Source organism: Syzygium oleosum, unplaced genomic scaffold (assembly GCF_021117445.2).
Source record: "Syzygium oleosum isolate NSW1041296 unplaced genomic scaffold, Sole_v2.1 Sole_v2.03, whole genome shotgun sequence".
In the NCBI taxonomy this organism is placed as follows: domain Eukaryota; kingdom Viridiplantae; phylum Streptophyta; class Magnoliopsida; order Myrtales; family Myrtaceae; genus Syzygium; species Syzygium oleosum.
Genome location: NW_026607487.1, coordinates 7638317 through 7917783, shown reverse-complemented (window position 1 = coordinate 7917783; position 279467 = coordinate 7638317). Strand labels below are relative to the sequence as shown.

The 279467-nt window shown below is 41.7% G+C and overlaps 29 protein-coding genes, 2 long non-coding RNA genes and 4 pseudogenes across 52 annotated transcripts; 22 read left to right on the top strand and 13 right to left on the bottom strand.

Moving 5' to 3' along the window:
* The first annotated feature begins 9133 nt into the window (after positions 1-9133).
* On the top strand, positions 9134-10664 carry LOC115679085 (ABSCISIC ACID-INSENSITIVE 5-like protein 1). The gene is made up of 4 exons (XM_030602636.2): positions 9134-9943; positions 10041-10112; positions 10216-10245; positions 10358-10664. The coding sequence occupies exons 1-4, from the start codon at positions 9230-9232 to the stop codon at positions 10445-10447; spliced, it is 906 nt and encodes a 301-aa protein (XP_030458496.2). The 5' UTR covers positions 9134-9229; the 3' UTR covers positions 10448-10664.
* Positions 10665-13608: 2944 nt separating this feature from the next.
* Positions 13609-15095, top strand: LOC115679273 (anthocyanidin 5,3-O-glucosyltransferase-like; annotated as a pseudogene).
* A 118-nt stretch (positions 15096-15213) lies between these two features.
* On the top strand, positions 15214-22295 carry LOC130137766 (uncharacterized). Its single transcript, XR_008816163.1, has 2 exons — positions 15214-15254; positions 22153-22295. It is a non-coding gene; the product is annotated as an uncharacterized LOC130137766 (long non-coding RNA).
* On the top strand, positions 16062-18277 carry LOC130137767 (uncharacterized). Its single transcript, XR_008816164.1, has 3 exons — positions 16062-16261; positions 16557-16705; positions 17994-18277. It is a non-coding gene; the product is annotated as an uncharacterized LOC130137767 (long non-coding RNA).
* On the top strand, positions 20345-21992 carry LOC115679083 (anthocyanidin 5,3-O-glucosyltransferase-like). The gene is made up of 2 exons (XM_030602634.2): positions 20345-21262; positions 21421-21992. The coding sequence occupies exons 1-2, from the start codon at positions 20383-20385 to the stop codon at positions 21969-21971; spliced, it is 1431 nt and encodes a 476-aa protein (XP_030458494.1). The 5' UTR covers positions 20345-20382; the 3' UTR covers positions 21972-21992.
* A 4632-nt stretch (positions 22296-26927) lies between the features above and the next one.
* Positions 26928-33317, top strand: LOC115679274 (UDP-glycosyltransferase 88B1-like; annotated as a pseudogene).
* A 5343-nt stretch (positions 33318-38660) lies between these two features.
* Positions 38661-40371, top strand: LOC115679084 (anthocyanidin 5,3-O-glucosyltransferase-like). Its single transcript, XM_030602635.2, has 2 exons — positions 38661-39549; positions 39630-40371. Exons 1-2 carry the CDS (start codon positions 38688-38690, stop codon positions 40181-40183), a joined length of 1416 nt encoding a protein of 471 aa, XP_030458495.1. The 5' UTR covers positions 38661-38687; the 3' UTR covers positions 40184-40371.
* A 173-nt stretch (positions 40372-40544) lies between these two features.
* Positions 40545-44011, bottom strand: LOC115679086 (uncharacterized). 4 transcript variants are annotated; one of them, XM_056309424.1, is made up of 6 exons: positions 43737-44011; positions 43310-43655; positions 42561-42814; positions 41838-42049; positions 41477-41744; positions 40545-41031 (listed from the first exon to the last, which is right to left on the bottom strand). In XM_056309424.1, the coding sequence occupies exons 3-6, from the start codon at positions 42810-42812 to the stop codon at positions 40741-40743; spliced, it is 1023 nt and encodes a 340-aa protein (XP_056165399.1). In that variant the 5' UTR covers positions 42813-42814; positions 43310-43655; positions 43737-44011; the 3' UTR covers positions 40545-40740. The 4 variants fall into 4 exon arrangements, with proteins under 4 accessions (XP_056165399.1, XP_056165400.1, XP_056165401.1 ...); XM_056309425.1 differs by having other exon boundaries at positions 43310-43528; XM_056309426.1 differs by having other exon boundaries at positions 43310-43454.
* Positions 44012-48363: 4352 nt separating this feature from the next.
* Positions 48364-50763, top strand: LOC115679216 (CEN-like protein 2). The gene is made up of 4 exons (XM_030602815.2): positions 48364-48669; positions 48771-48832; positions 49557-49597; positions 50199-50763. The coding sequence occupies exons 1-4, from the start codon at positions 48469-48471 to the stop codon at positions 50414-50416; spliced, it is 522 nt and encodes a 173-aa protein (XP_030458675.1). The 5' UTR covers positions 48364-48468; the 3' UTR covers positions 50417-50763.
* An 8618-nt stretch (positions 50764-59381) lies between these two features.
* On the bottom strand, positions 59382-70680 carry LOC115679128 (probable sodium/metabolite cotransporter BASS4, chloroplastic). Its single transcript, XM_056309269.1, has 14 exons — positions 70305-70680; positions 64580-64685; positions 64278-64385; positions 64138-64205; positions 63550-63628; positions 63405-63463; positions 63223-63295; positions 62485-62612; positions 61322-61343; positions 60859-60926; positions 60385-60470; positions 60166-60295; positions 59705-59806; positions 59382-59610 (listed from the first exon to the last, which is right to left on the bottom strand). Exons 1-14 carry the CDS (start codon positions 70506-70508, stop codon positions 59536-59538), a joined length of 1308 nt encoding a protein of 435 aa, XP_056165244.1. The 5' UTR covers positions 70509-70680; the 3' UTR covers positions 59382-59535.
* Positions 70681-84683: 14003 nt separating this feature from the next.
* LOC115679221 (zinc finger protein WIP3) lies at positions 84684-87892 on the top strand. The gene is made up of 2 exons (XM_030602820.2): positions 84684-85430; positions 87013-87892. The coding sequence occupies exons 1-2, from the start codon at positions 84807-84809 to the stop codon at positions 87451-87453; spliced, it is 1065 nt and encodes a 354-aa protein (XP_030458680.1). The 5' UTR covers positions 84684-84806; the 3' UTR covers positions 87454-87892.
* Positions 87893-94217: 6325 nt separating this feature from the next.
* On the bottom strand, positions 94218-95729 carry LOC115667867 (beta-1,6-galactosyltransferase GALT29A). The gene has a single exon (XM_030589405.2). The coding sequence runs from the start codon at positions 95634-95636 to the stop codon at positions 94443-94445; it is 1194 nt and encodes a 397-aa protein (XP_030445265.2). The 5' UTR covers positions 95637-95729; the 3' UTR covers positions 94218-94442.
* Positions 95730-98536: 2807 nt separating this feature from the next.
* LOC115668708 (beta-1,6-galactosyltransferase GALT29A-like) lies at positions 98537-100352 on the bottom strand. Its single transcript, XM_030590113.2, has one exon. It carries the CDS (start codon positions 100033-100035, stop codon positions 98722-98724), a length of 1314 nt encoding a protein of 437 aa, XP_030445973.2. The 5' UTR covers positions 100036-100352; the 3' UTR covers positions 98537-98721.
* A 12554-nt stretch (positions 100353-112906) lies between these two features.
* Positions 112907-114303, bottom strand: LOC115666299 (zinc finger A20 and AN1 domain-containing stress-associated protein 3). Its single transcript, XM_030588045.2, has 2 exons — positions 113941-114303; positions 112907-113727 (listed from the first exon to the last, which is right to left on the bottom strand). Exon 2 carries the CDS (start codon positions 113706-113708, stop codon positions 113175-113177), a length of 534 nt encoding a protein of 177 aa, XP_030443905.1. The 5' UTR covers positions 113709-113727; positions 113941-114303; the 3' UTR covers positions 112907-113174.
* A 1832-nt stretch (positions 114304-116135) lies between these two features.
* On the top strand, positions 116136-121255 carry LOC115679275 (protein SUPPRESSOR OF K(+) TRANSPORT GROWTH DEFECT 1-like). Its single transcript, XM_056309675.1, has 8 exons — positions 116136-116848; positions 118076-118181; positions 119378-119576; positions 119854-119922; positions 120013-120087; positions 120185-120283; positions 120370-120525; positions 120878-121255. The coding sequence occupies exons 1-8, from the start codon at positions 116371-116373 to the stop codon at positions 121001-121003; spliced, it is 1308 nt and encodes a 435-aa protein (XP_056165650.1). The 5' UTR covers positions 116136-116370; the 3' UTR covers positions 121004-121255.
* Positions 121256-121508: 253 nt separating this feature from the next.
* Positions 121509-125177, bottom strand: LOC115679171 (pentatricopeptide repeat-containing protein At2g27610). The gene has a single exon (XM_030602758.2). It carries the CDS (start codon positions 124939-124941, stop codon positions 122317-122319), a length of 2625 nt encoding a protein of 874 aa, XP_030458618.1. The 5' UTR covers positions 124942-125177; the 3' UTR covers positions 121509-122316.
* A 2239-nt stretch (positions 125178-127416) lies between these two features.
* LOC115679097 (protein HIRA) lies at positions 127417-135653 on the top strand. 3 transcript variants are annotated; one of them, XM_030602652.2, is made up of 10 exons: positions 127417-128120; positions 128729-129004; positions 129236-129487; positions 129563-129960; positions 130085-131096; positions 132182-132386; positions 132504-132744; positions 132940-133062; positions 134123-134240; positions 134745-135653. In XM_030602652.2, the coding sequence occupies exons 1-10, from the start codon at positions 128013-128015 to the stop codon at positions 135216-135218; spliced, it is 3207 nt and encodes a 1068-aa protein (XP_030458512.1). In that variant the 5' UTR covers positions 127417-128012; the 3' UTR covers positions 135219-135653. The 3 variants fall into 3 exon arrangements, with proteins under 3 accessions (XP_030458512.1, XP_030458511.1, XP_030458513.1); XM_030602651.2 differs by having other exon boundaries at positions 132182-132392; XM_030602653.2 differs by lacking the exon at positions 127417-128120 and having other exon boundaries at positions 128862-129004; positions 129233-129487; positions 132182-132392.
* Positions 135654-142207: 6554 nt separating this feature from the next.
* On the top strand, positions 142208-146647 carry LOC115679240 (fatty acyl-CoA reductase 3-like). 2 transcript variants are annotated; one of them, XM_030602847.2, is made up of 10 exons: positions 142214-142476; positions 142591-142694; positions 142906-143108; positions 143233-143333; positions 143551-143743; positions 144714-144875; positions 145000-145081; positions 145631-145900; positions 145996-146123; positions 146247-146647. In XM_030602847.2, exons 1-10 carry the CDS (start codon positions 142398-142400, stop codon positions 146401-146403), a joined length of 1479 nt encoding a protein of 492 aa, XP_030458707.1. In that variant the 5' UTR covers positions 142214-142397; the 3' UTR covers positions 146404-146647. The 2 variants fall into 2 exon arrangements, with proteins under 2 accessions (XP_056166224.1, XP_030458707.1); XM_056310249.1 differs by lacking the exons at positions 145631-145900; positions 145996-146123; positions 146247-146647 and adding an exon at positions 145185-145423 and having other exon boundaries at positions 142208-142476.
* Positions 146648-154925: 8278 nt separating this feature from the next.
* LOC115679055 (cytochrome P450 94C1-like) lies at positions 154926-156759 on the top strand. Its single transcript, XM_030602595.2, has one exon. The coding sequence runs from the start codon at positions 154990-154992 to the stop codon at positions 156529-156531; it is 1542 nt and encodes a 513-aa protein (XP_030458455.1). The 5' UTR covers positions 154926-154989; the 3' UTR covers positions 156532-156759.
* A 19269-nt stretch (positions 156760-176028) lies between these two features.
* Positions 176029-177911, bottom strand: LOC115679277 (uncharacterized; annotated as a pseudogene).
* Positions 177912-179800: 1889 nt separating this feature from the next.
* On the bottom strand, positions 179801-186326 carry LOC115679267 (FKBP12-interacting protein of 37 kDa-like). 10 transcript variants are annotated; one of them, XM_056310287.1, is made up of 14 exons: positions 186060-186326; positions 185931-185982; positions 185776-185837; positions 185045-185125; positions 184875-184911; positions 183559-183646; positions 183377-183441; positions 183128-183247; positions 182638-182703; positions 181930-181983; positions 180969-181130; positions 180557-180725; positions 180290-180345; positions 179801-180195 (listed from the first exon to the last, which is right to left on the bottom strand). In XM_056310287.1, exons 1-14 carry the CDS (start codon positions 186074-186076, stop codon positions 180055-180057), a joined length of 1170 nt encoding a protein of 389 aa, XP_056166262.1. In that variant the 5' UTR covers positions 186077-186326; the 3' UTR covers positions 179801-180054. The 10 variants fall into 10 exon arrangements, with proteins under 10 accessions (XP_056166262.1, XP_056166266.1, XP_056166264.1 ...); XM_056310290.1 differs by having other exon boundaries at positions 179802-180195; positions 182638-182685; XM_056310292.1 differs by having other exon boundaries at positions 179802-180195; positions 183170-183247.
* A 2943-nt stretch (positions 186327-189269) lies between these two features.
* On the bottom strand, positions 189270-191056 carry LOC115679278 (uncharacterized). Its single transcript, XM_030602881.2, has 2 exons — positions 190559-191056; positions 189270-190202 (listed from the first exon to the last, which is right to left on the bottom strand). Exons 1-2 carry the CDS (start codon positions 191022-191024, stop codon positions 189430-189432), a joined length of 1239 nt encoding a protein of 412 aa, XP_030458741.1. The 5' UTR covers positions 191025-191056; the 3' UTR covers positions 189270-189429.
* A 9643-nt stretch (positions 191057-200699) lies between these two features.
* On the top strand, positions 200700-212067 carry LOC115679149 (histidine-containing phosphotransfer protein 1-like). Of its 4 annotated transcripts, none has more exons than XR_008816195.1 (10): positions 200701-201083; positions 201944-202074; positions 202171-202239; positions 203098-203169; positions 204354-204426; positions 204945-205008; positions 207631-207668; positions 208011-208157; positions 209866-209937; positions 211033-212067. XR_008816195.1 is itself a non-coding variant. In XM_030602738.2 (6 exons), exons 1-6 carry the CDS (start codon positions 201027-201029, stop codon positions 204981-204983), a joined length of 441 nt encoding a protein of 146 aa, XP_030458598.1. In that variant the 5' UTR covers positions 200700-201026; the 3' UTR covers positions 204984-205185. The 4 variants fall into 4 exon arrangements, 1 of the variants encoding a protein (XP_030458598.1); XR_008816194.1 differs by having other exon boundaries at positions 208011-208295; XR_008816193.1 differs by having other exon boundaries at positions 208011-209937.
* Positions 207609-211813, top strand: LOC115679279 (uncharacterized). Its single transcript, XM_056309608.1, has 6 exons — positions 207609-207668; positions 208011-208141; positions 208227-208295; positions 209866-209937; positions 211033-211105; positions 211754-211813. The coding sequence occupies exons 1-6, from the start codon at positions 207609-207611 to the stop codon at positions 211811-211813; spliced, it is 465 nt and encodes a 154-aa protein (XP_056165583.1).
* Positions 212068-212229: 162 nt separating the features above from the next.
* LOC115679148 (DNA polymerase epsilon catalytic subunit A-like) lies at positions 212230-232514 on the bottom strand. Its single transcript, XM_030602736.2, has 50 exons — positions 232260-232514; positions 232010-232075; positions 231846-231905; positions 231278-231373; positions 230284-230444; positions 230041-230129; positions 229719-229936; positions 229492-229578; positions 229289-229423; positions 229008-229130; positions 228421-228504; positions 228120-228284; positions 227825-228001; positions 226342-226455; positions 225925-226029; positions 225385-225503; positions 225134-225275; positions 224961-225055; positions 224547-224652; positions 224369-224448; positions 224106-224282; positions 223505-223592; positions 223285-223365; positions 223073-223216; positions 222643-222738; positions 222308-222508; positions 221725-221779; positions 221503-221645; positions 220951-221423; positions 220326-220473; positions 220036-220233; positions 219853-219927; positions 218977-219167; positions 218275-218458; positions 218130-218194; positions 217570-217702; positions 217359-217460; positions 217202-217285; positions 216910-216984; positions 216675-216734; positions 216333-216586; positions 216189-216237; positions 215704-215864; positions 215558-215624; positions 214647-214754; positions 214345-214515; positions 214045-214242; positions 213558-213664; positions 212542-213243; positions 212230-212446 (listed from the first exon to the last, which is right to left on the bottom strand). The coding sequence occupies exons 1-49, from the start codon at positions 232419-232421 to the stop codon at positions 212883-212885; spliced, it is 6633 nt and encodes a 2210-aa protein (XP_030458596.1). The 5' UTR covers positions 232422-232514; the 3' UTR covers positions 212230-212446; positions 212542-212882.
* Positions 232515-233861: 1347 nt separating this feature from the next.
* Positions 233862-235528, top strand: LOC115679215 (uncharacterized). 3 transcript variants are annotated; one of them, XM_056309585.1, is made up of 3 exons: positions 233862-234002; positions 234161-234323; positions 235266-235528. In XM_056309585.1, exons 2-3 carry the CDS (start codon positions 234162-234164, stop codon positions 235317-235319), a joined length of 216 nt encoding a protein of 71 aa, XP_056165560.1. In that variant the 5' UTR covers positions 233862-234002; position 234161; the 3' UTR covers positions 235320-235528. The 3 variants fall into 3 exon arrangements, with proteins under 3 accessions (XP_056165560.1, XP_030458672.1, XP_030458673.2); XM_030602812.2 differs by having other exon boundaries at positions 233964-234055; XM_030602813.2 differs by lacking the exon at positions 233862-234002 and having other exon boundaries at positions 234018-234323.
* A 393-nt stretch (positions 235529-235921) lies between these two features.
* LOC115679116 (uncharacterized) lies at positions 235922-241346 on the bottom strand. 2 transcript variants are annotated; one of them, XM_056309584.1, is made up of 4 exons: positions 240845-241346; positions 238711-240730; positions 236914-237221; positions 235922-236512 (listed from the first exon to the last, which is right to left on the bottom strand). In XM_056309584.1, exons 1-4 carry the CDS (start codon positions 241164-241166, stop codon positions 236151-236153), a joined length of 3012 nt encoding a protein of 1003 aa, XP_056165559.1. In that variant the 5' UTR covers positions 241167-241346; the 3' UTR covers positions 235922-236150. The 2 variants fall into 2 exon arrangements, with proteins under 2 accessions (XP_056165559.1, XP_030458540.1); XM_030602680.2 differs by having other exon boundaries at positions 238711-241346.
* A 4572-nt stretch (positions 241347-245918) lies between these two features.
* Positions 245919-247807, top strand: LOC115679284 (uncharacterized). The gene is made up of 4 exons (XM_030602886.2): positions 245919-246255; positions 246553-246663; positions 247102-247182; positions 247342-247807. Exons 1-4 carry the CDS (start codon positions 245998-246000, stop codon positions 247414-247416), a joined length of 525 nt encoding a protein of 174 aa, XP_030458746.1. The 5' UTR covers positions 245919-245997; the 3' UTR covers positions 247417-247807.
* A 421-nt stretch (positions 247808-248228) lies between these two features.
* LOC115679228 (beta-D-glucosyl crocetin beta-1,6-glucosyltransferase-like) lies at positions 248229-249314 on the bottom strand (annotated as a pseudogene).
* A 1246-nt stretch (positions 249315-250560) lies between these two features.
* On the top strand, positions 250561-252153 carry LOC115679038 (UPF0481 protein At3g47200-like). The gene has a single exon (XM_030602569.2). It carries the CDS (start codon positions 250606-250608, stop codon positions 251974-251976), a length of 1371 nt encoding a protein of 456 aa, XP_030458429.1. The 5' UTR covers positions 250561-250605; the 3' UTR covers positions 251977-252153.
* A 960-nt stretch (positions 252154-253113) lies between these two features.
* On the top strand, positions 253114-254818 carry LOC115679113 (UPF0481 protein At3g47200-like). Its single transcript, XM_030602677.2, has one exon. The coding sequence runs from the start codon at positions 253299-253301 to the stop codon at positions 254658-254660; it is 1362 nt and encodes a 453-aa protein (XP_030458537.1). The 5' UTR covers positions 253114-253298; the 3' UTR covers positions 254661-254818.
* A 4037-nt stretch (positions 254819-258855) lies between these two features.
* Positions 258856-264931, top strand: LOC115679111 (UPF0481 protein At3g47200-like). The gene is made up of 2 exons (XM_056309901.1): positions 258856-260276; positions 264563-264931. The coding sequence occupies exons 1-2, from the start codon at positions 259098-259100 to the stop codon at positions 264752-264754; spliced, it is 1371 nt and encodes a 456-aa protein (XP_056165876.1). The 5' UTR covers positions 258856-259097; the 3' UTR covers positions 264755-264931.
* A 547-nt stretch (positions 264932-265478) lies between these two features.
* LOC130137769 (UPF0481 protein At3g47200-like) lies at positions 265479-267510 on the top strand. The gene has a single exon (XM_056309900.1). The coding sequence runs from the start codon at positions 266076-266078 to the stop codon at positions 267429-267431; it is 1356 nt and encodes a 451-aa protein (XP_056165875.1). The 5' UTR covers positions 265479-266075; the 3' UTR covers positions 267432-267510.
* A 4112-nt stretch (positions 267511-271622) lies between these two features.
* On the top strand, positions 271623-273347 carry LOC115679112 (UPF0481 protein At3g47200-like). Its single transcript, XM_030602676.2, has one exon. The coding sequence runs from the start codon at positions 271900-271902 to the stop codon at positions 273265-273267; it is 1368 nt and encodes a 455-aa protein (XP_030458536.1). The 5' UTR covers positions 271623-271899; the 3' UTR covers positions 273268-273347.
* A 2293-nt stretch (positions 273348-275640) lies between these two features.
* LOC115679162 (fructose-bisphosphate aldolase 1, cytoplasmic-like) lies at positions 275641-277148 on the bottom strand. Its single transcript, XM_030602751.2, has 3 exons — positions 276997-277148; positions 276097-276924; positions 275641-275988 (listed from the first exon to the last, which is right to left on the bottom strand). The coding sequence occupies exons 1-3, from the start codon at positions 277022-277024 to the stop codon at positions 275768-275770; spliced, it is 1077 nt and encodes a 358-aa protein (XP_030458611.1). The 5' UTR covers positions 277025-277148; the 3' UTR covers positions 275641-275767.
* Positions 277149-279467: the final 2319 nt, after the last annotated feature.

The following is a 279467-nucleotide window of genomic DNA, read 5'->3' as shown; positions in this document are numbered from 1 at the left end:
ACTCAAGCGAAGCCCAAGCGACGGCTTGTCGCCAAGATGGCGCAACCACAGGCGAGGGATGCCGAGGTCATGTGTCCTTGGGCAACCCAAATCTTGCCCTTCGACTGTCAGCACAACCCTAGGCGAGGCGACGCCAAGGTCACACAAACCGAGGAGAAAGCAACCGAGGTGGCATGACCCCAAGGGAGCCTCAACTAGGCAAGCCTCAGCCTCAGCCTCGAAGACAGGCTAACTTAACCTAGCGACTAGCGAGTGTATGAGAAAGAAGATGAACATTGTTTTCATAAGGGCAAGACTAGAATATGAAAATAATAGTAAGGGCAAAATTAAAAGAATAAAATTCATTAAACCTTAAAATAGCATTCGGAAAATGCAGAAATACCAATGCCTGTCTCACTTGCATTGGGTTACGGACTTTGGAAATTCTAACTTTGGCTCAAACGTCTTTGAAATTGTGTTTCCAAACACTTCGACTTTGGCACGTGAGAGCTTAGAGTCCTATAGTCCTTTGCGAATGCCGAACCCTCGGAGAGATGACCTTCCAGTTCTTGCCTGGAAATCCTCCAACATCCTCCAACCTTATCGTCTCGAAACATCTATAGAACATGACCGACGTAAAAACATTCAATTCTTGATATACCGACACAGATCGCAAGTTGAAGCTTTTCCGCATTAGAAATTTCTTTACTTTGGTGGCTTCATAGCATAACCACAAAGAGTTAGATTGTGAATGACAATCATTCTGTTTCAGAAATTAATTTCTGGCCAGAAATTGATTTTTCTATTTCTGTTCCTGGACGAGTTTCTGAGCAAAAAAATACTTTTAATAATAACATAAAATTTTTGTTCTGAAACAAAAATTTGTTTGATAATGACACAAAATTTCTCCCTCTCGGGTGGCCGGCCATTGAACGGCGGGCGGCGGACGGTGACAGCGAACGGCGGGCGGCGGATGGCGGGGGGAGGCGACGGCAGACGGCGACGTGGCCAATGCAGAGGACGGCGGTTGGAGACGGCCGGCGATGGGAGGAGGGCAACGGTGGGAGGAGAGTGGCCAGTGGTGGGAGGAGAGTGGCCAGCGGTGGGAGACGGTGGGTGGCGGGGGGAGGCGGGCGGCGGCAAGGGGAGGCGGGCGGTGGCAGGAGGAGGGCGGCTGGAGTTGGGAGCTGTGGCCGATGGATGGTGGGCGGCGGCGACGGCAGTGGCCCACGGCGGCTAGCGGCGGGAGGTGGGCGGCGACAGGAAACGGGGGCCGTCCGTGGGAGGTGGGTGGGGGCGGGAGGAGGGTGGCCGGCGATGGGAAACAATAGCTGGTGGACGGTGGGCGGTGGCCGGCGACGGGAGGCGGAGGAAGGCAGCGGTGGGAGGAGAGTGGCCGGCGGTAGGAGACGGTGGTCGGTGGGTGGCGGGGGGGAGGCGGGCGGTGGCAAGAGGAGGGCGACGGAGGCGGGAGCTGTGGTCGATGGATGGTGGGCGGCGGCGGCGGCTAGTGGTGGGAGGTGGGCGGCGGCGAGAAACGGGGGCCGTTTGTAGGAGGCGGGAGGAGGGCGGCCGGCGGTGGGAGACAGTAATTGGTGGACGGTGGGCGGCGACCGACGATGGGAGGCGGGGGGTGGAGGGCGGCCATCGATGGGAGACGGTGGACGGCGGGCGGCGGCGGGAGACGGCGATCGGTGGTAGGAGGCGGGCGGTGACGGGAGGATGGCGGCCGGTGGCGGGAGACGGTGGCTTGTGGATGGCGGGTGGTGGCCCACGGCGGCGGGAGGAGGAGAGCGATCGTCGACGGGAGACGGTGACCAATGGTTGGCGGGCGACGGTAGGAGAAGGGCGGCCGGCGGTGGGAGGCAGGTGGCGATGGGAGGCGGGCGACGGCAGGAGATGGTGGCCGGTGGACGGCGGGTGGCGATTGGCGGAGGGAGACGGCGAATGGTGGGAGGCGGCGACCGACAAGTGGGCGACGATGGGCGGCGGATGGGCGACTGGCTAGTAACGCGGGCGAGTGACGAGAAGAATTTTAACTTCTCATTTCTGTTCAAGAAATAGAAAAGTAAAAAATTTTAACTTTTGATTTTTGTTTCTGAAATTAAAATTTGTTCCAGAAATAGAAAAATGAAATTGCGTTACCAAATATATTTCTATTATAAACTTGTTTCCGAAATAGAAAAATAAAAATAAAATAATTATCATTTGCAGCCTTAGCAGTTCTTATTTTATAGGGCTCTCCATACTTAACTTGGAAAGCACATCCGGTGAGGTCTTGACCAAGTGTACATGGCCGGACATGATGCACGAATTCACGGGGAATTATCAGTCAAATGTAAAAACTTGGATAACCAGAGTTAAAAATATAAAATATTCAATCTCTTGAAATAAAATTTTTTTAATAGAGATACCACGTCGCCACGTCAGCATGCCAAGGGCTCAGACCGCTGCGAGACTGTACCGTTGCGGTTATGGTCTAGAAAAGAAAGGGGGATGTTGCCTAAGTTTCACGGTGCCATTGCAAATTAATTGCGCAATTGAACGCGATCTGCGTTGACCTCTGTAAAAAAGTTTTGGGATAAGTGCACTAGAAGTCCTAAAACTTGTCACGAAAATGCAATTGAGTCCTAAAACTTTCATAATGTGCAATTAAGTCCTAAAACCTGTTAGGAAAGTGCACTTGAGTCCTAAAACTTTCAAAAAGTGCAAATAAGTCCTAAAACTTATCACGAAAGTGCAAACAAGTCCTAAAACTTATCATAAAGGTGCAATCAAGTCCTAAAACTTTCAAAATGTACAATCAATGGAAAGACTTGATTGAATCAATTTGACAGGTTTTAGGACTTGTTTGCACTTTCGTGACAAGTTTTAGGACTTTTTTGCACTTTTTGAAAGTTTTAGGACTCAAGTTCACTTTCCTAATAAGTTTTAGGACTTAATTGCACATTATGAAAGTTTTAGGACTCAATTACACTTTCGTGATAAATTTTAGGATTTTGAATGCACTTATTCCAAAAGTTTATTATTTATTTATTACAATTTTTTTTTGGTCAGCATTTATTACAAATTGACAAGATGATAAAGACACCTCGCTGCATTTTTGCATTGGATTAGAAAAAAAAAAGAAATTAATATCTCGAAAAGCTTCAAACTAATATATTTATGATAAATTTATCATGAATTAATTTTTTGACCACCAAAATCTCTAAATTAGTACATTTATGACAAATTTATTCCAAACTAATATTTTAACCACCAAATACCCTAAATCGGTACACTTGTGACAAATTTACCCTCCGTTAAATTGAATTAATACCATGAAAAATCACAAATTGATAAACATGTGACAAATGGTGGGGTAAAACCCAAATTGGTGTACCTGTAAACTGTTATGTGTCATTCAACTTAGAAATTTGACGGTAAAATTTAACGGAAACTAATAGAGAGTAAATTTGTCACAGGTGTACCGGTTTGGGGTTTTTGATGGTCAAAAAATTATTTTGGGGCAAATTTATTACGGGTGTACCAATTTGAGGTTTTTCGTTGTATTAACAAAAAAACAAGAAATCTGACGCAACATGCACCTAAATTCACGAAAGTCTATTTCAAGCCACCTTTTATTTTTACTTTTATTTTTAATTTCTTTCGAAATTTACAACCCATTAATTTGATTTTTTTAATCAATACGAAATGCTTAAAACTTTTCGAAAATATTTCCATTCATGCTTAAATATCGGATCTCGCCATCAGATCATGGAAGTTTTGGCTCGAAGATCGACGAATAACTTTTTTTTTCCTTAAAATAAGTCGAAACAAACAGCGGTTATGGATCTATGTATATGAATTGGATGGCTCTCATAAATTGAATAGTCCGTGTAAACTTCGGCGCATTCATTATATTCATGGATTTTATAAATAAGAATAGGATCGCTCTCATAAATTGAATAGTCCACGTAAAATTTGGGCGCATTCATCCTATTGATGGATTTGTCCGAAATTTGCGCGATTACAATGCTAAGTGGATATCTCAATAAATAGATCATATTATTTTGTTAAGGTTCGTACTATTTTCACACCTTAAGTAAATTTAGACACACCCTAAACGTCCTCTCTGGGACCTCATTAATGGTAAAATTGATGAAAGACGAAAATTTGGAAAAGTTTACATATTCGTTGCTTTTTTACGAGAATCATGTAAGATTCGTATATTTTAATTAATTTAATGATCAGGATTCTAATTCAAAAGAACATTAATAAAGTACATATGCTTTCCATGTCTATCGAAAGTTCAATCTCTAATGACTTGTTGTAATATACAATTCTAGTTCAAATTTTTTTAGAGGAATATTGCGAGCTCTTTATGATTATAGTTTATATTTAAGATGTGTTAATCAACAAGGATTACCGACAAGGTTCAAACTCATTAGAAAAAAATCTTTCATAAGAATCAATTCGAGCACATTAGCAAGTAAAAGATCGCAGACAAAGTTCGTACACAAGAAACGGAAATAACATAAGGTGGTGGAGCAAAACATGGTTATCGTGCAATTTTTGCATTTCCAATAAATCGCAACTTCGTACCCTTTGTTTTTTCTTTCGTGATTTTGATACATTAGCTCCTTTGAGGTTATTTTTGCCAGCTCAATAAGTTAAAAGGAGCGTTACAACCATTTAGAGCGTGAAACTCGGGCCCTAATAATGGGTTTTCCTTTTGTCAGATGTACGATTAAATAAACTAATTTCGGACACGAATTTTGCTAACATGATAGTACCAGCATGTTGTGAGTCATAAATTCTCGAAGTAGTAGACTCAATAATAATTTATAATTATTTTGTTGACACCTATTTTTAATTTGCCCAAAATTAATTGCACAAAATTTAGGAGTTAATTTTCTTTAATTCCTAAAACAAAAAATATTTCTATTTAAATGCATTGCATATAGAAATTAGGTACATTTGCACTAATAGAGTCTATTAAAAAAATTTTAAAAAAAATTCGAGTCGGGCCGGGTCGGAGCTGGGCCGACCCAGCCCATTTCTTTTTCCCTTTCCCCCCGGGCCCGGGCCCTTTTCCTTTTCTTTTTTCCCCTCCGCGGGCCCGGGCCCGTTTCTTTTTTTCCTTCTCCTTCCCCCCCCACGCGCGGCTGGACCTGGCCCGGCCCAGCCCTTCTCCTTCCTTCTCCCCCGTCGTTCTCGCTGCCCTGTTCTCCTCTGTGCCCGACGGTAGCGTGACGCACGGCGACGCCGCTCCTCGGCGTCGCTATCCGGCCAGAGCAGGGCCGGATGAGCACGCCGACGGGATTGGCATTAATTGCCAGTCCCATCCTCCCCGTTTTCCTGGCTTCCCCTTATCTCCTCCTCCCTCTCGGCTTCCTGTTCCTCCATGCCCGTCTCAGACCTGCTCCGCCCCTGCTCTGCACCGGCCTACAATGGCCACGAAAGTCGTGGGGTGGCGTAGGCCGGTGCAGGCCGTCGTCACGCCAACGCAGAGGAGCAGAGGGGCACCGTCGTCGCCGGCTATAAATAGCCAGAGAGAGAGAGAGGCCGGTCGGCCGTTTTACGAAAGAAACAGAGCAGAGAGAAGCCGGGAGAGAAAGAGAGAGATTGAGCGAGACAGAGAGACTGAGAGCTCTTCCGGCGATCGCCGTGCTCGTACCGCGACCATAAAAGACCAGAGAAAGAGAGGAGAGGAGTCGGTCGGCCATTTTGGAGAAAAACACAGAGAGAGCATGAGAGTGTGAGCCGAGAGAGAAAGGGAGCTTCCGGCGGCCACCGCGCGTCAGCTTCAGCCATCCATCCCCGCCGCCGAGCCGACGGCGGCGACACAGAGAGCCAGAGAGCCTGGGTCGGCCATTTTGAGAGAGAAACAAAGAACAGAGAGAGAAGAGAGAGAATAGAGAGAGAGAGAGAGAGCGCAAACAGAGGTCACGCCGGAGCCAAAAGAGAACTAGCAGTGGTCGTCGACGTCCCCAGACCAGCCGTAAGCCCCTCAGAAGCATCGCCAACCGGTGAGCCCCCGGCCGAGAATCGCCTCTGTTTTTCCCTATTTTCCGGCGTGGTTGGGCCGGGACTCGCGCCGGCCGTTTCGCACGAATCCCGGCCCATACCGACGTCGGTCCCGGTCCCTGCTCACCGTCTGAAACGAACCATAGCCGTCGGAGCCGACCAGGTCGCCGGAGGAGGTCGAAATCTTCTGATTTTCATTGCGCACGCCAAGTGCTCGATGAAATGCTTCCAAGAGCCGGGTTTGTCTTTGGCCGCCGGCCGGCGATCGAGCAGTCGGACGGCAAGCCTAGTCGTCGAAACAGGTAGGTGGGGCTTGTGGGGTGAAGACCCAGGCCATGGGTGGCCTGGGTCGTCCGGCGAAGCTCCCGCGTGCCTAGACACGCGGGAGCCATCCCCAGACCGGCCTGCAGACCGGTCCAATCGGTCTGCAAGTAAATAGGGCCGGTTCGACCTGGTCGAACCGGCCCTATTTCGTCTTTTTCCACCGGACCGGGACCCAACCGGGCCCGGTCCGGGTCAATGACCCGGGTTGACTCTTTGACCCGGGTCGGATCCGGAAATCCAACTCGGTCAACGTAATGGGTCGGGTCCGTTGACCCGGGTCGGATCCGACCGACCCGGATCGGCCGACCCGACCCGGGTTTTAATATTATATTAATATTTTTATTTTATTTTATTTTATTTAAAAAAAGAAAATTTAAAAAAATTTAAATTTAATTTTTTTTCTTTTTCTCTTCTTCTGTTTTTTTTTTCGAAAAAAAAAAATTCAAAACATTTTTTTTTAAAAAAAAGAAAAGATTCTTTTTTTAAATTATGTGATATTTCTAAGTGTTTTGTTTTATTGTGGTATTGTTATGCATGTTTTTGTCTTGTTTAAATTAGACAAGTCTAAGGTTACGCGGTAGTATTTTGCTTGTTTTTATTATTATTACCGTTGTATTGTTATGCATGCTTTTTAATACAATCGCATGAATTGTTGTGTTTTGAATGTCATATGACTTAGTTAAGGTTAGAACCTTAGGTTGCATGAATTGTTGTGTTTTTGACTGCTAATCGTTTCTGATTATGCACTCGCTTGATCACCTCACATGTTAGGAGAAAGGTCCTAAAATCAATCCAAACTGCCTGATAAATATTTTAAAAAATGAACAGGGTAAAATGGTACCGAAAGGGCATTAATTATCCAACTAGTGTAACCAAGTCCCCGAACTCAGTTAATCTCTGGTTCGCAGGAATAGGGTGATTCTTCCATCACCTTATTTGGGTTTTTAATCGACCCACCCCAAATCGATTAGTGGCGACTCCTTGGTATAAATCACTTGCATGTTAAATACTTAAACCCTAAGTCGTGATATGATATGGGCTTGGGAGAGCCTTAGTTAAGTCCTGAACCTAGACTTAGCACGTACCAGGCGAATCCTCCCTTTTTGCATGTTTGATAAAAAAAAGGGCTCGAGAGTTCGATCGCGATATATTTGTTGTTCATTTTTTTTCTTTGTGCGGTCCAAAGCAAGCCGTCAATCTCACGGTAAATTAAAGGCCGAGAGATATCCCTTTCTCTCGGGGACATCCATCTATGTTTTGGTCCCTCTCTTAAATTAAATTTTTGGTAAGACAAGACAACCCAGGCTTTCTCTCGTTTTGTATTCTTATGGGCAGGGGAGGAGCGGCAAGTGTCGCAAACGTGTCAAAACTGAGAACACCGTGGGGAGGGTGGGGGGGCCCACCGTTTACCGGGGGAAGGGAAGGAAGGGGGGGGGCATTAGCTTGCATGGTGCATGGGCTGCTGCGGTTGCAGAAGAAAGCCCCAGTCTCCCTCCTGTACAAAGCCCACCTACGCCTCTCCCCTTCTCTCTCCCTGCTCACTCTCTTCTGCTTCATAATCTCTCTCTCCCTCTCTCTCTCTCTCTCTCTCTAAGATCGTTTCTCAGTTCCTTGAGAAAATGCTGGCTACAAGAAACCTTTGAAGAGAGAGAGAGAGAGAGAGAGAGAGAGAGAGAGAGAGAGGGTGGGGGGACTTGGCTTTCTTGGTTCAAGATTTCCTCATGCAGCTGGGATCTTCGCTGGTCAGGTACGTGGTTCTTCGCATGCAACGCTTTTCTCAGCGATTTCTGCTTTTCTTCTCTCCTTCTCTCTTCGTTTGGTCTGATTCGCAAGGCCCTTTGGTTCTTGATCTTTCTGCGATGTGGAGGAGGGTGTGAGATCTGCATGCATGTCGCTTTGTTTGCCCTCGACCACGGAATGGGTCGTCGATAATGCCTCAAGAACTGAGGAAAAGCGTAAAAGCTCCAAGCGCGGATTTCTTGATATTCCAAGAATTCGCGACGATTTATGGGGAAAAATATTTTCGATCAGAGTTGAGTCGTCGCCGCTGATCTTTTCTTGGGTCTGGAGTTGTGACCTTAATCAAAGAGCTTTCAACTTTGTAGCAGTCTTTAGGTTTGGTTTTGGGGCTTTTTGATTGACTGGTCCACTAGAGAGAGCTTGGACTCGGGTCGTGCAAACAGCTCAATTTTGCTGTCCCACAAACTTTTTGATATTTTCTGTTAGAAATTAATAAAGATCATATTTTTTTCTCTTCTTTTTAATGCCACAATGACATGCATCAGAGCATGACGTGTGTTTTTTATTTTTATTTTTTTACCTTTTTGTCATGGAGATACAAGCATTTACGATTTGGGTAAGGTTCTCTCACATGAAATGCATGAGCAAGTGACAATTTGGGGTACAAGCTTGCAAGCTTGTAGTCATACTATTTGCAGATAGAAAAAAAATGGCAACAGGTATGATCTTATTTTCGTATATTTTGAATCAACACTCTCTGTCTCTTGCTAGCCCAGCGCCAGCATTTGGTTCACTCTTCAATCTCTTGTAATTCAATCTTATAAAGCATTTTAAAATAGAAATTGATTGTGCTATAGCTAAAGTGCCCTTTCTGACATACTAAGGATGAAGTGCTATGATTTGTTGAAATGATTTCATGGGAGGACCATGTAATTCTGTTGCTTATATGTACTCTTTTCTTCCATGCAGATGCTGAAACCTGCCCATGTAATTTAAAATCACTCTCCATAAAAAAAAATTGTGCAATCGATTTGAAATGGAAGTCGCCCAACTGGAACATGTCGGCTGCGGCGACCTCAAGTTAGAACCGCCGTCGTCATCTCTCGGCAAACAAAACTCGATCCTCTCACTCACCCTCGATGAGATCCAATGCAGAAGAGGCAAGAGCTTCGGCTCGATGAACATGGACGAGTTCCTAGCGAGCATCTGGAGCGTGGAGGAAAACCAGTCGTTGCCCAGCCAGAACGAGCCCCCTAGCGCTAACATAAATGCGGTGGGCCAATCGTCCCTGGCGAGACAAGGCTCGTTCTCGATCCCGAACCCGCTTTGCAACAAGACTGTGGACGAGGTGTGGGACGAGATACACAAGGACCAGCGCCGCCGGTCCCCGAATAACGAAAACAACAACAACCTCACCAATCATGAACCGCCTAGGCGACAACAAACCTTTGGCGAGATGACCTTGGAGGACTTCCTGATCAAAGCCGGGGTCGTGCAAGAGTCTCCCCTGCCGAAGGCGACACCACTGCCGCAGCCGCCTGTTCACAAGCCACAGAGGAACTTCATGGACCCCGCTCCATCTTTGGACGCAGGGCTCGGGATGAGAAGTGCGAGTGCGACCGGGTACGGATACCCCAACACGCCTCAAGGTGGCGGGAACAACTTGCTGGGCAACGGGTACCCGGGGTTCCAAATGTACCCGCACACCAATCGGTACATGGGGGAATGTGCGAGTGGTATCATGAATGAGCGATGCCAGAGCTTGGCTGAGGCAGTGGGGCTCAAGAGTCGGAGGATAATCGACGGTCCGCCAGAAATTGTGGTTGAGCGAAGGCAGCGTCGGATGATCAAAAACCGGGAATCGGCCGCGAGATCTCGAGCCAGGAAACAGGTGACCTTCTCTTTTTTCCAAAAATCCCCCACACGGAAACTATATAGGGCGAAATTGAGAAGCATGTGTCTTTGATAAATCAATGCGTTTCGTGCAGGCATACACAGTAGAGTTAGAAGTAGAGCTCAATCAGCTTAAAGAAGAGAACGAGAAGCTCAAAACGATTGTGGTAGATAATTCGATCTTTTGCCTTCTTCTATCTCAACTGCCCATTGCATTCGTTTACTTCCCTACATAATCTTACTATCCTATACTTTTGCCGTTTCGAGCAGGCGGAGACCGTGCAGAAACGCAGAAAGGAGGTAAAATTTCGTCTAAAACATGCAACTATAGGCATGACCTTTCATCAATTCAGACACAACCACCGCAAGTCTTATGTGAACTTTTTGAGAGCTAATGTTGTATCCATGACAGATGATGATGAAATGGAAACTGCCAAACGAGGCAGAGAAGGCAGCTGAGAAGTTCAGGTCAATGAGGAGGACAGCGAGCAATGCTTGGTGATGGAAACACCGAGTTCAAAGCTCAACTGGCTTGGACGGGAACATGTCAATTGTCAAGAGATATATATACAGTAAATATCATGATAGTGAGTTCTGTATAATGTTGTTGCAATTTGCATGCATGCATGCATAAGCAGGTCCAAAATCGACTGGTAATAATGGGTATGTTAATAAGGTCAGCTTTCATGTGGGAATTGAAGTGTGTGCATGGAATGTAAGGCATTGTCTTATGTAATATATATGTCTATGTAGCATATATATATAGTAGACAGATAGCTTGCATTTTCATTTTTCTTTGGGTTCTGTTTATTCTCAGTCCTTAATTTTATTTTTGGGGCATATCCCATTTGGACTGGTGGATTTAAATGAGTGACTAGCCCCTTAAGTCCTTCCTTTGAAATCTAAAAGTGTCAAATTTCAGACAATTTCAATGAGACTAGTCACTCGTTTCCCAGTTCATGACCATTAATCTCGTGTGCCAAAAAAAAATATCATTTATATTTGCTTGCATTTGTTTTGTGTCTTCCACTGAAATGGCAGGATCAAAGTGTAACTTTATTAATTGATTGAGGTAGATCGAGACATTGAGAGTTGGATGTTACAGAAGTCTTTTGTTTCGTGGCAATGGATACGAGTGTAAGAAAACCGTTGGTGAAATATTAACATTTTTATAAAATTATCAATTTTTTTATAGTTCACAAATTAGTAATTTTTGTACGAACTTATCAATTCTTATTTGCATTATTCATTCACGCTTTGAATTTACTAAATCTAATTTGAAATTACCAATCTAAATTAGAGCGACTTAATCACTTTTGATAGATTAAGTTACTCACTAGTTTTGACTTACCAACTTTATATTAGTAATTTACTGACGTTTAACATCCTTTACTTATTTATTTATTTGTTTATTTATTAACTTTCCCGTTGAGTTACCAATTTTTATTTGCCTTGGTTTACAATCCCTTGCATCTACTAACTCTATTACTAACCTAAATTAGTGTGATTCTCTGATTTTTCTCCAATTAAATTATCACTAAATATTAAACTTGTAACTCACATATGAGTTTCTTATCCACGTTTATTTGGTTATTTTTTAATTTGCCAACTTATCGTATAAAATTCTAACTTGTATTCTTAGCAAAGCTTTAAATTTACCGACTCTTTTAAGAATTTATCAAACTTAATTTGAATGACTTATCAACTTTTGTTCGATTAAGAGTGTGTTTGTTTTCAAATAAAGAAAGATGCTTTCCGTAAAGTCGTTTTCAAGAAAAATGTCTTCTATTTTTCAGATTAGGGAATTCATTTTTCTTATTTTATGCATGAATATTTTCTTTGATCGTAAATGATTTTCTATTGACTAGTCATTCTCGGCAAATCAAACGAGTGGAAATTCGGAAAATTAATTCGCGAAATTTTTTTCACTCAAACAAACACGTCCTCTGACCAAAAAAACAAACACGCCCTAATTCACATTCTCGCTCGACCAATTCATCCTTATAACTATTAATTTTTTTTATTTACCGTTCTTCACTGTGTATTAAGTTTATCGACCCCGGTGACGTCAGCAATGACGGGAGAGGGAGGCTGCAGCCCGAGTTATTTATCACCTAAATTTTTTTTCTGTCCTGTGCAAGATGACGTCAGCAATGACGGTCTTGACGAAGCGAAGACACTTTCCCATGGTCAGACCAAGTCGCGCGCACGCAAAGTCCGCATATTGATCGTACTAGAGTTTTGTTTCCTTCGAGCACGAAAGCTAAGTTAGCTTGGACCCAAAGAACCTCGGACAGCAATTATAAATTTATAATTATGGCTCCACATATATTTTTCGATATTGTCAAGTTATGTCGAGCCTATTTACACATTTATATTAATTTCAGACAATGTTTAAGAGTACGAAATCAGAAGAAGCCGTAAAGGATGAAGTAATTGAACCATGTCGGCCATATTGTTTGCCTATATAAACTGTGTGTTTCGACGTTCAAGGTAACCACCACAGGAAAGCATGAGGGAGACCATAGTCCTCTATCCGTCGCTGTTGAGGGGTCACATAGGACGCAAATAATAACTATTTTATTTTTGTCTAGAACTAATTTTCTGTTCCCAAGAACAGATTTAAAATAGAAATCCGTTTGGTAACGCAATTCCATTTTTCTATTTCTGGAATAACTTTTTGCTCAAGAACTGGTTCTGGACCAAAAATCAAAACAAAAAAAGAGTAGGTTTTCTGTTTCTGGACGAGAAATGAAAATCATTTCTAAAAGAACATGTCTTCTCTCTTCAAAACACATCTCTTTCTAAATTTGACCCCGGTCTGACCTGGTCAGACCGGTCCGAACCGGTTCGGTCCAGTTCATTCCTAGCGGGAAAATAAAAAAAATTCTAAAAAAATTAGAAAAATCATAATAAAATAGAAAAATCAGAAAAAAATCAAAAAATTCATAAAAAATTATAATATCCGGAAAATTCCTAAAAATCTCAAATTTTTTTTTTTCAGAAAATCCATAAAAATTGAAAAATTCCAGAAAAATCCATGAAAAATTCCAGAAAATAAAAAAAGTCAGATTTCGGAAAATAGGAAATTTGATGAATTTTTTTCAAAAAAAATCAAAAAATCAAAAATTTCAAAACTTCACAGAATGGCTTAAAATACCTGTAGCCACCCACTTTGAGTGAAATTTAAATTTTTTGAGGTACCTAAATGTTATTTTTGAAGACTCCTTAATTTAGGGATTTAAAAGAGATTTTGACCCTTAAAAAACCCTAAAAGGAATTTAACTCCCAAAAGGGGTCTTTACCCCTAAAAAACCCTAAAACTCTAAAAAAACAACACAATCCTTTGAATGAATAAGCCTTTAGGACTTTACTAGGGTTTGGGTGTTTTGATTGATTTTCATTTTAGAGACTATTTCTAAAAAAATGGATTTATGTTCCGGGAAATAGAAAACTGTATTGTTATCAAACGGGTTTATGTTCCAAGAAATAGAAATTTTATACTGTTATCAAACGGGTTTCTGTTCCAGAAATAGAAATTTGTTGTCGTTATCAAACGGGTTTCTTTTCTTAGAAACTCGTTTTGGAAACAGAAATAGAAAAATCTATTTATATTCCAGGAATTGTTTCTGGAACAGAATGGTTATCATTCGCGCTCATAGTCTCCATGTTCGAGCTCGGACGGCTCATTCACAAGCACCACCCTTGCTTCTCCATCGTTATCAACCTCTCCTCCGCTTTGACCGCTGCCCTTGTCGCCTACGACTCCTCTTCCATCACCGTCCTCCACCTTCCGTCTGACCCTGCTGTCCCACCGAGCGCGATCAAACGCCCTTCGATTTCTCCCGCCACGACACCTCCAACCTCCGCCTCGCCCTTGCCAACATCGCCACCGCCATGGACCTCCGAGTCCTCGTCATCGATATCTTCTCAGATTCCGCCTTCCCTGTGGCGGCCGCCCTCGGCGTCCCAACCTACTACTTCTTCACCTCGGGTTCCGTTGCCCTTGCCGTCTTCCTCCACTTTCCGACCCTCCATGGAAGCATCACTGAGAGCTTCAAGGACCTCGGAGACGAGGCCGTGCACATTCCTGGGTTGCCTCCGATCAAGGCCTTGGACATGCCAAGCGGCATGCTTGACCGAGGCTGGAGAATCTATGGCTACCTCTTGGATGCTTGCAGGAACATGATCTCGTCGTCCGGCATCATTGTTAACACGTCTGAGTCGCTTGAGACTCGGATCATCGGTGCCATCAAAGAAGGATCGTGCGGGCTGGATGGGCCGACTCCGCCTATTTTTGCTGTTGGGCCTTTGGTTGAGTCAAAGGTCGACGGCGACGAAGAGGGTGCTGACGAGAGAGAAAGAAAGCACGAGTGCTTGAGTTGGCTCGACTCGCAACCGAGCCGAAGTGTTGTGTTCTTGTGTTTCGGCAGCCAGGGAAGGTTCTCCGCCGTACAGCTGAAGGAGATGGCCTCAGGTAAGCTTTAGTAATAAGAAGTATTTCGTGCAAAGTTTACACCACGTACCGCTACTTAGTTCAAATTCAATTGTCTTGTTTATGAAACACTTTTGTCCAGGATTGGAGAAAAGCGGGGTGAGATTCTTGTGGGTCGTGCGGCCTCCGCCGCAGGATGTGTCCGCAAAATCAACATCGGGGTCAAATGACAACGACGCGAGCTTAGAGAAGTTCTTGCCGGAGGGATTTTTGGAGAGGACAAGAGAGAGGGGGATGGTGGTGAAGTCATGGGCACCGCAGATACAGGTGCTGAATCACGGCTCGGTGGGCGGGTTCGTCACTCATTGCGGCTGGAACTCGACCATCGAAGCGGTGCACACTGGGGTGCCGATGGTGGCCTGGCCTCTCTATGCGGAGCAGAAAGTGAACAGGGCGTTTCTCGTGGGGGAGGCCGCCCTGGCGCTCCCTCTGAGCATGTCGGACCAGGACAGGTTCGTGAGTGCGGACGAGTTAGCCAAGCGGGTCACCGAGTTGATGATGGGCTCTGGACAAGGAAAATTAGTCAGAGAGCGGGTCTTGGCCGCGAGAGACGGCGTGCTGGAGGCCTTGAGCGACGGCGGATCCTCTCAGGTTTCATTGGCCGCTGTGGCGGCTCTATGGAAACGAGGCTGAGACCCTAGTCCACTCACTGTCAATTGATTAGTGGACCTCAACAGGGAAGTGCTACAACGATCAAATTAGAGTACTATGTCAGAACTGTTTCCAATGAAGTACTCCAAAAATTAACAAAAGCGTGGAGCGGGCGTCTTAGCTTGCTATTTAGATTTGTAACCGAATAGTCTTCGAAAAACCAGTTTTTCCATTCTGAAGGAGACAGCTTGTTTTCAAGATATACCGAGACCCATGTTCAACAGATGCATATCGATTGATTCTGTACAGTGGATTGCTGCGTCTGAAACAGCAAGCATAGAGAACAAGTGACAGAATAAGGAAGAAAAGATGGAATTAGTAAGAAAGCAGAACATAGAATGAGGAAGAGACCAATCATCAAGCATATTCATTGCAGGCACCTAGAGATCTCAAGCATCTTAAAGTTGGAGGCGACAGTGACAAACTCGTTGAACGGAAAATTATTAGAGAAGCTAGTTCCACCACCTATAATCAACGGTCTGCCAGAAATCGTGGTTGAGTCAAAAACCAGGAACCGGCCGTGAGATCTCGAGCCAGGAAAAAACAAGTGACCTTCTCTTTTTTCCAAAGATCCCCCGCGTCAAAACTATATAGGGCGAAATTGAGAAGCATGTGTCTTTGATAAATCAATGCGTTTCGTGCAGGCATACATAGTTGAGTTAGAAGTAGAGCTCAATCAGCTTAAAGAAGAGAACGAGAAGCTCAAAAGGATTGTTGTAAAAAATTTGATCTTTTGCCTTATTCTAGGGGTGTGCAACCGGACCAGGTTTACTCGAAAACCGGACTGGCCCACCCGAAAAACAGGTCCGGGAACCGGTTCCATTTTTTGGGAATCGGTTAGAACCGGTCCGGTTCCTGGTTCCAAGTAAAAACCGACCCGGACCGGTTTTAGAACCGGTTTTGAGATAATATAAAAAAAAGTAAAAACTTTAGATCACGTTATCCTACCCGGCTACCCAGTCTGTCTCTTACGATTTCTCTCTTCTCTCTTCGCGACCTCCTCTGTCTCTCACGGTTTCTCTCTTCGCAAGCGCCTCCTCAGTCGCCACAAGAACGCAACCTAGCTCGTTGCCTGCCTGCATGTTGAAGAGGGCTAGGGTTCGGTCATCTCGGCGTCCATACCGTGCGTGTGTTTTTTCCGCCTTTTTGGCTCACCAATCCGGTAGATCTGTAAGTACGCGATGAAATTCTCCATCCGCTTGCTGTGTTTTTTGCCGTGAACTTTTGATCAATTGGCTTTTTTGTTTTGTTTCTTTATAGATCTGCATGATTGCGCGCCTGTGCTTGGTTCTGTTTCTGTGTTTGATGGTCTTTTGAGCTTGCTAGCTGTATTAGCTTGCGATACGGAGGTGTTGATGATGTTGACCTAGTGACTTGGAATTTAGGGGTGAGGAATTTCGCTGCTATGCATCTGTACATGAGAGATTTGTGCCGTTTATGAGCTGATCTCTGGATTTTCTGTCAGGAATTTGTCATCTGTACTAGAAGTAAAGATGGTTGTTTTATCACCTAGTCTGGGGAAATTACTCCCTGTTAACAAGTTTGGACTGCTTTTTAGCCGCTTATCTTGTGCTTTTATACTCCAGAACTGAAGTATGTATGCGTTGCAGGAAGGTATATCTCATCACTTTGCTCTTTTTCTCGTAAAATAGTTTTAAGAATCTCTTGTTAGCTGCTTCATTTTGGAATGTTCATGTAAAAGCAAAGCGATGAGCTAACTGTCACTATAAGATGCTGCAGTACAAAGATTTATACGATTGGACTATGTCTTGCCATGAAAATTTCATTATTTCAATAATACTTGGCATCTCCTGTTGTTGACCTAAAACTTGGTGTTCTGACTTAAGATCTATTAGCGGTTCATCCCATGGATGGTGCCGACATTTTGTTCTCCAAGGATTCCTTTCATGGTAGTTTTTAGTCCAGTCGTTGTTGGCTCATTTGGAAAAGTTTTATTGTATAAGGCACCTGGAAGACTGGCTAGAACTTCCTATCCTACAGGGTAATTACCTTTCTCAAAGACTTTGCGGCCAAAGATGTCTCTTGTTCTCCATCTTTCTTGATGAGCTTGAATTTGGGAAAACCTTTCCCATGTCCTTGTAGTAAATCGATTGCATGCTCTACCAATAGCCAATACGTGCATTATGCACTTATGGAGGAAATTACTTGCTGCTCAATATTGGGATTTGTTTCAGAACTATGAGCGAAACAGCACGGCCTTTAAAGTCATCTAAATATTGTGTGATTCAGATGATATATATAGACATTTCTCTAGTGAGAGCAGATGCTTACTACTAAGCCTCTTGATTTTCCTTTTAGGATATTTCATTCGGAAACAGAAGTGAGGAGTTCTCTCATCATGGCGCAAAATAAAGAGTTAAACATGTTGAACAGATTCCCTGGAAATGTGACTCTTAAAGATTTATGCGATTGGACTATGTCTTTCCACATGGTGCTTTTGGATTGTTGATTTTGATGGATTGTAATTTCAATTGCTCATTTTAGGGATTGTTACTTTTGGCGGATAATGATTTTTATTATTCATTTTTTACTTTGAATCGTTTCATTGCTACCTATATTATTTTGCTGGAAAAAAATGAAACCAGAAAAAGGAACAAAAAAAAAAAAAAACAGGTTCTCGGGTAGACCCTGAAACCGGATCGGAAAAACAGGGTCGGTTCCAAAACAGGGTCGGTTCCAAAACAGGGTCCAAGGAAAACAAGGTAAGTTTTAGGTTCCAAAATTGGGAATCGGTTATAACAGGGTTGGTTTAAGGTTTCGGGTCTGGACCCAACCCACCCTGGAACCAATCACCCCTACCTTATTCGATCTCAACTGTCCATTGCATTCATTTACTTCCCTACACAATCTTATTATGCTATACTTTTGCCGTTTCGAGCAGGCGGAGGGCGAACAGAAACGCAGAAAGGAGGTAAAATTTCGTCTAAACATTCATCTACAAGCATGACCTTGCATCAATTCTGACACAACCACTGCAAGTCTTAAGTTAACTTTTCGAGAGCTAATGTTGTATCCATGACGGATGATGATGAAATGGAAACTGCTAACCAAGGCAGAGAAGGCAGCTGAGAAGTTCAAGTCAATGAGGAGGACAGCGAACAATGTTTGGTGAAGGAAACAACAAGTTCAAAGTAGACGAGTTCAAAGTGGACGAGTTCAAAGTTCAAGTGGTGTGGACGGGAACATGTTAATTGTCTAGAGATATATACAGTAAATATCATGATAGTGAGTTCTATATAATGTTGTTGCAATTTGCATGCATGCATAAGCAGATCCAAAATCGACTGGTAATAATAATATGAATGTTAATAAGGTCAGCTTTCATGTGGGAATTGAGGTGTATGCATGGAATGTAAGGCAGTGTCTTATGTAATATATATGTCTATGTAATATATATAGTAGACATCAGATAGCTTGCATTTTTATTTTTCTTTGCGTTGTGATTATTCTCAGTCCTTAATTTTATTTTTGGGGCATATCCCATTTGGACTGGTGGATTTAAATGAGTGACTAGTCCCTTAAGTCTTTCCTTTGAAATCTAAAAGTGTCAATATTCAATGAGAATATACTAAAGAACTGCCAAATAGAATTGAGTATGATACTTCTCGAATCATAGAAGCATTTGTGAAAAAAGAAATTTAGGTCCACTTTTGAAGTGAACTTATCCAGTTCATGACCATTAATCTCGTGTACCAAATTTTTTTTAAAAATTATTATATATATTTGCTTACATTTGTTTTGTGTCTTCCATTGAAATGGCAAAGTGTTACTTTATTAATTGATTGAGGTAGATTGAGAAATTGAGATTTGGATGTTGCATAATTCTTTTTTTTTTTGTGGCAAAGGATACGAGTGTAAGAAAACCGATGGTGAAATATCAAAAAATTTATAATATTATCATTTTTTTAATAGTTCACAAATTAGTAATTTTTGTACAAACTTATCAATTTTTATTTGCATAATTTATTCACGCTCTGAATTTACTAAATCAAATGTGAAATTACCAATCTAAATTAGAGTAACTTAATAACTTTTGGTAGATTAAATTACCTACTAGTTTTGACTTAACAAGTCTTATACTCGTTATTTACTAACGTTTAACATCTTTTATTTATTTATTTATTAAGTTTTCCATTGAGTTACCAATTGTTATTTGCCTTAGTTTCCAATCTTAGTTTATAATCCCTTACATCTACCAAGTACTAACTTTATTACCAACCTATATTAGTGCGATTCTCCAATTTTTCTTCGATTAAATTATCAGTAAATATTTAATTAATAACTCACATAAGGGTTTTTTATCAACGTTTATTTGGTTATTTTTTTAATTTGCCAACTTATCATTTAAAATTTTAACTTGTACTCTTAGCAAAGCTTTAAATTTACTGACTCGTTTCAAAACTTATCAAACTTAATTTGAATGACGTATCGACTTTTTTCCGATCAAGAGTGTGTTTGTTTTGGAAAAAAATTCATTATAAAGAAAGATGCTTTCCATGAAAATCATTTAAAAAAAATATTTTCTCCTTTTCAAACTAGAGAATCCATCTTTCTTATTTTACGCATGAATATTTTTTTACTATAAATGGTTTTCTGTTGATTCATCATTCTTAGCAAAACAAACACGTGAAAGTTCAGAAAATTAATTCGCAAAAACAATTTCACTCAAATAAACACCCCCTTGAATCACAATCGCGTTCGAGTTACTCACCAATTCATCCTTATAACTATTAATTTTTTTTATTTACCGTTCTTCAGTGTGTATTAAGTTTATCGACCCCGGTGACGTCAGCAATGCCGGGAGAGGGAGCTGCAGACCGAGTTCTTTATCACCGAAATTTTTTTCCTGTCCTGTTCAGGATGACGTCAGCAATGACGGTCTGGACGAAGCGAAGACACTTTCCATGGTCAGACCACGTGGAGTGCACGCAAAGTCCCGCATATCGGTTCTGACCAACAAAAAAAAAAAAAGTCCGCATATTGGTCGTACTAGACTTTTGTTTCCTTCGAGCACGAAAGCTAAGTTAGCTTGGACCCGAAGAACCTCGGATAGCAATTATAAATTTATAATTGTGGCTCCAACATATATTTTTCGATATTGGTGAGTTATGTCAAGCCTATATACACATTTATATTAATTTCAGATAATGTACAAGAGTATGAAATTAGAAGATGCCGTAAACGACGAAGTAATTGAACCCTGTCGGCCATATTTTTTGCCTATATAAATTATGTTTCGACGTTCGAGGTAACCAACCGCAGAGGAAAACATGAGGGAGACCATAGTCCTCTATCCGTCGCCATTGAGGGGTCACATTGTCTCCATGCTCGAGCTCGGACGGCTCATTCACAAGCATCACCCTCGCTTCTCCGTCCTTATCATCCTCTCCTCTGCCTCGACCGCTGTCCCCGTCGCCTACGACTCCTCTTCCGTCACCGTCCTCCGCCTTCCGTCCGCCGCCGTCGACGCCGACGCCGATGCCGCCGCCGAGCATGACCAAACGCCCTTTGATCTCGCCCGCCGCGACGCCTCCAACCTCCGCCTTGCCCTCGCCGACATCGCCGCCACTGCAGACCTCCGAGCCCTCGTCATCGACGTCTTCTCGGATGCCGCCTTCCCTGTGGCGGCCGCCCTCGGCGTCCCGACCTACTACTTCTTCACCTCGGGTGCCGTTGCCCTCTCCCTCTTTCTCCATTTTCCGACCCTCCATGGGAGCCCCACCAAGAGCTTCAAGGACCTTGGAGACGAGACCGTGAACATTCCTGGGTTGCCTCCAATCAAGGCCTTGGACCTTCCAGGCAGCATGCTCGACCGAGGCTGGAGAATCTACGGCTACTTCTTGGATGCTTGCAGGAACATGATCTCGTCATCCGGCATCATTGTGAACACGTCTGAGTCACTTGAGACTCGGATCCTCAGTGCCATCAGAGAAGGATCGTGCGTGCCGGATGGGCCGACTCCGCCTATTTTTGCCGTCGGACCTTTGGTTGAGTCAAAGGGGGACGGCGACGAGGACAGCGGTGACGAGAGAGAAAGAAAGCACGAGTGCTTGAGTTGGCTCGACTCGCAACCGAGCCGAAGCGTTGTGTTCTTGTGTTTCGGCAGCCGGGGAAGGTTCTCCGCCGTGCAGCTGAAGGAGATGGCCTTAGGTAACCTTTAGCAATAAGAAGTATTTCGCGCAAAAATTACACCACGTACCGCTATTTAGTTCAAATTCAGTTTTCTTGTTTATACAAAACAAAGTCAGTGATTGACTGCACTTTTTCGTTACGAGAATGTATTTGACATATAAAACACTTTTGTCCAGGTTTGGAGAGGAGCGGGGCGAGATTCTTGTGGGTCGTGCGGCCTCCGCCGCAGGATGTGTCCGCAAAATCAACATCGGGGTCAAATGACGACGACGCGAGCTTAGAGAGGTACTTGCCGGAGGGATTTTTGGAGAGGACAAGAGAGAGGGGGATGGTGGTGAAGTCATGGGCACCGCAGATACAGGTGCTGAATCACGGCTCGGTGGGCGGGTTCGTCACTCATTGCGGCTGGAACTCGACCATCGAAGCGGTGCACGCTGGGGTGCCGATGGTGGCCTGGCCTCTCTACGCGGAGCAGAAGGTGAACAGGGCGTTTCTCGTGGGGGAGGCCGCCCTGGCGCTCCCTCTGAGCATGTCGGATGAGGACGGGTTCGTGAGTGCGGACGAGTTAGCCAAGCGGGTCACCGACTTGATGATGGGCTCTGGACAAGGAAAAGTGGTCAGAGAGCGGGTCTTGGCCGCGAGAGACGGCGTGCTGGAGGCCTTGAGCGACGGCGGATCCTCTCAGGTTTCATTGGGCGCGGTGGCAGCACTATGGAAACGAGGCTGAAAAACAAGTCCACTCACTGTCAATTGATTAGTGGACCTCAACCGGGAAGTGCTACAACCACCAAATCTTAGTACTATGTCAGAACTGTTTCTCATGAAGTACACCAAATATTAACAAAAGCATGGGTGGGTGTCTTAGTTTGCTATTTAGATTTGTAACCAAATAGTCTTCGAGAAACCAGTTTTTCTATTTGATAGTTCTAATGCTCACGTTCTGAAGGAGACGCTTGTTTTCAAGATATACCGAGACCCATGTTCAACAAATGCATATCGATTGATTTTGTACAGTGATTGCTGCGTCTGAAACAGCGAGCATGGAGAACAAGTGACAGAATAAGGAAGAAAAGATGGAACTAATAAGAAATCAGAACATAGGATGAGGAAGAGACCAATCATCAAGTATTTTTATAGCAAGCACCTAGAGATCTCAAGCATCGATCTTAAAGTCGGTGGCGACACTGACACACTCGTTGAACGTAAAATTATTAGAGAAGCTAGTTCCCCCTCCTATAATCGACGGTCCACCAGAAATCGGGGTTGAGCAAAGGCAGCGACGGGATGATAAAAAACCAGGAATTGGCCACGAGATCTCGAGCCAGGAAACAGGTGACCTTTTCGTTTTTCCAAAATCCCCCACGTCTAAACTATATAGGGCGAAATTGAGAAGCATGTGTCTTGGATAAATCAATGCGTTTCGTGCAGGCATATGCAGTTGAGTTAGAAGTAGAGCTCAATCAGCTTAGAGAAGAGAACGAGAAGCTCAACTCGATATTTATTTTTCCCCGTTCTATCTCAACTGCCACTGCATTCTTTTACTTCACTACATAATCTGACTATCCTATACTTTTGCCTTTTCGAGCAGGCGGAGAGCCAGCGTTTCAGACACGACCGCAGCAACTTTCATGTGAACTTTTTGAGAGAGCTAATGTTGTATCGGTGACAGATGATGATTAAATGGAAACTGCCAACCAAGGCAGAGAAGGCAGCTGAGAAGCTCATGTCAACGGGGAGGACAGCGAGCAATGCTTGGTGAAGGAAACACCAAGTTCAAAGTAGACTAGGTCAAAGGTCTAGTGGTGTGGATGGGAACATGCTATTGTGAAGATATATATACACAGTACATATCATCTGATAGCGAGTTCTATATGATGCTGTTGCGATTTGCATGCATGCATAAGCAGATCCAACAATCGCATCTTCGAGGCCATATCTACCACCGCACGTAAGTCGTATGTTCTGCCCTGCTTATTGGCCAAGGACTGCGAAGTGCTTCAAGCTCGTTCATTACTCCCTCACTGGCTTCGATCTCCATCATCCACTCTTCCAGGATCTTCTTTTTCACTTTAAGCTTGTTCATTACTCCCTCGCTGGTTTTTGATCTCCGTCGTCCACACTTCTTGGAGCTTCTTTTTCCAACTTGATCACCAACCGCGATTAGGATATGCTTCATTGACAAGGTAATACTTCACCCTCAGTTCTAGTAAGCAAGAGACCGGGATTGTAAGGACCCGGGGTCTACACTATGTAATATTGTCCGCTTTAGGCCCACTGACCCTCACGGCTTTAAAACGCGTTACACAGAATAGAGAACCCAAGCCTTATAAACTACCCTAGGACTCTCCCCCCTAAGCGATGTGGGACAGAGACATGCCCCCCCCTTGCCATCCTAGAAGCCTGCCAAGAGCCGCTCCTTGTCCAGGCCCTTTGGCCCCGGCGACCACTCCCCGCTCTCGTCGGATCGGGTCGTTACATTCTCCCCTCCTTCGAGCACAGCGTCCTCGCTGTGGCCCCACACGCGGTCGGGAGTCGGCTCTGATACCATTTGTAACGACCCGGGGTCTACACTGTGTAATATTGTCCGCTTTGGGCTCACTGACCCTCACGGCTTTAAAACGCGTTACACAGAATAGAGAACCCAAGCCTTATAAACTAGCCTAGGATTCCCCCCCTAAGCGATGTGGGACAGAAACATGCCCCCCTTGCCATCCTAGAAGCCTGCCAAGAGCCGCTCCTTGTCCAGGCCCTCTGGCCCCGGCGACCACTCCCCGCCCTCGTCGGACCGAGTCGTTATAATGAAACGACCCGGTCCGACGAGGGCGGGGAGTGGTCGCCGGGGTCCGAGGACCTGGACAAGGAGCGGCTTTCGACAGGCTTCTAGGATGGCAAGGGAGGGCATGTCTCCTGTCCCACATCGCCTAAGGAGGGAGCCTTGGGCTTGCTTATAAAGGCTTGGGAAACCTTAACTTGCAAGAGGCCTTTTCTGAGGGTAGTATGGACTGCCCTCGGAGGAACAAAACCGTGAGGATTTAGTGTCCAAAGCGGACAATATCTTACGAGTGGGACCCAGGTCGTTACAAATGGTATCAGAGCCGACTCCCGACCGGGTATGGGGCCACAGCGAGGACGCTGTGCTCGAAGGAGGGGAGAATGTAACGACCCGGTCCGACGAGGGCGGTGAGTGGTCGCCGGGGCCAGAGGGCCTGGACAAGGAGCGGCTCTTGGCAGGCTTCTAGGATGGCAATGGGGGCATGTCTCTGTCCCACATCACTTAGGGGGGAGTCCTGGGCTAGTTTATAAGGCTTGGGTTCTCTATTCTGTGTAACGCGTTTTAAAGCCGTGAGGGTCAGTGGGCCCAAAGCGGACAATATTACACAGTGTAGACCCCGGGTCCTTACAAATGGTATCAGAGCCGACTCCCGACCGCGTGTGGAGCCACAGCGAGGACGCTGTGCTCGAAGGAGAGGAGAATGTAACGACTCGGTCCGACGAGGGCGGGGAGTGGTCGCCGGGGCCAGAGGGCCTGGACAAGGAGCGGCTCTTGGCAGGCTTCTAGGATGGCAAGGGAGGCATGTCTCTGTCCCACATCGCTTAAAGGGGGAGTCTCGGGCTAGTTTATAAGGCTTGGGTTCTCTATTATGTGTAACGCGTTTCACACAAGTTTCCGCTGTGCTGAGAACAAAGCCTTGAGGGGTGGGTCTGGCCTGTGGGCTTGCGCCCCAAAGAGGACAATATTGGGCTTGGGAGAGGAAGGGCCAGAGAGCGCCTCTGCCCAAGACAACGCGTTTTAAAGCCGTGAGGGTCAGTGGGCCCAAAGCGAACAATATTACACAGTGTAGACCCGGGTCCTTACAGGGATGATGGGGGGGGGGGGGGTGTGGTGGTGTGTTGGTGGGTGGGGTGGTGTTGGGGAGGGGAGGAAACCCAAAAGGTCGTACTTCGCCCTCAAGCTCGTTCATTACCAACCGTAACATATGTCCATCTGCATTGAGGGCCAAATCGAAAAGGTTTTGATCGATTTAGGGTTTTCAATTTGGGAATTTCCTTGCAAATTGCAATTTAGGGTTTATATTTTGTGGCAAAACACATAGACAACGCCATTTTGGGCTATATATGCTGACTGAGCATGCTGGTGAGTCGGACAGAGAAATTTACAAAAAAAATGGCCACGTCAAATTTTAGCGACGATGGCACTTAAATGATCGTTTTTTTTAAAATGGCACTGAAGTGATCTAAAAAAAACTTTTGGTGCTAAAGTAAGCGACACACTTAACTTTTGGCACTTCTAGTGTCATTCTCTCAATATGTATGTTAATTAAGGTAAGCTTTCATGTGGGAATGGAATGGTATACAAGTACTGTAAGGCATTGACTTATATATGTGTATGTCTGTGTAATATATGGCAGACAGATACAACTTGCATTTCTTTTTACTGGGGTCCTGATTAGTCTCATTATTTACTTGTCGAATCTTTTGGAAGCTGGAACCATATGATACAATCTTGCCAAATTTGAGACAAGTTCAATGAGAAAAGATGAGGCAATTGCACTAAGGAACTGGCAAATACAATTTCAATGCGAGAGCTACTTTAGGTCGTGGTGTCCTTTTGAGTTTTGAGTATTTATTTGGAATTACTAATAAGTTGAAGTAAAAAGATGTAATTTGATTTATCTCTTTTTTGTATGTACATTATGTTGGGAGAAGATGGCGAGCTTGCTATTATTATTTGGCTGTTACTGAATTATTTTGTTTCGCGGCGGTCGATACAAATTCACTTTTTTATAATTTGCAAATTATTAATTTTTTATTAACACTTCAAATTTAATAAACCTTATATGAAATTACCAACCAATTTAAATTAGTGTCATTCAACATTTTTTTCCGATTCAATCATATCTAAACATTTAGCTAGTAACTCTCAATCGAGCTTTTTATTGACGTTTATTTGGTTTTCTCTTTTAACTTTTCTTATCATTTGCAAATTTTTATTTGTATTCTTAGCAGTGCTTGAAGTTTATTGACCCTTCTTAGAAATTATCAACCTTAATCAGAATGATTAATTTACCAACTTTCCTCCGATTAAATTACCTTCCAATTTGGATTATCAACTTTATTAATTTTTCTTTTTATTATTATCATCTTTTATTCACTTTTCTTTAACTACGTATTACATTTACCAACTCCAATGGTCCTTCCCCTAAATTATTTCTTTGCCGTGATGGATGACTTCAGCGATGACGTTCCTAACGCAAGCCGAAGGAAGTTTTGTATGGTTAGACCAAGCAAGGTGGGGTCCTCCTTCTTGGACTGCGACCAGTACGAACAAGTTAATAATGTCGAATATACTAAGGTTTGCTAAATGCGCCAAACTACAAGCGGCTTTTTTTTAACCAAGTGATGCTGGGTCAGCAACCCAGCAATTTAATACAGCAAGAAACTTCCTCGATGTTATAATCATGGCCCAACAAATATTTTTCGATATTGTCGAGTTATGTCGAGTCAATTTACACATATATATTAATTCGAAACAATCGGAGCAGGATTCCTAAGAGTTGTCGCCGTATGAAATTAGTTTCTAAAGAAGCCGCAAAGGATGAAGTAATTGAATCCTGTCGGCCATCTTGTTTGCCTATATAAACTATGTTTCGACGTTCAAGGTAACACCATAGGAAAGGAAAAGATGAGGGAGACCATAGTCCTCTATCCGTTGCCCTTGAAGGGTCCCATAGTCTCCATGTTCGAGCTTGGACGACTCATTCACATGCACCACCCTCGCTTCTCCATCATTATCATCCTCTCCTCCGCTTCGACTGCCGCCCCTGTTGCCTACTCCTCTTCCATCACCGTCCTCCACCTTCCGTCCCCGCCGCCGAGCGCGACCAAATGCCCTTCGATTTTGCCCGCCGCGACGCCCCCAACTTCCGCCTTGCCCTTGCCGGCATCGCTGCTGCCGCAGACTTCCGGGCCCTTATCATTGATGGCTTCTCAAACGCCGCCTTCCCTGTGGCGGCCGCCCTCGGCATCCCGACCTACTACTTCTCCACCTCGGGTGCCGTTGCCCTCGCCCTCTTCCTCCACTTTCCGACCCTCCATGGGAGGACCACCAAGAGCTTCAAGGACCTTGGAGACGAGACCGTGAACAATCCCGGGTTGCCTCCAATCAAGGCCTTGGACATGCCGAGTGGCATGCTTGACCGAGGCTGGGCAATCTACGGCTACTTCTTGGATGCTTGCAGGAACATGATCTCGTCGTCCGGCATCATTGTTAATACGTGCGAGTCACTTGAGACTCGGATCACCAGTACCATTAAAGAAGGATCGTGCGTGCTGGACGGGCTGACACCGCCTATTTTTGCCATCAGGCCTTTGGTTGAGTCAAAGGTTGACGGCGACGAGAATGGTGGTGAAGAGAGAGAAAGAAAGCACGAGTGCTTGAGTTGGCTCGACTCGCAACCGAGCCAAAGCGTCGCGTTCTTGTGTTTCGGCAGCCAGGGAAGGTTCTCCGCCGTGCAGCTGAAGGAGATGGCCTCAGGTAAAGCTTTAGTAATAAGAAGTATGTCGTGCAAAAATTACATCGCGTGCTGCTACTTAATTCAAATTCGATTGTCTTGTTTATGAAAAGAAAAATCAGCGATTGACCACACTTTTTCGTTACGAGAATGTGGTTTGACATATAAAACGCATCTGTCCAGGTTTGGAGAGAAGCGGGGTGAGATTCTTGTGGGTCGTGCGGCCTCCGCCGCAGGATGAGTCAGCAAAATCAACGTCGGGGTCAAATGAAGACGACGAGACGAGCTTAGAGAAGTTCTTGCCGGAGGGGTTTTTGGAGAGGACAAGAGAGAGGGGTGTTGAAAATGGGAAGTTGAGAGAAAGGAACACAAGAGAATACTTAGAATACTCTTTGATATTTTTGTGGCTTGGCTCTATAAAATGATTCAATCTCAAGCCCTTTTATAGGTACATAGAGACCCTTCGTACATTGTATGCATTTAATAAGACCTCATAAAACTCCTAGAACTTTGTAGTACATGAATCTTGAAAATCTAAATGGACTAATTAAATGCATGACACATACATGAACTACATCAATGCACCTAGGAAGAAAGTACACGGATAATACCAATCTTAGAATAATGCACCTAGATTCATGAATCAAGTTTAATTTTCAACATTCCCCCTTAAACTTGATTATATCTAGTGACTCCAATCGAAGCACGCAATCTTGCAAAATCTTCAAACTTCAATGCCTTAGTGAAGATGTCGGCAATTTGATCATTGGTCTTCACATATGCAAGCTTCACTTCTTTCTTCTCAATGCACTCTCTTATGAAGTGAAATTTTGTGTCTATGTGCTTGGTTCGATCATGAAAAATGGGATTCTTTCCCAAAGCAATAGCAGACTTGTTGTCAACATAAATTGTGGTAGCAACCTCTTCTGGCATGTGAAGCATCTTCAACAACTTTCTTAACCATATTGCATGACATACACATGATGCAGCAGATACATACTCGGCTTCACAAGTTGAAAGAGTCACAATTTGCTGCTTTTTTGAACTCCAAGTAAATGCAGTATCACCCAAGAAAAATAAGAAACCGGTGGTGCTTTTTCGATCATCAACATCACCACCCCAATCACTATCACAATATCCATGAAGCTTGAAGTTTCTAGCAGGAGAATAAATTAAACCATAATCAAGAGTACCTTTTATGTATCGAAGTACCCTCTTGGCCATCTTCATGTGATTCTCGGTAGGTGCTTCCATGTATCGACTAACAAGACCAACACTATAGAGGATATCGGGTCTTGTGCAAGTTAAATACCTCAAACTTCCAATAAGGCTTCTATAAAGAGACGCATCCACCTTCTTACTTTCATCAAACCTTGACATCTTTGCTCCACATTCGATGGGAGTGCTCACCGGCTTACATTTCTCCATTTTGAATTTCTCAAGAATTTTCTTTGCATAAGCTTCTTGAGAAATGTAGATACCACCATCAACGTGCTTCACCTCAATTCCAAGATAGTACGACATAAGCCCAATATCGGTCATCTCGAACTCTTGAGCCATCACCTTCTTAAATTCTTCAAACATTTTTACATTGTTGCCGGTGAAGATCAAATCGTCGACATACAAACATACGAGCATAAAACCTCCAGCTTGATCTTCTTTGACATATAGAGCATACTCATGTGGACACTTGATGAATCCATGATCTTGAAAATATTTGTCAATGCGACTATACCAAGCCCTTGGTGCTTGCTTTAATCCATACAAAGCCTTCTTCAACTTCAAGACCTTATCTTCATGTCCTTTGACAACATAGCCCAAAGGTTGCTGAACATACACTTCTTCCTCAAGATAGCCATTCAAGAAAGCGGACTTAACATCCATTTGATAAATTTTCCATTTATTTTGAGCTGCCAAGGAAATAATCAAACGAATAGTTTCCAAACGAGCTACAGGAGCAAATACCTCATCATAGTCAATGCCATGCTTCTGACTGTAGCCTTTCGCAACGAGTCTTGCTTTGTTTCTTTCCACTTTTCCATCGGCATTTTTCTTCACTTTATACACCCATTTTACGCCAATTGCCTTTTGTCCTTTAGGAAGGGTTGCTACTTCCCATGTGCCATTCTTCTGAATTGCTTGAATCTCTTGCTCCATTGCATCTCTCCATTTTGCATCCTGCACCGCTTCTTCAAAGTTTAATGGTTCAATGTCAGCAAAGAAACAAAATAAACTTGGAGTATCAATAACTTCCGTTTCTTCATATATGTTGATAAGATTCCTTTTGCGCACCGGCTCTTCAGAGGAGCTATCATGGGAACCTTGAGAAGTAGGAGATGGAGGTGGAGTAATAACATCTTGATGTATTCTTTGGCTTGATTCTCCCTCTTGTAAAGGACAAATGACATATTCATCATTTTCAGCAACATTCCAAACCCATGAGGCATTTTCATCAAACTCTGCATCTCTACTAATCACGATCTTCCCATTGGAAGGATTGTAGAACTTGTAGCCTTTAGATTTAGGATCATAGCCGATGAAGACAAACTTCTCACTTTTTTCATCAAGCTTAGATCTCTTCTCATCTGGAATATGAATATAAGCAATACTTCCAAAAACACGTAAGTGAGAAACACTAGGTTTCTTACCACTCCATGCTTCTTGAGGTGTCATGCCACGAACACTTCTTGAAGAAGATAGGTTGGACAAATATACCGCACATGCAACGGCTTCGGCCCAAAATTCCTTTGGCATCTTTTTGCTTCTAAGCATGCTTCGAACCATGTTGAGAATGGTTCTGTTCTTCCGCTCTACGACACCATTTTGCTGTGGAGACCTTGGAACAGTCAAGAAATGACGAATCCCATTGGTGTCACAAAAAGTTTCAAATTCCCCGGAAGTGAATTCTCCACCTCGATCGGTCCTTAATGCTTTAATATAATAGCCACTTTCTTTCTCAACAAGGGTCTTGAATTTTTGGAATGCTCCAAAAACTTCATTTTTAGCTTTCAAAAAATAGACCCATGTTTTGCGAGAATAATCATCAATAAAGAGTACGAAATAATTGGCTTTACCATGTGAGGATGGTTTGATGGGTCCGCACACATCGGCGTGAACAAGTTGGAGTGGCTTCGATGCCCTTGAAGTGGCCTCCCTAGGAAAACTTTTTCTAGCTTGTTTGCCAAAAAGACATCCTTCACACAGTTGGTTGGGATGATTGATTTTGGGCAACCCATGCACCATATCTTCATTCGCCAAAGTCTTCAAGCTACCAAAATTCAAATGGCCAAATCTCAAGTGCCAAAGCCAAGAAGTATCTTCAACACAACTCTTCAAGCACCTTGGATGATCAACTTGAACATTGAGCAAAAACATTCTATTTTTCTCCATAGGCACCTTTGCTATCAACTTATGAGAATCATCTCTCAAAAGAAGGCAACGATCTTTCAAGTGAATATCATATCCCATCTCAAGTAATTGTCCCAAACTTAGAATATTAGACTTCAAAGTAGGAACATAATAAACTTGAGATATCAAAAGATGACTTCCATTTTTAGCACGGATTAAGACATCACCTTTTCCTTTGATTGGGGCTTTAGTATTATCTCCAAAGATGATGTTGCCATTCACCGCCTCATTAAGAGTTGAGAATGACTCTATGTTGCCACTCATGTGATTTGCGGCACCGGTATCAAGATACCATGCTCCTTTCTCTCTTTCTTCATTTGTTGCCAATAACAACAGTGTTTCGTCTTCTTCTTCTTTAAGTTCAATATAATTGACCTTCACTTCATTGTTTGTAGTGGCACTCCTACATTCATTAGCATAGTGCCCAAATTTGTGACAGGAATAACATTGAATATTAGCTTTATCATACCTTCTCCTTTCACCTCTATTGTAGCCATAATTTCCACGTCCTCTTGTTTGAAAGCTTGACCTTTCATTGATGGAATGTTGATCTCCGCTCCTTCCACGACCACGACCACGACCAAAGTTTCCTCCACGGCCATGACCATGACCACGATCACGGCCACGATTTTGACCTCTCCCATGAGACCATTCTTGCTTTTTCATTTGATCTCTCAAAGAGACCTTAGTTTGGAGTACTTGGGTCGCCGTCTCTCCCTTCTTCTTTAATCTTTCTTCATATGCTTGCAATGACCCCATGAGCTGATCAAGGGTCATAGTCTCCAAGTCATTGGATTCCTCAATGGCAACACCAACAAGATCGAGCTTTGAGTCAAGCGATCTAAGAATCTTTTCAATAACACGAACATCGTCAATATTTTCGCCATATTGCCTCATTTGATTGGTTACGGAGGATACTCTAGTGAAGAAATCAGAAACGGATTCGGACCCCGTCATATGTAGAGATTCGAACTCACCACGTAGAGATTGAAGACGTACCCTCTTCACCTTGTCAATTCCTTTGAAATTATTTTCTAAAATATCCCAGGCTTCTTTGGCCTTTGATGCGGAAGCAACTTTCTCGAACATGGCTTCATCCAAGCCCATGTGAATAATAGAGAGGGCATGTTGATCACCTTTACGAAGCTTGTTCAACGCGTTCTTTTGATTTTGATTCAAAGCCGCTTCATCCTCCGGTTCATCATAGCCTTTTTGAACAACTTCCCACACGTCTTGTGAGCCAAGCAATGCCTTCATGCGAATGCACCATTGCCCATAATTTTGTTTCGAAAGCTTGGGAATAGCATAAGGAAAAGAGCTATTCATTTTCAACCGTAGCTCTGATACCACTTTGTTGAAAATGGGAAGTTGAGAGAAAGGAACACAAGAGAATACTTAGAATACTCTTTGATATTTTTGTGGCTTGGCTCTATAAAATGATTCAATCTCAAGCCCTTTTATAGGTACATAGAGACCCTTCGTACATTGTATGCATTTAATAAGACCTCATAAAACTCCTAGAACTTTGTAGTACATGAATCTTGAAAATCTAAATGGACTAATTAAATGCATGACACATACATGAACTACATCAATGCACCTAGGAAGAAAGTACACGGATAATACCAATCTTAGAATAATGCACCTAGATTCATGAATCAAGTTTAATTTTCAACAAGGGGGACGGTGGTGAAGTCACGGGCACCGCAGATACAGGTGCTGAATCACGGCTCTGTCGGTGGGTTCGTCACTCACTGCGGCTGGAACTCGACCATCGAAGCGTTGCATGCTTGGTTGCCGATGGTGGCCTAGCCTCTCTATGCAGAGCAGAAGGTGAACATGGCGTTTCTCGTGGAGGAGGCCGCCCTGGCGCTCCCTCTGAGCATGTCGGATGAGGACGGGTTCGTGAGTGCGGACGAGTTAGCCAAGCGGGTCACCGAATTGATGATGGGCTCTGGACAAGGAAAAGTGGTCAGAGAGCGGGTATTGGACGCGAGAGACGGCGTGCTGGAGGCCTTGAGCGACGGCGGGTCCTCTCAGGTTTCATTGGGCGCGGTGGCAGCACTATGGAAACGAGGCTGAGACCCAAGTTCCCTCACTGTCAATTGATTAGTGGACCTCAACAGGGAAGTGCAAAATGAACAAAAGCATGGAGCGGGGTGTCTTAGTTTGCTAGTTAGATTTGTAACTGAATGGTCTTTCGAAAAACCAGTTTTTCCATTTGAAAGTTCTAATGCTCACATTCTGAAGGAGACAGCTTGTTTTCAAGATATACCGAGACCCATGCTCAACAGATGCATATCGATTGATTCTGTACAGTGAATTGCTTCGTCTGAAACAGCAAGCATAGAGAACTAGTGACAGAACCAAGGAAGAAAAGATGGAACTAGTAAGAAAGCAGAACATGGAATGAGGAAGAGACCAATCATCAAGCATATTCATAGCAAGCACCTAGAGATCTCAAGCATCTTAAAGTCGGAGACGACATTGACACACTCGTCATAATTATTAGAGAAGCTAGTCCCCTCACCTATAATCGATGGTCCGCCAGAAATCGTGGTTTAGCGTGAAAGATTTTATGGGACCACTGCTAATTGTTCTAAAAGCTTAAGCTATTAGATGAAAGCATGATTTAATATTTAATTATTCTAACACTTCCCTTCGCGTTTAGTCTGGTCTTTTTGCCATTACTAAGTATGGAAATATTTAATTGGGGAGGTAAATAGGGGCCCGAAAGATTCGAACTCAGGACCTCCTGCTCTGATACCATGAAGGATTTTATGGGATCACTTCTAACTATTCTAAAAACTTAAGCGATTAGATAAATGTGTGATTTAATATTTAATTACTCTAATAGAGCGAAGGCAGCGACAGATGATTAAAAACCGCGAATCGGCCGCTAAGATCTCGAGCCAGGAAACAGGTGACCTTTTTCTTTTTTTGCAAAATCCCCCACATCAAAACTATATAGGGCGAAATTGAGAAGCATGTGTCTTTGATAAATCAATGCATTTCGTGCAGGCATACCCGGTTTAGTTAGAAGTAGAGCTCATTCAGCTTAAAGAAAGAGAACAAGAAGCTCAACTCGATCTTTTGCCTCATTCTATCTCAACTGCCATTGCATTCATTTACTTCACTAGATGAGAGCGAGCGTTTCAGACACAACCACAGCAAGTTTTATGTGAACTTTTTGAGAGAGCTAATGTTGTATCGGTGACAGATGATGATGAAATGGTACGTAATTGCCAACAAGGGCAGAGAAGGCAGCTGAGAAGTTCAAGTCAATGAGGAGGGCAGCGAGCACTGCTTGGTGAAGGAAACACCAAGTTCAAAGTAGACGAGTTCAAAGTTGTAGTGGCATGGACAGGTGAGGTGGCTAGCAAGGATCACCTAAAGGGGGGGTGAATAGGTGATTTAAAATAATTCTTGACCAATTTAAAGTGAAAGTAAAAGATCAAGAACAAAGTCTCAACAACGTTCATATTTTAAACATTCTTTGATAGCAATTGTGTAAGTGTGCAATGTAATAAAAAAAATGAGTTTTCAAGGGACGAGAAGATCTGCACACAAGACATATAGTGGTTCGGCTTAAATCAAGCCTACATTCACTCTCCCACGCTGACAGCCTACTGGCTAAATTCCACTAGATGATCAATCAAGATATTACAAATTCTGAGTGATAATTTTTCTTTGAAAGATAGGTCACTCTATCTCACTCAATCACTCTTACAACAGATCTCTCAATATCACAGATTTTATCTCAAGAAGGACAAGTCACACTGGTCGAAGTATGCTCAGACTTTGTAATAGATGATTCTGGATATTATCTCTCTACTTCTACTCCGCGACAATTTGTCTCCTTTTATACTCCTCCACTTCCAAACTAGTCGTTGGACAGTTTAGAGGATCATCTTCCAATCTTCACTTTGGACAGATTTGTATAAAAAAGGATTGAGTAGCCGTTGAGTGATAAAGTCTGAATCCCACTGAATCTGGTCGCACATGCAACCAGAAATTTGGTTTCCATAAGCAGAGCTTCTCCAATTAGAAATAAACTTGTTGTGGGGTTGATTGTCAATCAATTAAAGATATTTAGCGATGTAATTATTCCTTACAAACTAACCTTTTAAGATCGAATCAATCAATACTTTCCATCGGTAAAATCCAAGCCAAATTACTAGCCGTTGTTCTGAGTTTGAGATAACGTCTGAATAAAGTTTGATTCGTATCTCGCATTTCAGAACTTGAGTCAGAATGGTTTGTTCCTGAAACTCTGAATCTTTTTTTTTTTTTGGTAACCCAGGGAACCCCTGCACGGCCGACAACCGGGGAGTAAACCTTGGGGACGACACGTGCTAGCCACCACACACGTGCCACCGGTTAAGTCACCCTGCGGCGCTCGGAATTCGAACACTCAATCTTTTGCGAGAGGAAGAGTGCGCGCTCCAGCAGCGTCACCCAGGCGGGTGGTTAAACTCTGAATCTTTTGATTCAATATAAATTGAAGTTCTTCAACTGCCATGTACAAAGTCTGAACTTTGTCTTTTGCTGTGCAGAACGTGAGCTTCTCCTTCTGATTCTTGTAAAGTCTGGACTTCCAGAATACTACTTCCTGGACTTAGAATACTTCAAAAGTATTTGTCAAACTTATAAAATCTCTTGGATAGTTTTGTCAACTTCAAAATATATTAGGATGTTTTCCCAACAACGGGAACATGTTATTGTGAAGATATATATGCACAGTACATATCATCTGATAGTGAGTTTTGTATGATGTTGTTGCGATTTGCATGCATGCATACAGCAAGATCCATGATCAAGTAATAAGAATATGAATGTTAATTAAGGTGAGCTTTCATGTGGGGATTGAAGGGTATGCATGTAATGTCAGGCATTGACTTGTATATGTATATGTCTGTGTAATATATAGCAGACAGATAACTTGCATTTCTTTTTTCTGGGTCCTGATTTGTCTCATTATACTTGAAGATGGAACTATATGATATAATCTTGCCAAATTTTGAGACCATTTCAATGAGAAAATGAGACAATTGCAATAAGGAACTGGCAAATGCAATTTCAATGCAATAGCTACTATTAATTGTGGTATTCTTTTGAGTTTTGAGTATTTATTTGGAATCACTAATAAGTTGAAGTAAGAAGATGTAATTTGATTTATTTCCTTTTTGTATGTACATTATGTTGGGAGAAGATGGTGAGCTTGCTACTATTATTTGGTTGATACTGAATTACTTTGTTTCGTGGCGGTAGACACGAGTTTTTTTTTCCGTACCAGTAAATTTTAGAAAGTACTGAGAAGTGTAAAAAGCCTATCGATGAACTATCAATATATATTTATGAAATTATCAATTTTTTGTTAACTCTTTGAATTTACTAAATCTTATATAAAATTATCAACCAACCTAAATCAATGCCACTCACCATTTTTTTCTGATTAAGTTATCTCTAAATGTTTTGCTGGTAACTCTCAATCGAGCTTCTTATTGACATTTATTTGGTTTTCTCTTTTAACTTTTCTTATCGTTTACAAATTTTTATTTGTATTCCTAGCAATGCTTTAAGTTAATTGACCGTCTTTAGAAATTATCAACCTCAATTAGAATAACTTATCAATTTTGGTCCGATTAAGTTACCTTTTGATTTGAACTATCGACTTTATAAATTTGCCAATTCCGACGACGTGGGCAACTACGGTAGGGGTGGCCTTTGCGAGGTCTCCTTCCCCTAAATTATTATTTTAAAAAGTATTGATAAGTATAAAAAGACTAAATTATGGACTTCAGCAATTATCTGCTGGGGATGACGTCAGCAATGACGTTCTTGTCGAAGGCGAATGAAGTTTTGCATGGCTGGACCAAGCAAGGTGTGGTCCTCGTTCTTGGAACGCGGCCAGTACGAACAAGTTAATAATGTCGAACATACTAAGGTTTGCTAAATGCGCCAAACTACAAGCGGCTTTTTCTTAAATATGTGAATCTCGCTCGATTAGTTCTCGAAATCACCGAATCAAAGGGAGTTGGAAGCATTGCTGCTACCTCACCCCGGCGATATAAATAATATGAATTGTTAAAATTAGGGCTAAGCGATCGGTCCGGATTTACTTTGGAACCGGATCGACCACCCATGGAAACATATCTGGCTCCCGATTCCAGTAAAAACAGGCTCGCTTATTGATTTCAAATTGTGCGGGGTAGGTTCCAGGTTCCGGGTGCAGAACTCACCCACCCATCCGGGAACTGGTTAGAACCTTGTTTTATGAAATTGGAAGAAGATGATTTAGTTTTCTTAAATGAGCTCAATTTCCTTATTGCTTTATATTTCTGTTTGTTCTGCATCGATTTTTTGCCTTGAGCCATTTTGTTGCTCATATTTTTTTTTACCACAACTATTATTTGTCTTGTTTTTTTATAAAAAAAAAAAGCTAAGTAAAAAAAAAGAAGAAACCAGTTCCCGGGTAAATCTTGAAACCGAACCGGACAAACGGTAGGTTCCATGGTCGATTCAAAGACAGACAGGGTAGGTGGGAACCGGTTCTAGCAAGACAATTCCAAGTTCCAAATTTGTAACCTATTCACGTTAAAATCGATAACCCCTGATTAAAACAAGCTAACGATGATCATGTTCTAGTCACTCGCCTTGGTGTTTCGCAATGACCCGTCCTTTTCTGCCCTGGTTTCGCATAAGTTCTAACGTGCAAGTAATGATTTTTTTTTTTTTTTGGTCTTTTTGCCCTTTTAGGGAGCTCGAATTTCCCGATTTATGCAATAAACAATTGAGCACCGCAGAAGTAGTAGGAGTCGATGATTCACAGTAGGGATGGGTGCTTGTTAATGATTGAACTTTTGTCGGCGAAAGTTAACTTTTCCATAGATCATAATATGAAAACCAAAGTAAATGGAACGGTATTGGAGCTCTAAACCACTTTTAAACCTCATTTAATTTCGATAATAATGTTAGAGATTTTCGATAATAATTTATTATATTTTCTTCCTTCAACTCTTTTGATTAGTTCTTCACTTTATTTGTATCTCCTTACTTAACAAATATTTTTTTGTTTAGATTATCTTCTTATTTTTTGCATATACACGAGCATCATAAGTAATGTACTTGAGATATATATATATATATAAGAAAATATTCGAAATGACTTTACAGAAAATATGGGCAGCGTGAAATATCATTTAATTTTCAGACATACATTAGTTTCGCTTAATACTAAGTGGTGTGTGTGTATATATATATTTTTGTTGTCCTTTTCTTATATTTTGTAGAAAAAGTGTGCGCCATGCTTGTCATTTAAGATTGCAAGATACTTCCGCGTTACCTAAGGCTTGTCGTCTTACGAAATTAATTTCTTCTGCACTTTTGATAAATTATTTATAAAAGTATGAAATTAAAAAGAAAAAGCCGTAAAGGATGAAATAATTGAACCCTGCCGATCATACTGTTTCCCAATATAAACTATGTTTTCGACGTTCCAGGCAACACCACCATAGGAAAAGATGAGGGAGACCATAGTCCTCTATCCGTCGCCATTGAGGGGTCACATAGTCGCCATGTTCGAGCTCGGACGACTCATTCTCAACCACCAACCTCGCTTCTCCGTCGTTATCATCCTCTCCTCCGGCTCGACCGCCGCCCCTGTCGCCGACTACCCTTCCGTCACCGTTATCCACCTTCCATCCGCCGCCGCCGCCGCCGCCGAGCGCGACCAAACGCCCTTCGATTTGGCCCGCTGCGACACCCCCAACCTCCGCCTCGCCCTCGCCGGCGTCGCCGCCGCTGCGGACCTCCGGGCCCTCATCATTGACGGCTTCTCAGATGCTGCCTTCCCTGTGGCAGCCGCCCTCGGCATCCCGACCTACTACTTCTCAACCTCTGGTGCCGTTGCCCTGGCCCTCTTCCTCCACTTTCCGACTCTCCATGGGAGGACCACCAAGAGCTTCAAGGACCTTGGAGACAAGACCGTGAACATTCCCGGGTTGCCTCCAATCAAGGCCTTGGACATGCCGAGCGGCATGCTTGACCGAGGCTGGGCAATCTACGGCTACTTCTTGGATGCTTGCAGGAACATGATCTCGTCGTCTGGCATCATCGTTAACACGTGCGAGTCCCTTGAGACTCGGATCATCAGTTCCATCAAAGAAGGATTGTGCGTGCCGGACGGGCTGACACCGCCTATTTTTGCCGTCGGGCCTTTGGTTGAGTCAAAGGTCGACAGCGACGAGAATGGTGGTGAAGAGAGAGAAAGAAAGCACGAGTGCTTGAGTTGGCTCGACTCGCAACCGAGCCGAAGCGTCGTGTTCTTGTGTTTCGGCAGCCAGGGAAGGTTCTCCGCCGTGCAGCTGAAGGAGATGGCCTCAGGTAAGCTTTAGTCACTTCAGTGATTGACTACCCTTTTTTGTTACGAGAATGTTGTTGACATATAAAACGCTATTGTCCAGGATTGGAGAGAAGCGGGGTGAGATTCTTGTGGGTCGTGCGGCCTCCGCCGCAGGATTTTTCGGCAAAATCAACATCGGGGTCAAATGACGACGACGATGCGAGCTTAGAGAAGTTCTTGCTGGAGGGGTTTTTGGAGAGGACAAGAGAGAGGGGGATGGTGGTGAAGTCATGGGCACCGCAGATCCAGGTGCTGAATCACAGCTCGGTGGGCGGGTTCGTCACTCACTGCGGCTGGAACTCGATCATCGAAGCGGTGCGTGCTGGGGTGCCGATGGTGGCCTGGCCTCTCTACGCGGAGCAGAAGGTGAACAGGGCGTTTCTCGTGGGGGAGGCCGCTCTGGCTCTCCCTCTGAGCATGTCAGACAAGGACCGGTTCGTGAATGCGGACGAGTTAGCCAAGCAGGTCACCGAGTTGATGATGGGATCGGGAGAAGGAAAAGTGGTCAGAGAGCAGGTCTTGGCCGCGAGAGACGGCGTGCTGGAGGCCTTGAGCGACGGCGGATCGTCTCAGGTTTCATTGGCCGCGGTGGCGGCATTATGGAAACGAGGCTGAGACCTAGTCCCACTCACTGTCAATTGATCAGTGGACCTCAACGGGGAAGTGCTACAACGCCCAAATCATAGTACCATGTCAGAACTGTTTGTTATTTAGATCTGTGACCGAATGGTCTTCGAAAAACCAGTTTTCCCATTTGGAAGTTCTAATGCTCACATTCTGAAGGAGACGCATGTTATCAAGATTTACCAAGACCCACGTCGAGTTCAAAGAAAAAGGGACATGTTTGAACATGTTCAACAAATGCATATTTATTGATTCTGTCCAGTGGAATGCTGCATCTGAAACGGCAAGCATAGAGAACAAGTGACAGAATAAGGAAGGAAAGATGGAACAAGTAATAAAGCAGAACATAGAATGAGGAAAAGACCAATCATCAATCATAAAGTTGGAGGCGACAGTGACACACTCGTCGACAGAAAATTATTACAGAAGCTAGTTCCCTCACCTACGCCGGGTGCACTGGCCCATACACAAGCCAACGCTCTCCGGAAGCCTCACTGGTTACACGGAAGTCGGAGGCGAGGTGGGTAGGTTCCACCGCACAAGCAAGCTTATTCCAGTAAAAGCGCCCTTATCACAGCAACGCAAAGATCGCTCTCGAAGATGCACAAGTGTCCGCCGTTGGGCACCTCGTGGTAACGAATCCATGGAAGTTTCCCCGCAATGTACTGGTTAATCTCACAAGGAATTATGCGGTCTTCCAACCCTTGCCAAATGTGAACCCAGCCCTGATTGTTGGGAAAAGGGTTTTCCAGTTCCAGGGGATCAAATTCCCAGCTTGCATAACCTGCTATTAAATCCCGGTGTAGAGATTCATGAACACCTTGCTGCCGTACCTTTTCCTGAATTCCAAAACATTGCAGTTACACAAAATGTTTCTAAATTTTTCATGCCGACTTTGATGACCCAAAAATGATCGCGCTTTCCCAACTAAGTCACAGAAAAGAAATGGCTGATCGATTTGTTTTCAAACACTATCCATCAAACAAATCAAGTAAAACCAGGAGATGGTCAACACATGTATGCAGATCTCAATCAGAAAAATCTCAATGAGGGAAGTCATCTCCAGTAGCATCTGTGTCTACATGTTCTGAAAAAATGGTTTTTCATCAATATGTTAAGCCAACGCAGATCCCCAGCCTTTAGTGCATCTGAGCAGGAAATAGCTTCGCATTTGCAGCACAAGCTTTTAAAGTGAAACATCTCTCGGCAAGGAAATACTTCGGTTTGCATCGACATAACAAAATGCATACTACTCTTATAAAAGCATAAGAAAATACAAGTTACCTGACAAAGGTTAATTTTGTCCCCACAACTCTTGATAATTTCCAAATCTCCCGGGCTGAAAATCCTCATGTTTCCAGCCATTATGCTTAGCGAGGTAAACCATTTTTGGGTCATCCACCAGTAAAGTAACCAAGGGGCACGATGAGCGACTCGAAATGTCCATTGATCGGGCACTAGCAATTTTCCAAAGGCCTCCCTTAATAGCCCAGAAGGAAATGAATGCCACCAGTAGTGCACAAAAGGGACAACTAGGGAAGCTCCTGATAACCTACACGTGAGGATGGGTCAATAAACATGAAAAGTTCAAAACATCTACTTAAGCGGGCAATCAAACTTGAAAAGCTAATGGCTAGAACAATGCCTGTGGGGTATATATCTGAGGCAACCCCAAGCAGGGTAGGCGCCGATTGAGATCCCAATCACATAAAATCTGGACCCAATCTGTAACTGGTCAGCTAGTTCTTGAATATCTGATGCCTCGTTTTTCACGGAGCGAGAAGGATTTGGATCACTATCCCCATAACCTGCTCTGTCGTAGAGAAGAAAGTATATTTTTAGCTCCTCTATAAGTTCCTGTAAAAGAAAATATAATGATCAATGTACCATATCCACAAGACTTTTACCACATCTGATTAAGACGCAGAAATGCCGGCAATCAATCACCATTAGGAAAGGACTACTCGCATCAGATTGCGAAATCAAAAGGCATTACTGCAGAGGGCGAAATGAAAATCCATGATGCAAAAACGGATCATATTTTTGCTCAGTGCAAAATGCCACCAACAGTTTTTGGTTTTCTTCACCCAAAAGGACCTCAATTCAACATCCTCGTATCCAAAGCTGTTATGTGATAGTGCAATAACATTCTTATGCCGAATTTGCCACCTTTAACTTTGCCAGTATGGCTAAATTTTTTTTATTCAACAATGAATTTTCTCCCATAAAGTACGTATCAGGAAATAAACACACTCGAGACAATGCAGTAATTCGATACCACGCTCACCACATGAGAAATAGGTGACAATTAGCGGTCAGTCAAACCATACGATCTACATCAGTAAATTAAAGCAGAGACGTTCATTACTTGAGGAATTGGCAAATTGAGATCCTTGGAGCTGTCGAACCCATGGATTATAATAACTTTATACTTAGCCTCTTCCTTCGGAGTGCCGATCTCCCTGTAAGCTAAATACCTCCCGTCACTGAGTTTGACTCTGGGGGACGTGACTGGAGGACCATTTCTCGAGCCACATATCTTTGGAGGTGGAGGCTTCAATGCCCGGTATGCCCATCTGAGAACACCTACCACCACTGCCACCGCAATAGGTCCCAACATCGCTGGAAACGAAAGGAGTGGCCATTGAGTAATCTTCCAGCTTAGAAAGAGACAATATTAACATGCCCTAGAAGCCACGTACAGATATGCATATATCAACAACCTAGAGTATAACAGCAACCAGCATTCTCCCCCACGATCAAGATGATGTTTCAGTCCTAGTTAATATGATAAATCCTCTGATAGTTCTATAATCACTTCTTTCTCCTTTCCTCTTCCATTTATTTAATATATATAGTCACGGCAAGTTAGACATTCATTCAAGCTCAGTCACTGATCATCAAGGATCGTTAAGCAAACCCCATAGCCTGTCATAGCTTATTGACCAATTAAAGCATGAATTGTACTCAAATTGCCAAACACAAGAAGCAAAGCAGAACAGTCCGTGGCGAAACGATGCCTGTGAAAATTTCATCCTGTGATCGCAACCAATTAAAATAGTAAAGGTAACATAAAATAGCTTGTGATGCGCGGTAAAGATGGTCGGAGAACTTTATGCGAATCATATTGAAGCCTCTCCTTTATGCATTTATGTCGATCCAAGTCACTTAAATCAACAATCGACTAGCCATAAATTGGACTCAAACTCAAACGTTTCACTCTTTAAAATTCCAGAAGCAGCCATCCTCTTCGCAGCTTGCCCTGCTAACCAAGTACTCAAAAAACCTTTTGTCTCTTTCCTAATCTTCTGCTTCTAAGTAAGCATTCCCTGGACTCTGCAATCCAAACCGAGAACGACCCCTCACGAAAAAGTAGCAGCTCGACCGCACGCCCCAAGCTCAAAAGCGTTTCGTTCATCATCACAGCAAAAAATGCGAACTTTCCCAGTTATACCAACACCCACTGGGGCACAGAAATTCCCTGAAACCACGAAGGGAAAGCGAGCGACGCAACAAAATTCACGGAAAAGAGAGACGAGAAAACCTCGAGTCGAACCGACTTCTTTCTGGGTCGGAGTCCCGCGCCGTCGAATCAGAGCAAACCCGAAGCGTCAGGATCTCGCCCGGTGGATTTTTAGTAGCAGAGCTAGTCACTACACTGGAGAAGCGAGACCGAAAGAGACCCACAGGAGAACGTGAGCCGCCGAGCTGTCCCGAAAGAGACAAACGATGTTTGAGAGCTTTGTCGCCATGAACGGTAGTTGAGCGTCAACTTCATTGCTCGATCCATCGCAAGACTATGTCGTGCACTTTGCTTCTGCTACTATAACCCATTTCAAATCACTGACCAAAATAATTGAGTTCAACCATTCGACGGACATCGACCGGTGAGTCCTAGTTAATCGTCCGAGTCCCATCCCCACATGGAAGATACCATGTTTTACCAAAAATTACTGAAATCACGATACAATATAGTTCCTGAACTTTGATCAATGTGTAATTTGATTCCTGAACTTTTAATTTGTTCAATATAGTCCATGAACTTTGGTCAATGTGCAATTTAATTCCTGAACTTTTAATTTGTTCAATATAGCCCATGAACTTTTTTATAATGTTCAATGCAGTTCCTTAAATTTTAATTTATTCAATGTCGTCCCTAAACTTTTAGTACATGTTCAATTTAGTCCATAAACTACATGTCATATTTTCATATAATATATGGACTAAATTGAACATGTACTAAAAGTTTAGGGACGACATTGAACAGATTATAAGTTCATGGATCAAATTGTAAATTGAGCCAAAGTTCATGACTGTTTGTGTCTTTTTTCCAAAATTACTTAATAAAATTCCCAGAAAATACAGGAAGGTTATGTACAATTCGACGACTTTATCTTCCTCATTACACTCCAACCATTATCATGACAGGAGGCCTTCAAATCACCCTGAACCGGTCATGCATCAGTTCATCGCGCTTCTTCAACATCGCAACGTGAGCCCGATGAGGCTGAAATAGTCAAATCCAGCGACTAGAATAAGGGCCCGAAGCCTTCGTCAATGACTCGTTCAGGCCCATCAGGCCAGTTCTGATTTTGCTCCGTTGAGCTTGAGAAATCCAATTGGAAAATTTGAAGCGGTCCAAAGTAACAAAGCCTCAACTTATCCTTACCCTTCGTTCATCTGCACACTGTCATTGATCTAGCCACGAAATGGAATTCAATTCAAGCTTTCAATGCACACTTGCGACCTGGGAGATCAATCATCTAGTCATTGTCGTCTGATCATTACAGTACATCGCGAGTCCAACTTGACCAAACAACCGCCATTTCGCTCTTTCAAAAATGGGTAGTCTAATAGATAACGGGCGATCACCCATCTCGATTTTCCAGGAGGTGCATGTCCCCGAAAAATGAATTGAAATCTTTGCCTTCTTCCCCTCCTTTTATCAGGAGAGATGGGTCTTGGAGAGGTGCTGAAAATTGACTCAAGGGCAAGGTACAAAAGAAACTGTATTGCACTTAAAAGTAGACATGGCCACGGTTCGGAACCGGCCGGTTCCGGTTCGTGGCCATGTGTGAACCGGAACCGCCCCTAGCGGTTCCGGTTCGTAATTTAAAAATTTTAAAAATAAATTATGAAATAAAAAAAAATAATGAATTATAAAATTATGAAATAATGAATTATTCAATATAAATTGTAATCAAAATAAAAATTGTAGGGGTGATCGGTTCCCGGTTCGATCCGGCTCAGAACCGGTAAGACCAGTCCCTTAATTTTAGAACTAGGAACCGGACCGGCAAATCATAGAACCGGGAACCAGACCATTGATCCGGTTCTAGGCGGTCCAATGGAACCCTTTGCTCTTAACTAGCAAAGGATCGTAGCCACAAAAGGCATATAACTTCATATGCTCATGGCTTGACTTGGGTTTTATACACAACCCCTTTGATGGTCTCTTCATTCCCATTCGATGTGGGACTCTTGGCATTTACATGAAGACAAGCCAAGAGTCTCACATTAAAGGTGTTCAAGGCGAGTCGAGAGTCCCACATCGAATGGGAACGAAGAGACATTAGAATCATTGTGTATAAAACCCAAGCCAAGCCTTGTAATTAGAGTTCAATACACCCAAGCCAAGCATTATAATTAAAGATCAATGCACTTACAATGCTTGGCAATTAGAGTTCAAATTGTTTTATAAAAAAAAATTAAATAATGAATTTTTTTAAAAAAAAAATTTCATTATTATTTAAAAATAATAATAATAATTTGGAACCGGAACCGGAACCGGGCCCGTAGGCCACGGGCCGGTTCCAAACCGCGTGCCCGGTCAACGGGCCGGGCTCGGGTTTTACCGGGCCGAAACCGGTCCGTGGCCATGTCTACTTAAAAGTCTATGTGGACTTCTTTACTTTTGCCCCTCAAGTCTACGAGCTAGTCTTACCGATTCACTGAATGTAATTCCAGTTAGTTATCTATATAAAAACTCCTATCTAGCTTAATGAATGATGTAAGGATGCACAAAACAAAAAGTATCCATTATCTCCCTAAGATTGGCTTAGCGATTAAGTACGGACCAATGTGCATACATCGGGTGCATGACACGGGTTCCATTTCGTCCCGTTCTGCCTAATCAATCCGGTTTGTTGCCCATTCAATTGGGTGGCTGGGATATTTCGTCGACCCGAGATTTATCCTTTAAATTATGTTTAATTCGTCATTAAACAAAAAACAGAAAAGGAAGAGGTATCCCTTTTTTTTTATAGGGGCCTGTGATATCTGATGGGGCTAAAACAACTGAATAAATGGCTGGACACAAGGAAAAGAAGTCACAGAATCTAGGGAAGCATTAAGCAGTGTTATCTAGGGGAATAATGTTGAAAAAGAGTAACTCAATTCTTTTTCCGAATGTGGCAATCCACTTTCTCCCATCACCAATTTAGGCATGCCTAAGTAGAATCTACTTTACTGCAAAATGTGCCTAACACCACAAACTTTGCCTCTGATCAATGGCAATTTTTAATTGGAGTTTCTTGGACTTAATTGATATTCAAAGCATGTTCTCCTCCACACTCTCACAAAAGGCCAACTTAATGATGTGTTGTGGACAGATGTCCTGATGGCAACGATCACAAGAGAACATCTCCTTTTTTTACCTGATATACAAAAGGGCCTCGAGTCTCTCCCCGTTAGAGAATGATGCAGGATCTGCCAAAATACTTACTGTCTTTCTTCCTATCTTTTATTCTTGTGAAAAGAAGCAAAGTTGAGGATGAACTCGGAGGACTGATTTTGGTGGACACCCCATGCTTTAAAAAGCCTAAACCTTTTTCACGTTTCCTTCCACAGTTAAAGGACACTTTGATCTGTAAAATAATATCATTTCGATTCAAGTGAGCTGAGAAAAGAGAGCTGCATGCTAGTACTGTTGGTACATGTGTGATTCTCTTTCTGCCCAAACAGTTATTTGCATTGATATGATTCTTCAGCTAAAGCCGCACCATGCCTGATCAAAGGTTGCTGCATAACATGACCATGATAAGGAGGTCGTTGAACTTTTATTTTGTAAACTCAAGTCAATCACATTTTAAAGATCACTCGGTTTGGTGAACTCACATACCACATGATGGGTCGTACAAATTATCGCAAAGCACTCCGTACAATTTGGATAGACATCACGGTGCGATATTTAAGTGCAAACCTAACTAATTGTCTGACTATCTAAGTACTTCTTTAGAAAATAACAAAAATTTACTGCATCAAAAGATTCTTGCACAAATCAAGTGAATTACCAATATCAAAAGCGTATAATGTTACATTTGGTATGAACTCAACCTATGTAAGTTAGATTCAAGCAACGGGAAATTACCAAAAAAGTCCTAAACCTATTGCATTTGTGCCAATTCAGTCATAAGCCTTTCAGTTTAATTAATTCAATCCTAAACCTATTACACTTGTGCCAATTTAGTTCTAAACCTTTTAATTGTGCCAATCTAGTTCTAAACTTTGTTATGATTTGCTAATTTAGTCCTTCCGATTGTCTAGTTAGCGTTGGCCATCCTATGAGGTATGATCGGTGTTGATGTGGACAATTTTCAATTTAACCAATTTAATCCTAAAAATTGTCTGCGTCAACGCCGATCATGTCACGTTTGATGGTCGGCATTAACTAGATTGCCATGTCAGTGACTTCCAACCAAAATTGACCAAAAGGACTAATCTGGTAAATTATTAAAAAGGTTTAAGACTGAATTGGTACAAGTGTAATAAGTTTTAGAACTAAATTAATTAAATTAAAAAGGTTTATGACTGAGTTAATACAAGTATAATAAATTTAGGATTGAAAGGTTTAGTACAAGTACAATTTTCAATTTATGATCCTTATCCTTCATCCTTCATAGATGGGAGCTGTTTCTTATTGAATTCTTCCCTTTTTTACCCTGTTTCTGAAACTGTACTTTGCTTTTCCTCTTTTGTTTGTTATGCTTCCTTTGCTTTAGTTCCCCTTTCTGGACTTTCTGGAATTATGTGCTACGCACATGTTAGAGAGAGAGAGAGAGAGAGAGAGAGAGAGAGAGAGAGAGAGAGAGAGAGAGACCATCAGTTTGATTCTTGATCTCAACACTATAAAAAGGGTACTTCACCATCAATGCCCAATGAGAAGCCTCCAAAGGACACCACATAACCAGCTAATTATCCAATCCTCAAACACCTTGCCCCTTTCTCTCTCTCTCTCTCTCTGTTCTTTTATTGGCTGTGCCCTATATTGATTTCTCATGGCAAGAATGTCTGATCCACTCGTGGTTGGTCGAGTGATTGGGGATGTGATCGACTGTTTTGCAACGAGTGTCAAAATGACAGTCACTTACAACTCCAACAAGCATGTGTTCAATGGCCATGAGCTCTTCCCTTCCGCTGTTACCACTAAGCCTAGGGTTGAGGTTCATGGTGGTGACATGAGGTCCTTCTTCACACTGGTAACGATTGACTATTACCCCTCTCGGGGTTGTTTTTTTCCTCCATTTTGGGCTTAAAAGTTGATTAACTATAACGTGCTAGTTCTAATGCATGTATGCAGGTTATGACAGACCCAGATGTTCCTGGTCCTAGTGATCCATATCTAAGGGAGCACTTGCACTGGTAATCACCAATAATTACCCTCTCCAAGCTCAGATCAAGATGAAATCTTCCTATTGCTTATATAAAGATCACCACTCCACAATAAAATATGTGGAGAAGTTTCTCTAATCTTTTGTTTCGACACCTGTGCGTGGGTGTGTGTGTGTGCGAGGGCTCGCTGTATAATTTTGATTTCCCATGTCATAAAGTGGAAACTGTCTATGTTTGGGCACGGCCACCCAGATTTTGACTCGTGTCTTGTTTGGTCTTTCACGTTAATCAGCAGGATACTCCATGACCTGGTTTACATTCTAACTAGACTTCCATTAGGTTTTTTAGGACTGGACGACAGTTCACGATACATGTGTGAAAACCCAATGTTCTTATGAGTTTTGAGTGTGAATCCCATCTGTTTTTAGGGTATTAATTGGTGGTGGAATCTATAGTAAGATAAATTTGGTTGATATTGAATCATAAAGGATATAAAAGTCCACATCTAATGATGCGAGCCAGTCGGGTCCTCCAACACGAAACCACGGTCATCCGAGGATCAATTTGCTCATGAGAAGCAAACTTCGACAAGACATGAAAGTAGATCACTCCCAAGTTTAAAGCATTTACATGTTGGCTGTGACTCGGTAACCAGAGAATACAGAAAAAGCAAATCCCTATGTATCATTCAAGAAAAGTGGCACGGCACTTGTTGTTTAAATATGTACTATTGATCCGATTGTATTGCTTACAGGATGGTTACGGACATCCCGGGTACAACAGATGCCACATTTGGTAAGTCTCTCTCATCTCTTAGAGAAGGTATTACCTATACATGTAATGCATGCGAGTCCATCTCCCATGCACTCTTAGATCGGATGAGCCCAACATGGATCCGGCCGATTCATGAAAATTGGGTTCCTATGATTTGGTGCGGTTACGATTTTCCTGTCTTCTATCATTCCCCAACACAAGCACCAACTCACAATCCCGCACACGTGCATACATAAGCATAAAAGCACACTCATTAACCAAATGTTCAATGTTCTTTCAAAACATAATAGGTTCAAACTTTCCATCCGAACTAACCGATATGGATCTACATAAAATGCCCAACATTCGAATATGCTCAACCGGCTACCTGGTCAATATTTAGGGGTCAATAATATCAATATAACAAAGGAATCTGCATAAGCCGCTTTATAGGAAATGGACATGTATGCTAATTAGCATTTGTTGGATTACTGTGCACATTGTCAACCTCTCAACTGACCACACTGTCATGAAAGCTGCCTTTTCCACTTACCACCAGCGGAATAAAGATCATTGATCAATCCCTTCCCTTTTTTAACTTCGTTTCGGCGTGGTGTGCATCATCACCCATTGGACAACACAGGAAAGGAGGTGGTGGAGTACGAGATGCCGAGGCCCAACATAGGAATCCACAGGTTCGTCTTCATCCTGTTCAAGCAGAAGAAGAGGGACATGGTGAGAGGCCCTTCGTCGAGAGACCGCTTCAACACCCGACAATTTGTGGAAGACAATGAGCTCGGTCTTCCCGTCGCAGCGGTCTACTTCAACGCTCAGAGAGAAACAGCAGCCAGAAGACGTTGAAAGACAGACAACCACAACAATAAGGACAGTGAAACTGTGTGTGCAAGATGGATGGACGTTCATGCATGTGGATGGAACCCTAGTTTATTATGATGTGATATAGCTTAAGAGAAAGCTTTCTATAACGCGTAACGTGTGTCAAGAAGACTGCTGGTGGTCAGAATAAAGATATCAATGTCACGGTGAGTGTGGATTCCGAAATGGACTCCGATGTAACGCTATAGTGTGTGTTTCGTCTTGTATTTTACGTCTTGCAATAATAACAAGTTAGGATGCAAAATGTTTGCCAGGCAAGATGACCCAAAAAGCAATCGTTTGCTTTAATAGATGAATCGGCATCATTCCAGTAGTTGGACATTTTTCGAAGCTCGAAATAAGGGGCGAGAGCCGACACTGGCGCCATCTCTTGTCTCTTTCGCGCATGTCTAATCCCACCATTCTGGCATATGTAAACCGCTTGAATGGATGTAAAAAATGTTCGAAGAATTCTCAACCTTCTTCGAAGAGAACAATCGTAATAGATAGATGCAACGGTACTAGTTTTGATCATCGACACGAATCTTAACTAATTCGATGCTTAAGTAGTAGATGATGCAAAGGTACTAGTTTTGCCCGATCTGATTGTTCTATATATGGCAATGTTCAGTACTTCACATAATATTTGTTTTGTTGAATTTGGCCGTAGGGTTGTAGTACCTCACTGTGGGTACGGCATCGAGCACCAGTTATAGCTACCTTTCTTTCCTAAGTACAATTATTATCTATAGGGAGCTCTTGGTTGTCCATTCTATTCCATCAACTAGAGTGTTAACCCGGGTGGTTACCACCGGATCGAAAAGATTTAACGATCACAACATCATCGGTCATTGTTATCCTAAGAACTTGATATTATAGCTTTGCTTAGTCATCTTTCAATTTTTTTTCACATTTATAGCACTATGTATAAATCTCGATTTATATGTAAACATTTCGAAGAGAAGTTTCCAAGGTTTTGTACCGACAGCATACCCACATTTCGCTGCGCACAATCTTTTCTTATTAGCAAATTTTCATTCAACCTATTTTTAAGCTTTAGCACTATAATGATGATAGCACCATATACTTTATAGTTTCACTTAAAATATACAATTAACCAAGTCATTTCTTAGATTCCCCAAATTAGAAAACATATGTGTTATAAAATAAAGTTAGATAGAAACCCTCCTTTCATCTTATTTCATAGACCGCGTGCGAAGAAAATCAAATCTTATAATACTTTTATAAGCAATAAAATTATTTCAATATCATTATTTTTCTAAAACACCGAATGTATTTGTTGAAATCTTATATCATCAAAGGTCAAACAAATACCATATGTCCTTTCATAGTATTTAATCTTGTTAGATTGCAAGTCAAAATCTCACACTGAAATTATAAGTTTGTATTGGATGTGATAACAAAATACAATGATTTTCCTAGAGTTTTATCTAAGTACAACGAAAGACTAATGGATACAAACAAAATTAAATTAAAAAGATATATCTTATAGAGAGACATTCTTATGAATCAATAAAGCAAATAAAACGAACTGATCTGGTAAAGAATCTAACTTTTTAATCAACAAATTAATTCATCATTTCGTTGACACTCTTTTTATCAGACTCATTTTTCTTTTCTTCACTTTAGTTTGATAAAATGAACTAATTTGATAAGAAAAAACTAACTCCAAATGCTAAGACTAATAAAAAAAAATTGACACATGGCACAATGCGTTCATATAGGGTACATGTTCATGTCTAACGGTAACAAAATCCTAAGATATAATAACACAGACCCTAATACACAAAACTAAATATATTTCCTCTTATTATTATACACATTTGAGTGTGAAAATTCTTTTAAAAAAAAAGAAAAAATCATAAGTAGTTGGTATATGTGTATTCACTCAAATATCATACAAGGTATTGTGTATCTTTTACATGGTGTCCTACATAGGGTACAAGACATAAGACACAATGTGAATGTAGGGTAGATATGATTGTTAAGGTGTGGTTCATACTTTCCATCGATAGAATGGCACGAAAGTCCTGCTCCAGTCTAAGAATGAACCAAAATAATCTTATATCTCGATTTCTCTTTATAGCATTTATTTTTTATTTTATTGTGTTTATACGCTTAATTTTAACAATAACGTTAAATCCCAAATTTAATCTGAGATTTTTGAAATCGAAATCTACCCTACGACTTCAAATACCTGTCCTGAAACCTACCCAATCATACCGGTGTTGCACGTGTCATAGATTCTCTTGCGCACCCTAGTGCAGACCATCATTTGTGGGAGGCAGGGCCATAGATCACAGAAGTATCCACAAAGTTGGCACGTCACCTCATAATTTTCCTCTCTGTCGGAAGAAAACCTTTCGTTTTCACAGCTTAAATTGACTGCTTTATTTCCCCAGGGATGGCATACTTCCATCAATGTGTATGACCTGTGCATGCATGGCATTATACCCAGTTTTAGGGATCAACAGAAACGGGCGACCCCCACCGCAAAGCCACCGAATTTGGCATCCAAACGTGATTGTCCCTGAAACTCGGCTACAGGCAAGATGGCTTGGGTGAAGAATATCTGCAGAACCTGTGCGTGACAACCTGTGAGAAGTGGGGTACACATGAAGGATTATGAGTGCATGTGTTAGCTCTTAGCTGTTGCAGTTTTGCAACCTGCATTTGAATGTGTCGCTGCTTTTCTGCAGTCTCTTCCTCCCTTTTCCCCTTTCGACTTGATTTCTCGTTGGGTACAGCATGTTTTTGGTACGGGGTCTTGCACTGTTCCGGAAAGATGCTTTGGTTACTTCAGTCAAGAGATAATGATACGCCTGCTACTGCTAGTTTTTGGTTTATATGCTAGCGAGTGCATAGGTGTGCGTTGGAAAGGGCTGGGCAAAGAAACGGCAATGATGCATTGGACTATCACGGTAAGGGATGGAGCTAAGTTTGTTCATCTTTTTTTTTTGCTAAATCAGCTAAGTTTGTTGATCTACTTCAAGTAAAGATCGGACGTAAACCAAGCCCTATTTATAGGCGTACACCACCGCCTCTCTGCACCAAATATCTCTGCATGGCAGAGAGATTTTTCTTGCCTTCATCCTGATCCACGCAATACTAGATACTTTAGTACTGTTCTTAGAAATTTCTCATGCGTGCTCGTCCTCAGGGTGTGTAAAAAAATCGAAAATCATTGTGATCACCTGGAACAGTCCAGAATCGGATCGGAATCGGTGGATCTTAAGGGAACCGGTCCGGTTTCCGATTTCAATTTTTGAGAACCGGTGAGTACCAGTCCAGTTCTCGATTCTAGGTGTAGAACCTTACACCCGCCCACTTGGATCGGTAATATAATAATAATATAATATATTTATTTAATTTTTAATTTTTTTATAAAAAATCCTAAATCCCTAAACTAAACCTAATTCGCTTGACGCTCACAGTTTCACATTGAACTGAGAAACACATTCTTTTGCTTTCGCTTCACACTCACTCTCACTCTCTCTCTTCTCGGTCGATACTCACATTACCGTCTCCGACTCTCCGTCTCCGTCTCCGTCTTCGTCTTTCCGTCTCCATCCTTGGTTAGTGAGACCGGTTCCATGGAATCAACGGGCGATTTCTGATTTCAATTTTTCGGAACTGATCTTTAGTGGGCGACTCCCAGTTCTAGAATGGAAACTGCCCACCCGTACCATGCTCGCCCCTACTAGACTCTTCTAGACATAACCTGTGCATGTTAGACTATCATGAAGATTGGATCAATTATTTTAACAAAGCCGAAAATCTGTGTGATGAATTCTGGCAAGTTGGCTTCTTCCTTTCTTGACCCCATTGATTAAGCGAGTACCATCGATGTTGTTCTCGTGGATGAACATGTGCTGCTTACGTGGTTCTTTATGCATGTACGTGCGTGTCATAAAGAGAGAAGCGGTCAGGAGAAAATATTTTCTCAGCGGTCAGGTTGCATGTGCTGCTTACGTGGTTCTTTATGCATGTACGTGCGTGTCATAAAGAGAGAAGCGGTCAGGTTGCTTGAGAGAGAGAGAGAGACAGAGAGAGAGGTGGTGGATCCACAGAGAGGTGAGTGGTGGTGGATCCACAGAGAGGTGAAGAAATTAAAGAAATTAGATAGTGGAACCTTACATGGCAGTAAAATGGGAAAATAGAACGAATTGGTTATGGAATATAGATGGCAAAAGGATATTAGAATTGTCAAAAATTTTCATACCGCATTTACTTTAATGCCAAAAGTTTTTATTAGCTCACTAAAGTGCTAAATCGGAGAATAAATGCCCCATTTGGTTTAGCTTTCTCAAGGGGCTTTGAGCCCCTAAAGCCTCTTGAGAAAAATATGAGGTGTTTGGCAAGCATTTTTTAGACCTCATTGGTCAAATGCTAATATTGGGAATGCTGAAAGCCCAAAGCAGGGAGGGACCTGCTTTGGGCATTCTCGGAATACTATAGTAGCGATTTAATGACTTTTTTTTCTTTCCAATATTGTCCTCACTGATCATTATGTGTTTCACTTTTGCCCTAAAAAAAACATTCATCTTCTTCCTCAAGCGTGCTGTTGCGCGTGCCGTCGAGCCACTGACTTCATCGGAGGCGCTGTCTTCGTCGGAGTTGCTGTGGGTCGAGGTCAAGATTGAGGGTCAAGCGACCCAGATTTGGCCGACCCAGATCTGGCCGACCACAGTCGTGTGACCTTGTGTCGCGCATTCTTGGCGACCCCAGGCGACGGCCGTCCTCGACCACTCCAGGCATGTCCGTGGGTCGCGCGACCTCAGGCGGCCGTCACCTGGGGTTGGGCAACCCCCGGCGAGGGCCACCTAGGTCGTGCGACCCTCGTCGGGGGTCGCCCCACCTCAAGTGACGGACGCCGGCACCAGATCTAGCTCGCCGGCGGTCGCCCAACCTCGGGCGATGGCGGCCGGTGCCTGGCTCGTCGGCGGCCGGTGCCTAGCTCGCCGGTGGCCGAAGCCCTTCGCCGGGTCTGGTGAAGGGTAACCCTTTTTTTTAATAAAAAAGAAAATCTCAAAGCCCTTTGCAAAACAAAATAGCCAAATAATACTTGGGCCAAAATAGCTTCACAAAGAATATTTTACCAAACCCATTCGCATTTCCCCAAGAGGTTTTAACCTAAAGGTATTTGCATTCTCCCAAGATTCATTTACAAAGTTGAATCAAACGAATCCAAATTATCACTTAAATGCCTCCGGACAAAAATATTATGTGGCTTTTATAATAAAATGTTTAATTTGACATGACATTTTTATGTTAAAGACGAGTCCAACGTGGATGACTGAGGTGGCTGGCTTGCGCATAAACGACGTCTCATGAAGCCCATCTCAAAATAGACAGATTTGTGAAGCTCCATTCAACGCTTGCATTTTGTTCCTAATCCTAGATAAACCGAGACAAAGGTTTTGAATCCTACCTGACCGAAGAGAGATATTGATGAGGAAGTCTGAGTCAAGCATTTCAAGCTTCACGGCCGGAAAACAGAGAGAAACAGAACATTCACTGTGCTTTCTCAAACGCAGGGGCAGTGCCGGTGAATGACGGCGAGCAGTGAAGAGTGGTGACGAGCAACAAACAATTACGAAGAAGATCGAAGTCTGAGTCCAAAAGTAATATTCAATCAAGGTTCTGACTGCTCAAAGATCACACAAGGGAGTCCAAAGAGAAATATTCAATCGCTTGAAGGTGGTGCTAGGTTTTCTGAAGTAACTCCCCAGAGAAAAATCGAAGCTCCGTGTTCTAGCCGCGTTCTTTTTCTCTCTAAAAATCTTTACGCCGCTCTCCTTGAGAAACCCAATGCCCCCCTCTCAACGACGTCCACCAAATCCGAAGTTTCGTTGAAACGAATTTGAGTCGCTTGTCATGGTCTGGCTCTCCGTCGCAAGATTCGACAGTTGGGGGAAAGCCAAATTAGGATTTCGAATTCGGGAAAATGCTTGATTGTTCGATTCAGGGTTTATATTTGGGGTAAAACGTGCAAACGATGTCGTTTAGGGATATACATGCTGACCGGGCACGTTAACGAACCACGTCGGTTGGAGGAATTAATAAAATATTACCACGTTGAATTTCCGGCAACTCAAATCGGAGTTGGCACTTAAGTGATCATTTTTTTAAAAAGTGGCACTTAATTGACTCGACAAAAACTTTTGATATCAAAGTAAGTATCGTATGAAACTTTTGACACTTTTAGTGTCTTTATGTCAATTATAGACAATCTTTTTTAACAAAAATGATATATGAGTGATCAATAATTCTTCGGAAATTGCTAGGTTAGTAGCGTTGAAATTTTGTTCAAATATTGTTTCTATTAAAATAGAATTGAAATGGTAAAAAAATTAAGACTCCGTTTACTTCACGGAAAATAAATGATTTGGAAAATACTTTTCTAAAAATGATTGTTTGTATTACTTAAAAAAATGAATGAACGAAAAAAAATATTTTCATGGTCAATGAAAATGTTTAGACATAAATTGTAGATGATAATGAAAATGTCTTTCATCGACTAATTATTTCAAGCGATATAAAGGATCATTTTTAAGAAAAAAATTTTCAAATCATTCATTTTCCACTAAATAAACGGAGCCTAACAAAAATCAAATTTTACAGTACATAAATAATCTAAGGTAGAAAAAATTAGAGAAAGCATAGTCTATTATACGGCACTTATTTGATGATTTATCACAATTCATAAAAAGTCATGCATCAAAGATTATGCGAGAAATTTTTATCCTCCATATGTTTTTAGAAAATTATTTTTCTATTATATTGCACCAACTTGACAAGTTTTAGGATTTAATTACATTTTTTGAAAGTTTTAAAACTTAATTTCATTTTTATGACCAATCCTACGACTTGATTTTACTTTTTGAAAATCTTACTACTCAATTGCATTTTCGTGACAAATTTTAGGACTTTCGGTGCATTTAATGAAAGGGGTAGTTATTCAATGCAAGTTGGTAGCATTTTTTTTTTGCCAACATGAGAACCTCATAGGTTAGTTAACAATTTAATATTAACCAGAGCAGAGTCTTTTTCTATTTTCTCTCAATATAATTATTCCCTTTTCTTTCTATCTCCTAATTTTTCTCAACCTAAAACAGAGTAGAACTGTAAATTCGGTGTGACACCAATTTGGAAGTTTAGTTTATATATTCTGCGTCATAAGAAACAAAAATGTACGTCTTCAAAAATTTTGCTTTTGATTTTGATTTTAATAAAATAGTTGAATTGACAATTCCTAAATTATACCTACCGTGACATATTGACCTTAAACTTTTCTTTCGTGACACAAAAAATCACTAACTTGTCATTATGTGATACACTTCCCCTTCATCAAAATTCTGTCAATAATGACCATTAAAAACTTGCATTACCTATATGAACGCCAGAAAGCAAATAGTGCTAACATGATACTCACGTAGCTTAAGTGAAGTAAAAATGTATTTGTTTTGGCTGAAAAAAAAGAGAGAAATCTCAAGGGCTTCCGGGCAAAGAGACAAAAAGAGAGAAATCTCAAGGGCATGAGGAGAATTATCCATCAAAACTTGCCAGTTTAAGAGCCTCTTTGGTAAAGTTTTGACTGGACTATGCCATTAGTGGCAGCAAAGAGATGCAACATGACCTCTTCTTAAGCATCACATGAAGGTGAAGATAGAGGAAGACTTTCCTGTTTAACGATGCTATAACGATATCTGTGGAATCTTTAGATTCTTCTTCCCAACCGGGCATTTATCCACATCAGATTTAGAGATCAAAAGGAACTTCAATGCATCACAAGGCGTGCAAGCACGGAGCTCGACTTTTTAGCAGCTTATTGGGTAAGCCGAATATGTAAAATTGTAAAGGGTTAATACCACGAAAAACCCTAAACTGGTACACTTGTGACACATTTACCCCAAACTATTTTTTTTACCATAAAAAACCCCAAACTGGTACACCTGTGACAATTTTACCCCGAACTATTTTTTTGACCATCAAAAACCCCAAACTGGTACATCTGTGACAATTTTACCATGAACTTACCACAAAAAACCCCAAACTGGTACATATGTGACAATTTTACCCTGAATTAAAATTTTAATATTATTTTTTATTTTTTTCGAATTTTTATTTAGTTTCCTTTTATTTTTTTTTCTTTATCTTCAACCTCTGGCCGGTCGCCGGTCCGGCGACCGGCCAGAGGCGGAAGCCGGCGAGGGCCACCCTCGCCGGCGTCGGGCGAGGGTCGCCACGCCGGATCCGGCGAGGCGCCCTCGCCGGCGTCGGCGAGGGCCGCCCTCGCCGGGGTCGGGCGAGGGCCGCCCTCGCCGGGGTCGGCGAGGGCCGCCCTCGCCGGCGTCGGCGAGGGCCGCCCTCGCCGGCGTCGGCGAGGCCGCCCTCGCCGGCGTCGAGCGAGGCCGCCCTCGCCGGCGTCGGGCGAGGGCCGCCCTCGCCGGCGTCGGGCGAGGGCCGCCCTCGCCGGCCCGGGCCGCCCTCGCCGGCCCGGGGCAAGGGCGATCCTCGCCCGACTCAGGTGAGGGCTGTCCTCGCCGGATCTGGCGAGGGCGACCCTCGCCTACGTCGGGCGAGGGCGGCCCTCGCCAGCGGCTGCCGAGGGTGGCCCTCGCCGGCTTCCGCCTCTGGTCGGTCGCCGGACCGGCGACCGGCCAGATGTTGAAGTGAAGAAAAAAAAAGAAAAGAAAAGAAAAAAGAAAAAATTCAAAAAAATTCAAAAAAATAAAAAAATAATATTATAAATTAGTTAGGGTAAAATTGTCACATGTGTACCAGTTTGGGGTTTTTGGTGGTATGTTCGGGGTAAAATTGTCACAAGTGTACCAGTTTGGGGTTTTTTATGGTCAAAAAAATAGTTTGGGGTAAATGTGTCACAAGTGTACCAGTTTAGGGTTTTTCGTGGTATTAACCCAATTGTAAATTGTCATCCCGAAGAGCCTGTTCAGCATTACAAAGAACACGCTCTTTCCGTCCGAAGCCGTTAGGATGAAACGTTCTCCAGTAGCATTAGCGCCATATTCTTGAAGGACACAGAAGATGCCGATACCCGACAAATGCTGAGAAGACAAGCTTCATGCTGTCTTGATTTTCATGTATGCTCGATCTCTTTGTAGCCAAAAGTTAACTACTAATGAGTCGATGATGATCTGCAGCCACAAAATAAACGTCCGGCGGGTACATTGCCGATGAAAACATAATCACCAATAGAGGTTGTAAAAAAGGAAAGAGGAAACGGGATACCTGGGTTATGTGTGCCGCTACACAAGGGAGCACTAGCAGCCCGGGCTCGCCAAGTGCACCGTTCAGCTGCTCTACCACTGCTACTACAATCAGCAGCGCTTTCTGTAAAATTAGGAAGATTCGTGACCTCGATTCCCTACGTTTGCACCTTTTGAACTAGAAGAAGCAATCCTACAACTGAAAGAATCCGCTATCAACAGATAAAATAGAAAAATAGCTGATAGGAAAGGGCAACGAAACTGAGTAATGGATGTTGCAAATGGACGAAAGTACTTATCTGGATATTCACAAAATTCTGAATGCACGAAGATGAATTAGAATATATTTTGCTTTAGCATGGTTATTTCTCACTTTAAACAAAAATAACTGGCATGATAATTCATTAATCACCTTTCAGTACAAAACGATAAGAATCTATTCCTGATTTGTGTCCACTATGAATTCAACCACTGGAAACACACCTGACTACAAACTATCATAAGGGCACGAGCATTCTTTTTGTTCACTAGAGAAGACATCCTTGAACCAGAGGCAGTTGAGAAAATCTTCAAGGCAACGGCATTGAAACCTAGAAAGAGAAGGTGCACCACTCTGCAACATATTGGATACATCAGTTGAAACAAGATTTGAAAATTAGGAAAACCCCAAGTGGACAAATTCCGGTGGAACCATGAACTCACATTCCTAGCCCAATAGCTTTGAGAAAAATTAGTGGCTTCACCATTAAGAGCAAATCTCTTGATTTACTCACTTGCATCCATGGCGTCTAAAGCAAGAAAGGGGCAATTTAACCTAAAAAACAAGGAAGAAGAATCCATCAAGAGCATCTCACGGACAAAAGCTCGATGCACCATGTCATGTAATTTTTCAGATCAAGATTTGGTTCCTTGCGCATATCTATGTCTGAGAAGGAAATTAAGTGCAACCACTTAGATAACAGTCTCTTCACAAATGATAGAAGCATAAATATCAGCCTAATTACATCAAACCGAATAAATCAGTAAGCAGCAAGCACTCGTCTCATTTTCAGTCTACTTAGCACCTTTGGCATTCTAAGGGGGTTAGGAATAGAGAGAAAGGAAAACATTATATAGTCGGTGGGATCAATTTTTCTGAAAATCTCTGAATAGCTCTTGAAAGATTTCAAAGCTTACAAGGCTTAGAAGGATCGTAGAGGTCATTGTCAAAACCCTTTTATTCTGATCAGTATGGGTTGCCAGACCTGCAAACTAGAGATAAGCTGTCTCATAGTGAAAGTAGACGGAAGAAATATATGATCCAGGGACATACAAAATGTCATACAAATGGCCATTCATTTATTCATTTCTGAAGAACAATGAAAGGGTTCATCTTTCACAAAATCTGATGCCCGACATAGTCTCTGAAAGTGGACCAAGAAGCAGCACAGGTTGGTAAAGTTCAAGAATGGATGTTGCAGCAATTTCAGTTTATGTCCATTGCTATTGAAGCGCAGCCTAGAGATAGTCAGCTGAAGTATATGTTATCTCTATTCACGTGTGTTATTGCATTGATGAGTGACATTTTGACTTTGGTTTAGCTCAGTCGTGTGACAAGACCTGATCCAAACGGTAAGTAAGGAAGAGTCAGGAAACTTACCTCGGAAGGAATATCGCACTGCCTGTTAATGATAAGTGTCGTCAAAATTATGATGTAGAGAAGATGCACAAGCACACGCCTGAAGAGGAAGAAAAGATCTCATATTGTGCTAGACAATTAGTTAAAGGAATTCTCCACGAATAACTTCAATAAAAGCTGTATGAAAAGTACTGCAACCATAATAACAACAACAAGAAACAAGAAGCCTTATCCAACTAAGTGGGATCATCTATATGAACTCTGCTATGCCATTGCACTAGATCCTGTATTGGATCCTCTGTAAGCTCTAAATGCTCTAAGTACCACAGCTATACTAGGCAAAATTAGATCCGTTTACCTGGCACAGATACCTAGGCCAGGTAGCAGGCAGAAAATTGGAACTCTGCACGGTCAAGTATTCATGCAGTTGAAAGGCATTTCTTATATACGAATTTACCTTGGAGACATGACCTAAATTCAGAAAGATGGGTCGCGTCTATCACAGCAAATGCAGAAGATCCTTGAGAGTTCCCAACTTAAACTACCTTCATGAGAGCAAGACCTAAGTTCTGTCCACCCGGTTGTTTGTATTCCTTGGAGTTTGAAGACCCGCGAGACACCACCACAACTTTTAGAACGAATTCATTTTATCTAAAAGCTAAGTGAACTGGTCAGCAGCATACGACAATTTGCTCTAGATAAGTTACTGACGATTGAACTGATTCATGGAGAACAAGCACCCAAAAGAAAACGATTTGATGGAGTCGTTGCAAACTAAAACTAAAGAAACAGTATAATAGGAAATAAGGGGATCAAGTAACCCGAGAGTAAACTTGTACATTATTCTCGGATTGTCTCGCTGCATGAAATTTGTAGTTACAGATTGTGAAGTGCATAAAGATCAAGGTCAACTGCTCAGTCTTAATCTATTAATTTCATCTGTTTACTGGAAATAAATTTCAAAATTCTGACTTGCTCAGTATCTCAACACAGGACACCTATTTCAAAATCAAGACTTTAGACATGAGAGTCTACTGAAGTGGGGCAGATAAACGTCAGCAAATTCGGTGAGACACCATGTCCAGTTTTCATTCAGTTTTTGTCGAAGGCAATTAATCTCACAAGGCTGATAGCAGTAACTAATCCACAAAGTTGGGGAGTAATCTTTTAGATAGGAAATGAACCTTTCCCAGAACCGAAGGGGCAAGAAGTGTATACATAAGGCTCCAAAAAAGCTTCTCGGTAGGGATGGATACACCAAAACCATCAGCGAAGAACTTTGATACCCAAAATGGCACATAGAAGATGAGAACTGATAAGCATACTATTACAGAGTCCAACCCGGTTGCATGAAAGATAGTTCTGTATTTTGATAAGACTTGGCACATAAGAATTAGAAAGCACCGTGGCAGGTCAGAAGTCATGCAGCATAGTCACTTGTTGCAGAATCACTACGTACAATTTTATTCACAAACAGATTATTTAGATTGCTTATCAAACAAAGCTTGATCTAGTTATTTCATTTAATATAACTGAGCCTGCCACTGAAATATAACTTGTCAATAGCTTCAGATGAGAAAATGCAACAGTACTGATGAGAGAAAGATGGAAGCTCGTGAACATTAGTAAGCTTGGATAATCCAAAGACTATGAATAATGGCAAGATGAGAGTTTAACTGCTAATTAAAATAATACAAACAACAAGAATAATACAAAAGCATAAGTATTAGGTTCTATTCAGCTTGATTCAAAAGAGAATGGTAGCAGCATTTCTACAGCATATCCCAGAAAGACATCAGGTCCAACAGTAGGACAACAGTAGACAAATCAACCTGCTCAAACCATGTTGCTGCTGTTTATGTTTGCTGTTTATATTTCCCAAAAGGAAGAATGAAAGCAGACGCAGCTTAGGAACTCAAGACTTACAGCGACAGTTCCTAATAAATTAGACATTACCGTCAATACAAGTGCCAGAGTAGAATTTCCACCGGCAAGCTGCAAATATACAATATGTTAAGTCAAACAATGACCATGTTTAAAGTTGAGCCAAACCAATTGTGGTAGAAATGCAGAACCAATTAATGAAAACAAAGAAAGAACAAACTTGAGTTAGAGCAACTCCACTAGATAGTGTCGTTGGCATACAAGTAAAAATGGCCAACCCTGTTCCAAAAACTTTCAAATTAGAGAAGTAACCTTTGCAAAGAAAAGAAGACAAAATTGACCATGTTTAAAGTTGAGCGACTAGCCTGTAATAAATTCCTGAGGTGAGAGCTGAAATTGCAAAATTAGTTTGGACAAGAAGGGACTGATCAGAAGTATAGAAGCCTGAATAAAGAATAATGACAGTTTAGATGTCAACAGTCCCAGAAAATTTTGGCAGCACATATCTCCTAAAGCAGAGAACCCAAAAAGACACAATACAAACATTTTTAAAAGCAATTATTGGGTGACCCCTTCAGAAAGCAAAACTCAGAGGATTCACTCCCAGAAAAAGAAAGCATACAAACTGATCTCTAAAACAGAAGCACATTATTCATGAGTTTCGAGGTTTTAAGAAAAGTGCTTAAGAAATCAGGCATCACCTTCGTCAGCACAGAAGCCAACATGTCATTTTTGCATTTATACGAGTCAGAAGAGAAGACTTGTCCATAACTTTTCTACATAACAGGTTCAAAACCCAACCAAAATATATTGTATATGAAAGGCTGTTTTGACAAATTGCTTTCAGATCCAAGTCCGAGTAATGTTTACTATCGCCAAAAGTGATGCATACATGAACCAATGAGAAAGAATTTCACCATACAGTCGAAAGAGAAAAGAATTGGAGGTCATACTAGCCCATATAATCCTAAAGGCCATGCTTGTGCGGCAGATCCTATTTCCCTGTCCTGCAACTTCAGACCTGCAACCTTAAACAGATATAAATGTTGACAACAAAAGACTGTAGACAATGTGCATGAGACCAAAGTCTCACCTGATATAAAGAATATTCCTAAAGTGGCAAATTGTGTCAACGAATGTTTGTGTGCAAGACAACCGCGAGTAGGATCTGCAAATCCCAAAGCTACTCCACTGAGCAGAGCTGCAAATTCAACAGGTCTAGTTACAATATTTGTCACATATTCTTCCAAATTCAGTTAATAGTTGCTGCTTGAAAAGGTCATGAGATGATAGACAAGCCTCTGGAGCCACGACAACGCATAAGGGCAACTGATCAAATTAGAGAAGCTTACTGTGTGCATTATGAACTAATGCCTGCAAATACAGGAGTATTACCTATTGGGAGAAAGTTAGTCAGTGCAAAATTTGTCATTGATTTCATCAAATGATATGAATCTGGTATAATTGGCATCTTTTTTTCGTGACTCCCATCAGCTCTTCCCTGCGAGCAAGCAATTCAAGTAATCTCAAACAAGTTCTAAAAGATCACCATTTGCTTGGAACTGCAGGAACTAGTCGATGTGTGAAAGAATACGAAGAGTAGTTTCCAATAGAAGAGAAAACAGAAATACAGATGCAGCGCTTAGCAGCAGCCCGTAGGCCCCTCGTGAAAAGGCCAGCATCACATCAAAGACCCTGCATCAAATTTTTTTGATTGAGCCTTCATCTTAATCTCATCAAACCTGCTTTCAATCATCCAGCTTGAGACAAATACAAATAGCAAGCAAGAGGCGAAGTCTTTTTTCCCCTTAATGGGTCAACTACGAGGATTCTCTTATACTATTGGTAGATTAGGTTTATACTAAAGGGCATAATTGTCATTGTATTGTTTTAGCCCTAAACCCTATGTATATATTGTAAATTGTTTCATCAATGGAAAAAACGTTTGCCCAAACTCTACATGGTATCAGAGCGGTGATCCTCGAAGCTCGTCCCTCACGTCCCTTAAGCAATATCTGGTCCTCCTCTGATTCGGTCAAATTAATTCGCCGGCGTGGTTTGATTTCTTGGTGTCGTCGTTGCTTCCGTCCGGCGATCTGGTTTTGCTTTCTCGTCAAAATTCTCGAGACCTTATTTGCCGGTGTTGATATCTGGCTCCCGTCCTTCTACGCACCGCCGCCGCCGCCGCCGCCCCTCACTAGTCACCGCGCCCGCTGCCAGCTCGTCCATCGTCACGCATCCACCTCGCTTGCTGCGAACCTGTTTGCGATTTGCTGCGTCCTCGCTGAGTCACCACCGTTGCTACCTTGGTCCTGACGTTCCTCCTCACCAGTCACCGCAAGTCGCCATGGTAGACGATTCTCAAACCTCTTCAGCCATTGCTCCCGCACATGAGCAGCCGAACAACCCTTATTTTATGCATCCTTCTAATAACCTTGGATCTAATCTCGTCGGCATGGTCCTTACGGGTGATAATTACAATAATTGGTCTCATACCATGGAGATTGCCCTTTCCACCAAGAACAAGATGGTGTCTGTTACTAGAGAAATTAAAAAACCAGCCGCAATCGATCCTACCTATGCGTCATAGATTCATGTTAACAATATGATTCTAACCTGGATTCTTAATTTCATCCATCCAGATTTGGTGCCAACGGTTCTCTACACAGAGTCAGTTGCGGATGTCTAGACCGATCTTTACGAACGTTTTTCGCCATCGAATGGTCCTAGGGGTTTTCATCTTGAGCAAAAGATATGCACCATTGCTCAACATGACGATGCCGTGACCAAGTACTATAATAACTTGCGAAGTTGCTGAGATGAATTGAATAATTTGGATCCGTTACCGCAATGCTCTTGTTTAGCTCATTCTATCATCACCAAACAACAAGAGAATCAGCGATTGTATCAATTTTTCATGAGTTTCAATCTGAGGTACGCTAATGTTATCGGTCAAATTTTACTAATGGATCCGTTACCTAGTGTTGCACGTGCATATGCACTAGTTCTTCATGATGAGTCGCACCGCCATATCCAATTGGATCGCCCACCGTCCGACCAGACCAACACTTTGCTTAGCACTCACAGCAACCATACACCGCGGGCATACGTGAATTCCTCATCCCATGGATAGCCTGGCTCTCTTGGCGTTCCCGCTTCGTCCGCCAACCTAGCTAAACGGATGAACATGTCCCGCGGCTGGGAAAGATGCGCCCATTGTGGCATCTCGGGACATACACGGGATGTGTGTTTTCGACTTCATGGCTTCCCTCCCAACCACAAGCAGCGCCGTGGACAGCCATCTACCTCCTCCCGACCCGCGGACAACAAGTCCAACCATACTTCCAATGTGGGACCTCCTCCATTCATAAATGATCAATATAAGCAGCAAGCGAATGATCAATATAAGCAACTGATGCGCTTGCTGTAAGAGGTAAACATCCCAAAAGCCAACCTCTCAGGTAATGTTCTCGACTTATCTTCGAATTCATTGAATTCTGATATTTGAGTTATTGACACTGTGCCACCAACCACATCACATTTGAACACAGTCACCTTACAAACCCAACTCACTATCCCTCTCCACATCCCACCATTGGGATTCCAAATGGTGTTGGTGTCCTCGTGACATCACACAGTTCGGCCTCTCTTATCCCAACTATCTCCCTTGATAATTTCCTTTGCGCTCCCTCTTTCAAATACAACTTATTGTCAATCTCCAAGCTCACTCAAACTTTAAATTGCTTAGTCACCTTTTTTCCTAATCATTGTCTTTTTCAGGACCTCTTGACGAAGAAGATCATTAGTCAGGGCCATGAACGTGGTGGTCTCTATTACCTGGAGATTCCTACCAGACCCGCTGTCCTCTCTACTGCAACCTCTTCACCTCATCTTTGGCACACTCGCTTAGGACATCCATCTAAGTCAGTTTTATCTACTTTGCAACAAACTTTATGTTTTAATCTAGCAAAACAATTGAGTCCATGTGATGCTTGTCATTTATCCAAGCAAACGCGTCTATCTTTTGCGTCTAGCAGTATTACTACTTTACGTCCCTTTGAGCTTATTCGTGTTGATATTTGGGGACCTTATTCTCATTTTACACATCAGACATATTGTTATTTTTTTATCTATTATTAATGACTATCTACGCTATACTTGGATTTTTTTGCTTACTTTTAAGTCTAATGTAATTGATTCTCTGATTCGCTTCTTTGCTTTTGTTGAGACTCAATTTCAAACCAAAGTCCAAAATGTTCAATCTGATAACGGGACCGAATTCCTTTCCTCTTGATTACAAGAGTTTTTTTGCACCCACAGTATTCACCACTAGCGCAGTTGCCCTCACACTCCTCAACAAAATGGAGTTGTTGAGCGCAAGCATCGTCACCTGCTCAATGTTGCTCGTGCGCTGCGTTTTCATTCTAGCATGCCTCTTCATTTTTGGGGTGATTGTGTCTTAACTGTTACTCATCTTATTAATAGACTATCTAGTCCACTCCTACACAATAAAACCCCATATGACATTCTCTATGGCAAACCACCTTCCTATTCTCATCTTCGTGTCTTTGGCTTATTATGTTATGCTTCTACCGACCGTCTTGACTTCGATATACTTGGCCCCCGATCTCGCCGATGTGTTCTAATTGATTATAACACAAACCACAGAGGTTACCGTTTCTATGATCTCCAAGACCAAACAACTTTTACCAGTCACGACGTTGTTTTCTATGAACAAGATTTTCCTCTCCATCAAACAATTGAACATACCACAACCGAACAGACTCCAGTAATTCCATTAACCATACCCGACCTTGGTAAAACCTCCCCTCCTCCCTCCACCACGGTACTTGCACCGACCTCACCTCCTCAACCTCCTGCACCCACGACCGCACCATCACCCATTGAACACAAAGTCATGCCTCTACCATCTCAGCCACGTTGTCCACCCGGATATCTTCGAGACTACCACTGCGCTATTGTGGCCTTCGATCAATCCTCTTCGGACTTTAAGGTAACTGAATCAGGTACTCCTTATCCCTTATTTAACTGTTTATCGTACTAGCGTTTTTTACCCACTCACCGCGTTTTTTTAGCCTCCATATCCTTAAACCAGGAACCTGAAACTTATGACGCTGCGTGTCAATCCCCAAGTGGCGGGAGGCGATGTCTTCTGAGATACAGGTCCTTGAACAGAATGACACTTGGGAAATTGTTCCTGTTCCTCCTGACAAACACCCCATTGGATGTAAATGGGTTTACCGAATCAAATACAATTATGATGGCACTATTGAGCGCTACAAAGCTTGTCTCATTGCAAAGGGTTACACTCAAACAGAGGGGATTGATTACAATGATAACTTTGTGGCCGTTGCTAAAATGGTAACCGTTCGTACTTTATTAGCTCTTGCTTCGATTCATCATTGGCCTCTTTACCAATTAGATGTGAATAACGCTTTTCTGCACGGTGATCTTGACGAAGAGGTCTACATGAGGTTTCCACCGGGTTTTCATACAAAGGGGGAGAATTTAGTCTGTCGGCTTAAGAAATCACTCTATGGCCTTAAACAAACATCAAGGCAATGGTTTGCTAAATTCTCTTATGCACTGCTTGATGTTGGTTTTCAACAGTCCAAGGTGGACTATTCACTTTTTACATTGGTCCGTGGCTCTCTCTTGACCATTGTCCTTATTTATGTTGATGATTTGGTTATCACGGGTAATGATGAAGTTATGATTCGACTTTTCAAGCGATTCCTTAACACACAATTTCGCATTAAGGACTTGGGTACTCTCAAATACTTCTTTGGCGTTGAAGTTTCTCATTCCAAGTTTGGAATTTTCTTGTCACAAAGGAAATACACTCTTGATATTTTGTCTGACGTTGGTCTTCTTGGAGGATGTCCTGTTGATACTCCGATGGAGCCCAATATACAATTTTTGGATTCCTCCCCAACTCTCAAGGATCCAGATTCATATCGACGACTTATTGATAGATTATTATATATTATAGTAACTCGTCCAAATTTACTCTTTGCAGTGCAACATCTTAGTCAATTTATGCACTCTCCTAATGAAGACCATTGGAATGCCACACTTCGCATTGTGCAGTATCTCAAGCATGATCCCGGCACTGGTTTGTTTTTCCCATCCGATTCTACTCTCCAACTTAATAGTTATACAGATTTTGATTGGGCATCCCGTTCTACATCCCGACGATCTGTTTCTGGCTACTGCATGTTTCTTGGTTCTTGTCCCATCTCATGGCGTTCCAAGAAACAAACCATTGTTGCCCGTTTCTCAGCAGAAGCTGAATACCTTGCTATGGCGTCTGCCGCTTGCGAAATCACATGGTTTCGCATGCTTCTCTCGGATCTCCACGTCAACACTACCACTGCTGATCTTTTTTGTGATAATAAAGAGGTCATCCACATTGCCACTAATCCCGTCTTCCACAAACACACCAAACACATCAAGATTGACTGTCACTTGGTTTGTGAAAAAATTCAAGATGGCACTTTGCGCACTCTTCATATTCCCAGTCACTCCCAACTCGCAGACTTGTTCACGAAACCGGTCACATGTGATTTATTTTGTACTTTTAAGAACAAGTTGTTGACATGATTACATTCACCAACTTGAGAGGGAGTATTGGTAGATTAGGTTTATACTAAAGAGCATAATTGTCATTGTATTATTTTAGCCCTAAATCTTATGTATATATATTGTAAATTGTTTCATCAATGGAAAACATGTTTGCGCAAACTCTGCATATACCATTGGATTCTACAAATCACCATTTGCTCCATAACATCCAGAAACTCAAGACCATAACTCCTCGACCATGATCTCTTTTTGCAAGATTACATCTTCCAGCACTAGACATATGCATATACTCTAAATTTACTGAAGAAAGCACCTTAAATCCGCGCTTGCACTATCATCAAGAAAATTGTATGGTACGTATAAGTCCTACTCTCAATCCCCTCATTCAGCTGGAAAATTATCCTAGGACTTGAGAAACATCATCAACATAACGGTAAAATTATCTCTCAGGCATTAAAATATGTCAACTTGATACAGGGAACTAAAAAGTGAAGTTAAGAAAATCCTCAGCTACCTCGTCAGATTTTTCCATGGCCCAACATATAGCCGGTGAAAATGTCCTCAAATTAAGCATGGAGACCAGAGATACACCGGAGAACAGAGCATCGTTGGTGGGTGAGAGAAGCTTGGGACGACACCAAGTCACACGATGAGAAGGAGGTATGATACGTGGAGAGCAGACAGTTTGTGCCTCCATGATCGAACCAGTGACGCACATGCAAGAAAAAAGAAAAAGAAGCCTGACCGAGAATCAACAACTGAAACAACCTATGACTGATGCAAATGGGTATAAGAAAAACGATCACTTTCCAGAATCAAGCGCTTCGTTTGGTTTTACTATTATCTCTCTTGAGACATGTGATGCAAGAACAAGAATCAGGAGGAACTAAAAGTTTTGGAGATTGGGACATGTTTGGCTTGGCGTGGAGGTGGTGAAGGGACTTGTATGGTGAGCAGTGAGTGATGGTACCATCCATCGCCCTTCCGGACAGGTCCCTGTGCCATCATCGACTGTGCCCTCCAAATTATTTGGGGCCGTTCTTCAAAGGAGACCAACCAATTTCCTTCACATGCATTATTCTATCCTTGTACTATCTAGGTAATTTTACAGATTTTTCGTAGGGTCGTATACGATTCTAATCATTGAATCTCTCGCTTTTAACCATTCTCATGACAGTATTGAATCTGTCTTCTCTTTAGAGGAAGAACCCACAACCAAATACCGTTAATGCTATTCCAGTGGCGGACCTAAGGACAATAAACAAAGTCAAATAGATTATGTTTTTGCTACGACAAAACTTCAATGTCTCATACGGATTGGTTTTTCACCGAACATATTAATATCAAACCTGATTATCAGGTACACGTGCTGTAGTTAAGCTTCGACCATAGAAATTAGTTGTGGAAGTTCCCCGACCAGAGTCCAGTTGATTGATGCCTCTATTCATCTCTATCCACACAGGTGCATTTCTCATTTTGGGGAAACATGCCAAGAAAGGGGGATCAAATTTCATGACACATGTTTAAATTCTGATTGCTTTTATGCTAGAAAGGGGACCACCCTCGAAGCCTTAGTATTCCTCAATGATCAATGGAGTACGAGTACCAGAAGGAAAAGGTGAAAAGAACCCTATTTACGGAGTGAAATAGAGAACTAGAGATCCGATTCAAATTAAACTATCAGTCGAAGAAGCGGAGCTTAGAACCTTTACTATATTCTATTACTAAAGCGCACTCACTCTAACGGCGTACCTTTTGCATGGTGGGTCAGCAAGGAAATGGGAACCTTGGCTTAAGCCATTGGGTGTAGGCGCTTTCAGTGGTGAATCTTCTAGTTCTTCCTATTTGATCCAAAGCCGATCAATCTAGTCATGAGCAGGTTGAAGAGAGCTCTAACAAGCTTTGGAGGACCGAACCCACATATATGGCAATTACGGGGATGACCTGTGGCTAGGGATGAAAGGGCAACCAATATCAAATATATATGGTTTTCTGCAAAATATATTTTAGTAGAGCGTATGATGTTGATGACCCAAGGTAGAGCACTCAATAGGCTAGGGTGGCCCATTTCGCCTTACCAACACCAGGGAAACTCTAAATACAAGCCTAGATCGTCTGTACAGACAAACATTTTGGGTGCTAAGATCCAAAGTTGAGAGGGACACAGGCTAGATCGTACACTAAGGTCCCTGACATAATGGAAAAGGAAGTGATCAAGCAATGACAATCAAGAGGTGGGCTTAGAAGGGGCCATCCTTTGAAGAAAGCGTAATACCTCGCTGGTCTAGCTCCATGGCACCGAAAATGTATCCAGGCTTAAGTGATTTGCCGAAGCAAGGAGACCTTGAAAGCTGCTTTCTCAAGATGTTCTGTCAATAGGGGAAGGTTTTTGGTGACAACACCTGAAAATATCAAAAGTGAGAATGCTGACATGAGTAAAAGGAAATCTTGTGAAAAACTTGATTGCTTGCCAATGGAAGGCTTTTGCGTTCGGTCAATCTATGCAGAGTGAATCGGTCCTTAAGGAACCCAAAAGGGCTGCGGTCCGATGGATACATGAAAGTGACGAAGTTGCTTTGACTACAGAAATCATGCATGTTTGTTGGAGTGAATTGGATGATCGGGCCGGAGGATGCCCCCTCTTCTCCTCACTCTTCCTTCCCTAAGATGAACCTTTAGTCATCAAAGCTTTTGTGACTCGGCCAGGCACAGTCACCCTTCGCAACTGGTCCTTCGAAAGTTGAAATTCTCGTCGCAGTTTCGTGACCTAAGGGGCAGACTTATTGTTATCTAAAGGCGAAGACCCTGAAATGGGCAAACACTCGACCTAGTGAATGAAGGCCTGATTGAAGGACTGAAGGAACGACTTTCTATCACTATATTGCCGTATCGCTTATGCCTTTATCGGGTGGGATTGAACGACTTACAGGAACATAACAGCAGCACTAATTGGCTTGCTTGCTGGAACTATACTTTTCTTAATATTTATTGCAACCACCGTACCATGTACAACCCCCCACCCCCAGCATAACCATATTCATACCGTTCCAACCCCGAAAGAAGAAAGAGCAAGCACTTGTCGTATCCTTTGCTTTTTACGGCCAATAAACCCTTCATTGACTTGCTTAGCTCAGCTTGGACCCTTTCTCTTGCTAAGTAGCAATGGTAGTAGTCTCAATTCTTTCTTTGCAAGAATAGGGCGTGAAATAGGAATTGCACCAATAGGTTGTCACCGGTCGATATCTCGCTTCTCTTGGAGGAAGGACGAAGTCATTTCTTATATAAAGAAAGATGTGGACTGGAGAGTTCGGATTGAGGTCAATATGCTTAACACTTTGTAGTTGGACAGCAACTCTAAGGGAGGAGGAAAAGTCTCTTAGATGTCGGCATCAGATAAATATCATGTGTGCCATAAGTGAGAGGTCAATCACTCTCAGCTCTTGTTTTAAAATCCTCGGACATGATGAAGAGCTCTTATCAGCTTGAGGCATCTTTTCAAGCTAAGTAAAAAATTCCAGCTCCTTTTATTTTGTAAAAAATAAATAATTTGAAAAATATTTTTCTAAAAATGATTATTTGTAACACTTGAGATAATTAGTCAATGAAAAATGTGTTCATTATCAGCAACATTTGCATAGACAATTAAAATATCTTTTGTTCATTCATTTTCGTAAGTGATCGGAAAATATTTTTCAAATCATTCATTTTCTGTTAAATAAACAAATCTTTCATAAAAGAAGAAAGATCTTTGCGTAGAAAAAAAAAAAAGGAGAAATCGTTTTGATTTGAGGCAGATCCCTTTTTTGTTTGCCTGAGTAAACAAAAAAGTTTTCTTGTTACTGATGGTGATGACACTCTAAAAATCGGCCATTCACTTCACGGTCCAAAGGAGATGATCGCTTTTACGCGAGAAAGGGGGACCAAAATGGAAATTAACTTGTCTTTTTGGGAACATCTGATAAAATTGAGGGTTGCCGAGATTGACATCAATACCACAGTAATTGGTTACGTTGCTCATTGTCTGTCAACATCGAACCAGCTTAAGTGCAAATGGAATCGCATGAACAACTCCTTTCGGAATAAGAACACTAACAATGGCATGTCTTTTTTATAGCGCTCACTCTAATGTTGTAACTTTTTAAATGATTATTGAAGTGCTCTTAAAAGATAATCACTTAGGGCACGTTTGGTAACGCTTCTGTTTCTCTATTTTTCTGTTCTTCTGTTACCTAGAACAAAAAAAGAACAGAAATCCGTTTGGTAACATATTTTATTTTTCTATTTCCTAGAATAGAAAAGTGGCCAAGAAATAGATTTGGAGCAGAAATAAGAAGTAGAAAAAATCTACTTCTTTGTTCCTAGAAATAGAAATAGAAATAGAAAGGTCCGGTCCTCAAGCCGCGACCTCAGCTCCTCCTCCATCCTCCGTCGTCTGCAAACCGTCTCAAAGCACCGGTCCGGTCCATTCTCGGCAGAAATAATAAAAAAAAATTATAAAAAATTAATTAAATTATAAAAAATTAAAAAATTCCAAAAAATCATAAAAAATCAGAAAAATTCTCAGAAAATCCATAAAAATCAAAAAAATTCAGAAAACCCATAAAAATTTGCAAAATTCCGAAATTGAAAAAATTAAAAAAAATCATAAAAAGCTTTCTGGAAAATAAAAAGAGACAAATTTCGGGAAAGTAAAAAGTTTTAATAAACTTTTCCCCAAAAAAATAAACAATAAAATATTCACATAATGGCTTAGAATAAATTAAAAAATTCCGAAAATTCATAAAAATTAGAAAAATTTCAGAAAAATCCCATAAAAAATTAGAAAATTAAAAAATTCCCAAAATTCATATAAATCAGAAAAATTCTCAGAAAATCCATAAAAATCAGAAAAACTCAGAAAACCCTTAAATATTTGCAAAATTCCGAAATTGAAAAAATTAAAAAAATTTCATAAAAAATTTTCGGAAAAATAAAAAGAAACAGATTTAGGGAAAGTAAAAAATTTTAATAAATTTTACCCCAAAAAAATATAAAAAAATTCACATAATGGCTTAGAATACCTGTGGCCACCCACTTTGAGTGAAATTTAAATATTTGAGGTGCCCAAGTGGTATTTTTTAAGATTCCTTAGTTTAGGGATTAAAAGGGATTTTAAGCCCTAAAAAGGATTAGACAAACCAATAAATCATGCTTATTGGTTTTTTTCACTTATAACTTATAGTTAAATAAAAGATATAGATTTGAATGCAAAAAATTGGGAATAGAAATTTTGTGCAGTTACCAAACGCATTTCTGTTCTTTTTCTATTCCAGGAATAAAAATTTTGTGCAGTTACCAAACACATTTCTATTCTAGAAATAGAAATTTTGTGCAGTTACCAAACGCATTATTTTGCTCAGGAACTCTTCCAGGAAATAGAAATAGAAAAAACTATTTCTGAAAAGAAATTGTTCCCAGAAATAGAAACATTACCATACGCACCCTTAGGTGACGTAGACAGTTTTTTTTTTTCCGAATAATCTTACATGGCAATTTCCTAATAGTTACACGATTTTACATCACGTACTTTTCCGCTGATGACACGAATCGATATGAATAACTTCACCGGTATAATGACTCGACACAAACCGGGAATCGGACCGGCTCCCAGTCCTAGGGTTATGTATAGTAGGTTCCAGATTCCAAAAGTTTGGGAACCTGTTTTGATGGGTAGATTCTAGGTTCCCGGAACGTGGAACAAGTCTTTATATTTTTCTTATTCCATGTCTTCGCACGTTCCTGCGGCATTCCATAGCGTCCAATGATGAGTGTATAATATGAAATACTAGTATGAAATTCCATTTCCGACGATATCCATTACTGAGACATTTACTTTGTTAATGTTTCGTATTTCTCATGTGTCTAAATATGAGTTGTAATCAGTGGATTGTAGCAAATGGTAGTTATTAAAGGTAATAATTTACTGCAATTGTTCAATTAAGAGTACAGATAAAACATGGATAAACCCTGGACCTATGACAGGGTAGGTTCCAGGTTCCTGGATTAGCAGGTTAGGTTGCAGGTTCCAAAAATTACGAGACCTGTTTCGACGATTAGGTTTCAGATTCTAAGTGGAACCTAGTCGGAACTTGAAACCGCTGATCCCAAACTGTGTCGATGATAGCATGGCTAGTAGACCGGGCATTTTTTAATGGCGCAAGGTTCTTCTCACATGGTTCCAAATTTGGAGCAATTATCTTGTTGGATTGGATTCAATCAGAAGTCAAATTTTGGCCCATTACTAGTCTAATAAATGGCCCATGGCCTTAAGTCTCAAACCCATCATCCAAATGCCCCAAGTTTGCCGGGAGATCCGTGCAGTCCTATAACTTAAATCTTTCTTCTTTTCCCAAAATAGCGAAAGGGTTCTATTTTTTTTTTTCGTATAAAAGCGACTCTAGTATTTATTTGAGGCTTGATTACCTTAAAAAAAATACCCAATTTTCGTTCTGATCTCAATTCTGCCTCGAACATTTTTTCTTGTCTAAAAATAAATCACAAACTTTCACTATAATCCGAAATCTGCCCCGCATCAGAGAATCGCCATTATTTTCTTTAGAATTATCAACATCAGGGTTAGTTATAGGTTCATTATCTTCACCTACACCCTCACCTTCGTATGTTAACAACAATAGCCTCTCGATATTGATAATTTTGAAGAAATCGGTGACAATTTTTTTGATGCGGGGCAGATTTGAAACTAGAGCAAAAGTTGTTAATCTTTTTAAACCAAAAAAAATTGGGTACAAATTTGAGTTTTGATCTAAAGTTGGGAGTGTTTTTTTTGCCTTCTTTTGTCTTAAGAAGGTTGCGGTGAGAATGAGGATCACTTCGGAACTCTAGGAGAGTGGGCATTTTAGAGCGGGATCTAAAAGCTCTCTATCGTGTTGTAGAGCTTTCGAGCATGAGACGAGAGGGTCTTTTGGCTTCCTCAAGGCCATATGAAGCTTAGCTTGCTTTAACCGACACGTGATGATTCAAGTTCGGGGTAGGTGTAGAAGCCGGGCAAAGCGGTAGCGAACACACCTTTAAGTAAACATGGAATTTTTAAGAGTATACTTTTCCTTGTAAATTTAACCAATAAAGTAAGCCATTCTTACTCATCACATTAAGTGAATTTTTTTTACTTAAACCAATTAATTAAGTTGTGCATAGTTAGTGATTATCGAACACACCTTTAAGCAATCTAAGGCGCTCACAATATCTCAGGTACAAAGAGAATAAACATATCTTTCTAGAAGAAAGATGCAAGAGACGTGCGCATCACTATTACGTGCTTTATAAATATAATATTAGTGCTGAAAGTGCTTTATATCTATAAACACAATAACTTAGAAATCACGTGAAAACTCATTGGGTGTAATTTTATTTTTATTTTTATTTTTTTTTGGAAAAAAACGTGACTTTAACTGGCGATAGACTTCTAGGGTTTAATAATGTCTCCGTCGAGACAAACATAAGACACATTTTTAGTCACCTCGTATTTTATGATGCAAGCGAAGGCCGGCCTCTGCACAACAAAGTTGACTATCCCACTACAAGATTTTAACCCTCGAATGAATAGTGAAATTAGAGAATAAGAGGTAAACTTCTAAATACACAGCATATGTACTCATCTTTTGTACATAACTCACGTTCACCGCCGTCGATTTGGATGGTCGGTCGACTTTTCGAATTACAAAGACCCAATTAACGGTGGTGAAGGCGGGTTGTCTATAAAAAGAGCACACAAGTTGCGCACCACATAAAAGCTAGTTATCAAATTAGGACAAGATCAAACCGTCATTAAATTGCATAAAGTAGTTAACTCCGTCATTACTAGTCCCGGAAAATAAATGCCACAAAGAGACTATGTATTTCCTTTTATGAATGATACAATTCGCTTTCTGGGTTGCGTCAAAGATGGATTGCTATTGTCTAAATTTAACAAAAAGAAAAACTTGCGAGAAGTTACTTTGTCGTGAAATGACGTCAACGGACCAAGCCGAAGTACTTGGCATGTGTAACTTGACATTTCACTTGGTGACATGTAAAATGGGAAGTGTTCAATCACCTGGGTGAACTCTCGGATGAGACTTGACCGAGTCACATAGAGGTCGAATCCTTTCTCCACGCAAAGCTTTCATGTAGTGCGTTGGAACTTCTTTGGAATGAGGATCACCGCATTTTAAATTCCAGTCTTCGTTTGGGTCAAAATCACTATGCAATTGGGATATTGGACTAAGGGGGTGATTGCCGATTGGACCTTGTTGAACCCTTGTGCGGTCCATTTGATTTAGTGGTCCAATTTCACCATCTCTCGGTTTAAAATTAGGTTAAGATAGAGAGGATTACCAAGAAAAAAAAAGGTTGGAAAATTCGCTCTATAATGATCGATGTGAAACATTTTCATACGATCATAATGACGTTATGATTCTTAAACACGCGACCCGTACCTAAGATGAATGGTAAGGCATTTTCTATTCTTGGTACATATGATTTCTGTCGCAAGAGCGTGTCGTGAACGGGAGGTTTTTGAAAGGCCTTCCTTCCACACGATAGAATTAACGCGTCGATATTACATGTTCAAAATGGGACTCCGCATAGAAGTAGGGAGATAACCAAGCAAAAACCGCCAATCCATAAGCTCCTCTCGCAAAGATAAAGCCATTTGCGTGCCGGCAAGGTCCCGGCAACATCGGACTTCTAAGAATATGGATGATTGCAAATCGATTCCAAAAATTAAATGCGATCGGGACCATCCATCTCATCGCTCCTGGATATTCATTTTCTTTTCTCCAGTTTATGCGGTCCTGGAAAAAAGAAAAATCGCGGCCCCCTTTTTCCCAATGAATTCGGGGGGCACGAGCGCACGCAGAGTCTTGCCCATCCAAAGGTCATAAAAACACTCCGCAAAACCCTACGAGCCGACTAAGTTCAAACCCCGGCCCCCATGCGGGCGGCCCTAATCCAGACCACTCTGCACGCGGACCGCCTTCTACCCGCCGCCCGCCGGGGTCAACGGTCCTTACTTCCCCCCCGACCCTCGAACCGTTTACTTGGAAAAAAAAAAGAAGAAGAAGAAGAACAAACATAGAGCACTGCCGCCCGATTCCATACGCATGTATTGCAACGCAATGATGGATCCAAAACGGCGAGAAACCAGCAACAGGACTCCTCCATGACCCGATGCGCGCAGCAAAGAGGAAACACGACCGGAAGAAAGTCTTTGAAGAAAGAAACGCCGCGATGACTCTCGAGTTCGGACCCTCTGGCATTTGCGTAATGGTTCGGTCGTGTTCCACCCACCCACCCACCACCACCTGCGAAACCCGTCAACCCCTCGAACTGCCATTGGAGATCGACACGGTGATAGAGAGAGATAGAGAGAGGGAGACTCGAGTCAACGTCAAGCGATGCTGCAGCAACCCAGGAAAAATGGAAAAGCAGTCAGCTTCGTCGGAGGGGGGGGGGGGGGGGGAGGAATCGACGTTCAACGAGCAGCACCGTGGGAAAAATGTCGTCGTTTTTTACCTAAATTACCTACCATGCGAATCCCAGTTAGCCACATCACTCCCGCCAATCAAGACAAAAAAAAAACAAAAAACATATATCACTCGTGACGTCAGCGTGACGGCTTGCTGAGGTGTGGCGAGAGCTCGATCCGCGGCTGCGATCAATGTGAAAAGGTCAGCTGGGGCTCGCGTGGGTTTTCATATGCAATTATAGTAAAAATAGACTTTTCGAGCCTCTTCTAATTGAAATAGCAAATTTTATAAATTCTGTCTTGATTGAAATTGTTTGCCATCTCAGGGTGCGTTCGTTTCGCGAAGAATGAGTAATTTAGAAAATATTTTCTAAAAAATAATCGCTTCTATCGCTTATAAAAATAATTGAATCGAAATTTTTTTCGTCACCCACAAAAATAATTAAGTATAGATTATTATTGATAATGAAAACATTTTCTGTTGACTGATTTTTCTAAACGATATAAGCCATCATTTTTAATCACTCATTTTTCACGAAACGAACGCACTCTTAATGTACATTCAAAATACTAGCTACATGTACAATAGTTGTTATGTAGAGAGAAATATTCTAAAATGTCTTGGTATTATACATCATAGAGTTAGTTCGGCTGAACAAACACAGTAGTTACCATTATCGTAAAGATATTTGCCAGGTCTGATATTGGGGTTAAGAAAAAATTACCCGTTCGCCGTTGGGTGGTGGACGCCTGGAGGAAACTACAGACACGCATGTCACTCGTTCGATGATGAATGTGCAAGAATATTTCTAGGTTGGTACTGAACCAAATAATGATGCTCACCATGATCATAGAATCATAATGTATAAAAGTGTAATATGAATTTTTTAGCTATTGACGAAAATTAAAAATTATTTAGGGATAAAACCCTTGCCGAACACCGGCAAGAGCACTAATTTTCTCAATTAGTCTCCTTTCGTATTTATTTTGCAGATACTAACATCGTGTGATTTCTCGTTTCAAGCGAAAAGGCCACTCGAGTCTTCGAGCTTGCGTGTGCACTCCGATAGAAGAAAAACTTATTCAAGCGTATAATAAGTTGGGTTGCCGATAAATTTCGCCACTAATTAAGTTAGCGGACGTAATCGAACGATACGGAAAGTTTCGCGCGGCGAAAAAAAAAACAGACATTTCTATTTATATATGGACCCAACGAACCAGAAGATCAGAGGTCGATGACAGGGTCATTTCTTCTTGCTGCATTAGTCCAACAAAACCAAGAAAACGAAGGCACGTGCTAGCGGAAGTGCAATTTGGAATCGACCCTCTTCTTATAACATTTTGGGGGATTTTTCCTAATCGATTCATCTTTGATTTATTTAGATTGTTGCCCTTTTAACTTGACCGCTACAGGTATAATCATTCGAGCAGGTGGGTTTCTTTTCAGGGGTTGGTCTTGATCCTAGAATTAGTGGCAAGAAAAATAATTATGACATGATCAAGGGCCCCTTTTTCTTGGTTAAATTTTTTAAAAAAAAATTAATGGATGAAGTTGGTCAGGATCACCGGATGATGATGGCAAAAATAAACCCAAAAATTTGATTAAATTGCCAGATCCTAAAATTGCCAAAAAGTGGAATTATATATGTTCAAAAGTTGTTTAATGTTTGTGGAATTAGCATATGTGTCTCCTGGATTAGCATCTTCTCTTTTTCCATTCGATTGCGATGCAAGGCTTTAGTAAAGATAGATTGTATTGCACACCATTCCCTTAAGCAAATTACTCCCTAGAACGATTACAAAAGGTTCGTGTCCCAATCGTTCATCTATTTTCTATTCGAGTTTTATGACCTTGCACAATTAGATTGAACGGGTCTCACTAAACATTATTCGTGCAAAGACATCTTAGAGGTATTCGGCGTTCTAAAAAAAATTCGAGAATTATTTTCTTTTCTTTTGATAATGGAGCGTCCAAGACTCTTAGAACATCTAATCGGTTCTCGTTAAAAGTATGATAACACATCGGGATACACGGTAGATGATTTTTGGGGTGCAAGGGTTCATGTAAGATGCAAATGACGCTAAGAAAATGCGCAAAAGTTTTTTTGCAAATCAAATTTGAAGCGAGGAAGATGAATATCTAGATCACCAGACGATGACGAATTAAACAAACCCAAGTTGATTACGTAAGCCGTTTAATTTCTCCTTATTGCCCGGAGGAAAAGTAGGTCCTGATTTTTAATTTAGGCGACATTTTCCCATGTTTTTCTCCCTAACCAGCAATAAAAAAGTTATGCATCGTACGGTACGATCAATTGAAAATTATAAGCTCCGGCCGGAAAGAAAATTAATAAAATTACTAAGCATGAACAGGTCGATTGACCCACAGATTTCCTCTTTAATCCTCATCTTGAAGATAAGGCATAACACATAAATAGCGGGTTCAAAATTCATACGGTGAAACCCAAACGCGATATGTTTACCAATCTCAATTTCAGTCGTATGTTTGCGCGTCTAATGATGTCGAATCAACTTTTGGATGCCTTAAAATGATGATGTTGAAATTTTCCTAACTCGTATTTACCTAAACAAATCCTAAGTTTCTTTTTTCGGCCGCCATAATTAACCTTTAGGAGTTCACATCCAAGAAATTGTGCAGAAGAACACGAACATATGACATTTATGAGCAAAGAATGTCAAAAGAAAACAAAACATGAATGGACAGTCCAGACTGAAAGAACCTCACGGTAATTGGGAGCCTTAAATGAGAGAAGAAGCGATGAATGTGGTGGCGACCGATTTTTTAGTCAAGAAAAAACATCTGGGTCTCGTCTTCAAAGCGACCATGGAAAAAAAAAACACTGAAAAAATTCGCAATGATGTCATAGTTGAATCGAATGAGCATGACCAAAGTTCAATAATCAACATCTGGGAAATTTCAATATTCCACCATTTCGGCCCGATCAACCATTGGTAACCTCACAATGGTATTTCACTGTTTCAGTTGAAAGACCCAGCAAAAGGTTGACCCCAACTTGATCATGAACAAGGCCGGAGGTAGAAATGAAGACTACTATCGACATGATGTGCTGTCGTCGGCCGTTTGAACGCGGTCCGCCGGTAATTTAGCACATCATTTCTGTAAATCAGACCAAACATTCTAGTATTACGTTTCGATGAGTACCAAGAATTTTCTTATGTTGCGTGGAAACACTGATCGAAGTTGCTGTGTCAAGCTCGGTTGTGTCCTAGCACAAATCCATACCGATTAATAAGGAGAATGGTACTAAATTTTTTTGGCAAATTTAGAGGACGAATTCAAATGTGGTAAGCGAGAGAGCAAAGGGCGGACAACAATAATTGCTAAAGAAAGTGAACTTTTTGAGAAATGAATTTAAAAGCTAGTAAAGTTAGCCTGTCAGGCCATTATATCTATCCTTCACTAATTAGGCTAGAATAAACAAAGGTTGCAACTGCAGATAGTACACTTTATATCATGAAAGCTTGGACCACGAAATGTCTACTTAATTAAAATGGATGAATCGAGTAATAAGAGACATGATCACAACCTTGATTGGTGGCCTTAACGTGAAATGAAATTGTCTGTAGATAATAGTAAAAGGAACCAAACTAGGGTTGTGCATCTAAACAACTACACATTCAGATCAATTCCTTAACTATGGTTCCGGGTAATTAAAATCAGGAGATTACTTAGCTAATAAGCCTCCCAATTATTAGCACCAACGGTCCAAGACGATGCCAAAAAGTAACCCTAGACACTTTCTCGTGTTATCAAAAACAAACTTCTCACCGACCACCGGATGAATTGCGAAAGATCTGTATGGATGGCTGCGATCGATTCGGTCCATCAAATTATGCCAAAAATTTAACAAAATGAGGGCCAATAGCTTCTAGAATTTCGGACACGGTGAGAGTATATGTACTAGAAAAGGTGGAAAGAGGAAAGGGGAGGGTGTGTGCCTGGGAAGAGAATAAAGGGGAGTGGGGATAGAAAACAACAGGAAAGGGCTAAAAAGAGAGACTGTGGCTTTGTCTCCTGAAAATCCGGTCATTATATCTTGTCGGCTGTTTTCTATGGATTTGGCTTGCTTCCTTCATGTGTTCACGTTCATGAGATGAATCTATCTTAATACCGAAATGTACCAAGTAAAGATGGACGACAGATAACCTGGATTGCATAATTTGGGCCATGTGGGGTCTCTTTTCTTTTGTGTGGTGTTGTTGGAGACAAGAAAGTTGAACTGTACACACCCCAAAATAGAGAGAGAGAGAGAGAGAGAGATTTGAACCTGTACAATGTAATTGCAGCTCATGCCAAAGCATTGCCTTGCCTTTGTCATTTTCCCAATCTCGCTGTGATTCCATTTTCCAATCGCTAAAGATCTCTCTCTTTTCACACGGGTTTCACTCTCGTGACGCGTATTCAAACACGGTTTAGAAGGGCATAACCCAATGAATGTGCTTCCACGCACAAACGCGTTGTTGCTGTTATGGTTCAAGTACAACATTCCTCTCAAATTCATCATATGAATCCCGTCGCATATGTGATGCGGTGAGGGAACAGTGAATGCCATATGGAGTTGAGGAATGTACCGTGGCATGTTTGCCGATGGAAATACAGAAAACTAATCTAACCGTTTGGTTTTTCTCTTTTACTACTTTAAATGGACAATATAATATTCCTCGTGTCGGAAGATCCACTCTTGATCATGCAATACCTTACTTATAGTTTATGAAAATGGTCGCACGCTTTAGCAGTTTATGTTGAAAAAGATAAGCTTGAAGGCCTCCATTTCTATGTCACCACAGACTCAAGAAATACGGTATGTTTTATATAATATGAGAGCTAGCGGGAGTTAAAAGTTCATCTAACCTCACTTTTCTCAGTACTTAAATTCCTTCTGAGGTCCATGATGTAATTTTGTCAAATTATTTTATTGTTTCTCCTTTCTTTTAGGTATTGACCAAATTGCTCTCTCTCACCTTTTTCTCTTTTCCACCCTCTATACTCAGTCATCATCCCACATTGTCATGGTTTTAGGAGAAACAATGCATCAAGGGTCAAATTCCATTATATCCTCCAATAAAAAAAAGGAATAGGAAAAGAGAAATATTCAATGCCCTTTCATCTATGTAGACTTTGTAATATACACACACGGTTGAGACTATTCTAGGATTCTCTCTTTCAACAATGAGTCTCATTTTTGCATGTCATTATCCCTAACCCCACTCCCCACTAATCTCTCTCTCTCTCTCTCTCTCTCTCTCTCTCTAGAGGAAAAAGGAAGAAGGGAAAAAAAAGTTCCTAAAAGACAAACCAAACCACACCTTTCATAAATCAACCCCAAGTGCAAGGCCTTTCCCACTACATAAAGTCAGGTTATAACCATCCAAGGGTAGTTTCAGTGATCTCTCTCTCCCTTCCTCCCTTCTCCCTCTCTCTCTCTCTCTCTCTCTCTCTCTCTCTCTCTCGCTCTCTCTGAGTGAAAGATGGGGTTCAGGGACTACCTTGCCAATGGCAAGGAAGAGCCATGTCATCAACCTCCAACTTTCATTGAGTGGCTCAAACCATCAATCTCAACCTCTTCTTCATCCTCTTCCTCATCCTCTTGTCTGACCGAACCCGCTCATCTCGCGAAACCCGCAATTTTCCCGGACTTGCCCAACTTGTCGCACCAGCAACAGCAGCAAGAACGGCGCTTCCTCCATGAGACCATCCGGTGCTTGCCTCTCCTGAGCAAGCTCTCTGACACAAAGCCACCGAAGCAAGAGGAAGAAGAACAAGAAGAGGTCACGGTTGTGGGAGAGGGTAGAGAGAGACAGCACGGGGTCAGAGAGTCGAGAGCGGAGAATGTCACCGTGGGGTTGCACATTGGATTGCCACTCGGTGGCATGGATGGCGGCTACGGCGACAATCTTGAGAAGAGCAAGCATGGCTGCGATGAGCTCCTGATCAAGGAAGGGGTTCACAAGAGGAACCTGTTTCATGGATACTCCAGCTTCAATGCGGAGAGCAGGTTTTGGATCCCAACGCCAGCTCAGATTCTCGTGGGGCCCATGCAGTTCGCTTGTGCCATCTGCAGCAAGACCTTCAATAGATACAACAACATGCAGGTAATTAACTTGCTCGTTTATCAATTGGTATACAGTAATTTCTTATATGGTTTTCTCGTGGAAGAGTTTAGCATTTGTTCTCTAACAATCTTTCAACAGATTTTTGCCCAGTTTTATGTTTTGAAAATTTAACACATTCTCCGCGCACACCCCTTTATACTTTTCCCCCAAAAATGATTATAATTCAGACGACGATGGAAATTTGAAAATCTTATGATGATACATGATTATTTCATTTTCTGTATCTTTTCGTTTTCTTTTCCTTTTTGTGGAAGCGGTTCGAGGGGGAGAGCGAGGTGAGACAATTCAGTCGAACATGCCTATTCGTTATAAATTCATGAACTGATGCAATGTACTTACGAAGCCCAGCTTACAATTTCTGAGACTGGTAAATGAAATCTGCAAGGCTCTTCATCCAGAAATCTAACTAACAAGAAAGCTATAAAAATGAGATGGGAAAGAGAGACTAGGTGGGAGCAGGTACTCGTGCATGGATAATGTGTTGTGGGAGTTGGATGCACTAACAAATCTTCATCACCTTTTTTAAAGATCACAATCCTGAGCATCATCCAGAATCTTTGCTTTTCTTTTCCCCTTCTCTTTTTAGCTTTTGTTGTTTTATATTCATCCCCTTTTGAATGCAATACACCGATGAGATGATTGCGTTAGACTTTCACGCCTGTGTCTTCAGTTAAACGATTCTAGTTGTTAATCCTCTAGTCCACCCAAAAGGATCTTTATGTTCATCTTCAAATGAATTCCGAGCGAAACGCTAACTGATAAAATTATAGTAATTAATTCTTTCTTAGTTTTTTTCAAAACTTTCCTCCAGTCCATGTGTTTTTTCTTTTTTTGTTACATTTTTATTCCATCTGATCTAGCCAGTCACTTAATTGGGATTTTAAGTTCACTCTCGAGTTAATTTCATCCACCAGCACCGGCGTTCATCGCCCGCACGCTGGTTAATAAAGTCATCTCATCTCATCTCATTTTTCGCTGCTTAATTACAAGAGAAAGTGTGTGCAGCCTTGAAGCATCTCGTGTTTATACCATCTCCTTAGCCTTTCAATTTACCTTCTCGATTTCAGACAACTCTCTTGTGGCTTGTAAAGTAGCCAGATTATCTATCTCTCTCCTCCTTCTCTCCAGAAGATATTCATGTTAAGAGAGAAAAATGGGAGGGCCAACTGCAATTTGAATATTGAAAGCTTCTCTTTTCATCTTATAATGAATTATATCATTATAATCAAAATCTTCTCCCTTTTAATCGTCCTTTATTATGTGAGGCGGCATACAAATCAATGTATGAACCCATCAAGCCTTAGTTCCGAAATTTTTTGGAAGACCATGAGATTTGGGTAATGCCAAATTTAATATAAACCTTCTTTTTCTTAAGTTATCAGCATAAATGCCTCAACCCTTCATATAACCAGTGCACAAGGTGAAATTTTTACTTTGAAAATCCTTGATTTTTAACTATCCTTTGCCAATTTCAGAAACTTAAATCTCAAGTTTCAATATCATGAATCCATAGTAAATAGATTGCTTTCTTTGAGTCATTGAAACACCCTTTTAACCACAGATGCATATGTGGGGACATGGATCGGAGTATCGAAAGGGCCCGGACTCACTGAAGGGCACACAACCGGCAGCGATGCTGAGGCTGCCATGCTACTGCTGTGCGCAAGGCTGCAAGAACAACATCAACCACCCGAGAGCCAAGCCGCTCAAAGATTTTAGGACCCTCCAAACCCACTACAAGCGGAAGCATGGCGTCAAGCCGTTCATGTGCCGCAAGTGTGGGAAGGCCTTCGCCGTCAAAGGCGACTGGCGGACCCATGAGAAGAACTGCGGGAAATTATGGTACTGCACCTGCGGTTCCGACTTCAAGCACAAGAGATCGCTCAAAGACCACATCAGGTCATTTGGGAGGGGTCACTCTCCGCACCCTTCTCTCGAGGGTTTTGAGGATGAGAAGGAGTGTGTCACTACTGGATCCGAGGATGAACTTGCTCGCTCGTGATTAACTATAAGTGGTGTTTTTTTTTTGTCATTACGTCTTTTGGGTACTTATCGCTTGCTTGAAGAGGGTTAAGTAAATGACACTAGACGGACTTATCTGATGAGCTCGTGCTCGGTAACAAAAAATTCTCGACGACTTGCTTGAGAGGCAAGTTAGGGTTAGGGATTGGTTTGTTACGGAGCACTTGCCATGCGATAAGCTAGTAAAAATGTTAGAGAGGGTGGGAGTAGCATGATTGCTACTAATAAGCTGATTGCCTTGGTTGTGAAGCAGATGAATTTTCTTCGCTAGATGAGCAGCTCAAAGAGAGGGAGAGGCTTTTGTTGTACCTCAACAAGGAGAAAATTTGTCAGCTTCATCGCCAACTGGTAATCTTACTTTGTATGAGAATTGTGGTGTTGTTCCACGGATTAATTGCATGGTCTTTTTTCTCTGTCTATTCACATATTGTTCCTCTCTTTTATACTTCTGAGTAGTAACTAATTCCTTATTTAGAGTGCATGATCACTTCCACATGATAATCTCATTTCAAACTTCAAATCTTACAAGGATCATTACAATAGACTGGATTCTAGGACAGTAAACATTTTTCAAATTTAGTAATGTTCGTAGGAGTTCCAACGATCAAAAGCTTGTGCCGGAGATATTGGCATCTTCGATGGATAAAAAAAATTCTACCAGATGAAACATAATTGACCTATTCATATGTCTGACATGTCATAGTTATCTGAAATAAGTTTCACGCGAGGCCTTCGTCTACTAGCCACAGGAACATGAGACCATTAGCTTGGACGTTGGTGGGGTTGTTCCTCAGATCTTTATACCTCTTTTTTGCTGGCTCCTCATGAGCCCCACAATGAATCCATCGACGCTCCATCCAGGAACGCGTTCGGTCAAATAAATCTTATGTTGAAGGTGGAATTCTATGGAGTCATAGGCACACCTATGGTAGCCCAGCAGTTAGCTTTTTGTGCCGCGTAGATTGGTGGGTGGAAAATGGTGAACCAGATGGAAAGGATGAACAGGAAAAAGCTTCAGCCAAGGGAGTCAACTTTTTCTGAAGTCGTGTCCACACTACACAGCTACAAACCTTTCCACATTTCTTCTTCTCTTATTCTCCGACTCCGCTGGGGCGGGTTTTTGCACGGCGATCTTCGTGCAAACTCCGATGGAGAAGTGATTTGTCCGTCGACGATTTTAATGGTGCATCTCTTTCATTCGACATATAGACTGGAGACAACAATCTTGTCGTGTAAAGGGTTGCGGCATCATCGTCCTCAAAGAGCCTCTTATTTGGTTCCCTAGACTCCCTCGCCATGCTTCCGCTCCGTGTTTCGACAACGTATCGTGTGATACCGATAATGTTCGATTGACAAAGAGAGAATTCTCTACCGTAGTTCTGTCATGGATCGCTAAGTTAGAAGTGCAGTTCATTAACCTAAATCTTACAAGGAGGGCTAGGCAGCTGTTGCTAAATGAGAACTCTTGAAATTAGTTGAAAGCGGTGGGCTCTCTTCGTGTGTGTGAAATGATGCCCACAAAAGCACTTCTTTTCAAAAAGAAGATGGGAAGGGCAATCATGATTTATCATCCCGAATGGATTCAAAAATTTATAAAATATTAAGAGGCAGGAAGAGGAACAGTGAAAAACTAGTGAGATGATGGGTTTGCTTCCTCAATTAGTAGGCTTGACCGACTTGTAAAGCAAGCGGGGAAAACTAACAGTAGTCATGCAAATTGTTTAATGTAGTACCAGCCACCATCCTTTGTCGGGAGAGAATTCGAAGCCTGAGATTGGGGGAGGATCAGAAAGAAAGAAATGCCATGTGGTGCTAAGGTTTAGACTAGAGCTCAATTTGTTTGTAATTTACAAGGAAAACCCTCTTAGCAACAATATCATTCGATGACGAAGCGCCTGAATTCCGTGGTTAAATCTGTAGGCGGGAAAGTAATCTTGCTGCTTAAACTATGTGCTGTCGAAAGTTCGTGCCTAATGTATGTAACGGTGAACGAGTGGATATGTTCATTGTTATAGCCTCGAATGAAGAGGAAGAACTCTCTACGGTTCGCGACTTAGCAACAGAGATTTCATCTAGCGATTATCGAGAAAACATAGATCTTGGTTCAATTGTGCCGTGCATATATCTTTTACAATATGAAGCCTTGCTTGAATAAGGGGGAAGAAATAATAATTCACCGACTCTATGCCAAAACAAATAGTCAAGGACATGAGATATAGGGGTGAGTATGGTTCCAAGATAGAACCGGGAACCGGAGAATCGAACCGTAGGAATTTGTTCGATTCTAGGTTCCAATATATGCAGGGTAGATTTCAAGTTCCAAGTGGACCTAGAACATGAAACTTGAACACAACATTGTGTTTTTCTTGTTCTATGTCTTCGTGCAATCTTGCGATATTCCGTGAAGTCCGATGATGAGCATGTAATCTAGAATCGCTAGTTTGAGTTTCCATTCTCAACGATATTCATAATTGGGACTTTTACTTTGTTAATGTTTTATATTATTCATGTATCTAAATATGAGTCATAGTCAGTGGATTATAGAAGCAAATGGTTGTCATTAGAGGTGATGATTCACTGCAATCGTTCAATTAAAAATATAAGTAGAACCTGAATAGACCTTGGAACCGATCCTTGAACCTATAACTGGGTACATTCCAGGTTCCATAGTATGCAGGGTAGGTTCCAAGTTCCAAAAATTAGGGAACGGGTTCCGACGGGTAGATTTTAGGTTTCAGGTGGGATCTAGACCGACCTGAAATCGCTCACCCTAACAAGAGAGAGAGAGAGAGAGAGAGAGAGAGAGAGAGAGAGAGAGAGAGAGGATGAGGTGAGTCAAGGTTCTATATTGATTATTTCCGGGAGATTTTACCTATTGATTATTGAATGGGCCAAGGTTCAACATTGAGCAGTGGAGCGCGCACTCTTCCTCTCGCAAAAAGTTGAGTGTTCGAATCCCGGGTGCCGCAGGGTGACTTAACCGGTGCACGTGTGTGGTGGCTAGCACGTGTCGCCCCCAGGGTTTACCTCCCGGCTGTCGGCCGTGCGGGGGTTCCCTGGGTCATAAAAAAAAAAAAACATTGAGCAGCCCGTAGAGGATGAGGTCAAGCAAGGACGGCCCGTGTTATCAAGAGGAATAGGGCAATTAAGGGCCCGTTTGGTAACGTGCCAAATAGTGAAAATTTCTGTTCTTTTGTTCCCAGAAATAGTTTGGGAACAGAAATGCGTTTGGTAAACTTTTTGTTCCCGGGCACATTTTTGCAAATATTTGTGCCGAGAAACAGTTTTGGAAGAGAAATAAGAAGTAAAAAAAAGTTGCTTCTTATTTCTCGGCACAATTTTGAGAATCATTTTTTTTTCTTCTTTTTCTTTTTTTTCTTTTCTTCTTTTTGTGTTGCTCTTCTTGGGTTGTGGCCGGTCGGCGACGGCCGGCCTGGCGTCGCACCCGGGGCCGAGGGCGTCAAGGCCCTCGCCGGCCGCCGGCGGAGGCGAGGGTCCCCCCGCCGGCGATGGCGAGGGCCGGACCCTCGTTGCACAGGCGAGGCGGCTCGCCGTCGGTCATGGCGAGGCTCGGCCTTGCCGGATCTGGGCGAGGCCGAGCCTCGTTGTGGCGACCCACTGGCGAGGTCGGCCTCGCCCGGATCGAGCGAGGCCGAGCCTCGCCATGACCGATCGCGAGCCGCCTCGCCCGGGCGCGAGGGTCCGGCCCTCGCCATCGCCGGCAGGGGGACCCTCGCCTCCGCCGGCGAGGGCCGTGACGCCCTCGCGGCCCTGGGCCGTGGCCGGCCGCGATCGCCTGTCGCCGGCGACCGGCCATGGCCTGGGTAGAAAGAAAAAAAAATTAAACAATTCAAAATATTATTAATAAAAAGAAATTTGTGTGTAGTTACCAAACGCATTTCTGTTCTTTTCTATTCCAGAAATAGAAATTTTGGACAATTTACCAAACGCCTTCAAATGCACAGAAATTATTTCCGGGCACAGAATAAAAAAAAATCATTTCTGTTCAGAAATAGTTCCCGGGCACAGAATAGTATTCATGCGCACCCTAAGAGAGAGGTCCATGTTCGTAGGGGAGACTGAAAATCCTTGTCCAAGTCTGGACTGGTCAGGTCCGAGACTCAGAGAATGGGAGCAGATTGCCCCGAAACCCCTCGCATTCCGATGGCCCCGAATTTGTAGTCCAAGCCGGCCTTGGGCCAGCTCGGGTATGGACCAGGGATAGGTGCCGGATACAAAGAGCTAGAGATAGGTGAGACCTCAAGTCGAGAGAGACGGTGATTCGGATGGAACATTGTGCGCTCCAAGTCGAATCCCAGCTGGGGCGACTTTGAGTGGCAAAAGGAGATACAACAATTGGAACGAACTAATTAGACAGCACAATACCAACTTTCAAAAGTTCCATGAGAATCGAGAACAACCACAGCCAAAGCCGCTCAATCGCCATGGTGCCTCGGCGCAATCTTTTCATCCAACGGGCGAACCAAACTCACAAATCTCAAAACACACGACGCACATAAGAGGCAAATGTCATTGTTCTTTTAAGAGGCACACGGTGGGGTTTGACAGGGAGAGGCATCCTTCGGAGAGAGACGTGATCTGAAAATTTCTGCAAGGCATACGCAGATGAATGACTAAGGACAAAGCATTCGATTCGTGATTCCTAGGTAATTTCGGGGGAGATTACTTTGAATAATTACGCATCTCATGACAATCATGGATACGAAACTCTTTCTGGATGAGAACATATTCATTTTAATTCGAGGAATACCTAGTAAAATCTCCCACGTGATGTTCAAATCTCGCTTCTCTTTGTCCTCAACGGAAGAGGGAATATGCCCGGCAAATGCATCCTACCTGCTCTCCCCAGTAAGTACGCGAAAGTAATTTTCTTTTGAAGTTACTGTACCCCGACCTACAGATGACTTTAATCCCACATTTTCTAACCCTTTGATCGGTTATGTCCAAAGTTTTAAGGAGAAAAAAAAAAAGGGAAATCGCTAGAGATCAAAAGGCTACGTTCGTATAAATGATGGGAATAAACCGAACGGGATCTTAAATTACGATTGCATGTCATGAACAGAAACCCTGGATTTGGAGCTAATATTACACGAACCAAAATTATATACTAAATTGAATATAGACCATCAAATCTGGTGAGAATATCAAATCTGGTGAGATTGTGTAGTAGGACCACTTCAGATTGTGTATTACCTGGTTAAGGCCCACCAAGGTCGTATGAAATTAAAAGCCACACCAGATCGTTTTCGAAAGAGGCAAGCCGGAGTTTTGCAACCACATTATTTGCTGACGGACTCTAACAATTGTCTTTCTTTGATCTTTGAAATCCCCAACCCTCAGTCCTGTCAGTGGAGCGATGGGTGCAACAACAATGTGAATTGAATACGGTGACCACTGATTGACCCGCTTGAGTCTGCAACTGCTGGTCAATCTTTTGCCATAGAGAGAGAGAGAGAGAGAGAGAGAGAGAGAGAGAGAGAGAGAGAGAGAGAGAGAGAACGCGCAAGAAGAACGGCAAGAGTTAATGACGCGACCCCATGATTCAGGGGAAAGACAGAGCAACACCTACCGGTTGAACTGACAGAGAGAAGCAACTAACGTTTAGGAACAGCTAAAAACCAACGGAATTAGATAAGTGGCTGTTGCCCCAGTGGCATATCCCTTCCAAAGAAGAGGATAAGTCAGAGATTTGGAATTGGAACCTCGGTTCTTGAGGATGGGGTGAGAACGAGTGATATTCGTGTCGGAATTACTGGTCCGTCGTCTTACTTAGCCGAAAAGAGCACACTGAAATCAAACCTCGCCCAAAAACAAAATCTGAAGTACACTCTTCCGCCGGAAGCCTCGCACTACTGATCCTCACTGCTGGTCTCAAAATTCATTCTAATCCTCACTTCTCCTTGTTGTGAACTTATGCTATGCATTACCAGATGGCAGGCAATAGAAGGTACTCTGCCGGTTGGAATTTAACGACAATTTGTCCATGAGATATGAAATCGAATTTAGCAATGACATCCCCACTGATCTGTCATGTCCATAAACATGACTAATCAATGTCAGCGAAATAAACAAACGAGGATGAGGAGATAATGGAGAATACAGAGTCAGGACTAAATGAAGGCATTAGATGCTAGAAAGACAGGGAAAGAAGAATATCCAACACGTAGTCCATGTTATCGAGCACTTGAACAGGAATCAAAATAGAAAAATATGAGGCAGACATTCGTGCAAGAGATGCTTCTCTTTTCCCAGCACCTAGCTTCAAGAAACTGGTTGCTTCCAACAATAGTATCATATGCTTATACCGAATTGAGTATGTACGTCCTCGATCAGGCGACTCCGAACAACACAAGTCGGGTCTTTATAAATCTAATTTTTCTGGTCCTATGAATGGACAGTCTCAGCCATCCCTACTGTGCTCAGTTTCTTTTGCAGAGATCAGCAAACAAAACTCCAATAGGAAGGTAGACCAAAACTTTCAACACCCGCTATTTGAAAGTGAACATCTAGACTACTTTTTAGACGGAACCGATCCCATTGTTCATATTAAAGAATATTCAACAAAAGAAACTTTTAAGTCATATTAATCTCCTGACTTTTCACATCGCTCCTGCTGATGCAATTAGTATCTTCACATCATTGAAGAGATATATATCAATTCCATGGGATTACCTCTCCAAATTGAGCAATCCAGCTGATGTGCCATGGGTAACACAACCAAAATGAGTAAACCAACTTCCATTCATCTAAGACAATCTTGAAAGAAGTAACAGGCTAATAACATCTAAACAATCTGTACTTTGCATACTCTGACATTCAATTCCATGAATATCCCGTGGAAGATTACAGTTAACAACATGAGCACGTTATTTCAATCTTGACACATTGAATACTAAACTATTTCCTCAAAGACCAATTGAAACCAAATACAAGCCAACCAGTGCAATTTCACTGATAGATAGTCACAGGAGGAAATTTGAACTCATCTGAAATAAATGGTATCGCTTGGGGCCTCTCGACCAAATCGCGATAGAGATCGTACTCCGCTCGGTAATCATGCAAAGTCAGCTCGCCCTTTTGATTGGTATAGTAATGATGCTTGGCCGACTCCGATTTCCCGAAGCCGAAAACACTAACTCTGTCGCAAATTCCCAAAGCCAGCATTATGGCTTGCATCCCCGAGGAATAGTGGAAATACACCTTATCATGTGCAGCATCCCATGCTTCCAAAGGTTTCCCCGTCTCCTCGGCAAACCGCCGCACCGAATAGTACTTAACGATCCGTGCGCACAGCATGTCGAAGCTCGGATCAGTGACGAGCAAAGGCGCTTTGTGAGACGAGTTACACATCGTATAATCGAGCAAGTGCACTGGTTGGCAAATATACATGACGATCGGAACATCCGCTCCGTAAGGGTGGCAAAAGCACCGTTCCCTCCGCGCACAGAGATGCAAAATGTTGCTATTTACAAACGAGACGGTGGTCTTAGACCCGACATTGCGCTCGAAGCCCTTGATTTTCGCGTTGTTCAGCCTAATCACCGCCTCGTGGCTATCGATCAGCTCCCCATGCTCGCTCTGCAGCAAAATCCCACTGTTCCCAACAACGGCACAAGACGCGTACCTCCTATCCGAGACCACCGAACCGCCGCGCCTGTCGAGCGGATGCTTCACCAGTCTAATCAAGTCGTTCATCACATCCGGCTGGAACCGCTTGTTCCTAGACCAATCCTGCAAATTCCTCCTAAAATCCTGCACGTACCTCTGATACCTCGGCGCCAGCGACACCTGGAAAACCATATTGATCTTCCCGTTGGGCTCGTAGGTGGTGAACCTCCTCCGAGACGCGAACCTCCTGAACTGCGGGTGACCCGAGAACTTCCCTTCCAGCAGCTGCTGGGTCTCCCGCTTGAACTTCTCCTCCGCGCCGTCGATCTCCGCGTACCTGAGCACGGAGGAGTTGAAGACGGCCGCCGCCGCCGCCTCCCCCGCCGCCGCCGCCCCCGCCGCCGCCGCGAGCCCGTACTGCTCGAGCTCGAGGGACCCGACGAAGCCGCGCCGGAGCACGGCCCGGAACGCGAGGGCGACGGCGAGGAGCGCGAGCAGCAGGACGGTGCAGAGGTGCCGCGCCGGCCGCTTCATCGGCGGCTCCCGGGGGCGGCGCGGCGCCGCTACCGGCGCGACGCCATTCGAGAGGCCGGCGATTGCAGAAAAGGGGTGGGTTTCGAGAATCGAGATGAACCCTAGCGAAGATTTTGGGGGGAGGAAGAAGAAACGCTGTGCAGTGTCCGTGTGGGGAGTGGGAAGATGAACGGAGCAAGAAGAAGGGAAGGTGTATATAATAAATTTTGATAATTCAACGCGGCATTTTCCACGATTTTTTTTTTCTTCTTCTTTCTTTTTTTTTTGGCGGTTTTGGTAATTTCCACATTTTTCCCGTTTTTTGTTATTGTTGTTATTATTATAATTATTTGATTTCTTGTTTTGGCAGGGCACGAGAAATGAACGAGGAAAACGATGTTTTTGTCCCGCCGGCCCCTGGACCGCACGAAAATGGCGTGCGGATGAATTTCGGATTGGGTCGGACGCTGGGCGATTTGAACGGCCGTTGGGCGGCGGTTCGGTCTTTCGTTTGCTGGGGCGTTGCCGGAGCGAAGGTAGTTAAGGGATGGGAAGTTAGCAAAGTACGCGCATCCGCAGGTCAAGTGATGTTTATCGGGAATGGCGAAGATCGTGCTCGAGCCGAGGGGGGGAAGGGGGGGGGGACCATCTAATCCCCCGATCATTCGATCGCTCGGTTCGCAATTAGCCCTTTTCCGAGCGAATGATCGTAACTTGCATCCGCTCCGAATGGGGTTTCGATGAGTAGCATCCCTGCGCGATGCACTAGTGATCCGAAGCTCTTGTATTCCGCCATCTTGTGATAGGACTTTTGAGAGTTTGTACGTGGGAAAATTACCAAAAAAGTCCTAAACCTTTTACAATTGTGCCAATTCAGTCCTAAACCTTTTATTTTGGCCAATTCAGTCCTAAACCTTTTGCAATTATGTCAATTCAGTCCATCCGATAACTTTTGGCCGGCCAAAACTGACGTGGACGCCCGCGCGGCGCCGGCCCGTTGACGTGGCAATTTTTAATATTTTTTTTTATTTTTTCGATTTTTTTATTTTTTTTCTCTTTCTTTTTTTTTTCCCTATCTTCTTCCCCAGTCGCCGGTCCGGCGACCGGCGAGAGGCTGAGGCCGGCGAGGTCCACCTCACCATGGCCAAGGCGAGGTCGAGCTCGCCCGGCGACGGCGAGGCCTCGCCGGATCTGGGCGGGGGCCTCGCCGTCGGCCGGGCGAGCTCGACCTCGCCGGCGGCAGCGAGGCCGCCCGAGATCGGAGCGAGACCTCGCCGTCGCCGGGCGAGGTCGAGGTCGAGCTCGCCGGGCGACGGCGAGGCCTCGCCCGAGATCTGGCGGCCTCGCCGTCGCCGGGCGAGGTCGAGGCTCGCCCGGCGGCGACGAGGCCCCGCCCGGATCTAGCGAGGCCTCGCGCGTCGGCTAGGCGAGCTCAACCTCGCCGGCCTCAGCCGGTAGCCGATCGCCGGACCGGCGACCGGGGAAGAAGAAAGGGGACAAAAAAAAGAAAGAGAAAAAAATAAAAAAAAATCGAAAAATAATAAAAAAAAAATATTAAAAATTGCCACGTCAACGGACCGGCGCCGGCCGGCCGGCCAAAAGTGGCCAGATGGACTGAATTGGCACAATTACAAAAGGTTTAGGACTGAATTGGCACAACTGCAATTTTTGGTAATTTTTCTGTTTGTACGTTTGTGACCGTAAAGATCTTTTTATATGGGCAGTTTTTATCGTCGGGACGAGGCTTGATTTTGGTCACGAGTCAATTGAGGATCGAAGGTTTTACTTCAGTCGATTGAAGACTCAATATCTTTAAAAAAAAATCATAATCATGTCTCGAGCTTGTCGTCGGTGGAATTTAGGTTACTGACAACGAGCTCGAGACTCGATTGGAGCTTTTCTTTAAACTATGAAGTTACCAATTGATAACTTAAGTTAATAGGAGGAATGAAATAACATGTATAGAAAGAGCATTTAAACTTGACAGTCAAGCGACGTGAGATATTGCAATACCTCAATTGACTACTAGCAAAAACCTTAGACTCTAGCTCGACACTTATCCAACCTTGAACTTTCGCTTACATTTGCGATGCTCAAAAGTGAAGAGTGGGGTTATTGCAGTTTTGCACTCCACAGCTTTATAAGTTTATGAAAGAACATAGCCTCTCTTTCGAAAGAAATGCACCAAAACTCTCTAACCCCATCGTAAATGTATAATAGAGTTCAAAAAACGGAATCCAAATCTTAAAACTTGTCCGAAAAGTAAAATCGAGTACCAAATTCGCAATTAAGATAGGACTATTTGAATGACTTCGAAGAAGGGGCTCTAAGAGCTTAGCTGAGCTCTAATTCCGACCTTGCGTCGATGCGACGCGCTCACAGCCTCCACGCCGGCCGCCGGCAGCACATACTCCTCAGGACTTCCAAGTTAAAACGTAACCGTCGTGTTCTCTTCCGTCGTTCTTAAGAAACAAAGGGGAAAATGATAGTGAAGGTCACGGCCCATTGGGCCCATCAAACCCATTGGGCCCGCTAAGCCCAAACGGGAACAGCCACCTAAAACGACGGGGAAGTCCGCCGCCTGCTTACGTCGATTATGTACAGAAATGGCAAAGGCAATCATCCCCCTTCCCTGTTCCTCCAAACTCAATTCCTACAAAATGTGCTTCGCGTTGACCACCAGTAAGTATGCATGCGAATCACGTGAGCCTCACGTGGGGTCCATATAATTCAACAATCGAAACCAAGCGAGTTCACGCATCTCGATTGCCTTTAGCAGCCTAGGGACTCGGCTAAGCAGCTAGAGGTTGTGTTCGATACGACGGAACGAAAGAAAAAGAGTCAAGAGTCGGGTCGGAACGGAACGGAACGGGAGAAGAAGAACCTTATCTCTTTGGTATCTTTAACAGCGCCAACAAGGAAGAAGGATCGCGCAGAACGTTTCTTCTTCTTTTGGACAAAGCCAGTGGAAAATTACAGTCGTGGCATGAGCAACCTATGTATCAATTTGTGTGACGAATCGAAGGAGGAAAACAAAATCTACCCCAAGATCCCGAAAAAAAGTTAAAGTTAAAAAAAAAAATGGGCAGCAAAAATCAATCAAATCTCATTGGTAAATAACCACGGGAGGGAACCTGAACTTGTCTGAGATGAACGGGATCGCCTCGGGACGCCTCGCCAGGTCCTGGTACAGATCGTACTCCGCCTCGTAATGGTGCAGCCCCAGCTCGCTCTTCTGGCTCGTGTGGTAATGGTGCTTCGCCGACCCGGATTTCCCGAACCCGAATATGCTGACCCGGTCGCAGATCCCCAGGGCGAGCATCACCGCCTGCATCCCCGAGGAGTAGTGGAAGTTGGCGCCGTCGTGCGCCGCGTCCCACGCCTCCAGCGGCCTCCCCGTCTCCGCCGCGAACCGCCGGAGCGAGTAGGACTTCACTATCCGCGTGCACAGCACGTCGAACCGCGGGTCGGTCACGATCAGCGGGGCCTTGTGGGACGAGTTGCACATCGTGTAGTCGAGGAAGTGCGCCGGCTGGCAAATGTACATCGCTATCGGGACGCCCGGGCCGTACGGGTGGCAGTAGCAGCCTTCCCGCCGCGCGCAGTAGTGCAGGATGTTGCTGTTCACGAAGGAGACGGTGGTCTTCGACCCGACATCGCCCGCGAAATTCTCGATCCTCGCGTTGTTCAATCGGATCACCGCCTCGTGGCTGTCGATCAGCTCGCCATGACCGCTCTGCAATAGGATCCCGCTGTTGCCCACCACCGCGCAGGAGGCGTACCGGCGGTCCGAGGCCGGTCGGCCGTTGTGCCTATCGAGCGGATCCTTCACTAGCCGAATCAGATCGTCCATCACATCCGGCTGAAACCGCCTGTTCCGCGCCCAATCGCGCAGATTCCTCCTGAAATCGAGCCAGAACCGGTAGAACGCCGGCGAGCGTAGCGTCGCGGGCATACCACGGGAGGCCCTCGCGTTCGGGTCGCGGTGGTTGAAGCTCCGCCAAGTGCCGTAGCTCCGGTATCGGCCGCGGCTCTCGAGGTCGTCTTCCAGCAGCTGCTCCGTCTCCTTCTTGAACCACTCCTCCGAGACGTCGATCTCGGCGTACCGAAGCACGGACGAGTTGAGCTCCGGCAGCGGCACTCGCCGCAGCACCGGTCGGGGCGCGCCCTCGAGCTCGGAAGAGCCGAGGACGACGCCGCCGCCGACGCCGCCGCCGCCACGGTGCAGCACGGTGCGGCAGGTGAGGGCGACGGCGAGCAGGGCGAGGAGCAGAATGCTGCACAGGGGGCGGGCCGGCCGCTTCATCGTTCCCGGCGGGGCGGGCGAGGACCGGCGGCGGCGGGGGGCCGCCGACGCTATAGGTGGTGGCGGCGGCGGCGGAGGAGGAGGAGGGGGAGCCGCGCGGTTGAGTCCGGACATGGGGGTCTCAGATCCATGCGAGGGACGGTCAAGAAGCTGGCGAAGAAACCCAAGAACGAAAAATGCAGAGCGGAGGAAGAGCGGTGAGGAATTTAAAGAGGAAGGATGATGAACCCTAATCGAAAGTACTTGGGGGAGAACGTTAATGGAGAGTGATGGCGGGAACTGGTGGAGGCAGGATTGTATAAAGATGAAAAGAGCGAAAGCTGGCGACACGGCAAGAACGACGTTGACACTTCTTGTTCGAATCGAAGTTGGGTTTTGTTTGAACGATTCGTGTTTTGTCGATTTTGAGATTGATTGATGAGGAGGAGGAGGACGACGAGCAATGTTGGGCGGGTAAGTTAGTTATTTTGATTGGGCAAGAAGACCCAAATGGACACGGACTCCTCGTGCCCAAAAGTACTATTGATTCGCCTCCTCGCCACCGCCGCCGCCGTCGAATTAGAGGACGTGATCGAGCCGGGTTCGTTTTGTGAGGGAACTTCGGGATGAGGCGTCTTATGGCGTCGGGTGAAATTCGGCGTGGGATTTCGTCGGATAAGATTAAGGTGACGAGGTGATTGGATCGCTAAGAAAAGCGTGACGTCTCGTGTTCGATTAAAAGAAATGGTTTGATAGCTCATATCAGGAGCGATTCCTCCCCTGATGATGCTCCTAGTGTAGAATGATATGAGTTGCTTTGTGTTTGGGTCGAATAGTTAATAAGTTTGCTAAATCGAAAATTTATATGGCTTGATTATTAGGGGTTGTATAAGGTAAGTTGGTGAAGAACCTCAAGGTACATATTTGTTAATATAATACATGAATTGGTTAATTGTCAAAATAGATCTAAATTTTATTATATGGCGGCTAATTCAATCTTAAATATGCATTTATTTTAAACGTGTCAATTCAGTTATAAACCTATTGACAATTAGCCAATTTCAGAAATTACTGACGAGGACGCCGAACATCCTAAGTGGTATGGCCGGCGCTAACGTAGAAAATTTATGCAATTTTTTAAAAATTTTCTAAATTCTTTATTGATTTATTTTTTTTCTTTTTTCCACTCCCGCAGGCCACTGGCCTGTGGCTAGCGAGGGCTCATATGTGGGCGAAGACCATCGCCTGCCGTCGCCGGTGGAGGGAAATAGGAAAAATGATAAAGGAAAGAAAAGAAAATGAAAAAAGAAAATAAAAAATTTAGAATAACTAAAAAATTTGCAAATATTGTTCATGTCAACGCCGGCCATGCCACGCACTTCGGGAATTTTTTGCCGGAAGGGTTACATTGACAAATCGTCAAAATGTGTAAGACTAAATTGGTACAATCAAAATGATTAAGACCGGCCATCGTGCAATATATTTATGATTTTTTTGATAAATTTCTCATAAATGAACAGGATGAGCAAACCGTGAAACATTGCATTTTTTCCAATTTTGAAGATGATAGAAAAGTTCGGACTCACAAAGGAAACGATGTGCGACTAACTTTCGAGCATCGATAATTTACCATCTTTCTCGTCTTTAAGATCTTTTACGTACTTTGAGAGTTTCATGGTCTAATATACCCAAATCAATTATTGTGTGCAAAGCGTTGTCGTATTAAAAGAAGATCAGCATTGAAATCACCTATATTTTGTTTGATATGACTTTGTTTAAATACCCTTTCGCACCATTTGACTCTTATTTAATGTAAAATACTCAAAACCTTTATATAGACATAGGTATGTGATTTGTAATATAATTTTATAAATTTAACATTGAACCGTGTTGTTTCCTAATTTGTTTTTTTTTTCAGAAATTCTAGTGACATCATTTCAGACACAATAACCTCGTTTTGCTCTTAATTTTTTTTATTATTTTTGGCCAGATGTTGTGGTCTTAGTGAGCACCACACATTCTATTCCACGTGATTGGATCGATTTCTTTTCTGTGAGTTTTTTTAATGTCATCTTGCATTTTTACCTAATAAAAAAAAAAGGCAACTCTTGAAAAGTTCTTGCTAACTTCCACAACGATCGATTCGCATGTATCGTCGATTGAGACGTGCAAGCGATTTTTTAATTATTTTTTTCATTTTTTTTTAGCCATGGACCTACCAAACGAGTTTAATCATTTGTTATCTCGTGCACATAACCCCTCGCTTTTATCCAAATACAGCCTGTCGTCGGCCAGATTGGGCAGAGTTATGGGAGAAACAAGAATTACGTAATTCACGAATAATCAATTTAGGAGCCAAAACAAGACAAGCAAGCCCAAAAAAAAAAAAAGAATTAGCAAAATTGGAAAGCGGCCGACCTCGTTCGGACCCATCTAGGGCAGAAGATGACTAGACAGTGACCATATGCCTAATTAATTTATTCGGGTCGATTGTATCGAGGGTGACCTTTACCTGGCCAGATTGCTATACTTTATAGCAATAATTCCATTAAAATAAATGAATAAAAATCAGAGACGATGATGATTCCTTCACTAGATCTAGAATAATACCTTGGATTCGAGTCCAACTTTGGAATCTTTAAACAATAATTTGGACCAACACTTTCGATTGGAAAGACCTAGGTCCCTTCATCTATGGGTCGATTGTTTTTTTTTTTTTTGAAATTTATTACATAATTTGAATTTCGAAAATCAAGAATTCTCCTGGTGCGGGTCAAAAAATTGTTAATGTCCTCGTTAAATTGTCGTAAGATGGTTTAAATTTTATTAATTAAACCGCCGGAAGGAATTGACTTCCAATAATTTTCTCTTTGTCCGACTTCCGGAAACTTGGCTGTAAATTGGAAAGGGACAACTAAAAAGACAAAAATTGTATCACGTACGCGCCGGACATTAAAATCAATTATGCCCACTTGATCACAAGATCGCCTATTTTCAATGTCGAGCAAAGACGATCGATGTTGATTGTATTAGTAGCTATTCAAAAGACGGATTTAAGGGTTCCATCATTTGTCTAAACTCCCGTCTTCTTCGTCAGTTTTCTCTACATTGAATAGTGCTGAGTATTGGTTCTATCGTCACTTGAAAATTATGGCTCGTTGATTTTGTAAAGTCAAACAAGATTGATTTGACAAAGGTCGAGATTCCCTAAGTTTGGAGACAAAGAAAAATTGATTGAGTAGCCCGTATCTACAAGGAAATAGTAGGTAAATCTCAAGGCGTCCATTTGCCGCACAAGTTACTCTTGATAACATGTTGCGATGCAGACACCCTTTTGCAATAGTGAATCGTACAATATTCACTCACGAGTTTTATGCGACCGTGTATATAAAATGAAATTCTTGCTCTTCGATTCATTTGAATTAGGAATTAAACTTGGAAGGGAAAACAATATTTGAAATTTCGAAATACCTTTCATATGATATTAAATCAAATCGCAAGCCTTTGATAACGGGAGCATTGCAATCCGAAACCTTTTTAAGCAAGAATGCAATAAAATTCATTCGATCATGTCTTCGCTACATGTTGCAACGTCGACAATAAAACACCAGGAGATCATAAGAACGATATTGCATGCAGCACAGAGGTCTAGAACTACATCATGCCAATTGGGAAATATTTAAGGTATATTTAAATTTCGACAAAAAAAATCAAAAATTTCCCAAATTTTCCCATTTTCTGAAATGACCACTATTGTCAACGGATAAAACAAGGGAAAATTACAATTAAGGACCCCAAGTAAGGTCGTTTACTCAAAAAAGGACTCCAAATAGACATAGTGTCAAATAAGGGCATGAAGTGTCTAATCAGTTTCAAATAAGGACCCGAAGTGCCCAATTAATTTCAACTAAGGGCCTGGGTTCGCCGGCCAGTCAAATGCTACGCGCCTGGCGAAGCACGTTCTTGTTCCGTGGCCAAACAAGGAACAATTTTGTCTTTTTCTTTCTAATTTTTTTCCTTTTTCTGTTTTTTTCTTTTCATTTTCCTTTTCCTTTTCCTTTTATGTTTTTTTTTCCTCTCTTCCCTCCGCTGGCCAAAGCAGGGGTCGACGAAGGTCGCCGGCCTCAGGCAGAGGCCGCTCTCACTTGCGTCGGGCGAGGACCGCGCTCACGAGATTTGGCGAGGGTCACCCTCACCCACCCAGCCCAGGCGAGGGCCACCCTCATCGGCGTCGAGAGAGGACGGCCCTCGCCTGGGCTGGGCAGGCGAGGGCGACCCTCGTCGGCCTTGCCCAGGCGAGGACGACCCTCGCCAGCCCAGGCGAGGGCGGCCCTCGCCCGACACCAGCGAGGGTAGCCTCCGCCTCAGGCCGGAGACCTCCGCCGGCCCTGGCTATGGCCGGCGGAGGGAAGAGAGGAAAAAAAAAACAGAAAAGGAAAAGGAAAAGAAAAGGACGAAACTGTCATTGTTCCGATCGCCGGAACAGTAACATGCTCGCCGGCCGGTGAGTATTTGACCGGCCGGCGAACCCAAGCCCTTACTTGAGACTAATTGGGCACTTCAGACTCTTATTTGACATTATGTTCACTTGAGATCCTTTTTTGAGAAAAAGACCCTACTTGGGGTCCTTAATTGGAATTTTCTCATAAAACAATGAGATCTAATTGGCTTTCATAGCCGGCAATGCAGCCATATAGTTCCAACTTTATAATTGAAAAAATAAAAAAAATATTTTTCTGACCAGTATAATATCTTTCCCTAGGACGTGAAGTAATTGCGATTTTCGACAATGTGGTAGTTACATCAGACCCCAAAAAAAGAAAAGGAAAAGAAAAGAAAAAACGTGGTGATTACATTCTAGGAATTATCATCTAAAAATTTGAATATTCGTGGTCAACCTTTCGTTCGTGCTAATGGACGTCACTTCCCCTTTTCCTTACGATTTCGGGAGATCCCTCTTCGAGAAATTTGCCCGAGTTCGCGCCTCAGCGATACACCCGATCTGTAAATTGGAAATCAAAGCTTTGTTTATTTGATGAAAAATAAATAATTTAAAAAACATTTTTTCCAAAAAATCGATCGCTCGTATCGCTTGAAATGATTAGTCAATGAAAAATATTATCATTATCAACAACAATTTATGTCTAAACATTAAACGATCGCTTTTTTGGGAAACGATTTCTACATCATTCATTTTTCGCGAAAGAAATCAAGCCCTGGCCATAAATTTTGTTCTACGTGGGAAAATGAAACGATAAATTAATAACAATCATAAGCATTACTGAATATTCTCCAAATTTCTGGCTATAAAATAATATTAATCCATGTTGGTTATTTGAAAACTCGTCCCTTGATTCTCTCTAATTAAAATATTAGAAATTTCCTAAATATTGGAGCTGATGGGTTGTGGTATCTGGGGAAGGTTTTTTTTTCAGATAATGATGCTTAAAGGAAGATGAATGAAAAGCGTACCTTTCGAGATGACGCCCTTGCTTACGACATTTTTGGATTAGTATGTAGTTTGTCAAAAGTGCGCCGTGTGAAAAGATCGACGATTTATCATGAAAAATTTAGTACGATGTCAATGTCGGAATATAATGCACCCACGTTTATCATCTAATTAAAATTATTCAGTTTCAAATGTGAATTACCCCAGATGAGCACGCAGAACACGTTGATTACAAGTTACAACTCCTTTCCGCTATTTTGTCAATTTTGTGCAAAAAATTGTCTAAGTCAATTTCTCTAGTGGCTTCCTGAGAGAAGTTAAAGGAAAATAATATATATATATCTCGAGTTAGGGATATATATCCAATTAAACATTTACGTGAAATTCTAATATAATCTTTTTGGCCAATTACCGTAAGTGATCAATGAGGAAGCGCCTAGTTATCGTCAGTCGTCCTACGTGGCACACTGACGTGGACAACTTGTAGATCGCGAAGTTAGTGATTTCCGACAATAATTGGTCGGAAGAACTATATTCGAATTTCGCACAAAGATTTAGGATTTAATTGGCCATATTGAAAAGTTTATGACTAAATTGGCAGCCGTACAACAGGTTTAAGACCGATTGGATAATTTTCCCCCTTGGTTAGGGTGTAAGGGCCCGTTTGGTTAGGCTTTGGGGGAATGTCATTGGGAAAATGCAAAGGCCTTCGAGTTAAAGTGATTTTCCGAAATGCAAGTAATATTTGGTAAAGTGTATTTTAAAAACACATTGATATGTAACTTTGACTTAAATGCTCTTTGGTAAAAACTACATTTTGTAATGGACTTTTAATAATTTTTTTTAAAAAAATAAGTCTCAAACTATTTCTAGTTGAGCTTAGCTATCAGCGCGCCAAAACGGCCATCGGCCAGCCTCGCCTGGGGTCACCCTACCTTAGGCGGCGTCACCTAGGGTCGCATGACCTAGTTCAACGGTTACCTGGGTCACGCGACCCAAGCGATGCCTGAAGTCGCGCGACTGCAGGTGACGGTGGCCGTGGTCACACAACCCCTCCGACGATGGTTGCTGACTTTCGTCCAGCTCCGGTCATGCAAACCATGGGGAAGATGAACAGTACCGATGATCAGTGAACGGTGTCAACAGCATTCCAAGAATGTTATTTTTCAAAGGACCTCCGGACCTGCCTTGCACTAAGGCTCCGTTTGATTTAGCATTCCCAATGGGTTTCGACCTTGAAAACCTCTTGGGTAAATGCCGGGGCATTTGGTAAGCATTTCCTATAGGCTTTCGGTCGAAAGCCAGTATTGGGAATGCTCAAAGCTCAAAATTGGTCCAAACTAGTTTTGGGCTTCTAGCATTTGCCAAATGCTGAAACCAATTTTTTCTTCCAAAACTACCTTCACTAATTCTTTAATATTCCGATTTTTTTCCCTCGTTGTTACTGTTCATCTTTTTTGCGAGAGCGCGGTTGACTAGAGCCAACGATGCCAGATCGGGACGGCAAAGGGCCGACGAGGTCGCACGACCCCGGTGATGGCCGCCTGAGGTTGCACGACTGCCCAGGCGATGGCGGCCTGGGTCGCGCGACCTCAGGCGGTTGTTGCCTAGGTCGCACGACCCTTGCCGGGGTTCGCTCGACCTCAGGCGACGGCCGCCGGTGCCAAATATGGCTTGCCAGTGGCTGTAGCCCTTCTCCGGCTCCGGCGAAGGGTAAACTTTTTTTTAATAATAAAAAAATCCCAAAGCCCTTTGCGAAAAAGATTTACCAAACACTACTTGGCCCAAAGTAGCTTCACAATGGATTTTTTACTAAACGCAATTTGCATATCCCCAAGGGACTTTAACCTAAAGGTATTTGCATTCCCCCAAGGCTCATTTGCAAAGTTAAACCAAACGGACCCTAAAGGCCTTTAGAGGACTTTGGAAATGCAATTGCATTTTCCCAAAGTTGAGCAAAAAACGAATCAAATGCATTTTCATTTGGCCAAGAGACTTTAGAATCCCAAAGTCAATTTGCAATGCTGAACCAAACAAGGCTTAAGAGTAATTATTAGATATTAGTTCCGCAATCTTAATGTTACACTTCAATTCAACTGAGAAAAAAAAGCATCGATGATTGATTCGCATGCGTGTTGCCGATTATCATCCTAACCAATTTATTTAGTTAATATTAATCAAAGGATAGGCGATAATAATAATTATAACTATTCATACTGAAAATTAAGTGTTTGCACAACAAAATGACTAACTTTTCGTTATCATGGACAAGTGATAGATTAGTTGATAAGAGCAGAGTTTTTGTGAACAGCAGAAATTATCGATGAAAAGAATTGTCGACAACTTGATGAGTAGTGATGTTTTTGGATATTTAAGCTCTTTTAAATAAAGGGATAAGTGCACTAGAAGTAGGGGCGAGCATGATTTCAGGGTAGAATCGAGAACCGGAGAATCGGACCGATTCCCACCGGTCCCCGCTGAACCGTAACCTAGAAAACCCTAAAATACAATGGAGGAAGGCCTAGATCTATGGTGATTTGCATGTGTTTTGAGAAAGATGATGCTGCTGCGTGTGTTTTGAGAAAGATGTTATTGAAGGCAAAAGCTCCTCATCTCTTCTCAACAATTCCGTCGATATTACCATGGAAAGTTAATGAACCTGTGCAGCCTTCCGAGGGACTAACCCGTTGAGGAAGTGGGATTATTGGCATATTTGGGCAGGCTGAAGTTGTGTGATTGATTTCATTCGTCAGTAAGATGTGCAGCGGTGACAGCACTCCCTAACAGAAAGTAAATTTAAAAGTTACTGATAAAAACTTCTAAACTTGATGCTCAAATACAATGGAGGAAGGCCTAGATCTGAGGTAACTTTTCCCCCTTTAATGTTTCAAATTACAGCTTATCGTTTATCTATTTTGTCATTGGAACACTTCATGGTTCACTTGCTGGTAAACAAAACTCAAAAGTGCTGTCCAATTGCCAGATTTGTTAGATGCAACAAGGACGCTGGCTCCTCGCACCACGTATCACTTTTAAGGATGGTTCTCATGTTTGGAAGATTAAAGTGTGGAAGTTGTCTGTTTTTTCCCTTTGGAGGAGGATACTTTACGGGAAAATTGTCAAATCAGTCCTAAACCTATTGTACGGCGGCCAATTCAGTCCTAAACATTTTAATTTTGCCAATTCAGTCCTAAACCTTTCTAATTCTTGCCAATTCGGTCCTTAGGCTAATTTTGGCCGGCCGAGCGTGGCAGTGGCCGCCGGTCGCGCCGGCCGTCCCGTCCGGCGGCGTGGCCGCCGGCCGTCCGACCAATGCGACGTGGCAATTTTTTATTATTTTTTTAAAAATTTTAATCTTTTTTTTCTTTTTTTCTGTTTTTTTTTCTTTTTTATTCCTCTGGCCGGTCTGGCGACCGGCGGCCGGCCAGAGGGGAGGGCCGGCGAGGTGCCTCACCGCTGCTGAGGCGAGGCCGACCCGGCCAGCAGCGACGAGGCCGACCTCGTCGTTGCCTGGGTCACGATGGCGAGGTCGAGCCTCGCCGGATCTGAGCGAGCTCGACCTCGCCGTCGCCCACAGGTCGCGACGGCGAGGTCGAGCCTCGCTAGATCTGGCGAGGTTCGACCTCGCCGTCATGGCTCGAGCGACAGCGAGATCGGCCTCGTCGCTAACGGCGAGGCGAGGCCCGGCGGCGGCGAGGCCGACCTCGCCTCAGCAGCGGCGAGGCCGGCGAGGTCGACCTCGCCGGCCCTCCCCTCTAGCCGACCGCCGGTCGCCGGTTGCCGGATCGGCCAGAGGAAGAAAAAAGAAAAAAAAAACAGAAAAAAAGATTAAAAAAAGATTAAAATTTTTTAAAAAAATAATAAAAAATTGCCACGTCGGCATGGTCGGACGGCCAGCGGGCCGGCCGCGCCACGTCGGCCAGGCCAAAATTGGCCGGAAGGACCGAATTGGCAAGAATTAGAAAGGTTTAGGACCGAATTGGCAAAATTAAAATGTTTAGGACTGAATTGGCCGCCGTACAATAGGTTTAGGACTGATTTGACAATTTTCCCGATACTTTACGGACTCCTCTCATTTATAAGTGAGAAAAACTAGTGACCTTGCATCACAAATATGGCCGACATATTACAGGACCAAGCACGAGAGTGGGCTCATAGCAGCCATTTTCTAATGTTGGTGTTGTTCTGGTCCTTACTGATTATGGTGGAAGTATAATTGTAGCTTTGTTTTTTTGTATTATTTGGGCTCTAGCTTTTCTGTTGTCATTCTTTTGGGTCTTTTTTCTTGACTAAAAATGAAACAAAACAAAAAGGAAATTAGTCTATTCCCAAGAAGATCCTGAAATCGACCTTGGAATCTATGATAGGTTTCAAGGTATGCAGGGTAGGTTTCAGGTTTCGAAAAATGAGGAACCAGTTCTGACAGGTAGGTTCCGGGTTCCAAGTGGAATCGGGAACTGCTCACCCCTAAGTGGAAGTCCTAAAACTTGTCACGAAAGTGCAATTGAATACTAAAACTTATCAAAAGTGCAATTAAGTTTTAAAACTTGTTAAATTAGTGCAATCAAGTTCTTCTATTAACTCCGTTCAACTTGACTAATAGAAAAAGTTGACGTGGTATTTTTAATTATTTTCACTATTTTACGTGGCGATGAAGTGGCCAAACGACGTCGTTTTGGTCCAAATTTAATTATTTAACAGGAATTTTATTTAAATTATATTAAAAATAAGTTAACTTTAAAAAAAAATAACAAAAAAAGGGAAAAGCCAGGCGAGGGCTGCAAGCCCTCACCTTCTTTTAAAATTTTAAATTTAGCTAAATTTTTAATCTAATAATTTATATAAAATTTAGATAAAAAGTCAAACTTAGACCAAAACGACATTGTTTTAACATTATTTTTTTTTTACCAAAAAAAACATTATACTTCATGTTTTGGCCACGTCATTAAGGACAAAGATAGAGGGTCGCATGAAAACTTTATATAGAATGTCTTTCGTGAAAAAATATTAGCTATATGATGAATTTGACCAAGATAAAATTTGGCAAACAAAAATTAAATTTGTCAATAACAAGGAAACACATGATAACTCTTGATTATCTAATTTAAAAAAATCGAACGATCGATGAATCATTCAAATCTTTTAAAATGGGGCATTTGTTTACACACAAAACATGACAAACTTTTGTTACTATGGACAAGTGATAGATTTAGTAGATAAGAGCAAAGTTTAGTGAATAGCATAAGTCATTGATGAAAAGAACAATCGACAACTTGATGAGTAGCGATATTTTCGGATATTTAAGCTCTTCTGGATAAATGTCGACAACTTGAAGAGCGTTGACAACCAAGGCAGTTACGACAACATCAGTTATCTAGGGTGGAGTTATAGTCATCAACATTGATGTATAAATAAAAAAGTTATTCATCCAAATTTAGTAATTACCTGGAAATGAAAAGTCATGGCGATGTGAAGATATGGAACTGAAATCTCTGGAGATGTGAAGGCATGGTTAAAGTTGCTGAAGAACTGCTTATAGGCAGTTATGTTGTGAAGACTATAAATACTAGTGTTTGTGTACTGTAGAACGCAACAAACAAACAAATCATGTTATCTTTCAATTCCTGTATAGTCGTAGTTTCCAGATATTTTGTTGTCGATTAAATTCCGGCATATATTTTAGTGGTAGTTTCCATATACCTCATCGTCGATTAAATTTCGGCGTATATATTTACTGTAGTTTCAGGGTGCTTCGTCGTCAATTTAATTTCGATGTTATAACTCTATCTTGTGTACCTTAACGTTGATTAAATTTTGTTATAACAAATCTATCAGTTTCCTTATGTACCCGTGATATTTCTTGTCCGAAGTTGCCACAGAACTTATTCATTTAATAAAAACCGACGAATTGTTCTTCAGGGATTAAGATTAGACATTAAGAATGAGGAATGCACGGTTGAGCTCAGATATGTGAATTGAAGCCATTGTTTGCAGTGTCCCAAGATTTTACAAATTCCAGTTCCCTTGTCTTCTTTCTTTCTTTTGAACTACATCGCGCGAATTAACATGTAATAGCCAACGCCAATGCATTTTATCTGCAAAGATATATTATTTTTAACTGGTTATCCCGCTTAATCTCACGGAAAATTCCAAAGCTGACTTGACTAGCAGGCCGACTCAAGCTGAGCAAGAAAAAATGGATAGGGCCCGATGGTCGTCGGGTCTTGGAAGGGTTAGGTTCAGTACGAGGCCGAAGAAGCATTGCCAAGCCCACTTGTGCTCAAAATGTTGAAGAAATTCTCTAATATGGTGGGGCTTGCAAGTGAATTGGTGGGGGGATCTCATCGACGAAAGGGGTTCGTGTCGAGGACCCAGTGGTAGGTTCTGGCTTGGCGAAGGTGGAGATGTCAATTGGGAAGCTCCGGTCGGGGAATACGACCCCGAAGAGCCATGAGGTGGTGGTCCTTGCACGATAGTAGGAGTCAGAGGTGATCGGCTGTTGCGATGGTGGTTCTTTTGCAATAGCCGGTGATGCTATCATCGGAGGAGGCGAGGCGACACTAATCTTGATTGTTCGGCATTCGGATATATCCAGATTAGGTTTGATCCCATCGGCGAGATTATCTTATATGGACATTATCTGGACATATTCGGACATTATGTCGCCAAAATGTCGAAATATCGAGTGGGACAAAAGTTATCCTGACCACCAAACCTATTAGTAATATGATGCACGGGCTATAGGCCATATGATCAATATCGGTAATGCTTTGTCTTGTCGACTAAGAAAGCTATCCATAGCATTTCCTCCTCTATTATACTTTTTGGGCCATCGGTCCTCAATTTTACTTGCTAAGCCTAAACCGGAAAACGATCGTCCCCCACACCCCCCCAAGAAAACAAAATTGTCCATGCATAATACTAAATAATTTTTTCTACACCTAGCTCCACAAGCAATAATACATAAACAAAAACCATTTTCATCACAAATTAATACAGATAGCAACGATCTATATTCAATCGTGTATATACCACATGTCATCTATTAATGTACCAAACTCTTTTGTCTTCCCATCCCCCTCCAATTAAATTACTCAATGCAGAAGCTTTCGGCGAGCAATCACCGAATTCTCTTATCTTCCCATCTCCGTCCCATCGAATTACTTAATGTAGAGGTGTCCAATTAAATTACTTAACGCGGAAGCTTCCGGCAAGAGATCAAGGCTACTCGCGTCGCAAGCACGAGATTAGTCTGCTAATTCATACTTATCCCCGCCCTCGTCCTTAGGATTTCATTATATTTTCCCGCACCTACCATTCCCATATCGTCCGAACGAATAATTTCACGCAAAAAGACCGCATTTTGGAGAAAACTAATGGAGCGAATCATCGGGAATTTTCAGCACCGTTCGTTCTTATTAAAAAGAACAATTTGCTCGTCGTTTGGTCGATTTAAGGACTTTTTTAATATCCGGACAGATGATTCTTTGTATTATCCGCACCTACCGCTAATAATTTGTCGGAACGGACGATTCGGTAAAAAGACAACGTTCGATCGAAAGAGCAAATGACGTCAATTTACTAGAGCATCATCGAATTTACATGCACCACCAATCGTACCAACACGTCTCGACCAGCCCGCCCGCCCACCCACCGGCAGCCCGCCGCCGGCCGACGGCGGCTCCACCGCCGGGCCGCCGTGGCCACCGGATTCCCAAATTTCCAAATCAACACAGATGCAATTCGAGCATTTTTTTTTTTGTTTTTTTGTTTTTCGTACTGGGACAATAATGGGTAAAAGGAGGGAGGGGGTTTCGCATCATCATCAGATCTTATCCAGCTTCTCCGCCTTGACGAGCGGGTTGGCCTTGGAGATCTGCTCCCTCCCCAGGCCCTTGTAGTCGAACCCGCAGTCGTGCTGCTCCGGGTACCGGTGCGACCCGCAGAAGTTCATCCCGCACCTGCACTTGAACCCCGTCAGCCCCACGCGCCTCCTGCACGTCGAGCACCGGTTCGACGCCACCGGCGGCATCATCGGCGCCCCCGCACCCGCCGCCGCCTCCTCGTCCTCCTCCGCCTTCGCCTCGAGGGCCGCGGCGGCGACCTTGCGGTCGGCGGCGGCGGCGGCCCGGGGCGGGGCCGACGAGGACGATTCGGCGGACGGCTCGAGGATCGAGGAGGAGGAGGAGGAGGAGGTCAGGGTCTGGTTGAAAGCGAGCTTGGCGCTGGAGGACTGCTGCTCCTTGAGCTGCAGGTCGCGGTAGCACTTGGAGCAGAGATCCTGCGTGGCGGGGCTCCCGAAGAAGCCGCAGTTGTTCGCGCAGAGGCGCGGGGCCTGGCACCGGTGCTCTTCCGCCATGATTCTTTCTCTCCCGAACCTGCCAAGCACCACAAAACCACACAACCCGGAACCGAGACCCCGGTTTTCAGAACACCGATCGCAACCCACCACCAACAACCAACAAAAACCAAAATCCAAAAACCAAAACCAAAACCACGGGCAAACAGATCCAGATCTACCGATTCATCCTAAAGGCTCCTTTTGCCTCAAACACACCCAAAACGGAAATCGCCGGCATCGGCGCGCTTACCTCTCGGTGTTGATCGGCGGGGGAGGTATGGAATTCGAGGGGCCGGAGCAGAGGAGGAGATCGGAGAGGGGGGGTTGCCGTCCGGCGAGGGAGAGGGAGACGCAAAGACGGAATCTTTGGGGAGCGGTGATGGTGGAGGTGGAGGTGGAGGTGGTGGTGGTGGTGGTGGAGGTGGTGGGCTAAAAAAGCGAAGCAAGGCACCTCCTCCACACAAAGGCGGTTTTCGGGATACCTGGTCCCTCGCCTCGCGCTGCAGATTCCAGACGCCTTCTCTCTCTATCCCTCTCTCTCTCTCTCTCTCTCTCTCTTATCTTTGAATTTCCTCCTTTTTTTTTCTTTTTTCTTTCTCTGGTTTCGTTTCTTTTTCTTCTTTTCTTTTCCTACCGAACAAATAAAGAATGTGCGATCTCCGTGTCTTGTCTTCCTCCCTTCACTTATCTCCGCGTTAAGCAATGATGTCGTCCCCTTGGCCTCGCCCGTACGGCGTCGCTTTCGGGCGGGGCGGCGGGCGCGCCGGCGTCTTCTCGAAGCCGACGCCAATTGCCCCCCCCCCCTCCCCCGACGAATCGAAACGCAGGGGTACGTGTACGACCACCCAAAACCGGGGTCGTCGTATCAGAAGGACACGTGGATTTCGGGAATTGACGAATTTTTCTCCTCCCCCCTAAAAAAAAAAAATTTTAATCCATTTTTTCGTATACGGTATACCCATTGACGGCTTTTGCGGATGGGAAGAAATTGGCGGTCGTACAATACCGACTTCACGAAGTCCGTGGGCTCTCGTGCAGGCGGTGTCAAAGTTCGTGAGGAGATTACGACTTTTCAAAGTTTAATGGGGCTTATCGCGCAACGATACCGAAATTTTCTCGAGGGATTTTGAATAATTGTTTTTCCCCAAAAAAAAAATCAAAAGAGGGTCGTTTTGATCTATTTTCGAAGGTTGTATCTTGAAAACACGGCGACCATCGGAATAAAGTGGCAGTAAATGTGACCACCGAAAGTAAAACCTTTTTGGGTTTGTGCGTGTTCGGATACTTTGGATGAAAGTCGAGACAAATGGACTTGATTGTGATTGGGTTACGACGGCAAATCATCGTTTTCGACGAATCATAAAATGGTATGGCTGTTAATAGGGATCTGATGTGAAAAATGAACACTGGCCTGTTTCCGAACCTAGAATTGGGAATCAATGTTATGGTCCTTGGTACCGACAAATCGGAGTCAAGAATCAAACCGATCGGTGCTGGGCTTCTTCCCATTCCAATACAGACCTGACCTTTTCTTTTTTCTTAATTTTGGGTAAAAAATCATTAAGCACCATCTGACTAGAAGCACACACATTTTCACTTACGTGACTATGCGGTTATTTCTGCATATTAAATATTAAAGAAGAGGTTCAGATCTTGATGGATTCAAATTAAAAAAATAATACTTAAAAATTCAACTCCAAACTGATTTGATGCAGGAATTGAAATAAGCAACGACGGCCTAGAAAATGAATCGAATGGGAGTTGGTTCTCCCAGTAACTGCCCTAACGTGAACAACTAGGCTTGTTTGTTATGACCGTCTTTCGACTAGAATTCAACTTGATGCTCCCACCGAGCTTTAATAGATCTAATCTTGCAGTGCATAATCGTTTGACTCTTTTTTTTTTTAAACTCGAAATACCTTTAACCTTGATAACACATAAGTATTGACTCGGAAAGCAATTCTCAAGCGATATTTGCTCAAAGTCAACGTCATGGGGACACATTACAAACAATCTCAAAATACGGGGGGCAAATTACAAAAAAAATGAGCCATCGAGGGCAAATTTGCCAAAACTCCTAAAGCTTAGTAGGCAAAAAGCAATCTTTTTTCCTTTTTGGCCAGAGGGTGAAAAGTGATTTGCCCGCTCCTAGTCACGAGAATCTATCCGAAATTCGAAATTGAAATAGTATTTTAAAATCTTCTAAAAAAAATTGTACAATTCAAGATACAATTTCCCACATTAATTATTCATCCTAATATAAAAAAAAGCCTTTGGTATTTTATATCAAATGAATGTTCCATAATGGTCAGATTATTAGTTTAATGGCGATTAAGCCGCCACCAGTGACCTCTTTCGTCGGTAAAAATGAATCGCGGAAAAATAAAATAGGAAAGAGGCGCAAAAATAAAAAAAAAGAAAAAAATAAAAATACAAAGACTTTCATCGTGCACGAGAAGAAATACTGTTCCGTCGCCAATTCCCCGAAGCAACCGATTCACGAACGGGCCAAGCAATCGGAGCTCCGAATTCCACTCCGACCCCGATTCCCTGCAACTTCTGTCCGGTCAATCCGTCGCCGCCGCCGCCGTCGCCGCCGCTCTCTGCCGCTCCGGCGATCTCGGAATCTCTCCTCCATCCGCGGCCCGTAGGAAAGGAGAGCCCCCTCCGCGATCGAGCCATGTACAGCAACTTCAAGGAGCAGGCGATCGAGTACGCGAAGCAGGCGGTCCAGGAGGACAATGCCGGGAACTACCCCCAGGCGTTCGCGCTCTACATGAACGCGCTGGAGTACTTCAAGACCCACCTGAAATACGAGAAGAACCCCAAGATCCGCGAGGCCATCACCCAGAAGTTCACCGAGTACCTCCGCCGCGCCGAGGAGATCCGCGCCGTCCTCGACGGCGGCGGCGGCGGCCCCCCCGGCGACGCCGCGGCGGCCTCCTCCCGGCCCAACGCGGCGGCGAAGCAGACGCCCAAGGATGGCGGCGAGGGCGGGGACGATGCGGAGAAGGAGAAGCTCCGGGCCGGCTTGAACTCCGCGATCGTGAGGGAGAAGCCGAATGTGAAGTGGGGCGACGTCGCGGGGCTCGAGAGCGCCAAGCAGGCGCTTCAGGAAGCTGTCATATTGCCGGTCAAATTCCCTCAGTTCTTCACCGGTAAGTTGGAATTCGTTTTGATCTTGGATTTTTCCTTGTTCTGCAATGATATTTTGCCCACAGATTGTAATGCTAAGCACGCGTTTTTCTTCGTTTCGTCGATTGATGATCTTATTGCTGAAGTATTGCTCTAGAGGTATCATGCTTCAGAATTTAGTACCTGACCGCCTTTGGGAAGTTATCACTTCTCCATCTTAGAATGAAGTTGGTATCTTTGAAATGGCTTTTTTACTTTCCTGGTGTATATTGCAATAAATGGTATCGTTGCAATATGAATCATTTTTACTTTCCTGGTGTATATTGCAATAAATGGTATCGTTGCAATATGAATCAGGGTTTGCACATTGCTGTTTTATGAAAATCAAACCGAGCGGCCGAGGCGTCGGCTAAGTATGTTCAAAATGGCTGTCCCTATCCTTGACATTCAGTCGAGAAGTGCACCCTTGTTCTGGCTGCCGTGCATTGCTTTTTAATGTTCCTGTCTTCAGCAGCATCGGCTCTGGTTGTAAAAGATACAAACCACAGAAGCAAATGGTATTCCCGTCTTTGCTTACGAGGGCTTTTGCAGACTCTTGTTGGGGAAGCAAGTTGCATCATGCTGCTTCGTGAAGGCTGACGATGTTAACTATCAGTTGTCGGAAATGTCTAAGCATGGAGCCCTCTTGTTATAATAGCCGCCTCGTGAGTCACTGCACAAACTCTATGGGAGCAGTCTTGCTTTCTATTCCAGAAGTAAAAAGAGACAAAGAGTGAGAAAGTGTCGTTTGCTTCATTGCTGGACTTCAGCAGTCATTGAGTTGGTCTCTTAATGGCTTTAAGTAGATCTTAGCGGGACTAGATAGCATAAATTTGTTTTTAGCGGTGATTAAGGCACAGAATTTGTTTGTAGTTCAGTACTTCAACTGAAGGAAGGTATTTGCCTATTCTTTAGATAAGTACAATTTACCAGTTTCATTTATCTGAAGAAACATTGCCAGCCTCATATTTAGTTTGCTTGCTCTTCTGATATGCTGTAATATAATCAGTCTTTTCTTTTGATGAGAATCTTTTCGTTCGTATTACTACCACAGTTTTAGAATTTTTACCCAACTAGATCCTCTCTCCGAAGATGTTTGTGAAGTGCATTATCTTCTTGACATTGTATTATTTCATGTCACAAATCATTGAGTGGGGTATTTAAGCGTTACTGGTGGTAATAGTTATTGTATTCTTCGACTGTCATTTCAGGGAAGAGGCGGCCGTGGAGGGCATTTCTTTTGTATGGTCCACCAGGAACAGGGAAGTCATATTTGGCAAAAGCTGTGGCAACAGAAGCAGACTCTACTTTTTTCAGGTAGCCATCATCAGGCATTTTGACTATTTTACCTTTCCAAAAGGGACCATTTACTATGCTTTTGGGAGATTTTTGGTTGAAATCAAAATTTAGTTAAGGTACATCTTAGTTTTGCATACTATCCTCCAGATATTGACATTTGAGATTCTATGCTTGTTTTACAAAGTGGGACTTACGCGAATATATTAGGCATACATTTATATCTGTATGATGTTTGATTGGACAACACCATGGTAAGTACGGAATGATACAAGGTTTTGGCAGGTAAAAGTGCGGGTCTATCTTTCCTTTTACTGGAGCTGTTGATACTGGGGTATGTATTAGAGAGGGGCATGTGATGTTTATGCTCTTGTAGAAGTACATTGTTATGCAGCGTGACATAGTGCAGATTTCAAGTTTATCATTTTTTCTGCAAATTTTCTTTTGCCATATTAAGTTGCAAGTAATTAGTTCCGTCAGAAAGGCTTATATTTCCCTAATGCAGTCAGGTCAAGTGATAAATTAATGTTGGAACTTGCAACACTTATTGCAACATGAATGGGCATATGCTATATCATTGCATTCGGGATTTGCAAGAGAAATTGATAGAAACCTCCATCAGTCTTTTTTCCCTATGTCTTGTCTATTTGTTTAGGAAGGATAGTTTTGATGGATTTTCCTTCACTTTTGAAATCCTATTAATCCTCCTTACTTTGAGAATAATTCAGATTGTTTTCCTTTTTTTAGTGGTTGGTATAGTTAACTTTAGCAGAGTCAAATCTATTCTCATCACTTTGCATGTTGGATATTTCATTATCCCTTGTGAATCCCTTGGACCTCCTCCATTAACTCTGCATCCTTAAAAACATCTTTATTTTAGTTGCAAGCGCAGATGATATCATTTTATTCTGCTAATTTGAAAAGAGATTGTGAAATGTGCTTCTTTGCAATTAGGAATCTGTTTGAGCTGCACTTGTAGCTTCTCTAACCACCATGGCAAATTATACTACGGCAAGCTTTTTCATACTAAGCCCACTTTTTTCAGTGCATATTTGCATTTAAATAAGATCAATATATGTCTGGTGATTGTGGGTGCATCTGTGTACGCTTTGAGTATCTAATCTCTACGTCACTGATGGAAATTCTGTAGTTTAGGTGATTTTTATGAGTCTTATGCCAAGATTGTGTCATTTATGACCTGACTTTTTGGTGGCTAGTGTTTCTTCTTCAGATCTGGTATCAAAGTGGATGGGTGAAAGTGAGAAGTTAGTTTCCAATCTTTTTCAGATGGCTCGTGAGAGTGCTCCTTCAATTATCTTCATCGATGAAATAGACTCTCTAGGTGGCCAACGTGGAGAAGGAAATGAGAGTGAAGCTTCTAGACGTATCAAAACAGAAATTCTTGTCCAAATGCAGGTTAGCAGAGATGTCTGTTGCCACTTGGTTTCTCTCTTTTATATAGTATGGATGCACCTATTCGTTTGAAGATCTTCATATTGCCTTATCTGTTGCTTGTATTATTGAACATTGGTGAACTGAATGGTTACATGATGTGGCAGTTGTTGATGATCTGAAAAGTTGTTTTTCTGATCCTGATAATGAGGAAAAATTTCCAGAACCGGTTACAGAATGAATTAGATTCTCTGCCAGTCTGAGACTTCAAACAGTTTTATTATGTGAATCTTTCTTTCAGGGTGTTGGAAACAATGATGAGAAAGTCCTTGTTCTTGCTGCAACAAATACTCCTTATTCTCTTGATCAGGTAAAATGGATATATGATAAGATATTTGGGTGGTTTTACTGGGTGGCCCCCATCACATGGTTGTTTCTCATGATTATTGACAAACTACAGGCAATTCGGCGGCGCTTTGACAAGCGCATATATATTCCCCTACCAGATCTTAAGGCTCGGCAGCACATGTTTAAGGTATTAAAGTTCTTCTGTAAGTACGTTGTTTTGAAAGTATTCTGCAAACTAAGTAGACTTTTTTCATGTCGCTCCTGTGGCTTTGTAATGTGAATAGGTGCACTTAGGAGATACTCCTCACAATTTAGCTGAAAGTGATTTTGAGAGCTTGGCTTCGAGGACAGAGGGATTTTCTGGTTCAGATATATCCGTTTGTGTAAGCACAACTTATAAAATCTTTCCCACCTTATTCAAATTATTAACTTATCTCTTGGCCAATTCCATCTATTTTCACAATGACAGGTCAAGGATGTCCTCTTCGAGCCTGTTCGGAAAACTCAGGATGCCATGTTTTTCATAAAGACTTCAAATGGTATGTGGATGCCATGTGGACCAAAGCAAGAAGGTGCTGTTCAAATTTCCATGCAGGAGCTGGCAGCCGAAGGGCAAGCTGCTAAGGTAGTAGCGATACCTTTGAAAAATGAGAGAATAGAGATTTTAGCTGATGCTTGGAGCGATATGCAGAATTTTTGGCGATCAAAGTGATGCTTGATATGAGATCCTCCATGCTCTGTATTTACTAATATATGTCGCATAGGCGCTGCAGATCTGTTATGACTAAGTCATCTTTGATAATATGGTGACTGGTGACACCATCCAAAATTTCTTAGTTTAATGATATGCATAAGATTATGGTCATTGGAGAGGCATATATCCTATCGTGTGAACGTGCTTGTCTCTCAGAAACATTATAAGTAATTGCATGCATTCTCACTATTAAGTTGTTTTTGTGTTCATCAAAACGATGCAGATTATTCCACCACCGATCTCGAGCAGAGATTTCGATAAGGTTCTTGCAAGGCAGAGGCCAACCGTGAGCAAAGCTGACCTTGAGGTTCATGAGAGATTTACAAGGGAGTTTGGTGAAGAAGGTTGATCGGGTTTTGATCGATTTTATACCGAAAGCGAGCTTGATCACCTGGATTTTTATGTAATTGATACCCGTCAATCCACATATCATTCCCTTTCATTTTTTGCTTCTGCAATCTGGTCGATGATTTGCTGTTCCCATTTTCTGTATTCACAACCGCAGAGTTTACTTTTTTCAAGTTGCGCTTATCAACTTGCAAAAACAAGTTATTCAAAAAGGTTATCGTCGGAAATACACACAAGATGTGTTTAAATTCTATGCTGCAAAGTTCATCTTTGTCTTGTATATCACTATATCTACTCCAGCTGAGAGAAAAAGGCGAGCTTTGACTTTGGTTTGGTTATCAGGCATTTGGAAGCTAGCTGCCCACTCGAAGAGAAGCCTCTTTCTCTGCATGCCTCGCTTCTTCCTGCTGCTCTTAGGTAGACCGTAGAACCTGCCGCATGTCTCAACAACAATAAGATTACAGCAATAGAACGAAATATGTGCTTGACGATTTCAAACCAGTGTGTACAAAGTAAACTAATAGGAGCAATAATAAATTAAGCGTAAATCATATTCTGAAGCAGTTTGCGTAAACAAAAAATTACAGAGCCTGCGTGTACCGTATCCCTTGTCGAATATGCTTTTTAAAGTGTCTGGTGGAGCACCTTTCTACTGGTTCTTCAGAAATTTACAACCACACTTACAGGATCCTTCTCAATCTCAGTTCTGGGGTGTCAATCTTCGCTCTTTGGATTTCCACTTGAACACAACCAGTATGCAGTTGTACTCAGTTGCAATTGGTTTTGACAATCTTGAACTTGACTTCGACGAAGTCTGACCAAGAATTTCACCTATCATTCGATAAAATTCGGTACTAACTTTGATAGTTGCTGGATATGTGGAAGCAGGCCTTTCTTTGTGTCAACAAGCTATGCAGTCCAGGAGAAGATCTTTCTTGTTAAAAAGAAGAGTGATCTAACACGAGAAGGAAGCGAGCATGAAAAGGTAGTCACCAGTAATAATCAGAGAGGAATCATCAGTCATGTAGATCATCAATCACCATACACAGAAGGGTGGAGGATGTCCGAATTTCAGGTGATCGACCTGCCAACTGAACTGAACAATCCTCACATGCCCAAGTAATTGTCGATTCTTCAATTTGTTTATCCTTCCAGTCGAATAACCATAAAATGAATACTCAAGTTATCTTTTTTCGATTGAGACATCGAGCAGTCAATCTTCGCGCGTCTTCCTTAAGTTTAGACGTGAAAAGTAAACGAGCGCTGGCTTAGCACGGAAGGCCTTATATCACTTTTCAATGAATCTCTGCAGTATTACCAGTAATCGCCACAAGAGCATGAACCGCTATTAAAGTGATGGAATCGGTTTGAATCCCTAACAATAATCTCTCTCCTTTCAATCATGGACACCAACTTTATGACGTTATGGCAGTCCCCACACACTCTAAGATTCTTCGAAATCTGGATGGGAGTTTCTGGAGATGTAGCAATCAATCCAAAAGCAAGAGCCAGCCTCTCACTGTGTTGAGACAAGATCGCTTCTTTATGTTCCTCTTCAACATCATGAAGAACGTAGTTTGTATCAGGCCGATAACCATAATCCCTCAGACGAACACCCAACTCTTCGAGTTTTGCATAAATACTATCCTGCATTGGATGTGAAACATCACTGGCCAAGAAAAAGTAGGTCTTGTTCTTCACCTCAATCCAGCTATATCCAGCTTCCTTTCTTACCTTCCTTTCATCCATCATTTTCCTTACTTCAGCTCTCTCTTTCCATTTGCCTGCAGCCGCATAAATATTGGACAGCAAGACATACGAGGAAGAGTGATCAGGCTGAAGGGAGATGAGCTTCTCAGCTGCCAGTTTCCCAAGCTCCAAATTCCGCTGAACATGACAACCGGCTAAGATAGATCGCCAAACAGGTGCACTTGCTGGGTATGGCATCCCATTTATGGTATCCATGGCTTTCTCTAGCATTCCCGCTCGACTGTACAAGTCAACCATGCAAGAATAGTGCTCCATTGTCGGACTGATTTGGTGATCTTTGACCATCATATCATAGTATCTTTCGCCTTCCTCCACAAAACCGCCATGAGTACAGGCAGAAATCACACCAATGAATGTGATGCTATCCATTGTCATCTTCTGCCTTTGCATTTCCTTGAATACCTCTAGAGCCTTCTTTGCATGACCATGCTGTGCATATCCAGATATCATGGAATTCCAGGATACTAAGTCCCTATCCCTTTGTCTCTGAAACACTTTGCTTGCGCTCTCAATATTTCCTCTCTTTGCATACATAGTAAGAACCGCACTACTTACACATAAAGCATCACTATATGCTGATTTGATTGAGCATGCATGTAACTGCTTCCCCTGTTCCACTGCTGCTGAAGGAGCTGCACAAGCATTAATTACACTTGAATATGTAAACTCATTTGGTCTGACCCCTTCTTTGCACAACTGAAGGAAAATTTTTACGGCATTTTCTGTGTCCCCTGATAGTGCATAACCAGCCAACATTGCCGACCATGAAATGACATCCTTCTCTTGAACTGATTTAAAAACGTTTGCAGCAGCATCAGTGGACCCTATCTTAACATAAGCATCTAAAAGTGCAGTTCCTACGGTAGACGACGACTGATAATTGGTTTTAATGACTTGTGCATGCACTTCATAAGGAGAAATTAGGGGCTGGGCTCCAAGGATCAGGGAATAAGTAAAATCGTTAGGCTTTTCTCCTTCTCTTCTCATTTGAAAAAATAAATCAACCGCTTGTGCAGCTTGACCGTTTTGCAAGTACCCAGTAATGATGGCAGTCCATGAGACCACATCTTGAAATCTAGACACCGACGAAAAACTCTTGAAGGCATCATCCATTTCACAGCACTTACTATAGGCAACAATGAGTGCCTTCCTAACTTTATCGTCGAATTCAAGCCCCATCTTCACTACCTGGCAATGAAGCTGTCTTGCAAAGCCGATCTCTCGAATATTAGCACATAACTTGATGACATTAGCAAAAGTCAATTGGCTGAGGCTAACTTCAGCATTTCTCATTGAATGAAACATGGCAAGAGCTTCCATATCATGTCCATTGGCAACATAGCCAGATATCATGCTATTCCATGAAACTGCATCCTTATTTTCCATCATATCGAAAACAGCTCTAGCATCTCTAACCATCCCAACCTTTGAGTACATATTGATCAAAGAATTCCCCGCATAAGTAGTTGATGCAAAACCGTCCTTAATTACCATAGCATGTAACTGGATCCCCTTTTCAGCTATTCCATCATCCGCTAAAGCTCCAAGAACGGCTGTATAGGTAAATGCATTCGGTTTAATCCCTTCTACTTGCATTCTACGAAACAATTCCACTGCCTCTCCGTTCAAACTATTTCGTGTATAGCCAGACAACAGCGAAGTCCAGGACACGACATTTTTGCCCGCCGTCTCATCAAACGCTCTCCTTCCATCCTTGACACTTTCAGTTTTCATGTACATATCAACGAGAGAAGACCCAACGCTGACATCCTCCAAAAAACCTGACTTTACACATTGACAGTGCACTTGTTTGCCAGCGTTTTGATCGAACGAGTTCGCGCAGGCATTGATCACGCACGACAGAGCGGATCCATCCACGGGCAAACCCCACCTGTGGACACTCGCGAAGAGATCGAGGGGACCTTGGTTTAGACAGTAGCGAGAATACTCAGCAAGCGAGCGACCGTACCCTGTTTGCGCTCGTTGGGGACTTCTGTCGAACAAATGGCGCGCTCCGGGAGAAATTAAAGTCTCGGGACAGGGCGGTTCGCCAGTGGAATCGGATCGAGCAATTATGGCGCGCCGATGCAAAGTCCATGATGGGTTTTCCAAGAATCGCGTTCTTTGACATTTTCCCAGCGTCCTTATGGACGAAGAACTCCCGGTCATGCTCTCGAGGGGATGGCAGAGGGTACGACCAGGGTCACCAGAGGACTGAAAAGGCTCGCGTTTTCTGAGTAAACAGAGGAGCGAAACGGCGAGGGGATCGCTTTGGAGTGTCACCAGAGGCCGACAGAGCACAACGTGATTCCCACGTCTCGCATGCAAGAGAAGGTCGGCCAATGTCTGAATACACCTCCCATTGGTGGATGGTAATTTAAGGTTATTATGCTTCCGTTAGCTCCGTTGGTTATTAAAGAACGGAAAAGTCCGAATACCTTTTTTTTGTTATCCTTTTTTCGTATAGGTATAATAAGCCGATGGATCTCGTCACTCGTTACAATTTAAATCGACAAGATTTAACAAAAAATGATGCAAAAGAAAAGGGGTGCGGTCGCCGCCCCCTTTGTCGCCGGTAGGGTTGGGGATCCTCGTAGCTACCGTGATTAGGGTCGGTGGCTCTTGCTGGCTCTAGGCGAGAGCCCTCGTTAGTGATGACAAGACATTAGCCTGCTACTATTAGGCGAGGGTCGGTCAAGTCTTGCGACATGTGTCATCGCCACCATTGAGTGAAGGCCCTCGCCCTCGCCAAGATATGGGCTAGGGCAATAGGCCCTCATTGGGTTGACGAGGGTCAGCCATCATTGCGACAACCCTTGCCGGCGGCAAAGGTGGGGGCGGTGCCGCCCTCCCTTCTAGTCCTCATCCTTGGACGATCTCTTTGTCTTTTGAATTTTAGTCTTTTTAATTATCTTTTTAGCTTTTCTTTTTAATACGTCGCCATAACGCTAGCGCTATTTATACGAAAAATAAAAGAGAAATTGATAGAAAAAACGACACATATATTTATCATTCATATATAATTAAACTGTGGAGGACATCGATAGGATTTAGGATTTAAATGCATAAAATCGAAAGTTTTAAGACTCAAGTTTCGGACCTGGGACACAAGTTTTAGGAATCATGCCATAATTGTCTCAATTATTTTTATTCTTCAAGGTCGTAATGATTAGCCGCTTTGTTTAATGGAAAAGTCATCGCTTAGGTCAAATCATTGCAAGAAATTCTGATCAGATCTTTAAACTCTCTTTTTCCGTTGATTAGATCTTTGAATTCCGAACTTTTTTGTCCACGCCGGTCCCTTCAATTAGAATATTACCAGTGGATTTCACGTTACCTCTGATCGAGTCATCGGACCATTGGCTGACGTGGCACTCGGAAAATGCAAAGCCCGGGAGGGAGAGGGAGGGGCCCGTTGGTCCGTCGGCAGCCATCGACAACTCATCCCGAGCTCGGCGGCGGTCCACTGACCCGCTTCAAGCTCGAGCAAGGCCAACCGCGCACTTTTTAATGTTTCATGCACGGGCGTACACAAACACGTGATTGCTAGAGCCAATCATATGCCGGATCCAGACCTCGAGATATGCCTGAAACATTGCCTAGGCCCGTCCATCATGAAAAGATTATACAATATAACTATGCGGGCCAGGCGGGCCTGATCAACGCTCAATCGGGCGAGGGTTTATATCTATAGATCCTTGTCTGAACCCGCTCGAAAGTGCCTTTTGATCCTCGGCCCCTCACCACTCTTTATCGAGAGGGAAAAGAAATGGGCCGAAATTGTTTTTTATCGCTCATTTCTGTAACCATTTCCACCATTGATCATCCAATCAATTACCCCCAAAATTCTTTTTCCTTTTCGCCACATAAAGTCTCGCATACTCGATCTCGTACCATTAATCTCGAGGACGATAGCATAAAAAGAAAAAAATTAATTATAATCCACAAAACCATACTTTCAAGATTGGATAGGACCATATCCGATACCTTGAGTAACCAGGGTCCTAATCAATTTTAATTTTAATCAATTTCACATAGAATTGGAACCTTGCCTTTTCTATGATAATGGGGGAATTTGATCCGATGGACCCGGTAAAAAGCATCCTCGCAGCACTTTACCTTAGTCCTTGGCTTTTTCATTTTATCTCATTATTATTACCTTAGTGTTTTTTCCCTCTCACTTTAATACTGACAAAGAATAAAAATATAAAAAGGGAAAATGTTCCCTTCACCTTTTTTTTTTTTTAATGTTCCCTTCACTTTCTATCGTCGCTAAAAAGCATAAATAAGAACTCCAGGTGATTTGAAAAATATAAAAAAATATAAAAAAAAATTAAGAAATGAAAAGAAGAAAACCTAGGTGCACATTCATGTACGAATACGTTCCGGTGCGAGATTGATTTCCCTCTGGTAAGAGCTTCACCTTCTTCTTCAGTCGTTCTCCTCCTTCTCCTTCTTCTTCTTCTTCTTCGTCCTGATTTCGCCGTTCTTGGGTAAATTTGCTCGCCCACGGTGACTGTAATTGACCAGGAAGAGGAAGGGAGCCTTCAAATTCAAACCGTCTCGGCGAAAAGTCGCACCTGCACGCGCGGAAAAAGAGGAGTGCTTCAAGCAAGCACAAGGTACGCACAACCGCCCCGCCCCCCCATTTCTCCATCCCCCGCGTCTCTTTCGATCTCCCCGTGCGTGCCCATTCGCAATTTGGGCCTCGTCCAATGCCTAAGCCAACTGTTTTGGTGCGCTGCTTGCTTCTTTTTTCTCATTGGGTCGCCTGTCTATATTGTCCGAGTCTACGACCTCGACAGCTCCCGGTAGTTTGACCGTCGCCAGGGAGTCAAAGCCTTCGTCTTTGTGCTTCTTCTTCAATCCTGGAGATGACCCATCTAGGGTTTTACGTTTCATTCATTCCCCGACCTGAAGTTCCTTAGGATGGTCTTCCTGGTTGGTAGAATTCCGGGTTTTTCTGCGTCGTTCGAGTACCTCGAATTTGCCCTTTGCAGGAATGACTTCTTCGTTTGTTTTCTCAGCTCGGGATTGGTAATTCTGGTTGTTTTCGCGGGTTCGAGGGAAGAGTGAGATAGTTCGTGGTTTTGTATTGGTTGAGGAGCTGAATGGGTTCTTAGTAAGGCTAAAAAATGAAACGTGTCTGTTTTTTCAGAGACCATCAATGTGCGTGCTTTAGGGGTGGCTGCTCAAGATTGGCGGGGGCGAGGGGAAGGTGAATAGGATCAGAAGCGGAGATGATTGCGGAGAAGCCGGGGTGGGTGAGGCATGAGGGAATGCAGATATTCTCAATCGATGTTCAGCCTGGTGGGCTCAGGTTTGCTACTGGAGGTGGTGATCACAAGGTAATGCGATCTGGTCTTGGTCCACTTATTTACTCTGTTTGTGAATGCAAAAAAATAAAATAAAAAATTTAAGGTATCTGTACCAAGTCATATCTCAAGTCTCAGGCATCTCTCACCTTCCAGCTTACAATTTGCTTGAATTCCAACTCGGAAGCTTTCCTGTCAAAAGTTTCGACTTGTTTCAGAGCCTTCTTATTGATAAAAGGTCGAAGGGAAGTCAGATATTTGTCGCGACCTCCCCGCGGCGCATTCTAACATTGTGCAGTGCTCAATTGTTTGTTTTCATGGTGGTCAGTAATTCCTTTATAGAATGACGAGAGACTAGTAAAATTGGTCATTATCATTATTCTTTTGTTGGAAAGGTGAGGCCTTTTGGTGTCTTGATCAAAGAATGTAGTTATCTATGGTTTTCTGTCAGAATTGTTTTACCTCAAAATGTGAGATGATGCTGTTGCACATAATTGAGAAAGTGTCGTGCATGGGGAAATTGTGTTGTGTTATCATGTACGTCAGCTCGTTCGCTATTTTACAGGACTAAAATTGCTGCAAGCCTCCCAAGTGTTGCGATGTTTATCTTAACAATTGTTTTGCTTTCCCACTGAATGCAGGTCCGGATATGGAACATGAAATCTGTTGGCAAGGATGTCGAACATGATGATGTAGCACAGAGGCTCCTTGCTACCCTCCGTGATCACTTTGGGTCTGTGAATTGTGTCAGGTGGGCTAAGCATGGACGATACATAGCATCCGGGTCTGATGATCAAGTAATTTTGATCCATGAGAGAAAGCCTGGTTCAGGAACCACGGAATTTGGCAGCGGAGAACCCCCTGATGTTGAGAATTGGAAAGTTGTCATGACTTTGAGAGGACACACAGCAGATGTGGTAATGGAATTACTTTTGCATCTGGCCTCACTAATGCAGAATTTGACTTTGCCCAATGGATATTGTCAAGATTCTCTTCGACCAGCATATTTAGTATTTTTCTTTCAATTTATCCTGTCTGGTGTATGAGTTTATCCTTTGTTTTAGTTAGGACAGCTTGTTTCTTGGAAACGTTGAAGATGCCTTCAGGTCTTGTCTAACTGCGAGTTGTTTTCTGTGTGCTTAAAGTAGGTGGATCTCAACTGGTCTCCTGATGATTCGATGTTAGCTAGTGGAAGTTTGGATAACACTGTACATATATGGGAGATGACCAGCGGAATATGCACTGCTGTTCTTAGGGGGCATTCTAGTCTGGTAAAAGGCGTTGCTTGGGATCCAATTGGCTCATTCATCGCAAGTCAATCAGATGATAAGACTGTTATTATTTGGCGAACAAGCGATTGGAGTCTCGCTCACAGAACAGATGGCCACTGGACAAAATCTGTATGTATATCAATGTCGTGCTTTATTGTTCTCTACTTTCTTTTTAATGGGTTCTGATCGTTTCATTTTTTTCAGCTTGGTTCAACCTTTTTTAGGCGGCTTGGGTGGTCTCCTTGTGGTCATTTTATAACAACAACCCATGGCTTCCAGAAGCCAAGGCATTCTGCTCCTGTTCTTGAGAGAGGAGAATGGTCTGCTACTTTTGACTTCCTGGGTCACAATGCACCTGTTATTGTTGTGAAGTTCAATCACTCGATGTTCAGAAGAAACTTGTCTAATAACCATGAAATGATCACTGCACCTGTTGCCTGGACCAATGGGAACTCGAATACTGGAGGAAAAGAATCGCAACCATATAATGTCATTGCAATTGGGAGTCAGGATCGCACTATAACTGTATGGACCACAGCGAGTGCTCGCCCTCTCTTTGTGGCTAAGCATTTCTTTAGCCAAAGTGTCGTCGATTTGTCATGGTATGTTATGCTTAAAACATCTTCCCTGTAGCCAGATATGTATGCCACCTAATATCAAAATGCACTGAATTTTTTGCTACGTGCTTTTCTATTTTAGCTTCTTTGACTTTAATTTTGTGGACAGGAGTCCCGATGGTTATTCTCTTTTTGCCTGTTCTTTGGATGGGACAGTGGCTACGTTCCATTTTGAGGCGAAAGAAATTGGGAACAGACTAAGTGATGAAGAACTGGATGAGTTAAAGAGAAGTCGTTATGGTGATGTTAGAGGTCGGCAGGCCAACCTAGCAGAAAGCCCAGCTCAATTGTTGCTTGAAGCAGCTTCTGCTAAACAAACTGTTAGCAAAAAGGTGGTCTCTGATGTTCAGCAAAAGCAAGCGGCTGTCAAACCTTCTGTTGATTTGGGTGTTAAAACAAAGGCATCTGAACCGCAAGTTGAAGTTGTAAAGAAATCTGGAGCAGCCGATGCTGATGGCTTAAATAAACCCGCAACTTCTGCTCGTATTTCTAGCCCTGTGAAGCAAAGAGAGTACAGACGCCCTGATGGGCGAAAGAGAATAATTCCAGAAGCGGTGGGAGCTCCCAGCCAGCAGCAAAATATCTCTGGTGGAATTCCGTCTCAAGCACTAGATTTCCCTCTTATCTCATCTGAGCAAAAGAAGGATGATAATGTGGTTACAACTGACAATGGCTTCAGGGAAGTTTCTGTTGGGGGCATAGCTGGCAGAAGCTCAAGTATAAAGGATCGCTCCGGAGCAACTGCTAGAGTTACTGTTACTGATAGTCTGGTTATTGAGAAGGTTCCAGTCTCCGCTGGCAGAGATGGGAGCATTAGTGTGGAGCCAGTGGGAAGCGTAAAATTCTCTCGATCTGCCAACAGTGGTGCTACTCTTATCATCAGGGTTTTTGATAAGAAAGAAGGGGAAGACTCCTTACCTGTGTGCTTGGAATCTCGCCCACGGGAACGACCTGTAAATGACGTCATTGGAGTGGGGAATCCACTGATGATGAAAGAAACAGAAATTGCTTGCACAAAAGGAGCCCAAACTCTTTGGTCTGATAGGATCTCCGGAAATGTCACTGTTTTAGCTGGAAATGCAAACTTCTGGGCTGTTGGGTGTGAGGATGGATGCTTACAGGTAGCCTGAGAGATGATTTTTTTTGTCTGTTTTCTTTTCCTTGGAGATCTTGTAGCTTAAAGTTGTTTTCCGCCCACTGCATGAATGAAGTTTTGCATATGCAGTAATTGATATTAACTCCTTTGAGTTGGTTTCTTTACCTTCCTTGCTGAGTATGATTGTTTCCAGTTTGTCCCAATGGCAAGCTAACTTTGATGCAAGATCTGATACTACTGGAAGTATAGTTTCTTGAGTTTTGTTCAGTCCCTTCTAGCTTTGACACCTTGGCATTCCTGGCATCTGTCATGTGAGTTCTCTCATTATTGGGTATGTACTCAGATTGTGCTAGATAGTATTGGCAATGTCATATAATGCAGAAAATCTAATCTTAGAATTCAGCCTTTTTAAGTTGTTTACTTAAACAAAGATATGCAGAATGTTGAGAAGCCAAATCATCGAAGTAGTTTAAAGAAAAAACAAGGAAGCAAGAAGATTACATGCGCCTATGAGTAGAGTGATAAATTGGTTGTGATTTAATATATTATCTTATTTTCTCAGGTGTTACCTTTAAGACATGTTGTTTCGTAGTTATTCAGTCCAATAGAATTTCCAATCATAATGCTATCTTCATTTTATCTGAGTTAGTTCAAGTTTAGGATATTGTAGTGAGATTTTCAATTTAGTTTGATGATGGTCCTAATTGTTGCCTTTCCCCTTGAGTTCACCTATTTAAATCTATATGTAATTTCATAAAACTTTCAAAATGGTATATGTATTATGATATTCCCTTTTTTGCTTTGTATAGTTTGTATGGAATGAAAGTCCATTTCTATCATCAGTCGCACAATGCTCATTCAACCTGACTGTAAAATGCTAATGGATGGTGTTGAGAGTCTTGCGTCTTGTGTCTCGCATCCTCTGTGCTTTCGGGTGTGGGCTAACCAGTGCTTCAACTTGATATTTCTAGATTCTTTAACCTCTTGTTAGAATATATGCACACATTGCTACTCAATAGAAGAATTGAGAATGTTACCCATATATATAGGTGTTTGTTGATCTAGGAATATATCATTGTTAATTTCTGTCTGTCTGTTTGTTATGAGAAGGTTTACACAAAATGCGGGAGACGCGCAATGCCAACAATGATGCTTGGATCTGCACCAACTTTTGTGGACTGTGATGACTGCTGGAAGTTGTTAGTTGTTACAAGGAAGGGGTCATTATATGTTTGGGATTTGTTCAACCGGAATTGCACTCTTCGTGGCTCACTGGAATCTCTCATCACATGTGATCCTAGCTTGTCTGACAAAGGTAAAGGTTAGGCTAAGAAGATTGTCCGTTTTTTAAGTGGTTTAGCCTTTTTCATACTTTTATTTTCATAAGCCATATGCCTTTGGCTGGTTGTAATTGTTTCGTGAACGCTATCAGGGACAATTAAAGTAATATCTGCAAAGTTATCAAAGTGTGGTTCTCCTCTGGTTGTTCTCGCCACCCGCCATGCATTTCTGTTCGATATGAGTCTTATGTGTTGGTTGAGGGTTGCGGATGATTGCTTCCCTGCATCAAATTTTGCAAGCTCCTGGAGTCTGGGTTCCGTCCAAAATGGTGAGCTTGCTTCGCTGCAGGTGGATGTGAGGAAATACATGGCCAGAAAACCAGGTTGGACCAGGTTTGTACTCTTTTTTACTTAAGTCATGAAAGGCAGATTTGTATTCCTGATTCGTAAGTGCATGAGGTTTTGATAAAGCCACTGCAGAGGGAATTTTTTCCAAAATCATTGTTAATTTTGTTCTATACCTCTTATACATGCGTGCTATGATAATCTTAAATGCCTAGAATCTAATTTTGGGGGTTTCTCTTGCAGGTTTACCGATGATGGCGTGCAAACTCGAGCTCATTTGGAAACACAAGTTGCATCTGCACTTGCGCTGGAGTCACCTAATGAGTATCGCCAATGCCTTCTGTCTTACATACGCTTCTTGGCAAGGTAAGTCAGATGGGATCACTTGTTCTGAAGTCCACTAATTATTGCCAGTGGCTTTAAATCGTTAGTAATTAGATCACAATCGAATACCTCTCATGTCCAGTACTTCATCAGAGCAATACTAATATGTGGATGGTGTAAATGTGATTTTGGTTCATATGTTTTGTCCAAGGCAATTAATAAGCTTCATTTTATGACCTAAGAAGATGGCTAGGCTTCAAAACTTTTCTGGCTGGAGCTGAGTCATTGGGTTTTGTCTGCCTCATGTATCATTTATGGTGGCCCCACCTTAGCATTTCCTAGCTGAGTTTTATTGCTATTTGATTTGCTCCTGCAAGGAAAACTTTAGTATCTCAGTGGCATGAATTAAGTTCCTTCAGGAAAGAGTTGCAGCTTGGAGAAAAAGCTGATTAGGTTCAGAATTTGAGAATGCTTACTTTTCTCTAACTTTCTTGTGTTTCCCTACCATTAACTCTTGGAGTAGATTGGGTTTCTCCTCTTTCCATAATGCATTCCTAAATAATTACCCTTAAGCTGGTCTTATGGCTATCGTTGATTGTTCAAGTTAGCAGGATCTCTATGTCAAAAACAAAAAAAAGTTTGCAGGATCTCAACTAGTGGGTTATTGCAGTGCTTTCTGTGACATATGTTTATTTCTAGCATCTTAAGGGGTTTTCTGGCCAGTCTGCCTCAGCAATTCCGGCCTGCCTGTACTTATAGACATGGCAGAGCTCTAAAACCGTGTTGACCAGTTCTTATTTGAATCATCAGCGACACAGCTTTTCCTCTTTTTATTATTTGAGGATTTTTTCAACAGGCTGGCATCAAGGAGTTGTACTTTTGTTTATGGGTATAAATGTATTTATAGTGTCATGTTTCTAATAACTATAGTTGTTTAGACTTTAAAACCTACAAATTTATTTGCTTCAAGATCCATTTCTTGTTATATGCTTGATCATTCTCATGATGTGTGCTCTTTAGTATGCAGAAATTGTTTGAAGCAGGAAAATAGTATCAATTTTTTAGCATATTAGTGAGCATAGTATGTATCTATTGATTGCAGGGAAGCAGATGAATCTAGACTACGAGAAGTTTGTGAAAGTTTTCTTGGACCTCCTACTGGGATGGCTAATGCTACCTCTTCGGATACCAAGACTGCTGCTTGGGATCCTTTTGTACTTGTAAGGATTTCTGCACTTTCAGTTTTCTCAATGTAGAGACTAGTAATTCTGATTGTTTGTCCCTCCTTCCAAGTACATTGTCTTGGTTTTGGTTTTGAGTTGAAATCCTTTCACCAATCCCACAAGCACCCTTGATGGTGAAATTTATGCTGGGAAGTACCGGTAGCCTTTAAGGTCCTCAATTCTTTTGGTAATATGATGTTTGATCAACTTTGCAGTAGTTGCCAGAAGCGGCAGTTTTCGTCCTGCTTTAATCTTGCTTTAGATCTTGGCTATGAGAAGGCTCCAGCATTTTGTCTTATTATCATATTGCTAACTCAGTTGATTGAACGATGGAATGGCCTTGCCAATTGCATTTACTGAGAACTCCTGCTGGTTTGTGTTGCTCAGAGCAAGGCCATTGACCTCATCTCATTTTGGATGGGAGTCTGCATTTTCCTCTGAATTATATTGCAGGTTTTTTAGTCTCTGGAAGATAGCAAATGCTTGTTTTCTTCTTTGCAGGGAATTGAGAAGCACAAACTTCTGCGGAATGACATTCTCCCAGCAATGGCATCAAATAGGAAAGTTCAACGATTACTCAACGAGTTTATGGATCTTCTCTCTGAATATGAGAGCATTGAGACTATATTGGACAAAAAAGAAACTGTTTCGGACCGAAAAGATCCTGATTCTCCATCACCTGAGCTTCTGTCAACAAATGAGAAGAACCAAGTGAATCCTCTCTTGCAGGCAAAAGATCAAGTTAATTCAGTCGTTCTGGAGACTTGCCTGCAGGCAAAGGATCGGTTTAATTCCATTGCGCTGGACAGAAATCAAGCAGAATCTGCCTCGAAGGCCTCAGAACCAGTTAATTCCCATGTGTTAGCAATGGATCAAGAGATTCCACCTCCAGCAGAAATAGATTCACTAAACAAAGATCCTCCAGTGACCGAACATGTTGAAGAGATCGATCCTCCAAAAGATACAGGTTCTTGACTACCATCTAATCTCGATCTTGACTGAACCCACCTGTAGAACCAACTTACCCTCTCTTCAATTCCCGAAGAAGAGATGCTTCCCTCACGAGTGGCATGTAGAATATGCTAATGAACCTTGCTCGTCTTTGTACCGGGATGCAGCTTATTAATGAGCTTCAAGTTTTGGAGTGCTTTGGGGTATCAAACAGGATATCTCATTTCGCTCAATTGCTTTGAGAGATGTTAAGCATGGTTGCCTTTAAGATTTTCTTTTCGTCACAGATAGCAATTGGAATTCTTAGCTTGTTGTACATCATTTAGTTTCTTAATTCTTCTCGTTGTCGATTAGATTCAGCATTAGAGATGATTCATGCTTCCCTTGTAACAATTGTAGCAAGCTATTTTGGACGCGAACCCTTCAATTTTTATATAGTTACTGATTGTAGAGTTTTTTTCTTTTGGCCGTGGTAGTTCAATCAAAGATCTGATGCTCCTTTGAATCGCATTCCAACTCCCTGGGAATTCTTACCCTTTTTTGAACCTTTGCAGGTTAAAAAAAGAATTGCTAGCTTTTTTTCTGGAGAATTACTTCCGGTGTTTGAAATCCAAAACAATAACTAATTCATTTCATCGGATTTTTTTGTCAGGCATGACTTTCCCTAGTCTTTCGTTGATGCACGTACTCTAGAATGCAATTGTTGAACGGTGGTTTCAATGTCCTATCTTTGCATGTTTGAGTAGGAGTTTTGTGCTCTGTTATCTTGGTTTTCTTCGCGTAGTGGGAATTATCTGTGGCATTGGGCAATGATTCTCTTCGAGTCGCTTCCTTTTCGCTTAAGGTTATATTGACCGAACAAGAAAATTTCGAGAGTTTTGGGCAAGAAATAAATAGGCTCGATAGATCATTGAAAATCTTTCCAGAAGTTCATGTGTTGTGCCATTATGTGTATGCGTTATGGCAAAATATATTCGATTACGACGGGGTCCAACGGTGAATCGGTCTCTCGAGGTTGTCGGGGCCGGTGGGGATTAGGAAGAGTACGGCACTCAATGTGCATCTTCTCTGTTCTATTGCGGTGGTAGCCAAGTCGCTGATCTTGAAGGGTTTTTTACTTTTAGCTGGCTTGAAGCTCCATGCACCAATAATTGCAGAGAGAAGAATTTTGAATGAGACGAAACGTATCTTTCTTTGACTTGGCCGGACCAAAGTTTGCTTTCGGGGCTAAACACATGGAGTGTCGTCTTTGCGTCTAGCCACTAAGATTATAAGCAAAAATAAAGGGCTGCATTGGACCTAGCATCGGATTGTAATACCAATCCCGGCACGTTAGCGACGGGGTCCTTGTGTCTGACCTAGTTATAGGTCGGTGAATTGACTAAGGTTACAAATCACTAAAGATCAAAGCGGGTTGCATGTGCACCAAGGATTGATCGAATGATATTTGTTATCAAGCACGCTAACCACTTATGCCAAATTTGAGAGACAAAGAGGCAAAAAAAAGGGCATAACCATATGAAAATGCAGAGTTCAGAAGGCAAGAAATGTTAAATGACAACTTTAAAGACCTTTTCAAGAAAAAAATATGGGTTTCAAGGTGATGATAAATACCGATTAGCACGACACATTGAACGATAAATCTTCCTTGTTATGTTAGTTGAGTCTCGATAAATCTCGTGTAGACTCTAACATAGCTTGTATTCTCTTCGTCTTCTGAGAATTTAGCTCGATTTTTCATTTCAAATTCTGCTAATTGCTCGACTAGATTGGAAAATACGGTTCCTTGCAATTTGGATCACGTGTTCCTTACCCTTTCTCCAACTACTAAACACAGGTCCTTTTCAGGAACCACGGTTCCGGTTCAAACTTTGGATTGTGTTCACTACCCTTTCTCCGCAGGCATCTACAAGCCCCTTGATTAGCTCGAACGAGCTTCCCTCAAGCGGGTAATAATGGCACAACTTGGCTTCTTCCCTTCCCCTTAAATGCAGGATTTAATCATACTTTACTAGGCCTCTTATAACAGAAGGAAGTGACCGAAAGGAACTTGCGGAAGGTCCTTTCACAACAGCACAAGAAGAGCTTTGATTCTTCTGCCTAACATGATCTTTTGGACAAAAACAAAAGTTTGATATCCACCCGACCAAATGTCAAAAAAGCAGTGCAGACCATATAGTGTTAAGATATTTTATGGCCATTGCGAGAAGATATAGACGAATCAAATTATAAGAAGTGTGGTCATGTGGGTGTTGTAAAGGGTAAGCACATGGGGCAGCTATCTCCAACCAAAACCCCAAGAATGACTGGTCACCTAATGCAATTTCCAAAATGTTATTTATGATGAATGTTGTTTTGCACCGAAACTTCTCCAGGGATGAACAAACTGCAATGTCATCCTCACACCCTTTTGGCGACAGCGCATGGAGTTAAAAGACGGGAAAATTATCAAAATAGTCCTAAATCTATTGTAATTGTGCCAATTCAGTTCTAAATTTTTTTTTGGGCTAATCAGTCCTAAACCTTTTGGCTGCGTTTGGTCGTCCAGATTTCTAAACAGGATAGGACTGGATAGGATAGGATAAGACATATCCTATCCACTGTTTGGTGGACTACGGATTTAAAGTCGGATAGGATAATTTTTTTTTTTTTTGCTATTCACGGGTCTGGAGGAGTCGGTGAAGGAAAAAAAGCCGAGAAATTTTTTTGGTGAAAGCGCACAAGGTGTGGGGATGAAGATGACGGCGAGTGGAGCATAGGGTTTTTGGAAAAATAGACATTAGAAATCCTATCTAGGTCTATCCCATCCCCTCTTCGGATTTTTTTATCCGGGCTATATCCGGTCTATATCCAACCTTATCCTATCCTGGACCACCACCAAATACAGGATAGGATAAAACATATCCTATCCTGGCTTTTATCCGGTCAACCAAACGCAGCCTTTGTGCCAGCTCAGTCCATCCGGCCAATTTTGGTCGGTCGGCGCTGACGTGAACGTCGGCCCTTTGGCCAACACTGATGTAGCAATTTTTAAATTTTTTTCTTCCCCTGGCCGATCCAACAATCGGCGACTGGCTAGGGCCAGCGACATTGGTTGCCGGCCACTAGTGAGGCTCGCCCTCGTCGACACTGGCGAGGGCGAGCCTCGACCTCACCGTCGCGGGCGAGGTCGGACGAACAGAGGCCCAGATCTGTGGCGAGGCCGCTCGGCCTCGCCATGGTCGACCTCGCCCGCGACAGCGAGGTCGAGCAACAGCCATGGCGAGGTCGCTCGGTCTCCCCTAGATTTGGGTGAGGTCGAGCGGCCTCACCATGGCTGCTCGACCTCACCGTCGCCACATATCTGGGCGACGGTGAGGCGAGCAGCGGCCATGGCGAGGCCACTGCTCGGCCGACCTCGCCCTTGACGGCGAGGTTGAGGCTCGCCCTCGCCAGTGCCGGCGAAGGCAAGCCTCACCAGTGGCCGGCAACACTGGCCATTGGCCAGTTGCTGGACCGGCCAGGAGAAGAAGAAAAGGAAAAAAAAATAAAAAAATAAAAAAAATTCGAAAAAATAAAAAAAAGATTAAAAAAATTGCTACGTCAATGTCGGCCGGCGTCCACGTCAGCACCGGCAGGCCAAAATTGGTCGGATGGACCGAACTGGCACAATTACAAAATATTTAGGACTAAATTGACAAAAAAAAAGTTTATAACTGAATTGGCACAATTACAATATGTTTGGGACTATTTTGGTAATTTTCCCGTTAAAAGACATTATCTGGCAAGCACATGCAAGTTGTGCGAGTAGCAACAAAATGATTCATGTATCTATGGTTGCTAGTTGCTATCGGTGTGCATCTTAATGTGTGGCTGAGGCTTAGTCCATCTGTGGCCATCATATGACAGAATAAGACACCGAAATGCAAATTAAAGTTGTGAAGTGATATGTGAGAGCAATCAAGGGCTTTTATATAATAAGAATTGAATACAAACTCTTTACTTGGGTTAGACATTCTACATGGTCACAACGCATGGGCCGGCACTACGTTCCAATCTTTCGAGATTCCTTCTATACTTCTTGAATTAGTTCAAATCTTAGTTTACACTTAAGGATGGTATTTCAGCATATGAGTGTTAAATCACACTTTCTTTCCACGAAATGGCTTCGATTCATGGCACAAGTTCCTACACGCTCTCGTAAGAGAACCAATCTCTATATAATCTTCTACACAGTTCAGTTAACATGTTAATCGCCACTAGTTTCTAGCTTTGAATCTACTGAATTACACAACGGTACGAGAACAAGTATATGGCAACCTCTTCCATCCAAAATAAAGAGAGACCAAAGCAATGACAACCTATTATTAAAAAAAGTGGATATTCCCTATTATTAAAGAAAAGAAAAGTTTCCCAACTTTGTGAAGTGATAAGAGAGCACTGACTTGCTTCAAAGTATACAATAAAGAGATCGTTTGACGTTCAAGTTAAGGTGATGGAGACGACCACAAGTTGGCCACTATAGACTGAAGTTCAAGAAAAACTTGGGAAAAGTAATAGAACGTTGCCTTCGACCATCCAAAATAAGAGAGACCAAAGCAATGACAACCTTTCATTCGTCAGCTTACCAGTCAACATTCTCCTTATCCTTACTCCACAATAATCCCACCGAAAACACCTTTCTGAAGCTTTCTGATATTCAAGAATTATAATTCAAAAATTTAACATCGTTCACAAGGATCAAGCTGGCCAGCATATGCTATTCTGAAACAAGAAATTCTATATTTTAGTAACATAGAGACAAATTTTTCGTCCACACTTTTTAAAGCAAAATCTTATGGGCGTGGATCTTGATCAACCAATATTTTTTAACAGCAAATGCGTTGGCCTCACCCAACTTGATCCTCAATAGCCACAATTAACGACGAACGGTGCACGTCACAAATAAAATACACAACTATAGTGCGTGCATGAAATATTAGCTCCTCATATTATCCATATAATATAGTTCTAATTGTTGATATGCATGCGTAAATTGTGTTAAAGAAGTCTCCTACTAAAGAATTGATATGGTGTGAAGCAATTAATATATTTTAGTTGGCCTTAACTTAAACTTTTAAGTGATGATGGGTCCAACTGAATATGTTGACTGGTTCCGACTTTGACTCCCTCTTAGCGATCTCCTTGGGTGAAAGTATCAGATTTCTGCTGCGCGCTCCCAATAAATGGTATCAAAGCTGGTGGTAGATTGGTGGACCCCCAATTTGTTTCGGTGTTTGGTGAATATCTCAAGGAATCAATCTAATGACCAACATGATTTCCGGGCAGGTGGGCGTTGTGATTTAGCAACGTGGTCCCAAATGGCAACCATGAAGACTGGGGATGAAGGTACCGCTGGTAGCCTTCATGGTTCAGTCCGAAGAAAGAGACCGGGGATGAAGGTGAGTGTTGGAGATTTAACTTGAGATAAGTTAATGCAAAACGATACCCTAATTAAGGGAGAGCAAACCTAACACCGAGCTCACACGTGAGAGGGAGATGCATTATGAGTTGTATTAGAGAAGTTCCACATTAGAGAATTGGTGTGGTGTGAAGCAGTTAATGTTCTAGTTGGCCTATAACTCATTGACTTAAGTTTTTGAGTGAAGATGAGTCCAATTCGATATGTTAACAGGCTTGGATTTTGGCTCACTCTTGATGATCTTTCCAAGTAAAGATATCGAGTTTCTGCTGCGTGCTCCCAACAAAATACATGAATATCACTTACTTACCATGAGACTCACATATCTTTTGAGTGGTCATAACTTAATCGAGATAAGAACACCACAAGTGTCATAACTTTCGTACAGAGTTCACTTGAAAGCTATAACTTTTTTTTTTACCACATAAGTGTCGTAACTTCCAAAAAATGTTACTTAAGTACCATAACTTTCAATTGATTGCTTAAGCGGAATTTTTTTTTTAAAAAAAAGGTCACCAAAGTGCCAGAAATTTGACGTGGCATAACACTTGTGAATATTTTTAAAAAGTTATAGCATGTAAGTGATCGATTGAAAAATTATATGTCACTTAAGTAATCGGAAAAAAAGTTATGATACTCAAGTGATTGTTGTATTTATGTTATGTCACTTAACTGATCGAAAAAAAGTTATGCTACTTAAGTGAGTGTCGTACGAAAGTTATGACACTTGTTATGTATTTTTTCCTAAGTTAATTAGTGTGTTCAACTCCACATCGAAGGGTGGCTGAGAAATTCCTCAGAAAAGGTTGGGAAAAGTGGGGCACCCGATTCTTGACTCCATGCTTTAACGTGTCAAGAACACATTTAAAATATATTGTCACTAGAGAATATATAATAAGATTAGCTAACCAATGAACTCCTAACACCTACAAGAACTGGTCCAAAAAGGACATAATCTCTTCTTTATTTTATTTCTAGACTAGTCAATGGCATTCTCACGAAATCAAAATTCCAAACTGCTCAATTGACTGTGCATCGTGAACCCAATTCAAGAATATATAATAAGATTAGCTGACCAATGAACTCCTAACACCTACAAGTACTCGTACAAAAAAGACACAATCTCTTCTTTGTTTTATTTCCAGACTAATCAATGACATTGTCATGAATCAATATTCCAAACTGCTAACTTCACTATGCATTTGAACCCGTTATTTTTTTTTTTCCATTTCTTCATAAAATAGCAGTGTTTTTTAGGTCATGTACTAATGTGTGGTTTGGACGATATGGCAGTATCTTAGGTTATGCAGAAATGTGTGGTTGGAAGATTTACTGACTGGGAACGCATTAAAGAAATGCATGCAGTTGAGCAGATATCACCCACACGTGCGTGAACTCCGAGCGCAAGCGATGAACCGTGATGTTTACTCGCCTCGCACCAAGGGAAGTGAAGAACTGACGTTCGATCAGACGAAGAAAAGAAATCACAGAAAACGAAAATGGAAAACGGATTACGTGCACTCCAACATCGTTTTCGACCACCCTTTTCTGAACAATATATATGGAGATGCAAAGTCATGTTGCTTTGGACCAAACATCTTGTGGGTTGCTTTCTGGTTTCCTCTCGAGCAAAAAGGCGAGGCCGAAACCTTCTCTGTCTCGCATATCTCTCTCTCTCTCTCTCTCTCTCTGTCTCTCTCTGACATAAAACAACACAGTCCACCAAATCATCATCGAAATTACCCGTTCTTCCTCTCTCAACGATGAAGTTGGAGAGCGTGCTTCAGTTTCTTGAAAACAAGACCATCTTGGTCACCGGTGGTGCTGGGTTTCTTGCCAAAAGTCTCTCTCTCTCTCTCTCTCTCTCTCTCTCTCTCTCTCTCTCTCTCTCTCTCATCTAGTGTTGATTTGGTTTTTGATGTAACTATGGTTTGTTTGTCTTTTGGGAGCGTGCAGTATTTGTGGAGAAGGTCCTGAGGGTTCAGCCCAATGTGAAGAAGCTCCATCTTCTCTTGAGAGCTGCGGACGCAAAGTCAGCCACGCAGCGTCTCCACAGCGAGGTACACCTAACAGATAAGAATGAAATTAATCAAAGAAAGAAGTCATTTTGTTGGCTAGTGCAGGGAAGGGGACCATGACAGAATGTCGTTTTAATCTGGGAATGAATGAGAATTGGCCTTGCGTTATGTAGATATGCATATATTATCCCAAGTGTTGATCTTTAGATTATTATTTTCTAATTTCCCTTGTTAATATGCATGTTGACTTTAGGTGTTTGGGAAGGAACTGTTCAGAGTGGTAAAGGAAAAATATGGTCCGAACTTCAGCTCCCTGATATCTGAGAAGGTGACTGTTGTGCCTGGGGACATCACTTGTGAGGATTTGGGCGTGGCGGACTCGGATTTGAGAGAGCAGTTGTGGGCTCAAATCGATGTGATTGTCAATCTAGCTGCGACCACCAACTTTGATGAAAGGTTTAACTCGATCAGTCGCGTGAATTTCCCTATATACTAATTGCTCGGTCGAATCTTTATTTTCTGTTGTTAGCAACACTTCTTTTTCAAACAAATTTACTCGGTTTCATGTGTGTATACATAGATATGATGTCGCGCTGGGTGTCAATACATATGGAGCAAAATATGTGACAGAGTTTGCCAAGAAATGCTCCCAACTGATGGTCCTTGTCCATGTCTCAACATGTAAGTACATCAATCACTCTTGTATCCACTTTTTATGCTCTCTGATTACTTTGGTAACGAGTATCGATGGGCCGGAACAGAAACGGCATGAAGTAAGCTCATTGCGCTTTGTCTATCGTGATTGACTCGGTCTATCGTATTACCAAGCGCATGAGTTAATGTCGCGGTTTTAGTGGATGCGCCTGATATGAGACCGTTCTTGCCTGTCCGATTGCAGCTTACGTGTCCGGGGAGACGGAAGGGCTTATAAAGGAGAGTCCTTACCGGATGGGAGAGACGCTGAATGGGGTTTCCGGGCTGGACATTGATGCGGAGAAGAGAATTGTGGAGGAAAAGTTGGATGAATTGAGAAAAGAGGGAGCTTCGGAGAAGGAAACTAGAGTGGCTATGAAGGAGTTGGGCATCAAAAGGTTTGTTAATCTTAATTACATTTCCACAACAAAAAGGAGAGAACTTCTCATGGAGACGATACAATTCTATTGAAACCAAGTAAAATTATCCAATCAGTCTTAAGCCTATTGTCTTAATGCCAATTTAGTTCTAAACTTGTTAATTTTTCCAATTTAATTCTAAACATTTGGGTGAAATTTCAATGTAGTCCTTCCGGTCAATTTTTACCGAAAATTGCTAACGTGGCGGTTCAGTTGTTGCCGGCTGTCCTACGTGGCATATCGCCATGTCAGCATTTTTCGGCAAAAATTGATCGGAAGGATTATGTTGGAATTTCGCGCAAATGTTTTATGACTAAATTGGTAAAATTGAAAAGCTCATAATTGAATTAGCATTCGTACAATAAATTTATGATTGATTGGGTAATTTCTCTAAAATTGAGGGGAAATAAAGAGATAAAAATAATTTCACCAGTTACTAATTCGTTGATACAAATATTGGGGATTCATCCCTCGGGATGAATAGTCGTGCTCTTGCCAATTATTGCCGCATGATTGATAATTAATACTTGTATTCTTGTTGTAGTTGGTGATTATAGCGATGCTGCTTATCAATGTGACGACTTGCTTTGTTTTAATCACTAATCTTCCTTATTGTTTTAATCAAATCATCTAGAAGACATTTTCTCAGAAGCTCGACTTTAGGGTCTCTTCGAAGTTTTTAAAAACTTACGACGAGTCAACAATCTCCGGGATAAGTTTCTCTCCATAGGATAAATTTCATCGGTTATCACGGAAACTTATTAGTGAAATTCATAACAAGGTCGCTAGAATTGATTTCAATCACTCGATCGACCAAACTTCAAACTTTTTACGATGGATGTAATTCAATCGAAGTCCAATCGATTTTTGAGGGAACCCTTGATGTTAATTCTTTCTGCTTTCATCAATTTTTTTCTTTTGTTTTTTTGGTGGGGGGTGTGTATTGCAGGGCGAAGGTATATGGATGGCCAAACACGTACGTATTCACGAAGGCAATGGGAGAGATGCTGGTGGGGGAATTGAAGGGGGATATGTCCGTAGTCATCATCCGCCCAACCATCGTCACCAGCACTTACAAAGAACCCTTCCCTGGTTGGGCCGAAGGAGTTAGGTTTGAAACCTAATTAATTACCCACTTAATCCTCGTGATTAACGTTAACTCTCGCAAGCGAGCATGATTAGGAGCAAATGTTGGTTTTCTCTTCTTTCGTTTAACGACAATCTTTTGGTTGCAGAACCGTGGACAGCCTACTCGTGGGCTACGCCACCGGGAAATTGACGTGCTTTCTCGGCGACATCAATGGGGTCGTGGACATGGTGAGTCACGTGATTGATTGCTCGATTTCACCAATTGTCGTCGCGCACATGTCGCGTACTATGCTTGTACCTATGGATGCTAACTCGATGTTTGCTATTCGAGAGTCGCACGAACATCGGAAGCTCGATGGTGAGAGATATGCATACGGGTCGGCATGTTATTGGGTGCTAACGGGACACTAACACGACATACGACGTATCGATGCAACTTTGGACATACGAAAAATTAAGCGAAATTAAGGATACGGGTTTCCTTAAATGGACCTAACTCGACTAGGACTAGACTTTATTAGATGGAAACTCACGAGGACGGACCTTCCAAGGCCCATGATTTCATGAAAAGAGATTGGATGGACCGGGTTGGTGTTACGGTCACGGACGCCCCGCGTACAGACTCGACTGTACATTGCTTTTGCATTTGCAAGACAAAACCACATTAGATACCGAGCCGTCACTTAGCATCTGAAACTTGGTACTCCTTATATGGTAGTGGCATTCATGTCTTAAAGAGACTAACCATAGGTACGTATCCATCGGATGGCTTTGCAGATACCGGCGGACATGGTGGTGAACTCGATGATGGTGGCGATGGTGGCGCATGCGAATCAACCGCCCGCCGACGCGATTTATCAGGTGGGATCGTCGGTCAGGAACCCGGTACAATACTCGAGCCTTCAGGACTACGGGCTGCGCTACTTCACCCAGAACCCATGGAGGAACAAGGATGGGAAGCCCATCAAAGTCGGCAAGGTCACTGTGTTGAAGAGCATGGCTAGCTTCCGGAGATACATGGCCATCCGTTATCTGATGTGGTTAAAGGTAAACTCCTCCTCAATTAGGGAACTATAAGCCGTTGCCCCGTCTCAATCGACAGGTTACATCTACATCTTACTAACATCACGCGGTAATTACAGGGATTGGAATTGGTAAACACGGCATTCTGCCATTCTTTCAATGACACATGCAGCAATCTCAACCGGAAGCTCCAGTTCGTAATGCGCCTCGTAGAGCTTTACAGACCTTATCTATTCTTCAAGGGCATGTACGTTTTCTATTTATTTACTATTTATCGTATTTATGTATTTTCGGGACGAGAAAACTAATTCATTACCCGGTTTTTTCGTCCTTTTTATTTTTTATAATTTCGTTTCTGGTTTGTATGCAGCTTCGACGATACGAACACGGAGAAGTTGAGAGCAGCAGCGAGAGAGAGTGGAAGCGTAGAGACCGACCTGTTTTACTTTGACCCCAAGTGTATAGACTGGGAAGGCTACGCCATGAATACTCACATCCCCGGAATTGTTAAATACGTCTTCAAATGATTCTTCCCCGAAACGACGTCGTTCAACACGTCGCACACGATTCATTCGCGTTTCCCAATTCGAAAGAGAAATTTACGTATTAATGTTGTTTGTTTCGCAAAGCGATTCGTTGTGTGTTGTTCGTCATACTACGGTCGTGTCCATTTGTACGTAGCTTGTCCAAGAATCATCAACCAAATGTACTCAACGATGGACTATATTCTTACTTGTTTCCGCGTTAGATTCTTTATGATATTCGGTTACTTATGGAAGATGATTGACTCGGTCCGATATATTGAGTTATTTGAAAAGTGAGTTGACTTAAGACTTGTCGAGACCCGCATTTTATTAAGACTTTTGGGACCATATACAATCCAGTTGGGAAAATTATCCAAAAAGTCCTCAACCTATTGCACTTTTATCAATTCAGTTCTAAACCTTTTAATTATACCGATTAAGTCCTAAACATTTTCACATTTTATCGATTGAATCTATCCGGCTAACGTGAATGCCGACTGTCCTATGTGGCACGGCCGACGAGAGCTGAATTGGCAATTTGGTAGTGGATGATAATTGTCCTGGAATTTAGGATTGAATTGGTAAAATTGTAATAGGTTTAAAATTTTTTGGACAATTTTCCCTAATCCGATTCAAAACTATTTGGGTTATCTGCTTTATGTGAATCTAACGAGTTCGACTTTAAATATAAGTCCACTACCCATTTTATCATAGTACTATTACCCGTGCTCATAATTAATATTTTTAGTACATATAAATATATTATATATTTTTCTTTATTCCAACGATGTTTGATATCTTTGTTTGGGGATTTTGTAGAAAACCCATTATTCCATTGGATCATGTGGTGGATTTATCTCTCGCAAGATCCTATGATATAGATGGTATGGAAAAAGAAATATCGAAAAAGGACGATTCTATTGTCCCATTAAAAAAGATAATTTATTCATTTCAGTAGATTTCTTAAAAAAAAATGATAAGTGGAAAGAAATTATTGGTAAAAAAGTACGGTCGCTTGATTTTTTGTGTTACTGATCGGTATATCACCGAAACTTTTGTGAAATAAAAAAATCTTTTTAATAAGGGTTAATACGAAAAATCTCAAACTGATACACATGCGACCAAAAAATCCCAAACTAATTTTTGACCATAAAAATCCCCAAATTGGTACACGTGTGACATATTTACTCTAAATTAATTTTTCAACAACCAAAAACCCAAACTTGGTACATTCGTGGCAAATTTATCCTCCGTTAAATTATATTAATATAACAAAAAATCACAAAATGGTACATCAGTGATAGGCAGAGGGTAAAACCCCAAATTGGTACACTCGTCAACTGCCACGTGTCATCCAACTCAGAAATTTGACGGTAAAAGTTAACAGAAACTAACAGAGGGTAAAATTGTCACAAGTGTACCGATTTAGGATTTTTCGTGATAATAACCCTTTTAATAACCACAGAGTTTGTCCTCAAGTTAGTTTTTTTATTCAACTTTCATGAAGATCAAATTGTTATCTTCATGCTTAATTTCGACCGGGATTTTTAGGACATGATAAATCTCACGATCAGCTCGCGGATGCTCTTTGTTACTTCAACACACGGAACAAGAAAATTCCACATCGAAGGAAAAAAGAATTTTTTTACGGTGGAAGCATTAGATGATTAACATATGCACATTGGTTTGCAAATTTAAGTGTATAAACAATTGAGTTAGCAAGGTGCATCACTTTTCATACTTCAATGGCAGAGCAGTGAGAGATGCTCGCAGACTGCTTGATCAAAATTCAGTGGACAGCCAATCGCTATCAGCTATCAACTGCTCCACAGTTCCAACCACTCCACACGTGAGGCACCTCCTGACGTAATCACTCATTAGATCTATCAAAATGGATCATAAATTTATTTTTTAATTCGTATTTAATAAATTGAGTTGTTATATATGTTAGTGATACTCTCGGTAAATGACTAATTGGGTCATAAATAGATTTAGAATAATAAAATCCACAATAATATGTGTGTTAAATAGGTTCATAATTTACTTAGATCTAACTCATCTTTACGATTCTCTCTTCACTCTCTCACGCCCTCACTCGATCGCACGCTCTCACCTTAGCTTTGGTATGAATTTTCCTAGATTCGGAATATGAGTTGAGTCGAGTCGAGCATAAGTCTCATGGAAATTGATCAATTTGGATCGGATTATTTTCGACCCAGTCCAGATCTGATCCACTCGTTTGACGGGTGCACCACTCACTGGGACAGAATATATTACAAACACGCATGCACACGTGTCATCAGAGGCGTCCGCATCATGTGATCAAACGGCGGGCTAAGAGACAAATCAAGAGAAGACCCCACCACGTGGAACCAGAACTGTTTGATCATATGTATGCCATTGGGTTAAGACATGACTATCTGCACAAACAAAACGCAGATGCCGTCAAAGCTCGTGTGTCGGATGGTGTCGGACGAATATGTATTGTGACTAAAGTGCAAACAAACGGACGGTGGCATCAATATATAAGGGTTTTATCAGACCCAAACTGTTTTATGGTTGAGATTCCATCATGCAGTTGGTGATTATTTTAAGGAGTAGCTTCTTTATTGGTTGGCTAGGGCACATTTAAGAGATTCGTTCCCATCAGTGAAGGGTTTGCACATGCAATTGTTTGGGAATAACATGCAAGCATTGATATCCGACATCGTTGTAGCCTGCAACTTGTAGCTTCAGATAGTAATATATGTTATAAAAAAGAGAAAAAGCCGCAAAATAATCCAAACTATGTGCATTGTAACATTAAATTCCCGTGTGACACATTTACCCTCTATCAAAGTCCCGTCAAATGAGTATCATTAAAAATCAAAATTTGCCGTCACTAGTGTGAAAATACCAACCTCTGATTTTCAGCAGATATGGAGGATTAAGTCTCAAACCCAGTGGGTTGTATCCAGATTATCCTTTCATCCATCCTATCTCCCTCAATCTTGAAGACGGGTTCTCAGAAGAATTCAAGTGGTCACTATAGCAGTAGTGTAGCAGCACTGTAGCAAGAAGAAAAAGGTGCAAAGGTAAACAGTGTTGACATGACGACGCCAACGTGACTTAAGTGAATAACAATAACGTTGTTTTGGTTGGAAAATAGTATTTTACGGAACCTTGATGGATGGTAAATGGGTTATATGGGTACAATTTAGGGTTTGTGATGTCAAAAAAAAAGTTTAGGGTAAATGTGTCACGGTGCGCATAGTTTAGGTTTTTTTTACTTCATAAAGTAGTTCATGGTAAAAGTGTTATAGTGGACATAGTTTGGGATTTTTGTGACTTTTCCCTTATAAAAAAGAACAAAGCTAGAAATGTGTATAATTAGTCTATCAAGAATATACTTAGAATATAACACAAATAGTCACTATGCATTGGCCCAATGTATAATATCATCTTTGAACTTTTAATTCGTTCGACATAATCCTTGAAATAATTCCTAAATTTTCAATCTAGTCCCTAAATTTTCGGTTTGTTCAATCTAGTCCATTAACCTTTCATAAAAAAACTCAAAATTTTTCATAATTACACTAGTGCTTGGATTTTAAAATATTTTTTTAATGTCAATCCATTTCCTAAATCAACAAAAAAGATATGGCTATTCTTTTATTAGTTTTTTGTACCTTTTTTTTATCTTTTTAAATATTACGCTAGTTCCATTTAAGTATATTTTAGCTTATGATCTCTATAATAGTAAAAGTAGAATATCATTTAGAGTTGTATCACGTCGGTATTCCTGCTATTTTAATTTCATAATTTATAGATTTGACTAACTTTGATTAAGAAAACACGAAACGCAAAAACTTAAAAATTTATCTATCTAAAACATTAGGAACAAGATTTTAGATTAATATTATTAAGAGAAGTTTATAATTAGTATCATTATTAAATCTTCTTATAAAATACTAATTTCAAAATAAAAGGAATATGAATCCGATATAATTCTAGATGAGTCTATATGTACTTAACCGGAACTATACTAATATTTTTAAAGACCAAAAAGGTAAAGATGTAATAAAAAGATAACTAACTGGAACTACACTAACATTTACGAAGACCAAAAAGGTCAATAGGTAATAAAAAGATAACGTATCTTTTGTTGATTCGAATTAAAACGAAAAGACATTCTAAAATCCGAGTAATATTGTAATCATGAAAACTTATGAATTGTATCAAAGACTGATTTGACCTGTTATGTAAAATTGAGAGGTTAAATTAAACAAATAACACCCATTCATGGGTAACTCAGTTGGTGAGGGCGTACTTGAGATTGTGTGGTTAGGCGCACTGGTTCCAAATTCGATTCCCCAACTGAGTACTTGTGATTTAAGTGGGGGCCATGGAGGTGGGTTGCTGTGCTAGTCTCCCCCGAGGAATAGTCGAGGTGTGCGCAAGCTGGCCCGGACACCTCGGTTATCAAAAAAAAAAATAAACAAATAACTAAATTAAATAATTAGAATTAATTTAAGGCTCACATGAATATATTAAAAGTTTAAGGATGGCATTACACATTGGGTCAAATTTTAGAGGCTATTTGTATCATTTTCTCTATTATATGTCATTTTTTTTATCGTGATATTTAATATGGAGGAAAATTGGGATGTAGTTGGGTGGAAAAGGCAAAGTAGGGTGTGATGACTAAAGTAAATTAACTTCATTTAGAAACTGGTTTTAATGCTAGCAGTTGGATCACTGGCCCACGGCAAGATTCTACTTTCACTTTTTCCACCACAGAAGTCAATAAATATTGCGGGCATGAGTCTTTCAAGCAAGTTATTTCTATTGTCCACCGGATCTTGATTTGGATCTGAATCTTTTCGATGCGAAACTGGGAAATTGACCCGATTTGCTTTTTCTGCTATCATAACATGAACGCACCCTAAAGATCAAATATGGGAGGTCAAATTCTTTTAATTTAGAAGAAAGATGTCTAAAACAAAGCTTATCTCTATCTCTGGTAGACCTGTTAAACGGGTGGGTCGGGTCGGGTTTGGGTCGGGTCATAAATGGTCCGACCCAAATTGACCTATTAACCCGTTTATGACCAATTTATTCATAGTGTAAATATCTGGACCCATACCCGACTCGACCCATACCCAACCCATACCCGACCCGACCCATATTGCTAAAACACTTTTATATTTAACCTAATCTAGGAATACTTGTTTTTTATGATTTTTTTTTAAATTATACTGCTAAAACATTTTATGCAATACAAAGTTAGTGAAAAAATTTTATAATTTTTTTTAAAATTGAGGTTCTGTTTGTTTTACGAAAAATGCAACATTTCTAGAAAATATTTTTCATAAAGTCATTATCCAAGAAAATAAAAAAAAATTAATATTTTTTTTATTTTTTAAATCGAATTTTTAATTATTTTTTATTTTTATTTTTATTTTTTTTCTTTTTTCTTTATTTTTGGCCGATTGCCGGTCTCTGTGGCCGGCGACCGACCACAGGCAAGGACGAGCTCGCCGGAGGCCGGCGAAGCTCGTTCTCGCCGATCTGGCGAGGACGAGCTCGTCGGAGGCCGGCGAAGCTCGTTCTCGCCGATCTGGCGAGGCCAAGGCCTTGCCGGCCTCAGGCGAGGCTCCAGCCTCGCCACAGGTCGGCGAGGCTGGAGCCTCGCCGGGATCGGGCGAGCCTCGAGGTCGCCGGAATCGGGCGAGCTCGAGCTTCGCCGGCCTCCGGCGAGGTCGTCCCGCCCCGGTGGCCGGTCGCCGTGGCCGACCACCGGCCGGAATAAAAAAAAAAGAAAAAGAAAGAAGAGAAAAGAAAAAAGAAAAAATAAAAAGAAAAGGAGAAAAAATAAAAATAATTAAATTTCGATTTTTTTTAAACATCTTTATAAAGAGGAAGAGAGTGTGTGGATGGGTATAGTGGGTGGGTTGGACATGGGTTCCAAACTCAACCCATTTAGACCCATTTATCTTTAAGCTTTAAAATTTAAAACTCATTTAAGGTTGTCTCTTTAAAATTAAGTGACCCATTTATTTTTAAATGGGTCATATATGGGTTTAAGACCCATTTTGACACCTCTAACCTCTGGAACGCGGCAATGTTGCAGTCGCCGGCGCGGCATTGGAGCCGACGTTAGGAAGAGAAGAAGATATTACACGCGGCAGCAGCTCAATGTGTCCGGCCGGATTGAAGCACGTGTGTGACGGCTGCCCTGAACTGCGCTTCATCTACATTCGTTCCTTCATCAACCCCATGCACGCGTTGCTCATACGCTCTTGTACCTAACTCCATGTCTGTCTAATAGTCAGATATGCTTCGAAAGCATTGTAACGCATCTCAAAGCAATGGGGGAAAAGAAAAAACACACCGTCGAAGTGGTTGATCGAATTGGATAAGGCTTGCTCTCGAATTTCCTAATCCTAAATTTGAATCTCTGGGTCTATCTTCGATTTCAAGAAATCCAATTCGTCTATGGCATAAGTTCGATTTGTGTCACGGGCCTAATGTAACTCTAGCTTTTGTCTAACTTGCATTGATGGTGGAGAGGGAAAATTGTCCGAAAAATCCGATACCTATTGTACGGCGGTCAATTCAGTCATAAACATTTCAATTGTATAAATTTAATTCTATATCTTCGACCAAAAAAAAAATTCTATATCTTTTGATAACTTACCAATTTATTTTCTAAACCTTTAAACTATAACAATTTAGTCTTAAACTTTTTATTAATTTGGTAATTTAGTCCTTCAGGCTAAATTTGTTGGAAATCGTTGACGTAGCACTTTAGTTAGCATCAGCATCCTACGTGGCACTGTCATCGATGAGTCGCTGAGCCTCATTGATGACCGGCAGAGGTCATTGACCCCAAGCGAGGGTGGCCCTCGCCCAATATGGATCGAGGCCAATGAGGGTAACCCTCGCTAGCCCAAGAGAGGGTGACCCTTGCCTGAGGCCAAGCCAGGCGAGGGTGGCCCTCACCTAAGGCCAGCGACCTCCGCTGGCCATTGATGAGGTCCACCGACGGCCAACGAAGGGAAAAAAAGAAAAAGAAAAGAAAAGAAAAGGAAAAAAATTGCAAAATTTATCCACGTCAGTATCATCTATGTCACGTATGAATGTCGACACCGACTAAATCGCCACAAAGCGATTTTTGGCTAAAATTAGCCCGAAGGACTAAATTGATACATTTGAAAGGTTTATTACTAAATTGATAAAATTAAAATGTTTAAAAATGAATTGGCCGCTGTACAATAAGTATAGGACTTGTTGGATAATTTGCCCGTGGTGGGATGTTGAGCAGTTACGACTTAAACTGAACATTTCAACCGGGCGTATGAAACACCCATGGTTATGTTTACGAGGTACCTACTCTAATGGATCATGCTACCCTTTACATCTTTAGCTTATCAAAGCATACTTAACATGGGTGACAAGTAAACGTTACCTTTTACCTTTTAACGATTGAAATTTGACTTGAAGACCAAAGGGTATGGATATTCTTGGTCTTGTAATCACATACCAATGCTTCTTTGATTTTCTACGGTAGAGTCAATGAGTAATATCTTTCTAAAAGAATCGGACCTAACAGGGTTTATCAACCCAATACCTATATCTTATATGGCACATAGCTTGTGCATTCCTTCATTTTTTAGAAAACGACACAATTGGTCAATGAACTTTTAATTTATTCAATATGGTCCCTAAACTTTAGCCTAATGTGCGATATTGTCCATAAACTTTTAATTTGTTCAATGTGATCCATGAACTTTTGATACATGTTCAATCTAGTCCTTGAACTATATGAAAATGTTCAATGTTGTTCTTAAACTTGAATTAATGGAGGGATGATAGTCTATGGACTAACTTAAATATGTACTAAAAGTCTGGGGATCACATTCTACAAATTAAAAGTTCAGTGATCACATTGTACAGTGAGCTAAAATTCGGGAACTATTTATGGCATTATTCCTTTTTTTTTTTTTTACGCTACCCACCTTCACCATCAAAATGATTGGGCAGTTATAATATGAAAAGTTGACCAACGACCCAGATAATTAGCGATAGATTTCTACATGGTACACAACTTGTGCAATCTTTTTTCTATGGAACCCACCTTCATTTCCATCGGTTGAATAGTTATAACTTGAAAATTTGTGCCGACCATCCAAATTTAGCGGCGATAAATGTGGATTGTGCAAGAAAAAAAGAGCACATTTATCGTGTTCCTAAAAACATTTGCTTTACAAAACTGATATACGCTCAATTGATATGCAAAGAACCATATCCGAAGGGTGTGCTACTGTTTGTCAAAATCACTCGCGCTGTCGATTTAAAGCCGGGCATTATTATAAGCATAGTGGCCAACTTCCCCCACTATATGTCTCTGCACCAGTTGATCCCTAGGCAGACATGAGCATTGCAGTATTTAATGCCTCCATTTGTCTTCTCCCTCAATCTCTTATCTCATCTCATCTCTCTCTCTCTCTCTCTCTCTCTCTGTGTCTGTGTCTGTGTCTGTGTCTGTGTCTGTGTCTGTGTCTCTCTCTCTCTCTCTCTCTGTCTCTCGTCCCCAGTTGTTTGTCAATGGAGCGTTTATCTTCACTGTGGTTGGACACGCCCATGCACTCCACAGTCTGCTTCTGCTTCTTCACCTTCGCCCTCATCCTGGCCCTCCTCTCCCTCTCGCTCTACTCGCTGAGGTCGCTCCAGGCGCCGCTCTGCAAGTGCGACGTCTGCGCGAGCTACCTCTCCTCGAGCTGGTCGTCCGAGTTCGGCAACCTCTGCGACTGGTACGCCCATCTCCTCCGGAACTCCCCGACCGGCACGATCCACGTCCACGTCCTCCGCAACACGATCACCGCGAACCCGGGGAACGTGGAGCACATCCTCCGGACGCGGTTCGACAACTACCCGAAGGGCAAGCCCTTCAACGCCATCCTGGGGGACCTCCTCGGCCGTGGCATCTTCAACGCCGATGGTGAGTCGTGGCAGTTCCAGCGGAAGATGGCGAGCCTCGAGCTGGGGAGCGTGTCGGTGCGCGCCTACGCGTTCGACATCGTGAGAGGCGAGATCGAGACCAGGCTCGTGCCTCTCCTGACGTCGAGGATGGATCGTGGCGTCGTAGATTTGCAAGACGTGTTTCGGAGGTTCTCGTTCGACAGCATTTGCAAGTTCTCCTTCGGGCTCGACCCGGGTTGTCTCCAGCTCTCCCTCCCCATGTCGAGCTTTGCTCTGGCCTTTGACCTCGCGTCGAGGCTGTCGGCGGAGCGCGCGGCGCACGTGTCGCACGTGGTCTGGAAGGCCAAGCGCCTGCTCAACGTGGGGAGCGAGCGGAGGTTGAGGGACGCGGTCAAGCTGGTCAACGCCCTCGCGGAGCAGGTGATTCGGCAGAGGCGGAGGCTCGGGTCGTTCGCGACCCGCAACGACCTCCTGTCGCGGTTCATGGGCACGGTGGACGACGAAGTTTACCTCCGCGACGTCGTGATCAGCTTCCTCCTGGCGGGCCGCGACACGGTCGCCTCAGCCCTGACCGGGTTCTTCTGGCTGCTGTCGCGGAACCCGGAGGTGGAGAGGTTGATCCGGGAGGAATCGGACCTGGTCATGGACGGGTCGACCGGGGATGTGCTGGCGAGCTACGAGCAGATGCAGCGCATGCACTACCTGCATGCGGCTGTTCACGAGGGCATGCGCCTGTTCCCGCCCGTGCAGTTCGATTCCAAGTTCGCGTCGGCGGACGACGTGTTGCCGGACGGGACGGTCGTTGGGGGCGGGACCCGGGTCACGTACCACCCGTACGCCATGGGCCGGATGGAGCGGATATGGGGCCCCGATTGCCTCAAGTTTCGGCCCGAGAGGTGGCTGCAGGACGGGGTGTTTCGTCCCGAGAGCCTGTACAAGTACCCGGTGTTCCAGGCCGGCCGTCGGACTTGTTTGGGCAGGGAGATGGCGGTGGTGGAGATGAAGAGTGTGGCGCTCGAGTTGGTGCGGAGGTTCGACGTCCGAGTCGTGGGCCCGGCCCGACAAGCCCGGTTCTCTCCGGGTCTCACTGCCACCATGAGCGGCGGCTTGCCGGTGATTGTTCGGGAGAGGGGTTGCCTCGTCAAGGCCGTCGCTGTGGGTTGTTGAATTGTTGCATCAACAAATTAAAGCTCGAGGACTTGACAAAAGGAAGCACAATTGGAAGTAGATTAAGGTTAACATATATTAGGTTAGTCTAACCATTGTGGAACATAATTGCAAACGTGGGTATATAAATTAAGTTGGTGTCTTGTCGTTGTTTTAATTCCATCTCTTTTCCATTCTCATGTACATGCATTAGCATGAGATTCTTATTAAACTTGGTCTTTCAAGAAATTTTCTATTCCATTGCAATTTTAAAGTAAGAAAGGGAAAAAAACACACACACCCACTAGATTGCTTACTCACATCATCTTCCTCGTCAGGAACCGAGAATTTGCATTTCTTTGAAGCTAACACTTTTTAAAAAGAAAAATAATTAAGTGACGATTCTTATTTTATTGTGAGATTAACAGCAACAATAAAAAATAAAAAATTATAAATTATTTTGGGATTCATTAATCTAAAAATTTATGGCTCACAACATACTATGAGTCTCACAATGACTCAAATATTATTATGTTAGTAAAGCTCAAAAACTAAGATTACAAATAGCAACTAGGATTATTTTTTAAAGTACTAACTCTGGAGCTCATATTTGAATCTCTAGTGATAGCAACTAATATTACAAATAGCGACTTAATTTAAGAAAAAGAACAGCTTAGTGTATCAACAATAATAGAAAAATAAACATGCTCATGTATCAACGCACTTAACCTAGAAATCCTCGAATGCTCCCTCGTCATCCCACAAATATATATATATATATATATATATATATATATATATATATATATATATATATATATATATATATATATATATTTGCGACCTCGAAGCACGAGAGAGGGAGACCAAGCCCCACACCGACTAAAATGATGTCACTGTCAAATTAACTGCTATGGATAATCTGGGGGCTCGAGTCTCGACGCACCCGGATTTGATTTAATTTCCTTTATTTTATATACATGTCGGAATTGCTTAATCTTCATAGTCAGGGTCTTTAATGTCGATATTGTATGTTGCGAGCGTTAGCATATTACGATACTAAGTTGCGCTTTTATCTGACCACTTCGCGCATCCAAACCGTAAGCGAAAACGATGACTTCAACTTCTTCCTCAACTCTTATCACGAGAATTTTCGTAGTGAATTGTGTGTGCTTATAGTGGAGCTCGTGGTGCATGAATAATTTTTTAGCGCAAATAATTCGTTTATCATAATATTATTTATTTCGGAATAAAAGGCCGCTTCAATGAATTTAACTCGATTTGCGGATCTAAGCAGATCGGGGCTGCCCTTTCATTTTTTATTTTTTTATTTGGATACGATCTATGCTTGGCTTCATAAAGGAGGCTCATCGATTTAGTGAAGTCAGCTCCGATATGATTAGTCCATGGAAAATTAAAAACTATAGAAAAAGCAATCCACCTTGTGAATGGTCTCCCTCCCTTCCTTAAATTAGTAATTTGTTCGCAGACATTTTCACTAAACAGTTCGTTTGATGGCTTCTATTGCCGTCGCTCATGTGTACTTTCCGACAAGCCATCACTAATGATGTTTTTGTCGATTAAAAAGAAAGAGTTATCATACCGTCCACCGGTGGTGGAGTCTAGACTCCACTATCGATGGTTTAAATTAAACAGTTTGATCAAATTGATCAAGTTGTCGAATGGATGTATACTATTGTGGTCAATATTTCATTGATATACGCGATGCTTTCCCTTTAATATAACTGCTCTGATAAAATATGTTTTTTCATTGACAAGGGGATTTCCTTTTTTATAATGAGCACTCTCTAGACAACTTCTCTTAATATATTAGCAAAAAAGATACCATTTACCATTTGGTTTGGAAAAAAGTTGGGTACTATTTTTCTTGTTTGTCTTGATACATACACTTTTTACATGGAGCATTTATGTATGATATGTTCTGACTCCACCATCTTCCTGACACAAACAATTGTAAAGATCCTTATATGATGAAAAAGAATTTCTCATTCCGCTAAATGAGTTTGTGCGAACATTACAATATTCATAGTCGTTTTAAGAGAATCTTATCGTTTTTGCAAATTAGAAGTCGTTTGATCTTAGAAAACTTTGGTTGTACAATTGTCATCGTTAATTTGGGAAATCACATGTACATAAACATGATAGCTCGGTGAAATTAGAGATAGAACTTTGGCAATTCAAGTGGTTTTTTTAAGGTATTAAAACAAGGAATAAGATTTACATAATATTGGGAAAAAAAGAATAACATCTACACATATAAAAGCAATTGTAATTGTTATGATTGTGTACAGCATTTCAACCAACATTAATTTGGTTTTTCATTATTTGTTTCTCTTCAGCAAAAAAAGAGAGTATTCGAATTCATTTGTGCTGCATAGCATGACATAGTTAGGGATTTTGAAATATTTCTCTCTATTTCATTACTATTGCACATAGTCAATTTTCTTTTGCATATATAGAAGTAACATAATGAAATATTTGTGCGTACTATGCACAATGAGATTTTAAAAGATTTCCTCAAATTTTCACTTCCTTAGGTAAAACCTTTAAATTATTATTCCAAAAAGAAAAGGCTCATTCCATTAAATTTTGTGCATCTAATGTCCCAAAAGTCTATTTTACAATAATGAATTAGATTAGATACCAACAATACAATAATTGCATAAAATATCTCTCGAGAGTCAAAAGACCCATTGTAAGGCACATAGTCGACTATGCTTTACATAACATGAAAAACGTGATGAAGAGGTCTAATCGAAAGAGAATATTGCCATCCCGTCCAGCTACAGAATAAGAATTATTGCAATTTTTACTTAAAGCACCATCGGAGCAGAGTAATCTCTCGACATGATTAATCACCATAAGTCATCACAAATCATTCCTCATCATCAAAAATCCTTATTCCGCCATTAGAGCTTGCAGTACCGTACAATTAGCAGTACTGAGATTTGGCTAATCAGGGCACTTGTCAGGTTTCTAATTCGAAGAAATTATGCGGCTTCCATTGAATTGGCTGCTCGTGTTACGCTAATCGACAAAGTTATTCTAAATAAAGTATGCTTAACAAGTGTCTTGAGAACACACATCAACACGGCCCTCTTACAATATAAGAAAAGACAACCTTAGGAAGATAAACCTTCGGCCCCCGAGATAACCCGCGTCTGCGTATCAATCATATTTCTCGGAGTAAAACTAAACTAATACTGTTTGGTCCGATTCTACTGAATCGAACGTGCGCGAAGATGAAGAACATTAGGACTGATTTGGTGCATCCTTCGCTGGAACCAATAATGACTCAGCTCCATGACATGATTCCTTCTACTTATGTCAGGTCACACAGCATTAATCGGTGTTCCAAGTCCTGAAAAGGCAAAGCTATTTGCTCATATTATATTAATTATCATTCTCTTTAATCGGCACTAAGCATGTATCTGCAAAAGCATCTCGGTCGCTGAGAGGATGACGAGGACGACCATCAACTTGGGGAACATTAACTAGGGTTTTGATGCTGACTGACGTGTCAAGGGATTGTACGAGGAAAAACATTCTTGCGCGTAGTTTAGCCACGATTCTTGTTTATTTGTCATGCTTTTGTGCCGAGGGATGGAGAATTGCCTCATCTGCCTTTACTTGTTTCGCATGTTGTAAATTGGATTTAGTGAATAATTATGTTGTAGATATTGGCTAGCTGCTCTCTATGAACACTTCTTGCGAACCCTCTTATAGTCCAACTAGTGAACAAAGATCATTCGATCTTTCCATTGGGTTCGGAACTCAAATCCTACCCGTCGGCAATTAGTTTACACATTCACCATCGACTCTGATTTTGTTACCAATATCCCGTTGATGGATCTCGAATCTATGATCTGGCGGGTACAAACATGAATATCATCCACATATATTGGTTAAGTTTGCGTGTGGGGATGACGTCTGCATCCGTGTAGTCTACCAATAAGAACACCAGTCGGAGAAAGCTTATATGGCCATTGGGAATGGAGGTACACATGGACTAAAACTTGATAAGAAAGAAAGATTAAAAGAGAATGGTATTTATTCTCTTATAATAGTGTATGAAACAATGTACATGAGAAGCCTTTATATAGGCTTAGAGGAGTAAAGGAGCCTAGCATTCTTCTTATGTGGGACCAAAGAGAAAGAAGAGATGTAAAGGAAAACCTACAAAACTATACAACATGTTCTAACACCCCCCCTCAAACTCAAGGTGGATCAAATAACGAGAGTTTGGAAAGAAGAAATTTAAATCGTTGTGATGTAAGAGCCTTCGTAAAACAATCGGCAAGTTGATTCTCAGTTCCAACAAAAAGAAGTGAAATAGTGCGAGCTTGGAGATGATGACGAGTCAGATGACAATCGATCTCAATATGTTTGGTACGCTCATGAAAGACTGGATTTGCACCGATATGAATGGCACTCTTGTTGTCACAATGCAGAGGAGTAGGATCCAGAAGTGAAACTCCCATATCAGCAAGTAAGCGGCGAAGCCAAACAATCTCAACAGTAGTGTCGACCATAGCACGATACTCGGACTCTGTAAAGGAGCGTGAGACAATATGTTGTTTCTTGGAACGCCAAGAAATAAGTGAATCGCCAAGAAAAATGCAATAACCAGTGATAGATTTGCGATCAGTGACATTGGAAGCCCAATCAGCATCAGAATAGGCACGCAACTTGAGAGCAGAAGAGGATGGTAGAAATAAGGAACGCGATAAAGTGCCTCGAAGATAGCGCAGAATCCTTAGAACAGCCGCATAATGAGTTGTTCGAGGAGCAGCAACAAACTGACTGACAACATGAACATCATAGATGATGTCGGGTCGGGAGATAGTAAGATAAATAAGACTGCCAACCAAGGTCCGATAGCGGATGACATCAGAAAGAGGTTCTCCATCGTCTGGGCAAAACTTTTGATTTAGCTCAATAGGAGTGGCAGCAGTACGTGAATCTGATAGAGCAGCCCTGGACAGAATATCAGCGGTATATTTCTGCTGAGAAATGAGAATACCACGTGAACTGCTAGCAATCTCAAGCCCAAAAAAATAGCGCAGTGGCCCTAGATCCTTCATGGCAAAATGTTGCTGAAGGTGCCAAGTAAGAGAGCTCGAGTGGTCTCTAGAATATGACGGTGCTTGCATTCAACAACTCCATTTTAAGCTGGAACCCCAGGACAAGATAACTGAGGAAGTGTACCATCACTAGCTAAGAGGGAACGAAAGACACCAGAGAGATATTCTCCCCCTGAATCTGAACGGAAAACTTTGATTTTTGTATTAAATTGTGTGGAAACCATGGAATTAAAAGACTGATGGATGGTAAAGAAATCACTACGTTGACGCATAAGATAGACCCATGTATAACGAGAATAATCATTAATAAAAGATACATAATATTTGAAACCACTCTTGGAAGAGAGCGGGGCAGGACCCAAAACATCAGAATGAACAAGATCGAAGATCGCACTAGTTCTAGAGTTACTAACAGGAAAAGGCTTAGCAGATTGCTTGGCCAAAGGGCAGATAGAACATGGAGGAAGACTACTAGAAGAAATAGGACCCAAAGCACCTTGTTGGTGAAGGACGGTGAGACGAGAAGACGGAATATGTCCAAGACGCTGATGCCACCGAATAAGATCGAGGGTAGCCAACACAGGATGAGGAAGACAGGAAGTTGGAAGATGGAGATGTTGCACAATATAAAGTCCATCCCGTCTACTGCCCCTGCCAATCATCTTGCCACTCAAACGATCCTGCACAAAGCAAGAACTATTTGTAAAGCTTACAGTACATCCAGCATCGGTGAGTTGTCCAACAGATAATAAATTGAGAGCCAAAGAGGGAACATGTAACACATCAGGGACATTGAAATCTTCAGAGACGGTAAGAGTACCCTGTCGGGTAGCTAGTAGAGGAGAACCATTAGCAGTAACGAAATGTGCTGGTTGCTTGAGCTCAGAGAGCTTAGTGAGAACAACAGCAGAAGTAGACATATGTCTAGCAGCTCCTGAGTCAAGTACCCAAGTAGTAGAAATATCACCTGAAGGTGGAGTAGCTGCAGCGGTGCTTCCAGCAAATGAGAGAGTTGTAGAAGTACCAGAATCGGGAAAAGACCTGGGCAAAGAAGGACTCAAACGGGCAAGTTGGGCCTCAAGAGCAGCAATATGGTCATCCGTAGAGGGAGAAACCAGAGTAATAGGTTGAGAGATTGGAGATGCGGTAGTGACTCGTGGTGATGCAGAAAGGCGTGAAGCATTCCTCTTCTTCTAACAATGTGACTCGTCATGACCAGGATGATGACAATACGTACATGAAAGGCGGCGAGGACCACGAGTAGGCGAAGGACGTGGTGGAGCAGCCAAAACTGTAGGTGGAACACGTGGTGGAGCAGCCAAAATAGCAGTTGAATCAGAAACTGCCGAGGAGGAAAGAAGACCATGACGAGTTTCCTCAGACTGTAATTCTTTGACAACGTTAAGGAGGGATGGTCTTGGAGAGCGGTGAAGAAGTTGGCTGCGAACACCTTCATAGGGAGAGCCGAGCTTCATAAGAAAAGAATGTAGACGGTGCCTATCTTGAGTCTGAAGTCGAGTAGATGGACACCGAGTACAGTTCAGGCATGATGGGCAGAGAATAGGAGCAAGTATATCCAGTTGACTCCAAAGTGAGTGCATGTAATTGTAGAAATCTCGAATAGAGCGAGACCCTTGCATAGCACTGTAAACTTCTTGCTCCAACTGATAAACTCGAATGTCTCCTGTCTGGGTGAACATCTCGGCAAGCTGATCCCATAAACTTTTCGCCTCAACAACATTAGAAAATTGTGGGCGAAGAGCAGGATCAATGGAACAAAAAATGATAGCCCATGCCTTCCGATCAGCAACATTCCATGCTCGAATTTCAGCGGCACGTTTCGCAACTTCATCAGGTGATTCACTTTTAAGAGCACCAGGACAAGGACAAAGTCCCTCAACATGCTCAAACAAGTCGCGGTAAACAAGTGCTGCCATTGCCGATGGTTTCCAAAGAGAATAGTTTGAACCATCGAGTTTGACGTCAATACGGTCACTAGAATCACCCATGACGAAAAAAAACGAAATCACTAGCAAAGCTAGAAATATGGATTGAGGTGATCGAAAGGATCGAGAAAGAAGAAGCGCGGATTAGAACGAGCAAGGATGATGGCCCAAAAGCCCTAAACTCATTATCTTAATTTCTGATGCGGAAGATCCAATTTATGGCAACCGCAGAGCATACTTTAAAAGATAATGAGCTCATTGTCTTAATTTCTGATGCGGAAGATCCAATTGATGGCAACCGCAGAGCATACTCTTCAAGACAATGATCTTGGCTCTGATACCATGATAAGAAAGAAAGATTAAAAGAGAATGGTATTTATTCTCTTATAATGGTGTATGAAACAATGTACATGAGAAGCTTTTCACTACAAAAAAACTGGATTTTTGCCACGAAAATTTGCGACGAAAAAATTTTCGTTGCAAATTTGCGACAAATTTTCCAACGAAAAGTAAAATTCGTTGGAAATTTCCAACGAAACAATTTTCGTCGCAAAGTTCGTTGGAAATTTCCAACGAAAAAATTTTCGTCGCAAAGTTTTGTTGGAAATTTCCAACGAAAAAAAATTCGTTGGAAATTTTCAACAAATTTTGCGACGAATTCAAAAAAACCCGGTATTGTTCGGCATTTTTTATATTCGTTGGAAATTTCCAACGAATTACAAAAAAACCAGTTACTGTTCGGCATTTTTGATATTCGTTGGAAAATTCGTTGGAAATTTCCAACGAATTTTCCAACGAATTCCAAAAAAAACCCGGTACTATTCGGTATTTTTTATATTCGTTGGAAAATTCGTTGGAAATTTCCAACGAATTTTCCAACGAATTACAAAAAAACCGATTCTTGTTCGGCATTTTGATATTCGTTGGAAAATTCGTTGGAAATTTCAACGAATTCCAAAAAACCCGGTACTATTCGGTATTTTTATATTCGTTGGAAAATTCGTTGAAAATTTCCAACGAATTTTCCAACAATTTCAATTTTCCGGGCAATTACTTCAGTGTGTATAATTTTCGTTGGAAAATTCGTTGGAAATTTCCAACGAATTTTCCAACGAATTTCAATTTTCCGGACAATTATTTTAGTGTGTACAATTTTCGTTGCAAAAATAGTGGGAAATTTCCCACGAATTTTTGCAACGAAAACCCTACTTGTTCCTTATTTTCGCGCTCGTTATTCCCACAACTTTCAATTTCCACATTCACTCTCTCTCTCTCTCCTTCGCCTTCACCTTCTCCCTCCGTCTCCCCCTCCGCCTCCCCCGCCGCCCCCCTCCTCCTCCGGCTCCGGCACCATGGACACCAAGCCTCCGATGCCTCCGACGGCCCCGACGCCACCAAGCCTCGTCGCCGGCGAGGCCGAGCTCGCCCGGATTTGGGCGAGCTCGAGCTCGCCCGGCCATGGCGAGCTCGGCCCTCGCCATGGCCGGCGAGGCTAGGAGGCGGCGACGGACTTGACGGGCGGCGGCCCGGCTTGCTCCCGCCCCTGCTGCTGCTCTTGCTTCTTCTTCATCTTCGGCCATGGCGAGGCCGAGCTCGCCATGGCCGGCGAGCTCGAGCTCGCCCGGATCTGGCGAGCTTGGCCCTCCCCAGACGACGAGGCTTGCCTTCGCCGGCCATGGCGAGGCGAGGCTCGCCGGCGACAGAGCTAGCCCTCGCCGGCCATGGCGAGCCGAGGCTCGCCATGGCCGGCGAGCTCGAGCTCGCCCGGATCTGGGCGAGCTCGGCCCTCGCCGGTGACGAGGCGGGCCCTCGCCGGCGACGAGGCTGGCCCTCGCCGTTTCGATCAAAAAAAAAAATTTTGACCAAAAAAAAATTCTTTTTCGATGGAAAAAAAATTTCCACGATTTTTAACTCGACCAAAAAAAAATTTGTAATTTCCAACGAAAAAAATTCGTCGGAAAAAAAAATTCGTTTCCAACGAATTTAGCCACGAGTTTTCCAACGAAAAAAAATTTATCGCAAATTTCCAACGAAAATTGAAATTTTTCGTTGGAAAAATTTCCGACGACTTATTACCAATGAATTTTTTTTCGTTGGAAAATTCGTTGGAAATTCGTTTTCCAACGAATTTTTCCAAATTTTTCGTTAGAAATTTCGTCGGAAAAAATAAGTTTTTTTGTAGTGTTTATATAGGCTTAGAGGAGTAAAGGAGCCTAGCATTCTTTCTATGTGGGACCAAAGAGAAAGAAAAGATGTAAAGGAAAATCTACAAAACTATACAACATGTTCTAACAGATGCTACTCTTTCGTTTTTAACGTGGGAGAGCAATAATGAAAGATGACAGGAACCTCGTACTACCAATGTCTCTACCTTTACTCATGTTTTCCACATGCATGGACAGCGTTAAAACGTCGTTGCCAATATGTCCGGAGAGATGCTCAGTTTGCGGCTATATTTAGTCCATCGTGACATGGTGGTGGCCAATTAGCAAGAAGCACCCGAGGAAGATCAGGCCTTTCATGCATCGCCTGGCTGATGACATGTGCCACCATCGGAAACAAGAAAAGACGTACCACCAAAACATGCGATGGCCACAAACATGAAACGATATGCAAATGTTAGCATCGGTCCCATCTCAACCGGACTGTACACGCAAATGTGACCACAATCGATTGCACGATCTCCTTCGGGTGGTCTTATTCAATTACCCCAATGTTAGCTTTTTACGCTCTTCTTCGGTTCTTGAGCTTGCCATTGCATTGCAGGTTCAACTTCGTGTGTTTTGCTGTTTATGCATGTTGATCACAAGCATCTCAAGATGAATCTTGCCACTAGAGTGGAAATCAGCTGTTTGTCTCAGATAGATTGGCTAAAATGAATAGCTGTGTTTACACAAAAAATGATTGGATCGTTGATATGAGTAAACACATGCTTGGCACATGAGCGTGAATAGTCATGTGATTATCGTTACACATGTGAAGTCTTGTCGACGACCATAGAGACCAGCGATTGATATTGATATACATCCGTGGTGCATATTCGATTGTCGATATACAACGACGAATAGATAGTAGCTGTCGATATACAACGGCGAATAGAAAAATGCCATTAAAATACTTCGAAAACACAAGAAACATAGGGATAAAGTTGCCAGTGCAAGACGAAACAATCGGGAAACATTAGAATGAATGGCAGGGATTCGCTTGAAGGGCATAAAAGCATAAAACAAAGCGGATGGATTTGAAGAGGAATGGGCATGTATGCCTAAAGGGAACAATTAGCATTTGAAAGCGAGATCATGAGACATGTCATGGAGCGGAAAGATCGTGTGGCAGCTACCGATGAGCAGTTATTAGCCATCATTTAGGGACAAACATATGGGACGGCCTGAAGGGTGCGGTTATCGTTTTAAAATAAGATCATAAGACATGTCATTGAGCGGCATGATCGTGAGTCAGTTACCGTTGAGCATTTATCGGCCATCATTAAAAAAACAAGCATATGGGACGGTTATAGGAACGTGATATAGCTAGTGAAGAAACAACCGTTCGAAAGTGGCATAGGCGCTGGATTTTGAAGCCGAGAGGTGCGGAAGAAACCACTGGAAACTATCTTAAAGCAGTTATCGCTAAATCATTATAAATACCACCGGTTATTTCATGTAAAGCCCCATGCACAAATAAAACAAATTTATCTTTATCTTTACTTTCCTTCATTGTACTTTACTTTCCTTAGCTGTAGCCTTCATATTCATGTCGTTAATTAAATTTTGGCGTGTATTTCTATCATGGGTGGTGTGTTGTCGATTAAATTTTGTCACGTCGTCAAGCTTTGTTGTCGATTAAATTCCAGCATGGTTCGTCATGTTTGGTTCGTTTGTACCGATTGTACTTTCCAAGTCTTGTTGTCTATTAAATTCCGGCACGGTTTGTGTTTGTATAATTCTGTTTGGAGCAAAGCTATCGATTTCTCTATTTGCCTGGTATTTCCTATCCGGAATCACCACAAGACTTGGTCTCCTTCAATTAAAAGCCAGGTAACTGCTTTCGGTGAAAAATATTTCGTCACGGGAGCAATTCTGGTGAAACAAGCAAGTTTTGCATATTGTTGGAGAAAGATATGATTTGGTCCGTCGCTGGGATTCTAATCACAGAGATTGAGAAATAATTGATTCAGTCAATTAAGATAAAATAAGAATATGTATCATATTTATTCTTTCTTTGATTTCCTTTTGCACTATAAAAAGTGGCATGTACATGTATAGAATACACAATACAGAAGATACAAAATTCCTCAATATTTCTTTTTTTACGTTTTCTATCATGATATCAGAGCATTCGGTTCTGAACTAGCTTCCGCAAAAATTCTTTTGAATTGCCCTTGATAGCTCTCTAATTTCGTTGTTGCAAATCTCATACGGCAAAACGAATTAGCGCTCTGGGTAGGAATTCGAATTACTTGCACATAGATACACCATGCCAAAAAATCAGAACAAAGGGCCAACCACCAGTGAAAATCAAGAAACAATTCTACCTACAGTTGAGGAATCGTCAAACAACTTACCTCAGGATCAAACTTCAGAACAAGTTGATCCAACGCAAAACGAACATGACCCTGTTCAACATCCTCCGACTCCAGTATCAACTCCAGTCCAACCTCCAGGCTATGTCCAGTGGCCAACGATGCAATGGATTCCAGTTCAAGGCCAATGCACTATTGGACCAAATCAACAATGGGGCCAACAAGCCTCATTCATAGAAGATGCAAATACCGGAGCCTAACCCAATGGGTCCGGATGGTCACCTTCGTGATCATCACCATGGAGCCCAACCCAATGAGTTACTTACCGTTTCGATCGCAGATTCTCACCATGGATTCCATCCCTCCGCTCGGCCGGATCTATCAATTGGCCGTGCAAGAAGAGAAACAGCGGCTGGCCACAACCGAGTACGTGAAGACAGGCGAAAGTGTGAAGCTCGCCGCTCCGGCGGGGCTGTCACAACGAGTGTCCGGCGCTCTAGGGCTGTCGCTGCAGCCGCCGCGAGCTCAGAGCTCGCTCGGGTTTTACGCGAGAAACCTTGCTCGTGTCTTACGTGAGGAAGAGAACAACCCAAATGTTAGGGTTGTGAGAACCGACGGCCCAAATCAAAAGAAAGGATCGGACGGCTAGAGGTGGCCACGGTTCGGAGCCGGCGGTTCCGGTTCGTGGCAGTATGGCCGGAACCGGCGGTTCCGATTTTTTTTTTTTTTTTTTCTTTTCCTTTTCCTTTTTTTTTTTTTTCTTCCTCCGCGGCCGGCCATAGCCGCTGGCGCGGAGTCGCCCGGCCTCGAGCGAGCGGCCACTCGCCGGCGTCGGGCGAGTCGAGCCTCGCCGGTTGCGGGCGAGGCCGAGCCTCGCCGGCGTCGGGCGAGCCGGCCTCGCCCGGCCCGAGCGAGGCCGGCCTCGCCGGCGCCGCGAGGTCGAGCCTCGCCCGGTTGCGAGGCGAGGCCGCCCTCGCCGGCGCCGGCGAGGCCCCTCGCCGGCGCCGGCGACCTCCGCGCCGGCCCCGGCCATGGCCGGCCGCGGAGGCCATGGCTACTCTTCTGCTGCGGCATGGCTGCAATGCGGGTGTCTTGATCTTGAAGCTTGCTGCACTGCGGGCTGCGCTTTTTAAATTTTTTTAAATTTTTTTTTTTGAGAGGCCGAGGCGAACCGGCGGTTCGGCCGGTTCAAATTTTTAGGCCGGAACCGGGCCCGTATGCCACAGGCCGGTTCCGGTTCCGAACCGTGGGCTCGGTCAACGGGCCGGGCCCGGGTTTGACCGGGCCGGTTCCGGTCCGGTTCCGGGCCAAAACCGGCCCGTGGCCACCTCTACGGACGGCTCCTATTCCATCATCAACGCGGGCAAATCAAGCGGACCTCATCAGGCCACGTCAGATCTGATCTTCAAATCATCTAGTGGCCCACGGAGTGCCACATCAACTAGAGTAAATGGATAGAATTTTAAAAATAAAGGTAAATATTGTGATTATTGTAAACGCCTACATCACCCTGTTGAGACCTGCTGGAAATTGCATGGAAAACCGGGTGACAAAGAAAAAAGAGAGATTTTTCTACTTATCAAGTTTTGGCACAAGGGACTGAAAGGGCAAATCAGACTATTACCAATTATCAAAACCAGCATATTATGAGGGCATTAAATCAATTAAAAGGTTGCAGACCAGGGTGCAAGTTTCTCAGGTACTTCTTTTCCCAAGGATGATATTATTTCAGTTGATGTATGGATAATCGACTCAGGCGCTAGTGACCGCATAATTTGTGATGAAATTTTTTTTTCGGACCACCACAAAATAGCACATCCTAATGCATTTGTTCGTCTTCCCAATGGTATTGTCACTTATGTTACCAAAGTTGGAACAGTTCGTCTTAATCCGAACATTACCCTTAAAAATATTCTCTATATTCTTGAATTTGAATTCAATCTCATATCAATTTCCAAGATCTGTGAAGATAACTCTTGTCGAGTAATATTCAATTCAGAGAACTGTTTCTTTCAAGACTATTCGACTGGCAAAATGATGGACTTGGGTAGTGTTGCACAAGGACTTTACTTTTGGAGAAACTTTCCAAAGGATTTTGATATGTCATTATTCAATAAAGGCATTTCATGTAATGCTACCACCAGCAATAAAAATTTCCTTTCTCATCAATGATTGGGTCATAGTGCTCGTTTTCCTTATCCAAACTGTCCAATTTGTCCATTGGCAAAATAATCACGAGCACCTTTTCCGACAAGCACGTCTTGAGCTACCAATGCATTCTCTCTGCTTCATATAGATATATGGAGTCCCTATCACACTCCAAATTGTGATGGGCCTCGGTTTTTCCTAACTATTGTTGATGATTACACTCGCGCCACTTGGGTTTTCCTCATGCAATCCAAGAGTCAAACGTTTTCTAATCTATCGAATTTCTTTTCCTTAATCAAAAATCAATTCGATAAATTTGTCTATAGAATTAGCACAGACAATGGACGCGAGTTTTTCACTACAGAATGCAAAGCTTTCCTTACTTCTCATGGAATACTTCATGAAACTTCATGCACATACACTCCCCAGCAAAATGGGATTGTAGAGCGCAAACATCGACATCTCTTGGAAGTAGCTTGAGCTCTCAAATACCAAGCCTCTATCCCCGAAACCTTTTGGGGTGATTATATGGTCATGGCAGCTTATTTGATTAATTGCATGCCAACTAGAATTCTTGAAGGATGGTCTCCTTTTGAAATGCTTTCGGCAAACCACCAAAAATTGAACATCTAAGAGTTTTTGGCTGTCTGTGTTATGCAACAAATGTGGGTCTTCGTGACAAAATGGACCATCGGGCTCTTCGATGTGTATTCATGGGATATTCTCTTCTCTAGAAAGGCTACAAGGTTATGGAAATATCTACAGGCCGTTTTTTCGTTACAATGGACATTATTTTCCATGAAGATATATTTCCATTTCAGGAATCGATATATTCTTCCCAAATAGACATGTCAAGATCAAAACATCACCAATTCTTATCAGAAGAAGAATTACCTATGACTTCGCCATATTTTGTTGTCTCACCAGACCACACAATAGCAATTCCTGAATACTAAAATCAAGCAGTAGAACAACCATCTGTGCCGTACTGTAAAGAGGAAGATCTATCGATTCCATCCCCACAGCAGCATATTGACCAATCATCTCCCTCATCATTAGAACAACCAATAGCAGAGCCACCACGGCGTTCTAGACGTCATATTCGTCCATCGACATGGACAAGGGACTACATATGCTTCACGCTGGATTCCCTAGGTACACAGTATCCTGTATCTTCCTATGTGTCCTTTAATCGATTATCAATAGAACACGTGTTGCATTAGTTGCATATTTTAGGGACAAGAACCTTCATCTTATGAAGAAGCAGTATGTGACCCACGATGGCAACAGGCCATGGAAGCCGAGTTAGGTGCTCTCGTAAATAATCATACTTGGGACATAGTTCCGCTGCCTTCACATAGAAAACCTATTGGCTGTAAATGGGTATATAAAATTAAATACAAGGCAGATGATTCTATTAAACGTTACAAAGCTCGGCTTATTGCTAAAGGATTCACGCAACGAGAAGGTTTTGATTATCGTGAAACCTTTTCCCCAGTTGCTAAAAAGGTAACTGTTCAATCTTTTATATCAGTTGCTGCGTTCCATAATTGAAAATTACATCAGATGGATGTCCATATTGCTTTTCTTCATGGTGATATGGACGAAGAAATCTACATGGAACTCCCACAGGGATTACGCAGACAGGGGAAATCTCAGGCATATCATCTTCGTAAATCCCTATATGGACTCAAACAAACTGCTCGACAATGGTACGCCAAATTCACCACTGCACTCACAAATGCAGGTATTAAGCATTCTAAGCATGATTATGCTCTATTCACACGGACCAAAGGTACTTCATCGGTTTATTTACTAATATACGTCGATGATATACTTGTTATGAGAAATGATGATTCTATTGTTATAAAATTCAAGAATTATTTACGATCTACATTCCATATCAAAGATTTGGGACCTTCTAAATATTTTCGTGGTATTGAGATAACCAGATCCGACAAAGGAATATGTCTAAGCCAGTGAAAATTTGTTTTGTAGATCATATCAGAAGCAGGATTATCAGGATGTAAGCGAGCCGTTATTCCCGTTGAACAGAATGTCAAGCCCACAACGCTTGAATATGATAAGAGCTTGTCGTCACTGGACATTGACCCATTACTTAAAGATCCATCAAGATATCGGCAACTTGTTGGGAAATTAATTTATCTCACAATGACCAGGCCCGATATATGTTATGTAGTACAGATACTCAGTCAATTTATGCATAATCCGAAGCAGTCTCACATGAATGCAGCATTAAAAGTCGTGAAATATTTGAAAGGATGTTTAGACTTGGAATGCTATTGTCTTGTGATTGCAACATGAAAATGACGGCTCATTGTGATACAGATTATGCGACTTGTCCAATGACCAGAAGATCTGTCACTGGCTTTTGCATTAAATTGGGAAATTCTTTAATCTCATGGAAGACAAAGAAACAATCCACCGTCTCTCTTTCATCAGCTGAATCAGAATATCGAGCTATGGCTAAAACTATTTGTGAGATAGTTTGGATATGAGGTTTGTTATTGGATCTCGGGGTACAAATTAATGGAGCAAGTGAACTGTTCTGTGACACTGATGCAACACTAAAATTAGCAACAAACCTAGTTTTTCATCAAAAGGACAAAACATATAGAAGTTGAGTATCATTTTACTCGAGAAAAAAAATTCAAGAAGGAATTGTTACAACTCGAGGAATTAAAACTGTGAAGCAACCTGCAGACATTTTCACTAAACCCTTGTGTAAAAGATAGCATACATATCTACCGAGCAAGCTAGGTATCTTTGACGTATATAAGCCGCCAGCTTGAGGGGGAGTGTTGGAGAAAGATATGATTTGGTTTGTTGCTGTGATTCTAATCACGGAGATTGAGAAATAATTGATTCAGTCAATTAAGATAAAATAGGAAAATGTATCATATTTATTCTTTCTTTGATTTCCTTTTGCACTATAAAAAGTGGCATTTACATGTACATAATACACAATACAGAAGATACAAAATTCCCCAATATTTCTTCTTTTATGTTATCTGTCACATATGGCATGTAATCTAACTGTTCATCCATTCTCACTTATCGAAATTGCTTCATCTGAAAAATTACAGGAAAATGACGTTAGAAGTGCTAAAAGTTTGATATGGCGCTCACTTTGGTGCCAAAACTTTTCGTGGGATTACTTTAATGCCACTTTATAAAAAAAAATAATCATTTAAGTGCCAATTCCGATTTGGGTTCTAGAAATCCAACGTAACAATATTTTATTAATTTCTTCGACGGACATGCCTTGCCGACATGCCCAATCAGCATATATACCCATAAACTGATGTAGCTAGCAAGGATCACCTAGAGGGGGGTGAATAGGTGATCTAAAACAATTTTAATAATTTATGCGGAAACAAAATAGATCACAGAAGAGTCTGAATAAAATTCAAATTCAAGACAGATTATATAGTATGCTCTTGATGTGCGAGAATGTAAAGTAAGAGATAAGAGATAGAGAATCTGCACACAAGTTTATAGTGGTTCGAACATAGTAAGCCTACGTCCACTCTCCCACGCTTACAGCCTACTGGCTGGATTCCACTATGTAATCAAGAGGAATTACAACTTCTGAGTGTCAATACTCTTGTGTATGATAGGACTCTCTATCTCACATAATCACTCTTACAAAGTATCCCTCAAGATCTTAATGTTTTGCTCAGAACGACAAGAGAAATGATTGGAGTATGCTCAGACTTTGGACTTGTTGATTCTTGATTCTGTATTTCTTCTGCTGCTCATTGACCTCCTTAAATACTCCTCTACTTCCAAAACTAGCCGTTTGGACAGCATTCAGAGGATCATCTTCCAATCTTCACTTTGGACAGATTTGTATACAAAGGATTGAGTAGCCGTTGAATAACAGATTCTGAATCCCGCTGATTCTGGTCGTCCATACAATCAGAATCTTGGTTTCCATAAGTAGAGCTTTGTCCGTTGTAATGCATTCCTGTCGTGATGTTTGATTGTCAATCAATTTGATTTAGATTGAGATAATCAGAACATTCCTTCAGTAAAATCCATGCTAGATCACTAGGCGTTGTATTACGTTACGAATTCTGCGTGCGAAGAAATTCTGCGTGCGCATCCGAAGAACTTCTGCGTCTGCGTCTGAAGAATTTCTGCGTCTGAATAATTTCTTCGTCTGCATCTGCATCTGAATAACTTCTGCTTCTGCAATTGCATCTGAATAACTTCTGAGTTTGAATTTCAGAACTTCGATTATGTGGGTCTTCATAACCACACTTGACAGATTGTAAAGTCTGAATAACTTTCTTCTTATCTTCCAGAATATACAGTCCTGGAATGAAATTATTCAGAATAAGTATCAGATTTACAATTACAAAGAAGGTTTTGTCATCTTCAAAATCAATAGGAGTTTTCCTCAGCATAAACAACGTCGTCTACATATTTTGCACATAATATAAATCATAAATCGAATAATCAAGCATTTTCGCAAATTTGAAATCCTAATTCAGTTTTCTCCCGAAATTAACAGCTGAATTTTACAAAGGACGTAGGCAAAGACCGAGTAGACAACGTACAAATGGAGGTCTCGGACAAGCATAATAATAACTCGGTTTGAAGATGTTATGAGAGAATCAAACAGACAGGTCTTGGTTTAGACGCACGACAATCACACGGGCACTAAAACAGAGCAAGGAGGACCGAGCGAGCTCGAAGCACTTCAAGCTTCCCGGTCGATAAACAGAGCAAAACTGTGGGATTTAAGCTCTTAGACCTAAGCTCACCAAAATAGCGCAAGGAGGCGTTGGCCTCGAATCACTGTTTAAATTAGAGAGCAAGGATCCTGGAAGCGTCTTTGCTGGCAAAGAAGGACCGAGCGTGCTTGAAGCACTTCAAGCTTCTTGGCCGAGAAACAGGGTAAAACAACGGGATTTGCAGTGCGACTCGGAAACTATGAACGACAACAGCAATTACAACAAATGAGAGAAATCAGCGAGAGGATTTTCTATGAGCTCTCTGCAACTCCAAAGATGACTTCTCCTTTTTGTGACCGAGTTCCCTGCTTCAGTTGTGGCCAAGCTTGAGGTGGCCGGCAACGGAGACACGATGGTGACTGTTGGTGATTGGGGGCGGCAAATCGTGTCCGGAGGGTAATGAAGATGAAGGAGCCTTCTCAAATCCAATTCCAAGGGAGACTTTTTCTGTCTATTTTGAGATGGGCTTTCGTGTAATGTCGTTTAGGTTGGGCTTCGTGTGACGTCGTTTAGGCAAGCGAGCCATCTCAAAAGTCCATGCTGAACTCGTTTTTAATATAAAAAAGCCATGTTAGATTAAACATATTATTATAAAAGCCACTTAATATTTTTGGCTAGAATTTGTCATAGAAGACATTTAAGTATTTGTTTTTTCTCCGATTTGGCATTTGAGTTAGCCGGCGAAAAGTTTTGGCACTAAAGAGAGAGCCGTACAAAACTTTTGGCACTTCTACCATCCTTATTATTTTGAGTGGGCTAGTATTAGACTAAGAACCAAGCTTGAAAATGCTTATGAAGTTATAAAGTAAGTGACATTGGGATATAGTCTCGCCGTAAGTTATTACATAGACTTAGTCTAAGTAGATTCGTGATGGGCCTTTTCGTAATAAATAAGCATAAAATGGACCTTGCGCTTAAAACTAGAGTATATCAGGGCTTTGCATAGACTGTTCTGTTCAGCCCACTTTCTCAAGCGGGACGCAGGAACACAGCCCATGGTTGATAGTGCACGCGAAGATGAGACAATTATGACATCAAAACGAAATAATCTTTTCACATTCATAATCTTACCTTGATGGGTGAAGCTTGATTTTTGTTGACCTTATTGTATGCATCAATGTCAAACGTATGAACTTACTCGGGCTTAATTGTTATTCCCGAGTCGGAGATACGAGAATCTCTACCTTTTGCAAACAACCCCGCGGCCATCGCCTCCGCCGGCGCAGTTGAGGTCCCGTACTCGAGATTCTCGGTCGAGTCGCTCGGGCTCAGCTTGCCAATGAAACCGGGTGGCGGCACAGTCAGTGGCGAAGAGACCCGAGGAGGCGAATTCCCTCTCGCCACCCAAAACCGGCATCGCCGCTCCCATTTTGGCCCTGCTCACGTAGTTCTTAGCGTAAGTCTGGCCCAAACGCCGCTGACGTCAGCGAGCAGCGAATAGAACTTGAAGCTGAGGTCTAGATGTGCATAGCAATCCTCCTGTGTAATGCCATAGTTATGTATGAACGAGTCTTTCTCGGTAATCGGCACCACAATGGCTTTGATCTTGAAGTTCCCTTTTGCTTCGATGATGGATACGTCGGGCGACGATTCAGAGTGCCACTTCGCGCCCTTGGCTTCAGGGAGATAGACGCTCCGTCCATCAAAGGCGATGGATAGGCGGTCCACAGAGTTGTCCTAAATTGACGTCTTCTTGGCGCCGATGAAGAGCCGGTGCACGTCGAAGAGGATTCCCAGAGATTGAACCCATGTGAAGTCTCTCTTCTTATCTTGGTTTCTTCTTCCGATGAAGTGAGCGTTGATGGGGATGGTGGAGTCGGAAACCAGGCAAAAGTCCCGGTCCTTTTTGCCATGGAAGTAGAAGGTTATACCGTCACCGCCAATGAATCTAGGGTCTTGACAGACACCGCCTGCTTGGTCGCAAACTAATCACGTTTGCACACGTTCAGCAACGTTAAATTCTCAGTATATCAGAGTAATAATCTTACACATTGAACAACCGGCCAAAAGAAAATTGTTGCAATGGAATGATATGGTAAATGCTTGTGGTATCTAATAACCTTAGTATCTTGAGCGCAGTAGTGCACCCTCGTACATTAAGGAAACAAACCAAACTCTCAACAGAAAGATTTCTCATGCTCATGGCACATAAAAGAAGTATTATTCATTGACATATGTGGCATGCCGTTGCCCTAGAGTATATGCATAAACTTTTTTTTATGCCGTTGGCAGGGTGAATCATGACACAGGTAAAATGACACGCTGACAAAATTTGGCATACGATTATAGACTAACAGATTCAAATTCAAGTTATAGTAGAAACAAATGATCCAAGACATGTATGTCACTATAAGTTGCAATACCAGAGATTTGCTGATTTGATGGATTTCAATGGGCAAGACTTACTGCAAACAGGGCTGCAGGTAACACAATCCACTTCACACTGAGTGGGGCAACTAGCAGGGCAAGTGAACTCAAGGCGATGGCAATGAGGGTACTTGTTGTTCTTGCACCACACTCTCCTGTCCCGAAACTTCTCCAGAAGGGGGCGGTGGTGGTGGTGGCGGAGGGGAGTAATAGGGCGGCTTTGGCAAGGGGAGCCGACTTCTTGGGCGGCAGCAATTTCTTGGGCAGTGATGGAGGGGGTGATTTCTTGGGCGGCAGTGGAGGGCGATTTCTTGGGCGGCAGAGGCGATGCTGGCGGTGTTGGGGTCCTCAGACAAACCACGGCGCATGGCTCGCAGTTCATGGTACAAGTTTGAGGACATCCGGAGGGACAACTATAGTAGCCGTTGGCAATGCAACCCGGATATTTACTGTCCGTGCACTTCACTCGCTTGGCCGGGATGGCCTCTCCCGCGACAACGAAGAGGAGGAGGACCAAGAACACGCCTAACCGAGCCATTAGTTTTGCCATTCTAAAACGGTTTGGCTTGTTGGGTGTTTGGGTTATTTGGTGAGTATTGGCTCTTGCTTCGGTTTCCCTTTATAGTGCAGCTAGGAATGTCCAAAAAAGATCCATTGACATTGCTTTCTGAGGCAATTGATCGTGGAGTTCGGGGTACTTTGATTTCGTCTCGAGTCTTTATGGGGTCCCTTTTAGCATTGCAAGTCAAATGCCCTCCCCTCCCTCTATTGTTTGACTTTTGGAAACACTAGGCTAAAGAGTAAAGAGATCAGTAAACTTGGTTTAAGTTTAAAATCTAGAGTATTGTAATTGGACTTAAATTTCGTACGCAGTCAATAAAGAAAAAAAATCATGAAAATCCAATTCTCAGAAAGACATGAAATGAAATGGCAATGATAGGTGCGAGATGGAATCTGGCGTATTTGTGAAAGCCACGAGTATTTGGTGCCAAAGAGAGGAAACAGGTAAAGCAAGTCTGCAACGGGATTAAAGATAGGTTTCTATGGGGAGTGTTTTCCTTTTCTGTCAACTCCATTTCAATATTCTCTCCCGAGAAGTACTCGCCGCAAGTCTTGAAATAGAGGTCCCTTATTTGGATCACTAAGAGGACGAGGAGGATGACCATCAGTCTGGGAAACACTAGGTGTGCCCATACCCGACATTGTCATGAATAGGACATGATAAAAAGTTGTTGGATTTGGTTAAACTTAGTTTAATTATGGACCATGCTAGTCCGGTGAAAAAGAGTCTTGCATGGTCCGATGCATGTGAGCCCACTCCATCTCAACCATCACAAAGTATAATTCTCAAAATTGAATGGGCTCACAGGCACCAACCAAAGCAGAACTTGCCATTTCCAGCTAAGGGTGCGCATGAATACCATTCTGTGCCCGTGAACTATTTCTGAACAGAAATGATTTTTTTTTATTCTGTGCCCGGAAACAATTTTTGAGCATTTGAAGGCGTTTGATAAACTATCCAAAATTTCTATTTCTAGAGTAGAAAAGAACAAAAATGCGTTTGGTAACTACGCAAAATTTCTTTTTATTAATAATATTTTAATAATATTTTGAATTGTTAAATTTTTTTTTTCTTTCTACCCTTTTTCTTCTTTGGCCATGGCCGGTCGCCAGCGATCGGCGGCCGGCCACCGGCGACCGGCCACAACCCAGGAAAGAGCAACACAAAGAAGAAAAGAAAAAAAAGAAAAAGAAGAAAAAAAACTGATTCTCAAAATTGTGCCGAGAAATAAGAAGCAACTTTTTTTTACTTATTGTTTCTCTTCCAAAACTGTTTCTAGGCACAAATTTTTGCAAAAATGTGCCCGGGAATAAAAAGTTTATCAAACGCATTTCTATTCCCAAACTATTTCTGGGAACAAAAGAACAGAAATTTTCACTGTTTGGCACGTTACCAAACGGGCCCTAATTGACCGTTCATAAGCGACCAGACAAGTTTGAGTGCTCCAGCTTTGAGGAGTTATGCCGAGACCTTTCAATTCCGCTCGGCATTGAGGGTTAATGGTCATCCGGGTTTGTTGTTCCTCTTGGTTGGTACTCGTGTCATTGCTAAGTCAGTTGCCCCACGAGGACTTTACGGACCTCGAACCATCGAGTAATTTGTGAGTTTCATGCCACTCTGCTCTTCCGTCGATCATTGGCATCCCCTTCTGTCGCTTATCCGAGATTGTCTGAACCTTTATCATCGAAACTGGACTTGCCAGTTGCAACTTACTTATTGCGAGGCAAATTTTCTGTGCTGCTTTCAATATAAAAAAAAGGCTGCTCTACATGCACGAGACTCGAGTGCTGTGTTCAATCTTATCTTTCTCGGTGTGCATTTCCTCTGTTGTTCGCAAGAATCTTGAGTGGAGCATACACCTGTAATGTAACCGTACCTTCTTAATGTTATTTATCCCTTGTTTATCGAAACAAATCAAGAAGGAGAAACACCACGTTGAACATTCTAGTCCCTCAGATGCTACAAAACCCAGTGGACTTGACCATGTAGTCCAACAAAGCCGATCAAACTTCCAAAATCGTTCATGAGATAGTGAAGAGCACATAAACGAAAAAAATAATGATAATAATGTACAAACAAGACGACTGAGGATAAACGACAGTCCTATGATATTTACTTCTTTGATTCCCACTCAGTCACCAAGACCTTGATTCTCCTCCTTAATAGGAGCTTTATTGCTCATCGCATCAGGCATATTTTTCTGCTGCCGCTCATTCTTCAATCTTCTCAGCTCCTGATCCTTCTCTTCCAGCTTCTCTTGCAAGATGAGCACCTATGTTTGCAAGAGCTCGGTTATCAATCTCTCGTTATCTGGCAACGGGAATCAGAGAGAGAGAGAGAGAGAGAGAGAGAGAGAGAGAGAACACCATTTCATTTGGCTTTTCAACATCATTTGTGAGCCCTTCCATGTGTTTATATAATCCTGCATGCAACAACCCACAATATGAACTCAGCGAGCTAGTAGCTAATCTAAGACCCTCGAAGGAAAATCGAACATAACAGAAAAAAGAAACCTACATATTGTCTAAATAGCGATACACATATACATTTGAATTCCTTCAAAGACAAAACTGACACTGTTCGTGCAAATGCCATTTCTACATTCATTCAATGTCCATTTATGAAAAAGTAACCTTCGGTTGCGGCATTGACATGTAAAGGTTCTCTTCTGCTAAAAAAGTGGTAAAAGGAGCAGTACAAATTCAAAGAGACTGGATGAGCCACGTTCAAACCTTCAAATTGGCTCAGCAGCTCTGCATTCTGTGACTTTTGTAAAGCCAGTTTCATTGCTAATTCATGCATCTGCAAACCAGATAACAGTGGACAAACAAGTGAATCAGCCCAAACCATCCCATTCTCGAGATAAATTTTAACAGAACTCCTACACGCATAACTTTTTGTGGACGAGCACTATTTTAATCTTACTCATAAGACAATAATTAGTAATGGGTGTCTCCTCTCTGTCGTACAAAGCATACAAATCAAGAACGTAAATACAAGGATCTAATTGAAATTTGCAGGATATCATGATGCATATAGCAGAACCTTTCCCTCAGCTGCTTGATTCCCGATCTCCTCATTTTCCTCTTGTAGGGTCCTGCATTTAGCCATGAGCATCTTACCCATCTTGCTCTGTGGCGTGAAACTAACAGCCGCAATATTATCCTGCAACTCCTTCACCCTCTTGTCCTTCTCCTCTACCAAGTTCTAGCATTAGAACAACATTCAAATCTTAGAAGCATTCGCACTGAATAGGTATCCCCTCTGGAATCCACACCAAGGACAGAATTATCAAAGTCATATGTGGGGTCAACATGGATATTCATATAGCATATGGCATATGCAAGAAGCCAACGTAGGGCAATGCATGAAAAGTGGAGCTACAAAAGCAGAAAATGTTAATGCCGTGAAATCAGCCAGTCCAAGACCATGAAAACTGAGGTGTTGATACTGGCAATGTACTTAACGTAATTCTTTTTTTTTTCACATATTAAAAAGAAAATATAAGCAAACATTAAGAACTTGCACACGCAAAATAGTTTCATTAAGTTCACTTTTGGCTTTATAGAGAGTATCTCCTACTATGAGGAATCCTAAAATCAAGAAAACCAAATGTCTTGTAAATTTTTAGGACAATCAGAAAAGTTCTAGCAAAGAGCAGAAAACAGATCTCCACATAAAAGAAACAGATGGACTCCTCTCCAATTATTGAAAGTTTCTCATCAAAGGACTTTAAAAATTTCTAGAATTAAGTTTCATCCCCATGGCACCAAAAACAAAGGATTCTTGTACTAAGAAAAAATAATAAGAAGTGTCTTCAGGCACTTTGCAGAATCATTAAATGTGCCATGGAATGTGAACTTACCTATGCAGGGTGGGTATTTTCCCAGTTACATACATCGCCAAGTTTTCCCAATTAGTGTCTTTTGCCCTAAGGCATTTGTTGACATGATGCTTTGACTAATACAACGTCCATAAAAGTTAAATGAAAAAGTTAACTACAGACCTTTAACCGGGAAAACTCTTCATGAATTGCTGGATCTAACAACAACCGCCTTGCCTGTCAACAAAGAAATATGAACAATCAAAATTTAAGATGCCAACACCAGAATAATAACTGGCACACATTAGTGGCTCAAAACTTGATCACTTTTAAGGATTACCAAACTGAAGCAGAAAAGTTGTTCCCTCCAAGCCACCAATCAAATTGAGAAAATATATTCCACAGCAAGAGCCAGCCAATCCAGATTTTGACCGAAATAAAGGTGTAACCCCTATCTACATGCCGGAAATCCTTGATAAAAACATACTAATTCTACCATGGCAAGTAAATGCAAGAAAATTAACTGGCCAAGTAATAACATCCGGATCCGTCCAAAAAAAAGTAATAAAATCAGGAAGATTGTAGTATCATCAACTGAATCCACAATATCAAAACACAGTGTTTACAGCCTGAGCTGTTCCAGTCCAACCCAAAAATCATCATTCAAGTAGATTTACAGATAGGGTAAACACTAAAAAATGTATGGTTTGTCACCAAAAATTAGAGATTCATGCCTAAGCCGGAAATATTGAAAGCACTCTCTTAAAAAGTAGACTTCATTCTGAGAGAAATCATACTCAAGTTACACCGGTGATTGATAATTCACATGCATTCACTCGTTGCCATACCATAGAAACATATGTTCAAGGAGCAAAATATATTCTGCCTTACCTGCATAGATGGTGGCTTGAGTTGTGCTTTTAAGTCTCGAACAGCAGACTGCAATAAAGGGTAAATCTTGCGTCAGTCAAACGTAGAAATTTGAAGCAATTTTAAACAGCTAATCAGCAAACATCACAAGACTCCCAGCTTACTTTATGAAAGAGACCCTTAAATCGTGTTGCCTATTTGCTCTTCCTATTTGTGGGAAAACTTTCTTTTTGTCACTAAAAGTCTATAATACCTATTGCTTTCTCATTAAGTACTTTAAGGTCTACAAAATATTTTGTATAGGTTATAACTACAATTACAGAATCCACACGCAATATGAATGCAGGAAGAAAATCAATTGAAACAATCCATCTTGGTAACTGGAGTATGAATGCAGCCACAATCACATACAGTTGGTTCTCATCTACTTTTCACTTAAGTGCCTATAATTAATGATAATCAGTATATTTGTAAAACGAGGTGATAGGGGATGAAACAACACTACACTTACAAACCATTCTAATATACTCCATAACCACGACAAAAGATTCACCTTTAACTCAGCTATCTCCTGCTCCCGCTTTGCGAATGTTACTATAAAAGCTGCTTCCTTTTTCTTTGCCTTTTCCAGCTAATATAGAAAAATTGAAAAAACAGATGATAAATAACTTCTGATTGCTTCTTACCAAAAAAAAAAAAAAAAACTTCTGATCGCAAAATAGAACAAAGGGAAAGAGAAACATACTGCCAGAGAACCAACCTGCTCTCTCAATGCCTCTTCTGAAGATCTAAGCGTCTGAAGGTAGTTGATTATCACCTTGGGTTCTGCAAGGAAGAGGAGAATATCAGAATATATACAGGAATAATTTGAGTTAACTCTCTCATGCTCATGTCATATAACAACTTCCAATAATTAAATATCCAAATAAACAGAAGACTAACCAGGAGATGTTCCAGAAGGTATGAAGGACTCATTTTGGAATGAAGAATGCCACTTCTGAATCTCAGATTTTGCAGCTTCAAGTTCTGTCTGAAAAACTCGACAGGGTAAAAAAAACCCATATAGTTTCAGATACGAATATATAAAAGAATAGCACAAAGATCACAAAAGTGCATGCAACATCAAAAACATAAGCAAACTCTTTTTCAGGTCTGTTGAACATTGAGAACTCAACTTCAAGTTTAAGCTTAACCCAACTTAAATTTATCATAGATAAAATGGTCGAGCTTGGGCATGCTGATTGCCTCATTATATGAAACTAAAGCGAGATGGAGCTCAATTCAAACATCACACTTGAATCAAGTTGCCTCAACATGACTACTGCCCTAGACTCCACAATTCCCTGAATCATTACGGAAGCAATCGCACTGAATGTTTTACAGTGTAAAGCCATCTTTATTCCTTAAAACTTTCTTAATCAAGTTAAATTCTATACCTATCAGCTCCATTAGGCTAACAAGGTTTTAGGAAAGATAATTACATCCCTTTCTGGCTGAATGATGAAAAGGCTATAGCATTTTCCAATGACAGACCATGTTAACTGCACCTAATTCCATATAGTGGGTGACGTTCAAGATGATTTGGAACCATTTCAAGCTTCAAGAGATATAGAGTTGGATAGCAATGAAAATAATTTCGTTGAGAGTACCAACGACAGCAATGACAAGGGATCCGATAACGAATTTGATGAGGATGATAGTGACGACAGAAATGACTGTAGCCTTCATGAAGATGTGGTAAAAGCTACAGAAAATTTATTCTAGAATTATTTAATAGTAATGGGTTTGTGGCTTTTGTTGTTAAAATGGATTGTCAACTGCAATTAGATTTGCATCTATTGTCTTTGTTCACCCTGCTTTCACACTTGAACACTAGACACTATAGACGAGTAAATTTGTATTTGCATGAGGCTTGTAGCTTACTGGACTTGTATCAATTGATCTTGCATTATGGTCTTTTGTTGGGGTCACTACTTATTGGGGGATGATGTTTTTCTAAGTTATTTTCAGCGGCCGTTAAAATCTTATGATTTCACGATCCGATTTTATGGACTTCTTAGTGATTCTACTTAAATCCCAATTTTAACAACCTTGACTCTAGCATCTCCAACGCAGCACTCGTCAATGTTAAAGCTTCATGATCAACATGCTTCTTGCACAAGGAAACATTAGCAACTAAACCACAGTTGCACTTGCTTATATTGTTCAAAAAGACATGACAAAGGATAAGATGACAACACCTATCGCCGAATACATACTTGGCATGTCGTTAGAGTATCCTTACAGGTCTGAAGACTGCAAAAGGAATATAAAAAACTCATGAGATTTCAAGCTGAACAGGTTGCCCAAATGTTGGAAGCGTGCCAAATGTACATGACCATTAATTATCCAAAAAAGCATAGAGCAAGAATTTAAAGTTCTTAATTACCTCTCACGAAGTGACAAGATCATTCCTGTAGCTGCACCAGGAGCATTTTCTTCGGCTTTTGTATTACCCTGTAGCAAGAAACTAAGAGAGAATAAATTTCCATGCATCAAAAATAAGAAAAAGAAGGGGCTCTTTAAGCATTAAAGGCTGGAAGGAAAATGAAACTAAAACAGCAGACTTATATGTGAAGCAAGGCCAAAATAAACTTCCAAGAATTACAACAAATAGCGTAAGATGCTGGGCATCTTCAGTTTGATTACAAGCACTACACACGATAAAACTAAAACACACTGTAAACTGTTGAACTTAAAACGGCCTTTAAGTCAACGACTTGAGTAGGGAAACAATGGAAAAAGGCTCCACGTTGTTGCATACAAGAACAGAACCGAAGAACGAGAGAGCTAAACAACTGCAAAGATAAATATCCTGCAAGGAGCACTTGGTGGCAAACAACATGTGACCGTGTACGCTCGTGCTTGAGCGGAAACGCAACCTCTTCTCCTTCCGACAGAATAAAATTGACTAGTTTATATTGGAGTAATTTTCGGCCAACAATTGAAGCGCTCGAATTGTCCGATCACCAACAAACGCACAGGCCTTCAAGAACTACAACATATGCCTGGCACCCATATAAGTAATGATTGAATGCCATACAAATTACGAGCATGTGTAATGCCGACAGACAGTCCAAAATTGAACAAAATGGAGTGTCTGCTCGACACTCTGGGTACCTTCTTGGATCCAAAGAGATCGTCTTCATCGTCCTCAATGTCCCCAAAAGCCCTCTTATTCCCTGAAACGACAGAGAATCACCACCAAAGTCAGCATAAACTTCGCGTAAAGCAAAGAGAAGGACAAAGAAAAATCAGTGCGAAGAAAGAAAGACCCGAACGCCTAGCATTATGAGCCCCAGAAAAGTCTCCCCCAAAATCGTCGTCCTACAGTGGGAAACGAACCGTTACAATGTCGACCCAGTAAAGCCGTGCAAGCATACATGAGCAGCGTGACGACTCGCCTCGTCAAGATGGCCATGAGAAGCCATTGGAATTGGTGAGACGGAGCGTGAACTTGGAGCACCCACCCGAGTGAGAACAGTGGGAGGTTGTCCGATACCAGGGGGTCACCGGAACCCGCTCGTCAGCTTTACGATTTGCGACCTCGAGCAGGCCTGCCGGACGCGTGTGGCGTTCTGTCGTTCAAGGAAGAAGAAGAAGAAGAAACTCATTTCGAAACCCTTGCCGGAGGGAGAGGAAGATGATCACTATTGTCTACGAGTGGCCGCGTCACTCTAACAAAAAAGAAATGCTCATTTCATCGATATATTGAAAGTATATTGATTCTATTGAGAACGGGAGATACATACGGCGCAAATGATAAGTTTCAGAAATAAAATTTTGCTTTTTCCTATTTCTGTTCCTTCTACGAGTTTCTGAAAAGAGATACATGTTTAATTACAACATAAAATTTCTCTTCCTGAAATAAAAATTGAAATTTGTTTAATAACGACACAAAATTTTTCCTCTTACACTTTTTTCCATTCACCAGCGCCCAATAGCAGGCGACGTCAAGCGGCGACGGGAGGCGGCGGCCGGCGGCAGGGGGCAGCCGGTGACATCGGGTGGCGACGAGAGGCGACGGCCACCGGGGTTGGCGACGGCCACCGGGGTTGGCGACAGCCAGTGATCGATAGGCGATCGACAGCAGGAGGCAGGGGGCGGTAGGAGGTGGTAGTCGGCGAGCAGCTAGCGAGCAACCGCAAGGGTGGCAGCAGCTAGAGGTGTCAAAATGGGTCTTAAACTCATATATGACCCATTTAAAAATAAATGGGTCATATATGGATCATTTAATTTTAAAGAGTCAACCTTAAATGAGTTTTAAATTTTAAAGCTTAAAGATAAATGGATCTAAATGGGTTGAGTTTGGAACCCATGTCCAACCCACCTACTAAACCCATCCACACACTCTCTTTCTCTTTATAAAGATGTTTAAAAAAAATCGAAATTTAATTATTTTTATTTTTTCTCTTTTTCTTTTATTTTTTCTTTTTTCTTTTTTCTTTTCTCTTCTTTCTTTTTCTTTTTTTTTATTCCGGCCGGTGGTCGGCCACGGCGACCGGCCACCGGGGGGGGACGACCTCGCCGGAGGCCGGCGAAGCTCGAGCTCGCCGGCCTCCGGCGAGGCTCGAGCCTCACCGATCTGGCGAGCCTCGAGCTCGCCCGATTCCGGCGACCTCGAGGCTCTCCTGATCCCGGCGAGGCTCCAACCTCGCCGATCTGGCGAGACTCGAGCTCGCCGGCCTCGGCCGAGGCTCCACCTCGCTAGATCCGACAAGGTAGAGCTCGCCCGAGGCCGGCGAGCTCGAGTCTCGCCAGATCGGCGAGGCTGGAGCCTCGCCTGAGGCCGGCGAGGTTGGAGCCTCGCCTGAGGCCGGCGAGGCCTCGGCCTCGCCTGTGGTTGGTCGCCGGCGATCGGCCAAAAATAAAGGAAAAAGAAAAAATTAAAAATAAAAAAATTAAAAATTCGATTTAAAAAATAAAAAAATATTAATTTTTTTTATTTTCTTGGATAATGACTTTATGAAAAATATTTTCTAGAAATTTCGCATTTTTCGTAAAACAAACAGAACCTCAATTTTAAAAAAAATTATAAAATTTTTTCACTAGCTTTGTATTGCATAAAATATTTTAGCAGTATAATTTTTAAAAAAAAAATCATAAGAAACAAGTATTCCTAGATTAGGTTAAATATAAAAGTGTTTTAGTAATATGGGTCGGGTCGGGTATGGGTTGGGTATGGATCGGGTCGGGTATGGGTTGAGATATTTACACTAAGAATGAATTGGTCATAAACGGGTTAATGGGTCAATTTGGGTCGGACCATTTATGACCCGACCCAAACCCGACCCGACCCACCCGTTTAACAGGTTTAGCAGCAGCCGACGAGTGGCGAATGGTGGGAACGAGGGCAAGCAACGAGAAAAGTTTTTATTTCTCTTTTTGTTATAGAAATAGAAAAATAGAAAACTTTTACTTTTCATTCTAATTCCAAACCTATTTTTATACTAAAAATTTGTTCCAGAAATAGAAAAAATGAAATTGCATTACCAAACGGATTTTTATTCCAAACCTGTTTTTGAAAACAAAAAATAAATAAAGAAACATAATGACTATTATGCACGCTCTTAGGATCCCTTCAAAATTATGTTTTCAAAATTTGTTTTTCGATTTTTCAGTTCAATTAAATCAATGTACGAAAACATTTTCCATGGATCAAAAACATCAAGCTTAGATTGGAAAAACGACTTTTCTTATGCATTTTTTTCGTTGGCTCGTGTTTAGCACATGATTTTTCAAGAATAAGATCCTATAATTTTCCTTTATATTTTAGTCAAATCGGTTTTTTTCCCTCAAATACGGTATATGATAAATACAACTTAATCAACGATTTGGACTCACGCGGAAAGAGAAGAGCACCACGATCATTAAATATAAATTGATGCTTTTTTAACCCTTGATGCGAGTTGCAAGGTATTTTTATTAGTAGCATGACAAATGGGCTAAATAAAATAATATCATCTGTTAAATATCATTTATTTGCGGTGCTTATATCGAACTCCATCTAATAATTTAAATTTTTGGATGCATTGCCTGTCTATGAGTTCATATAGGCCTTTTATACATGTAATATCCTTTCACTTAATAGCGACTTATTTCATACAGAGTCAAGAAATTCAACTCATAAGTTTATGTTGATATGTGAAGGGAAACCATATGGATATAAAGAGTAAATAGGACCCGTTATCAAGCGATGTACGATAATATTTCAACACATAAATTGATATACAATTTCTTCTAACGATTTTCTAGAATTTGAAAATAATCTTAGAATATTAACATGGAAGAAAAAAAGAGTAACTTTCATCTTTATTTAAGTTTAAACAAATATGTCCTTTAAAGTTTTGAATTGAACTTTCTAACAGCAACTTATAGTAAAACTCCCTTTATTTATTTTTCATTTTGTCATTTAGGCTCCGTTTATTTCACAAAAAATAAATAATGTGAAAAATATTTTCTTAAAAATAATTTCTTGTTTCGCATACAAAAATGAACGAAAGAAAAATATTATAGAGAGAACTGTTCAGAACATTGATTAGCGGAGCTTAACTTATATCCTGCTTCACTTAAAGGACAATTCTTCCTCAGTAATCACGTTTATTGAATATTGTCTGTTATTCACGTAAAGAGTAAATACAAGAAGACCATATGAAACTGGTCAGACGCAAATATCACTGCTTCGGCTCTGACCTTTATTGCATGCATCAAATATCAAATGTAAAAAGTACTTGAGCTTCATGGTGGTTCCCTTATTGAGATGCGAAGATCTCTCTACCTTTTGCAAACGACGCCAGGGCCATCTTCCCCGCTGGAGCAGTTAAGATCCCCGTAGTTGAAATTCTTGGTTGAGTCGCTTGGGGTCAGCTCGCCGACGAACCGGGCGGCAGCACAGTCAGTTGCAAAGATACCCGAGGAAGCGAATTCCCGCTCGCCGCCCAAAACCGGCATAGTGACTCCCATCTTGGCCCTGCTCACATAGTTCTTGGCATAAGTCTGGCCCAAAACACCGGTAACATCCGCGCTAAGCGAGTAGAACTTGAAGCTCAGGTCCAGATGTGCAAAGCAATTCTCTTGTGTAATGCCGTAGTTATGTATCAGCGAATCTCTCTCGGTGATCGGCACCACAACTGCTTTAATCTTGAAGTTCCCTTTCGCTTCTATTTCCACGGCATTGGTGTCCCGCGATCTCGTGATGGATACGTCCGATGATGTGGATTGCCATTTCTCGCCCTCAGCTTCGGGGAGGTAGACGCTCTGTCCATTGAGGGCAATGGATAGGCGGTCCACGGAGTCGTCCCAGGTTGTTGTCTTCTTGGCGCCGATGAAGAGCTGGTGCGTGCCAAAGAGCATTCCCAGAGATTGGACCCATGTGAAGTCTCTCTTCATGTCCTGGTTTCGTCTTCCGATGAAGTGAGCGTTGATGTGCATGTTGGAGTCAGAAACCAGGCAAAAGTCCCGGTCCTTCTTGCCGTGAAAGAAGAAGGTTATGCCGTCGCCGCCAATGAATCTCGGGTCTTGACAGACTGCACCTGGCCGGTCGCAACCTGATCACGTTTGAACGCGAACAACGACATTAAAGTCTCAGTTTTAAATCCATTACAATAGACCGCATAACAATATATTTGACATTTTGCGACGTGCCATTGCCCTAGACCATCTAAATGAAGAGTGATGAAACTAAGAACAATAATTATTATCTAAAACTATAGGCTAACAGATTCAGCTTAATAAAATCAAATGATCGTAGTCATTTATATATAGAACACTGAATTGCATGCCAAATGAAAGAAATATCTTGAACATTTATGAACTTTACCAGAGTTTCCCAGTCTGATTGTGTAAGAATTAGAACGTTCTTTTATAAATGATGATGGATCCAAACGGGCAAAGAAAAGCTTACTGCAAACAGGTGTGCAGATGGTACAGTCCACTTCGCACTGAGAGGGGCAGCCATCAGGACAAGGCAATTCAATTCCATAGCACAGGGGGTAGTTCTTGTTCTTGCACCTCGCTCTCTGTTGTCCCGAAACTACTCCCGAGGGAGGGGGCGGCGGCGACGGATGGGTGTGATGGGGCGGAGGGGGTGGCGACGATTTCCTCCTGGGCGGGGGAGGCGATCTCTTCCTGGGCGGCGGCGGCGGCGATGCCGGCGGAGGCGGGCTCCTCGGACAGACGGGGGCGCAGATGTTGCAGTTCATGGTACAGGTTTGAGGGCATCCGGAGGGACAGGAGAAGATGCCATCGGAAACGCAATTCGGAAATCCAGGGTCCGTGCACTGCACTTTCTTGGCCGGGGCTGCATCGGCTGCGACGACGAAGAGGAGGAGGACCAAGAACATGGCCAACCGTGCCGTTAGTTTAGCCATTTTCTTGACTGTATCTCAAGCGGTTAAGCTTGTTGTGTGAGGTTGGGTTACTTGGTGGGTATTGGGTCTCGGCTTTGGTTTCCTTTTATATAAACTAGGAATGTTGCAAAAGATCCATTGCATCTTTGACGCAATCAAGTGCGGGCTATGAAGTACTTTGATTTCCCGTCAAGTCTTCCTGAGGTCCTTTTTAGCATTGCAAGTCAAATTTCCCCTATCTACATCGTTTTGACTTTTGGAAATGACCTTAATAAGGTTTAAAAGAGACCAATAAGCTTGATTTGAGTTATAATTTAGAGTATTTGACTCTTGTTTCATACGCGGACGATGGGAAACGGACTTATTTCTCACATAGAATTCAAACAATAGCACGTCTGTTTGTTTTTTCCATTCTTTGTTAAGGTGTGAGTATTTCCTCTACAATGCCGTACGTGTAAAAGGTTTTATTTACACGATTGGCCGAGATTATATAGCTTAATAACAGAAAAATGCAAAAGAAAATCGCCCCAGTGAGAATAGTATGATAACACCATTGGACTCATTATTGTGTCAATTGACACACTTAGTGAAGTTCTATATCTATCTTCACGAAAATGTGGCTGACCCCGACTAGATGACCCGGGCCCGAAGAAGGACAGACCTTGTGAGTGTGGCTTGTCTGGTAAGACATCAAGTAGAATCGGCTGGAGACGTGATTTTTCTTCCGCGCCACTTTATACGGTATTGAAAAATCTTTTACTTTACATACATTACAGTATTATTTGCATAGGTATCATCAAGGGATGGGATTAATCCCAAAATTAACCACCCAAGTTCTTGCAAATACGCAATGTAAAGCTTATTTAGAAATTAGACTGCCCATTTTTTAAGAGATTGGAGGCGTCAATCAGGAGATTATTTTAGCATAAGTTTATTACCACTTGCTAGTTGCAAATTGCAGTATTGTATTCCAAAACTAGGTGGAACACTGGAACCTGCAGAGACCGGTATATTGTATATACGGTTGAATACTTCTCTTGGAGAAAGCATTCATTTTATTAATATCTACCCCTTCCAGCACTCCAAGCCTCGTCCTTTTCAGCTATCATATCTGTATCTGCATATTGGAGTAAAAATCAATCCAGTAAAGTTTCCAGCGAGTTGTCGATTATTTGTATACCCAGAATAAGTTTTTCGAAATTAAGAAGCATCCGCCATTTGCGGGCACATCGGAAAAGGACAGCCCTAGTCTCTAGTCAAGGACTGGAACTTGTTCGGCAAGATTGCAGCCGGACCATATGAATCTGCGATCGGAAAGGAAGCCAGTCTAGTGTAACCTTCAATTGCTTATAAAGCGGGGAGTTACTACCAGCTCTGGTCCGACTCCGGGTCACTGGAAAATCGCGACGGCCATACAGGGAAATGGCGATGATGCGTGTGCTTGTGCGTGTGTGATGGAAATGGCACGTTGAAGCGAGAGGTTCTGTGCCGTAGAGAATGAAAAGAAAAGGGTAGAACGTGTGCAACGTGGTTGAAATTGGTCAACTCCGCTTCCGGGGTCCATCCTGAGAAGCACTCGCCGCAAGTCTTGAGACGGAGGCCCTTTCTGCTTTGGCACGCAAGCCGGCGGCCTTCGACGCTCCCCCAACTTGCCCTGTTTTGGCTTTGCGTAGCCTTCACAACAACAAGAATCGTGCGAACGCTCCTTGGTCGTTGACATGAAACTAATAGAAGGAAGAAGCAACATGCTATGGGCTTAACCGCCAAGACCACAAGAACCGATGTATAAAGCGATTTGGTAAGTCGCAAGCATTCCGTAAGGATCTATCGTATCATTTTGTGAATCGGCCTTCGTACCATTATATGGTAAACGTTAACGAACAAAAACCCAATTGCTCTTTCACTATGTTGTCGTCTACGTGTTATCTTGGATTGCGGTCTATTGAAATATCGATTAGCAAAATACTTGTGCTATTATACAAAGTATGCGTGCATACGTGATTTTCAAAAAAAACTTCCATCTTCCGCATATTTATCCAACTTGTTTCTATTTTAAAGTTACTTTTTAAGTTAAGTTTAATTGTATATATTCTCACTTTACATGTGGGGGTATTGTATTCTTCATTTTTGAATGTACGCAATATCACATTTCCTCTCTCTTTCATCGCGATTCTCAACTTTGTATCATAGGCAGGTTCTGCCTCTTTCGTGTATGCATTTACCATGTTATTCAAATTCCACATGTCAATCCTAATCCAACTCAACTTGCATGCGAGAGGGAGTGTTGAAGTATCCCACATCGCCTGCAATGGGGTTTATATGCTCTTAGCCATGTGGTCTCTCTTCACCTATCAGTTTAAACTTTTGAGAAGACATAAGAGTACGTCATAATAGTGAAACAGTCAGTCACTACAATAATGGAACCGCTATCCAAATAGCACATAATAATGTTTTGGGCTAATACCACGAAAAATCCCAAACTGGTACAAATGTGATAAATTTACTCCGAATTAATTTTTTCATCATGAAAAATCCTAAACCGGTACATTTGTGACAAATTTACCCAAAACTAATTTTTTGACCACTAAAAACCCCAAATTGGTACATTTATGACAAATTTACCCTTCGTTAAATTGAATTAATACGATGAAAAATAAAAAACTGTTACACCTGTGACAAACGGAGGGTAAACCCCAAACCGATACACCTGTCAACTGTCACGTGTCATCCAACTTAGAAATTGAACGGTAAAATTTAACCGGAACTAACGGAGGGTAAAATTATCATAGATATACCAATTTAGGATTTTTTTTGGGCAAAAAATTAGTTTGAAGTAAATTTGTCACATATATACTAGTTTGGGGTTTTTCGTGATATTAACCCTAATGTTTTTCATGAGCACACCAAACGCATTGAAATCGAACCAGGCTACTAATATTTTTATCAAGACAAATCCTTGGATATTTTTTGGACCTAACTCCAGTTGACTTTTTCCAAGCCAACTTAAGTTTGAAAGGGGTATTAGACTATATTAGGATTACAATTTAGGATTAAGCTTCTTCTTTTTCATCACGATTCTCAACTCAACTTTTGGAAAAATACTCTTGATTTTGGAGTGAACCGAATTATACAAGTAAAAGACACACGGCGTGTTATACTCGATTAAAAGTACGTATTTGTAAAAAAAATTAGATAGGAATTAATTTTTGTAAATCAAATTGTCCTTTTGTGATATGTGCTATTTTCTAGTTACTATACAATCGACCATGATAACATCATTTTACGATTCTGTTATATTAATGCGGAACAATTTTGACATACTTTTAACGAAATCATGTAATGAGAAGAAGGGTGGGTTCCTTTTTTTAAAGAGAATGAGCCCTCCGAAATCTGATAATGCCTGTAATAGTGCAAATTCTCATAAATATAACTATCGTATGTTGCAGAAATTTACACATGAGAAGGTGAAATTCAGAGTAAATCACGACAATTGCAAATTTAGCAATTTAATAAATCTCGAATAGGACTTCTACTTCTTTTTTCTTCTCTCATTTGTACTTAAGATCTTATTGTAAATAATACCTTTAAAATTTGGAACTCACTCATGCTTACACCTTATTTTCTGAGTGTTATTGTGAAGAACCGTTCTTGAAGCTCCAGAGTTTGAGGTCAAGAATAACATTAGATTTTGGGAAAATGATGCTTGACAATGGATAATTTCAAATTTATTATAGGTCCTTAGCCCGAAAACCAAAACAACACATTTGGACATCCCTTGTCCACGGCCATCGACCACCGCACACGATCCGGCAACCCTTCCGATGGCTGGTCCATGACCGACTCTTGCTTCGGTCAAGGATATGGGTGGTGACTGGTGAGAGACGAATCCTCTCGGTGGTGGAGGGTCTCTGAGGACAAGTCCTCGAGCCTCGGCGGTGCTGAAATGTTGTGGTGGTGGGCCAGATGGGTCGACAAGGAAGGTCGTGACGACCCAGGAGTCTGCCATTGTCGGAGGCTGTTGCCGGCATTCTCTGGGCTCAACATCTTCTCCGACGCTGGTGAATTAGATTTGAGGCTTCGGATTCTCCCAACCTGTGCAAAAGTTTTTCAAAAAAGGAAAGCAAGTGGAGGTCAAGTAGAATGGAAGGACGATGAGCTCTCTATGACGATAGACAAGACCATAGCCAAAAAAAGACAATTGTCGTCGTTCAGCGCAGCGCAAACTGTTTAGCAACCTCCCATCCCATTTTCATTCACCATGGCTGGCGCGATTGCACATGTTATCAAAATGGTTTTCAGCACGTACTCCTTGGTATAGATTGGATGTGTAAGAACTCCAGATCTCGTTGCTCCTGATACCGAATAACTTGAGTTTGTAATTTCAACATAGATTTGACGGGAAATCATGAGAATAGCAAGTTTTAAGGATCCCCTGAACCAATCTTTAGAAGCATTATGTAGTGCACGCATATTTTGTGTTGAGACCGAAATTGTTGTATATTTCCATTAAGCTTAGATGGTACCGGCGACCGGCCAAGGAAGAAGAAAAAAAGATTCAATTGATGTTTTCGGTAATTCCAGGTAGCCGAGCTTGAAGTGCTTGTTCACCTTTTCATGCTTCGCACTAAAAACACACTTCGATCATATTAAGTTGGGTATAAGGATGCTACCAATACCATAACTTTCGTATGATGCTCACTTGAGGGTCTTAACCTTTTTTTTTTCAAATTTTGGAAAATTTACTTGCAATAAAAGAAAAACATAAAATAGAAAAATTTCCAACTTTCAAAGATATGGTTCCAAAACTTCCAAGGTCGATAGCCCTATATTTGGTTGATACAACCCCTCAAGTGGAAGGGTCGAGAACGCGAATCTTCTACTTGTCTCATAAAAATTCAAAATGTGCCGTAGGAAGAACTTTGGTGAGACTATCAGCTAGTTGGTCAGTTGTGGAGATAAATTGCATATTGAGCTGTCATTTGGTGACATGATCACAGATAAAGTGGAAGTCAATTTCAACATGCTTGGTATAATCATGGAAAACTAAATTTGCAGACAGATAAGTGGCACCAATATTATTGCACCAAAGGATGGGAGGATCTTGAAGAGGGAACCCTAGCTCTTGAAAGAGTGACTAAAGCTAGATGAGTTCAACTGCACAACCGGTAATGGCTTTATACTTTGACTGTGTGGAAGAGCGTGCTACGCTTCGTTGTTTTCTACAGCTGCAAGGATCAAGTTAGGACCAAGAAAAATAACATACCTTCCGATCAACTTCCCGTCATCAAAGCTACCAGCCCAATCCACATTGAAAATGTTGCAAGTAGTATCATTGGATCGAGAAAGAAGCAAACCAAACAACCTTATATGTTTGAGATAGTGCAAAATGCATTCAATGGTCTTCAGTTGGTGCATGAATGAATTGGCAGGCTTTATTAACGACAAAGGAGAGATTTGGTCTTGTCAATGTCACCCATTGGAGGGCACCAACTATAGACCGATATAGAGTAAAATGAGACATCAGAGCACTCCCTTTCTCAAATGGTTTTGTAGTCGTGGCCATAGGAGTTTGGACAAGCTTGCACTCAGACATCCCAGCCCGGTGAAGAAGATCATCAACATAACATCATTGAGAGAGAAGCAGCCCTTCAGAGTGAGGGATAACCTCTATCCCAAGGAAGTGCAGTGGGCCGAGATTCTTATTGGAGAACTTTATAGACAATTTCTATAAGATTGCACTAATAGTAGAAGATGGATTACCTGTAACCAGAATGTCATCAAGATAGATCAAAAAATAAATGACATCAATGCCTCTTCAATTTATAAACAATGAGGGATTTGTTTGTGATGCCAAGAATCTCAATTGAAGCAAAAACTATGAAAATCGTTGAAAGCAGGTTTCCAGAGCCTATTTGAGACCATATAGAGAACGATACAACTTGTAAATATAGTCACAACAAGTTGGGTCCTCAAACCCAGGAGGATGCTACATGTACACTTCTTCATAGAGAGCCCCGTGTAAGGAGGCATTGTGCACATCCGATTGTCGTAGTTGCCACTCTTGAGAGATAGCAAGAGATAAAATGGAGCGAATAGTGGTAATTTTCATAACTGGGTTGAAGGTTTATGTATAATCCAAACCTTATTGCTAATGAAAACCCTTAGCGACTAGGCGAGCTTTATAGGGCTTAAGATTGCTATTTGCTTTGTGCGAAATTCTATAAACGCACTTACATCCAGCAAGATTTATAGAGGAAGTGCGAGGAACCAAAGACCATATGCCATTTTTTAACAAGGCATTAAATTCATTTGTCATGCTTGCATTCCACTCATAAAATTTTGTTGAATTGGGTGAATGAGGTTGGTTCGTTGAGGGGGTGGTGGAGGAGGTATTAATTTGAGGAGGACAAGAGTGAAGTTGTATGGTGTGGGTGCGTGTTGGCCTAGTTGGGGATGGAAGCGGTGGTGGAGAGGCCGATGGAGAGGGGGATGATAAATGTCATAGAGAGATCTGGTTCTTAAGGCAGGGGAGGTGGATGAATCGGTATTGGACAACATTGCGGGAGCCGGTGTAGGAGTTTGTGATCTCACTATAGTGGTAGGAGGATGAACGCCAATAGGGACTGAAGCCATGGTATCAAGTTATGCATAGGATGTGGAAGTGATGAATTAGACGATGGACCAAGAATGGAAGGAGTGGCAAAGGGAAACATTTTCAATAGCAATAAACATGTTGATAATATATAAATGATTGGTGATAGGGTCAAGGCAGCGGTACCTTGTGTGAGAGGGGCCATATCCTGAAAAAAATACAAGGAACTGAGAGGAGATCCATCTTATGGGCGTTATAAGGACATAAATATGAAAAAGAGAAATATCCAACAATTTTTGAAAAGGAATAATCCGAAGGGTGATTGTAAACTATTTGAAAGGGGAAGATGCGATTAATGACATTGGACGACATCCGATTAATGAGGTAGACCACCGTTTTGAATACGTAATGCCAGTATTGTTGAGGGACAGATCCATGAGCTAATAATGTTAAATCGGTTTCAACTATATGCCTATGACTACGCTCAACCACCCTTTGCTTGTTCATGGGTACGAGGGGAAGAGAGGCGGTGAGCAATGCTAATAAGTCCATTTGAACAACTTTTATTTTTCGTGAAAAATGGTGTTCGGCAAGGGATTGGAAAGTAAGAAAAATAGAGGAAACATCTAACTTTGCTTTAAGAGGATTAAACCAAATAAATTTTGTGCAATTATCAACAAAATAATGAAATAGCGATGACCATCAATTGGAAAAAAAATTAGAAGGATGTAAACATTACCACAAATTAATTCCAATGGAAACAAACTACTAGTTGGAGACAATCCTAATGACTCACATTTAGCCTTGCCCAATTGACAGGTTGTACATAACGGACTCAACCATGTGGACTGACATGACAAATTATTTTCTTTGATCATAAATCGTAAAATATGATCATGGGGATGGCCAAGACATTGATGCTAGCCGTTCATAGAAGTCCATTTCGCAATACTAGCAATAAGCATTGAAGGTTGTTGCAGTATAGTGTAATGACCACCACTACTCGGGCTTAAAAGAAGAACTGCCTTAGTCACTAGATCTTCGACAAGAAAGTGGGTAGAACAAAATTCAAAGAATATATTATTGTTAGTTGCAAATTTTTGAACTAAAAGTAAACGCTTAGAAATATCAGGACCTGAAAAGTATCATTGAAACGTAAAGAAAGATTTGAAATAGAGGAGGGAATAGAAGAAGTACCAATATTAGTAATTTTGAGACACTTACCATTTCTCATGTGTAGTTGATCCGATCCGTTATAAGATTCGTAAGAAGAGAGGAATTGTATATCGAGCGTGACATGATGGGAGGCACCTCGGTTAGAGTACGAAGGTAGGGTGTTGGCAGGCAAAGGTAAAAGAAGGGGGAAATGCATGGCTCAAGCTAGCATTGGGACAGTAAGAGGGTCGTTAAGATGAAGTATACGAAGAGGTATGCGTAACGAGCAAGTAGTAAGGCATACCTAGAGGGCAATAGTAGTATGTGACGGTAGTGTGATTTATATGTCGACAGATGGAACGCCACAGCCGACCTTGTTGAGCACCACGACCACTGCCAAAGCAACCACCATGACCCCCACGATCTCTGGACTAACCACGGCCAGGGAAATAGGAACCATGAGGGGTGGATGCATAGATAGAGGAATCTTGTTGAACAAAGTTGGTTGTAGTAGAGTTAGCTTGAGAGAAAGGCTTAGAGATTTATAACTCTTGGAATGCCTTAATACTCTCGTGACTAAGGAGAAGACCAAAAGAGGCGTTTGATAGTATCCCACATGGGTTTGCTAATTGGTTCATCAAGAATGAGAGGTAAATCCGATCTTGAGAGGGACGCAATTAGAAGACTCTTGATGGAAGCGTCATGTTGTTGCTAGAAAGCTGCTTGGGTTGCATCAGAGGGACACAGTTTTGGTCCCATTAACACGACCATAGAGATTTTGTCTTGTGAAATAGGACAACACGTGTTTTCCGTAGAAAGTAATTGGATGCTGTGAGACGTAAAGAAAGAAAGTGATGAGTAGATTTGAATGTAGGAAGTGTTGAAGATGGGTTTGTAATAATGATTATGGTGGTGGCGGCAGCGGTGGCGGGATTCTCCAGGGCCATGCCGACCACCCTTGTAAAAAAGAAAGAAAGAAAAAAGAAAGCTAGGGTTAAAAGGGGCATGAGCCCTAGATGGCTATTGATGCCATGTTGAGATAGAAATTGTTGTATATTTATATTAAGCTTAGGTGGGTGTTTTATAATCCCAAGAGTACATAATGAAAGATTTACCTGCAATAAAAGAAATAAATAAAATAGAAACTTGCCAACAAAAGATAGGGTTCCAAAAATTCCAAAGTCGATAGCCCTATATTTGATCGATATTCTAGACCTCTAGTACTTGAGTGGGGCATTGGTGATGAGGCTTACCTGCTTTGGATTAATACGGGTCGCAAACAATGCCAAGTGTCGGTCTCTCTGAGATCTTACATTCGAATGTTCTGCGAGGGAATGAGATCTTCAAAGTAACGGTCGGAGAAATATCGGCACTAATAACCCGTAAATGTCCTTGTATATTTTAAACAAGAAAGGAATTTTGGAAGCATTCCTATAAAGTTAAGGAGCATAACGGATAATCATTTGCTGACGACTAGTCGTTCGTGACGAACTAAAGTACCGGACAGGCCGTTGATGATAGAATCTAAAGTCATAATTGCATCGACTTCCAACTATCTTTAACGTAAAGACCATTCAAACAAACGTTGCGGCTTGATTCAACAAGTTTCTACTTTGAGCCATGCGATATTTATGAGAAAACCACCCACTCATTTGGAAGAAATCAATGAATAAACACATGTGCGAACATCATCCTCAGACAACATCCTCTTTAACCATTCGGAGGCCATGATGTCCGGCTCCATTTCGAGACTGATTATCCTAATATTTTGTTTCGAAATCGAGAGAAAATGAGAGCGAAGAAAATCAAAAGGAAATATTTTTTAGAAAGCTGAACATTTGTCGCGAGGACGAAATTCGGTGTATTTTACTCTCTGTTTCCCTCCACTCCCCCTCTTCCGAAAAAACACAGCAGAAACACTTAAGTAAGCACGGAGTGGCAATTCCGTAGTTTTCTCGAATCTCGAGGGCAAAGTCATCTCGGATAGCGCCAAGCTTCTTTGCCCCCGCCCGTTACCTTCCACTCCTCCACCGACTCTCGCCAGGTGACGAGGGAAGCGCTCGAAAACCACCACCGCCGCCACCCCGTCTCGCTTGCGCCGTCACTCCGTCCCATCGCTCCTCCCTATTTCAGCGCCTCCCGCTCCGCCTTCTCGCCCTTCGCCATGCAATCTCTCGTCGTCGTCGCCGCCCCTCCTCGCGCGCTCCGCCCCTCTCCGCCCCTCTCCTCTCCTCTCCTCTCCTCTCCTCCCTCTCGCCGTCTCCCGCCGCAGCGAGATGGCGCTGGAGCAGAAGGCCAGGCTCCGCGACCTCCTACGGAGCATGTACGAAGAGGTGACGTTTCCTTCCTTCCCCTCCCCCTGAGCTATCGGTTTGCGTTTCTAGCGTTTCCAGACGTCGATCGCCTGCCCGTTCTTCGCCGGCGAAGGAGCCCGGCGAGCCGCGATCGCGGCGGAGCCGGCGCGGTTTTTGTTTGCTTTTGGAAGCCGAGGTCCGATCGAGCGGTATTTTCGGTGTTCGTCGTTTGGAGCACGCGTGTTTGAGCGGGCGAAACCCTAACCATGCTGTGCGCTGGTGACTCCACCCGTGGAGTGCACCGGATTGGTCATCCGCGAGGTCGTTCCCGCTTTATGTTTTTTTCATTTCTGGTCGACGTCCGCTCTGAGATCAGATGGTTTGATCGAGTCGGATGATTGATTCAGCATCTGAAAACGTGTGAAGATCGAGTGAAAGATATGAAAAAAAGACGTGAGAGCAATGCCAACATATGTGCCTGATTCTGTACGGACGTTGGAGACATGTCCTGCATGAGAGAATCCGGAATAGCCTTTGTTGATGTTGATCCTATCAGCTCTTTTGTTTACGTTTAAACGATTTAGTTGTACGATCTAGTATGAGCGGACACCTTATGTATGGTGTTTGATTTATAAGCTATTATCGCTTAGTCAAACCAATGAAGGGATTGTTTTTGTGACATTCCGAGTCCTACATAGGATGGGAGAGCTCTTGTTGAGTGACTTATAAGTCAACACCCACCCCTAAATTGTCACTACTTTTCGTGGTTGCTTCGAGTGCTCCTTTTGGGAGTTTGGTCCACGTGGACCAGGGTGGGTCGTTATTGTTTGCGTATGTCTTGGTGCTATTGTTCCTGTCGTTAGCCTGGGAACTAGCAAATGAGCCTTCATTCTTTGCAGGGTATCGTCGACGACCAGTTCTGTCAATTGCAAGCTTTCAAGGAATCAATGGGACCAGATTTTGTTGTGCGTTCTGTCATCAGCTACTGTGTCTGTATGCGGAACTTATTTATCGACTTGACCAATCACATGTAAATCCGCACTTTCTTTCAACCTTGTATTTCAGTTGCTCTAAGTTCCGTGGGTTATTTTATGGATCATAATGGGATTCATGTCTGCTCCTACAGTTCTCAAGTTAACGTCAACTTCTATGCAGTCAGTATTGCTGCTCGTGATCTCTATGAGAGAACAGACAGGTACTCTCGCTGTTCACACATCATGCGAATTGAGTTACTTCTGGTTTTCCTTGCTGTCAAATATTTGATGAAATTAAATACCAACGTACTATATGCAGTGAATTTGCACATTTTAATTACATGGTAAGTTGCATACTAGTAATGTTTTGCTAGTTGGAACAAGATTTTTCAAGAAAAAACCTTGGCTGGACCGCTCTATGTATTTTTTTCATGGAGTTCATGAAACATGCATTGACAGAGTAGATAAGATTGAGCTGGTTGCGATATCGCTGTTATACCGTGCCCAAGAAATGGCAATTGAGAATAACTATGCTGTGGATAGAAGATATGCTGAGTTATGGAAAATAATTGGTACTGGTAGTTGATTTACTTAGATACAATGAGGTAGATGGGTAGTGGAAGAATGTACCCTATTCAGTTTAAGTATGACTCAGCGTTTTCTTATCATTTGAATCTTTGAGAATCAGTATTAAGGTCTACAATGACAGTAATAAATCAATTGGCATTAAATTAGCTTAAAAAGTAGTAAACTTAATTGACGTTTGCCCTTCTCTCGATGTAATTAATAGTTTATGGTCATAAATTTATAAAGATTTTTCTTCCAGTTCTTAGAGCAGGATTCTAAGAACTCCATTCAATTTTCAATACTCTATCTATCTTAGGAAGTATATGGTGAAAAGAGTCTTTCAATATAAATTTTATCAATTACCTCCATTACTGGGATTAGTAAGAGAAGTTTTGTCTATTAAAGCTTTCTATTCTGTTGCTTATTCCCCCCCCCCCTTCCTTTTCATATCTAAGCAAAGAAATCTTATCTTGCCCTCATAATCAGATCAGTTCCCTTTAATGTTATTGCAGTATTGGTGCGGTGGATGTCAAGCTTGCCTGTGCGGAACTTCTTCATGCTTCTGAGGCGAATAGTCTTGAAGAGTAAGAATCCAGAATTTGATTCATTTTTCACTTACCATCACTTGTGTCCACATTCATCTTTGAGCTTTAACTCCTTTTCTCTTGACTGGATAGATTGCCCACTCATCAAGCAATCAGTTTGCAAACTTGAATGTTTACCCTATTGCATGTGTTTGCATGCCTTCTCAAACTGGGTAGAAAAGATTAAATCAAATCTTTCTGCGGGTTTTTAATGGTGTCATCAGCTGCCAGAGTAATGCAAGTACTTCAATTCACTGTTGTACTGGACTTGTCACAAATATTTTATAGAGCGGTCTTAGTCACTCATGAAGTTACACATAAGTTTGGTGGGAAAGATGTAGATATCAGCTAAAGGAGTCATAGAATTTCATTTGTCTGAAACTGCGTTGCAAAATTTTGATTGCATGTGGCGCCTTTGCGTTTTTCACGGTTATGTGGTTAACTTTGACTGACTAATCTAGCAGAAGGGTGTTCAATTGCACTTCTAAGGTATGAAAGTAAGGAAACACAATGAAATTTGTCAAAGAAGGAAGATCAGGAGAAGTCATACCACGGCTTTTCACGAATATGTAGTAGCATTCCCCTTGTGCAATTTGGTTAAGGAGATCATGTGAAAAGCTTCCTAATTTGAGTGGTACTAACTATAGATAGAGTGATATGGGACATATAGGTGGGAAACCTGTGAAGGAAATCTAACTCATCCAAGCATTGAGAAAGAAACGGAGAATGACTTGATGTTGACCCAAGAGACCATGGTTTTATGGCCAGCCACATAAAGGAATTATCTTGCTCCTAAGCATTGCTTCAGATGTGGGCAAAGAAGATCGTAAAATGTCTTTAAAGTCCTTCATGAAGATGGACTACTTGATTATTATTATTATTAGCGTTCGAGATGGCTTAAGCCAACTAAATAAGGAAGACTGACATCATGGACTGCAAACCCTTGGATATGAGTGGATGAAAAGTACCATACTGCAAATTCACGGGAGAAGAACAAGAGAATCAACAACAGCATCTTAGAAGAATAACTCTTCTCACTTCAATCTTTGCTATTTTCAGTGAAATAGGGCATGGACTATGGCCGTCTATTCTGATTTCTTTATATATTTGAAGTTTAATGTAGTTGATGACATTTTGTTAAATATATCATCTCAGTTGTTTTTTTTTTTGGTCATGCATCTCAGTTGTTCACAGGCTCTATATCGGACCAAAAGTGCGTTCTCAAAGCTGCAAAGAAAATTTCAGACACTTGTGCAGGTGATGTATGGTTTTTTGTAGAATTTCTTTTTCTCCACTTATTGGTCAGCTAAATGCTTGTAATACTGGGAATAAATGCCTTTGGCGCCTTTTTCTTCCTCCAAAGCAAAGGGTCCCATGCATGAGAAGATGTGTAGGAACCAGACAATTTGGTTTAAGTGTGTCTTTCTAAGTACTATTAGAAATAATAGCCTGAAGTTAGTTGTATTCATCAAATCAGGTTTATAATATTTCTGTTGTTACTGTACAAATCATAATTAGAGTGGCACATCTTAGCTATGCTCACTGTTGAGCAGATTTATTTATTAATTGTTTGTATGTACACTGTGGAGCAGATTTATATTCATGCTATTTTCTTAGGACTCTCTTATTCCATGTTTTATAGTTCTCTGTGCTTAACTTGTCCATCTGATTGCTCCGTATTCTCGTGCTGTAAACTGGTATTAAATATGGGCTGAAAGCCTATACAAGTTAGTTTATTATATTCATTATCCCTTTTTTGTGTCGTTGAAGTGCAGATTGAGAGGAAGATTATTGAGCTCGAAGGAAGATTTTGAAATGAAGTTCAATGCTGTTCTAAAGGTCCTGACATCCTTAGATGGCTCTTATCTGATTGAACATATCACAATTCTCATATGATTGTTGCTAGCTCATATTCTGTATCTCAGCTGGGAGTGAAAGAATGCAACAGATGTTTCTGAACTTTTGTGTTGGAACTATGCATACATTTTCAATAATATAGTCGGACTATTCTCGATTTGCCTAGCAATTGGCGACTTCTGAGTAGTTTCATTCCAGATGTCATATTAATTTACACGTCTCCCGGCATGGAAAAATTTAATCCCCATAATTCGTATGGCGTGGCCAAAGAAAATTTGTCTTCAATGTGCACCAAAAAAGTGTACATTCTCTGTTTCTCAAAGTATCCAGTCTCTTATGCTATTTATTGTGGTGCTTCGCATCTGCCATGCGGTCTCATGCAATTAATGCCGTATTAACATTTGTTGAATTCTTGGTTCTCTACATCAATCGACGAACATCAGCACGATCTACTAATAATTTTTTTATATTCCTTAAATGTAGATCTATTAGGAATTTGGAGCTTCGCAATTCACTCACCCTTAGAACCCTGTGTCTACAAGACGTTAGATTTTGACAGAAAACCCACTTGTTATTCTGTCATTAGTGGTAAAATATCATCGAGAATAGATTTTAAAGTATATTGGCAACCATTTCTTTAAATCGAACTTGACACATTATTTTTATGTGAAACAGAACAATGGTGAACAGATGTACGAGGGAGTATATTGTTCATATGATTATGAGGAACCATTTTGCATGGTCAACTAGAGTTGTGAAGATCCTTATTACCCTACATTAAGCTGTCATTTAGAACCAAAAAACTCAACATCATGTGGTTGCATAATATACTTGTTCAACACCTTGAGGCATAGTGTGATTTATTTCATGGTATGACGTAATGCTTTCTGTCTATGATTCTCAATGTAGATACCGGATATGCTTCTTGAATTAACCTGAGGAGATAAAATTAGAGATGCCCTATAAAGTGCTGCACACTAAAAGACAATGCATGGCTTATTCATTGTCAATCAAAATTATGTGAAGGAAGAAAAAATTAGCATGCATCTAACTGCTATGGGTAAATATAACTGTAAATCCTTTACTAAATAACATCAACGATGTGATGTCTAAATATGATGGATGTGGAGTATTTTCTTTCATCTTTAATCCTTGGGATAGCCGGTTAGCTTAAATGCTTTGGGGGTGTGTATTAATATTGTTCATGTGTTTTGACCTTGCTTTTCTGTCACATGATAAACTAAACAGAAAACTTCTAGATCTTAATATTCCTGAACTTGAAAAGGAAGGTCCTTATTTTTCTGTGATAAAAAGTTTATGTCTCCTAAGGGGATCATTTTTGGCCCATGGAGAAGCAGTCTTCTTTTAAGTATCCTTTTGGAACTCCCTGAAATATTCGATTTCCATCTTGATTTTCTGAATTTTAAGGAACGCTGAAAATTACGTGAGTTAAACTCTATTCTATCGTTGAGTGTAGGCAAACACCTCCTCTTCTTTAGTAGAGTGATTGTTTTGGTGTCAATGCATGATTACAAAGCAGTACCCTCTAATTATTCCCTTTGGCTTATTTCCACAAGCTTCGGATACGACAGTAATGATGCTGAGACGAGTCTTTTTGATGTTTGCATCCTTCCGTGTTGAACTCTCAGTTTATTGAAGTGCAATATAGCTTAAGATTCTACAGCAAGCTTAGCTTGCTATGATAGAACTCAACTCTGAAATTTCTACCGCTAATTGGTCTATCCTAGTGCTTACCATTATATAGCTCCGATTTTGCTTCCTTAATAAATACTTTGGCAACTCTACTTGACAGTTACATTATTAATGGTTAAGACTAGGACCCACAAGAAGAGTCACACAATTGCACATTCGCCACTTGGCATCCATGGAGTAGGTGGGCGCCATTTGGAAGTAGGTTCCTATGCCAGACTTAATTAGAGAGTCTCCTTAATCATTATGAGTGAAGGACAAAATTTCATCAGGATCAGAAGTATCTCTTACTTGGTGGTGTAGTGCTTGTCGATCACATGGAAGTATCAACATAATTAACTTTCTTCTGCTGAAGCCAAGTGCAGTTGAAGTATGGTCCTTTTCTTGTAAATCCTTAATTATTAGGCAACAAAGAGGTTGTGATATTTTTCCAATCAGGAGCTTTTCAAGCTGGTTCACTGTTTTAAAGGCAAATGGTTCTCCACTCATAGTTGAGGGCATGAAAATCACATTCTTGATGGAAAGTATTTAATGTTCTTCTTTTCCTTCCTTTTTCGCTATCTTTTCTTGGATAGACCTTTTGATAGGCCTGATAGTTAATTGTTTACCTAGAGTTGTAACGGTTAGCATCCTTTGGTGCCCTTTTAAGGACATGTACTTACTCTAAAACAAATATTTTATTTAGAGTGGCACAAAAGTTAATATACTGAATATGAGGAACAATATTGCTAGGCAGCATGCTGAACACGCCATTCTCATGCCATCGCATCCTAGTTCTCGTTTTGCTTGTGAAGCTTTTCTTAAAGACATTACATCAGAGATAGAGTTCCTGCATCTCACTTTGAACTTTCTCTGCTTCTTTTCTCTTGACAATGGCTCTACCTATTCTTACAGGTCTTCTCCAAGAATATGTGCAATCATTGTTAAATGAGGTGAGGGATATTTTATTTGTGGATACACATTCTTGTTAAATGGTATTAGCTTCCCTATTTTACTTATCTCAGAGTTTTATTAGTTGCGTTCTTGCGTTCTTAAAGAATTCAGGGGTCTATTGGCATAATCATCGTTGTTGTAAATGGTGCTGCTACCAATAGTTGCATCCTATTGTGTAAATCCTCCATCTTATTCTCTTTTAGATCTTTGTACTTGGTGTTCCTTAAGCCATGTCATCTCTCCATTCATTAGCATGACATGCATGTTAATATTTCTTAATTGGCTGCCTTTGCTGGTAGAGACCCTGTTAGTTGATATATTGTTCATGTTGTTTTCTCCAGGGGATTGTAAATGACCAATTTGCTTCTGTTCAGACTTTGAAAAGCACCGATGAACCTGATGCCATCATAAGATTGATCACTTCATACTTTGCAGATGTGGAAGCAGTATTATCCGAGCTCACAAGATCTATGTACCTTTGCATTTTAGTAGAGTTTGTGTTTTCATTGGTTTCATCACGTGTTAAATTTTTAATCAGCATGTCTATATATCTGCAGCGATTCTCCTGAGGCTGATTTTGACCAGTTGGCTGCCCAAGCTAATACCATCAAGGAGAAAAGCCTGTGGTAACATCAAAAAATACTGCTGGGATGCATACAACTTTAAGTTTTATGCTATAAGTGGGGCAAATGCATCAAAACTGTCCGGAGGCTCTTATTAACATTTTGTTCAGAATATAATGGGGCATGTGTCGACAAAGTTCTCTCAAGGAAAGCCAGCCCAGATGTGTTTTTAACCTATACTGGCATGAACTAGGCTTCTTGATAGACAACTTGAGAGGGCACTTCACTTTAAGATGTAACTCAGAAAGCCCTTGTTCTGCTAAAAAATTTTATCTCTTGGATCAAATGCTAAAGTATGATTTGGGTGCATGCGCGAGGGGAAGACAGAGAGAGTCCACAATCTTGTGGATGTGATCATTCAATTTCCTTCAACACATTATCCCAGTATAAAAAAAATTGAAGTTTTGAGTTTTTGAAACCATCTTCCTCTGTAATAGCTTACTGTTCTATCCAAGTATGCTGTCTGCTTATTATCACTCATGCTATCATTTGTTAGTACATTGACGTAGGTTATGATGAACTCTGATTGACTTAAATTTAGAAATCATGTAGCACCTTATATGTACTTTTTTGGATCATTTGTGATATGCTACGTCGCATCAGACTTTGCATGTAGTCTGGAAAAGGAATTCCTTTAATAAGTAGTCACTATTGTTGTCTTGCATGTATTGTCCAAGTAGTGTGGAGCCATTATTTCCAACTTGTGGAGGATCTATATTCCATAAACCTTTATTAAAACACTTATTTCCCGCCCGGGCATGGTGATTATATATTTAAGGGGACCCAAAATTTGAGAGTATTCATTCGTTAACTTTTATCTTCTCAAGTTGCAATTTACACAAAATAATGTTTTTAAAAGGATTGTTTACCTTTGCAGTACAACTATCTAAATGATGTGAATGATATTTCTGTATAATGAGAGCCTTTTTCCTATTCAAGCTTTCCACTTGAACAGTCCCTTTTGAAGATTAACGTGGATGAAAAATGCCTTGGTTGCATTCAGATATTAAGAATGCTCAATTTCCAGGTTTATCCTTAGGGTTTCCAAAGCGTTGTTATCTCCCAACGTATAGGTTTAGGCTTAGGCTTGCAACTGCTTTGCTTTCTTGGCCTCACTTGTAAGGCATGATTGCTGGTGATATCTTGAAAAGGAAGATAGATGAGTGATCAAGTATCCAAATTTCTTGATATGTACAGTAATTACATGAGTTTCCATATATTATGCTTGACTGTTTCTATTTGGAGTCAGAATTACATTCTTTTCTCCTTAGAATAAGTTGCCATACAGGTTTTAATGTTTAGTTGGAAAAATGATGTGTTCAATCCGTAAGTCTGGGTAGCCGACCCCTTTGCTGCCTGATAATTACATGAGATTCCATATTTTATGCCTCATAATGAGTCTCTTTACCTAGAAATACAGGCTAGATAGCAGACATTTTGCAATATTACTCGGACAATTATGACGATTTTGCCTTCTTGTGCTTTCTGCTAAGATAATTCACCCTTTTCAAAGATTTTGACGATACTCTCTTCTCTTCGTAAGCCAAATCTGTCTTTGTCTTTGTTGTTGCAGCATAGGTGCTGAGCATATGAAACTTGCATGTGATAGTCTCATCCGTGCTTGCGAAGAAAAACAGGGGCGAAAGTAAGGAAGTTTCTCTGTCTGTCTCTTTGGCTCATGAGGCCTTTGTACTATCTTATATTATTTAACGACTTGGTTCTTGATTTGCTGAAGGTCGTCTAAATGATGCATTTTACTCCTTTTAAGTTTGATTGAAGAAAAACAGTGAACTTCTGGATCTTGTATGTGTTAAACTTCCCACGGTTTTTATTCCACTTGATGTTGCCTTTTAGAATGTGTATGCGTGTGATTTTTACACATGAATTCAGCATTTTATCTGTATGTTCTTGAGTAGTCAAAGTGTTCTCATATGGGTGGGAGCTATAATTCTTTGGGACCTTTACCTTTGTCCAAAGTTCATGCCTCAGTCCTATAATTGATTTCCGTTGCCATCCAATCATCACTCCTTACATCCATGATTTTAGAGCGGTTCCTCACTAGCAACGGGTCCCTGGATGTCTTAGGATAGACTTTATCCTGCAATAATGTTACTCAATCTGGCTGAGCTTAGGATAGGTAGTCATTGCCTTCGGCTGTCTTTAGATAAGCTTTCTTTTCTAAAAGATATAAGCACAGTAATTGTTCAGTCCTTCACGCAGCTAGTATTATTATATCTTACCATTTCCTTGAAAATGCAGGAACTATTTTTTTTTCTCTCCATTTAGGTTTTACACTTTCAAAAATAAATGTCTAGGTGTCTCGCTACTTCATCTACTGTACTTCACGTGGTGGTAAGGGCAGGTCGTCCTGCAATGGATCTAGTGTTACCTTGAAGCAAAATACATGCCGCTTTTTCAATCCTTCTTTTGAAAAGAATATCATTTGTGGATGAAACTTCAAAAAAATTTGACCTTGAAATAATTTCCTTAAAGAAATAAACTCGGGTTTGCATGAAGAAGTCAGTTTAGGAAGCTATGCACTAGATGTCCAGAGTGGTCTCCGCTATTAATAGACAAATCTGTTCGGGAACAGAGCTTATTTGTCGTTATAGACGTGTATTCCAATCATAGAAGATGCTCTTTTTTTTTCCGATAAATGTCGTTAACTTTGCTCTATACTTTCCCCTGATTGCCCACTTTTTCACAGGAACACTTATCATCAAATGAATCACTGTTTCAGGTTCTCCCAGGCACTTAATTGGATTGAAAATGAATTTGCTCGAACTCAGGATAAGTTGGATGCAGTTGTTCAGGTACTACAGTACTTCCGGAACCCAAACATTTGTACCAGATAATTTCCTCAAAGGAGGCATTTAGATGATTGTTCTCAAGGATGTTTTTTTCTCTCTGTATCTTCCTTTTTTTTTCTTGCATGCATACAGAAGATGGTGTTGGCACTTGATGAACTGGAATGCTAGTTGTGTAGGAGTTGCATGAGGGGACTGAATAACTCATGCATTCAACCTGGAATTTTTTTTTCGCATGCCTGAAGAAGCATTAGAGGATAATACCTTGCCACAAATGCTCTGAGAACCGATTGCATTATACTTAACCACTCTTCATTGAAATTTATCTCTCAAGGGAAACCTTTACACCTAGGCCAAACAAAAAAGCCAGTGGCATGGTGGCAACTATTAAAATAATAGCTACATGGTCCGATATTTGTCCAAAATACAAGCTGCGAAGATGCTGCTGCCTGCTAAGAAAAGGATCTACTCCTATGGCACTGCACTATAAGTTGACGCTGCCTGCTAATAATAGTAATCACCGGGTGTGGTCTGTTTTCCCCACCTTCCTTTGTGAACGAATCCTTCCTTCGTCCTCTCTTTGGATATTCCAAGCTCGATCGTGTTTGCTGGGGCTCTTTTAGTTTCAGTGCGATGCCCGTGTTTGGAACGCAGAAGCTAAAGTCAGTTGGGTCTTTTGGAGATGCAGATGGAGAAGAGGATTCTCAGACTTGAAAGCAAAAGGCACAAGTGAGCTTGTTCCCGGTATTTACTCGTTCTGTTAATTGCGTCGCATGACTTGGCATCTGCTGCGCATAGATTGATAAGTTTAATCGTAAAAGCAGAAGTTGTAGCTCTTTCGTCTAGCTTTTTCTGTAAATTTGCGGTGTCCGACCTCTCTATACGGCTCTGCTATTACCGTCACCTTTATGATTATGATGAACTCTTTACGAGAAAGGATTGATTTGTCGACAGTCACTAATTTTCAACTAGACAAAAAATGTTGATATAATCCTGCTTTTTTTTTTTTCTCAAGACCCAGAAGCTTCTGGAAGTAGGTGAAACATACATTCAGACTCGAGCCAAAGCACTAAGGTTCTTTTTTCTCCCTCGGTAAATTCATCCGTTTGCTACTCTATAGCTCACACATAAGACCTCACTTATTGATTATATAATATATATTGGATCAGGTATATGTTTCAGTAACAAAGCATGTTACATGTGCTGATATATACATTTTGCCGTTAAAAATCTTAACTCTTTGAACCAGCTCATGCGGTATGAGAATATCAGTGCTTGGTTGATCAGTGAGTTTATCCATAGAAACCAAAGCCGAATAATTATCCAAGATTACATCCTCCTGGAGACCTGTCATGAAAATCAACCGTGTCAGAATCATCAGGATCGATATTATTAAAGTACCACAATGTCACGTGCACTTCCATATGAAACTCTATTCGCACCTTGCTGCTGAGCATGTCCAGACTTTGAGCCTCGGAGTAAGCATATATAACAGTCACGTGCTCTCGTATGTGATGCATTCATTTCACCAAAACTATACACAGAAGATCTAGCCTCTCACCCTTCAAGACAGAATTATGACATATATGAGTAACCCCACGAAGTCAAGAACTCCACTCCAAAGTTAACTCCTCTCTGTTGGCCTGCTGCAGTGCCTCAAAAGTCAAATATCCTTAGCTGCTGCACCCGGGGTGTACTTCAATTCAATGGGCAATTGTCTGCGAAATGCCTGACCCATGATGCTCGATTTCTTTTTCTTGAATGGGTGTCGCGAAGTGGCAGCTTATTTCCCTTCTAAGATCCATGAGGTGCATTCGCTAAGGAGCTGAAAATTCTGATGCGCAGCTATCTTTAGAAATATCTGCATCTTGCCGCGGAACTCGGAAGCATCTTCTCTGCACCTAAATGAGCCAGCGCACGTGCACTGCTCACTTAAATGTGCGGCTTTCACCTGGTTGCACCGAAGGCAAGTAAGGTCTTGTAGGTGATAGATGCGTTCCCTCTGCCTTACAATCTGGAGAAGCGCATTCTCTATCACTTCATGATCGTAAGGCTGGCCACATTGTGGTATGGCACAGCACCATTCTTGAGCTAACAGAGCCGAGTCACGCGACAAGTCGAGGTCTCTGCAGTCATTGCAGTAGCTGCCCAAAAAAATGAAAGAACTATAACAATAGGACCATTGGGATGGTAGGTGTCAACGTTAAAAGTGAAGAAGTCGTTGAAGATAAGAATGTAGGAAACTATCGTTTCCTGACGACACTTGAGGGATATTGTCACGGGAGGCCGAGACCTCCAAATCTGATTCTGAAATCCACTGGCGTGGAGAAATTTACACCTTATACCGACCACCAAGACAACAACCAAAACTGGTGCATCATCTCATAAATCACTAGCACAGACACTCGTAGATCTCTGACAGATGTATGTCTAAAAACCATTAGAAGCTTGAATTTACCTGCATATCACATTGGGTAAGACGAAGGATTGGCAAGGATCACGGAACTCAGCTTCTGGAGCAAATTCTTTTATGCGTACGTATCTCAAAAGATTCTTTCTCATCACCTGTAGCAAGCAAAAGGGAGACGATTTGTGAGTTATTGACACCAGAGACTTGACCATGACGTATTTGCTCCTCAGGGTCAAACTTCATAAGGAGAAGTTACATGCTTCTGTTTTATACCCTAACTGTTAGATGTCTTTGCTATCAATTATTTATCCATGTCAATTCTCAATACCAATTTTAGATTTTCTAAAACACTTTAAGTTTAGCAAACCTAGGACTTTAGCTGTCATGCAAATAACTAGTCTCAATCAATCATCCTCAGTCATGCTGACCATCAATCTAGCAAGACTCAAAATGTATAGAAATATATGGAGTGAAGAAAATAACCACACAGTTGAATGGGAGAGTCGTGGAAATTCACGACCCGGTATAGAATTACCAGAATGTCATGCTGAACATTTTGATCCAGAGCAAGAACCGCGCATATGTGCTTGATGAACTCCAAAGCAGCATCTCCTCTGTTATTAGTAGAAGCAGGTGATGAATACTCATCATCCCGATGTCTGCCCATTTCTCTCATGTGAAGGACGCAATCACGAACTACTCCCAAGAGTTTATCGGAGAAGTAAGAGCCAATCTGTAGACAATTTTAAAGTTTCAAATAATGGAAACAAAACATTCGAATATTCAAGAAATCATGAAAAGCTGTGCAAACTTTCACAATGAGATGCTCTTGCACCTGCTCTCTGAGATATTCCACCATGTGTGATTCAAAATTATTAGCAGCGACAACTGTGATCGATGGAGTGCACAAGTCGCCAGCATCTGAACATGCCCTATTTGCAGCTAATTTTTGTGCATGATTCCAAGGCATGTACAAGAACTGAGAGACGATGAAGATAAAGTGATCCTGCAAAAGGTTCAGAAGGTTATCAAAACACAATCCAATGCCAAACAATAATGACTGATTGTAGGTTCACAATTTGGTCGTAAAAGCTAAATTTTCCCATACATAATGCAGCTGTCATGACAATGACTAACCTGAATTTTCTTGGGCAAACATTCAGCAATATTCCAGCTTGACACAATATCCACTTGAGGTTCATCAACATTTACATCAACTCTGACAGGGATTCCACCATAATTATACTATCAACAAGAAAGCGCACGTCAGTTGGAATATACAGACTGGATAATTAAAGTTCATCATTTAAGCAGATACCATAGAGAACCTAAGCGCAATGTAAAGTTCATGCCTTTCCTTTTGCCTGCAGTATAGCTATAACTAGTTTTCAAAGATAACATTCACAAAAACTCCCCCATTCCTTTTCAATCTGATTACGTGCCTCAGATGACAAGGACGATATTGTGAAAATCATGCCGAGTCAGCTATAGCCAAGTCCAATCTTAGGGATAAAGCTGTTTGAGTATGTCTGGTTATATTTTCTATCTAGAGCAAACTTCATGTATTCTCAATCAAATGACAAACAAAAGTTTGCAACCATTGCTGAAGTTCGATCACATTTGACAACTGCGATTGTTTGACTTTATTATCACTACTTTACACCCGAAGCATCTAGAAATATCTCCACCTAATAGAAACCACGGTTCCACATTCTTGAAAAAGAAGAAAATGTGAAGGCGCTTTACAATGTGAAAGTAATTAATCTACAGTCTATGGCGAATTGAGAGCATAAGCTTGGATTCTCAGATAAGGGAAAGTTTTTTTCTGCTACATTATTGGACACATGTATTCAAACTTCTTACCGGGAGACTTAAATTTTGCTAATAGAAAACCACACAGAGCACAATGTATTTGCTTGGTCACTGCACAGACTACTTTCCGTAAAAGGAAATCACGCCGTCCTTTGGGCAATGGTGGATGTTCCAGAGCTCTGATAAAAAAAACCTGGTGATGCTAACTGTTCTAAACAGAATGATTGACAACATACCTGATCCATATAAAGCAATGAATGCCAGAACTGCACTGGTTCCATCTCAATCCACTCAAATAAGTCTCTAGACATCAGTGAAGACAGTGTTATGAAGACAACGCAATGCCAATAACCAAAGAGAGATACTTATGCCTGCAACTAACCTGTTTTGGATTGTTCTAAGCAAACTATCACAGTAAGCTTGAGCTGCTGATAACTCATATTTTCCAGTATCAATAATGAGCTTTGAGAAGTTTGCAAATATGATTGTGGCACCAAGTTTGCGAAACTCTGCCAACAACAAGGCAAACACCTTTTGCATGACCTGTATTGGTAGAAAACTGACATTAGACAACAAAAAGGATAAGCTGCATGATTACTTGTTAATGCACAACTAAATCAAGAATCTTCAACAAAGTTAAAGACGATTTAGATGTCTCAAGCATTAATATCAAGTAAACTTATAATTACAAAGTAGAGACACCGTCCACGCCCCTTATCACCTTTTCAGTGAGTCTTTACACAGAAGAAAAGAACTAAGAATTTCAAGTAATGCGGTTAGAATATGAAACAACATAGCAACAAGATTGATCTTTGATCTCCAAATCGTCTGATCCACTTCCATACGAAAATTTCAGAAAGTGCCTACCTTGTGAAGCATGCGATGAAGAGCTGGGTCGTGAAGTTTTGATTGTGGGCTGTCATACAGGAAAGAAGTAATAAGTAACATCAGCTTCAGAAGAAAAAGGCGCATCTGAGAAGTTTAGGCATGATGAACATCAGGCAAGTTTACCTGCAAAGCCATCGATAAGCATGTTGCAATATTGCATCAGCATAGACATTTCCATAGGTGACTGCATCTGTAAGGCACCTCTGAACTAACTGTTTCAGCAAGCGGAATGCAGCTGCACATGAAGTTGCATCGTCGATGCTGTATTGTTGATCCGTCTCTGCGTATAACTCCTGGTCAAAACCTAATAGAGCACCTCCTTCCATTTCATTGACCTGGTTGCTTTTGAGAAGAGCATTCACAGCTAGGTGGTGAATCTGGTAAGAGAAATATCATATGTGATTCAGCAGCAGATCTCAGAAAGAATAATTAGAAAAGATATCGGAAATTGTATGTTTTGTGGACCTTTAGCTCCACAGACACTTTCCTATATGCTCCAGGATAGGTAAGAACATTCTGATGAACCTATAGAAACAAACGATCAGCACCTTGGGGATACTTGAGATTAGTAAAAGACAAGATAGTGGCAAAAGCTGGAAGAGAAGAATAATGTAATTTGGTAGCCAAGATACATGTCCTTAATGAGCATGAAGTATGCATCAAATAGAAGTAGAGTCATGGTATAGCCCTTGAAACTAACCTCATCTGCAAAACAAGTTTCTTCCTCATGGATTCCTCCAAGATCCGGAATACCATCATCAGAAATCCATAGCACCTACAAAGATATTACATTTAAGCATCTTTGCCTGAGGAAAGCTAGTTAATAAATGACCTCAAGATTCCGGGGCAAAATCAGTCAAAAGGTAAAAAAGGAATTACATAGCCTGTCAGAATTTCATTGCAACAGCACGAGTACCAAGAAATGTAAATCTAAAGGACCAAATACTTATAACACTCAAATTGAAGTTTTTAGAAATTCTCCACTTTCAAACCTGTTGTTGATCCCGCAATGCTCTTGAAAAGAAGATGTCTGCCGTAAATATAAGCCAATCAACTTCAAAGTTCCCCAGGGGCACCTGTCAAATAAATTATAAGGCTCACACCACAGACACTATAAGAGGAACTCTGTTTGCAAAATAGAAGTATTACATGAGCATATCTGGAGAGAGAGATCCTTTCTTTCAACCACTGGGTTGATGCAGCACAACGCTGCATTCCAACTTTGGCAGCTATTTGTTGCCATCCAAGAAACTGTACAGAGCCCCAAAATTAAGAGATCTGTAAAGATATATAGGGACAAAAAAGTAACATGAAAGTAATAGATAATTGAGAAGCAGCTTTTATCATAAATTTACATCACCTGGTATTGACTATCACGAGCATTAGGAGGAATGCTCACACATGGAAATTGATCTAGTGCTTGTATACCACATTTGATTGACTGAATGTTGGGGCATTCAATGACAGCAATTGTAGGTCCATGATGTTCATGTCTGTCATTCAGCATTCATGATGCTAATATCAGTATGTAAACAAAAGGAACACAGTATGTAAGCCCTACTCTTAAAGGTGGAACAGGCTAAAAAAAGAAAGAGTGCTTAGCAGGGCTCATGAGAGCCATTTAGCTTGTGATGGACAGAAAAGCCAATTCAAACCTCTCAGAGGGAACAAATAGAAGACATAGTATAAACAAAGTAAAAAAAGCTTATTAAGAAATATTTCAATATTTTCTAGATTAATGTGAATGCTTGTTCAGCTTGGGATCTTCCATGTACATTTGGCCTAGACAAATCTGCAGTACATCTCCCCATGTACTCATATAATAATTGAAGTGTTATAAAGTTTGTGTTTAAGCTGTTGACATAATTGAGAGAAACTTTCCTTAAACAGCTTACATAGAATTTAAATGACAAGTCAAACCTGTGCTCATTTATAAGCCGCTGCAGAATCTTCTCGGCATCCTTCACATATCCAACATAATCTACCTGCAATAGAAGCAGAAAAATTACTAAGGTAGAAGAAAACATTAAAAAGCTTTCAGAAGAAGAAGAAATAAAAAATATACCTTGAAAGTGATACCATCCTGTAGAGTGGAGAGTTCAACAGCCAAAGTTTGGCAAGCTTCCCGGAATTGTCTTTCAAGAAAAGATGCTGATAGATCTCTATTCTGGTGAGGATTTACCACAATGACAGATATTGATCTCAATGCAGGAAGATAGCTAGCAAATATAGCTCGTCCTTCAGAAATGCTGAAATGGAATGGACAGTAAGATAAATAGCCTCCTCAAGCAATGATAAGCATATGACATAGATATTAATAAGTCAAACACATGAAGAATTTGAACTTATTCCCTGCATCCTACAAGCGCCATATACATTTTTATAGACTTATTTGCTAAACCATTATTGGTTATTGTCCAGAACAAGAACTAATACCGATGCAAAACAATTGATATTTTCTGAAGTGCAGGAAATTCTCCAGTTCTGTTTATTTGACTGAATGACTACCTTTTGCATGATTAAGGACACTGCAAAGAATCCAAGGGATCTAACTCTAGTACGGATTAAATAGGGCGAGCTGCCGCGTCCTACTTATCCAAAAAACTAGAGGATGATAAGAGTTAGAAAACAGTTGTCCTTTTCCAACTTGAAAAGTCTTGAGGTTAAACCCAGTAGAGGCACATGTACTAACATGACTTTTTCTATGGCCATATCACCATAATGTAAATAGAGCTAATCCATATGCCAAAAAGATAGATCAGATTACCTATGGTACAAATAAAAGAACGAGATGGACTGCTCCAGATAAGAGCACTCTGCCGTAGTTTTCATATGTAATTCAGTTAGACACCAACTGTCTTGGGCATTTCGCTTCTTCGCCATTTTATCTACTTTACAGACACATCCAATCTGCAGGATAGCGCCAAAGTCTGAAGGCACTTTCGTCTCATATACTCCCTGAGTTAAACATTAGCATCACAGTTTGGCAAAAGCAAAACTAACTAAAAATGTATTACCAGCAAGATCAATTAATAAAATGCACATCAGCTTAGCAAACATGTCTCGTGATGGAAATATCACTACCTAATTCACTGCAAGGCCCTACATGTCCTTGTAGAATTTAAAATGAAAGACAAGATATGATTGATAAAGAGCTCACTAAGACAAGTTTCTGATACGGAACATAAGATGCGAGAGAAACTAATGGGTCTAGTCAACAGTGAAGGTCAGAAGTTCTTTGGATGCAATACGAGAACTGTCAGGATCCAATTTAGATTGCATGTCTCCGCTAGCAGAGTACCAAAATTTGTCATTAGTACATATATTTCACAACTTAACATGCACCAGAAGGACAAGTTGGTTAGCCTAAACTGTTACTAGAGAAAGAAGGCCCAGCCTTAATATGTTTAATCTTCTCTTTTTATGTACTTAAAGTCTTGTTTACCAAGCTCTGCAACATTTGGACCAAAAAAGAAAAAACTCTGAAACATTTACATGGCCCTATTAGCATTAAGGAAAAACTGAGGGTTCGAGAAGTCCATAAGTGATGACCATAAGTATTAAATCATAAAACATTGTAAGCAAGAGAATACAAGCAACAGAAAATAAATATTGTTGATATAACGTGCATTGGTATCCTGACCTCGATCTCTGGGTCTGCAAGTAGAGATGCAAGTTTTTTGCTTTCAATCCTGAATTGATCTTCATCTATAGTAACCTTCATGCAAACAAGTAAAGAAACAGGAAAACAAATTTAACAATCTTTTCACAGTAATATCTTCATTAAGGTAGAATACAACTTAGTAAAAATAAGAGGTATGTGCACCTCTACTAGGTTATAGCTACGCCTCCCATGGGGCAGAATTTTGTTAACACGCCTTCCAGGAAATTCTTCTGTTTTTGATGCTTTAGAGTTGAGGTAAAACACTCTAGGAACAACAATAGGAATTTTAAGCATAATTCCATCAACAATCACCCAGGCAAAAAAATGTCCACTCGTTGAACTTGGAACCAGCTGTATAATCTGAAAGAAGTAGAAACAGTTCAGACGACAGATTTCAGCAGTCAAATGGTTCTCGTTTCCATGAAATTTTTATAACTGGATCCTAATTTGACCTGCCAGTGACATCTTGTCAGGGCTACTTCATGCCTTGTAAAGTATGAGCTAACCCCTTGTCTCCCATTGGCTTCTTTATGATTTTTCGTACCAGCTGGCTGTTTGGAAACACCATTTCGGATGGATGGGGTCTTCAAGTTGCCCAACCTGTAAAAGAGTGAAGACATTGTCATTTGGCAAGACAAGACCCTTTTACTGATGAGTGTGCAAAATGCATGCACCCAGCCTAACTTAAGATTCAGGCAAGGATCATATGAGAGTGAGAAGCATAAAATGAAAGAAAGAGCTGCATTATTTATGGTGGTCTAAAACCGAAGTGTCCAGTGGAGGTGGGCAATGTGTCATCGCCTAGCCCAAGGTCAACATTGTTTTAGCGGGATTTTGGTTCTTCAACACATAAACCTGATGTTCTGTGCTTCCAAGCCAAGGTGCCATCATCATACATTATAGGACACACATCTGCTTGCCAGCCTCTCAATTGCAAAGATTATGGTATTGCAATTAGAATCCAGATGCTGCAACTTATGAAATGGGGGACAATGTAAAGGAGGATGTGCATCCACACATGAGACTCAACCTTTTTAAGCATTATATAAAGCAGAAATTTCGTATGGAAAAATGTACCTTTGTCGTTTTCTCTTGTCTAGAGCATCTTTCCACTTTCTCTTTTTCAGTTCAAGCCATCCTTGATAGTCAATGTTTCTATCAATATTTTCTGCAGACACAGCATGTTGCTGCAATGATGAAAGTTCTTGAAGCCCATTATTTATAACTCTAGTTTCTTCCTGATGGTCATCTGCTTGGCACATTGATTTGACTGGATGCCTCTCACTGTTACCTTCATAGTGACGAACAAGTGGTCTTGGTCTATCCATAGAACTTTCCTTCTTGTTACCAAAATCTTCTAAATCTTCCACATTCTTTTCATTCACGATATGGTTGGTGCTAATATCACCACTACCTTCGTTTGGTGCATCATCCTTATTTTTCAAGGCAAAAATATCAACTAATTTACGTTGGCGGAACTTGTCGTCCTTCTCACGAACCTTCTTGTGCAGCCAATCAGGATGAACAACTCTAGGAACAGGATTTGCAACCTAAAGAATTTTAAGCCTTATAACTTTAGAGGAAAAAGGAAGATAAATCATTCTAACAAAAAGGCAACATCAATACCACCTTCTGCATTGCTGCAGGTATGGTTATAATTTTCTGAATTGCGGAACTGAGCCGTTGCTTGTAATAGGACCAATCGATGATTGATCTGATGCCATCGTCTGATGATATTTTGCACCATTTTCTTAGGTAAAACTTCATTATTTCTGCAACAAAAGGCCTTAATTCATTCAATTGATGAGCAGCAAAAGGATGTTATGGAGGTGATGATAGCACATAACTGACCAATATCAGTTTCAAATATTGCAACAGGAACAGCACGCTCACTGACAGGTGTCCCCTGTTCATAAGGTGCAAAAGAAAACTCCATTAGATATTTCAAGATAGAAAAGCAACCTAAACTAAGGTAGAAGATGCCATGGGACTGCTAAACTAGCAATTAGGCAGAAGGCAGACCATTAGGTTCTTTAAGGTCATGCAAACCTAGAGACCTTCACCATAAAACAAAAACAGAACTTACTAGACATGGCCATGGGTAATGCATTTTATCAGTACTCTACAACATGTTCGAAATATACACGCATTTTCGTGTGTTCTAGACAAATAATATAAGGCATTTTATCTGTTTCCCACACCATGTTCATCTGTGTGTTCTAGACAAATAATATAAGGCATTTTATCTGTTTCCCACACCATGTTCATCTATGTCCAAATTGATGCCAACTTATGCATAAAGAAGAAATGCCAACTTATTCAGCAGTCACATAATGTCAAACTATGAAAGTTAGCTACACGAACTCCTAAGACTATTACTACAATAATATTCCTGGATCTATGGGTCTTCCAGGGCAATGATACAGTAACTTACCCTTGGTTCGCATGCGACTATATATTGGCAGCGCAAGCCTTTATCTTTTACCATAGTTTCACCAAGAAAATCCGCTAAACGTCTAGCAGTAGTCACTGCACAAGACTTCTGCTCCCCATAGTCAACCAAGGATTTGCTCATGGTGCTCGACTCTGATATGTAATCCAGCAATTCACTATCTGCAATATCCTTCCCTTGATTCTGAAGATAAATGAAAATTTAAAGAAAAGGGGATAAGAATGTCGAACAAACATTAACAGGAGTTGGTTGACAAAATTCAGTGTTTCACATAGTGTTATCTTACTAGTGAAGGAATTAGCTTATCTTTTACGCACATCAAGAAGATCAAGCCAGCGGTTTGCAACAGAGGCAACTGATGAGTAGCACTCTTCTAAGGTCGAACCATGAAGAAACTTGTCAAAAAGTTCAGCCTGCACAAGAGAAAATATTTCCCATGAGGAAATTCTTCAACAGATGCTTCTGGATCATAAATAAATAAATTTAGTTCAGACTTGCAGACCTGGCTTATCCTAAGTAATAAAGTGGACAGGGAAACAAGATGTCTGAAAATAAAGTAAGGAAAGACATTTTGAAGCATTTTGTTAATCCATCCCTACTTGGGTCAGATAAGTGTGTCAGTGAGTTACAACTGAAAAAAGTTATCTAAGTTTCTCCTTATTGAAGAAGAGAGGATCCCCATTCAACGGCCAAAACTTAGTGGAAGATTGAATGAGCTGGAGTAGAGGAAAGCACAAGCAAAGATACCTGAAACACTTTGATAAGCTTCAGTTCACCTCTACGCTTGATCTCAAAACCTTTCAGCTCAGCAAGGGTCCCATCATCATTAAAAACAGCATAACGCTTCTTAATTAAGATCCCTTCTTCCTTAGACGCTGGGAGAATCATTGCCTTCATGAAGAGGAAAATGGTCACGAGCAACTCAATTACAAATTTTAGACCACAAGGAAATCCATTACCTTGTATGGTCCATCCACTTCAAATTCAATGGAGCATTCGCTGTGAGTGGTATATGTCTTGTTGATAGGATCAGTAAGAGTCTGCTAAGAATTACCAGTTAGGCCACTAGAGAAAAAATCACTTTTACATAAAGTTCATTGGTAAAGTGAAATCCACCTTATTTAAAGGATAATTATAAGTAAATGACAAGATATCATGCAAGATAGTTTCGATTATGACCTGGTACTGATCATTCGTATTGTTCTGTGCCACATCAACATTGAGCATAACACATGGGTAAGAGATGGTAAGCTTCCTTTTTGAATCCCTGAAAATTATTTTGCAAACCATGCTCAGATCCCATATATAAATTTAAAAAAGGCAAAGCTATTTTCAACAAAACTGAAGGGGAAATAAGATGAACATGCTGAAAAGATCGTCACTTTGCATATAACTAAAACATTGTAATAATTTCTAGATTTTCAGTGATTTCAATACAGTTAATAGTCAGTTCAATGCAAAAACGATTATACTAACCTGCTTTCTTGCTGTTATCTTTCACATGAATTCATAAACTTTACCTGCTTTGTCAACTACTAACTTATTCTCATGTACCATTATGATGTTTCAGTGTACACTATTTTGTTTTTCGACTTTTTTACAAGAAAATTACTGAAAAAAAGGAGAAGCATGTGTGCTGTGGTAGCAAAGACTTAGTAAGGCAAAGTTATTTTGTCCAAAAACCAAGGGAAAACAAGAGGAACATGGTAGAAAAATCGCAGCTTCTCATATGACTAACGGAAATTTTGCAACATGTAAAAATTAAGAAGCAGAAACATACTTTGCCTTGAAAGTGAAATTATCAGGGAAAGATCCAGGGAGGGCACACCAGATACCATCCGTGTCTAATTCAAGTGGTTTTCCAATTTTTTCTACCAGCAAGCGAGCGTTCTGAATGATTTTTGCTCCAGTATATGTAACTACTCCAGCCATTTCCATGGAGTACCATCTTGCTCCCCTGAGATAGCAACCATCAATAACAGTAATCAAAACATATAAACGGGCTTCTATTAATAAGATTTGATTAAAACCTAATCAACTCACTTTCGCATGACATATCCGTAGAAGGAATTAAGTATACACTTGTGAGCAAGCTGCAGAGAATCATAGAGCACTACCATGTCCTGCAAATATCAAACAGAGAGTACCAATAATAAAACTGCTTGTAATGTAGAAGAAAGATGAAAATCAGGTTGTGAGTAGACATGAAGATGTTTCATACTTGTGCTTCCTGTATTTTTATAGAATTTCCACTAGCCTTAGCTTCTGACAGCTTCCCCTTCCAGACTTTATTAAGTCCTTTGTATTCATACCTTCTATCACGAAAGCTGAAACCAAAATCACAAAAAGAAAACAAAATACTGTTAGCATGAATATGCAACCAGCAGTTGGCCCCTATTTAGGTTAGCCACAGTTAAACCCTTGGAGACGGCAAACGACAATTCATACATACTGCAAGTAGCGACTAATTTGCAAGGAACAGCTTCTGAGGTCAAACATTAAGGAATAGATTCTACTGTGGTTCAGGCAAAAATTTTCAACGTTCTAGATAGGAAAAAGATATCAACATACTGTCTAACAAAGAGGTCAACTATTGGTGTCATTATATACAAAAAACGCAATTTATTTTGCTAACCTGCGGACAGTATCTACATAGAATGGATTCTCCCGCATGCATATCCCTGCTTCTCGAAGTTCAGCAACTGGCTTGTCAAGTACCCTTTTATATGCCTGTGCAACAATACATAGCTTAGTATTTTAAATCATGGCAATCAGAAAAGCTCTTACTGAAGATGATTACTGGCATACCTTCTGACAATATTTCTTAAGACGATCTCTAAGCTTTGACTGTTGCTCTGCTTTAGGAAGGTCAAGAAATGATTTTGATAATTGTCCATCTGACATATCAACAATCTCAGACTCTATCTGCTTCTTCAAATGGTAATAGTCGCTGAAGGTTGAAATAATAGCCATGTTACATGTTTAATCAGATTTTGGTCGATATTCTATGTAGAATTGAAAAAATATGAAAAGCAGATTTGACTGAAGAGATATGGAACCTTTTCTTTGCCATAAAAGTTTCCCCACGCCACACCCATTCAAGCTTTCGGAGACAAGTTTTGCCTGGACGATTGAAGTCACAGGCTGTGCATACCTCATCAGTAACTATTGATGGTGGCTGGAGATCAACAAAAGGACATCGTGGCGCATTAACCAAAAAGATAATTAAGCAAACTAAAGTACAAAGATTGAACAAATAACCGAATTTTATAAACAGGCCAAAAATTTATTGTTGCAGAAACAGTCAAGTATGAGGGAGAAAATATAATCATGACTAGAACTTAATTTATAGTAGATATGATCACTCATATAGCATGTGAGTATTCATAGCCCTCGTTTGTTGCTCAACTTAATTCATTTCATCCAGGGTACAAGAATACCCTTGTTTACTTCATGGATTGAACCTCATTCATTGATACATTTGTAGCTGTACTCTGTTCTGTCAAATGTCAGCGAAGGCTTGACATGTCTCTTTCCCAATGCGTACAGAACAACCTCAAGCAATGAGCTGAATAAAAGAAATATCTGCAGCAGCATACCTGAAGTCTGTTTGTTAATATAATGTTTGGATACATGGCAGCCACATCCAGATGGTAAATGAGGGGGGACTCTTCACGTACTGGTTCATCTCGCAATTTTTTAAGCTGGAGAATGTCATCTGATCATCATCAGTTTGAGGGAATAATAGAATGGGATAGAAAATAATATTGCTAGTTTCAAGATATCGAAGAAATCCCATGAAATGATCAAATAATAAAGAAAAAGTAATGAAGTCGTGGACCACATATTCAATGTAACGCATGCTGATCAAATTTAACAATTCAGATAAAAGGCAAGCTGTAAATCTGAAAAGAAAAAGATTGCAAGTTTTTCAAATGAAGCATGAGCCGGGGGAGCTTGCAAGGTGCATAGCATTATTAAGAAGAGATTTAATCAGGAAGAGACAAGGTTAGCACCTTCTCCTTAATAGCATTCTTCACCTCGTCATAATTACAGACTGATTCCAAATCCATTTTACCCTCAACTCTGATTGCATATTGAAGGTCGCGGTCAAGGTTGTTAATGAGTTGCTGAAATTAAGGTACTCCAAGGTCAGGGAATGCCAGAATTCTGTACTTGAGAAAAATTATCCACTACCGAAAAATAAATAAATAAAAGAAAGTTTACAGAAGATGACAACAAATTGAATTTCATGAAACCTGAAGTAAAATTCATGAATCAAAATCTCACAAGATCCAAATTTGACACATGATACACATAGTTAAGCACTCGAATGTTTGCATGAACAGCTAGGACAATATATATTCAGCATACTTTTACCTCATGAGATCTAAGCTTGAGGAAAGGGGAAAATGGACTTCATTTTGCAAAAAAAAAAAAAAAAAAAGTTTCAAGGGAGGAAAATGACAGAAAAAATTATCAACGTTTGAAGCCTCAATAAATTCTTCTTCCAAAGGAAAATTGCTCTTGCAACCGCAAGTTGCCGACTTGTATAATTCATCCCGTCACAACTAATCTCGACCGTGGATATGCTAAGTAAGACAAGCTAAACTTTCATCTCAGTTAAGTTTATAAACAGGAACAACGAGGAAGAAGTAAGTTGACACTTTTCATACTGTAGATTTGCTGCCTGCATCTCTTTAATCAAAGAAGGTTAGCAATTGTATGGTTGTAACTAAGTTCATGATAATTTTTCACGCACTATGCAGGCATGGCTCAGGCAGACTAACTAGATCGCCAAAATGTTCGGGAGTTCCTTCATTCAGTCCTTTTTCTTATAGCTGCACATATCATTGGTCGACGCAAATATTGGATTCAGCATTAAATAAATAATAAACGAATTCCTGCATAAAAGTATACATTGTATTCTTTGAAAGCTTCATGATTATATTTTATTGATGTTCTAAACCTTAATTTAAGACTGATGGTTTTTTTACTGGATCTCTTTCATAAGGAACTATACAAGTCTACTTAAGCTCCCATTATTTCTGTTTTTTATTGCATGAACACAATTGGGACTGTCAATATCAGACATGACACGGCACAACATGATGAAAAACACAAAACTATAAAAGAAAATTGGAATGTGACAAAACACGAGACATTTGTCGCCTACATTGACAGGGATAAAAACATTTTCGAGTCAACCAATTGGCTTGTTAAACAAATTCATCATGTTCTAATGCCAGTATAATTGACATAAATTACAAACATAACTAGGACAGGCCAACACAAATGCAAGCTCTATGCATGATCATGTCAATTTAAAGGTGTGCAGAATGATAATTAAACAGAAGAAACTGCAGTGTTGCTTCTAGCACCAGATATATGAAAAGACATCAGTAATTAGTCAACTAGCTCCATAAGGATATATGCTTGCAAATCTAGGACTTCAATTGCGTCCCCGAAGCAAGATCAGAAATCAATCAATTTTCTTACCTCATATGCAGATGGATCAAGCTTAAAGTAAGTTGGAAGATCAGATCTAAAAACACCACTCTCAAGGCACTCCACATGGCCTCCGATGTATGTCTCACTCTCAAGAAGGCGATTCTTAAAAAACTTCTCTAGCTCAGCTTGGTGCTTGTTAGGGCATATAACATTGGCCTTGTATGCCTGTAATCAATACAATATTCAGTAGCAGAGAGAGAAGATAAGTCCCTTAATGTACTTATCAAAATAGAAGAAATTGCTTCACCCAGGAAAGAATCTGCATAGGCGCCCAAGAACCTACCTGAACCATAAGAAGCATTTCACAAAGGGTCCCACTACCTTTGCGGAGAACCTCATCAGGTGACATGGGGATAATAGTTGCAAGAGAGAAAATGAATGGGTGAACATAGGTCATGTACAGGTAATATGTTGCGACAGCATCAGAAACAGAATAAGAAGCCATCATCTGTCCAAACATTTTGAGAAACAAATCCTCGTCATTTTATTATTCAAAGGTATACCCGATATTAAATGCATTTCTAACAACCTACTTCAATACAATACAAACATCCAAATGGGGAATCACTGCAGATAATTCATACCTGAGGCTTATCTTTTGCAAACCGCACCATATCTTCTGGATTTACTTCAAGCGGATCATAACCCAACTTCGACTTTGTCACAGCCTTGCAAAAGACAGAGCAAGAACTATGTTACCTCATTGCACACAATGCAGACAAAGACATGCTTCCATATAATCTCATATAGATGAGTTGAAACCAGTAACTAATCACTTATAGTTGTATCATTGAGTAGTACCGAGCTGTTTTGCTCGTTCTATCTTTTCTTGTTTTCTCTATGTGTAACCCATGTCAGATAATTATGAGCAGCAAAAAGATAATGAGCTTACCAGCTCACAACAGAAGTCAAAATATTCTTATAATAAGGTTGAGTACAAAATGTTTGATGACAACATGATATCCTACATACTAAATGGATTAGGAGGAATAGAGTCTATAATCATTCATTGCATATCACCTTACAAGCTCATATGAGACATAGATCACAAAGTTGCAGTACTTATGCTGTAAATACTGCCAGATTAATTTCTCCACAAGTTTCTCAAAATATATGACAACAAAAGAAAATCTCAACAAATAGCATATGACCTTGAAATTGACCAGCTTACCTTCAGACCCTGGCTACCCTGGGGAAGATAACTGTCACGTTTGACCCAAGCAAAACAATCCAGATGACAGGCAAATTTAGAGCGACATTCCCCTTGGTTCTTGTCACATTGAAATCCTACCTCCTGAAAGATCAAAAAGATAGATAGGAAGGTATGGGAAATGCCGATAAATTCCTGAACCAAATGTTGGCATTCAAACTAACACTAAGGTGCAATCTAGAAGTGAAAACAAAAGCTCAATCTCTGCAATAATTCCCGAATGAATATTGATGAATGCTTACATTGCTCATTTTGAGCCCATGATGGGCTGCTCTGCTCTCCAAGAATGGCCAGTCAAAAAAGTCACCATTATACGTGACATATATGCCAGGCTTCAGCTCTTGCATGTGGGCAAACCAGCGATGAAGGAGTTCTACCTGAAAAAAGGTCGATCATGCCATCTGCAAATACAAGCATAATAAAAGCATTTCACAAAATTTATTACCTCGCTTTTCACATTCATCACTTCAAAAATTCCTTCAAATTCTGGTTTTGGGGTGTACTCCAGATTTTCTATATCTTCTCCAACACACTAAAGATAAGTGAACCAGTATTAGATAACAGTAACAGACAATGTTAGATGTTAACATCAGACATTATGCCGATTGAATCAGCAACAGAGATAAGAGCATATTCAGTTCAAACAAAATAGATGAAGTCTTGATTACACACCTCTCTGTTGATAATTAGGTAACCTTTTCCATCCACCATGTATGAAATCATCATGATCATATCATATTCAGCATCGGGAAATTTCAAGGGTAATTTTGTTGTCTCAATATCAAATGCACAAACACGTACTTCGGCACGCTGAAGTAGGTCAGTTCTCCTTTCAAGCATGACACCAGAACTAGATACACTAACATCATACCATTGTCCACATCGCACATCTGTCAGTAGAAAACTTACATGAGTAAAGAAGACATGCCTTACACCTTAAAAAGCAAAATTAGCAAGAAGTTCCTCAAGAGAGAAAAATGGCACATCTACTCACCATTGTCAATAGCAAAGCGTACATGGTATGGCACGTCATATTCTCGGAGGCCAATGATACAATCAAGAAAATCTTGAGGTTTTTGTTCTCTGTAGATATGAACTGAGAAATTAGTGAAGTATATCAACACTTTCCTTCCAGAAAAAGAACAGAATATAAGGCAACTTAATTCGATTGAACGTTAAAAACCAACAAATGTACCCATTCATAAGAATGGAGACCTGATAAGAATACGAAGCTTACCTCTTCACCATCAATATAGATTCATATGCCTCTGCAGCTTCCATCTTTGTCCGGTTTCTTTCAACAATGTGCAAAAGGTCGCTCTTCACAGTCATCAATTGTTGAACAGTATCAAAGGATATTTTAAGATATGATCTCCGCAATCCAGAGAGATGGTTTTTCTGCCCATAACAGAGCAACTCTTTTAGGAAAAAAAAGAAATATTTAACAATACATCACCGTAAGCTTGAAGAAACAAATTCCACTTGGCAAGGACTGCAACATGGATATTAGGACTCCCAAAATGCCCAATTTGTGAAACAAAAGCACAAAGAATTCCAAAACAAATATAGTCTTTGGTTGAGAGTGAGAGATTTCGTTTCCACAAATAACACTTTACAAGAGAATCAAACAGAAAATTCGTGCCTCTAAATGTATATAAAGCATTTTAAAAACACAAAGAATTCCAAATTCCATATATCACGATAGAATTCCAAATTCCATATATCACGGTCCACAAGATTTCTTGTCCCTGCACCCTTTGAACTTGAACAAAACATCAATTCTGCTATTCAATTGACAGATCGTCAATTTGTTACAAATTCAACCCATCAAAAGCAAAAAGATGTATCTAGTTCTCCACGCAAATAGTTGTAAATCTTTTGGTAAAATATAAGGAAAAGCTTCAGTAGGAAGCTGATCGCATCATGGTAAGTGCACCTGATTAATGGGCCAGGAGATGGGAGCGGAATTTACATCATCAGATTTTAAATAAACTGAAGCTCCATGATTTCTTTAATAAGAAATGAATGTCCATTCGACCTTTTTCTAGTCTTTTGCAGCAGCTCACTTGACGATAGAATAGATCTAATTTTATAGAATGATGTTGCCAATAAAATATGGTAGAAAATACCTGGACACAGCATAAAGAAATGAACATGGAAAGAAAATCTAAACCATCCAATGTGCAATAAACAGTGAATGCAGAAGCAAACAAGAAAAAAGAGTGGCTTACTAAATGAAGGTCCTCCTTCTCCACAATCTCAATATTAGCAATTTGGCTTTCATATCTTCGTCTTAAATAAGACTCAACGTCCATTTCCACGTTCTCCTGCACAAGCAGTATACGGGACACCGCCTAAATTAGTGTTGCAGTAACACAACAATTTAAATACAATGCAAAACAGCAGCAACTCCCAAAATTTTCACCAAACTTCATCACAGTAACTGCACCATCATCTCTATCCTCTAAATACTTCACAAATTCAGCACAACTAGTAATGTCCATCAATGGGACCTATTCTACTCCAACTGACCTACTTTTCCAGATGTTTAATCTCTAAAGGCAACAATAATACGGCCACAACAGTGACAGCTACTATTTTTTGCACTTGCAAAATTCACTGAGTTGACAAAAAGAATTGAGTGAGCAGCTTGAGGAAAAAAATTTCACATTCTGGTCTATTTGGCATCAAGGTGCATCTTCGACAATAGTAGTTTTTTCAAGCTTCCGCTTCCTGCTCATTTCTAGCCATGGCTAAATGATCAGAAACATAGATGACAGAGAATCATTCCATCCCTACCTTTGTTGCAGCATAAAAGTAAGGACGAAACTTGTACTTTGACTTGAAACTGTTACCATCCTGCGATCAAACTCCAAGGAGTAAACGGTCGATACAACAACATACCGATGGACAAAGTCAATATTCGAAATATCCAATATATGAATTTCAGCATCATCAGTTACCTGAGAAACAAAATAAAGATCGATACAACTATGGACTTTGAATGTGTCAGGATCCTCCCACGACGACTGCAGAACAAACCAAAAGTCAAAATCCAGAACATCCTCGAACCAGAAACTCAGGCAAGCGATCGAGTTTTCCATCAACACATCCTCCAATTAATAAGCTAAGAAACGAATAGCTTCCGGATACCGCCGAAATCGGGAGAAGACAAGTTGAACGAAATTCGGCCAAATGACGAAATATACGTACAGGAGCGTAGGTGAGCAACCAGCCGAGCTTCTTCTCGCCTTCGGAGAAGAGATCGAACCCTAGCTTCGACTCGAGCTCCTCCTCGGCTGACCGCTGCTGCTGCTTCTGCCGCCTGAAGCTCCAGGAGTCTCCACGGTCGCGCTTCCGGCTGTCGCCGTTCATCTCGCCGGCGATTGAAGTATGACGGAGACGAAACCGCCGATGACTTCCACGGAAAGGGATTCCCACAGAGCGAGGGAGAGAGAGAGAGAGAGAGATCAGTCCGCAGTGCCGCGAGACTGAAGACGAGCGGGGGAATAAAATGATTAATTTATTGGTGATCGTTTCCCGCGCTTTTCATCTCGAGTCGGGCCTTATGGGCCGTTGGGCCACTGGGCCAATTTTTTCGCGGGCCTCGATTTAATTTGACCCGAACGGTCACTTCGCTGCAGGACCATCATGGGCTTCGGTCTCTTTGATTAAGACACGGGCGCCGTTGATAGAGGTGCAATCGTAGGTCCCACAAAATCTAACGTGTCATACGAAATGAGCTCACGTGAGCTAGGAGTAAGCCCTCAAGTGTGTGAGGTCTCTACAGTCCGAGAAAATATCCAGTAGTATCGAATCGCCACGTCAGCAGCCGACATGGTGCGAATATGTCTAATTAGATCCACTCATGGAGCGACACGTGACAAACGTTTTACAATTAAATAAAACCATCTAAAAAAGTTATTGCAAGCAATAAATGCGTGTGAAGGTGGAGAGAGGAATAAAAAGGGCGAGTAGGGTTTGGTTCATATTCAAATTAAATCACGAAAAGGCGATTTATGTTGATTAATTCCAAACCGAAATACAGTTTGGTTTGGATTAAATAGGCAAATGCGGAGTGTACAAAAAGAAAAGGTCAAAAGTGTCAAAAAAGTCCTAAACCTTTTGCATTTGTGCCAATTTAGTCCTAAAACTTTTTTTTGTGCCAATTCAGTCCTAAATATTTTGCATTTGTGCCAATTTAGTCCTAAACCTTTTTTTTTGTGCCAATTCAGTCCTAAACCTTTTTTTGGTGCCACTTGAGTCCTAAACCTTTTTTTGGTGCCACTTGAGTCCTAAACCTTTTGCATTTGTGTCAATTTAGTCCTAAACCTTTTGCATTTGTGTCAATTCAACCCTAAACCTTTTTTAGCTAAATTAACTGGAAAGACTGAATTGGCATCAATACAAAAATGTTTAGGATTGAATTGGCACCAATGCAAAAGGTTTATGACTGAATTGGCACTAAAAAAAGGTTTAGGACTCAATTGGCACCAATGTAAAATGTTTAAGACTGAATTGGCACAAATACAAAAGGTTTATGACCGAATTAGCACCAAAAAAAGGTTTAAGACTCAATTTGCACTAATACAAAATATTTAGGTCTAAATTGGCATTAAAAAAAGATTTAGGACTAAATTGACATAAATGTAAAAGATTTAGAACTTTTTTTAACACTTTTCCCAAAAGAAAAGGATTGTGGCATCATGAGCATGCGGCCCATTTGAAAGTTGCTCACTACAACGTTTTCAGTCTTGGGCTTTCGTCTTGACCCTCTCGGGAACTGCCGAAGAGGCGAGAAACATCCAGTAGATGCCTGAACTGACCACACCCTCTCACCTTTACACGCACGTTCTCTTGCATATATGACGCTTGTATTCTCGTCTCGTTGCCTCTAGAGCTCTTGCTACGTTAACTTTTTCATTTGCTGCCCAGAACATCAATCCAAAGTGTCAGGTTGCTTCTTCTTCTTCTTCTTCTTCTTCTTTGTTTCCCAGCTGAACCAATACGTATGAACTCTTGCCCAACTCGCTTTTTGGGAGTGTTCCCTCTGACTTGCGTAGGTAATGTTTTCACATGATGTCCATGGCATGTTTTTTGCGTATGGATTGCAGGATGTTGGAGCCGGAGCCACCGTTTAGGCCGAGAGAGAAGCTCATAGAGAAGCAAAAGTATTTCCAAAGCATCAACAAGCCCACGTACCTGAAGGGACCTTACGACAAGATCACCTCCGTCGCCATCCCTCTCGCGCTGGCCGCCACTGCCATGTTCATGACCGTTAAGTCTCTCTCACCTATTCTTTCACAAGTCCTCAGTCGTCGAATTGCAGGAAAATTACCAAAAAAGTCATAAACCTTTTGCAATTTTGTCAATTTAGTCCTAAATCTTTTGTAATTGTGCCAATTCAGTTCATCCAGCCACTTTTGGCCGGCCGGCGCCGACGTGGATGCCGACCGGCTGACGTGGCAATATTTTAATAATTTTTTTTTTTCGAATTTTTTATATTTTTTCTCATTCTTTTTTTTTTTTCCCTATCTTCTTCCCCGGTCACCGGTCCAGCGACCGGCGAAAAGCTAAGGCCGGCGAGGTCATGGGCGAGATTGGCCCTTGTCGGCACTAGCAAGGGCCAGCCTCACCGTCACCGGGCGAGGTCGTCCTCGCCATGGCCAGGGCGAGGTCAACCTTGCCCCGCGACGGCGAGGTCTCGCTAGATCTGGGCGAGGCTCCTCGCCCAGCGACAGCGAGGCTGCCCAAATCTGGCGAGTCACCGGGCAAGGTCGAGCCTCGCCGTCGCCGGGCGAGGTCGAGCCTTGCCATGGTCGAGTAAGGTCGAGCTCGTTGTAGCTGGGCGAGGTCGACCTCGCCCATGGCCGGCGAGGTCCACCTCGCCGGTGGCTGGTCGCCAGACAGGCGACCGGGGAAGAAAATAGGGGAAAAAAAAAAGAAAGAGAAAAAATTAAAAATAAAAATCGAAAAATAATTAAAAATATTATTAAACTATTGCCACGTATGCCGACTAACGCCGGCTGGCCAAAAGTGGCCGGATAGACTGAATTAGCACAATTGCAAAAGATTTAGGACTGAATTGACAAAAAAAAAAGTTTAGGACTAAATTGATACAATTACAAAAGGTTTAGGACTTTTTTGATAATTTTTCCTCGAATTCGCTTAGGGGCTCTTTGGATTTGCGCTTCTCATGTATTTTTGGTGGCGTTGCAGGCACGGGGCATCTATAACATGGCCCGCGGGATCGGGAAGAAGGACATGCTATAGCTCTATTTCAACGTACATACGAAGAAGAGTCGGAATGGTGTAAGACGAGGTTATGTAACATCTGTGTATAATCAATCAAAGGACTACCTTTAGATGTTGAGAGAAGTCGCGATGTACCTATGCACTGCAAGGCCTGACAAAGATGTTCTTCACTAGAAAATGCAAAAAAGCAAACCATTCCATCATCAAATGATTAAAATTCCAGCTTATGAGCCTGCCTAATTTCCACATGAATATCCAGTGTGATAATTCAGGAAATTCGCAACAACCATGCTGGCGAGACACTACACATTGTCACATACCATATCAGAGAAAATCAATTTCAAATTTAGCAACCCAACAGATGTACCACCCACCGGACCTTGGAGAGAATGTCACAACGCCAATGCCTCTGCAAGATGGCGTTCAAAATCACATGAGATCGTAGATCAGATCGAAGCATTTATTCCTAGAGATTAAATTCATATCCAGTCTCTAATGCTACTTATCTCATCTGTGATAAATTATAGAGTAATCCTAAAGAAAACATTTTGTCGCTCAATTCAAGTGCGGATGGCATTGCCGTAAAGTATCAGCTCAAAATCTAGCAGAACGCAGTGAAAGATATAAAGCAAGCAGCCTATTAAACATAAAAATAAAAAGAGAGAGAGAGAGAGGCTCTTCCTTCCATTCAGAGGAGGAGTTTGGTCATATTCTCGTGATGATCCTATAGCCGGACTATAGAACCCCAAAGGGAGATGATATCTACTTGCAGACATGTATAAATACAATCAGATGCACGTGACCAAGTCACCAAAAGGATGAGAAAATTTACAAAGCCACAAGATGCGATCATTGATTTTCGACTGCAGCATCAATGAAATGTTGCATTTCCTTCTTGCTCCGAACCACGCTCCTCTTCTTGGTCTCAAAATCCAGCTTATCGAGGTCCTCTGCAATTCCAAAATAGCCATATAGAACGCTCGCCACTTTATCTGCAAGACTCGATTCTGTTCTTCGGCCGCTTCCCCTGCTGCTAGGAGAACTCCTTTGCTCCAACTCAGCTCTCCCATGCTTATTCTCAGCAAAGTACTGGTGAAGCCTTTCAGCTTCCAGCAGACCTGACAAGGTGGGTTGGTAACATACCACCATGATACTCTGATTTGCAGGCTTTCCCCGAGAGACTTTCTTTATTCCAACAGCAAATCCCATGTCTTGATCACAAAGTAAAAAAGTTAGACTACAAAGGGATAAGAACTTGCTCGTGTCGAATGGATCGGAGAAGGTAGTGGTTCTCTACAAACCAGAACTAAACTGAAATTACGATAAAGAGGAGAATAAAATGGATGATGAGTCTAATCATATCAACAATAAAATAAAACAAACGTAATATAAAACAAGGAAACCACCACATGGTCAAAAACTTCGTCATAGAATACTAAATCTAATGCATCACTGCTGGAGACCCTTCCTGACACATTTACAATGCCAACCAAACCAACAAAAAATTCAAAAGGGCGATGGGACCCAGAGGAAAAAGCATTTCCACTTCAAAGGGCACAGTCTCCACTAACCAAGCTCACTCAATTATAGAAACTTTGTCAACATTTTTTACCTGGAAGAACAGCCTGGAGATCTTCAATGCTGATGATCACCCTGTCTCCCGAAGAAGCATTTGCTATGGAACTGTTCTGAATGACAACTACTGGAGGCCATATGATGAGGTCCTCTCGCAAGGAAGAGGCTTGAGAGGGTGGAAGCATTTTCCAGGCCCAGGGACCATTAGTTGCTGGTGCACTATCCCATCCCAGCAGCACACACAGTGCTTTGTGAAATCCCAAGTGCTCCACTCGACAACCAACATTTTTGGACATGACTGCATGCATGACCAAAGCTAGCGCATTGCCAAACTCCTTTGAGTTGCTGACAAAAACATGCAGCCAAGGGGCAATTTATAAGAAACCCAGCATAAACAATTTTACATAAAGTAAACCACTATAATGTAAAATATTTCAATCGAGGAAATTATTTGAGTCCAAAAACATACTGGACACCAAAAAAAGCAGCACCCCGGCTAATAGGCTTCTGAGATGAAAATAAAGAAGAAAAAGAAGCAAAGCTGTGATCACGCATGCACCTTACAAGAACTGAAAGATTTGTGTACATACTAAAAAGATTTCGCGATTCATTTTTCCTCCTTCATATCACAAACATTAGTAACTACAAAACCAGGCTGGCTATGCAGTTCACAATCTTCAAGTCACACACACACAGACAAGGAGAGAGAGAGAGAGAGAGAGAGAGAGAGAGAGAGAGAGAGAGAGAGAGAGAGAGAGAGAGAGAGAGGAGAGAGATGTAAAAACTCCAGGACTCTCATATTCAAAAAAATATTAAGAAGACGGTCCAAACTTATCTCCACAAGGAGATGACATAAGCAGCAACTAAACCAAAACTAGACAAAATATGAGAAAACTATAGCGAGGCACAACAGAGGTACTTCGCTATCAACCAGCAATTTAAAAAAAGAAAATTGCTCTTGCATGAACATATCCATTATTCTGAGCACCTCTTGATAACATGACACGGACATAGTCAGATAGAGCTACCTAGCAAATACCAAGATCACTGTACTTAGTCTTGGTCCATATTAGTGATACTAGAAAGAGGGAATAATAAATCATCAAAAATCACCACCTGCTATCGTCTAGTGCCCACTTAAAGCCAAAGATTACACGCAATGCATCTATTATCATAACCTTAACATGGTCAAGAGACATTTTCTACTCTGTCCTAAGAAGTCACAAACTACCAGTACAAACCCCGCCATTGACAGCCCAACTAAATATCCAATATATCCCTTAACTCCAAATGGCTGCCCTTATTAATAACCTAACCATCACCCCTAGTCAATTTTTTAACCAACATCAGAACTCTCTTCCTCCAAAAGTCCATCATATCTGGAAACCAGATTATAGCAACAACGGAGGAAATCAGAAGGTGATAAGAAAAGGTCCTTCTCCATTCTCTGTCCAACGATACATTGTGTAGACTATAGGATCGGTGCCAGTGCATAAAAAGACCGACTATGTTCATTTCAAATCTGAAGTCCAAAGGCACCAGCTTATGTTGATCCAATTATATCCAATAAGAACAATCAGAACAACATAACCCAAAGTTATTTGCTTATCAGATTTGATAATCTGAACCAACAGCAATGATGGTATAGACCACTCAATACTTCAAAAGAGTGACCATAAAGCAGAGGGCAGGGCCAGCAGAACTGTTCGCAACTGAATTCATGTCATAGCTTCATAAAAATTTTACTGTGGAAAAGAAATCAACTTCCATGAGACAGTGAGAAAAGTAAATACTCCACTTGTAAACAGATCGCGATTCAGATTTTATGACAGACCTGCCACAAACACCACATTTTAATGGGCCAGATCCTCTCTGATCAGTGTACTTTCTACGTTGGGTTGAAGTTTCATTTAGAAACTTGAAATACTTCAGAAAGGCGTCGTTCACAAGCTGCTTAAACTCTTTAGAGTCCTCAGGCAGCTCTGCCTTGGCATATGCCACGTCATCCTCCAATAAATCGACTCGTGTCTCAATATAATCACCACCTTCAACAACATGACTTTCGTGATCATTAGGATTTCTCCTGTGGAAATGTCTTTTCGCCCGAGGAACAGACGACCAAGTTTTTTGAGGTGGCCCCAACCTCTTATGTATGTCTCTAGATCTTAACTTTATCGGCTTCCTCAATCTTCCTTGCAGACGTACTGGGAGGTGCTCACAAGACAAGTAGTCATCACAAACACCACTCTCACAAGCATCCGCCTTAAATGTCCTTCTGATCGTCCCCAGTTGAAAGTTATCGTACGAGTGACTATCTTCATCACTCCAATCTTCATTGCCATAATGGGGGTCCCAGATCTTGTGGCTGGCATTCTGATTTTGGTAAAAATCACCTTCGAGGTAATGACTCCTTATTCCAAAATCCATACTATTCCTCCTTTTAAGAGATCTTTCAGACTGGCCTATGGCACCCATCTCTTCAACTGAAACCCTATGTTGTGGGCTCCAATCTCTCTCGTGCAACCCATCATTACATTCTGGCAACTGCATGTTCTTCAAACCATCTCTATACACCCAAAGATCGTCACTGTTTCCAAAAGCATCCTCTCCTCCCAATTGCAGGCTTTTGCTATCTAAATATGTCTCTTTTCTATATTGACCATGACTACTTCCAGGACCGAAGCATTCATCTCGCCCTCTCATATATGAAGCTTCAGTTGGATCATCAGGATGGTCCAACTTCCAGCTTTCTGTTAAACAATCCTCCCGAGGTATTTCATAGCCACCTTGTTTATCCTCAACAAGACGCATTAGACTAGCTTTGGATGAATCATGCAGGCCATATGTTTCTCTAATATTATCCATCTCTTCATAAAACAGTTTATCAGGTAAATTGTCTACATCACTCCTCTCCTTCCTTTGCCCTTCAAAGTACTTGTTAACTCCAACTGTATCCTCCCCCGGAACATGAAGAGTCCGGCTATAGTGTAATAAGTCCTTCAAAGGATATTCAGACCCTGTAGATGACCGGAGAGGAGGCACTTCAGCAAATGAGTCACGGTTACCAGTCCCATGACTCCAGCTAAATCCTTCTGAAGGCAATGGATGGCCATTTTTATGAGTAGAAGGTAGAGTGTCATCATCTCGAACACGTACAGGCAAGGGAGAAAATGTTTTTGTCACACTCTTATAAGAAACAGGTAGAGTATAGTCATCTGGAACATGTACAGGCAAAGGAGAATATGTTTTTGTCCAAGTAGTTGATATTGCATTAGCTGAATCACCGTTCAAGCTGTACTTGCCTATCTCACCTGCACTAGATGACTCTATTCCCAGAAGCTTAGCATTGGATCTCGGGTCATCCAAACCCAATTTAGCCAATGGCTCTGCATAGTTACCATCAGCGTACCGGTATCTATCACTAAGTCTCACGCTTGAACCAAGAAAACCTGGAAAAGCCCTAGCCTTTACATTATCATCAAGGAAAGTGGGTTTTGGAACAATCGTCTTATCCAAAACCTCCTTGCCCAGGTAAAATCTTTGACTATCAGTTCCAAAAGCACTGGTAAGGTAATCAGCACCCGTGCTCCTAATGTGTGGAATAACCATGTCCCTACTCATACTGACGCTACCTTGCTTCTCTTCCAACAAATGATTCCACTGGAACTTCGTCGAAGTGGAATTTCTATAAGAAGAACCCTCATCCAACCGCATAGTTGTTGACAGATGCTCACCCCTATCATCGCTTCCTAACGGATTAACCTCGTATAATCCTCCTTCACGCAAACTTACACGTCTTTCTTCAGGCAAGACTACACCCGTCCTCCTCATATCATCATGAGCACGACGGACATCTGCAGAACGTGATGCAAACTGAGAATGCGTCTGTGACTGCATGTGCTCCGCGACAACATGGTGGCGAGGCGGTGAATAATCCCGGCGTCCGCGAAAAGGCAGAGATAACTCACCGACTCTGTCCAACCGCTCCTTCGACCTGTCTCTCTGAGCATGTGCCGAAGCGAAATCCCTAGAACTTGCGCCATACGTCAAATGCGATTCCCTTCGTTCTTCAGAATCACCGCGACGACGCTGACGAAACGGAGAACATTCCCCGCGGCGCGGCACCGGAGAATACGGGCGGCGGCGAGGCGCCGGCGAATGTCTGCGGCGGCTGGTCGGCGGCGGCGGCGGCGAGATTCTCCGTCGGTGCCTAGGCGGTGAGAATTCGCGGCCACCACTTCTCCGGCGAGGCGGGGTCCGGGACCTGACGTGGTAGCGGCCTTCGCGCATTGCTTTCAAGCGGAGAAAACTCAAAGCGCGGAAGCGAAATCCGTCGCGTTTCGCTCCGATCAGGCGACCCTAACACCGATCAAGCCCCCCCCGGGAACTATTCGAAACCCTAATCAACCGGAACACCGAATCCCTAAATCCTAAGAAAGCGAAGCACGAGCCCGGTTCCCGGCGCCGGCGACGGGAAAACTCCGCGCTCGATCGAAGCGACGACCGAAAGTTCGGCAGTGGGAGCAAGCGATTGACAGATTTTTCAAGCTTTAAGGAGGCAAAGAGAACGTCATCCAACCTTCTTCGCAGGGTAGAGAACGTCGAGCCCTTGTTGCTCGAGAGTGTGCTTGTTTTTTTTCTCTGCGTCTTCTGCGTGCGAGGAAAGAGCGGTTATTGCCTCTTCGTTGCCGGAGCTTTTATATGGTTCTATCCTATTTGTAGGGCTCGAGTCCGTGGAAGAAGAATGTTAAAATATCACTGTATTAAAGCGTGATTTAATTTAACAGTTTAAACTTTTCGGGCAGCTATAAAAAGAGATTTCACGAAATTTTACAGAAATAGCATCTTTCGTTGAGTCGGAAAGGCGAACTTTGAATATAAAGTGGATTTCAAAGTAACATTTCGGGTATATTTGTTTGAGTGAACGTGTATTTCAGAAATTGATTTTTCGGATATTCATTCGTTTGATTCGCCGAAAATAATTAGTCTATCGAAAATATTGTTCAATATCAATGGACATATTCATGAATAAGATTAGAAAAGTGAATTCCTAAATCTGAAAAAGTGAAAACACTTTCCAGAATTACTCATTTTCGAATTTTGTAATTTTTTTTCCTTTTTTCCTTTTATTTTCTTCATTTCTTTCCTTTTCTTTTTCCTCTCCCTCCATTAGTCATTGCGCCTCGACGACGGCCAGTGACCGGCCCAAACGCCGGCCGACGAGGCTCGACCTCGCCAGATACCGACGAGGCTCGACCTCGCTAGATACCGACAGGCTCGAGCCTTGCTAGATACCAGTGAGGTCAAGCCTCGCGTGTGGCCGATCACCAACAATTGTCAGGACTCGGCCATCAGCGGAGGAAGAAGGAAAAAGAAAATAAAAATTATTTAACAATTTGAATTTTTTTGTGCCTGAGATAAAGTCATGAGATTGAAATCATTTTTTACATAAGTTCCAAATACTGGAAAACGTTTTTTTATCTCATATCACCAAATAAAGAAAAAACTATATATTTTCTTTAAAAATGATTTCCTAAAAAGTATTTTTTTTTATCATGAAATTTTCTCCAAAAGCAAACGCATTATTTTTTTTGGTCAAAAATAAAACTTTCCGTTACTTTAGGGGTTTGCCCCCATTTACAACTTAAAGGAGCGTTCAGGCAAACAAGATACCAGAGAGCTTGAGGAGGTCTATAGGCCCAGTTACAAGATACCCAGTTACAAGATAGGGCATTATATCTTTGGGCCTTAACTAACTAATTAGCAATTTGCCTCCCTATAACAATGGGCCGAATGGACTTCAGTTACTTGAGACAATAGAAACCTACATTGTGCAATTAGAGAGGCAACTTCCCACGAAGGCTCAAGTGCACACGAAAGAAAGCTTAACGAGTTGGAGCTGTGAGACTCATGTTGGGATTTATCTCGCACCGGTTGCGGAAGGAGCTGTTAGTCAGTTTATTAGTGTGGAAAAAAGTTTTATTGTTTGAGTTTGTTTTTGAGACGAGAGGTCCAATATCACTAAACACTGATATCAAAGCCAGAAATCTCTTTCAAAAATGAGCTCAAGGGTCTTTAAGGATTTCCAGAAGAGCTAGGGTTTCCGCCAGCAAAGCCCATGTTACTCTCACGTTTGCCTACTATAGAAATGGAAAAATTGACCAACATACCATTCGGCTCTCATCCAAATTATGAGCAATTTGACTCAGGCAAGTTGATTCGGACTTTGGCGCCACCGGTCATGCACACATCCGAATCATATTTGCAATTTGGCTCTGGTTGAGTAGATCAAAATGTCGCGACTGGTTGAGTAGACCACAAATCATGGCAGCAATTTCGTCCGGGCGAGACTTTTAGGACAAGAGATGGTCATCGGGCGAGCTCGGATCTTGGCCGGAAACCGAAGGCCAGGTCCGATATATGGCCTAAGTCTACATCGAAATGGTTGGTGAGCTTCGGCCCCAGGTAAAGTCGAGCCTCCTTTCCACATGACGTCCTTGCCCGAAACTACCCACTCTTCCTTCCGGCTTTTCGAGATTGGGCGGGCAGGCAGAGCGGAGGCCCCGTCGTCGAAAGTCAAGAATTTCGCTCGTTGAGATGTAAATCCCCAAGTGGTACATCCCGCACCTGTAGACTTCCGTCCCCTTTCAGTCTACAATAATCGATTTGCCCCCAACATCCACCCATTAATCAGGTCTATTTAGGACTATCAACGCTATCCCAATCTCGAAACCGAGTACTGCCCACCCCTTTCCATTGAATAACTCTACAAGGTCGAACTTCGTTGACCGTCCGCTTAGTGGTAGAACCAATTTGATATCATAGATGTTGAACTAGCCAATTTGATATCATGTGAGCTCTAGAGATTGAAGCGCGAGCTCCTTAGAAGAATTTGCTCTCTCTAGATCTGCTTGCTCGATCCGGCTTCGGGTGCTTGCTCTAGTCAGTCGAGAGTTCCGCAAGTCTCTGAGGCTTTTTTGATGCCACCACCTTCAGCAGTTGGCTTATTTGAAAGCGATTTTGCGATCAACCGGTTTTTCTTTTGCATCTCTTCTCTCCCGATCTAGAGCTAGATTTAAATTTGGGTGCTTCTGTATTCTGATCTAGATATAAATCTGGGATTTACGAGGCATTTTCCATGCTATTTCAACATTTTGGTGTGATTGTTATCTTTATAAGGTGATAGTGCCGGGACACCAAACCTAGGTGTGTTCCGCTGTGCTTTGATGTTACGGCAGGTTGTCTTTGTGGAAAGAGCGAGTAGGATGTATCAAATCGATTCATTTTTCAAATTTACTTGTTTTGTTGGATTTGCATTTTTATCTCGAAGTTATGTACCTTTTCTTTCATGCGAAATGAAAAATTTTCTTTCGATAAAAAAAAAAAAAGCTAGCCATGAGGGTCCACCGTATCAGGCCTTGCTTGCGGTGACTGGAACTGTTTGTTGGCTTCTCACGCAAGCAAAGAGCAGTAGACACTGAACACTGGTATTTCCACTTGATGCTGAAGCGTGAGCACAAGCATCAGGTGTTATTGAAGTATATAGCTTTTAGAATATATTATGCATTAAAGAAACAAAATCACATTAAATTCCCATCGATCACCTCATATCTATAGATTATAACGTGGCTAATCTAAGTATAACATAATAAAAAATAAAGTGGACAATCATGATCTCATCGCAAGACTATATTGCATGAAATAATTGAAAATTGAAGTGTATAACATTTGAGATGTGACCAATCTATACCATTATACAATGCAAGTAAGACCATCTATGTTTAAGGGATCGCAATTCTTTCTTATATCCTCAAAACATCTTCTCAAGTTAGTTACTTCACAAGTCTTCCTATCAATGAGAAGATGTGTGAATTAAAAATTGGATTACATTCTTTCACGTATTTCTATTTGAAAACTTGAATATTTTCTATCTTATAAACAAACTTATCCAATAAAAATTCAAATCTTTGAAACAATTTTTTTCTTTTCATAGGTATGCTTACAGTTTTTTCATATTGTGTCAATAGTTTCATTCCATCAAATAATCGTTCATACATTTAATAATTAGGCAATTTTGCAAGATCTTTTAAAATGCCAATTTTTTTTATATAAAGCAACATTCTATGTGGAAGAAATTATTTGTGTCTAATATGTTTAAAATTGCTATTCCATGTGTGAAGTTTGCTATATAGATTAATTGAGAAGTTACTAATTAATGATACTTCAAAAAAATCGTGGATGTTTACTGGTTCAATGGAGAACTTACTTGTTGATGATAGGTCAAAAATTACTTTTTATCATGGAAATTGCCATTAGGCACATACCAGACTGAAAAGATAGTCTTTTTAGTCTAGTTTATGAAAATTGGCCAATGTGCGCAATCATACTAGAAAATACATGATGCGAAGACACAAAAGATTGAGAGTGAAGATTACCAACTTGACACCCAATTAGTTACCATGGGATGAAGGCAAATCTCTCCTACTCTGGCTTCTCCTCCACGCCTGCTGTTGATGCTTGGTGCAGGGGAGCACTTGCTATCCAATCAAGTACGTGCCTTCAACCTTAAGCATTCACAGTCAACTGTAAATAGCTCAACACTGTTCCTTGTGAGGGACTTTAACCTGCAAAATCCCATATGAAGAAGGGATAGAAATAGACCCTTTTGATGGTGGGTGCTTGTAATAGCAATCTGATCAGAAAAAGGCTGTAGCTGTTAGTTGAATTTGCCAAGACACCAACTTAAGATAATGCCCATTTAACCAAAGAATGGCCCATCTTGATTTTGTTTTCCTCATGACAATAATAATCTAATATAGACAGCAGTGCAAGAAAATTCTAGTTGCCAACAAGAAAGGTGTCGCAAAAGTTTGATGTTTACAGTAGATATTGGTGGAACTACACGAGTAATTTGTGATGATTTTCATTTATTAGTTCCATACGTGTATTTTCAGGAAGATTTGGAATGTTGGTCACTTTACATCATTGTCATGTTCTGTTGCAGAGACTGTTGGTCTTTTATATATCCCAAGCTGGTGTGAGTTGTTACCCCCTTTAGAGAAGGAACAAAAGGAAAAAGAAGGTCATAATTTTCAAAAAGAGAGAATTCAAGAGAGGAAGGATGACACCGCAGCGACAAATACTTGAGCAGCAGCAGCACCAACAATTACAGATGCAAAGGGTGAGGAACTCAGGATTTCTCAGCTTCAATGAGAGCCCCGTCAAAGACGAGAACGACGAGATGTCAAGATCGGCTCTCGCTGCATTTAGGTCAAAGGAAGAGGAGATTGAGAGGAGGAAGGCAGAGGTCAAGGAAAAAGTGCAGAGTCAGTTGGGCCGTGTTGAGGAAGCGAGCAAGCGCTTGGCCGAGATTCTAGATGTAAGTTAACTTAAAGGAGTAGTAAAAAGAGGAGATTTTAAAATGTAGTTAAATGTCTCAAACACGGGAATGACAGTAAAAGATAAGTCTTTTGGTTGTATGCTGCATTAATCTGGAAAAAAAAAGCTGCCAATTGGATTGGCGGCCGGCAGTCTAACAGTCATGAAATAAAAGTGCTTTCAAAGTTTCAGTGTACAATGGCTTGATAGCATTGATTGAGACGAATCCGCTCAACTGGGATTCGAGAACTTAGTGCAAGGACATTACCTGATCCTCTGAATATGCAATATGTATCAGGAGCTGGAAGCTCTAACGGATCCAATGAGAAAGGAGGTCAGCATTGTGCGCAAGAAGATAGACATCGTTAACCGAGAATTAAAACCGTTGGGACTGAGCTGCCAGAAGAAGGTGGAGCTTATTTTCTCTTATATTTCCTTTTTTTTTTCTCTTCAATGTCCCCACTCTAGTGTTAAAGCACATAGACCTTTAATGTGAATTAAATTGATCCACTGGGTTCTGGTCCATATCCTTTCTGTATCATTCAATTTCAGCTCACGCTCCCCAAAAAAATAAAACAATAAAGACATTCAGCTCTTTCTAATTATCTCATCTCAGAAAATGCTTTCTGGCAATGGCTTATGTGGTGTTCCTTCAACGACAGTGTCTTGAATGCCGAGGAATATTGTGTATGAGACCTTCTCATGCTTGAAATTATTTTGGAACACAATGTAGTTTTAGTACAAACTCGTTGCCACTTGAAGAGATATGAATTCGCACTTTGCCCTCGAATTATTTCGGTGTGGTGAAATTTTTTATTGGACTCCCTGAAGCTTTCACGTGTCGCAGGAGAGAGAATACAGAGAAGTGTTAGAGGCATTCAATGAGAAGAGTAAAGAAAAGGCTCAGCTGGTTGCCAAACTGATGGAGGTAAAATCTCTTTTCATAAGAGCAATTGATTTTCTTTTTGATTCTTGTTAATCATTTCAAGGAAAATTTCCCATGTGGACTGTCTCTAATGCTTGCTCCCTGCTTATGGTTTCTTTGTCTTGCTCCAAATTTTCGTTTGCTGTGTCACCTGCTGATCAGCTGGTAGGCGAGAGTGAGAAATTGAGAATGAAGAAGCTGGAAGAGCTGAGCCAAAATATAGAATCCCTACGCTAGGCGTTCAAAAGAGGACATATTTCGACATGTTCCTAGTCTCAACTCTCAAGATCTCCCTTCCAGATCTTGCTATTTGTACACTGTCTAATTTGTTATCCGTAAAGAATACTATGCTTCACCTTAGGAAGAAAATAACATGGCGGGCTAGTAAGGCGCCCTTTCTGAGGGGAACTGTTTGAGTGTATGGAATGTATTCTGCTCCTTTTTAGCACATGACAGACTAGTATGTCGTTCATTTTTATTGTAGATGAAAAATATTCTGGTATATGGACCTATGCCAGTTGAATCTCCTTCTGGTTATAAGGAAAATTGGACAAAATGAACTGTCGATGAGAAACAAGAATAGGTGCTTGTGGTGTACCTAGTTCAGTAAAATCTTGGGTTTTGGCTATGTTTTACTTTTTTTGTTTGGTTGAAACGAGGGCTACGTTGTACTTTGGTGAAAAATTATTGCCTGCTTTGGTTGTAATGACCCTGGTAGGAGGCTAGGAGCCTAAGATGCATTGAACCAACCAGCAACTGGTTTACCTATCTATTTCTCATTCCAAGTTTGATTCACTCAAACTTCAACATCAGCCTGTGACTTTCACAAATACATGACAATCTCTATTTCTCCCATAAAAAAAAAAAAGAATCAAGGTGCAAAACAAAAGAGAAGAACCAGATCAACGTTGTCATTTTCAGTGTCATTTCAGTAAATGAACAAACACCAATTCGTAATATTCAAATTGCAGCATCAGCTTATGATTTTTTATTCGTACTCTCTACTCTTTCAAAACACATTTGATTTTTTTACTCAACCAACGGAGAAATTATACTCCAATAAGCTGCTTCAGCTTCTCAACCACATCATCTACCTCTTCTTTTTGCTTCTCTCTCATCCTCTTACCGAATTCTTGAGCATTTCTTTTGGCCTCCTTCCCTTTTTCCTCCACCATCACTTGTTGTATAACTCTTGCCACCTCCTCCCTCCATGCCCACACAGATCTCCACCATAAGCTTTGCATTCAGAGGCTGATCAAGGTGCATTGGCATGGCTATGATTGGCACTCCAAAAAGAATTGCCTCCAGTGTTGAGCGCCAACCACAGTGACTCACAAACCCACCTATGCTTGGATGTCCCAAAATCTTGGCCTGTGGGGCCCATCCTTCCACAACCAGGCCTCTGTCCCCAATCCTCTGTAGATCTTTGTGGTAGAGCCTCATCTATTGCAACTTCTTCTCCACCATGAAATTTGAGAACCCAGATAAAGCCCACATTGCTGAGCTCCAATCGATAAGCAATCTCCTCCCTCTCTTCTTCAGAAAGGAAATACTCACTCCCAAAAGAAACTAACACAACTGAAGAAAATTGTCTCTTATTAAGCCACTCCATGATCTTCTCTCCATCACCGTCCTTGTTAGCAGGTTCTCGAAGAAGAGGGCCAACAGTCACCACCTTCTCTTTCACTAATTCAGAGAGATGATCAACATACTTGCCTTCTGTGACTCTTGATGTTTTGATCAAGACTATGTTGGATGACCTCTCCATGGACTCCCAGAACCTCTCCTTGTTCTTGTTTCCATTGGCACTGGAGTTCATCAACTGGGTGATTCTATGGTTCTCAGACTCGGGCAAAGTCAGAGCCGAAAAGGGGCATTCATTGAAGGTGTGATGAATGGAGTGAGTCAAGAAAGAACAGGAGGCAGCCCCCATAGTAAGGAAAACCACAGCATTTATGTTCAGCTCACTAACTGCAACTGAGGCCCATGGAGATAATCAAAGATGACCAAGTCTGGCTTGAGGGATCTGAGGATGTCAAAGAAGGAAGACTTTGCAGAATCGAAGGCAGATTTGAGGGTGGACATGAGATGAGGAGGGAGGTCCTTGGTGGTGTGATAGTGAGGAGGAAGTTATGGAAAGTTGTCAAATGGAAGGTGAAGATCAATGAGTTGTATTGAAGAAACACAGTCTTGAGCAAGAAGGGTGTCTCTGAGAGGCTTTAGATTGATGGGTGTGGAGCAGAAGTATATGTGGAAGTCCCTGTGTGAGAGCTTCTTGGCTAACTCTAGGAAAGGTGAGATGTGACCATGAGCTAACCGTGGGAACATCAGAATACTAGGATTCTGTGATGTTGGTGCTCAGTTTTCTCTCCATTTGCTTAAGCTCTAATCCGTGTTTACTGATTAATTAGGAGAAAGATGGGAAGATGAACTTATTCGAAGATTATCAATATTTAACAGTACACCTGACCACAGCACATCTTGCTTTGGGGGACTCGTAAAAAAGCCTTCTGTTTTTGTCAGTTTCTAGTTAACTTTTCTCGTTGCAAAGAGTCCGAATCACGATTGCCTTCTATCACTAATAAACTAATAACACAAGATGTGGTAATACCGTAATGAATGGTCTAGATTAAATCATTAAATATATTTATCAAATAACTTAGTGATATCAGGGAATGGTTCCACCAAAAACCAAAGACAAATCCCACCTTCGATTTTATTTGCAGCGAATCATGTTAATTTCGAGTTTCGCATTTTAATTTTTACTGTCTTGCAGATGTTCTATGATTTCTCCTCAATTGGGTGCTCTAGATATTAACTTCCTAATAAATAATGTTAATTTGTAGGTTTCATATCTCAGAGAGGATCTTAGTCTTGCTCTACATTTGTCATTTCAGAAGGGATATTTAAAAAAATGGTTTGGTACCCTCAATTCTCGACCTAGTGATACAGTTGCAATCAGATGAAAAGAGTGCATTAAGTATTAAAATCATAGCATTATGCTGATGTGATATCTGGTCTTGGATGAAGCGACCCCAGTGGACTAATATAAAGCAGACAGAAACTTCATTGAAATGCATTGGAAGAATGACCGGAAGTGTTAAAACATCTTCGTTTCTTTCTTCTTTTGGGCCCATCACAAGATGGAGGGAAAAAAAAGGATCAAATGAAGTTGACTAGGCATCAGTCTTCGCCAACTAGATTCAACAAATGACAAGGGAAGTTCGCTGCTCAGTTCCAGTACAATGGTCACGAATGGCCCTTCCAATTGTAAAGAAATTGCCACGAACCCAAAAGACCAATAATTTTGTGGGATCCGTTTCCTCCAAGTCGTCTATATAATCAGAAACAGAGGAAGGTCTGAAGCCTCATCCAAGAGCGTGCCATTAGAGGCCACCGAAACAGCATAATAACATCCAATCCTCGATGTCGAGAGAAATGAATCACCGCATTAACCAGAGTGCCCAGAGCGGAAGCCAGCCGCACCATGCCATTGACATCGGCAATCTGCTACCGAAATTGAAGAGGAAGACCCAAGAGATGCCGAAACAGTTGAGCCAAACTGCGGGCAGGAACTCCTGTTGCATCTTCAGGGTCCCTCGGAGTCTGGCCAAGATCAATGAGAAAGCCTATCAGCCCCACATACTCTCCATTGGCCCGTACCACCATGGCAACAAGGAGTTCAGCATGATCGAGGAGCACAAGGGTCAATTCCTCCATGACCTCCTCGCCCGGATAGAGGAAAGAGGTGTTGGGTTCGTGGACTTGGTCAGGGCCATTGCACCGATGGAGGATGAGATCCGCGAGAGCTACTCGGAAACCTTGGACGTCGATAGCCAAGACCTCATTCAAATGATGATACTCGACGGTTGCTTCATCGTTGAGCTCTTCTGCAAAGTCGGGAAGTTGGTTCCCCTGCATTCTGACGACCCGCTATTGAGCATACCTTGGATGCTGCCTTTCCTGACGCGTGACCTCCTTGCACTCGAGAATCAAATCCCGTTTTTCGTCCTCGAGCCCATATTCACATTGGTCATGGGATTGAGCGACAACAACGATTACTCTTTGGCCGAGCTTGCGCTGAAATTCTTCAACCGCATGGATGACAGGCCGACCAAAGTCCTAAAGAAGTATTACAAGAAGGAAGGGAAGCATTTGCTCGACCTGTTCCGGTTGAGCTATATCCCGGAGGCTCAAGAAACATCCAGGCAGCCGAGCAAGTTCCTCCGCCTGATTCAGCCGGCGAAGAAGCTCGGCGTGGCCGGAGTCAAGTTCAAGCCGAGGAATTCTTCCAGCTTCTTGGATATCAAATTCAGGAACATCAACGGCACCCTAGAAATCCCGGTCCTCAAACTCGATGACTTCCTGAGTTCTCTCTTGCTCAACTTCGTTGCGTTTGAGCAGTGCTACCACCACTGCACGAAGCACATCACGACCTACGCTACTTTCATGGGACGCCTCATGAACACGCCGGCCGACGCCGGGTTCCTCAGCGACCGCAAGATCGTGGAGAACTACTTTGGCGGAGACGAGGAAGTGGCTCGCTTCTTCAGTATCATTGGGAAAGATGTGGTATTCGATATCGAAAGGAGCTATCTGTCTGAGGTTTTCGAGGACGTGAACCGGTACTACCAAAATGGTTGGCACGTCCGATGGGCCGGCTTCAAGCACATGTACTTCAACACCCCATGGTCCTTCATGTCGGCCTTGGCGGCACTCATTCTCCTGATACTCACCATGGTTCAGTCCTTCGTTGCTGTCTATGCATATTTCTATCCTCCTGCCAACAAGAATTAGCAGAAGTCTGGGTTTGCCATCTTCAGGAATTGGTCGAGGTTGAGCTGCAGATTAAAACTTGAGCTGCAAATCTTGTAGAATCTGTTGGGTGTTATGTTATTGAAGGTTCAAATGGTTCTTGACCACTTGTGTTGAATCAGCCCATGTAAATGCAGCGACATATAATTATTAGCTCTACATCTTCTCTCTCTGTTTCCATCACTATGAGCGCGAGCAGATGGACCGGTCCCACGATTCTGCAGTTCTGCTGTGGACAAAAACCAGTACGTTTTCTGTACTGTTGAAATTTAGAAACCCTTCACCAAAAGTCCAAACTCTTGATATCAAACACCCTTTGGAAAAGTTTTTTGACTGGTAGCTTTACCAATACTTTTCAAAAGATATCAATAATTATTAAATATTTTATACTATTAACAATTTTAATAATTCACTAAAATACATTTATGTAGCAGCTCTACCATTGTCATGATTTTGCATAAGCTCGGACCAGCGGAGAAGCCAAATTTGTGTCGATTACCGGCCAAAAACTTTGACACTACCCACAAGAGAAAAAACGAAAAAAAAAACAAAAACTAGCGTAATATGCCTAATCTCCGCAATACCATTGCAACCTCGTTGAAATTCTAGGCACTAAGACGAACGGCGTTCGTTTTCTTGATGATGCGATTCGTGACAGATGGCCCGGTTCACTACAAGAAACAATGCTTAATTTTGAAAGCACGATGGTCGTTTTATTAATGACATGGTTCGCAGTTATCAAGATTTGCCATTGTGACGTCTTCGAATGATTTTCAGCGGAAAGTTCATTGAAATGGGCTCGAAATAATGATGACCCATCATCGAGCACTAGGCAGCTTCATGCGAATTTGAAAGGAAAAGAAAGGGCGATTCAAAAAGCTGACTCGGTCCAAGAAGTCCATGTGCAGATGGAGCTCAATGATCAATTTCGGCAACCTGTCCGAGCTGTGACCCGTGAAAAAGAAGCTGCGAGGAATCCAATATTGCCGTAATCAACATCCATGTTGGCCCCATTCCCTCACCGTGTACCACCGTTCGATTAACATCGCTCGCTTACCTAGCCAACAAGGAAAACCAAGTCTTTGTCTTCCTAATTGACTGCCCAATAGAAAAAACAAGAGATCAACTCTTTTTATACTATAATTTCTAGGCTGCTGGTGAATTGTCTCTTCTGGGTGCTATGGTCTCCTCTCTAATGGTCCTGGAACAAAAGAGAAGCCAAAGCTTCCTCATCTGCGAGATGGAACTTTTAGCTTTGAATCTACCCCAGAATCGCAGATAGTTTTTTTGGCAATTAAGCACAGATGTCCACAGAATCAAACTCCCGCGGCAACCACAGCGCAGAGAACGGAAGCTCCGTTCACCATGTCGTCCAAATCGACGCGAGTTTCTTATCAGAAGTGGAAGGGAAAATGGAGGAATTGCCGAGGCTCTTGAACAGGTCGGCGGGAAGAGATTCTTGCTGCATCTTCAGAGTCCCTCAGAGCCTGTCGGAGATCAATGAAAGGGCCTACCAGCCTCATATCGTCTCCATCGGTCCCTTCCACCATGGGGAGCCGCAGTTCCAGATGATCCAGGAGCACAAATGGCGGTTCCTGAGTGATCTCCTATTGCGGGCGGAGAGCAAGAGAGTTGTGCTCAAGGACTTCTTCGAGGCGGTCGCTCCGATGGAGGAGCCTATCCGGAAGAGCTATTCGGAGACCTTGGAATTCGATGGCCAGGACCTTATCCGGATGATGGTGCTCGATGGTTGCTTCATCATCGAGCTGTTCTGCAAAGTTGGGAGGATAGTCCCGGCCGATCTCGACGACCCTTTATTCACAATGGCTTGGGTTTTGCCTTTCTTAATGAGGGATCTCCTCCGGCTCGAGAACCAAATTCCTTATTTCGTTCTGCAGAAGTTATTTGATCTGTCTGTTGGATCCGGAAATGATGACCCCTCCTTGGCCAAGCTTGCCTTGGGGTTCTTCAACTACATGGTGCAGAGACCGTTACATGTGTTGGTGAAGTACTACGAGAAAAAAGGCGTGCATTTGCTTGATTTGTTCCTCATGAGCTATATCCCCGATTGCGAGGAGGAAGTAAGGAGGCCAAGCAGATTCCTTCACCTGATTCAGTGTGCAAAGAAGCTCAATCAAGCCGGAGTCCGGTTCAAGCCGAGGAAGACTCACAGCATCTTGGACATCAAATTCAAAAATGGCGTCCTCGAGATTCCAGTCTTGACTATGGACGACTTCTGGAGTTCTTTGTTCCTCAATTTTGTTGCTTTTGAGCAGTGCTATCGCCATTCCACCAAGTACGTCACAACCTACGCTACTCTTATGGGGTGTCTCATTAATACGCCCGCTGATGCTGGGTTCCTCCGCGACCACAAGATCATCGAGAATTATTTTGGGACAGACAAGGAAGTTGCCCGTTTCTTCAATAATGTTGGGAAAGATGTGGTGTTTGATATTCACAGGAGCTATTTGTCCAAGGTCTTTGAGGAAGTGAACGAGTATTATCAGAATGATTGGCATGTCCGATGGGCTGGGTTCAGGCACAAGTACTTCGACACTCCATGGTCCTTCATGTCAGCTGTTGCAGCTACGGTGCTTCTGCTGCTTACCATGATTCAGGCTTTCTATGCAGTTTTTGCATATCAAAATCCTCCCAAAAATCATTAGTGATGTTTGCTATACAAAATGCAATACCACACTTGAAATTTGTAGATCAGAATATCAAAGCTCAGATGTGATTATGAAATTTGTCGTGAGTTCGGATTTATGTCTGACCACTTGTAAGAAACCATATCATAAATGACTCTAACTCGCTAGCTGTCCAACGAATTTGTGCAGCGAGAGTAAAGTCGTGGCTCTAAACACAACAATCTTTTGTCAGTGATCAACCAAGATAAATCGTCAGCTCTCCAACGGGGTCTTTCTAGTTCTATGCAAAGCCTAAATCAAATCTAATGTTTCCGATTCACAAGAAAAAGAAAGAATAAGAGAGCGAAATTCAACACAACCCATCTGAATTAGGCTGTGATTTCATCAACAGGCTGAATGGAGGGAGCTCAGCAATTGCCAAAAGCCAAGGTAAAATCTGCACCTTCTCTTCTTGCAAGAGGAAAGTGCGAAGGACAGAGCCATCCATCGTTGACCATCCATGTTGTCATCTTGAATGATTCTCCAATCGTGGTAGACTTCTCCCCACTTACGTTTCCAGTCAAAAGGAAAAAAGTAGTTCTTATACAGCGTTAGACCCATGTAGATGGACATGCTTTTAAACCCTACAATGAAGTTACTGACCCCTAAGATATTGAAAATTTTGGTTCTTTCTAATAATTTGACAGGCCTGGAAAAGTAGTCACTTCTGCTATAACCATGATAAGTGATTCTCATATGATTTTAACAAGCTTCAATAAACCATGATGAATACCAGCTCCAAGCATTAATAATTAGAGACTATATCTTCTCTGCAGTACACCGTGAAGCTGTAGAATTCAACCTCAGAACTAATCGCTCGATATATCAAAATTCACATAACTCGAGAGCGTAGCTCTAGTTAAGATTCCTCATAATAAAGTGATGATGCAAGATCCATGTACAGCTGAAAGTACATCCCACGGAAGGACACGAAGAATAAGCGTAACAATAGGCATCCAAATAGGTATAGAAGGAAAAAGACAATCAATGTTCGAATGACCACTCTTTCTATTACAGAAAAGCTAGCAAAGAAAAGATCTACCATTGGATGGATTAATTAATTGGTGATAAGAAGGCATCGAACATTTTTTTTTTGCGCTTGAACAGGAAGCTGCTCCTTGGGATCTATAACCGTACCTTCCGATACATTAACCTTGAAATGCTTTTTCACATCAGCAAAGCAACTTTTTGGGTCGGCAGTTGCCCACCGAGGTCAGACAGATTCAGTAAGTGGCTGCTTCATCTACAAGTCAACCATGATTAACATGTCATAAATTCTGGAAAGGGAGATGAAGAAGAAGACTGCCAACATGCTTCCAATGATGGAGGAACTTCTGGCTGGAAACAGCCAACAAAAGGGTATTGAAATGGGTCAGACTGTGACGGCCAACAGATAGGAGTGTCGAAAGCTAATATGACTATCCGAAATAGGTAGAATAGGTACATAAGTTCGCACCTCGGAGACAAATTGCAATCACGATTTGAACGGCCAGGGGAGAATTCAAGCACTTGGTAATAATTAAGTTCAAAGCAGTGTGTAGTGGTGGAAGACATTCTGCAGGGAATCGAGTCATCATCAGGCTCGTCGAGGAACTGCAGAGAGAGTTTGTTCTTTTCTTCGAATGGGACTGAGGTCTGTGAAACCAGAAACATGTGTTTGGAAACGGTTGTCAAAAATGTAATAAATGGGCCCAGCCCAAGGCCCATAAATCCCAATGAGTCGGATTAACTCCGTTTCACAGCGCCTGACAAGGTTTTCAATCATTTATTAATCTTTTCGGGGGATTTTTCGGAATTAAGCTATAAAAATTTTCAATTAGGAATCGTTAAGACGTGAAGTTTTATGGAAATGATAGTTTAGGGTGTTATGGATCCGTGAGATTTTATAGAAGTCGATTTCGAGTTGCGAATTGATCAAAACGAATTTTGAAAATTTTGCACGCAAACAATGCGTAGTGGACAACATTGAATGTCCGCCATGAGCGAGTTTCTTTGTTAGCATGTAGGAGTTGTTTTGTTGCCGAATAAGTTATAGTTTAGTGGAGTAGTAGTTAAGATATCTTGTTACTTGATTTTTGATATGGTTTTCTGCTTAATTAATAGGATTTCGAGTTCGTTGGCTTGAGATAACCTTCGTGGTTTGATTTAAACTTTTCCTGATGAGTGGTTCGATGAATTTGTAAACTCATGTTTTGAAAATATAGGGGATTCCACATATTATGAGTTATAGTATGTTTGTTGTATAAAACATTGATCGAGTATTTACTATTTTTTGATTATTTGTGAATGTTTGAGAAACGATGCAAGGTGTTGCGAAATGTTATACTTATTGATTTGTAAACCTAGTTTATGAAATGAATTTTGAAATGGTTTGAGAAAAACCATATGAAATGTATTTTATTTAATTTGTGAAAGATTATATGTTTTGATCTATGAAACTAATTTATGAGAAGGATTTTGGATTTGATTTGATTTGTAATTTATTCGAGAATGGTTTAGTGTTTGATTTTTAGTATCACTATGTTTTGAACCCATTAATGGGTTTGTGGGTATGCATATTATTATCAAGATATCCTTGTGAGCCGAGCCATCATCAATATAAGTGGAAATCTAGTCAAAGGGAATATTAGTCATCTTTGTCACGGGCGTTAAACGTGACCATAGTTAGATATTGAGCACTATACTAATCAATGGATTTTGAGCGCTAGACAATTGATATGTGATTTGATTAGATTGATCAATAGACTAGTCATTGATATTTGCTTTGATATTATCGATCAAATGAGTATTTACTATATGATTATAGTTATGTCAAGTGATACAACTCATTTTGATTTTGTAAACATGTTATATACTAGACTTGAGATAAATGAAATGTGGTATTATTTTATAAATATGCAAAATGGATGCTCGATCCGGTTAGAAGAGATTTGTACTACTTACGAAGCTGTGTTGCTCATACCATAAATCATACATCTTTTTCAATTAGCGGCAAGTAGAACAAGAGATCTATCGACATGAATTTTTAGTAGTTGGGATTTGGGTATTGTTTGAGACAGTATACATGTCTAACGATAGTTGTTAGGTTTAACTAAGTTATGAGATGTATACATTCATTGTGTGCATTATGGAAACCTTGATTTGAAATCAACTTACTATTTTATAAATATATGGATGCATATATATTTTGATAGTTGGTTTACGTTACTATTCTTATTCACACGATCCAAGAACATTCATAATATTGGCTCGTTTCGATTTCGCAACTCAACTCTCACTAAAGCTATACTAGATGGTGAGTAAGCCAAAGCGCCAGGCTATACCGTGTTGTGTGCTAACAAAATAGAAAGTCTTCGGTACAACTCTTCTTTACTCCGTTCATGCCTCTCCTGACAAAATCAAGGCCAAATAGTGTAGTGCATCTCTCTCTATCTTGAAAGCCTGCCCTACATATAGGAATTTCTATCTCTACTGCCTAATTAACCCGAAGACTCTACTTTATGGTGATTGCTTCAGGTAGGATCCGATCCCATTTTAGCAGCAAAACTCCTCAGAAATCCTTGCTCATATATTGGCAATATATTGCACCGTCTGACGAAACGTGCTTGGACTGATGAGACGTGTCGGTTTGTTCGAAGAAACGGTAGAAAAAGCCGGATAATGGCCATCAAAATCAAAAAATAAAATAGCGTAAATATTAAATGCACATCCCTCCAAACTCCAGAGGCAGTGTGATTTCTGGATATTTAGTTACTAGTACTTGCACTCCAATTTTTTTACTTTTACAGTCGACAAGGACCTCATTTCCATAATACATGTCGAGTTCGATTCCTTTCTTGGCATTTTCATCGCGGAATATTATAAGGATCACTGATTTCCTCAATGACAAAGTTTACTATTATCAAAATTCACCGTTGAATCATCCAATCTTCGCATATAATAAGTAGGGTTCGAACGATTTTCCGCCGAAAGTTCGTCGAAACGAGCTGGAAACGACGGTGACCCATATCAAGCACTAGGCGACTTCATGCGAATTTGAAAGGAAAAGGAAGGGAAATTCAGAAGGCCGGTACAACAAAGTCTACGTGCAAGTGGAGCTCAATGCCCGAGCTGTGATCTGTGAAAACGAAGCTGCGAGGAACCCAACAATGCCATAATCACCTTACATGTTGGCCCCATTCCTTCACCGTGTACCGTGTATGGCTTTCTTCAACGAGTCCAGAAACTTTAGTCTTCGTCTCCCTAATTGACTGCCAAAAAAAAAAATACAAAGATTAGTCTTTCTCTACTATTATTTCCAGGTAGTATGGCCTACTCTTTACTGGGCAGAAACAAAAGAGAGGCCAAAGCCAAAGCTTCCTCATCCCCAAGATTGAATCTACCCAAAATAGGATAGTTTTTGGCAATTAAGCTCAGATGTCCAGAGCTTCAAACTCCCGCAGCAACCACTGCACAGAGAATGGAAGCTTCGTGCATCATGTCGTCCATATCGACCCGAGTTTCTTATCAGAATTGGAAGGGACAATGCAAGAATTGCCAAGGCTCTTAAACAGTTCAGCAGGAAGAGATTCTTGTTGCATCTTCAGAGTCCCTCAGAGCCTATCTGAGATCAATGAGAAGGCCTACCGGCCTCATATCGTCTCCATCGGTCCCTTCCACCATGGGAAGCCGCAGTACCAGATGATCCAGGAGCACAAAAGGCGGTTCCTGAGCGATCTCCTATTGCAGGCGGAGAGCAGGAGAGTTGTGCTCAAGGACTTATTCGAGGCGGTAGCTCCAATGGAGGAGAAGATCCGGGAGAGCTATTCGGAGACCTTGGAATTCAATGGCCAGGACCTTATCTGGATGATGGTGCTCGATGGTTGCTTCATTATCGAGCTGTTCTGCAAAGTAGGAAGGATAGTCCCGGCCGATCCCAACGACCCTTTAGTCACTATGGCTTGGATTTTGCCGTCTTTAATGAGGGATCTCCTCCGGCTCGAGAACCAAATTCCTTACTTTGTTCTGCAGAAGTTATTTGATCTGTCTGTTGGATCCGAAAATGGTGGCCCCTCCTTGGCCAAGCTTGCCTTGGGGTTCTTCAACTACATGGTGCAAAGACCGGTCCCCGCGTTGGAGAAGTACTACGATAAAGAAGGAAAGCATTTGCTTGACTTGTTCCGCATGAGCTATATGCCCAAGGACCCCGATTGCCAGGAGGAAGTAAGGTCGCTGAGATTCCTTCACCTGATTCAATCTGCGAAGAAGCTCGATCAAGCCGGAGTCAAGTTCAGGCCAAGGAAGACTCACAGCATCTTGGACATCAAATTCAGAAATGGCATCCTCGAGATTCCTGTCTTGACTATTGACGACTTCTGGAGCTCTTTGTTCCTCAATTTTGTTGCTTTTGAGCAGTGCTATTGCCATTCCACCAAGCACATCACAACCTATGTAACTTTTATGGGGTGTCTTATTAATACGCCTGCTGATGCTGGGTTCCTCGGCGACCACAAGATTGTTGAGAATTATTTTGGGACGGACAAGGAAGTTGCCCGTTTCTTCAATAATGTCGGGAAAGATGTGGTGTTTGACATTCACAGGAGCTATTTGTCCAAGGTCTTTGTGGAAGTGAATAAGTTTTATCAGAATGATTGGCATGTCCGATTGGCTGGGTTCAAGCACACATACTTCAGCACTCCATGGTCCTTCATGTCGGCCGTGGCAGCTGTGATGCTTCTGCTGCTTACCATGATTCAGTCTTTCTATGCAGTTTATCAATATCACAATCCAAAAAAAAGTCATTAGTGATGTTTGTTATACAAAATGCAATACTGTATTTAAAGAAGCAATTTGCAGCGCAGAATATCGAAGCTCAGTTGTGATTATGATATTTGTTGCAAGTTCGGATTCATGTTTGACCACTTGTGCTAGTGAGAATAAAGTTGTGGCTCTAAATGCGATGATCTTTTTATCAGTGATCAACCAAGATAGACCGTCAGCTCTCCAACCGTGTCTTTCCGGTTCTATGCTAAGCCTCCTTCAAATGTAATGTTTCCAATTCGCAAGAATAAAGAATAAGAGGGCGAAATTCAACATAGCCAATCTGAAGTAGGCAGTGATTTCATCAACTGGCCGAATAGAGCAAGCTTAGCTATTGCCAAAAGCCAAGGTAAAATCTGCACCTTCTCTTCTTGAAAGAGGAAAGTGCGAAGAACAGAGCCGTCCATCGTCGACCATCCATGCTGTTATGTTGAATGATTCCCCAATCGTTGTAGAGTTCTCCCCCTTATGTATTCACTTAGAAGAAAAAAAGTAGTTCTTAAACAGCATTCGACCCATAAAGATGGACATGCTTTTATTACGTGCATTGAAATTACTAATCTCTAAATCATTGAAAATTTGGTTCTGCCTAACAACTTAACAGGCCCTGAAATGTAGTCACTTCAGCTACAACCATATTAAGTGATTCTCATCTGATATTGACATATTCCATCAAATGGCTATATCCAGCTCCAAGCATTAATAGTTCGAGTCTATATCTTCTACGCAGTTCACCGTGAAACTATAGAATTCAGCCTCAGAACAGGAATCGTTCTACATATCAAATTCACATAACTCAAGAGAGGGTACCTCTAAGTAAGATTCCTATATATAAGCGACGATGTGAGATCTATGTACAGCTGAAAGCGCGTTACACGGAAGGACACGAAGAAAGCACAACAATTGGCATTCAAATAGGTATGGAACGAAAAAGACGCTCAAGTTTCAAATAACCATTCTATACACACAAGCTAGTAAAGAGAAGATCTGTCATGTGATGAATTAATTGGTGAAAAGAAGGTGGCCCCTGGACAAATTTCAAAAGAATAGCCACCGGACCCGTGCTTGTCAAATCATAGCTAATAGAGACTTGCGCTTGAACAAGAAATTGCTCACTGGGATTTCTATAATCTTACATTCCAATACGTTAAACAATAGAAGACGGCCGAACAACTTTTTAAGTCAGCAGTTGCCACCAAGGTCAAACGGATTTTTTTTTTGGTCAAAGGTTAAACAGATTCAGTGAGTGGCTTCTACATCTACAATTCAACAATCATTAACATGTCATGAAAATGGAAAGGGAAATGAAGAAGAAGGTTGCCAAGATGCTTTCCGAAAATGGAGAAACTTGTGCCTAGAAATGGCCAACCAAAGGGTATTGAAATGGTAAACCTTGACAGTGGACAAATAGGAGAGTCGAAAGCTAATGTGATTATACCTGAAATAGGCATATGAATTCGTGCTTCAGAGACGAATTGCAATAACGATTTGAATGGTCATGGGAGAATTCAAGCACTTGGAGATAATCAAGTTCCGAGATGGTGTAGCAGCGGAAGACAATTGAAGGGAATGGAAAAGCTGGTTTTGGGAATAGATGCTGTCAAGTCTTTCGAGAGGCTAGTCCTGCTCATTCTTAATGCTTTTTCTTGCCCCCCAGCAGAGTCACTACTTTCCATTGATCTATAGTGGCGTGTTTGTGCGCTTGTTTATGCTCAACCTTTGGCTGTTGCTTTATCTGCCATAAGCAATGCAGCTTCATAGGAAGCGCGACTTAATTTCTCCTTTTCAATCAGTTTTACTTAATTCTTTTGCATAGAGGCTAGATCAGCTATCAGGTGAATAAAGCGCTCATTTGATCCTGAATATCCCTTTCTGAAGATCCTATCTGCCATAACATAATTTTCTTCTGAAGATGAACAGGAGAAAAGAAGCAGCCTACGCCTTTATCCAAAATAATGAGAGATCGTTATAAAGTGATTGTCCAGTTGCAAAATGCAAATACCTCCATTTCTAGAGGGAACCCAAATGGAAGTCGAAAACCTTCTCCTCGTGGTCCAATAGCTATCTCGTTACAATCTCAATGCCAAGTACATTTAATCGAAGTTTCATGGTGGTAACTTGCATCTGAAAGTTGGAGGTCTTTCGGTCAGTGAAATCAGTGTAGAAAAGAACTCAAGAACTTAATCTCATCAATTGATTTAGTATCTGAGAATGGGCGCTACTTTTGCCACTCAGACACCATGCCCATGGTGTTACAGCAGACCTTCAAAAATATGCTCAGGTTTATATATCTTTATATAGAAACGCCAATTCTTACAGGGGGCTGTTCTATGGAAACTCACCATGAGATGCAATTCATCAGAAAACAAAAATTGGACAATTGATTATGATCTGCTTGCCCGACAGTCAGTGTTTGTGCCATGCTCTCAGCAACTATTAAGAACAGAGCGAACAAAAAGAAGCAATAAAACCACTCATACTCGGTACTCAATACTTGTAATCCTTCACATGGAGACTCTCCGAAGCACCTTCGGCCAAACTGTACTGTCAGCGCAAATAACTTCAACCGAAACCCGTTGCGCCGCCTTCTCAACATGCAATTCACACTTCCGACGGAATGTGTATGTCAAAATGAAATATCAACACCGAGAAATCAAACGATCCTGATGGCCGAATTGGACCTGTAAAATCATAAGACGATAATTATAAGCATATCTAATGCAGGAACAAGGCTCACGACAAAAGACCAGTACTTCAAGAAAAAATGTTTCAATCGAACACGAACTGGAAGGAAAAAAGATAAACAATCGCTTAATCAAGGATAGCCAAGGCTGCCCAATTTCTTTTTCGATATGCGAGGCGTCAACACAAAGATAAAGATTCTACAGCAGTACTACCAGGGCCGCACCGCAATCCAGGACGCCACGGATCAAACCAAACCAATCCGTTTTCCGACGAAAACCTCGAACAGAGCCAAACCGAATCGTTCCATCAGCGAACCCAACCCAACAAAGTACTTATTCCCACCCACACAATCTTCTCATTTCTGAGCATACTGTGACGCACATCGAAATCTATTGGGGAAAACAGATTTATTGCGCCTCAACCCTTCCTGTCCAGCATTTTACTGACCATCCAAGATTAAGGAATGGTTTAGCCAGTTTGAGTACAGACACAAATGAAGGCGTTTCGCGTCCTAGATAGCACTCAATGAAATCTTTTCCCATTGTTTATTTTGATAACTATTCTTATTCTGCTTCATGGAATCCACGATGCATGGCCCGGTAGTCGCTGGTTGGCAACTTGGCAAAGTTTAAAGGGTGGGTAGGTTTTTTCTGCTATTTCTTTTGACAAGCTGTTTGAAAGACACAAGCAATGATCATGGGTATAATCAGAATCTAGAAAGAATCTCTTCCAAAGGATGAGCATATTGTCTGCATTCTACTTGTTTTGTTAAATTTCCAACAAATTTTCCGCATTCTACTTGTTCATTTCTAGCATTGTATCAAAGCACATGTCAATAATTTAAAATTTCCCGTCTGTTGTGTTGTTCGTTATCATTTCCCAGGTTATCTCATTGACGTGATTACGTCCACATTCTGTTGTGTGTAAGGGATCGGTTCTACGCATGGGTAGTGTTAAGTTATACGTTATATATACATAGCTAGGCATGTTTCCTAACATCTTAAGCTTTTAAAAAATGCATTTGTTTAACATGCAGCAATCAAATTAAACAGCATGACCAATCAGCCAACCCTATGTTCTTGTTTGGTTCTTTCTTCTAGTAATTGTGGATTGTCTGGAAGACTTTCAGACAAGGATTATAAGCCTCTCATAAAATCATCGAATTACAGCAAGATTACAAGTATCGAGTACCGAGTATCACCACTGCACGAAGCACATCACGACCTACGCTACGTACTTTCATGGGACGCCTCATGAACACGCCGGCCGACGCCGGGTTCCTCAGCGACCGCAAGATCGTCGAGAACTACTTCGGCGGGGACGAGCAAGTGGCTCGCTTCTTCAGTATCATCGGGAAAGATGTGGTATTCGATATCGAAAGGAGCTATCTGTCCGAGGTTTTCGAGGACGTGAACCGGTACTACCAAAATGGTTGGCACGTCCGATGGGCCGGCTTCAAGCACACGTACTTCAACACCCCATGGTCCTTCATGTCGGCCTTGGCGGCACTCATACTCCTGATACTCACCATAGTTCAGTCCTTCGTTACTGTCTATGCATATTTCTATCCTCCTGCCAACCAGAATTAGCAGAAGTCTGGGTTTGCCATCTTCAGGAATTGGTCGAGGTTGAGCTGCAGATTAAAACTTGAGCTGCAAATCTTGTAGAATCCGTTGGGTGTTATGTTATTGAAGGTTCAAATGGTTCTTGACCACTTGTGTACAATCAGCCCATGTAAATGCAGCAACATATAATTATTAGCTCTACATCTTCTCTCTGTTTCCATGACTATGAGCGCGAGCAGATGGACCGGTCCCACGATTCTGCAGTTCTGCTGTGGACAAAAACCAGTACGCTTTCTGTACTGTTGAAATTTAGATACCCTTTCCCAAAAGTCCAAACTCTTGATATCAAATACCCTTTAAACAAGTTTTATGACTGGTAGCTTTACCAATACTTTTCAAAAGATATCAATAATTATTGAATATTTTATACTATTAACAATTTTAATAATTCACTACAATACATTTATGTAGCAGCTTTACCAGTGTCATGATTTTGCATAAGCTCGGACCAGCGGAGAAGCCAAATTTGTGTCGATTGCCTGGCCAAAGACTTTGACACTACCCACACGAGAAAAAAAAAAAACAAAAACAAAAACTAGCGTAATATGCCTAATCTCCGCAATACCATTGCAACCTCGTCGAAATTCTAGGCACTAACACGAACGGCGTTCGTTTTCTTGATGATGCGATTCGTGACAGATGGCCCAGTTCACTACAAAAAACAATGCTTAATTTTGAAGGCACGATGGTCGTTTTATCAATGACATGGTTCGCGGTTATCAAGATTTGCCATTGTGACATCTTCGAATGATTTTCAGCGGAAAGTTCATTGAAATGGGCTCGAAATAATGATGACCCATCATCGAGCACTAGGCAGCTTCATGCGAATTTGAAAGGAAAAGAAAGGGCGATTCAAAAAGCTGACTCGGTCCAAGAAGTCCATGTGCAGATGGAGCTCAATGATCAATTTCGGCAACCTGTCCGAGCTGTAACCCGTGAAAAAGAAGCTGCGAGGAATCCAATAATGCCGTAATCAACATCCATGTTGGCCCCATTCCCTCACCGTGTACCACCGTTCGATTAACATCGCTCGCTTACCTAGCCAACAAGGAAAACCAAGTCTTCGTCTTCCTAATTGACTGCCCAATAGAAAAAACAAGAGATCAAGTCTTTTTATACTATAATTTCTAGGCTGCTGGTGAATTGTCTCTTCTGGGTGCTATGGTCTCCTCTCTAATGGTCCTGGAACAAAAGAGAAGCCAAAGCTTCCTCATCTGCGAGATGGAACTTTTAGCTTTGAATCTACCCCAGAATAGCAGATAGTTTTTTTGGGAATTAAGCACAGATGTCCACAGAATCAAACTCCCACGGCAACCACAGCGCAGAGAACGGAAGCTCCATTCACCATGCCGTCCAAATCGATGCGAGTTTCTTATCAGAAGTGGAAGGGAAAATGCAGGAATTGCCGAGGCTCTTGAGCAGGTCGGCAGGAAGAGATTCTTGCTGCATCTTCAGAGTCCCTCAGAGCCTATCGGAGATCAATGAAAAGGCCTACCAGCCTCATATCGTCTCCATCGGTCCCTTCCACCATGGGGAGCCGGACTTCCAGATGATCCAGGAGCACAAATGGCGGTTCCTGAGCGATCTCCTATTGCGGGCAAAGAGCAAGGGAGTTGTGCTCGAGGACTTCTTCAAGGCAGTAGCTCGGATGGAGGAGCGCATCCGGAAGAGCTATTCGAAGACCTTGGAATTCGATGGCCAGGACCTCATCCGGATGATGGTGCTCGATGGTTGCTTCATCATCGAGCTGTTCTGCAAAGTCGAGAGGATAGTCCCGGCCGATCACGAAGACCCTTTATTCACTATGGCTTGGGTTTTGCCTTTCTTAATGAGGGATCTCCTCCGCCTCGAGAACCAAATTCCTTATTTCGTTCTGCAGGAGTTATTTGATCTGTCTGTTGGATCCGGAAGCCACTCCTTGGCCAAGCTTGCCTTGGGGTTCTTCAACTACATGGTGCAGAGACCGTTACATGTGTTGAAGAAGTACTACGATAAAGAAGGCATGCATTTACTTGATTTGTTCCGCATGAGCTATATCCCCGATTGCCAGGAGGAAGAAAGGAGGCCAAGCAGATTCCTTCGCCGGATTCGGTGTGCAAAGAAGCTCAATCAAGCCGGAGTCCGGTTCAAGCCGAGGAAGACTCGCAGCATCTTGGACATCAAATTCAAAAATGGCGTCCTCGAGATCCCAGTCTTGACTATTGACGACTTCTGGAGCTCTTTGTTCCTCAATTTTGTTGCTTTTGAGCAGTGCTATAGCCATTCCACCAAGTACATCACAACCTATGCTACTCTTATGGGGTGTCTCATCAATACACCTGCTGATGCTGGGTTCCTCGACGACCACAAGATCATCGAGAATTATTTTGGGACAGATGTGGAAGTTGCCCGTTTCTTCAATAATGTTGGGAAAGATGTTGTGTTTGATATTCGCAGGAGCTATTTGTCGAAGGTCTTTGAGGAGGTGAACGAGTATTATCAGAATGAATGGCATGTCCGATGGGCTGGGTTCAGGCACACATACTTCAACACTCCATGGTCCTTCGTGTCAGCTGCTGCAGCTGTGGTGCTTCTGCTGCTTACCATGATTCAGTCTTTCTATGCAATTTATGCATATCAAAATCCTCCCAAAAATCATTAGTGATGTTTGCTATACAAAATGCAATACCGCACTTGAAATTTGTAGATCAGAATATCAAAGCTCAGATGTGATTATGAAATTTGTTCTTGGGTTCGGATTTATGTCTGACCACTTGTAAGAAACCATATCATAAATGACTCTAACTCGCTAGCTGTCCAACGAATTTGTGCAGCGAGAATAAAGTCGTGGCTCTAAACGCAGCAATCTTTTGTCAGTGATCATCCAAGATAAATCGTCAGCTCTCCAACGGGGTCTTTCTAGTCCTATGCAAAGCCTAAATCAAATCTAATGTTTCCGATTCACAAGAAAAAGAAAGAATAAGAGAGCGAAATTCAACACAACCCATCTGAATTAGGCTGTGATTTCATCAACAGGCTGAATGGAGGGAGCTCAGCAATTGCCAAAAGCCAAGGTAAAATCTGTACCTTCTCTTCTTGCAAGAGGAAAGTGCGAAGGACAGAGCCGTCCATCGTTGACCATCCATGTTGTCATCTTGAATGATTCTCCAATGGTGGTAGACTTCTCCCCACTTACGTTTCCAGTCAAAAGGAAAAAAGTAGTTCTTATACAGCGTTAGACCCATGTAGATGGACATGCTTTTAAACCCTACAATGAAATTACTGACCCCTAAGATATTGAAAATTTTGGTTCTTTCTAATAATTTGACAGGCCTGGAAAAGTAGTCACTTCTGCTATAACCATGATAAGTGATTCTCATATGATTTTAACAAGCTTCAATAAACCATGATGAATACCAGCTCCGAGCATTAATAATTAGAGACTATATCTGCTCTGCAGTACACCGTGAAGCTGTAGAATTCAGCCTCAGAACTAATCGCTCGACATATCAAAATTCACATAACTTAAGAGAGCGTAACTCTAGTTAAGATTCCTCATAATAAAGTGATGATGCAAGATCCATGTACAGCTGAAAGTACATCCCACGGAAGGACACGAAGAATAAGCGTAACAATAGGCATCCAAATAGGTATAGAAGGAAAAAGACGATCGATGTTCGAATGACCACTCTATCTATTACAGAAAAGCTAGCAAAGAAAAGATCTGCCATTGGATGAGATAATTAATTGGTGATAAGAAGGCATCGAACATTTTTTTTTTTTTTGCGCTTGAACAAGAAGCTGCTCCTTGGGATCTATAACCGTACCTTCCAATACATTAACCTTGAAACGCTTTTTCACATCAGCAAAGCAACTTTTTGGGTCGGCAGTTGCCCACCGAGGTCAGATAGATTCAGTAAGTGGCTGCTTCATCTACAAGTCAACGATGATTAACATGTCATAAATTCTGGAAAGGGAGATGAAGAAGAAGACTGCCAACATGCTTCCAATGATGGAGGAACTTCTGGCTGGAAACAGCCAACAAAAGGGTATTGAAATGGGTCAGACTCTGACGGCCAACAGATAGGAGTGTTGAAAGCTAATATGATCATATCCGAAATAGGTAGAATAGGTACATAAATTCGCACCTCGGAGACAAATTGCAATCACGATTTGAACGGCCATGGGAGAACTCAAGCACTTGGTAATAATTAAGTTCAAAGCAGTGTGTAGTGGTGGAAGACATTCTGCAGGGAATCGAGTCATCATCAGGCTCGTCGAGGAACTGCAGAGAGAGTTTGTTCTGTTCTTCGAATGGGACAGAGGTCTGTGAAACCAGAAACACGTGTTTGGAAACGGTTGTCAAAAATGTAATAGATGGGCCCAGCCCAAGGCCCATTAATCCCAATAAGTCGGATTAACTCCGTTTCACATCGCCTGATAAGATTTTCAATTATTTATTAATCTTTTCGGGGGATTTTTCGGAATTAAGCTATAAAAATTTTCAATTAGGAATCGTTAAGACGTGAAGTTTTATGGAAATGATAGTTTAGGGTGTTATGGATCCGTGAGATTTTATAGAAGTCGATTTCGAGTTGCGAATTGATCAAAACGAATTTTGAAAATTTTGCACGCAAACAATGCGTAGTGGACAACATTGAATGTCCGCCACGAGCGAGTTTCTTTGTTAGCATGTAGGAGTTGTTTTGTTGCCGAATAAGTTATAGTTTAGTGGAGTAGTAGTTAAGATATCTTTTTACTTGATTTTTGATATGGTTTTCTGCTTAATTAATAGGATTTCGAGTTCGTTGGCTTGAGATAACCTTCGTGGTTTGATTTAAACTTTTCCTGATGAGTGGTTCGATGAATTTGTAAACTCATGTTTTGAAAATATAGGGGATTCCACATATTATGAGTTATAGCATGTTTGTTGTATAAAACATTGATCGAGTATTTACTATTTTTTGATTATTTGTGAATGTTTGAGAAACGATGCAAGGTGTTGCGAAATGGTATACTTATTGATTTGTAAACCTAGTTTATGAAATGAATTTTGAAATGGTTTGAGAAAAACCATATGAAATGTATTTTATTTAATTTGTGAAAGATTATATGTTTTGATCTGTGAAACTAATTTATGAGAAGGATTTTGGATTTGATTTGATTTGTAATTTATTCGAGAATGGTTTAGTGTTTGATTTTTAGTATCACTGTGTTTTGAACCCATTAATGGGTTTGTGGGTATGCATACTATTATCAAGATATCCTTGTGAGCCGAGCCATCATCAATATAAGTGGAAATCTAGCCAAAGGGAATATTAGTCATATTTGTCACGGGCGTTAAACGTGACCATAGTTAGATATTGAGCACTATACTAATCAATGGATTTTGAGCGCTAGACAATTGATATGTGATTTGATTAGATTGATCAATAGACTAGTCATTGATATTTGCTTTGATATTATCGATCAAATGAGTATTTACTATATGATTATAGTTATGTCAAGTGATATAACTCATTTTGATTTTGTAAACATGTTATATACTAGACTTGAGATAAATGAAATGTGGTATACTTTTATAAATATGCAAAATGGATGCTCGATCCGGTTAGAAGAGATTTGTACTACTTACGAAGCTGTGTTGCTCATACCATAAATCATACATCTTTTTCAGTTAGCGGCAAGTAGAACAAGAGATCTATCGACATGAACTTTTAGTAGTTGGGATTTGGGTATTGTTTGGGACAGTATACATGTCTAACGATAGTTGTTAGGTTTAACCAAGTTATGAGATGTATACATTCGTTGTGTGCATTATGGAAACCTTGATTTGAAATCAACTTACTATTTTTTAAATATATGGATGCATATATATTTTGATAGTTATGATATATTTTGATAGTTGGTTTACGTTACTATTCTTATTCACACAATCCAAGAACATTCATAATATTGGCTCGTTTCGATTTCGCAACTCAACTCTCACTAAAGCTATACTAGATGGTGAGTAAGCCAAAGCGCCAGGCTATACTGTGTTGTATGCTAACAAAATAGAAAGTCTTCGGTACAACTCTTCTTTACTCCGTTCATGCCTCTCCTGACAAAATCAAGGCCAAATAGTGTAGTGCATCTCTCTCTATCTTGAAAGCCTGCCCTACATATAGGAATTTCTATCTCTACTGCCTAATTAACCCGAAGACTCTATTTTATGGTGATTGCTTCCGGTAGGATCCGATCCCATTGTAGCAGCAAACTCCTTAGAAATCCTTGCTCATATATTGGCAATATATTGCACCGTCTGACGAAACGTGCATGGACTGACGAGACGTGTTGATTTATTCAAAGAAACGGTAGAAAAAGCCGGATAATGGCCATCAAAATAAAAAAATAAAATAGCGCAAATATTAAATGCACATCCCTCCAAACTCCACGGGCAGTGTGATTTCTGGAATATTTAGTTACTAGTACTTGCACTCCAATATTTTTACTTTTACAGTCGACGAGGACCTCATTTCCATAATACAGGTCGAGTTCGATTCCTTTCTTGGCATTTCCATCGCGGAATATTACAAGGATCACTGATTTCCTCAATGACAAAGTTTACTATTATCAAAATTCACCGTTGAATCATCCAATCTTCGCATATAATAAGTAGGGTTCGAACGATTTTCCGCCGTAAGTTCGTCGAAACGAGCTGGAAACGACGGTGACCCATATCAAGCGCTAGGCGACTTCATGCGAATTTGAATGGAAAAGGAAGGGAAATTCAGAAAGCCGGTACAACAAAGTCTACGTGCAAGTGGAGCTCAATGCCCGAGCTGTGATCTGTGAAAACGAAGCTGCGAGGAACCCAATAATGCCATAATCACCTTACATGTTGGCCCCATTCCTTCACCGTGTACCGTGTATGGCTTTCTTCAACGAGTCCAGAAACTTTAGTCTTCGTCTCCCTAATTGACTGCCAAAAAAAAAAAAAATACAAAGATTAGTCTTTCTCTACCGTTATTTCCAGGTAGTATGGCCTACTCTTTACTGGGCAGGAACAAAAGAGAGGCCAAAGCCAAAGCTTCCTCATCCCCAAGATTGAATCTACCCAAAATAGGATAGTTTTTGGCAATTAAGCTCAGATGTCCAGAGCTTCAAACTCCCGCAGCAACCACAGCACAGAGAATGGAAGCTTCGTGCATCATGTCGTCCATATCGACCCGAGTTTCTTATCGGAATTGGAAGGGACAATGCAAGAATTGCCAAGGCTCTTAAACAGTTCAGCAGGAAGAGATTCTTGTTGCATCTTCAGAGTCCCTCAGAGCCTATCCGAGATCAATGAGAAGGCCTACCGGCCTCATATCGTCTCCATCGGTCCCTTCCACCATGGGAAGCCGCAGTACCAGATGATCCAGGAGCACAAAAGGCAGTTCCTGAGCGATCTCCTATTGCAGGCGGAGAGCAGGAGAGTTGTGCTCAAGGACTTATTCGAGGCGGTAGCTCCAATGGAGGAGAAGATCCGGGAGAGCTATTCGGAGACCTTGGAATTCAATGGCCAGGACCTTATCTGGATGATGGTGCTCGATGGTTGCTTCATTATCGAGCTGTTCTGCAAAGTCGGAAGGATAGTCCCGGCCGATCCCAACGACCCTTTAGTCACTATGGCTTGGATTTTGCCGTCCTTAATGAGGGATCTCCTCCGGCTCGAGAACCAAATTCCTTACTTTGTTCTGCAGAAGTTATTTGATCTGTCTGTTGGATCCGAAAATGGTGGCCCCTCCTTGGCCAAGCTTGCCTTGGGGTTCTTCAACTACATGGTGCAAAGACCGGTCCCCGCGTTGGAGAAGTACTACGATAAAGAAGGAAAGCATTTGCTTGACTTGTTCCGCATGAGCTATATCCCCAAGGACCCCGATTGCCAGGAGGAAGTAAGGTCGCCGAGATTCCTTCACCTGATTAAATCTGCGAAGAAGCTCGATCAAGCCGGAGTCAAGTTCAGGCCAAGGAAGACTCACAGCATCTTGGACATCAAATTCAGAAATGGCATCCTCGAGATTCCTGTCTTGACTATTGACGACTTCTGGAGCTCTTTGTTCCTCAATTTTGTTGCTTTTGAGCAGTGCTATTGCCATTCCACCAAGCACATCACAATCTATGTTACTTTTATGGGGTGTCTTATTAATACGCCTGCTGATGCTGGGTTCCTCGGCGACCACAAGATTGTTGAGAATTATTTTGGGACGGACATGGAAGTTGCCCGTTTCTTCAATAATGTTGGGAAAGATGTGGTGTTTGACATTCACAGGAGCTATTTGTCCAAGGTCTTTGTGGAAGTGAATAAGTTTTATCAGAATGATTGGCATGTCCGATTGGCTGGGTTCAAGCACACATACTTCAGCACTCCATGGTCCTTCATGTCGGCCGTGGCAGCTGTGATGCTTCTGCTGCTTACCATGATTCAGTCTTTCTATGCAGTTTATCAATATCATAATCCAAAAAAAAGTCATTAGTGATGTTTGTTATACAAAATGCAATACTGTATTTAAAGAAGCAATTTGCAGCGCAGAATATCGAAGCTCAGTTGTGATTATGATATTTGTTGCAAGTTCGGATTCATGTTTGACCACTTTTGCCAGTGAGGATAAAGTTGTGGCTCTAAATGCGATGATCTTTTTGTCAGTGATCAACCAAGATAGACTGTCAGCTCTCCAACCGTGTCTTTCCAGTCCTATGCTAAGCCTCCTTCAAATCTAATGTTTCCGATTCACAAGAAAAAAGAATAAGAGAGCGAAATTCAACATAGCCAATCTGAAGTGGGCTGTGATTTCATCAACAGGCCGAATAGAGCAAGCTTAGCTATTGCCAAAAGCCAAGGTAAAATCTGCACCTTCTCTTCTTGAAAGAGGAAAGTGCGAAGAACAGAACCGTCCATCGTCGACCATCCATGCTGTTATGTTGAATGATTCCCCAATCGTTGTAGAGTTCTCCCCCTTATGTATTCACTTAGAAGAAAAAAAGTAGTTCTTAAACAGTGTTCGACCCATAAAGATGGACATGCTTTTATTACGTGCATTGAAATTACTAATCTCTAAATCATTGAAAATTTGGTTCTGCCTAACAACTTAACAGGCCCTGAAATGTAGTCACTTCAGCTACAGCCATATTAAGTGATTCTCATCTGATATTGACATATTTCACAAATGGCTATATCCAGCTCCAAGCATTAATAGTTCGAGCCTATATCTTCTACGCAGTTCACCGTGAAACTATATAATTCAGCCTCAGAACAGGAATCGTTCTACATATCAAATTCACATAACTCAAAAGAGGGTACCTCTAAGTAAGATTCCTATATATAAGCGACGATGTGAGATCTATGTACAGCTGAAAGCGCGTTACATGGAAGGACACGAAGAAAGCACAACAATTGGCATTCAAATAGGTATAGAAGGAAAAAGGCGCTCAAGTTTCAAATAACCATTCTATACAGACAAGCTAGTAAAGAGAAGATCTGTCATGTGATGAATTAATTGGTGAAAAGAAGGTGGCCCCTGGACAAATTTCAAAAGAATAGCCACCGGACCCGTGCTTGTCAAATCATAGCTAATAGAGACTTGCGCTTGAACAAGAAATTGCTCACTGGGATTTCTATAATCTTACATTCCAATACGTTAAACAATAGATGACGGCCGAACAACTTTTTAAGTCAGCAGATGCCACCAAGGTCAAACGGATTTTTTTTTTGGTCAAAGGTTAAACAGATTCAGTGAGTGGCTTCTACATCTACAATTCAACAATCATTAACATGTCATGAAAATGGAAAGGGAAATGAAGAAGAAGGTTGCCAAGATGCTTTCCGAAAATGGAGAAACTTGTGCCTAGAAATGGCCAACCAAAGGGTATTGAAATGGTAAACCCTGACAGTGGACAAATAGGAGAGTCGAAGGCTAATTTGGTTATACCTGAAATAGGCATATGAATTCGTGCTTCAGAGACAAATTGCAATAACGATTTGAATGGTCATGGGAGAATTCAAGCACTTGGAGATAATCAAGTTCAGAGATGGTGTAGCAGTGGAAGACAACTGCAGGGAATGGAAAAGCTGGTTTTGGGAATAGATGCTGTCAAGTCTTTCGAGAGGCGAGTCCTGCTCATTCTTAATGCTTTTTCTTGCCCCCAGCAGAGTCACTACTTTCCATTGATCTATAGTGGCGTGTTTGTGCGCGTGTTTATGCTCAACCTTTGGCTGTTGCTTTATCTGCCATAAGAAATGCAGCTTCATAGGAAGAGCGACTTAATTTCTCCTTTTCAATCAGTTTTACTTAATTCTTTTGCATAGAGGCTAGATCAGCTATCAGGTGAATAAAGCGCTCATTTGATCCTGAATATCCCTTTCTGAAGATCCTATCTGCCATAACATAATTTTCTTCTGAAGATGAACAGGAGAAAAGAAGCAGCCTACGCCTTTATCCAAAATAATGAGAGATCGTTATAAAGTGATTGTCCAGTTGCAAAATGCAAATACCTCCATTTCTAGAGGGAACCCAAATGGAAGTCGGAAACCTTCTCCTCGTGGTCCAATAGCTATCTCGTTACAATCTCAATGCCAAGTACATTTAATCGAAGTTTCATGGTGGTAACTTGCATCTGTAAGTTGGAGGTCTTTCGGTCAGTGAAATCAGTGTAGAAAAGAACTCAAGAACTTAATCTCATCAATTGATTTAGTATCTGAGAATGGGCGCTACTTTTGCCACTCAGACACCATGCCCATGGTGTTACAGCAGACCTTCAAAAATATGCCCAGGTTTATATATCTTTATATAGAAACGCCAATTCTTACAGGGGGCTGTTCTATGGAAACTCACCGTGAGATGCAATTCATCAGAAAGGAAAAATTGGACAATTGATTATGGTCTGCTTGCCCGACAGTCAGTGTTTGTGCCATGCTCTCAGCGACTATTAAGAACAGAACGAACAAAAAGAAGCAATAAAACCACTCATACTCGGTACTCAATACTTGTAATCCTTCACATGGAGACTCTCCGAAGCTCCTTCGGCCAAACCGGCATCGCCGCTGTAAGTCCCCAAAGTAGCCTCAGAGTTGGCCTTGCACCTCACCAGAAAAGCCTCCCTCGCTTTCTCCACGTTCTCCTCCTTCCCCGCCCACGCCTTCAGCGTGCTCTGCTGAAGCGCTCTTCCATAGGAGAACGTAAGCGTCCATGGCTTTTTACCTGTTCGATGGAATGCCAAAGAGAGAAATTCTCCATTAGTTAAGCACAAACTTAAAGATGGTGGTCATAATTCCATTTGGGCTCGTCAATTATGCTTAAAAGAATGACCTTCAATTTTGTTCATCGCATTAAGATGCACCGTCGCCTCCTCCTCGCTCTGCCCTCCGGAGAGGAACACGATCGCCGGGACCGCAGGAGGCACCGTCCGCTGCAGAGCCCTCACGGTGTACTCCGCCACCACCTCTGGTGGCACCTTGGCGGAATCCGATCCCGGAGTCACCATGTTCGGCTTCAGAAGCGTACCTTCCGGGAGCACGTGGTGATCGTTGAGCGCCTTGTAGCAGGCCGCGAGCACGCGCTCTGTCACGTCGGCGCTGCGGTCTATGTCGTGGTCGCCGTCAACAAGGATCTCTGGCTCGACGATCGGGACCAGGCCGTTCTCCTGGCAGATGATGGCGTAGCGAGCCAGGCCATTGGCGTTCTCGTTGATCGCGAGCTGACTTGGCTCGGTGGCGCCGATCTTCAGGACAGCGCGCCACTTGGCAAAGCGAGCTCCGGCGGCGTAGTACTGCTGGCAGCGCTGGGCGAGGCCGTCGAGGCCCTGAGTGGTGGTCTCACCGTCGGTCCCGGCGAGCTCGACGGTGCCCTTGTCGACCTTGATGCCGGGGAGCACGCCGCCCTCCTGGAGGACTTCGACGAAGGGCTTCCCGTCGGCGGTCTTCTGGAAGAGAGTCTCCTCGAAGAGGATGGTGCCGCTCAGGTACTGGAGGGCTCCGGGGGTGCAGAAGAGGAGCTCGCGGTAAGTGCGGCGGTTGGCCTCCACGTTCTCCACATCGATGGCCGCGAACCGCTTGCCGATGGTGCCGGTGGACTCGTCGGCGGCGAGGATCCCCTTGCCCGGAGTGCCGATGTAGGCGGCATTGGCGATGAGCTCGTCTGCGAAGCGCGAACGGAATTAGATCAAGAACTCTAATTACACGACATGTCAACGCAGACTTTGCAATTTACCGTGATATTTTCCCTTGTAGCAAGACATGATCGCCGGCTTTTGGTCGGAGAAGGGCGGAAGGAGCGGTCGGAAGGACGAGATAACGGGGCGGGGGTTGATATAGTGTCTTTCTCGGCGCGAAAAGGGAGGAACGGAACGAGGGCATGCAGAGGACGAGCTGAAATGGTGCAACGGGAGCAACGCGAAGGGGTGGTCAAGGAGGAGCGAGGCTTTTTAGGGGTAGGAATTACCCAAAAAAAGGCAAATGAATTTTGGCCAAAAATAATAATAAATCAGATATAGTGGCATTTCTGATAATGACGTCATTATATATATGCTGCTATCAAGATCATGATGTTCATCTGTAGGCTCGAGCGGACTAGTGCTCGAAATTGGGGTTTGAGATTCATTAGGCTTAATCCGGGTCTTGATCTATGATTAGGTAGTTCATTATCATAATTCTCGTGAGAGCAATTGGGTCGGGCCCAATTTAGGGTCGAGTCTGGAATTCAACTCGAATTCGTGAAGTAGCAAATCTTCCCCCTCCAGTGCGAGCGTGCGCCGGGTATTTTGACTTTTCGAACGCTCCAATTAATTTCTTCAGGTCATAACTATTCGGGGATAAGTACAACGCAAGTGCCATAACTTTTGTACGGAGGACATTTAAGTGCAATAACTTTCAAAAAAATGATCACTTAAGTGCCACTTACGAGCTGGTCGTGAAGGCCCGAAACCGCGGCTTTTCCGGCCGAACAATGACCTTCCCGGTGAGGCGAGCACTACCAGCTTGAAGAGGAGGTGTCGGTGAATCATTCCATGGCTTCCGTTCGTCTTGAAATTTCCGTTTTAGCCTCCGTTGACGAAGGTAAAAATGCTTCGTAGTTACACATTTATCGAGCCGATTTGTGTGACTACGAAGCATTTTTACCTTCGTCAACGGAGTCTAAAACGGAAATTTCGAGACGAACGGAGGTCATAGAATGATTCATCGACACCCCCTCTTCAATCTGGTGGTGCTCGCCTCGCCGGGAAGGTCACCGTTTGGCTGGAAAAGCCGAGGTTTCGGGCCCTCACAACCAACCCCTCTGACAAGCTAATCGTGAGGGCCCAAAACCGCGGCTTTTCCGATCGAACGGTGACCTTCCCGGCGAGGCGAGCACCACCAGCTTGAAGAGGGGGTGTCGGTGAATCATTCCATGGCCTCTGTTCGTGTCGAAATTTTCGTTTTAGCCTCCGTTGACGAAGGTAAAAATGTTTCGTAGTCACACAAATCGGCTTGATAAATTGCGTGACTACGAAGCATTTTTACCTTCGTCAACGGAGGCTAAAACGGAAATTTCGAGACGAACCGAAGCCATGTAATGATTCACCGACACCCCCTCTTCAAGCTGGTGGTGCTCGCCTCATCGGGAAGGTCACCGTTCGGCCGGAAAAGCCGCGGTTTCGGGCCCTCACGACCAGCTCGTAAGTGGCACTTAAGTGATCATTTTTTTGAAAGTTATGGCACTCAAGTGAGCCAAAAAAAAGTTATGGCACTTAAGTGTCCTCCGTACAAAAGTTATGGCACTTGCGCTGTACTTATCCCTAACTATTCGTCTCACCGCAACCGGGTAATTACCACCGTTGCTTTTTGCGAGGTCGTTATATTTAGACTCGAACCCATGACCACAAGGTCCACAACCACCTTTGTTAGGCATTATGTCCTATTCACAGTTTACCCAGGAAGCTGTGGATCAATGTCGACTATCGAATCTTATGTAGAATTTCATTATCAGCGAAGCAAAGTGTGAATTTGAAGTGTTTAAATCTATTTTTTACCGTATCAATTTTAGTCTACCTTGTTAAGTTGAAAAGACTTCGAAACCCTCGTTGTGCAAAGACCGTTTATAAACTTCGTTCCTTGATCCTTTGCCAAAGTCAACGCAACTCTCTGAAATATCAATTACAATCAATCATGACCAATTAAAAAAAATATATAGCATCTCCTAAATATATGTCTGACATCCCCCTCAAAGTCAAAGTGATTTAAAAGTGATCAGCTTGAATTTGGATAAAAAATAACGCTCAGGTGGTGTAATAAAGAATTCGAAGGACTGCAACAAAATGAGTTGTACATGGTGCGGCAATGTATTGATTAACAATGTGAAGAGCATAGACAATGTTAGGTCAAGTAATAGTGAGATAAACCACTGAGGGCTTGCCCCATTGGCCATCGGGTGGGGAGTTCAAAACTCCCCTCCTCCGAACAGTAGCATTTATGGGTTTATGGGGTCTCCCCAAGTGGGCCCAATAGAGGCCCGCCAAGAAGAGGAGCTCTAAAGTCCAAGAATACACCTGGCCGACCAAAAAACAATAGTGAGATATATAAGACTGCCGACCAACTATAGACCAAGTGTGGGATTTGAAAAAGAGGTCCTATCTTTGGCATCAAATTTGGCATTGATCAATGGTCGAAATAAGCACTCTAGTAAATGATTTTTCTTCGATGTAG

Excerpts from the sequence above, each read along its gene's own strand:
- LOC115679097 (XM_030602651.2), top strand. The coding sequence starts at position 128,013 with ATGATTGCGGAGAAGCCGGGGTGGGTGAGGCATGAGGGAATGCAGATA. Across the intron at positions 132,745-132,939 it reads AGAAAACCAGGTTGGACCAG|GTTTACCGATGATGGCGTGC; the intron begins GTTTGTACTCTT and ends TTTCTCTTGCAG. Across the intron at positions 133,063-134,122 it reads TACATACGCTTCTTGGCAAG|GGAAGCAGATGAATCTAGAC; the intron begins GTAAGTCAGATG and ends TATTGATTGCAG.
- LOC115679215 (XM_030602813.2), top strand. The coding sequence starts at position 234,123 with ATGATGTCCATGGCATGTTTTTTGCGTATGGATTGCAGGATGTTGGAG. Across the intron at positions 234,324-235,265 it reads CCACTGCCATGTTCATGACC|GCACGGGGCATCTATAACAT; the intron begins GTTAAGTCTCTC and ends GTGGCGTTGCAG.
- LOC115679038 (XM_030602569.2), top strand. The coding sequence starts at position 250,606 with ATGTCGAGAGAAATGAATCACCGCATTAACCAGAGTGCCCAGAGCGGA.
- LOC115679055 (XM_030602595.2), top strand. The coding sequence starts at position 154,990 with ATGGAGCGTTTATCTTCACTGTGGTTGGACACGCCCATGCACTCCACA.
- LOC115679083 (XM_030602634.2), top strand. The coding sequence starts at position 20,383 with ATGAGGGAGACCATAGTCCTCTATCCGTCGCCATTGAGGGGTCACATT. Across the intron at positions 21,263-21,420 it reads GCTGAAGGAGATGGCCTTAG|GTTTGGAGAGGAGCGGGGCG; the intron begins GTAACCTTTAGC and ends ACTTTTGTCCAG.
- LOC115666299 (XM_030588045.2), bottom strand. The coding sequence starts at position 113,708 with ATGGCGGAAGAGCACCGGTGCCAGGCCCCGCGCCTCTGCGCGAACAAC.
- LOC115679113 (XM_030602677.2), top strand. The coding sequence starts at position 253,299 with ATGTCCACAGAATCAAACTCCCGCGGCAACCACAGCGCAGAGAACGGA.
- LOC115679221 (XM_030602820.2), top strand. The coding sequence starts at position 84,807 with ATGGGGTTCAGGGACTACCTTGCCAATGGCAAGGAAGAGCCATGTCAT. Across the intron at positions 85,431-87,012 it reads ATAGATACAACAACATGCAG|ATGCATATGTGGGGACATGG; the intron begins GTAATTAACTTG and ends TTTTAACCACAG.
- LOC115679162 (XM_030602751.2), bottom strand. The coding sequence starts at position 277,024 with ATGTCTTGCTACAAGGGAAAATATCACG. Across the intron at positions 276,925-276,996 it reads CTACAAGGGAAAATATCACG|ACGAGCTCATCGCCAATGCC; the intron begins GTAAATTGCAAA and ends CGCGCTTCGCAG. Across the intron at positions 275,989-276,096 it reads TGCGATGAACAAAATTGAAG|GTAAAAAGCCATGGACGCTT; the intron begins GTCATTCTTTTA and ends TCCATCGAACAG.
- LOC115679112 (XM_030602676.2), top strand. The coding sequence starts at position 271,900 with ATGTCCAGAGCTTCAAACTCCCGCAGCAACCACAGCACAGAGAATGGA.
- LOC115679149 (XM_030602738.2), top strand. The coding sequence starts at position 201,027 with ATGGCGCTGGAGCAGAAGGCCAGGCTCCGCGACCTCCTACGGAGCATG. Across the intron at positions 202,075-202,170 it reads ATCGACTTGACCAATCACAT|TTCTCAAGTTAACGTCAACT; the intron begins GTAAATCCGCAC and ends CTGCTCCTACAG. Across the intron at positions 203,170-204,353 it reads GAGGCGAATAGTCTTGAAGA|TTGTTCACAGGCTCTATATC; the intron begins GTAAGAATCCAG and ends CATGCATCTCAG.
- LOC115679279 (XM_056309608.1), top strand. The coding sequence starts at position 207,609 with ATGGCTCTACCTATTCTTACAGGTCTTCTCCAAGAATATGTGCAATCA. Across the intron at positions 208,142-208,226 it reads TCCGAGCTCACAAGATCTAT|CGATTCTCCTGAGGCTGATT; the intron begins GTACCTTTGCAT and ends ATATATCTGCAG. Across the intron at positions 208,296-209,865 it reads ATCAAGGAGAAAAGCCTGTG|CATAGGTGCTGAGCATATGA; the intron begins GTAACATCAAAA and ends TTGTTGTTGCAG.
- LOC115679084 (XM_030602635.2), top strand. The coding sequence starts at position 38,688 with ATGAGGGAGACCATAGTCCTCTATCCGTCGCCATTGAGGGGTCACATA. Across the intron at positions 39,550-39,629 it reads GCTGAAGGAGATGGCCTCAG|GATTGGAGAGAAGCGGGGTG; the intron begins GTAAGCTTTAGT and ends GCTATTGTCCAG.
- LOC115679216 (XM_030602815.2), top strand. The coding sequence starts at position 48,469 with ATGGCAAGAATGTCTGATCCACTCGTGGTTGGTCGAGTGATTGGGGAT. Across the intron at positions 48,670-48,770 it reads TGAGGTCCTTCTTCACACTG|GTTATGACAGACCCAGATGT; the intron begins GTAACGATTGAC and ends GCATGTATGCAG. Across the intron at positions 48,833-49,556 it reads CTAAGGGAGCACTTGCACTG|GATGGTTACGGACATCCCGG; the intron begins GTAATCACCAAT and ends TATTGCTTACAG.
- LOC115679086 (XM_056309424.1), bottom strand. The coding sequence starts at position 42,812 with ATGTTGGGACCTATTGCGGTGGCAGTGGTGGTAGGTGTTCTCAGATGG. Across the intron at positions 41,745-41,837 it reads CTCAGATATATACCCCACAG|GTTATCAGGAGCTTCCCTAG; the intron begins GCATTGTTCTAG and ends CCTCACGTGTAG. Across the intron at positions 41,032-41,476 it reads ACAAAATTAACCTTTGTCAG|GAAAAGGTACGGCAGCAAGG; the intron begins GTAACTTGTATT and ends TTTGGAATTCAG.
- LOC115679278 (XM_030602881.2), bottom strand. The coding sequence starts at position 191,024 with ATGGCTAAACTAACGGCACGGTTGGCCATGTTCTTGGTCCTCCTCCTC. Across the intron at positions 190,203-190,558 it reads CATCTGCACACCTGTTTGCA|GTTGCGACCGGCCAGGTGCA; the intron begins GTAAGCTTTTCT and ends AAACGTGATCAG.
- LOC115679116 (XM_030602680.2), bottom strand. The coding sequence starts at position 241,166 with ATGCGCGAAGGCCGCTACCACGTCAGGTCCCGGACCCCGCCTCGCCGG. Across the intron at positions 237,222-238,710 it reads AAATGTGGTGTTTGTGGCAG|CAACTCAAAGGAGTTTGGCA; the intron begins GTCTGTCATAAA and ends TGTTTTTGTCAG. Across the intron at positions 236,513-236,913 it reads TCTCCAGGCTGTTCTTCCAG|ACATGGGATTTGCTGTTGGA; the intron begins GTAAAAAATGTT and ends TTTGTGATCAAG.
- LOC115679111 (XM_056309901.1), top strand. The coding sequence starts at position 259,098 with ATGTCCAGAGCTTCAAACTCCCGCAGCAACCACTGCACAGAGAATGGA. Across the intron at positions 260,277-264,562 it reads ACAGGAGCTATTTGTCCAAG|GTTTTCGAGGACGTGAACCG; the intron begins GTCTTTGTGGAA and ends TATCTGTCCGAG.
- LOC115679267 (XM_056310287.1), bottom strand. Across the intron at positions 182,704-183,127 it reads GGAGTATATTAGAATGGTTT|ATTTACCCTTTATTGCAGTC; the intron begins GTAAGTGTAGTG and ends GACTGACGCAAG. Across the intron at positions 181,131-181,929 it reads AAGAGTTTTCCCGGTTAAAG|AACTTGGTAGAGGAGAAGGA; the intron begins GTCTGTAGTTAA and ends TTCTAATGCTAG.
- LOC115679171 (XM_030602758.2), bottom strand. The coding sequence starts at position 124,941 with ATGACCGGGAGTTCTTCGTCCATAAGGACGCTGGGAAAATGTCAAAGA.
- LOC115679275 (XM_056309675.1), top strand. The coding sequence starts at position 116,371 with ATGTACAGCAACTTCAAGGAGCAGGCGATCGAGTACGCGAAGCAGGCG. Across the intron at positions 119,923-120,012 it reads CTCCTTATTCTCTTGATCAG|GCAATTCGGCGGCGCTTTGA; the intron begins GTAAAATGGATA and ends GACAAACTACAG. Across the intron at positions 120,088-120,184 it reads CTCGGCAGCACATGTTTAAG|GTGCACTTAGGAGATACTCC; the intron begins GTATTAAAGTTC and ends TAATGTGAATAG.
- LOC115679148 (XM_030602736.2), bottom strand. The coding sequence starts at position 232,421 with ATGAACGGCGACAGCCGGAAGCGCGACCGTGGAGACTCCTGGAGCTTC. Across the intron at positions 220,234-220,325 it reads TGACAAGATGTCACTGGCAG|ATTATACAGCTGGTTCCAAG; the intron begins GTCAAATTAGGA and ends TACTTCTTTCAG. Across the intron at positions 213,665-214,044 it reads ATGTTCAGCATGACATTCTG|GTGATGAGAAAGAATCTTTT; the intron begins GTAATTCTATAC and ends TGCTTGCTACAG.
- LOC115679085 (XM_030602636.2), top strand. The coding sequence starts at position 9,230 with ATGAACATGGACGAGTTCCTAGCGAGCATCTGGAGCGTGGAGGAAAAC. Across the intron at positions 10,113-10,215 it reads AGAAGCTCAAAACGATTGTG|GCGGAGACCGTGCAGAAACG; the intron begins GTAGATAATTCG and ends CGTTTCGAGCAG. Across the intron at positions 10,246-10,357 it reads TGCAGAAACGCAGAAAGGAG|ATGATGATGAAATGGAAACT; the intron begins GTAAAATTTCGT and ends TATCCATGACAG.
- LOC115667867 (XM_030589405.2), bottom strand. The coding sequence starts at position 95,636 with ATGAAGCGGCCGGCGCGGCACCTCTGCACCGTCCTGCTGCTCGCGCTC.
- LOC115679128 (XM_056309269.1), bottom strand. The coding sequence starts at position 70,508 with ATGTGCGTCACTGGTTCGATCATGGAGGCACAAACTGTCTGCTCTCCA. Across the intron at positions 64,206-64,277 it reads AGGAATATTCTTTATATCAG|GTCTGAAGTTGCAGGACAGG; the intron begins GTGAGACTTTGG and ends TTAAGGTTGCAG. Across the intron at positions 60,471-60,858 it reads CTACGATCCTTCTAAGCCTT|ACGCCATGGATGCAAGTGAG; the intron begins GTAAGCTTTGAA and ends TTCTTGCTTTAG.
- LOC115679284 (XM_030602886.2), top strand. The coding sequence starts at position 245,998 with ATGACACCGCAGCGACAAATACTTGAGCAGCAGCAGCACCAACAATTA. Across the intron at positions 246,256-246,552 it reads GCTTGGCCGAGATTCTAGAT|GAGCTGGAAGCTCTAACGGA; the intron begins GTAAGTTAACTT and ends AATATGTATCAG. Across the intron at positions 247,183-247,341 it reads TGGTTGCCAAACTGATGGAG|CTGGTAGGCGAGAGTGAGAA; the intron begins GTAAAATCTCTT and ends CCTGCTGATCAG.
- LOC115668708 (XM_030590113.2), bottom strand. The coding sequence starts at position 100,035 with ATGTCCGGACTCAACCGCGCGGCTCCCCCTCCTCCTCCTCCGCCGCCG.
- LOC130137769 (XM_056309900.1), top strand. The coding sequence starts at position 266,076 with ATGTCCACAGAATCAAACTCCCACGGCAACCACAGCGCAGAGAACGGA.
- LOC115679240 (XM_030602847.2), top strand. The coding sequence starts at position 142,398 with ATGAAGTTGGAGAGCGTGCTTCAGTTTCTTGAAAACAAGACCATCTTG. Across the intron at positions 143,744-144,713 it reads AAGGAGTTGGGCATCAAAAG|GGCGAAGGTATATGGATGGC; the intron begins GTTTGTTAATCT and ends TGTGTATTGCAG. Across the intron at positions 146,124-146,246 it reads TATCTATTCTTCAAGGGCAT|CTTCGACGATACGAACACGG; the intron begins GTACGTTTTCTA and ends GTTTGTATGCAG.